Source organism: Electrophorus electricus, chromosome 23 (assembly GCF_013358815.1).
Source record: "Electrophorus electricus isolate fEleEle1 chromosome 23, fEleEle1.pri, whole genome shotgun sequence".
Classification (NCBI taxonomy): Eukaryota; Metazoa; Chordata; class Actinopteri; order Gymnotiformes; family Gymnotidae; genus Electrophorus; species Electrophorus electricus.
The window spans coordinates 4,380,901-4,660,054 of record NC_049557.1 but is presented as its reverse complement, the minus strand read 5'-3'; the positions used below and the strand labels follow the sequence as shown (position 1 = coordinate 4,660,054).

Below are 279,154 nucleotides of genomic sequence, written 5' to 3'. Positions count from 1 at the left end.
CTGAAATGTATTTGCTCGTTAAAGTATTCCTGTCATTTTTACCTTCTTGCCAGTTGGCACACTGCCAGTGAAGGACACTTTGGCCACCATAGGGTGGTGGCATAGCAGAGTTCCAGTCTCTGCGGCTCCCTGCACCACATTAAAGAGCCCATCTGGTGCCCCAGCCTCCTTATAGATCTCAGCCAAAATGACTGCAGTCACTGGGGTCATGGGAGAGGGTTTAAAAACCATGGCATTACCTTAGACGAGAAAACAAGACGGAGAAAACAGTCAGCCTCAGCTCCTCAGAGTGCAACCAAAGCACCAGTATAGCTCTGGGTGCTTTTGATATGTCAAAATAGAGATACACCATTTGACAGCAACACTGCACACATACCACAGGCGAGTGCAGGGGCTGATTTCCAAGCAGCAATTTGGAAAGGGTAATTCCAGGCTCCAATTCCCACACACACACCTAGTGGCTCCCTACGAGTGTAGGCAAAGGAGCCTCCAGGAAGCTGAATATGCTGGCCTGAATATGTGAAAGAATACACCTTGCAGAATCACTACAAAACATTACATATAAAGCCCTATACGTCATTACAGTTTCACAACTGGCTCAGGCCTAATGATTTAGACATACAACTATTACTCAATAAATAAACACACCATGCATTTGTGCAACTATCAGGTACATGGAGATTACCTGCTAGTGTTGGAGCAATGCCAGCAAAGTACTCAATACACTGCCAGGCCACATCAATATCTACTTCAGCTTCAGTGATGCATTTGCCATTGTTGATCACCTCCAGTCGTGCTATTTCAGATCTGCGCTCCTATTCATATGGAACAAGACCGTTACACATTCTGAATACGCTCATCCTAAATGCAGCCTAAAAGCCAATTACACATGCAAGACCCATGTAACCCTTCCAAAGCATATCAACACTGCAACTTTTTGAAGTGCCTACCACAAAACAATACAACCTGAGGCTATGTACAACAGTTTTTGGTGAAAATATTCTTTGGATCCAAAGAACAATGCACACTTGTGACTTCCAGTCATTTTTTGTTTTTTGTTTTTTTGTTCAGAGGGTTCTTTACAAAAAGCATAATTTTTCACCATGAACCGTCATGTCTACAGAAAGTAGCTTTGTACAGGGGAGATGTTGAAAGATTAGTATGATTTTAAAACAGTTACAATACTACAGCTATGTTTGCTCCAAACAAGGAAATTCCTACCTTTAAAGACATTGAAGGATAAACTTATTTTGGGCATTATAAGTTTGAAGTTGTTTTTGCATTCACTTCTTGGACATAAAATGCTGCTCAGATACCTGACATTTTTCTTCTTTGACATGACATTAAAACTGATGTTACACATACTACTTGAATAGCTGCTCTGAAAGAAACAAATAGCATCTATAAGTGTAATCTGAAAGCAACATCGAAGGCAGGGGTGGGCTCTTGGTCATAAAGTCTTACAAAGGTTTGCAAGAACTATACAATCGATTACAGCAGGTTTAAAAAAACAAAACAAAACACCCATACGCGACTCACATTAATATCGGCTTGTATACCCTAATAATACGAGCAGCCTCCAGCATGATCCGAGCTCTCTCCATCCCAGCCAATTTACTCCATTTCAAGAAGGCAGAGTGTGCACTCTTTATGGCTTGGTCTACTTCCTCTTCCCCACAGGGAATCATGTCACACAGCACCCGACCTGGGAAAGCACAAAATAATTTACACAGCACCCGACCTGGGAAAGCACAAATAATTTATGGACACACCCACACATGTTCAAAAGAGAGTTTCCCCACTGTGCTTCAAGACTTGAGGCAGAGTTTATAGGCTATTGCCTTTGCCCTGACACTTAAGAGTATTAATTAAAGGGTATAGTTAATCAGTGACAAAATGCGCACGACACCAAAACTGCGGCAGTGATTCGTATGGCTACACGTAGATAGTTGGAAGTTATCTTACCAGTTGCAGGTTCATAAACCGGTTCAGAGTTCTTTGTGTCCTTGGACTTAACTCTCGCGCCACCCCAGAAATTCAGCGGCTCTTTGACCACTAGATTGCCAGTGGATACATTTCGATACTCGGGCAACGAAAGACACGGTTGCTGAGCCATTATAAACTGTAACGTTCACATATAAATACAATGTGTTAATTTCAGTAAAGGGCGGTAAAAAACAAAGAAAAACATGTCTGCCGATAACTAGTGTTGCCTTTAAACGTAAACACCAAACGCAGCAGTTTGCAACTACACCAATGACTTATCAGTTATGATTAATTATGATGCATTCAGTTTTCACAATTCATGTTGCGGCTAGCCGTTAATAAGTGATGTTACGCAACACTATGATCATAAAGCTATACGCCAAAGCTACTGCAAAATTCAAATATCAACTGTCTAGTTCGTTAGCTATATGACATTATGCACATGAAGTCCATATCGTACTTCACTAACGCTAGATCCAGTTACTGTTAACTGTCGGTTCCTTTTTTCCACAGCTTATGTCCCTCTTCAAATATAAATCACAGCGCTACCTTGACGTGAAAGCCTTCGCAATGGCGTATCAGTAGACGGGCCTGCAGCTGTATGCAGCTCCTTAAGAAGGGAACATGAAGCACGTTTACTCGTCTGGGTATCCAATCATATCCAGCCGTAGATATACCTACGCTGGCTTTTTACATAAGAGGGCGGAATACACTGAAGTGGCATGTGATTTTTAAAACTACAGTTTATGCTTTTAATGGCATGTTTAGTTTAGTCTATATCTAGCTGTTGAGCTGTTTAAAGTACCGTCACGCGATCACCGCGCAAAAAGCCGAATTTTTGCGATCACTTTATCTCCAGGTGGCAAGATCCACACATTGAAGTTTGCACGTAACGTGCACGAATACGGCCTTTGTTTTACTATTCGCGCATGCACAGGGTACCGAAGGATAAATCTTATTTTTACAAAGCTTAGACGCAATGCAACATTTTAAAAACTGCAAACATCTTACTGCGGTGACTGGAGATGCTTTATTACTTTAGTAATTAGTGTGTGTAAACAAATATCACCACCATCTGGACCATTTCTTGCTCAAGATCTTATTGAAAACCACGTAGTCATGGTGATGTAAGATTCTATTTTATTTCAGTACGACACTTCAGTACCTTAAAATAGAATTAACAATGCATAATAGAAAATGAATACAACTCAATGTTTTTATTTCACTTCCTCGCACATAAATTAATGACCAAACTCCTAAACAAAAATAAGTCTTTGAGTTTAAATCTTAAAAGGTAACAAAAATGTATGAGTTGTAAAAAAAAAGTATTACTTGTCTGTCTAAAATCCGCCCAAAAGTACAGATTAGCATCAATTTGTTTTCTGTAGTAAAATGAAAAACACTGCAATCGCCACCTGCACTTTGCAGGATGATCACAAATGATTCAACGGTTACAAATCCCATAATAAAAGGACTAAACATTACCATTTAACTGTAGGTGAATTAGTCGGTAGTATTCTTTCTCTGTATTCCATACTGTTTGCCTAAGGGACCAATAAGAGGCTTGTCACAAATGCAGAGTGAAGATTTCTAACAGCTGACTTGCTTAATAATTTTTGGTGTTACATAGCAGTGCATGACATTCAACACTTAAGTGAGTTAGTTTACTGAAAAGTTGTGCTAATCCCCAAAAAACAACGAATTATTGGTTATTATATCGTTACAGCTGCTATGCTTTCCATATGACAATTCTCTTGTCATTTAAAATCTTAATACATAACCTCAGAGTTATCAAGTCCCAAAATTATCTGATTTGTTCAACCAAATCAGAAAAAATACAGTGATTGCAGTGGTAGCTTCATTTAAATATTGTTCTCATAGTGTTGGATGCTTGATGTGCACTAGAGGGAGCCATTTCCTGCAGCCAACAGAAGAGAGCTTGTTTATTGTCCTCAGAGTTTATGAGAATTTGGCAGCTTGTGGAGGAGGTCCCAAAAATCCACCAGCTTGTTTGGTGGCAGCACGAGATGGAGCCAGACCCAGAATCTTCTGAATGTTCTGAGGAAGGGGTTTAATGATGAGACCGCAGATAAATTAATTACAAATGCAGAATTAATTGAAGCAATCTGGGGAACACTCATGTACAATACAAAGAAAAACCTTTTTAAAATCTGGCCATTCTATAGCACTTTGAAATGTTTAGATGAAACTACTGCTCTTTACCTCTGATTTCACATTCACTTTTTATTCTGCCGGTTAAGCAGTGGTAGACCTTTTAGGATTACCTGTCTAATGGACATGGTGCACAGAATGTAGAGAAAGATGAAGGAACAGTCAGTGTAATCTTCCCCCAGAAGGTTACGGTGAGAAAGGCCCTGGATGTAGGACAAAGGAACGAAGGGCAGCTTCGCTACAACTCGACCATCAAAGCTGAAATTAACAAGCAAACACCACCACCACCACCACCACCACAAAGATCAAAAACAAAAGCACTTCAACAACTATTATTGAACAGTGCATTTAAAATGCATGACAACCAACTGTTGCAGTATTTAAATCAGTAAGTTCACTTACATAGAATTGAACATGCCCATTAATGCTGTAAAGCAGAAGCCAATGGCAAACATAGACTTCATCCGCACCTATAATACAAGATTATTTCAATATCAGAATATGGTTTTGGTGCAAGTTAAAACAAGAATCACACGTTTGATACACATACATAAACACAGAGACAAATATTGTTTTACCATTGAGAGATCTCTATTATTGTTCTTCAGTTTCTCCTCCTGTCTCTCTATTCAACAAAAAATAAATAATTCCGTTAATAGATAAACTCTAGCACAGACGTTAAGAAGATTACCTAGTTAGGTGAAGATACTGCTCGAGAACACACAGTAAATATTGCCCCCCACGTAGCATACCTATCTTTTTCTTCTGTTGACGCCCAGCAGACTCCGTGATTGTCTCCTTCTTCTTCTCAACTTAACCAAACGATGGGATTAAAACAAAATTACACATTTAATCAGATGCATTTTCTAAATCGTAAACTAACCTTACTGGTAGTTATGAAGTTAGCAAACGCTAGCGTCATACAAATATAGAAAGCAATGCTTACGCTTTTTGCTTTGTTTTTCTACTTCGGCTTTGAGCCTCTTGTATTTATCTGTGCGGTACACCAACACCCAGGTTATACCTAGACAACGACAATAGTGAGAACAGACGACAAGTTAAATACCAGAAAGACAGGAATGAGGTTAAGATCTCTAACTAGCTAACTAGCTGGCTAGGTCGTAAAAAGTAGCTAGCTAGCTAACTAACAAATCTAATGACATTTACTTTACCTTCCGCCAACAACGCTGTACAAACTGATATAAAAACTATAAGTATCGTGTCTGCAAACATAGTACTCATAGTGCCTAACTACGAAGCTGTGTAATTAAGCTATATAATGTTAAAATATGCGACCGAGGTCGAAATAACCACTTCGGTCAATTACCAGCGTCAGCATTAAGTGACATTTTCTTTGCTGGTGATTTTCTTTGCTGTCGTGTCGGCTCATTTCCCTCTAGTGGTCGTAACCTACATCACAGGTTTTGAAACAACATGGGATGCTGTATGCAGTTTACGTTCTGGGGTAACCTACAGATACATTTATTTAGGTTTAAATAAAGGGGAAAGCTGAGAACATGGAACAAACCTTTAAACACACATACGGATATATAATGGAAAGAAAATGGTCAATTGCGCACCTTGATCCTTTGGATTTGAACTTGTGTTTTTCTTCAGACTTTTGGCTCTTGCCAAGTTTATATATAAAATTTGATCTGCAAACAAGTTCTGTTGTAAACTGACATTTATATATTTGATTTAGTATTTCAAATAAGGAAAATGTTTGGATGCATTAATATATAAATAACTGATGGGTCATATCAGTATCCTTCTATGAAACTGTACACAATCTATAATTGTAGCTTGTTTTTGTTTATATATTTACAACAGAAAGTGGCATGCACATATTAAAACTGACTTTGAAGTATCTAAGTAATCATTTTCATCACCTTAGTGGAGGTGAGTAGCCTTTAATTAATAATTAATAGACAATAACGTTAATTCACTGAACAGGAAAGAGGAAAGCAGAAAGAATGGCTGATTATTATAGAGATGCAAGTTTTTTATAGCAGCCACTGCTCATATTCTTTTGAAAACTGTAAGGCTTTTCACTTAATGCTGTATCAATTAGGCTATAGCAGGACAGTGAAGTATAACTACATTATAAGAAATAAATATACTATCTGCTTTGAAGGTGTTTTTAACATAGTAATGTGTTATATGTTGTTGTTACATGAAGAGTGGTAACTAGATATGATTACTATATATTATTATTAAATATCCCATTGTTTTTACCCCCATATTGTCATTACACGTAGACCTACAAGCTGTGAGAAAAAGTGAGTTGGATGTACTTATTGTAGATATTTTGCACTTCTTTTAAATGTTTTTGATCAACTAAACTGGTGATGTTATCTACAGGCCCACTATAGTTCCATGTTGAGCTATCTGTGCAGTATCTCCAGCCCATTCTTTCCACTTTCTAGCAAATGAAGAATTACAGTTCATTGATCTAAAATCTCAAAAACTGAGTGTGCCTTTTGTATACAAAGGATTTACGCTCACCTACCACTTTATTAGGTACACCTGCTCAGTTGCTCATGAATGCAAATATCTAATCAGCCAATCACATGGCAGCAACTCAATGCATTTACACATGTAGACATGGTCAAGACGACCTGCTAAAATTCAAACTGAGCATCAGAATGGGGAAGAAATGTGATTTAAGTGACTCTGAATGTGGCATGTATGTTGGAGCTAGATGGGCTGGTCTAAATAATTCCGAAACTACTGATCTACTTGGATTTTCATGCACAACCATTTATAGAGTTTACAGAGAATGGTCTGCAAAAGGAAACATGTCAAGTGAGCAGCAGTTCTCTGGCTGAAAATGCCTTGTTAGATGACAAAGGTCAGAGGAGAATGGCCAGACTGGTTTGAGCTGTTAGAAAGGCCACAGTAACTTAAATAACCACTTGTTACAACTGGGGTATGCAGAAGAGCATCTCTAAATGTGCAAAACATCAAGCCTTGAAGCAGATGGACTACAGCAGCAGAAGAGCACACCGGGTGCCACTTCTGTCACCTAAGAACAGGCAACTGAGGCTACAATTTGTGAAGGCTCACCAGAATTGGACAATAGAAGATTTAAAAAAATGTTGTCTGGTCTGAGTTTTGATTTTCTGCTGCAAAGTTCAGATGGTAGGGTCCAAAAGTGGTGTAAACATGAAAGCATGGATCCATCCTGCCTTGTATCAATCGTTCAGGCTGCTTGTGGTGGTATAACGGTGTGTGGGGGATATTTTCCTGGCACACATTGGGACCATTTAATACCAGTTGCGCATAATTTAAACGCTACCTGAGTATTGTACCACATTTATCACTTTACAGTCCGCTTGTCTTCTGATGGCTACTTCCAGCAGGACAGTGTGCCGTGTCACAAATCTCAAATAATCTCAGGCTGGTTTCTTGAACATGACTCTGTGGGCCACTGTACTCAAATGGCCTCCAGTCAACAGATTTCAGTCCAACAGAGCACCTTTGGGATGTGGTGGAATGGAAATTTCCATCATGGATATGCAACTGCATGATTCAGTCATGTCAATGTGGGCCAAAATCTCCGAGGAATGTGTCCAGCACCTTGATGAATCTCTGCCACAAAGAGTTAAGGCAGCTCTGAAAGCAAAAGGGGGTTCAACCTGGTACTAGCAAGGTGTAATAAAGTGGCCAGTGAGTGTAGATCATGAAATACATTTATCAACAAATAATATTGGCCTATAGATAGCATTTTAATAATATATTTGGGGCACATCTACAAGGTTCTAGTAACTAAAGATATATTACCAATCACTTATTAGAAAAGATATGGAGTTCTATATATTTCTGGAAAACCGGACTTTGATTTGTATTTTGTTCCTTTAAATGTCTTATGCATTCTGCAAGCAATTGTTTAGAAACTACAAACAATACGTTTTGTCATAGGAAGATGATCTGCCTTGTGTTAAGATGTTCATCACCAGTTAACCTGCGCTATTAATACTCTCACATCATTACCCGCATGCGTTCAACCCATCATATATTCGTCATTCGGTGGTTCAGTCAGTTCCACACATGCACGCACACACAAAGGAAAACGCTGGGCAGAACTGTGAAGAAGGTAGGAGGAGCGCCCGGTTTCCTAAAACCAGCCTTGAGCCTCTGCGTGTACAGTGACAGCAATCATGGCAGGAGACAGCGAAGCGAAGTTGGAAAATCAAGATGAAAACGAGAACGCTACCCGCCAGCCTTTCCTCATCGGGGTAGCTGGTGGCACTGCTAGCGGAAAGGTTGGCGTTTTCATTTTGTTATGCGGTTTGAAAAAAAATAAAAATAAAGATTTAGGATGCCTTACACCCTTATTCCACGTATCTGTGGATGACGACGCGGTGACCGCGTGGCTCATGTCAGACCCTTACATGTGCTTGCTAAAGGTTTATATTGTCCGATAAAACTTTTAGATTAATGCAACGTAAAATAGTAAATGGCCGGCTAATTATGTATCTAAACAGTCTAGTAGCCAGATGTGGCTTTATACGTATTTATTGTACTTCATTATATAAAATCCTAACTTTCTAAATTACAATTTTCTTTAGCTTTCTTTATCGTTAAACAACACTTAAGCAAACGATGGGGAGTGTAGACGCAAGCTAATAAATTAAATTCTGCCTATTAAAACTGTACCGCTGTATTATGTTTATCATAGCCGCATGGCTGGCCCACCGGTCTTCAGAAACTGCCAGACTGGTCAACTTGTTAGCAAGTATTTAACCGGAATAATTTCGTTTACGTCGTTCTCATTATTCAGCATCAGGGGGAATTTTCAAGATTACGAATCGCATGTAACTGTCAGATGCTTGTTACTAGTGTGTATAAAAAAAAGAAAGCACTAGGTTCGCTAGCTAGCCAGCTAGCTTTTGTTGTAATGCTTCCTTCCCTTGTTGGGCTATTTGCGCAGGTTGTTGGCAAACCTGCCTATAGATTCCGTCAGATTCGTTGAGTCAAGATAGCAGATTACCCGGTAGTGTCGTTTTAGTACGTCGGCACCTTCCGTTTCGAGGTAACGAGGTGAAAATGTTGCTGTGAAATATAATTAAGTTTAAAGCTGATCTAAACGTTTGTCTGTACATGGTGGAGCTGTTGGTCTTATTTTAAATATATCTCACACGGTCATAAAGAACAATGACCCTTTGTTTGAATGATAACTCTGTGTATTGTAATTTGAATTAGTTTGCACATCCGTGTATTAAAATGTCTTACTAAGCTCAATTGATTAATAGAGCTGTTAAAGGTAAATATTTGCGGAGTTGTTACAGGTAAACAGTAATGGGGTCAGCGGCACACTAAACTGAATTGATTTGCCAGTTCACTTGCTTCCTTACCCCTTGACGAGCTTCAACCAAGGCGATCATTTCCTTAAACTGCAACCCTTGAGCTGTGCTCTTGTACATTTGTCAAAATTGTCAAATATATTTTTACTCATAAAAATATCCTTTTGTGGTGTTAACACCATTGTAAGTCTGAGCCAAGCTCCCAAAACAGTATAATTCCAAAATTATTCCCACATTGGTTGCTTCTTCTATGCACATATTTACCCATGAGAGTGTTTTGGGTCTTTTCAGTGTTATGTACTGGAACACTGTCATATTACCAGCTGGCAGGTGTTTTTGCTGCATCTCTGCACTGCATTCAGACTGCACTGAAGGAAGTGCTGTTATTTGGCTGAGCATGTGTGTATAAGATATTGCTTGCTTTCGATCTCGGCTCTCTAAATGTTGTCTTCATTGTGGTCCTCTAAGGACACCACAGTGATTGATATTGAACATGCTACTTCTACTAAACACTTGACCTCATCAGATGTTTATAGTTCAATCAATGTATATAATTCTAAAGAATTATGAACACTGTTTTTTGTGCTTATGTTGCCAAACAGTAAAGCTCGCTTTATACAGTTTGCTTATTTATGCTGGATGTAAGAGTTTCTGTCTGGTCTTCTGATCTTTTTAATGGCCATGTGCCATGTCATTGGTGCTGGTTCCAGCATAGATGGCTTTGGCATTACATCTCTAAACTGCACTGTGGCCTGTTGGGTACACAGAAGAGCCCCAGACCAAGGCAGAAGAATGATTAGTCAGCATTGGCAAAGACTGGACAGTTTTCTTTCTTTTTTTTTGTTCTGTGTTTTTTTTTTTTTTTTTTTTTTTTTTTTTTTTTTTTTGTTTTTTTTGCTTTTGCTTGGCCTACAAGGTTAAGTCTGTGTGTGCAGGAATGGGCAGTGGTGGCCCAGAAAAGGGGTTTCCCATCTCACAGCAGAACTATCCTTTAAGGGGTGTGAGTGTGGGGTAGTGAAGCCCTGGGATGAAAGAAAAAGCTCAGTTTAAACTCCAGTTCTACCTTTTTTTTTCTTCTTCTTTTTTTTTTTTGTTCTCTTAGATTTGGAGCTTGCCAAGGTATAAGTTGACTTATGTGCCTGATGTCAATATACAGTAAATCCTTAATTCTGTTATGGTGCAAAGATTTAATTAGCTTCTCTGTGTACCCCTACATTCTACAGGCCTATTAGTAGCTGAGGGGGAAATTGCAGTGGAAATGACATGTCAGAGAGCATATGTTTTTAATTGCTTACAAAGTGTAGTAACATCTTGAGTGTTGGCGGATTATATGTTTAATGGATTTAAGCAGGCAGTGCTACAGTTGGTAGAAGCTTTGGAAGGTGTGGTGGTAAAGGATGCTAGGTGAATAGACAGGCCGGCCGGCCTGGTGGGTTCTGTCTCTGTGTCTCTTGATTTTGAATTTTGTAGTATAGGGGTTTTTGATGTTCCTATTACTGTACATGCTCTGTATCACTACCCTCTTCCAGTTTTTATCTATGGATTAACAGATGTCTTAATATCTTTATAGTTGTATCCTATGTTTTTACACTACTGTGACTCTGTACTCTGACTGCAAGTTTCGTTGGTTGACTCTAAGCAGATGTAACCAGCCCACTCTTGTTTGTCATTATAATAAGAATAGCAGTTTGTAAATACTGATGGGATAAGACTTCTGTTCATTCTCAGATTTGGTGAAGTGGTTATTACAGTACATTTTGTTTTTGCATTACAGTCTTATATATAGAACAAATGAAAACCATGCCGCTTTTACATATTAAAGATTAGGTGTTAAGTGTTGTTGGTTAAAACCAGGGCATCCAAATTATTCTGAGGATCCTTCCAGCAGTATCTAGACCATGTACATGTGTGGAGGGGTATATGATTGTGGGCGTCTGGCTTGGTGATTTCTGAAGTAGAAAATGCAACAGTATTTTGTTAGTATTCAAAAATATGAAAGTGTCTGATGTAACAGCTTTTCTGACATGTGAAAACATTTCAGCCAGATAACAGCTGGGGAACTTGTAACACCTTGGCTAACTGTACATGTCTTTCGGTAATTAAAAGAACAATGTCAATAGAAATTTTTGATAGCAACAACTCTTTAGCATGTCATCGTAGGGCTTGGTCAGTAACAAATTAGTATCGATTACATAAAGACAGAGCACCAAGATTTACATGCCTTTTAAAGAACCATCAGAGAACTATGCTATCAGTGTTTTATGAGTTTAGCAGACGGTTCAGAAGTGGAGTAGACCTGAGTCAATCACATCTGAAAGGCTCTGAAAGATTAGTTCAAAATTTTATACTGTACAGACCATAGAGAAAAAGTAACATATTGAAATCGTAGACAGAACATGGGGGAGAAGTGTTAGTCAGACAGAAGGTTGCCAGATGTACTCTTGCCCAGAACTGACGTCAGACCAGGGCACAAAACTAAGGAAGAGGATGTAACTGATTACTGTCAAAAGTATTTTAGGTACAATCTCATGTAAAAAGCAGTCATAACTAGAAAGAAATTGGAAGAGTGAATGTTTAGTTTACACTGAGTGATCACCTTATTTCCTTGACCTTAAAGTGAAGTATATAAATATAAGCATTAATATAATTTACATGCATTAAGTATATTAACATGCATTAAGTTACAAAAAAAAGAATAAAACCTTTACATTGCTGGGCAACCATGGCCTGCTCTTAACCAGTTATGTTACCTGGTGCTAAAATTGTTTAACACAATTCATGATAAAAGCTAAAACATTCTTAAAACATGGTCTGTGAAAGTGTGCCCTGCCAGTGACATATTGAACAATCTTTATGTTGGCTGTGTAAGTGGCACACGTGATTATTGGGCCTGTGTCTGTTCTTACATGGAGGTTGTAATCTCAGTTGTAAAACAAGTTGAATTTATTCATGTGGTCATTTTCTGACTCCAAGATTTAATGAATGCCGATGATATAATTCTCCTAAATCTCATGTCATGGAATCATAGTCAGTAATGAATTCTAGGAGTAACACCTATTCAAATCATTGATCAATTTTTGATTAAACCTAATCATCAGCTAAAGCATGGTTTACATAGATGTGTTTGAATAGATGAGTCCCTGATGCATTGCTAAATAACCTGTCATGATATCTGAAGGATTATTGTTTATTTTAGATATTTTACCTTACTTTGTTTATTTTGCATATTTGTCTTCTTTTATATTGTTTATTCTCCCGTTTCACCTCAGTCGTCGGTCTGTGGCAAAATCATGGAGCTTCTTGGACAGAATAAGATTGACCATCACCAAAGGCAGGTTGCCATCCTCAGTCAAGACAGCTTCTACAAGGTGCTCACTCCAGAGCAGAAGGCCAGGGCCCTCAAGGGACAGTTCAACTTTGACCATCCGGGTAAGTAAATTGAATTGTAATCACTGAGTTTGTTGGTTGAATACTTTTTAAAAATGATTTTAAAATGATAATTTAATGAAAATGCCTTTTCAATGCTGTATCACTCATTAATGACTCCTAATAATGACTTTACAAATTTGTTATATAAATAGATTACATCCCATTGTATTTTTTCTAATGTCAGTTAATTTATTGGCTACCTAGATAGCTAGTTGGGACTGAACCATTTTGTTTTATAATGTGACAAACATAGCTAGCCAGATAAGATCACTCAGATTTTACCATCAAGTTAACATGAAGTTTAAGCAAAGGTGATGGTAGGGTGTGGATCTTTTCACATGACTGACTGACTCCCCAATATTGTTAATTAATTGTGGCTTTAACAGTCACTGAAGTACAGACTGGACTAGCTAGCTAGTTTTTATTCATCATGGCAGAAAAGCTTACAAGCTCAGTAGCATTCAGCTGCAGCCCTGCACACTAAGTCCCTGAATGGACAGAGAGGTCCCTCGCTGGACGGAGTTATATCAGTCTTCAATGAAAATACAGGCTGAAGCAGCTGAGGAAATAAATGCAATAAAACAATAAAACCATAAAACCATAAGAACAGAAGTGCTGTCATTGGGTCAGTCATCTTTACATTTCACTCATAAAATATTCATAAAAAATATATACAGTTTGATTTAACCAATAATCCTTTGTCTGTATGGTATCATCCATCATTTACCAGCATTATTGAATACAGACAAAACAGAAACAACACATGCTCATGAAAATTTTAAAGTACATCATTCTAAAAAATAAATTGATTACTACATGGTAAGTCTACCTATATGACTTTATATGAATTTAATTCATTTGAATTTCAATTTCATTTAAATGATATATGAATTTCAAACTTCATACATAAAAGGTATTAGAAGCAACTTTTTATTTAACTGACAGTTTGCCAAGTAGCAAACTAGTTAGCCTAGCTTGATGATAAACATTAATTACAAGTCACAACATAATGTATTAGTTATAACATCAGTAGCTGGGTAATTTGCTAACTTCACATAATTTTCAGACCATGTATGTGGTTAGAATTACAAAAAAAAAAAAATCATAAAATGGATTGACTTTTTATCTTTTTGTGAAAATTACTATAAACAAAAATCTTAGTTGTTTAATCTTTTTTTTCTAGATATATAGATATATAAGTCATATACATGTTTTTTTTCATAAATGCCTGTTTCATCGTTGGGCAAACACTTCCATTCCAGATGGGGGTTCATGTGACTCTGGGTCTTTACCCAACTGGGGTTTGGTTAAACAGGAAATGAGTCTTTAGCTAGCTATCTACTGTTAGCTAAGGAATTGCAGTTAGACAAAGTAATGCAGTCAAACACAGTAGCTAGTAATGTTACTACTTGGAGATGACTTCATTTATACAGTCAGATTTTAAAGCAATATGTTCTATTAACTTATTTTTTGCTGATTAAAGTATTGCTTGATGTATCCTGTATATGTAGCAGTCTGTCTAACTTTGTACACTTGTGTGTGTGTGTGTGATTCCCTAACCGCATGGAGCTCCTCTCTTATCCTGCATCAGTTTGTCCCTTTATCTTGGGGATTATTCTGTGGACCTGGCTGACCTCTGACCAGTTTTATAAGTGCTCCATAATCCTTGTCTTTTTCATCCCTTTATTCCCTTTTCAACCTCAGATGCATTTGATAATGAGTTGATAGTGAAGACTCTGTGGGACATCATGGAGGGGAGAACAGTTCAAATCCCCGTCTACGATTTTGTTACCCATTCCAGGTCTGTTCTTGCTACAGTATCTGGATTGCAACAGCTGTGATGATTGCTATGGTTATTTTTTAATGAGTGGCAATGTTTACATGTACATAATAGACAGACTATGTTCTTAGTCTAAGACACTAGGCTCAGTATGAGCTATATAAGCAAGTTGTCCTGTCTACACATACCCCAGCATAACCTGACTCAGCTGTAACTTGACTGAGCTATAGTGTAATGCTTCCTTTCCAACGTCCAACTATACTCATGGTGCTGTCTCCTTTCCTAATAACCACACCGTTAGCTAATTATTGCAGTTAATAGTATTGCCCATCTTTTTCAGGTCTACACAGAAATGTACTCCATTTTACAAACTTGGAAATAGTCCAAATTAAATAGTCCTTTTTTATTATACCGATTGTTAAAGCTGTTACAGCTTTTACAATAGGTGTCATATTGCAGGAAATGCTGCAAAATGTCACAAAATCTCAGACTGAGGGCCATCAGATGAGTCTGGACCTAATGTCAGGCTAAGTTTGGATTGACTAAGACTGTGGTCAGATCAGGAAAATTGCACCATACTGTTTACGTGATTACAACCAACAGTCTGGGTCTGACAAATATTGGACTGTTGGACCATTGGTGTACATGTAAACAAGACGTGGGTACGATTGTGCCTTAGCCCGGATTGAGGAATTATTTATTTTTGTCTCTCATAGCCTTGGGCTGTTTTCCCCACAGGAAGGAGGAAACAGTGACTGTGTACCCAGCTGACGTGGTTCTGTTCGAGGGCATTCTAATGTTCTACTCGCAGGAGATACGGGACCTGTTTCAGATGAAGCTGTTTGTGGACACTGATGCAGACACACGACTCTCACGCAGAGGTGGGTGGGGCAGAAAAAATCCATTAGGAAACAAAAATCCATTTGGCTTATGTGGTTTCTGTACTTGCATGACATTGTACCATATTGGCTCTGCCATATGTGGTATTTCTTTTGCTTGCTTTTCATTATTAAGAAATTATTAAGAACTTCCAGGTTTGTCTTATTGTTTAGTTTGTTTGTTTTGTCAGTGTTGAGGGACATCAGTGAGAGAGGACGGGACCTGGAGCAGATCTTAAGCCAGTACATCACATTTGTGAAGCCTGCCTTTGAAGAGTTCTGCCTGCCAGTGAGTTCTGCCTGAAGGATTTCTCAGATTACCCTTTGTGAGCTAGCTACATTACTCCCAGTTAAAATCTTGGTGGTACTTATTGGTGTTCACTTTCAGAATCAACACAGGCAGTGTTTCATTGTAAGATGTTTTTTTCTTTAGAGAAATTTGGATTTGTTATTATACAATTATAAAAATTACAGGAAGTTGGACATGTCTTCTAGTAACACAGACTGTTTATCATTGTGAAATGTTGGAAGCAGGCAAATATGAATTAAAGACCCCTTTTGTGTTTCTAGTGGGAAAGCAGGTGTACAAAAAGCAAACAAAACAAAGTAAAAAACTGTTACTAAACCAAATTATTTACATATTAACAGGTTTTGTGTTTACACAGTGACTTTCACTGTTAGTTGTTACTAAGTCTCCTTATCATAAATGAAGCTCGCAAGACAGAAAGGTTTGAACTGAGGTCTGTGGTCATTGTGTGCAGTTTTTTTTTATTTGTTTGTCTTGTTTAACAACTACTCAGTTTAACTGTCTTCCTGTGTGTCTTCATATATTCCTGTATGCTTTTAACCACTCCTTCTCACTGAAGCAGGTGTTTTGGGTTTTTTTTTTGTGATGCTTTTTGCATTCCATTTTTGCAGTTTCTGTGACTAGTACATATGTAATTGTTTTCTTTGACTGTGTTTTCCAAAGAGAGATGGGTGTTGCTTTAAAAAAAACCTAAATATATTTTATATTATATTGTTATTAGTATAAAAGGGAAATATTAGAAACAATTAAGCATTGATTTTTTTTACTTAAAATACATCTTTTAGCTTCTAGTGTTTTTGGCTTTTAATAATTTTTTCATCTAATGCTCCTATATATACTCTTACCTAAAGCATGCATTATAAATTTAATCAAGGCTTATTGTTTTAGCCATTGTTTTAATAGTTAACAGATCTGCCTACATACTCCCATGTTTTCACATGGAATGTGTGTGCACCTACTTAGGCTGAAAACTGGGAAGGTTTTCATTGCTATTCACTTACTGTTAATTAGTGCCCCGCTGGGAAGGGGGTTCTTAAGGATTCATGAAGAGCACGTGGCATGATGCTGACAAGGAACAGGTTGTGTAATACCCACCCAACTGGGTATTTTTCTCAAGAGCTTTCCTAAAACCCTTTTTGTTTTTATTTTCTCAGACGAAGAAGTATGCTGACGTTATCATCCCGAGGGGCGCTGATAATCTAGGTGAGATTGGAGTGTGTGAATGCAGGCGTCTCTTATTTTATTTTTGCTGTTCAGTGTAATGATTGGATGCAGCATGACCATGGAACTGCAGAAATGTTTTGGTTTCATCTATCTCCCAGTCTGTTTTGGAATGCTGGATGTTTTGATGGAGCCAAGCAAGGCCATTCTCAGAGTCTGCACTGGGTGTGAGAACATTAACCTTTTTAGTTGGCCTGCTCTATCACTCATCTCTTTGATGTTTGGTTAATGCTGGTTTTACTAGTGAAACCGGCCCAGAATCTATATTTTATGGGAATGTAGTTGTGGAGGATTGTTATTCTGATCACTACTTAATACAAGTTGATTGCTTGCCGACAAAGATGATGTATGATTATGGCATAATATAATGTGCTATATAGTTCTGTACAAAATTTCGCCTAAAAGAGCTGGCATTTGTAATAACGATACCTCTTATGTTCATGTAGGTGTATCACCATTTTAAAATTAACAACTTTATTATATATGTGAGATATAATGTCTGACCCTTTTTTATTTATTTTTTTTTAAAAATTTATTTATTTATTTATTTTTTACCATCTGTTCCATTCTGTTTTCAGTTGCTATAAATCTGATAGTGCAGCACATTCAGGACATTCTGACCGGTGGTGTGACCAAGCGGCTGAACGGTTTCCTCAATGGGCACAGCACACCACAGAAACGGCAGCCATCGGACTCCAGCAGCAGACCACACTGACACCCCCGTGCCACCTGTCTCCTAGGGAACAAAGGCAGGACGGTAGTGAACAACTAGAGCGTGGAAAAGGAGGAGTGAGTGTACATACCGGCAAATAGCAAACACTGTATTGAATACAAGAAATGCTTTTGTTGTAGTTTTATTTTTTTTTAATTATTATTATTTTTTGGTTGACTTCTACTCTTGATTGTGAAGGAAGGATGTTCCTTGGTCGAAATTGTTCCAGGTCAATGCTGTTTTTTTTTTTTGTTGTTGTTTTTTTTCTTCTGTCCTACTTATTTATGCCTATTCCTAACCCTCTGTCTCCTCTTTAAGGGAGTGTTTGTGAAATAAAGGTGGAGTACAGGTGAATTTGCCAAAGGGACGCTGCTTTCCCAGACCTGCACTGAGTGCTTATGATTTGAATCGTACAAAATCTAAAGGCATTTCCGAAGCAGAAATATACATTTCACTTTTATCGCCTTCTCTGTGTAACTTTATATTGTCATAATGTTGCCTCCAAAGCACTTTTGGTGTGTTAGTAATTATTACAACCAAAAGTGCTCCCTGACCATCGCGCCAAAGGAACAGCCACTAACTTCATACCATATTTCAGTGACGGCTCATCTTTTCTATGAGTAAGTCAGGGTTGAACGTGTACTGTAAAGTGAAGCTCTGTGGCCTGGTATGAACACTGGCTTTGGTCTATTGATCTGACCCTCAGAGCCAGAGATTCTTGCAGCATATTAAAAGCAGGGTTTCCCCAACACCTTTAATAATCCTGGAATAGATACAGATTCAGTTATTCCATATTGGTGTCCTAGTTGTACTGTATTTTAATGCTGTGTGCTCCCATCTTTTAAATGGCCCTTAATAGCAAATTAAAAAGTCACTTAAATTAATTTTAAATTAATTTTCTTTATGTATTTACCTTATTGGTACTCTACATGCTGAAGACTGCTGTCAACAGCTTATTTTGACTGTTTTGGCAGACCATTAAGTTTTTTTTTTATGGTGGATTTTATTTTAGTTCTGATATTGTTCCTTAGGAAGTATTACATGCCTGTACCATTATGTTACTGCAATCAGTATGTTTTTTTTAATGTAAAAAAAGGTTTACCACAGAATCGATTTGGTTTCATTAAGACGTTTTCTAGTTTGTTGAAGGGCAAAAAGAGCACTCTGTTCTTTCTCAGGATTCTGTGGTTAATATTGGATAGCTTCATAGCCTAAGAAATGGTGCTCACCCTATCATGCTGTTCTGCATATGTTGTTTCAGGGACTTATACAGTGGATTAATGGATTTTGCTGTTCATTTCCATTTTAAGGGGGCATTATCATGTTTCACAGTACTCAGTGTTATGATGGAAAAGAAACAAAATCCCAAACCCATAATACTAATATTAACCATAACAGATCTCTTATCTGATTTTTCATTTTGTCAAAAATCATTACCCCCAGAAAAAAATTGTCAATCTGCTTGGTTACCTTGCTTTGTCTTTTCTGATGTGGCAGAAACATTTTCCCCCCTGCACTGCTGCTATGACACAGGGTCATTCATAAATAAATCAACGAGTGTAATATGTTGCACTGACGATTCACCAGTTGGTGGACACATTTCATTGTGATGTTTTCCGGGCCAGAGCTCAAATAAAAGTGCCCTGCGGTCAGGGGAAAATGGAGAAAGACTAGTTTGTCACTTGGTTAGATGAAAAGGTTACATTGTCACCTGGTTAGGTTTTGCCTGTAACCTTTAAACAAAAGTTGTTTAAAAAGAAAATTTCCTGTCTGTTTTTGTCTCTGCTCATGTTTTATGCACAGTATTTAATGTACACCAAAATCTGTGTTCTGATTCACGTTATTATTCACTAATTACCTACTGCCTGCGTGAGGCATACTCCTTTTAAACATGCAAAAATGTACACTTTAATCAGGTATACCCAAGGTTGGTTTCACATTGAGTTAGTAAAGTCTCTAGACCAGCTTCTTTGGGGAAAAATGCAATATGCCTTATAATAGCTGCTTGTGACCAACATTATGATGATAGAAGTAGAGGTCAATCAGTCATATTAAAAGACCCCAAATCACCATTTGATTCATGCTCAGTTCAGAGTCCTATGCGATTACAAATGATGAATACTACATAAACATTTCATTTTATTTTGCTGTGAGATGTGGAGTCCACTACAGAGGTTACAGACGTTGTGCAACACATTCATTGACTCTTACATTTTGTATTGATTACCCAAAAATGTATAAATGCTGATATAACCAAACTGGAAATGTGATGCTTTTTACTTTTAAAGGAGCTCAGAAATATACCTGGTGGACCACATACTTGATCGAATCTTAGATGAGTGATGCCATAAGGCCATTATCCTCGTAGTGCAAGCACTTAAGACTTTTGTGATGATTGATTTATTCGTGTGCAACCATGATTCTAGCTGTGATTAAACTGGACTCACAGAAGTCGCTGGAATCAATAGTTTTGCTGTCAAAGCAGCAATTGCAAGCGGCCTTGACAATGCATTTGTGCAACTGCTTTTCACTTGAAAAACATAATAGATTAAATTAAAAGCCGGGTCATGTTTTGCTCTTCTTTTGTAAGCATCTCAGTTATTCACAATGTATTGTAATGTACAAGTGTAAAAAAAAAGTAAAATAAGAAACGGCTTAAATGAAATGATAAAGAAATAATTATGAAATAAATTTTTGTACCATGCATCCATTACAGTCGTCTGTCATCATGTGTTAGGGATTGGGAATTGCGAGGACGTTCCACGCGTCATCAAAATGCGACGTTGGTGACGTCAGCACGCGCCTCTAAGCGTGTTTGCGAGTAGTTAATCGACGCTTGAGCTTTGAGCAATTTTGTCAGGGAAAGGTTTTGTTTGACTAGGAAAAAAGCTGTACGTTTGTAAACGTCTTTTTGTAGCGTAGTTATGTCCACAAGCGACTTCTATTTAAGATACTATGTGGGACACAAAGGGAAATTTGGTCACGAGTTTCTGGAATTTGAATTTAGGCCGGACGGTAAGTAGTGCGCCATCTAAACTAAGCTAGCTAGGTTAGCTCCCCTGCTAACATTCACTCAGCTACCCGGCAGTGCAACTAGTTACGGGCCTGGAAATCACGTTTGCCATGACTTTTGGCAGAGAGGAAGCTAAAAGTACTGTTTGCTTATATAATATAGTGCTAATAATCTTGTATAATCGCATTTGTTTTGCGAAAGAGATTTGAATGTTAACTAGTTATTTAGTATTTTTGAGATTATTCCAGAAATGCACTCAAGTTAAAGATAGATAACGATAGCTAGTTTAGCTAACCTAGCTAGCTAGCAAGCTAGTTTATTTTAACCATGTTCTCGCAGTTGTTTAATTAATACGTTCTCTTATTGTACCTTACACAATCAAGATGTTTGCTTATGCGGTGGAAGATAAGAGTATTACAAGTTTTTTTCCACTGATTATTGAAAATCATATGTATGATTGTTCTGTTATTGTGCAGGAAAGTTGAGGTATGCAAACAACAGCAACTACAAAAACGACGTCATGATCAGAAAAGAGGTAGAGCATCTGTTATATATGGAAGTTGCAAATAAATATTATTCCGTTTTGGAGGAATGGTTTCAGGTAGTCTTTCTTTATTCTAGGCTTACGTTCACAAAAGTGTGATGGAGGAGCTCAAGAGGATCATTGATGACAGTGAAATCACCAAGGAAGATGATGCGTTGTGGCCCCCTCCTGACAGGGTTGGCAGACAGGTTTGTGCTCATCTTGTAATGTGAAGAAAATGTAATCAGTCACGTGCATTGGAAATGGACAGTTTCAGAAAGATTTAGAAGATTTTGAAGTTGCTCTCACTTTCTTTTCTAGGAACTCGAGATTGTCATTGGTGATGAACATATTTCATTTACAACATCCAAAATTGGCTCTTTGATCGATGTCAACCAGTCTAAGTGAGTATAAAGCACAAATGTTTTTATTCAGACACGCTCATCTGTGTGATGTTATAGTATACTGGCAAGCAAAGCAAAGGCAGGTGTATGAGTCCACAGGTGTGTCATCTGCATGGTAATAAAACTACATGTAATCAAAGATTTGAGTATAAAACACAAATGTTTTTATCTGTGACGCACTTTATTCAGACACACTTTAGTTGTTGTGGATAGCTACTGGTGATTGTTTTTTGCAGTATCTCAGTGTGGTGTTTTAGTATATTTACAAGCAAAGGCTTTCCTCAGCAAAAAATATAAAGGATATACTTGGACCACTTGGTTCTCTTCATGGTATGTCAGCACTTGATTTCATGCTGTACGAATAATGTATGGACTCTGAACAAATAAAATATCATGTATCATGACCCTCTTAGCTGGCTACTACTGAGTTCTCACAGCTAGGAAATATTTGTTAATGACAGACATTTTAAACTCTACAGAATGTAATGCAGCATTTCAAATTTAAGATGTTAACTATGGTAAATTAGGACTAAACGTTGAAATGTTTTGTTCTTAATTTCTCAGAGATCCAGAAGGCCTGAGAGTATTTTACTACCTGGTACAGGATCTCAAGTGTCTTGTCTTCAGTCTTATTGGCCTCCATTTCAAGATCAAGCCTATCTAAGCTCATCAGCTGCTACTCTGATCATTGTTTTAGGTTGTTGGCTCACGTTTTGGCATTTGTACATTTGTTTCTGGTTTATCTGCTGTTTTACTTTTTTTAATAAATAATTGACTCAATTTCAGAACAGGTGATTTAAAATAAAATTTTAAAATGGTTGAAAAATGGACAGCATAGGTTTAGATGCAATTTAACAACTAAAATTATTTGCTGCAGAAAACCTCTAGTAATGCATTTAATTACTCAGATCATTGTCAAAGTGCCCTACAAGTCATATTACACACATGTGCATTAATAGAGAAGTTAACCTTTACAAACACCCTGTCAGGCTTTGATGTACTATTTTCCCCATCAATTGTTAGATATGTTACACACAAATTAATTCCAACAATTTAACAGTTAGTCAGTCACAGCATCTTCAGAGGCTCTCAATGAAACATGCCCTTGGGTATTAATAATAGAAACAATAATAGATAAGTTAATTTTACATGAAAACAATTTACTATGCTGTTATTGAGCACCCCCCCTAAAAACCCTCTCATCACTTATTTAATTGCAGATTATTTCCCAAGGATGAGAGAAGTACACAACACGTAATTGATAAGCTCTAGTTCACAGTAACGGTCTGTCATGATAACCTTTCTAAGTAATAAACAGGATTTATACTAGTAGTGCTAGACATGTTCTTATCTAGTCACCTTAAAATTAGGTGAAACCTTATAGTGAAACCTTAAATCCACTTCAGTGTGCAGTGACCATTCTTTTCCCTGAATTAAACTGAACTAGAATTAATTGGCTTTCCATCAATAACTGTAAATATGTCCTCCAGGGACTTTTGGACACACTGAATGAATTCATGGACATTCCTATTTGGGTAACTAGATACATTGCACCCAATCCAGTTGTCATGGACACCATATGCAACTCCAAAACCATCCGACACTACAGGTGCAAAGCCAGTGAGTCTGATGGAAGGGCTAGTGAGGGTGCTAGTGGACAGGATGTTGTGGTTTATAGCTGCATATGCTGGGTCCTGATACAGACTTGGCACTACAACTTTAGTGTTCGCCAGGTAGCGCAGGGCAAAGAGATGTCTGTCAAATCCTTGTCCTAAAAATGATTTACAGTGACATGTTTTCTCCAGCATTCTACAAATATAGTGAGCTGTAATGATAGAAGAAATGGAAAGACAACACTCACCCATGGCTGCTTCTTTGGTGAGCTGGCTGTGGTATTTGGAACAGGCGTCCAGCAGGCCCTGGAGCTGCTCCACGCTGTGCTGGCCAGGCTGCTGAACGAAGGCCTGTGCGCAGCGCTGTGTGTAAATGCTGGCGGGACGGATGGTCTCAGTACGACCATGCCTGAAGGCTGCAGTACTACAGGATTCGTACGTAGCCACGGTCTTCCCATACTGACGTAGGAAACCCATCTGGAAGGCCAGCTGGGTAATGGCATCAGGGCTGAGCTGCTGCTTCTTTAGCTTCTCTTTCCCTCCTCTTCTGAACTCCATAGCGTTGATGGTGAGCTTGGAGACAGCAGCGTGGAAGTTGTCTTTGGCCTTTGCTATTCCACACTCCAGTTCAGGATTCAACTTGAATTCCAGCCTCTGGACTGCAGAAGCAGAGTCTATAGTAGCGGGCCGGGTTCCTGGCCCAACTAGCGGCTTCGCTGTGCTGTCTTTATAGACTTCATTCTGGAAACATAGGACAGCTACACCGTCACCCCAAGAGTGCTCAAGATTAATGCCTGCTTGCCCATCCTTGGTTAGGATCATACTGAACGACTTATCGTACCAGCGACTGCATCCATCCCCATGAAGCATATTGTGGGAGATGTGTATGTGGTCACGCATCTCCTCCTCATCAAGACAAAGACAAAAGAGAGCATTGTCCACTAGCCCTAGAGCCTCTCTGTTCCCTGCTTCTATAAGCTTCTCCCTCAGCCCTGCCCAAACATCTCTGTTCTCACTTGTCAGGACCCCCACGGGAAATGCAGGAGCCAGAGCAGAATCTGCTAGAATGTATTTGAGGTGTGAAAGGATCTCAGCTGGCTTCACCAGATTACCATCCCTGTCCACCACATCAAATACATACATAATGCCTTTTTTCATGACGAGTAGGTGATTGCCTTTCTGGTCCGTGAAGAGCTCATCACGTTTTAGTTTAGGGATGCGTGTAGAATTGAATAGACGGAAGTACTGAGACATGTCCAAAGGATATGCATTCACCATGTAGGCTCCAAACCATGAGATAGAAGAGGGCACCCATCGGATGAACCTTTTGAAGGAATCAGTGTTGCTCTTAGCAGGGTTTAAGTGGAACACCTCTGGTTCAAGGAGACCATCACGCAGGGTCTTCATAAACCGCACCGCAGAGCACACCATGTTAGTGGCCCGAATGAGTTGGTCATTGTACTCCGGTTTGGGGTCAGGATTGAAGGACATGAAGGGATTAAAGTTCAAGACCACAGATTCACGGGCACATAGGTACATGTCCAACCATGGTGCTAGAAAAAAATAATACAAGAACTACCATAATACAACAACAAAACTGGCATAAGTTTTTTTTTTAGGTAACTGCCAATATCACCCCATCACTTTTTTCCTAAAGGATATTTAAAATACAACACTTTTACTTTCCAGAAAAGCAAGTAACTGCCAAGGCATGCCCGAAAAGTGACAGAGGGACATTGGAAAACTTTTCTTTCCATGAGTCTCCCTGGAATCAGTCTGAACCCACTACACGTTCAATAGTAATGGTGGTGTTCTCTGTTCAGATGACAGTTGGATTCAAGAGTAGATTCAAGCAAATGACTGAATAACATGGCAGCAGAACATTTTAAGAGTGAACTATAAGCTTCTCACCTGAAATATAACTGGTGTGCTTATTCCTCTTGTCCTGTGCCACAAGCTCCTCATGCAACTGCTTGCCAATTCCATTCTGGAAATCATGTGCCACTTTTTCTGTATTACTGTGTGAACATGACACATAAAATCTGTAATACAATTGAAAATGTATTGGCTTATATTAAAGAATGTTAGCATGAAGAGTTGGCTTTACCTGTAGTGTTCATCATTTAACAGTGGTCTTTGAGCTGCGAGATACCTCCGTATTGTATCCTCCAGTTTTGGTACTGGTAATCTGAACATTGAAAAATAAGATAGCCATCAGCAAAAAAAAAATTTAAATACCACACAAACGATATAGGACATGCCCAGTTTTGACTGTTCTTAATAGGAACTGAAATTGTGGCAAAGGGGGACATGTCTCACCGCCAATTGTTTACCTAGTGAACTTTCACCTACATTTTTTCAAAAAGATACAGTAGCAGTCGATGTTTAAATGCAGCATTACATACATGAATGATTCAGTAACGTGGTTTCCACTGTTATTGCCACGTAATAACCCGAAATATAACCGAGCCTGGAGCTGACATTACAGCGTTTGCTTAACATTGCTCGGTTAATTAGCGTTATAGCTAGCGATAGATACCGACGCAACTTTGGCTTACCGCGGCAGACTCTTTTGGTAGTGCATAGTTGGAACAACACTTCTATGCAAGTATTCGGAGCCTGCATCATCTTTACTGCTGTATTTGCGCTGATTTGCAACTAGCAGTGACCCTGCAGAAGTGGTCTTCCGTGCCAAAGGTTTTAGCTTCCACAGCGTTGAATTTAAGTGTGCCATCATTTTCTTAGCTGGTTAGCTCTAGTTATAGGTTTGTTAGATCATGTTGGATAAGAAAACGAACTAATGATTAATAGTTTGGACAGCTATTAATTAAACGAAGCTAATCTGACTGAAACACAAAGTAGACTTATTGCATTAAAAGTATGGCCACCTCCCCCCACAGACTACATTAGGTCTCTAGAAACAATTTTACTACATCGACGTTTAATGTCGCTACGCGTAATCAAAAATAGCAAATAAAAATAAAGCGGAATTCAATTGTCTAGATAACCAAAATGCACTCATGCATTAGATTTGATCGTTCTGAATGTGCTGAAATAAAAGTAACACCTTCAGTTAATACATGTGCCAACATAAATAAAAAAAAATTAAAATGTATTACGCAAAATGGTAGTGTAATCCTATATTTGAATCAAAATATTCCACTCATACTTGCAAGTTCAAATTCAAAAATTCCATATATATTTGCAGTTTGGGGGACTTCTTTCAATATTACATTTACACAGACATTTGGGTGTTTTATGAGTAAGTTTATTTAAATGAAAATTTATTTCCCAATTTGAATTAGCACTGTGTCAAAATGATAATGAAAATGTTATTCACTTAATATGCATCTGCATCTGCACTCATTGACAACTCACCACGGTGCTAGAAAGATGGCAAAATGTCAGTGTTAAAGGAGAAACACCACCTCTTGTCTTTGCAATCTTAGCAATAACATTATCACCCCTACTGCACTCAATCTATGTCACAATGCTTGCAAAAATTCAAACTGAGCCAAATGCAATTTCATTTTCATGGTCATATATGGCCTCTACTTAAATATTCAGCCTCTACATACTTTCAGAGAAGCTTGTCTCTAAAGATAGAGATGAAGTAGGGGAAGAGGTAAGGAGCAACACAGTGGGAGAACAACGGGCGAAGCTGACTCTTTATCCAGCTGCATGTCACTTTCACAAGATAGGATGAATTCTGTGGAAAACAGCATTGAGCTTGAAGAGTATGAATTCAGTGATAATTTTCTCTCCTTATTTTTGCATATATACAGGCATCTGGAGCTGTAATGAAAGGATTTTTTCACTCACAAGTTTTTGACCTTCTACTGTGTCCCTGTAGCTGCTGAAGCTGACCCAAGGACCAAATATTACAGTTCCCACAAAGTAAATATAGTCCATGAACTCCACTAGGGAGGGAACATTCTCCACGATGCCTTTGTCCAAGTCAAAGGCAAGAGAGATTGCCTTCATGGCAACTACCATCTGGGAACCTAGGTAGATATGTCAGCCATATTTAATATTTCTAAATGATTGGCCTTTGTAGATTTCTAGTTCTTCGTGAAAATACAGGTTCCTTGTAACTGATTTCATAAATGTCATAAACTTAACATTTTGTTATGGGAATAGATAATAAACCTTACAAAAAGTAAGTCTCTCTCTCTCTCTCTCTCTCTATATATATATATATATATATATATATATATGAGTATAATTAACAAATATAAAGATTATTTATTACACCACAAATTTCCTAAAATAGAAGTGCACATATGTAACAGGACTTGTGACTTTCGCACCCTAGCAGCAGGTAGATGAGGACAGTAACGGAGAGGAAGGGTCCGCGGCTGTTTGAATGCCGGCACAGAAAGAGGATGAGGTAGCAAAGGAGACTGAGCAGCACCACCCACACCATGTGCAGCTCAAAGAACAGATAGAGTGCATAAAAGCCTCCTGCAATTGTGCTCTGGTGCTTTAAGTATTAGGGCAAGTGGACTGCTAGTGAGAAAAAAGTCCATAAGTCAAACTGGAAAATACTTTTATTCCAAGGCTATTGGTAGTTTTTATTTGCTTATTTTTTAATGGTGAAGCAATCTAATCTGATTGAATGACTGAACTGTTAATTACTCTAATGAGCTCCTCAGCCACCATCTTTCAAAGAAGTCACCTGTTCTACTTAGCATGCTGTAGTCCCATCCTGATTGGCTGAGTGAGGTGGAAAGCTATGGAATCTGATTGGCTGACTGAAGTGGAAGTCCATGAAAATGAAAATGCAATTGGCTTGGTTTGCATTTTCACAATCTTTTCAACAGCCTGAGCACCATAGGGGTGATAATCTTATTGCAGAGGAGAGGCACTGTTTCTGCTTTACATTTGAATTGTGCCATCTTTCTAGCATAGTAGTGCGGAGAGAGGGTTAGTTTTAAATATAACTAAATTAAATAACCCTGGTGTTCTAATGTATTTGAAAAACTGTTGAGTAATTTTTTATCTGTCAAGGCCAGGTCTTAGGTCTTAGAGAGTGTATTTCATTTTGCAGATTTGTTTGCTTACTGCTTTTGTGATGGTTTCACGTTAATGGCTTTCCCCAATAAGAGGAGGAAAAGATCATGTAATCTTTTGTGCATTGTTTCATAATTCATATTCAGACAAAATTAAATTATGCAATTTTGTATAAGATAATCTGATTTAAATACGTACAGGGCTGAATATTTCTGTGCTTCAGTATATTTACACACAAAGCTAAAGACAATTAATCATAGTATCAACTCAGTTTCCTGAGTTGTTAAAAGTATAAAACTCTGGCTTTTAACTATTTTATGTACAAGCTTCACAGCAGTGTTCAAGTTCTGACTGAGCTGAATATTTTTCCAAATGTGTCTAATATTTCACTAATGACACTAATGTGCCTTCATAGATAGAAAACCCGATCTTTACCAACACACTGTCAGGTTCTGATGTACTTTTTCCCCCCATAAATTCTTACACACTTTACACAAAAAAGAATTCCAACAAATCAATAGTTCTAGTCTCTGTTAAGCACATCTTCAAAGGTAGTCACTCTAACATGCCCTTGGAGAAAATAAGAGAAAAGATATTAGATAAATAAATTTTATATAAAAACAATTTCCTAGGCTGTGTTTGTGAGCACCCCCCACCCCCCAAAAAAACACTCAACACTTATTTAATTGCAAATTATTTTCGAAGGTTAAGAGTGAAATACACAGTACGTAATTGGTAATCTCTAGTTCACAGTAACGGTCTATGTCATGGTATCACTTCTAAGTGATCAACAGGATTTATACTGTTTAATAGTAAGTGCTAGACATGTTCTAAAGTTAGGTCTTGCAATAAAATCTTAAATACCCTTCAATGTGCAGTGACCTTTCCTTTTCCCTGAATTAAACTGAACTAGACTTAATTGGCTTTCCATCAATAACTGTAAAAATGTCCTCCAGGGACTTTTGGACACACTGAAGGAATTCATGGACATTTCTGCTTGGGTAGCTAGATACATTGCACCCAATCCAGTTGTCATGGATGCCATATCCCACTCCAAAACCATCCGACACTACAGGTGCAAAGCCACCCAGGTTGATGGCAGGGCTAGTGAGGGTGCTGGTGGACAGGATGTTGTGGTTTATAGCTGCATATGCTGGGTCCTGATACAGACTTGGCACTGCCATTCCTTTAGTGTTCGCCAGGTAGCGCAAGGCAAAGAGATGTCTGTCAAATCCTTGTCCTAAAAAACATTTACAGTGACAAAAGTTCAAATAAGTCTTTGAAAGAGTATGTATACAAGGCTGCCACTACTATCACGTTCACAATATACTTATTCACAAAAAATGTTACGTGTTTTGTATTTTAACATTTAGCACTACAAAATACGACCTTCCTCCAGCATTCAACAAATATGGTGAGCTGTAATGGTAGAAGAAATAGAAAGACAACACTCACCCATGGCTGCTTCTTTGGTGAGCTGGCTATGGTATTTGGAACAGGCGTCCAGCAGGCCCTGGAGCTGTTCCACACTGTGCTGGCCAGGCTGCTGAACGAAGGCTTGTGCGCAGCGCTGTGTGTGAATGCTGGCGGGACGGATGGTCTCAGTACGACCATGCCTGAAGGCTGCAGTACTACAGGATTCGTACGTAGCCACGGTCTTCCCATACTGACGTAGGAAGCCCATCTGGAAGGCCAGCTGGGCAATGGCATCAGGGCTGAGCTTCTTCTTCTTTAGCTGCTCTTTTCCTCCTTTTCTGAACTCCATAGCGTTGATAGTGAGCTTGGAGACAGCAGCGTGGAAGTTGTCTTTGGCCTTCACTATTCCACTCTCCAGTTCAGGATTCAAATTGAACTCCAGCCTCTGGACTGCAGAAGCAGAGTCTATAGTAGCAGGCTGGGTTTTTGGCCCAACTAGCGGCTTCGCTGTGCTGTCTTTATAGACTTCATTCTGGAAACGTAGGACAGCTACACCGTCACCCCAAGAGTGCTCAAAATTAATGGCTGCCTGCCCATCCTTAGTTAGGATCATACTGAACGACTTATCGTACCAGCGATTGCATCCATCCCCATGAAGCATGTGATGGGAGATGTGTATGTGGTCACGCATCTCCTCCTCATCAAGACAAAGACAAAAGAGAGCATTGTCCACTAGCCCTAGAGCCTCTCTGTTCCCTGCTTCTATAAGCTTCTCCCTCAGCCCTGCCCAAACATCTCTGTTCTCACTTGTCAGGACCCCCACGGGAAATGCAGGAGCCGGAGCAGAATCTGATAGAATGTATTTGAGGTGTGAAAGGATCTCAGATGGCTTCACCAGATTACCATCCCTGTCCACCACATCGAATACATACATATTGCCTTTTTTCATGACGAGTAGGTGATTGCCTTTCTGGCCCGTGAAGAGCTCATCACGTTTTGGTTTGGGGATGCGTGTGGAATTGAACAGACGGAAGTACTGAGACATGTCCAAGGGATACGCATTCACCATGTAGGCTCCAAACCATGAGATAGAAGAGGGCACCCATCGGATGAACCTTTTGAAGGAATCAGTGTTGCTCTTAGCAGGGTTTAAGTGGAACACCTCTGGTTCAAGGAGACCATCACGCAGGGTCTTCATAAACCGCACCGCAGAGCACACCATGTTAGTGGCCCGAATGAGTTGGTCATTGTACTCCGGTTTGGGGTCAGGATTGAAGGACATGAAGGGATTAAAGTTCAAGACCACAGATTCACGGGCACATAGGTACATGTCAAACCATGGTGCTAGAAAAAAATGAATACAACACTTACAACAATACAACAAAACCAATTCAGTTTCTAAGGTAATCACCAATATCACCCCATCACTCTTCCCCCTAGAGGATATTTCAAATACAAAGATTTTACTTAATTCTATAAAAACATGCAACTGTTAAGGCATGCCCGAAAAGTGACAGAAGGACATTGGAAAGCTTTTCTTTCCATGAGTCTCCCTGGAATCAGTCTGAACCCACTACACTTTAAATAGTAATGGTGTTGTTCTCTGTTCAGATGACAGTTGGATTCAAGATTAGATTCAAGCAAGAGTGAACTATAAACTTCTCACCTGAAATATAACTGGTGTGCTTATTCCTCTTGTCCTGTGCCACAAGCTCCTCATGCAACTGCTTGCCAATTCCATTCTGGAAATCATGTGCCACTTTCTCTGTATTACTGTGTGAACATGACACATAAAATCTGTAATACAATTGAAAATGTATTGGCTTATATTAAAGAATGTTAGCATGAAGAGTTGGCTTTACCTGTAGTGTTCATCATTTAACAGTGGTCTTTGAGCTGCGAGATACCTCCGTATTGTATCCTCCAGTTTTGGTACTGGTAATCTGAACATTGAAAAATAAGATAGCCATCAGCAAAAAAAAATTTTAAATACCACACAAACGATATAGGACATGCCCAGTTTTGACTGTTCTTAATAGGAACTGAAATTGTGGCAAAGGGGGACATGTCTCACCGCCAATTGTTTACCTAGTGAACTTTCACCTACATTTTTTCAAAAAGATACAGTAGCAGTCGATGTTTAAATGCAGCATTATATACATGAGTGATTCAGTAACGTGGTTTCCACTGTTATTGCCACGTAATAACCCGAAATATAACCGAGCCTGCAGCTGACATTACAGCGTTTGCTTAACATTGCTCGGTTAAGTAGCGTTATAGCTAGCGATAGATACCGACGCAACTTTGGCTTACCGCGGCAGACTCTTTTGGTAGTGCATAGTTGGAACAACACTTCTATGCAAGTATTCGGATCCTGCATCATCTTTACTGCTGTATTTGCGCTGATTTGCAATTAGCAGTGCTCCTGCTGAAGTGGTTTTCAATGCCAAAGGTTTTAGCTTCCACAGCGTTGAATTTAAGTGTGTTGAGAGGAAATATGCCATAGTTTGCTCTAGTTGTTTTCTAAGCTCCCGTTGGCTAAATAAATTAGCTATTCATTAACAGTTTTGACAGCTCAACGAAGGTAATTTGATTAAAACACAAAGTTAACTTTTATTGTATTAGAAGTATGGACACCTCCCACACAGACTACATGAAGTCTATAGTAATAAGTTCACTACATCGACGTTTCTTTTCTCCACACGTAATCAAAACAGCAAATTATAAATAAATTATTATTAATTTATCTAGCTAACCGTTAACTAACTAAAATCAACCACCAACTGTAGACCAGTGTCTTGAACATTCACTTCCGCAAGTCACAGTCAAGACGCACTGTTGCATTCGATTCGATCGTTCTGACTGTGATGCAATAAAAGTCACACATTCAGTTGATAAACAGGAATCGTTTTAGTTACTCTTACTCTTATTTTTTTCCACAATAAAAATATCTCTATTTTTGGGCGTTGAGTTTAAGTGTGAGGAGAGTAAATTGTCTTAGCTGGTTAGCTCTAGTTATAATTTTGTAAGGTCCTGTTGGCTAAGAAAATGATTAATAATTTGGACTATTTCAGCTAAGGTAATTTCACAGAAACACAAAGTTGGCTTGTACTGTATTATAAGTATGGCCACCTCTGCCCACACACTACTAATAATTTCACTACATCGACGTTTCCTGCCAATAGGCGTAATCAAAATATCAAATTAAAATACATTCAAATTAATTTATTTATCTTTCCATGATGCACTCTTGCATTAGATTCGATCGTTCAGAATGTTCTGAACTAACTGAAATAAAAGTCTTCAGCTAATAAATGTATAGTAATTACTGTAGTAATAGTAATGTATATGATGAATAGTATTAGCCACGCTTACAAATGACCCGTTAAATTTATGTAACTTATTGAATACATCGTTGTTTCAATTTGCAAGCACGAGTCATTTTTTCTCAAAATAAAAGTAGCGGTCTACATTTTAGGCAGTTAATAGCAAATACAAAAAATCGCAAATTAATCGTTCAAAAATAATCACAAATTAGCAAATGAAGACATCATATATAGTCAATAAATTATTCCGTGAATCACGACACAAACACACGCAGACAAACACAAACGCGCGCGATTGGGGGAGTTTTGACGATTTATCTTAGGGTCGGACAGGACTGGTTTAATCACAGACAACTGTGAACATGATTGGACGTTAGATTTCCATCCCAGATGCTGTGAGAAAGGATGGCAAACCAGCGCATCCTCAGCAGCTAATCGCATCAATGGAAGTCAGCCACATCAGTTTACGGGCATCATCAGGACCAACTGAGCTACACAGTCGATCAAAGTAGACAAAGTGGGATTAAGATTCTTCTCCTATTGAGTAATTCCAAGTAATAGGACAAAGCAGGTAAGTGAAATATGGCAAAGAGTAACAAAACAATTTCTAGGCTAGCGATCGTTGCATTAATTTCGGTTGACAGAGTTGCTAACTGGGATTAATGTTAGCTAATCCTCTGGATGCCAGTTTCCTTTAAAACTAACATTAAACGACTTAGGTTATTTACTAAGTAGTACCCTGTAATTTGCTACAATATATAGATATTTCATCAATAACTCATGGGTAAAAACAAATCCGCGGAGCACAGAAGCTACAACTATGCTGTCTGCATTGCGGAATAGAGGAATTTAAATCGAGAACGGTAGCTAGTGTAGGTTACCAGAGTAGGCGAGAAGATGACCCGACCCGCTGGTTATTCTGTGTGAGGTTAAATTGTGGATCAGCGTGTGATGATCTGAAAGCGATCATATGGAATGTTACGCAACGGCCGATTAATGAACAAACCATATACTCTGAACACACATAATATATGTATTTTTTATGATGGCCTAAATGAAATCATATTGCGCGATTTTCTCTCAGCATTTGAAAGGCAGCAATGGGGGCTTTCAGTCGGCAGCAATTCTTTCAGGAGCTGGCTTCAGGCTGCTTGCTACCGACTGCCCAACAGGGACTGGAGCAAGTGTGGCAGCTGTTACTCATCTGCTTATTGTGTAGACTACTGTGGAAATTTGGTAAGATAAAGGCTTGAGTGAGTTTAATAACAATGTGACATTGCATGTGCCCACAATGGAGTTAAAAAAAAATCTGCCATTGAATAAGAAAATAGATTAGGTTGCCTCACCATTAAAAATAAATAAATAAAAGCTAACAATATCCTTAGAAGTCTTTGCCAGTTTGACTTATGGAAGCCTGACTCTTTTTCTTCTCTCACTGGCAGGCCACTTGCCCTCATACTTAAAGCACCAGAGCACAATTGCAGGAGGCTTTTATGCACTCTATCTGTTCTTTGAGCTGCACATGGTGTGGGTGGTGCTGCTCAGTCTCCTTTGCTACCTCATCCTCTTTCTGTGCCGGCATTCAAACAGCCGCGGACCCTTCCTCTCCGTTACTGTCCTCATCTACCTGCTGCTAGGGTGCGAAAGTCACAAGTCCTGTTACATATGTGCACTTCTATTTTAGGAAATGTACAGTGCAATGAATTATCTTTTATAATTATTAATTATGATCCAAGCATTAAAGTGAAAAAAATTCTCATCTTGACTGAATGTAATATCTTCCATGCTTTTTTTTTCTAGAGAAAACCTCATATATGATAACTCTATATGGAGTTGCTTTCTTTAGGGTTAATTAGCTCTTCCCTTAATAAAATGTTACATTTAGAGAATTGAGAACTAAAACCATGATCTTGGTGTTACTAGCACCTCGCTGTACCTGCATGAATTATGCAGTGAGGAGTTACAAGGAACCTATATATATATTCGTGGAGCACTAGAAATCTGCATTGTGTTTCAGGGAATTGCACATGATGGACACCAGCAGTTGGCATAAAATGAGAGGTCAGTCAGAATGTTCTTAGCAATGCAGTCTGTGTTCTGCTCTAAAGCCTCTGTCCATTCATAATTACAAAACTGCATTTTTTGCTTGAAGGGTCCAGAAAAAAGAATGTACTCCAATGCATATTTTTTAATTAGCAGTGTCATAAGAAGGCCAAACATTTAGAAACCTTTAATATGGCTAACATATCTACTTAGGTTCCCAGATGGTAGTTGCTATGAAGGCTATCTCTCTTGCCTTTGACTTGGACAAAGGCATCGTGGAGAATGTACCCTCCCCAATTGAGTTCATGGGCTATATTTACTTTGTGGGAACAGTCATATTCGGTCCGTGGATCAGCTTCAACAGCTACAGGGACACAGTAGAAGGCCAAAAACTTGTGAGTGACAAAATCGTTTCATTACAGCTCCAGTTGTCTTTATATATGCAAAAATAAGGAGCCAAAAATGATCACTGAATTTAAATTTTTAAGATCAATGCTGTCTTCCACAGAATTCATCCTGGTTTGTGAAGGTGACATGCAGCTGGATAAAGAGTCAACTTTGTCTGCTGCTCTCCAACTGTGTTGCTCCTTACCTCTTCCCCTATTTCATCCCTATCTTTGGAGACAAGCTTCTCCAAAAGTAAGTAGAATCTGTCTGGGAGACGAGAAGGTTAATTTCAAATATGACTTTTTTGAGGAAAATTTTATCTGTCAAGGCTGTTCTAGGTCTTAGAGAGTGGATTTTGTTGTGCAGATTTGTTGCTTGCTGCTTTTGTGATGGTTTTAATGTCTTTCCCCAGTAAGAGGAGGCGAAAGATCAGGTAATCTTTGTGCACTGTTTCATAATTCATACATATTCATGCAATGTTAAAATGTACAATTTTATATAATTAAATAATCTGATTTAAAATTGAACATTGCTGTGTACATTATTGACACAGAAAGCTAAGGACAGTAATTTATAGAAAAATATTTCCTGAGTTGTTAAAAGTTTATAACTCTAGCTATTAACTATTTTAAGTACACACTTCACAGCAGTGTTCAACTTTTGAAACCTTACTGAGATGAATATTTACATGTGAAAACTTATGTCATCTGATGTTTCTTAATAACAATCTTTGTGTTGTTGTTGTTGTTGTTGTTTTCAAAATGTCTCACCTGAATTGATTCCATTGCTAATCAGAAGTTTGGCTGCAAGGTAAAATCATGTTTTAATTTCAGGCTTCTGATTTGGTCACTTGCTCTTCTGGAGGAAATAGAAAGGCTAACTGCGATCTACAACAACACTCCCACTTTATATTTCAGGTGGTTGCTGGCTTACAGACATACCCTGTCCTTCCACTTTAGTAACTACTTTGTGAGTTACCTCAGTGAAACTACCACCACACTGGCAGGTGCTGGCTTCACAGAAGAGAAGGACCATCTTAAATGGTTTGTTCAAACACTTGTCTGGTTTGTCCTATTTTCCGACCAATTTACTGGCTGTGTGTCCAGTCTCATCACTCTTTTCTGTTTCTGCAGGGATCTTTCAGTGGCTAAACCGCTAAACATTGAGCTTCCCAGGTCTACGGTGGAGGTGGTGACTTCCTGGAACCTGCCTATGTCTTGCTGGCTCAACACATGTACGTATTGGGCAACAGTTGGTGCGCATTATTTATAGTTGCTTTTAGATATTTAGTGCTTGTAAGGACTTCTAAACTGCATGTTTAACTTGAAATCTAAAGGCTTTAATATGTTGTTCCTCCATATATTTAGATGTGTTCAAGAAGGCTCTGCCATTTGGGATGTTTCAAGCAATCCTCTTCACATACACAACTAGCACTTTACTGCATGTAAGTGTGCCTCGCAGACCATTTTAGGCCCTGTGAAGATGACATACCTTTACAGCTGTTACCACCATGTGTACGCAATGGCTAATTTCCTGAGCCTGTGTGGTTTGGTGAATTTCTCACCCGCGGGTTGATTTCTCTGCTTCTTTAATTTGACGGCTTCAGGGATTAAGTTTCCACATTGGAGCAGTATTATTCAGCCTTGCGTTCATGACATATATTGAGCATGGTGAGTAACTACAGTATATTTAGATATAAAATCCCTAGTGCTGAATTAATACCTTTAATATTTATGTTGTTATTCTATTTTTACATAAGTCCAGTTAGACAAAGTAGATTTTTTGCCACTTTGCTGCCTGTAATTAAAGTCTCAATAAAATGAATTAATTAATTTAAAACATGTTAACTAAATGTGACACCAGTTTTGGTTTGTATGGCTTGCTGTGTGCAGATGATTCAGAGCTTTATGGCAGATTAGACACTAATGGCATGACAATCTTGTGTATGTATATGTGTGTATGTGTGTGTGTGTGGGGGGGGGGGGGGTAACATGCCTGTTAATTTCCTTTGTAGTGTTGAGGAAAAAATTGTCCAGTATCTTTAATGCCTGTGTCCTCTCAAAGAAATGCCCACCAGACTGCAAACACCAAAACAAGAAGGTGGGAGACCATTTATTTTACGATTAGTGCACAACTCAGACAGCAGTTTCTTATTGCATGTGAAAAGTGTGAGCACCTAGCACATACTGTATGTGCCATTTAAAACCAAACCAAGAAAATATTAGCATTTTTCAGCAGCTAATTGCAGAACAGTTAAAATCCCATACCATATCTTCAGTCAAGATATGATCTCCCACTGAAAATTGAAAAAGAAAAACTTATTTAGAAACCTTTTATATTCCAAAGAGGTGTGATGGCATAGTGCTTTGACTCATCTAGGTTTTTTTAATGAGGGCAACGTTTATTAATTAATCTGGATTAAGTGCTGTCAAGGCAACCAGTGTTCTTAACCTCACAGTGAACTTAAACGTGACATTCGTGGCAAGGAGAGAGCGAGAAGCAAGTGAAAGTCAAGAGAATCTTTATTCTCCATAACATTCAACTTGCGGGAACTCATAAGAATCAAGCTGAATCAAGTATGCTTTCCTTGATGGGGGTGGTGGTCAATTCTGGGAACAACATCTGGAATTTATATAACAGTATATTAAAGGTACAGTCTGTACAGTAGGTACAGTTTTATGAGGTTTAAGTTACTTGAGCAGTACATGTGTCTCCTATTGTGTCTCCTGTTCTCTCAAGGTATTCTGGGTGTACTGTATTAATGGAGCCTTTAGCATGCTTACAGTTCTCCACCTGACCTACCTGGGCTCTGTCTTTGGCTCCAGCACTGATGATGTAGATTTTGATGAGGTAAAAATTGATTTTTTGTATAGCAAATGTACTTTGTACTCTGATTTTCTTCTTTAGGTAGTCAGAACAAGTCAAGCCAGTTTTATTTATACAACAAGTGTCGGAAAAAGTGCTGCACAATGAAATCTTGTAAAACAATAAAAGAAAAAGGAATTTTTTAAAGACAAAATAGTCTTATTTTGTCAGTAGTGATACCTGTGAGTGCATGCAGACTGAACAGAAGTGGACCATGGCAGAACAGATGATTGGATATGTGACAATTACCTGTAGAGAAAAAAATATGTTCTTAGTTGATTAGATGATTTAAAGACATCTATTGTCAGGGAAAGTTTGATAAAAACGTTGAGACTCTTAAGGACCTTTGGGGTAGTGATAGAAAAGGCTTTTTAGACTGACAGAGTGGTATAGCTACAAGCATGTGGATAGAAGATCTTGAAATGTGTAATGGAGATAGAGGATGTCAGAGCCATGCAATGTAGGGCTTGAAATACAAATAATTACACCTTAAGTTTGCTCTTCTTTGCTGTTTCTAAATAGGTTGGAATCACAAACATCATCAAAGGAGATACATATCACATGTGCAATGTTTAAATTATGTTCATTTTTGCACATTTCTACACAGGATGGCATGGCCAGTCAAACCATTCATAAATGGACAGAGCTGAGCTGGACCAGTCATTGGGTGACCTTTGGCCTCTGGGTTTTGTACCGTCTAATTATGTAAATATGGACAAAGAGCATATCGAGAGATTGGAGAGGAAGAAAGTAAAAAACATTTTTTTTTGTTTTGTGATTCGGACCCACCATGGTGTCTGACTTGGCTCTATATGACTTCACTGTGAGTTCCTAATGCACTGGAAAAATGAACAAAACCTCAAACAAATATTGCGAATACTTTGGTACTCTACTGATTATCGGTACATCTTTGATACAGGCCCTGTGGCATATAATCACTGACTACCCTACAAGTGTTGCAATGTCCTTTCCTTTTTTTAGCTGGCACAAAGGCGTTTCAGTCCCTCAACACATTTGAAATCCACATAAATTTTCCAAGAACAATCAGCAGCTCATGGAGACTTTGACATGAACGAGGAACTTGTTTCAGTCTTTTTATATAGTTGAAACCTATTTTGGAATTAAGATACACGTTACATTGTTTTAAAGGCTGCTTTGATGATGACAGCATGGTTTTCATCAAAGGGCAACGTCCTGGACATACAGTAGGCACTCATATTCTCATATTTAGTTTTTTAAAGCTGTGATTTATTAGAAAAAACAAAATAATTCAAGTTATTTCAGCTGATTATTGTCATAGATGGTTCTGCACTCATGCTTGGATAGAACATTGTCACGCCTCCTGCCCGCATAGTGTTGCAGCAGCTCATCCGAATAATCACTAAATAGCTCCCTGGTTAAAGATGGTTGTGGAGTCAGATATACTTACTTTCCTAAGTTCTAATAACTGAAGAGGAGGGCAGATTTATTTATTTTTTCATTCCTGCAAAGCTTTTGCACTGCCAGCTTGGGAGGATGACCTCAAACACATTGACCACAGCAAACATTCAATACATGCCTGGATTTGCCTGTTGAAAGATGACAGAGAGATGACTTTCATTATTTCACTAGTTCTTTTTTCCTGCTCTTAAATCAAGACAGGCATATTATATTCTTTATGCAAGATGTCTGTATCATTTAGAGCTCTGATATGGAGTTATATTTGGATGAAAAGTCCTATTTATGTTAAACTCCGAGTGGCTAGAGAATCTGGTAAATTTGTTGAGTGTGATATTGAAATGTTTATACACTGTTGTATTCTTGCAGATACCTTTTTGTCCCTGTTTTCTCTCTGATTCTAAAAGCATATCCCTATACCATGTAGTACACTACCGGCTAGCATTAGAAGCTTGAGAGAGCAGAGGTTTTTTATTTATTATTTTTGTTTAGGCCTATCTTCACAGATGTAGTTCAGAAATTATTATTGTGAATTAGATAGATTGGTTGTCTCATATTAAGATGTGCCAAATGAGGCAGACAACGCGTTAATATTTAATTAGCAACCAGCTCAGCTGTTATCATCTGGAAATGTTTGTTCCATTTAAACATTTGATGTTCAATATACATCAGTTTCCTCTGTATTGTTATTTATAGCATCCCTTTCCTAATGAATAACAAATAAAGACTTTATTACATTGGCGTTTATGAATGTCATGAGCATGCGTTGATTACACTCGGGAAGGGAAAGTTTTCGCTTTATTTTGCAAGTAGTACTTTTCTTCCGCTGTAGGTGGCAGCAGCGTGCAAGAATCTCCAGGTTGGTTAATTTAAAAAAAAAAAAATAAAAGTGAGACAGTTAGCTAATACTTCACATGGGACAACATGGCCTTGTTCTTAAACATGCCTTTGTGTTTTCGCTTGGCAGGTCGAACTGCAGGCGCAGTCGCCCTCGGTCCTAAGCGAGGCACAGCCTTTCTAACCCGTCGATTGTATGTCGCCGTCAGCACACAAAACCGTGAGTATGAAAATTAGTTATTTTTAAATTTCCAGTGCATTCAGATTTTGAGGTCATATTATAACTTGGCTACATTTCATCCATGCCCGCTAACTAGCTAGTTATTGAACACTACATTTCTAAACCCGTTTTAGTTAATTCATTCTGAAAATGTGTGATTTCAACGCTTGTTTCAATAAAGTGAGCTTACGTACATAAAATACATCCGTTTTGTGGAGGCCGCTTGCAAGGAGGCTGTCTAGCTTTTCTCGTAGCCTAGCTAACCTAGCTACATTGCTAATCACACATGTAGGTGAGACATCTGTTTCTATTAATATAGTGATAACCTCAGACAGTGACAAACAGAAATAATCAGCGTCATGTTGATAAAATGGCAGCTGGCATTGTGCAGCCCAAATATATGCAACCAAACTGAACTTTTGCCTTTGCTCAACTTGGAGTTCTCTCATGGTTTTATGAGAACTTTTATTTATTTATATATATAATATGAGGGAGAAGGACGAAGTGTTATATCTCTGAATATTTAACAACCTTATACATTTAATTTGCTTAGTAGAAATAATCCATTCTCCTATACTGATAAATATATATATATACTGCTCCTGTCACATAAGGAGGAATATCAAGGTTAAGTTCTCAGTCACCTATTTATCATAATGTCTTTTCACACCTATTGCCATGGTCTTAAATTTACAATATTATTCAGATGACTTGCAGATATGAGACCATAACTCTGCCCACATATCCATGATTTGAAACTTACATGTTGGTACCAAAACCCTCGTTTTTGGAGTCCCTGAATTCTTCACTGGAATTTATGGCATCACTTAAATTCTCATCTAGTATTCACAGCCTTGGTGGTATTTCCACCCTTTCCATAGCTCAATAATGTTGCTTAACTTCAACCTCTTCTCAGTCTGAAATTCATTAATTCATTCAAATGTTTAATTCCTGTTGTACTACTGTATTGTTATGTGACTTTGAGTGAGAGAAAGCTGTCATATGAATTAAACTATTATTAATTTTCTGTGTGTAAAGTCTCTATCTCTTTCTCTATCCCAGAGCTGCAGTTTAAGTTGGATGAGCGGACAGCCCACAGCAGCCTTGACCTCTTTAAGAAAGACACAGGTGTAATATACCGCATGCTGGGCCTGGACCCCACACATGTGCAGGACTCCCCTCTCCGTTTCTGTGACTGGGCTGTCGTATTTGCAGACAGCCGTATTGAATCCGGCCGCCACTACTGGGAGGTGACGGTCAAAAAGTCCCAAGAATTCCGTATGGGTGTGGCTGATGCGGCGATGCCCCGGGATGAGTGCATTGGCACAAACTCCTCCTCCTGGGTTTTCTCTTACGTACAGCGGAAATGGTATGCAATGACCACCAATAAGCTGGTGCCTGTATCGCTGGTAGGGAAGCCTGAGCGAGTGGGGTTGCTGCTGGACTTTGACGCTGGTTGGCTTAGCTTAGTAGATACCCAGACATCCAAGGTGGTCCACACAATAAAGACACAGTTCCGCACACCAGTTTGTCCTGCTTTTGCACTCTGGGATGGGGAAATACTCACACATTCTGGGTTGGAGGTGCCACCGGGACTTTAAAAGAAAACGGGCACATGGCCACTACCTGCCTCTTCAACGATCAGCAAGGCAAAATGGAAAGTCCATATGGTTCAAAAACAAAAGTAGTACCTCAGGACCCTCCTGCAGGGTCATTCTCAGCTAATTAAGCAGAATATTCTTTTAGGTCTCCTATCTGATCTGGATGCTGCAGCAACCATAAAGTCTTTAATATGGGAATACAAATACAGTTGAACTATAGAACTGACTGTGCATATAAATGCATTTATACACTCACTTGAAATGTTAATAAGCTTGACAATTCCCATAATTTTTTATCATGTTATAAGATGGTTTTGGGAAGTCTTGTACTTCTGTGCATAAATGTTTCACAACTACTTGGAATTATGCTGTCAATGTGCATTCATCCTGTGAAGTGTTATGGGTGAACTGACTTTTTCAATAAAGTATTCTTAGCAGTATTCTTTTATTTCAAATGTTCTGTTTTGCATGCTCTTTTTTTAGGCATGAGAGGTCTCATTGTCGCTGTCACAAATAACCTTTGCATTATCAGGCTTGACCAAATAATTACCAAGCTTTTTTAAAGCTCATAAAATAAAATAGCTCTTAATTTCTATTCAATAGTGTTCAATGGGGAGTTTTTTGGAGGTTAATTTATACTGTTGCAAACAGACAATATACCATCTCTAGGTTGTTGCTTGGAGCAGCACCTAAAATAATTCAAACACAGACATTCATATTTACTTTAAATAAAGATCAAATAAGATCATATTTCATCCCATTATGTATGTGCTTTACCCCTAAATTGTATGTGTAACCTTGACAGGCCTAGTGCTAGTTAAGTTTGCTATACTATTTACATTAACAAATAAGCTTATTGATATTTGCTGATAACATTCCTCTTGGACCCAATAGTTACAATTATATAGAGTTTTTCAATCAAATCTTAGAATCTTAGCCAATTCACCAAGATTATTCTGTGTGAGCCATGTTATTAGCATATTATTGGAGTGCTGAGAACCAGGATAGGGAAGAAACCAAAACAGGAGTAGACTGAGAATGCAGTTTCTTCTTGTTCTGTAAGACATCACTCATTGTGTGTGTCTGCACCATTTGAGCTAATTCTAGTTTGGAGGCTTAGTCCATGATGGGAACAATGGAACTGGTCCAGTGGACCAGTGGACTTATCCACCTGACCGTTGACCGTAAACCTCCCAGGAATATGTATCGTGACTAGCAGCGTCATGTCAAACAAACCCCTCCAGCAACTCCATGCTCCTGAGGTCCTCTGCGTCCAGCGTAGAACCGTTGGGTGCTTGTGGGCTGATCACCTCAGGCAGGAGCGTGTGGGAGTAAATGCACTGGTACTGCTTCAGCACCTCCACCACGCTGTCCTGGCTGAACTGCAGAGCGTCATCCAGCGGTGTATTTCCCCACCTGAATGAGAGGAGACAGGTCTTCTTACTGATGCTGCAAGAAAAACTATCTCATAAAAAAGCAAGACACAGTCTATTTACCTGTCCTTGACATGTGGATTCACTCTGCATGTCCCTGTTAAGAACTTAACAGCTTCTAAATGACCTAAAATGGAAACAAAGGTCATCATGAAGTCATATTTGGAACATGCATAAGAATGCATAAGTGAGCCCTTGGTGAAGGGATGGGTAGAATGAGTCTTGATGAATGGATGGGTTTGAGTAAGACACCTTCTGCTGCAGCAACATGTAGAGCAGACCGAGAGTCGTAATCCCTCAGTTCCATATCCACGGCCGACAATGCAAACCTGAAAACATTACAAAAGAGTCAGTGACTGCAGTAATATAAAACAGGTGCACAATTTTCAAAAAAGCAGGGGACAATCACAGGAGGCATGCAATTTAGTCTAGACTTAATCCAGGTCAGCTAAACTAGCCCATTAGGTACAGTGTACTGACAATAATGTATAGCATGTATAAAAAAGAACACAGAAATTTTTTTTAACCTCCTGAGTGCTGAGACATCTCCACTGTATGCTGCAAACATCAGTTCAATTACAGCCTTATTCTGTAAAAACAAACAAATGTTCAAATCACACGGCTCACACAGATCATTCTAAATCATTTATAGCTCAGATATGTCAGATTCATTGTCATGGTTTCTTCATGCAGTGCCACTTTGTCTGAAGCTAACTCGTATGAGCACCAATTTGGCAATTCTGCTAGTCTCACCCTCTCATGACCCGCCTGTCTGCGAGGGTCCAGCTTTTTGGCAAAGTGTCTCAGGTTGTCATAGTTATGGAAGTTAAAAAGAGAAACCAGTTCCTGAGGAAAAGACCCCACACTAGACATTAGTCAGCTAGTCAGCAGTATCAAGTGTGTGTGTGTCCTTGCGTAAGAAAGTGTGTACCTGACAGAAGTGAATTCCACGTACACTGTTGCCAACACGGTCAACTGGTGGAGACCAGCACATAAGCCCCATGATATTAGGAACTACCAAAAGCACTGCGCCAGATACTCCTGACTTAGCTGGCAAGCCCACCTGCATGAGAGGCAGAAACAAAACATGAAAAAAATCTTTACAACCAATTTCTGCTTAGACAAGGAATATACATGTGCTTGTGTGGAAGCCTCACATGGAAGGCAAACTGGCCAGAGAAATCATACATGCCGCATGAATGCATGAGACTGAGGGTGTTTCGCACAGCCTCTGCGCTCAACACACGCTTGTCTGTGATTGGACAGATTCCACCGTTAGCTAGAGTGGCAGCCATGATGCTCGCTGATTCACACGTCACCTCAATGGAGCACAACTGGGGGGAGGGACAGAAACAAAAGGAAGGGCAGAAAATGTTCTTGTTTTTGAATATTCCAGAAATAGGCAAAATATTCCTCTTACTGCTATATTGCTTAATTTCATGAAAAGGTTCAGTCACCTGAAAGTAGAAATCAAGTGCTGCAATCATGTCTGCCCCTTGAGGGAAACACTAATAATAATTAGAGAGAGGTTAATTGACAAACATCTAACAACATGACTCCTGCTTTGAAAATCCATTCAAACTAAGTATCATACTAACTTTTTTCTCCTTCAGATAATAACCAATTGCAAAGTTTCTGTCACCAGTCTCTTTTTCTGACTGGAACCTATATGGAAATATTTCACATTGTATTTCTCTTAACAAACAAGTACATCTCACGTACATCACCAAAGAAGCTAGTTAGTGAAGTAACCTACGTAGCATTGCTGAAGCCCACATACTCTCCACCTGCCATTCTTTTCAGATAGTCCATCATCTGTGGGCAGTACACAGGGTTAAATATACAAACAAACAAACAAACACACACACACACACAAACACACACATATATATACACGCATATAAATCCTAAATATATTCACCATACTATATGAAAAACAAATGAACAATTGTGTTGTACTTACATAGTCAAATTTTTCAGCCTTCTTGACCTCAGGCTGAGAGTCAGAGAAAGACAGGGTGTAATTTTACAGACATGTTTGTCAGACAAATGTCATGTGTCAGACAAGATATGTGTTGAAGTGTTAGGTTTATGACAGCAAGAATTTATATTTAAATATATATGGCATGCCTTAGGGCTAGGTGATATGGCAAAAATATGATCATGGTTTTTCCCCATGTTGACTGATATTGATATTATCACAATTTGATAAAGCTGCCAGTTTCAAAGGTATACTGCTAATGACTATAGTTTATTTGTAAAAACGAAACATAATGTAAACAATTATCTGTACAAACATGCTTTATCTGCCTTAAGAAACTTTATTTTAACAAAGTAATATTAATATTATTATTAATATTATGTACTGGTTTTACATCTCTCAAATTTTTAGAAATTTGTGTAAAAAGTGCAGAATTTAAACAATGTAAACCAGTAATTATGCTACATCTGCGGTTGTTGAAACGGTGCTTTTGTTATAGCCTTGGTCCTTGTTAATTGCTTTTCAAAGGGGGTAATGGTGACAAAAGAAGACATTTATTGTTGTTTTAGTACAGCCCCACTAGTGCTGCTAAAATGGGCTTGGACTAACGGGCTGCATTTTCGCACTGTGGGTGTGGTCACTGTGGCCACTGGGATGATACCTTTTTTGGTGATGGAAAAGATGTGCTGTGTTTCCTGTCTTGGTTTGCACTAACCAGCATCATATTTTGCAGGCCATCTTAATCTGTGTTTCATCACGTTTCAGATTTCCACTTCAATATAAGTGATGTCATGGTAACTTTGTCAACATTTTCCTCAGCTTTGGAGGATCTGCTATGTGATAGACTGCTACATTTATCTTTATCGAATAAAAAATACAAATCTTATCCTCATTATTGACATAAATTTTATCGCAATCCTGTTTCGAGATCGTTTTATTGCCCAGCAGTAGTTTGCCTACAGACAATGCTTGCAAGTTCTACATCGTAACACAATACAACATTCTACCACAGAGTGGTAGTGTGAACATTTATGTGTGTATGTGTGTGTGTGTGTATGTGTGCTTGGAACACACCCCACTGTTGATCTGGTTTCCTACTAGCCTCACGTTTGAGTAGTTAAGATGCAGTGTTCCAAGAAGTGTAGATAGTACACCCAGCTCAGGGAAAGGTCAGGGCACACAGTCTGCTTGAGGAGTGTCTCAGTCTTAAAAATACTCCGGTGTGTTTCAGTAACAGTAGAGATCTGCTCCAAAACAGCCTTTTTGTCTGCTACTGACATTAGAATAGTGAAACTAAGGCTATGATCTGATTCTAAACTACTTAAACTAAAGCCCTTTATGCATGTTTTTTTAAAATTAAATTTTATAATGATCAATTTACCTTAGCGACAGTGCATTGTCAAAACAATGTGACCTTAAATTAACCCCAGCAATTTCTTTTTCCCTCTGCTTCACTATTCCATGGGACACCCTCTCTGAGGATTACTCTTATTGGCTGACATGACACACCTCCTTACAAACCCCCAGTGACACTAATTATAACAGCTATCTACCTGCCCACCACCCCCTTCTCAGTCTCCACCCACTTACACCCTCCTCTGCCCCCTTGCTTACTTGTTGGATAGTGTAACTGCGGTGGTAAACAAATAGGGAAGGAAGAAGTCATGCATTCACACCAAATGGTGACACCTGACTCTGTCCGTTGCTACACAGGTGAACTATGACCAAAGAAACTGCTGATGCAAACACAGTGAATATGTCATGGCGTAGATATAAAATAAATATTTACTCTTACCTTTATAAGAGAACTGATGACTATGGCTCCTGCATTAACCATGGGGTTATGAGGCTTGTCTGAAAAGAGAAACACTCACTTAGGCATGATCCAAAATGCATTATGGGAACTTCAAACAAAGGAAGTGAAGGTCATAGACCGTCCCACTGGGAAAGATTATGAAAGAGCTAATTGGGAATGTATGGAAGCAAAGTTTAACTGAGGAAAACTACAGATTTCAGGATGGATTTAGAAACTAGATTACACCACTGAATGCATGTCTCGCAGTATCTGTAGTGGCCTGGTCTTCTTTGAAAGTTTGCAAAGTTGCTGTGAATAGGATTATGTATGATTATGTACCTTTTCCCGTAAACTGGTAAACTGTAGATGCACTTTATGAGCAGAATGTCCTAAAACTTACTTAAGTATATAGGCCTGAAATGACAAATGCACACTCGTACAGGTTTACACATGCTTAAACCAAATTTAAAGGGTATACTTTTAATATTTCTTTATTGTTAAACATGCGTTCTGTGAGAATTCTGGTATGGTGTATTTTTTCTTCTGTAATTACTTAAACATATGTATAAAATGATGCAAAATTTCAATTATTAAAAATTGAAAAACCAGTTTGTCAAAAGCTAAAAACTAGTTTCTCACCATCCTCATTTAGATTTAATTTGTTGAATTTAACGCCACTTGGTTCTTTTCCCACATATTGGTGCACTTTCTCAGTCCCGGACTCGTGGATTGCCAGAGCATACTCAAGTGGCTTTATGCAAGACTGCAAACAGAATGGAACCCTCGTGTCCCCTACAGAGTGCCTTGGGGAGAAGAAGAAAGAGAGAAATTCTAGAAGGTCATAGAAAACAGTGAGAGAATTTGACAAGACAGAAATGGGAAAGATTTCATCACCTCTGACCATCGACTGTGCACAGTGACACACCCCACAGGTCAGGGCTGAATTTAGCCAGTTGTGGGATGTAGTTTGCTACCTGTGTATACAAATATGACAAGGTTATTGATCTGTTTATTGATCAAGGTTATCTATCTATCTATCTATCTATATATATATATATCTATCTATATCTATATATATCTATATATATATATATATATATCTATATATCTATATCTATATCTATATATATATATATATATATATATATATATAAAAGGTTATTGATGTATATATATATAAATTTGTGTGTGTGTGTGTGTGTGTGCGCTTGTGGCATACCTGGCCACCTTGCTGGTTTTGTGCACTGTAGTACAGCTGGTTAATATTGGCTATAAATGTCATAAAGTCTGGAATAATGAACTTCTTCTGAAAGGCTTCAGTGAGTAGTATTATATTATTAGCAGCACATCTACAAAAACATTTATAAAATAAGTTAATATCATATTACAGTTTGATTTATTCTGAAAATAATAATAATAGTTATGACTATTGCTATATTTGCCCAGTAAGTCAAATAATGCTATATTTATACTTGTGTCACTTTATGTTTGCACCTGTGTGTTTTCTTGGAGTAATTAACTATAACTTCAGTGAGTTCTGTGAGTTATATTATGCTATTTTTCTTGTCAACCTCATGTTAAACTTAATTAAAGAGTATTGGAAATCTAGGTAATGAATATTTATTCCCCAATTTACAAAAATCCTTCATTTAATGTCTGAGGTTTTCTTCACAAATGTAAAATCTGAGTGATGTTCTCTCTAAATACACCTTTTAAAACCACACCCAACCAAACCCAGCCCACCCACTTACTTCCTGAAAAGCTCCTGATCCATCACTGCTGTACCTGCTGACTCCTGCACTGCTTGGTCAAGCTGCTGCATACAGTCCTGCAGTCGTGGGTCTGAGGCAACCAACCCTGTGCTCTGCAGTGCCTAAAACACACACACACACACACACACACACACACACACACACAAATAGAAAATGCAAAAAATGTTAGGTATCTGCTAGTGATAGCTGCTGTAAAAAAATTATATTGATCACAAATAGAGAATGCAAGAAACGTTAGGTAGATGTCTGCTAGTGATCACGGCTGTAAAAACATTACATTGATTATGTGCTCTTAGAAATAAATCACTTTTATGATGGGACTCAGATAAATGACTGCTGCCTGTATGATATGAGAGAAACCAGAGTATTACACACGCTGTCATCCTGACTTCAGCTCAACATTCTTTAAATAAATAAAAAGTAGCACTGAAGCAAATTCAATCAAAGGACTCAAGCATATGGTTATATTTACAGAAGCTTGTGTTAAAGGGTTATGCATATTTGAATGCGTGCGAGTGTGTGCATGTGCATCAGGGTGAAATCACAGTGCAGTGGAGCTATTTCTGGGTGGCATGTGCGCTAAAGCATGCTGTGTACATGCCCATGACCCCAATTCTTACACACTCAGTACAAGGCAGACAGGCAGGCAGACAGACAGACAGACAGACATACATACACGCACACTCTTACTTATTATACATTGGCTTGAGAGTGATTACATATTTCTGTGCATACATGTGTATGTGAGCATGTGTATTTTACTCAGTCTTTAGTTTCCAGTACAACTGGAATGTGAATGTCTTGACTGATTGCTTCCATTACAACATACATTAACGAAATGAGACACAGAGATCTTCTCCTCTCCTTGAGTTATTGTGTAAAACAGCAGGTCCTCCTGGCCAGAACCCACTCCCTTCCTAACAAAATAAGAATTCAAGATAAAGAAACACTGTAGATTAAACTGAAGACATCGTTCTATAGAAATAAATGACTTTTTCAATTAAAAAATAACGTCATAATTCGCTCAGGACACTCGAATTTAGCTGAGACTGGTTGTTAATATAGGGATTAGATTTCCAACCACATCAGTGGAAAATGCGTTCACTTTTGATACGCAATGAAATTTCAAAACCAGCCCAGTACCGCTGTATGTACTTTTTTTTTTCTTTACCTGTACACTGTACCCTGGTCTGGAACCACCTGCTCAAAATGCGGATGTTGTGTAGGCGAAGACGCGCTCGTGCGGAGCTGTCTTCGGAACAAACGCTCACCGTTGCTTCCAGGTCTTAGCAAGTTCCCGGCTTGTCTAGTCAGACAAATTCTAGCGTTGGACAATCGTAAGTGCTTTAGACAATGCATGAGGAAATAAATGAGAGCAAACTTCTGCAGATGTCGTTGTAAGGACTGTTATTCAAATATCCTTTGCGTGTGTTCTTTTTTTCCAAGTACTTTCCAGGCACAAGACACGTGACAAGCGTGACCGACAGCTGATGACCGACGAACCTCTAAGTTGAGTTGGGAAATAACAGGGGAGGTGGTTGCATTTACAGTGCAGAAGGGCCAGTGACCAATAGCGACGAGACTTCATCGGTCCCATACTTGGCAACGGATTACTGTCCCTTGGCACGAAACCAGTGCGTAGCTGCGAGAGCTACTCGGAAGCGCTAAGCACGAAACTGTCCTTGATTGAAAATCTTAAGGATACTAGAGGCAAAAGTGGGCCAAACCCAAGTATGTGCATAAATCCAGTTTTTTGGTCACTAGTTCACAATCTATATTTTAATGTGGCCTATATCCGCCAGTCTGAACATATTCATCTTGTAACTTCAGCCAAATACAGCAACTTCTTAATGAGGCCAGTTGCGAATTCGTCGACAAATTATGAGGGGGAGAAGGCAAAAGATTTTCACGATGGCTCTCTGTTGAGTCATGGCATCTACTTCATAGGAGACAAATATCCAGGTGTCCACCAGTTCGCCTTCCTGCCAGCGCGAAAGGATGAGAATGGCAAATTTGGCGTAAAAGACGCGCGCATTCCAGTCTAGATGTTCTGACAGAGTGGCTTTACGTCTCGGGTTTCAGTACCACATATGAAAGCGGTCCAAATGAAAATTGAAAATGTCAGATTCGCTGTGTTTTTGCTGTTTACACAGCCATCCAATTGACTATGTTACATATGTAGGAAATATCGGACTTGGGCCACGTTTACCTGAGGTCATAGCCTTAAAAATAGATTTGGTCAACTTATACTTGCTGTCAGAGCGTAGCCATAGCGTGTCAATTCATTGTTCATAATTCAATGTAGTGGTAATTCAACTGCTTCATTTTACTCTATTTCAAAGTACTTTTCCCCAACTTTGTTCACAGGTTCATTTCAAATGTTTAATATATGTTTAGTTTTATAGTAATTAGATTAAGCTTTTGTCTGTTTGATTAAATATACTTATTAAACACATACATGCATTAACACAACATATCAATCATGTCCCATATCAATACAACAACAAAAAGAAACATTAGATGGTTCTCTGATCTCATGCAGTAGAAATGGGTCTTGGATCAGCAAAATTCCACACCTAACAATCTGACTGAACATGACTGACAACTTTGGTCTCACCATGAAGCTTACTTAGCTGAGAATGTTTATGCAGATATCCCAAGGCTATATAGTCATTCATTATCCTCTGAGCAAGTGTGCTGAGTGTTGGAGGTCCCGCTGAAATTCTAGTTGACCAAAGGGGCCAGAGGGCAACTGCATATCGCCCGATCTGCATATCCTTTCCTGCCCATCATTCTATCAAGACTGGCCACACGGCACGAGGAGAGAGAATATTCTTCAATTGTACGGCTTAGTCAAGTGTCGAAAGCGTTCCTGTTTAATTCGTGTACAAATTTTCACTCTTTATCTAGAGCTTCAGGCGAAGATGTACAGTCTACAAATCAGGTTTGCTTTTTGCTCCAGGACAGAGAGCTCCATCGTCAAAGCTTCACACCAGGTTACTCCTGGAGCTCCCAGCGGAGACACTGGGGATCGCCCTTACTGAATGCTAGAGAATTCTCAGCTCAGCTCGTCAACATGCCAGAGACTGTAGACACAAATATAGGTATTCCTAACAGTCTAGGACTGGTGATGTCTTCGTTTCAAATCCTTCAATACTATCTCTAATTAGATGTCCCAAACATACAACTTGACTTTCTTTTTTCTAATACTAAGCTGTCATCGCATTTTTGTGCAAGACCACCCCCTGGTGGATATTAATATAACTACTCTCTTATAGAACAATAAAGTCATGTATGAGATCCATCAGGTATTTTCAAAGTTTATTTCGATGAAGGATTTATTCAACACTGCATGGTCAATTAGAAGCCTGAACATACACAAAATTACAACATACACCAAAAAAGTGAGGTGAAATCTTTAGTGATGAAGTCTGAAATACTAACCTTAATTTGTTGCCAGCAGGTTGTCTGAGTTGCTTTAAATTTCCCAAATTGCAAAAAATAATTAAAACTAGTCATTTTAGTCTCTGTTTGTCCTCTAGGGGGCACACTGCACCCACTCATCTCCATATACAGGACACTAAATTCACAGTGATCCATTAGAGGCAGAGCAAGTCATGCAGATAAGTCTCACCTCTCCATAGCCAAATACAAGTGCTGGCCTTTTCCATTAGGTATAGGCATCAGCTTCATAAGGAGCCTCAGTTAGTTGGATCTTGAAAAAGCAGTAGGAATGGCTCTTCTCTCATGCCTGCAGTAGTGTCTGGCCTCTGGGCTGACTTCATATTCTTCTGAGTTCTGAGTACTGCATGCAGGGCCTGCATGAGCCAAGTCACCTGCACGGTGGCTGCATGACCAACCCACACATAGAGAGAGAGAGAGAGAGAGAGAGAGAGAGAGAGAGAGAGAGAGAGAGAGAGAGAGAGAGGAAATGAATTCCCAGCATCACACTTCTCCTTTCCTTAATACAGCTGGTAGTTACTGGGTGGAGAGTGTCTTTACACTAAAGCCCTGGTTACATTATACACTCTTATTATCAGATCAAACACCCATTCCCTCCGTGTCACATCCGCTGCTGGTGGCACACACGCACACACACACACACACATGCACATGCACGCACGCACGCACACACACACACACACACACACACATATCCCAACCCATGCCCTACTGATGACTATGCGTCTTGAGAAGAAGAATGTTTTTCATTCCTTCTCTATGGCCATGAATGCTGGCTTTGTCTGCCTGCGCCATCTTAAACCCCTTCTCTCCCTCCATCTTCCTTTCCACTACCTGGCCTTGCTCACTCTCATCTCTTCCTTGGCCAGACCTCATGTTTGTATGGTTTTTACAGTTTGGCAAAGAGTCATGAAACTCAAATTTATAAATAAGTTCCATAAAGTGGTATTATTGTTATATCTCTACCTTCTAGGTAAACCTGTATTCACAAAAATAGATGTACAAATGACAGCACAATAATGCAGTCTTTTTCATAGCTGACAGAATGATATAAATGGAATTGAGGATTATGAACATTTCTAAAACAAATTCAAGTTGATAGTGTCTTGACAAGTCTAAGGCATTCTGAATTCATAAATCATTCTTAGTATTTATTAAGGCCTTTGGTTCCTTGCCTAGAAACTGGGCCAGTTTCTCATGATAGTTTACAAGGCTTACCCTTAACCTCAGTGGTTTGCCAAAGAGAAGCTAAGAATGTAGGGAACTGTTTGCTTTGTTTTGTCTAAGTAATCATTAAGTGTTTGTGTGTGTGTGAGAAAGCATGAGTGTTTATCTATGTGTGCACATGTGTGTCCTAGGTAATCTATCTATCTAAAGTAATATTACAGTTTTAGATGCACATTTGCTCCCTTTGAGAGCACAAAGGTCTCTGCATATTTGTTGTGGTATTTCACATATTTTCTCAAAGCAGAATTAGAAAGGTTGTTAGGCACTTTCCGTAGATTTTATCTCCCGAAACCCTTCAGTGGTCTAGTGACTGTAGATCAGCAGAAGAAGGGCAAGATCACAGCTGAGGAAATCTATGTTTTGAAACCTTGCAAATGAGTGGTTGGCTAAATCTACTGTTTATTACAGTCTAATCAACTTCAAGAAAGCAGTCTCAACCACACTGTTCCTTTTACTTTCACTATTCACTGTTACAGCAAGCAAGAACAAAGAAAACACTGGTGTCTATGTACCAATAGTTTGTCAGTGGCTCCTCTACAGAAATAAAATGGTACATTACACAGAAACATTTGTGCAATAATAATGTCTATTACATTAATACTGTGTGTCCAGTTTGAAGAAGTGCTCTGAAGGTAGACATTTCTTAGAAGTTTTTGTGGACAAAATCCTAAAGCTCTGGAGGGTAGTTGACATATAGAGCAAAACTGCAGTATAAAGCTTCATAGTTTAATGGGAATTTGTAAATAGGTACAGAGATAAAGGTGTCTTTTGAGAGAAAATAGATCCAATGGGCTATAAAATCTTGATGACAGTCTGATGCATTTTGTCTAGTTGGGGATTTTGCATAATATTTCAACCTAAATCCTACCTGTGCTTGCTGATGGATACTGGGCGGGGGGCGGCTTTTATTAGCAGCGCTTGTGGTCAGTAGGTTGGTGCTGCTCCGTGCTCTCTTGCCAACCTGCAGATTTGACAACGTCCACTCTGAGGAACCCAGCCACCCTACACACCCCTGGAGCCTCGCCGTGCTCCTGCCACCCCTTCCTTCTTCCCTCCATCTCGCTACCTTTCCTCACCCACCCTCCACCTACACCCGCGGCTCCACACTCCCCCACTGCACGGCCTGCTCTCACATTCCTCAGGCCTTCACACAGAGCCGCATTGTGTGTGCGTAGGACAGAGTACACAGTCAGAGCTCCCTTCACACAAACTTACACACACGTATTTAGATCTATCAGTGCAGACACACACACACACACACACACACACACTTGTTCACATGCTCATACACACACACACACACACACACACACATTTGTTCACATGCTCATACACACACACACACACACACACACACACACACACTTGTTCACATGCTCATACACACACACACACACACACACTTGTTCACATGCTCATACACACACACACACACACACACACACACTTGTTCACATGCTCATACACACACACACACACACATTTGTTCACATGCTCATACACACACACACACACACACACACACACACACACACTTGTTCACATGCTCATACACACACACACACACACACATTTGTTCACATGCTCATACACACACACACACACACACACACACACACACACACACACACACACACACACACACACACACACACACACACACACACACACACACTTGTTCACATGCTCATCTACATACACAGGATGTCTCATACAGAGGCCAGAATTTCAATAGCCTTCTTCCTGGTTTCTTTTTTCACCCTTTTCATCCACAGTTCTCCCCTGCTCCTGGTGATTTTGCTCTCCTGATCCCTTGGGCACCAAAGTTTTCTTCTACTTTTCCCACAGTTTGATAAATGATATAACGGATGCTTTATTGTGTTTGGACAGAGAGAAGGAAATTTCAGAAGAAATGTACAACTTTACATATTTCTATATATTAATTGATTATGAATAACCTAAAAATATCAGATGGAGATTGTTTTCATGTGAAATTTGAGATATGATAAGTAGCTCATTCAGGTGTAAAGAAACACTGAAATGTTAATAATAATTACCACAAATAAGTGAATTTGGTATAATATGATGCACAGAATGTACACAGGGATCTTGCCTTGAGCACTCTTGAGTACTCTTGCTTTATGCTCAGTGCAATAGCTAACTTTGCTTAACCAAGCAGTGTAGTAACTGCCTGTTCACCAAAGATCCTGACCTGTGGGTCACTTGGCTTATTTTAGGCCCAGCCCTGTGCAACTAGTGAGGAACTAGCATGCATCCATATGCAACCTTTCTCTGTGAAAATACAAACATCTTAATATGAATGAAAAGGACTAGAAATAAAGGAGGGAAAGAAGTCATGACCTAATATGAAAAACTAGGACCCAAGGACCTAATGGGTACAGCATCAGCCTTTGGAGGTTGAGGATTGGGGGTTTGAGTTAGTTTGAGTCAGATTGTGGGCTTCTTCAGTCACTGTGCAGTGGAACTGTCTTTCACTGACAGCTGTTTCCAACAGCTTTAATTAGTCTGTGAGGTATTTAAATGTTCTTGGCTCAGATGCTGAGGTTCTGTCTTCCCAGAACCAGATTAATACTGTGTCCTGTGTTTTGCTTGTCACAGTGCAATGGTCTATAAGGATTCTAAAAAAGTGGCACTGAGGGTCTTTCTGGAACTAAATCTAAAATCGAAAAGTATGAATCTGTCTTTCAATCTCAGTTAGATGCATGTCTTAATCAAATGTTAAGATCACCATTATATGCCAAACATTTTGGAACTCTAGAAATAAAGTGGTTGTCTTTGTTGTTACCATAGTTCTTCAGATCATAAAGCACCCATAGAAACCATCCAGAATGAAATGTTTCTTTGTTTGTTTTATGTTTGTTTTTAAAGTTGGTTGTAGAATACTTTGCCACTAGAATCAAAACATTCCTAAGGAGACACAAAAACCAAAATGAATGCATCAACAAGACATCACAGATATTCTGGGGCATAATTGGCTATTTTGTTACTCACCCAATCATATTTTTCATGGATATTAAATAATCATATAGGCTTAAATATATCCCCAAATATGGACAGTGGGCCAATAAGTGAAGGTTGAGCTATAAGATTATGGATATTTTATGGTGAACATGTACAGACATGGCAAGTGTCTTGTACAAAAGTCATGAAAATATGGAACCAGTCTGATGAGTGCTACATCACGGGGTGGTCTTTTTCATCTTCATGACAACGGTCAAGACCTCTGCCTTCTAACCCATTTATAGGAAAAAATGTCTTTAATCAGAAAACTCGTATTGCTGGGAATGTACATCTCAAAGCCACCAAGTTCTGTCCAGCACGTGTAAGTGAAAAAATAGACAAGTTCCTTCATCTGCTTTACTTTAAAGCCTGTTCATGTTCAAGACTCCGGTACAGCATTCCGTGGCGTTAAGTGCACAACACAATTGCAAAGGCCCAAAAAGAAAGCCAGGGGTGCTTCTTGGACCAGGAACAGATGGAGGGATGTAGGGAGAGAGGATGGCTCAGGGAGCAACTGTTAAGAGACAGAAGGGTGGACGGATTTGTATTTTTTTTTCCCCTCGGATGGGGTGTGTTTTAGAAGGTTGACAAAGCTCATGTTTCAGCGCTCGTGGGGGTCGGGGTTGGACCGGGGTTTCTGGAGTATACTAAGATTCATAAATGCACCAGTGGACATAAAACCGCGGAGCTCGGGCTGACGCGGTGGGTGCTGTCTGTGCGCAGGGGCCTGGCGTCGGATCCCCCCCAAAATACATAATACTCACACACTCCCTGCGAGCACTGAGCTGCAGTTTCGCCGTTGCCGGCGAATTTACTACCCGACGGACCTGCATGTCTAACTTTTAGACATGTTCAGATTTGTGGATTCACGGACTGTTCTGCTACTTGTAGCAACACAATTTATTTTGCTATCCGTTGTCAGATGTCAACAGGAAGATGACCGTAAGTTGGAGCTTTTTCATTGAAATCCAGTTTTCTGGTGTAAAATGTTTTTTGACAGTTGCAAGTTTGCATCGGATCAAAGCCATTTGACTCACTCATTTTTCACTTGGATTGTGGATTCCTATACTTTCGTAAAATTAGTCCCGCGATCGCACTTATCAGATGGTGTGGCTACTGTCCCATTGGTAAACTTGACATAATTCATACTTCAAACTGTGGCGCTCCGGATTTAGCCCACCCGCCGTGCGCTTTGTAATTCAAACAATTGTAAGACAGCAATTCAAACTCGCGGATATCGCGAGATGTAGTAGATTTAAGGTATGTTACCGAATTGTTATCTTCGGAAATTCTTACACTGGAGTTAGCAATTAGTTAAACAGGTCATATAAATTAACAACAAATGATGCATCCTATTAAATCATCCATTTAAAGTTCGGTTTAAATATTTTACATTTAAATATTTCAGTTTAGCAAGATTTTTAAATGATTACAGTGTTGAGTGTGCCTATATGAACTTAGGAGGCATTTAGCGATGTGAGAGTTTGTGAACAAGGGGACGTTTTATATTTTACTGCGTTCATTGTGGAACATTAGGGTATGTTTACGGTTGTAATAAATGTGACTATCTTTAAAGATGTATTCAATCCCAAGAATTATTGTTCAGCACACTCTAACTCTTTCAGACGTTTTTTGCGTTGAGTGTGTATGATTTTGTTCAAATCATTCACATTTAGTTCAACACAAAACGTGCGTGATTTGTCAATTGCTGAACGGTGCTGTTATAACTAGGAAAAACTGAAGGCCAAGCGTAATTTACATTGTGCTTTTAAGTCATGCCATATTGTAGAATGCGATAACGACTTCTAAATGATATGGTGTGCGGCACAATTTGTCACTGTTCTCTTAAATGACGTGTTCAGTTGTTGCTTACTTGGCGCACAAGTGTGCGCACCTGTGTGTCTGCATGCGTGTGCAAGAGAGATCAGCGCCATCAGCGGGTCCCAGGAAGGCTCAAATGGCACATCATCAGCAGACCTTCAAAAGGGGCTTGGAAAGTATGGGGTCTGTTTGTTCAGTGGTAGGGCATAGTTCATGGGACCTGGGGTCAGAGGACTTGACAAAAGGAGAGAGGCCTCTGGAATGTCCAAGGGGACCAAACCCACCAGTCGGCAGAAGAAGGGCAAGCACAAAAGAGCGATGAGAAGCTGCTGGGGGTGAGAGTAGGAGACTAACTGTCCTTGTCACCTTAATGGTAGGTAGATTTGATTAAGATTTCCCCACTGCTCCAACTTGTGCTCAGTCAGCTTCTGTCTCTTTCAGTCAATCAGATAGGGATGAAATGTTAATCACAGAGGCTGGATGTTTGGGTGAGTGCATACACCCCATACAGCCCAAGAGCAGTTTAAGAATTTTCTACAGGGACTCCTTTAACTCCATCGCCTTATGGGTTTGGCTGCTATAACTGAGCCATTCGCTTATTTCTAAGATGGAGGTTCTTAAACAGTACTTTATACAAATTTCTGAAACACAAACTACCTTAGGGTCTATGTATATATGTGTGCGTGCGTGTGTCTGGGGTCCACCTCTCTGACCCACTGAAGTGTGTCTGCACTGGTGGTGGGTGAGACCATTAGATCCAGATGGAGGTTGAGAGTAGGATATGTTTGTTTAAGGCACCACTCCGTCAATGCTACCCTGTGAGTGTGAGAAAGGCCCATTCATGGCTAATTCAGTGGATGCAGGATATAGTTTCACACAGACACAGACCTCAAAAACTCACATTTTACAGTAGGGTATTGGACCTTGCATCAACATCAATTAGTCTTACAGAAACTGCCTAATCTGGTCATGGTCCTTAAGCTTCAAAAGTTGATTTTGCCAAATCAGCCCTCCTTTTGTGAGATCCTGTAATTGGATGTGAAGTACTATAACTATGATAGACCATCAAAAAGGCAATAGATGTAATGGTAAGGATTAGTAATCTTTGTGATAGTCATAACTTTCATGAGACACATAAAAGCTACTGATAAGTAGTGTTGTTTGTGTGTGAGGGTGATTGTAAATATATCTATGTGCTCACCTGTCTCTCACCCCCACGCATCTCCTCTCTGTTGGTCTCTCACTGGCGGCTACAGAGGAGGAGGTAGGCGGCTGCATCCAGGATGGCCGCCAGTACGCAGACCGTGCAGTGTGGAAGCCAGAGGCGTGTCGTGTCTGTGTGTGTGACTCGGGGGCGGTGCTGTGTGATGAGGTCATCTGCGAGGAGCTGAGGGATTGTGCCAATCCTGTCATTCCGCCTGGAGAGTGCTGCCCCGTTTGTCCTGCTGATCACGACCAGCCTAGCGGTCCGCGCTTCCTCACACACCTTTCTCTCTGCTCACTACACCTGCTACATGTTCCGCACATGTTCTCCCTACTGTCTGTTCTGAGCTCCATAATTCCAGCAGTGATGTCCCATTTAACCAGACTTCACCCAGTCCCTTAAAGGGGGTAGTGTGAAGGTTATGTGATGACTGTGTTTGGAACTCAAAACTAACAGAAGGAAAAAGGACTTTGAAGTTTTATGTTTCACATGAACATAAAGCAATTCATGAAAATGAAAGCTTTTCAACATTGTGCACAGTCCTTATTATGGTGACTTATTTTGATGTCCTACAACTTCTAGAGTGAATTTGGTCTGTCACTGGGCTGACTATGTCTGAAATCAAAACTGCCAATTATGTGATTTGGGTTACTAATCCACTGTATGAAGAAATGTAGGATTATAGTTTTAGACACTATGAATTCTCTTACCAAATATTTTAAGTTACATGTTTTTAAAATTCTGCTTTGTCCAAAGTATTTTAATTATATTTTAACCTCAGAGACAATGTAGTACAAGAAAACATGTTACTTTGTGCTTGTTCTATCAAAGGTTATTTGAATGTATATTTATGGCATCTTTTACATTATATAAATATAGAAAAAACATTTAAAGATTGCCATCACTTGATTAAGGACTATGCTGAGAAAATTGTGGAAACACTTTCATTTGAATATCTGTAAATATATATTTGACTATGCCTTATTTTTATATTTACACAGGTCAGTTGCTCTTGAGTCTGAGTGTGAGGGTTCAGAGGACACTTGATCAAACATCTAAATTCAGATTCCAGTTTAGCAGACATTCACATTTAGCAGACTCAAGACTGATCAAACAGTCACTTCACTTCATTCACATGTTAAGATACTCATTCAAGCAGATTCAGACACAGTTCAACAACTAAAGGATTCAAATAGTGATTCATTCAGATTAATTCAAAATTTGTGATTGCAATAGATTTATATAATAAAACTTAGCCTGAGCTTTCCCCCCTCTGAGTCCCCTCCTTTTCCACACTGTCTCATGTCTGATGATTAAGTCCTTGTTGCTATATTAATACAAAACTGAAAAGTATTATTCAACAGAAAGCATTTCATGCATCATTCAGTTTATTAAGTCAAATGTCAAATACTTTTGAATGTGCTTTTCAAATTCACAGACCTCCTTAAATTGATGCATGAAACATTTTTCAGGTTGATGAAACACATTCAGGCAGGTGTTTCATTTAATTGGATTTGCCCCTGGCAAATACACTTTACATGTTACAGTAAAGTTATCATACTTAGCATAATGCTTTTTGCATGACTACTTCAGCAATGTCCCATTGAACATGGCTGCTGGCTTTGAAATGGAATGAGTGGTTCATAAAATATTGGTGTACCTATATGTGAAATGAACCATCGCCATGCAGCACCCCCCCCCCAAACTAACACTCTAGCAGAATTTGACTGGAGGATGATATGGCATTGGTGCAATAATGAGTGCTATGCTGTTCAGTTTTCCTGTTTCAAGCTTTTCCATGAATGGCCATTGATTGGTTTTGTCAGTGAAAGTGACCTTGTTAAGAACTAGGGTTTCCTAATTACATCAGTTTGCAGGGGTTTTTGAGTGAAAATCTTTTGAACTCCTGATTATTCATTTCTGCTTATTTTGTTGTTGTGTAGCTCTCAGGGCGCCATGTGAAATGCATTTTTTATTTCTAAGTGTAGTTTTATTTATCCTGATTTTTATTGACTCACAAAGTTACATGACACATATTTTCAAGGTGTGTTTTTATCACACAAATGAAGTGCTAGAGTTTCATGTATATGTTTTATTTGTAAGGTTTTTTAACATTCTTCTTTTCATCTCTCATTGTGTCACCTGACTACAGAGACCATTGGGGCAAAGGTGAGTGTAATGGTGACTATTCTATTCACATGCAACACGAAACATAAAATATCAAAAACAATAAAATGAACATTATACACTTCAGATTACTCTTTATCTTTTCTTGATTTTACTCTGCAACACATTAAACTTTGGCTTGAATTTTTTTCCTCCCCAACATTATGAACATTATGATTATAGGGACAGAAAGGAGAACCCGGTGAGATTGCAGATGTAAGTTAATGATTAAAATCTTTCCTTCCTGGCTCTGATCTTAAACACTTGTTGTCTGAGATTGTTCTTTTTCTTTATGGAATCAAGCAACAACACTAATCTCACTTCTGTATTTGGGATCTTTTTTACCTGTTATTTTAAAATTATGTCCACAATTGCAAGTGTAGTTGATAATCATTAGCTTGTAACTGTAGTTTTACTAGCATGTGCTTTAATTATGTTTGTTGTATTTTGACAGGTTGTAGGACCAAAAGGACCTGCTGGCCCCATGGTGAGACACTTCAGACAGATTTCATTTGTCAGATTTCATTCCTATTATTTGATTAGTGAACGTTGTCACAGGGGTAAAGTGCAGTTTAAATATCTCCACTAGGGGGCTCCTCTTACTCTCAGTGGAAAGAGCTATTTTCTTCTCTTTGATTTAAAAACTTGATAAAGTGCACATATTCTTTGCAGTTCTGTCCAAACATAACATAGTCACTTAATTTGCTGCCAACAAGCTTGTCATCTTTTCCTTGTTGTTCTTCAGGGACCCCCAGGAGAGCAGGGCCCACGCGGAGAGAGAGGAGCTAAGGGTGAGAAGGTAAGACAGTTCGCTGACATTCTGACCTTTTTCTTGCCAGACTCAAGAGTAAAGGTAATAAGTCACACTTAATTCTCTGCAGTTGTACTACACTGGGGAGGGGTTTACTAAAAGTACCCAGCAGGAAAAGGATGTGAAAAGGATTTCACTAATATCACTTTTTTTTTTTTTTCTTAGGGAAGTCCAGGCCCCAGAGGAAGAGATGGTGAGCCCGGCACTCCAGGCAACCCTGGACCTCCTGGACCTGCTGGACCACCAGGTCCTCCCGGACTCGGAGGAGTGAGTTTCTCCTCTCCTTTTTCTCTCTGCTCCATTCAATCAATTAGTGTAATTGAATGAATCTGAATGTTGGATGTTGGAATTTAAGATTGGTATTGTGACCTTCTTCTGGGTGTCTGCAGAACTTTGCGGCTCAGATGGCTGGTGGTTTTGATGAGAAAGCAGGAGGAGCACAGATGGGTGTGATGCAAGGACCAATGGTACATGGGATGGAATTATCCCTCAAGCTAAAGATCCCTAGACATAATGTAGAGCCATTATCAAGAAAGACACTGCATTACATCATACCTATACAAGTGTGCATAACTGGCCAATGGTTATTACAGCCACTTATTGTTGGTTCAAAAGAAACAGATCAAAAGGTCGGTCACTGGCTTTCTTGGTTACATTTGTAAAACATAAATCAACAACAACAACAGCAGCAGCAGCAAGATTGGGACAGAAATAACAGCTATATACTATTTTGCTGCTCTTCTTTATATCATTAGCAGTTGTTTCATAGCAGCAAAATATCAGTTGTTGTTTGGACAAACCTATCTAAGAATACTATACATTACCAGCTGTGAAATACAGTGCAAAACAAATCAAATCATGCTCAACCTATAGGGCCAGCAAATGTCTGGCCTGTAAATTTCTACAAACTGGTCAGTCACGCCCTCTAGTGATGAACAAAAACACAGCAAATAAATCACCTTCTACTAGAGCAGTTTTCAGTAATAGTGTGTGTTGCCTTAGTTACAGTTAAAAAACAACCAGTTATAACCATTCACAGGTGATTGTGAATCACCATTATATTACAACATTTTCTTTGTAAATCAACTCACACTGTCATGTTGTGGGTTTTATATAGGGTTTGTATGCATTGTGATCATTTATATCATTTATTTTATTCTTTAGGGCCCCATGGGTCCCCGTGGCCCTCCTGGCCCTTCTGGAGCACCTGTAAGTATATATACACACACTATAATTTGCACAATTTTTAATAATATAGTACATTTTATATATATAATATATATATATAATTCCATATGTTTAATTAGTAGTTCCAGTATGTATATATAATTCCAATATATTTAATTAGTTAAATTTTTTTTAGTTTTGTGTTAAATTTGCTAAATTGTTACATGGGACATGGATAATAAGTTCTAGACAAGACAACGGAGAAAAATACATTAGTGAATAGTGGAAGAATAGTGGAATAGTGGAATAATGTCTAATCTGGGATGAGATTAATTGTTTATTGAATTTCAAATAAGGCTAGGGGAATAACAACAATCTTAGGTGGCAGATACTTCTGAGTCATTTATGATGTACGTAGAAGAGATTCATCTGAGAAATTGATCATAATGTGAATTTCCTACATCCACCAACGCACAATCCCATATTTTCATCTGTTCAATGTAGGGCCCACAAGGTTTCCAAGGCAACCCCGGAGAGCCTGGTGAACCTGGACCTGCTGTGAGTATCACAAAAGGCCTCCATTCATGTAAAAAGACCAGATTCTTCTTAATTAACCGAGACATGAAAAGATCAAAGCCCACGTACACCCACACAATGCTTCTTAGATGGACTGCTCACTAGCTCATCTTTATCAGCCCGTGAATTTTCTCTTCAGTTGTTTTTTACGTAATTACTCACATTGCTGTTCTTTTTAACAGGGCCCTCTTGGACCCCGTGGCCCCCCTGGACCATCTGGAAAATCAGGAAGTGACGTGAGTGGCCTGTCTGGAAATCTGGGTGTCAATAAAGCTGCTCCTGTTTTTGCATGGTCTTTAATGTTAACATTCCACGGCATGTGCTAATACCCCATCTTCTTTAGGGTGACCCTGGAAAACCCGGTAAGGCAGGTGAGCGTGGACCTCCAGGACCTCAGGTAAACACTATTTTAGACTGTACCTGCTCTCTCTAATCACTTAGCCATGCATACAGTATTATTTTATTTTCAGTCACCTTCCTAAGAAGTAGCAACCTTTTTAAAGTTTTGTACATTTGAGTAATTTGGGCATTTGTTGGACAGGGAGCACGTGGATTCCCTGGAACTCCTGGACTTCCTGGCATCAAGGGACATAGAGTAAGTTGCCTGATTGGCTGAAATAGTCTGACTGTAAAAATACAATAAGAATTGTATCTTTTCTGTACCTGTGCTGGTTGTGGAGTGTTGGTGTGTTATGACCATATCTGTTTAAGCATTGTCTCCTCTTTTTGGGACATATGTGTAGAGAAGAACATATAACACTGCTTGTGGTTTTAGGGACACCCAGGTATTGATGGTGTAAAGGGAGAGACTGGAACTGCTGGAGCCAAGGTACAGAATCATAACATCCTCCACATTCACTCATCACAAAGGACATCATACACGGCTACAACAGTGTCACATAATTGCACATAATGAACCATTCACATCAGCTATGTGTATAGACAGATGAACTTTACATTAATATGCACCGCACATATTATCACAGACACAGCACTCAAGTGTATATGCAAAAATTATTTGGTTTTTAAACATAAAAATAACCTTTATATATTCACACACAAATTTCACACCTGTTTTCTCATTAGTTAAAGATAGAGCAGTTCTACATATCAGTATGTGCATGAGAAACACAAATGTAGGTACCCTCATGATGGCTACAATAGTACAGCTTTAGCATTACCCCATCTCATGCCTTCATCTCTCTCCTCTTCATCCTCCCAGGGTGAGGCAGGTGCCCCCGGAGAGAATGGTGCCCCTGGACCAATGGTGAGTTACAGATGTGACCTTGTGCTACGAAATGACAAGAACCGTCCTCCCTGTAGCACGTAGTGCCATCATTTATTTGAGGTCACAGTCATCGCCTGTGCTGATGACCCGGTTCTGACTGCTTACAGTGTCATCCATGTGCCTAATGTTTCCTTCTCCCTCCTTGTTTTTTTCAATCAGGGCCCACGTGGTCTGCCTGGTGAAAGGGGACGTCCTGGACCTTCGGGATCTGCTGTGAGTGACTGAAATCTCTCTCCTCTCTTTGTGTATTGTGTCCTGGCTTGACCGTATTCTGGTCAACTGCTATGGGGACTCTCTTGGCATATTTTCTGAAAACATGTTCAGGAGTAGAGAAGCTGTGGTTGAATGACTGAAACTTCTCAGTGTTACATACCTTAAATGGTTTGAATGGTTGATTACGCTTGTCTTACATGTGTCCTGTCTCTTTGCAGGGCGCCCGTGGTAATGATGGCCTGCCTGGTCCCGCGGGTCCTCCTGTGAGTGCTGCCTGACACCAATAATCCTTCAAACATAATGATGGGATAGTCATTGTTCAGTCACGATAAACTGGCGGCTCTCTAGTCAAAACACTGGACTAGTTTCAGCATTTGAAGTGCTGAGTCATCCTGAGCAAAATGCCATGAATCAGATGAGTAGTGAACCTTTTTAATGCCAGTGTTTTAATGTATTTTGATGCTTGTTCTCTTCAGGGTCCTGTTGGACCTGCTGGTGCCCCAGGTTTCCCAGGATCCCCTGGTTCTAAGGTAGGTCATACCTCTCAGTTAACTATCTGATTGATTATTTGATGCCTCAACTTTGTGTATCATGCAAAATATGATTTCAGGACTTATTGGGGAAGTTCAGAGATAGGCTATCGGTAGACTTTACCTGGTGAACTTCACTTTACAGGGTGAGGCAGGCCCTACTGGAGCTCGTGGACCTGAGGGAGCACAAGGGCAACGTGGAGAGGCTGGTACACCTGGATCTCCTGGCCCGGCTGGTGCCTCTGTAAGTAAAATTGCAGAAATCTGTTTTTACCCATTTAAAACTGCAGTAAAACATGCAACAAAAATGATTACACTCATACAGAGATTACAATGCATAGCAGCTCTCTTTTATGTAGTCTGAATTTGTTACCATACACAAAGGAAGCTGCTTACATTTTACAAGATCTACTAAATTAAATGCAAACAAGCAAACAAACAAACAAAATCTTATTTTAAAATACCTCTTTGTGCCATCCTAGATTTCAATGAAATTGAACAACTTAAACCTGATCTTATATAGATCATGAAACTGACTAAAACGTTTCTGACAAGTTACTTATATCACATTGAAAACTTACCATTCCACCATTTTACTTCACCCTAAAGTACTGCTTTGCATGCATTGTAACAGAACTTTTTGTACTACTTCTATTCAGAGAATCTGTTAACATGTGAACATTATTACAGTGAGTTTGTAAAGTGTAGTGCTCATAAGGCAGTGTGTCTGCACTCTTAAACTTTAAATATTATTAAAACAGTCTGTAAATTCTCAGGAGTTAAATTTTTAAGGAACACTACTTAGTGCTTTATTTAACATGAATTCTGAGCATCAGTGTTTATGATTTATAGGGTAACCCTGGTGTTGATGGTATTCCTGGAGCCAAAGGATCTGCCGTAAGTATATTCTCTCATATTTTCACTTTTTCCAGTGTACTGAATGTAAAATAACCTTGTTGGTAATGATATACATTTATTTTTTATCTGAGAGCCTCTTATATTTTGTATTTGAGTCCAGTATATACCATGCAAAGTTAAGCTGGACTCAGATGACGTTTCTTGTTAGCTACCTAATTGGCCCCCTTCCAAGTTACAATGACTTTAATGTGATGATTTGTAACCACAACAAAATATTGATAACTATTTGTAGAAGATGCATGTATCCATTCTTAATTGGGCTGTTCCCCTTTAGGGTGCTCCCGGTATTGCTGGTGCCCCAGGTTTCCCAGGGCCCCGTGGGCCACCTGGACCTCAGGGAGCTACTGGACCTCTGGGTCCCAAGGGCCAGAGTGTAAATCTTCTTCACATTAGTCTCTAGAATATGTCTTCCTCACATTTATTCTCTAGTGTGTAACTCTCCCTCACATTTAGCCTCTAGAGTGTAAGTCTTCCTCATATTTAGTCTCTAGAATGTAAGTCTTCCTCACATTTAGTCTCTAGATTGCAGGACTTCCACATATTTAGTCTAGAGTCCAAGTCTTCATTATATTTAGTCTAGTGTAAGTCTTCCTCACATTAGTCTCTAGAATATGTCTTCCTCACATTTATTCTCTAGTGTGTAACTCTCCCTCACATTTAGGCTCTAGAGTGTAAGTCTTCCTCATATTTAGTCTCTAGAATGTAAGTCTTCCTAACATTTAGTCTCTAGAATGTAAGTCTTCTTCATATTTAGTTTCTATAGTGTAAATCTTCCTCATATTTTGTCTAGAGTGTAAATCATCATCACTTTTAGTCTCGAGAGTGTAAGTCTTCAACACATTTAGTCTAGTGTAAGTCTTCCTCACATTTAGTTTCTAAAATGTAAATCCTCCTCATATTTAGTCTCTAGACTGTAAATCTTACTCACATTTAGTCTATAGAGTGTAAGTCTTCCTCACATTTAGCCTAGAGTCTTCCTCACTTTAGTTTGTTTTTGTGCATTTATCATTCTCACTTATTGTATACATTGTTTTGTAACAGGGAGATCCAGGTATTCCAGGATTTAAGGGTGAGGCTGGACCAAAAGGAGAGCGTGTGAGTCCCAAATGCATCTTTATCATCACCATCAGCATCATCATTGTCAGAAACAAATTCATTATTAATATAATCATCATTAGTATCATTTTCTTTGTATCAGGTTTTAGAACGTTAGTAAGATTTTATTCAGAATTATGGATTTGACTGTAATATAATCTTCAAACAAGGTTTTCAGTTAGTATAGTTTGCTAACCAGTAATTATTTGGTCACTCTACACAGGGTGTTGCAGGACCTCTTGGTCCCCCAGGCCCATCTGGAGAGGAGGGTAAGAGAGGACCAAGAGGAGAGCCTGGTGCTGCTGGGCCTCTTGGACCTCCTGGAGAGAGAGTGAGTCTGACAACATTAATCAATTTCACACTCCTGTCAGTGCAACAACAGGCAAGAAAAACAAATCTGCATAACTAGTCCTATATGATTCTTCTATTCTTTTTCCATGGTAGGGAGCTCCAGGTAACCGTGGATTCCCTGGTCAGGATGGTCTTGTTGGTGCTAAGGTGGGTGAAATCTAATTAATGTATAATGCATATTAGACATTTTCACACCAGCAATGGCCGGATTTAGTAACACTGTTGTCTCTGGTAATGTTATGCAGGTGACTGTTGGTTACTTGAATGCCAAACAATTCTCTTTGGTTTTAATAGGGTGCACCTGGTGATCGTGGTGTTCCTGGAGTGTCTGGACCAAAAGGAGCTACTGGAGATCATGGTCGTACAGGCGAGCCTGGACTTCCTGGAGCCAGAGTGAGTCACAATTTTATGTGGTGGATGTTTCATGGCAACTGACTCTTTGTCAAGTCTAATTTTGCAAGATCAAATGCTCATCAGTGATTGGATCGTGATGGTTTCTTGGTTTAATAATTCATCAGCACAATAAATATAGAGCTAAGAAGCTAAGAAACGTTGCAAACACTAATATAAGGAGTAAATTAGACACTTGCAACAAACATCAGCAAGCACAGTTGCCCATTGCTGGCTGAAAATGTTTTTATATATATTTTTTGTCTACTCTTCTTGTACCTCATAGGGCCTCACTGGTCGTCCAGGAGATGCTGGACCCCAAGGGAAAGTTGGGCCAGCTGTGAGTATCCCAGGATGTCACAGCATCTTCAATTAGATACATTCAGAGAGTGGTCTGGACAGAGCCTCAAAGACAAAGAATATGATAAGTCAGAGTTTATGCCCAACTGTACCCAGACCCAGATTTCTCTATAAAGTATTTTGTTCATACAATGCCTTTCACCGTTACTGGGCACAAATGTCTCATCGTAATATATCCATCTGAAGGTAATCAGTAGTATTGAGTGTGGATTCTCTTTCACTTTATGTAGGGTGCCTCTGGTGATGACGGTCGCCCTGGTCCCCCTGGTCCTCAGGGAGCTCGTGGACAGCCTGGTGTGATGGGATTCCCAGGTCCCAAGGGAGCCACTGTAAGACCATCAAAATAACACTCTAAAGTAGTTACCACAGTCATGAGCTTCAACTGAGATCAACTTAAAGTGGTTGTGTCTCACTGTATTTGTATGTGTCTTCCTCATGTAGGGTGAGCCAGGCAAAGCCGGAGAGAAAGGACTTGTTGGCAGCCCTGGGCTGAGAGTAAGTGATCCTTCTTTGAGCTTGATGGTTTGTTGTGTTCTGCTGATCTGAAGAGCTTACCATGAATAGTCTCTCACTCTGTCTCTGTCTTCAGGGTTTACCTGGTAAAGATGGTGAGACTGGACCAGTTGGTCCTAATGGCCCTGCTGTGAGTATTGTGACTTAAACACCATTATTGATTATTTAGTTTTGATTAAACTTTTATATACACTGGTGAACAATCCCATTTTGAGTCAGTACATTGCACTTATCTACCTGTCTAAATATGAAGCATTATGACATAACTCTAATTTTTGCTAAAAGACAAGATTTCAGAACAAGTTAGTTATTTGAGTCCAGTATACTGAGTAAACATATTGTGTACTTTATTCTCAGTCTTTTGATAAGGTCATTTTGGCAGTTGATAACTGCCACACTGATAACCAAAAAAAGTGATCTTTTCCAAATAGTCTTATCCAAAGCTTAGATATGAAGCACAGTGATGTGAAAAAAAATGTGCAAATGTGATAAAACAGTGCATGCTATTGCATCCTTGGATTTCAGCAAAACTGTACTGATGTTTATATAAATGTTTGACTTTTTTTGGCACCTCTGAGATGATAGAGTGTATGGATGTGACCAGACATTTCAATGAGTGCTTGATGCCTTTTTCAGGGGCCTGCTGGAGAGAGAGGAGAACAGGGCCAGCCTGGTCCCCCTGGCTTCCAGGTATAATAATAACACACACACACACGCACACACACACACACACACACACACACACACACACACAATAATCACAGTAAGATTAATAATAAATGAAAGTTTTTTTTATGAAACTGATCAAAGCTATCATGCTCTGTTCTGCTTCTTTGTAGGGCCTACCAGGACCTTCTGGGCCACCAGGAGAGAATGGTAAACCAGGTGACCAGGTGAGAACAACCCCAGACTCTGATTAGCCTGGTTTGATAAACCTATTTAACCTGGTGATACTAACTTTGAGTGTCCTGACCCTGGCCTATATCTCTCTGTTTACTTCTTCAGGGTCTTCCTGGTGAGGGTGGCGCCCCTGGTGTAGTTGGGCCAAGAGTGAGTGGCTGTGTTACACCATCAGAGCTACTCTGTCACCCAGATTTGAATACAAATGGTACCATGCTTATGCTGCAGTAAGATGACTCTACATCGGTTTGTGTCTCTCTCAGGGTGAGCGTGGGTTCCCTGGTGAGAGAGGAGGTGCTGGGCCTCAGGGTCTTCAGGGACCCAGAGGACTTCCTGGTACTCCAGGAACTGATGGACCCAAGGTAAAAACGTTGACACCAATGGCTTTGTTCTTAAAACTCAAATGTCTTGTGTCTTCTCAGTTCTTCTTATAAAGCCTCCATATTACCATTCGTTACTATTTTAGTGGGCTTCTTATTAGCTTTCACTGAGAACTATAGCTCACTAGCTCTATAAAACACAACAGTCACATATTGAATTTACTAGTGTCCAATACTCACAATATTTTCTCACAGCATCATGTCCCTATGTCTCGTCATGGTCCCTCATATCTCAACTCATTACTATATAGCTGCAGTTCTTCTTATATTAATTCATATGTTTGCATATAGTGTCTGCCATCATAAGTAATTTCTCATTATCATGAACTTGTAACGATTCTGCTGGCCCGAGTGCCGAAGGGAGTGGAGCAGGATGCACAGACTCCCTCGATAAAGTGATACATTTATTAACATATCATACGAATAACGGTGGCACTCACACACAACATTAACGACAGACATCATGTACACATTTAACTAAACACAGGCTACATACGTGTTTTGACATACAGCAGCAGACTAACCATAATCAACACAATACACACACTAACAGAGGTTTAAATAGACAAAGAAACAAGACGTTAAACCGTGCAGGTGCGTGCAATTATGGAGGGTGTGGTTACAAATGGGGCGAAACCCCCTGCATGCGGGAGGCCGTACCACGTGACTTGTGTGGGGGGCAGAGTGTCCCGTGACAGAACTACACAGTAAACTTAACAATTTTACTGTAGGTCTCTTGTAAATTCAGTAGCATGCTGTTTAATTCTGCATGCTACACTGTACAATTCAATTAGGCAATTCAACACTGATGTGCCATCATGGCACCTGGTATATAATGCTAATGTTGTCCTTGCTAAATGAAGCATAGTGTATGGATAAAATCTGAAACAAAATCAGTTGAGATACTAGAAAAGAGCTGATCCAAAATGTACCAAATTTGCTCATTGGTCAATTTTATTATGCACTGTCAAAGGCCCATACAATTAGTGCCCATTAGTGCCCACAAATCAATAGTATTGTATGTGTGCTAATGATGTTTCAATCATGTCTTGTAGGGTGCGATAGGCCCATCTGGTGCTACTGGTGCACAAGGCCCTCCTGGTCTACAGGGCATGCCTGGGGAGAGAGGAGGTTCAGGCATCCCTGGAGCTAAGGGTGACAGGGTGAGTAGGAACAAACCCAGCGCTCTCTCTAATCACGTTACAAATTTCAACCTTGTGGAAATTGTTTTATTGATTGATTTCAATTACTGATCACGCTGAATCACCTTGTCTTTTTCAGGGTGACACTGGAGAGAAAGGACCTGAAGGAGCTCCTGGCAAAGATGGCTCAAGAGTGAGTGTTACATTTTGAGGAGTGAGGCTGTTATTAAGAACATCAGATTTACTTGTATCTTTTTGATCATGTTCTCCTTGCTTTTGTCTTCAGGGTTTGACTGGTCCAATTGGCCCACCTGGTCCTTCTGGCCCCAATGGAGCTAAGGTGAGAACCTCTCTTGTCAGTTGTTCATAAGGTGTGTTATGTGTGTTGTTAAGTCTATACAGAGAATGAAGCAAACTTTCTCTCTTATTTTCTAATTTCCATCCTCCCTCCCTGTTTCTTATAGGGTGAAACTGGTGCTATTGGCCAAACTGGACCTGCTGGTGCCCGTGGTGCCCCTGTAAGTTTGAGATGGTTTTGTTCTGTCTGAGATTTGGGATCTGGTGGTATCTTATGGTCCTCTGCTTTATCTCTTTTTGAGATTGAACTGTTTCTTCCTTTCTCTCTAGGGTGACCGTGGTGAGGTTGGACCTCCTGGACCTGCTGGTTTTGCTGGACCTCCTGTGAGTAGGACTACATCTACCATTTGAATGATAGTTTGCATAATGTTACACATTTAAACAGAAATTGTCAGATGCATCAGTGAATATCAGACAATGATTCATTCTAGCATCAGTAGAAAATGGATTTCTCAAAATAAGCAATGATAACATTCATCTCCATAGGTAAATACAACAGATCATTAGTCCTAGAATGATTTATTCTGGCATTACTAGATTATTATTTTTTTCTGATTAATTAATGTTAACTCATCAATAAATGTAAAAACTGAATCAATCTAAAACTCGGTGAACATTTTATCAGAATAAAGTGGTAGTGTATGGATAAGCTGTCTGTGACATATAGTAGTTTGAGAACTAAGCATAAATGCCAATGGATGCATAGTGTCTGTTTTCAGGGTCATTTTTGGAGTGCAAAGACTACACTTGTCTTGGTCAGAATTACCCTGATACCACTGACATTTAATAGATTAAAATGACACATTGCATATTTTCTAAAAACAAAATATCAAGGAGACATTTAAGAGCTGAAACTTGCGTTAGACCAATGTCTCTATGGATAATATGATATCAGTAAATTAGAACCAGCATGTATAACTATCATCCTGTTTGTCCTCAGGGTTCTGATGGTCAGCCTGGATCCAAGGGAGAGCAAGGAGAGTCAGGTCAGAAAGGAGATGCTGGAGCCTCTGGACCTCAAGGACCATCTGGAGCACCCGGCCCAGTTGTGAGTAGCAATTTACGACACATAACGTTATTAGGTGTTATATCCTGCTGCATTAACAATAATCAGCACCATCCTTCAAAATGTGACTCAGTTTTAACACTAACAGTAGGTTAATGTAATGCTAATCTTTGATGTCAGGGCCCAACTGGCATTTCTGGACCTAAAGGAGCCCGTGGAGCACAAGGAGCCCCAGTGAGTCATTTCTTTATTAATTAAGGCATTAAACGAATCATTGAGCTGTGGTTGTTTAATTATATCCTGTTCAATCTTGACCCATCAGCAGGGATTTAGTGATATTAATGCATTGTAGAGTAATGGCTGAATTTGGGACATACATCTGTTATGCAAATTTTGAAAGTAGACTTAAAGTCATTTTCTCTTCCAGGGTGCTACTGGTTTCCCAGGTGCTGCAGGAAGAGTTGGACCACCTGGTCCCAACGTAAGCACTACTGCATCCAAACATCTCAGTGCCTTTATCTTTGATTTACCAGCAATAACATGCCAAACTTTGCATCTGTATTTATAAAAACAATACATGTATGTCAGCTTCCAGCATTCCTTTTCTATTAGACACAGAGGGTGGCTTGGGTACACGTGACATTTGTTGTACACTGATTTCATGTTATCTAATGGTCTGATGGTATTTTTCTCATCTCTGTCTTTCTTCTTTTATCTCTATTTTCTTCTCCATGTCTTCACCTCTCACAGGGTAACCCTGGCCCTGCTGGCCCATCTGGTCCTGCTGGCAAAGATGGTCCTAAGGGAACTCGTGGTGATGCTGGGCCTCCAGGAAGACAAGGAGATGCTGGACTGCGTGGGCCTTCTGGAGCCCCTGGAGAGAAAGGAGACTCTGGAGAAGATGGTCCCCCAGTAAGGCTCGCACACATTTCTCAAAAGTCATCTAGCCCACCAAAGTGATGAATCACTATTCTCTACCTATAAAAAAGTGCCTCATAGAACTTACACTTTCCTGTCCTCCATGTTTCTCTTCTTCCATTTTTAGGGTCCTGAGGGTCCTTCTGGACCTGCAGGTCTTGCTGGCCAGCGTGGTATTGTTGGTCTGCCTGGCCAGCGTGGTGAGAGAGGTTTCCCTGGTCTCCCAGGACCTTCGGTGAGTATAAATAAACCAAATAATTTTAATTTGACCAAAACACATGTAGGGATAAAGCATGATAAAGAACTAGAAATTTATATTAAAATAGATATTTGGACAGAATAATGTAGCTTAGAACAGCATCTCTTAGTGTTTGGGTTGAGTGCCCTTTACATGAGAAGCACTGCTATTTTTAATTCGTTGGACAAACTGACCAGAAGTGGCTTTAGCCATTATTAATTCACAGTTTTTTTTATGTTATATCAAGCACTTCAGTAGGCACTTTACTATGAGCACTAGTAATAAGCAATATATGAATTAATGCAGTATACCCTATCTTCTTGTTACATCTCAATATCTTCAGGTGAAACACATCTTCAAATGAATATGAAACTGAATATTATGAGTTGTTCTTCCATAGTAGATACTGTTTTCATCCTTGGCTGATGATATAGAATTTTCTGAACACAATCAATTTCTTGGAATGCTATTAAGCTGATAGATTGCTTTGCCTAAATCTGGTCAACTCTGTGTCACAGGGTGAGCCTGGCAAACAGGGAGGTCCAGGTGGTGCTGGTGACCGTGGCCCGCCTGGTCCTGTTGGACCCCCTGGACTGACTGGACCTTCTGGAGAAACTGGACGTGAGGTAAAAATTTGATGCAATGCTCCTGTAGCTCATTTGACAGAGCAGGTAGGGTAATACCATGTAATACCAAGGTATTGGTTGGATGCCCAATGGAGCACATGTCATTCTGATTAAATGAAAGTTGCTTTAGATAAATGATGTAACTGTAAAGAATACAAATGACCCAAACTGTCAAACTGAACCTGACTGAAAAATAAAATTAGAACAATGCTTTTCACACTGCCAAAACTGAATGAGTGATCTCCATCAGTATGATTGGAGATGGATTCAATATATTGCAATGAACCAGTTTCACATTTACAAGTAATTGGGGTGATCCATGTCAAACCAAATTTTAAGGACTTGTTCTAACTTCATTTAAGAAAAGCAACATAGAGCAAAAATTATCACAAGATAGTACTATTTTGAATAGTCCCTAACAGTTGTGATAGACCTTAACCCTACTGTGTTTTTGGGGGAACTGCTGTGATTCAGGGACCCTATTTTTGTCTTGTGTAGAATTTGAACCAGAGAACAGTATACTGGACAGATCCTCTATATACAAAATTTAATCCAGTTGATACTACTTTACATGACTATATCACAAGTAAAAGTGAGGAGCGAGGTAGAGTGTAGATGCAAGAAAGGTTTTATTCAAAAAAGTTAACATGAGTTAAAACCAACACAAAAGAAGCCAGGGAACTAGGAAAAATAAACAGAGGAAACCAACGGGGACAGCCTTCATTCCTACAGGACAAAGAGCTGACAGTTAGGCCGAGTACAGGAGGTTAAATACACCGGCAAATGAATAGATACAAGAAAGACCTGCATACAATTAATGGCAGGTAACGAAAAAATAAAATAAAACCACATGATGACATTGCCATGGGAATATACAAACAGAAACAAAACAAAACAAAAACAAAAGCACATGGACCTCAGCTACACAGGAACTGTGTCACGAGCAGGGAAATCCATGACACCATGTTGAAAAGTAAAAAAATATTTTTCTTCCAACCAGGCTTGTATTACCCGTGTCTGGGTGACACAGTAGCTATTGACTGATTATTGAAACACACTTTATGTTTCTTGTCTTTAGGGTAATCCTGGATCTGATGGGCCTCCTGGCAGAGATGGTGCTCCTGGTGTTAAGGTGAGGCTACAAAAAAATTCAGTTTTTAAAAATCTTTTACAAATCACAATCTGAGATGCGCCAGAGAAATATAGCATCACTCCACATATTCCATGTTGTAATGTTCCTTGAAACTTTCAGGGTTCTTGTTAATAGCTAACTAATTTACGTCTTGACCCAATAATGCTTTGTTTAATGTTCATGAGCATATCTCCTGCAGGGTGAGCGTGGTAACACAGGTCCTGTTGGTGCCCCTGGTGCCCCTGGTCCCCCTGGCTCTACTGGTCCTGCTGGTCCTGTGGGCAAGCAGGGAGACAGAGGAGAGAACGTAAGTGCTGCAATATCATATGAATTGGATTTAAGGCTTACAGGCCAACTGACTCAAAAGAGTTTATTACGCCACTGTGTCTCTAACAATCATCAGTGTATATAAAAACACATTGCTTCTATAAAGCCATCAAATCATCAACATGAGTATTAACTTTATTTTTTGAAATTAGTCATTATTAACATTATTAAAAATATCAAAAATACTTTTTAGAACACAGTGCTTTATCTCTGCATAGATCCTCCTGCTCATGCAACAGCTTACAGAGTCTGTTAAAGGTTAGGGTATCATAGGTGTGCCATAATTGTTTTTTAGCTCACAAAGGCCCACAAGGGGCTGCATTTTTTTTCATGCTTACATAATTGCATTAAAAACTTCATATTCCTTTAGGAAGCTTTTTTAAAAAGAGCACCACACTTGAAAACCAGGTTTGGTTTTTGATAAATGTCTTACACTAGTGTATATAAATGTCTTACACTATTGGATATGGTGTGATAGAAGGTGTTGCTAATACATTGCTTTACACTTTTCTGAAGGGGCCACAAGGACCTGCTGGACCTCCTGGACCTGCTGGGGCTAGAGGCATGGCTGTAAGAATTTAATTCAAAGAACATAAAAGATTTTTTTTTCTGATATTAAAGGACAGTATGCATGTGAGGAGACAAGGTTGCTCTGTAGTATTTTTATGCGATAGCCTATATGGAGCATTTTCTCTATGGTTCAGGGACCCCAAGGACCCCGTGGAGACAAGGGCGAGACTGGTGAGGCTGGAGAAAGAGGACAGAAAGGCCACAGAGGATTCACTGGTCTGCAGGGTCTTCCTGGACCTCCTGTGAGTACTGACCTCCAACACCTGTCTATGGATGTTCTCTGAGTAAAGTAAAGCTTGACATGAGTTATCAACGTGATTTTTGTGTTATAGGGTTCTTCTGGTGACCAGGGTTCTGCCGGACCTGCCGGACCTAGTGGACCCAAGGTAAGAATCTCAGCTTTTTAAGCATTGCTAATGTTGCGGTAAGATCCTTGTTTATACATTACAGAAGAACTATTCCTATACCTGAGAAGTCAAAAGTGATGTTGGGAAAATAACTGATATCCTTTTTGATTTTTTGTAGGGACCCACTGGACCAGTTGGTCCAGCTGGAAAGGATGGATCGAACGGTCAGCCTGGACCCATTGGACCCCCTGGACCTCGTGGACGCTCTGGAGAGGCTGGCCCAGTTGTGAGTATAATCCATAATTACATCCATAAACCATAAATAGAATTAAATTAAATCCATAAATATAATTCCCTAATATTTCTTTCCAGAGACAGCATCTAATGTGCATATCTCTATATATCTCTCCTTGTGCTCATTTTCTCTCTCCTTTGTGGCCTCTCCCTACAGGGTCCTCCTGGTAATCCTGGACCCCCTGGCCCTCCTGGTCCTCCAGGCCCTGGCATTGATATGTCTGCCTTTGCTGGACTGTCTCAGCCAGAGAAGGGTCCCGATCCTCTGCGTTACATGCGTGCTGATGATGCTTCGACCTCTCTGAGGCAGCATGATGTGGAAGTGGATACCACCCTGAAATCAATCAACAGCCAGATCGAAGACATCCGCAGCCCAGACGGCTCACGCAAGAACCCTGCTCGCACCTGCCGGGACCTGAAACTCTGCCATCCTGAATGGAAGAGCGGTAAGGACAGAACACAAGGACGAGAGAGAGGGAGAGGGTAGACATGAGAAAGGAAAGTGATACATGGTTACAGAGAGAGTGTAAGGAGGGGAAACATTTAAAAACACAGTAAAACAAATGGTACAGTCCTACAGTTTAGTTGATAAGTGAGAACTATCAAAACAGATACAATTGCACATATACACTAAGATATTACTGATCATACATGCTCAGATTTCAGAAGACACAACCCCACTGGAAAGCAAGTGCATATCACAGGACATAATTGGTGCTGTGGTGTGTTTGTTGTAATTATGTGACCATTGTCCACAGGTGACTACTGGGTAGACCCTAACCTTGGCAGCAGTGCTGATGCCATCAAGGTCTTCTGCAACATGGAAACTGGAGAGACATGTGTGTACCCCACTAATCCCAGTGTCCCACGCAAGAACTGGTGGAGCAGCAAGAGCAAGACACACAAGCATGTGTGGTTTGGGGAGAGCATGTCTGGTGGCTTCCATGTGAGTAAAACAGATGACTCCACTACAGTATTCATGTAGCAGTTGGTTTATTGTATATATCTTACATGTGTCTGTAACATCAGATTGTGAGAATCATAAACATGACTTTCTGAATCATATATATAATTTGGGCACAGGAGCATGTACAACAAAACAGTAACTCATTCTGTGACATTTTTGAAATTACAGATACCTCTGCTAAGCTTAGCTAGGGAAAGAATTAAATGACTCTTAGTTTGTTTAAACAAAATGCATCACAGTGTTTTTGTGAGGGTTTGTGTGTGTAAAAACATCTATACTTAGTAGCCTGTTAAAAATGATAAGCATCTCCTTCATAACCTTGTTCAAATATATTTTTTACCTTATTGGCATGAAAAATAGACTTTCTCTGCAAAAATGTTTGTACAGCTTGACCAGTATGCTGTTTTTGGCTTCATAGCTAAACCTATGTGAGCTTGATTGGCAACTCTAGAGTTAACTGTGATGGACAGAATTTCCACTAGTCTGGGCTTTTGAGTTATTTTCTTACTGGAATATATGCAGAGTTTCCTGCTGTTGCTCTCCAGGGTTCTGAAACTCCATTTTTTGATACTGAAAATATCTGTTTACTAAGTAGTGACAGAGACAGGAAATGTTGCATCTAAGTGGGCTGTGAGTTCAGTCATGCTGCCCATACTGTTGATGTCCCATTTCTTTTCTTCCTTAACAAATTTTATCTTTGTGTAATTCATATTCTTTGTGCAAGTAAAAATAACATATCTCCCTCTCTCTCCCTGTCTCTGGTACAGTTCAGCTATGCTGAGAATGGCCAGATTCCAAGTATGGCCAATATTCAGCTTAACTTCCTCAGACTGCTGTCTGCTGAGGCCTCTCAGACCATCACCTATCACTGCAAGAACAGCGTGGCCTACATGGACCAGGCCACAGGAAACCTGAAGAAGGCCCTTCTGCTGCAGGGTTCCAACTATGTGGAAATCAGAGCAGAGGGCAACAGCCGATTCACATATGGCGTGCTTGAGGATGGCTGCAAGGTGAAGTTCACAGTCTTGTGCACAAGCAGACAAACATCATCTTTGAAAGAGAGAAACTCAGCACATACTGTCCAATGCTATACAATGATATTGAGGTGATTTGCGGTACTAATGTTTTTTCACTGTAGAGTATATTCACTGATATTACTTCCCCTTCTCTTGTTTACAGAAGCACACAGAGCAGTGGGGTAAGACTGTGATTGAGTACAAAACTCAGAAGACATCTAGACTGCCCATTGTGGACATTGCTCCTATGGACATCGGTGGAGCTAACCAGGAGTTTGGAGTGGACATTGGACCAGTCTGCTTCTTGTAAAAATATGGACACGATATAAGACATGGAAAGATATAAATGATAAGCAGTAGCTCCATGAAGAAGCAATACACTCTCCAAATAAAGAAATATGGAAGTAAAGGAAAAGAAAAGGAAATTGAAAATTGAAAATTGATGAATGCTTTTTCTCCAAAACACAAAAGTTGTGTTGTCCACGTTTAGTGCCCTGGAGACCAGCACTAAGCAGCACTGGCCCATGAATCTCTCCCTCTGAAATCCAGCCATGTTTCTCATCAACCTCAGTGAAGTCCTTCTTCCATATGGGAGCCGAGAGGAGAAAGGAGCGAGCAAGCAAGACTTAACGAGTAAGAGATGAAAAGTACAGAAACATGGCTAGATGTCATCACATTTGGCAGGGTGGATGGTGCTTTAGAGCTGGGTGCTACAGATGCCCCTCCCACTAACACCATCTTGAACCACACCCAGTCCCACTTTGCCCCTCCCTCTGCTTCCAGACTGTGACTCAGTAAAAACATCACATTCAGCTAGGTATTGTGAAATGTTAAAACTGGGGAGGTTGGGAGTTAACATTTACTGTGTATAATAAAGTCAAATCTTGGTTCAGTTGTAAAAGTCTGTTCTGAGACAGCCAGATCGCTATAATTTCACAGTTATGTGTTTGTATGTGAAAGCGTGTGTCTATGCACACCAACACTTTTTTTGGGAAGTGCAGTTTTATTTTAGTTTTTCCTTTTTTAAATTGTCAATATTTTCCCCTTGACTGCCCATTTTAGGAAGTGTTGGTCCCTTTACAAAAAAGCAAAAGTAAAATAAATTTGGATGATATTTCTGGTTTTGTTCATTTGTATTATCTTCATTTTTTTTAAAAAAAAAGCTACCTCACAATGAAAAACCAAAGTTATAATTTGGATGTGAATTAATCAAAAGTAGCTTGGGGGACTGAAGAAAGAAAGGACATGTCCTGGCTTGGTTCAGTCTGTCTTCAGAAGGTGCTATTACTTTACATCTGTCAGTCATTATTCCCTGGGTCCCCACACCCTCTCCCTACTAGCCTCACCAAACTCACACAGCCTGCTTCAAGGATTCGGAATAACCGGATTAATCAAAGGAAGGAGGGGCTCCTTTGGAACAGGGTGTCCTGAGCATGAAGTGTGCATTTGTGTGAGGGTGTGTATATTTTTGTTATAATTAATTATTATTATGATCATGATAATTTTTGTTTGTTCTTTTTTCATCCTGGTTTTGTTACGATTTTAATTAATGTAAATTGGAAATAAAGGAAAAAACAAGGAATGATGAAGTCATAAATTAATTGAGTTTTTATTCAGTGAAATTCAAATTTAAGCAAACTCTTTAAAAAGTGGTTGAATGCATGTGGGGGTTTGTGTGTATGAGTGAGAGATCTATGATTAATGTATTTTTCTAAATACTACAATGTAATGCCTAACTCATACTGACACTTATTGTGTCCAAAAATAAGAATTTAAAAGTAAATCTGATACCACATTTTGTACTTAGAAGGTAACAGACAGTACTAGACTCATGTAATCTGAGCTTGTATTGTCTTTTAGAAGCTGTGAAACTGAGTCTCACTACAATAAAGCAGCCTTCTCTCCCAGAGGGTGTTCTTTCACATGTTCTCATGAACAGGCTGTATCATTATTATTTTAATGAGGATTTTTGACTTTTCCCAAGTCTTACTGTGAATGAGGAAGCCCAGTATCCTCCACATTACTTTTCACCGGCAATTACTGGCCAAGCTTGTACCTATGTCTTGACCAAATCAAGCGATTGTGTCTTTGGTATTCAAAATGACCAGTGTTCCTTTAAACTGAAAGCTTTTCATCAGTCACAAAAGGGGATTTCTGCTTAACATCTATAAATATGAAACCAGATCTGTTCTTGTCCAATGTATGCACTTGCACATTACATCTAACAGGACAAACATCAATGACATTCCCTACTCATGTTTCAAGTTTATTTGTCATGTGCATGGAAAGTCAGTACACAAATACAATCTACACTATAATACACTACTGATACAAAATACACTACACTTACACTAGTGTGAGGCTCTGGGGCTCTACAGCTGTGCATCACCCCAGTTTTTCTTATCCATTTATAAATACACTGCATGGAAGCAACAATATGTAGCTAAAATTAAACACTGACCCTTTATTAAATCTGGACATTGAGAGAATTTTGGGAGCATGGTTTACAACCTGCATGCGGCCTGCTAAAATATATATTGAGATTACGCAAATCGCGATGCAAATTAAATTTGGCGGCCAATGAATTGGTCCTAATAATAAAGCAATGGAAGGAAACCCCACCTGATAACGCAAGTGATTTAGCTATTTTGAATACTTGAACACACTACAGTTCCTTGGGCTATAACAGTAATATAGTGTAATTTGAGCAAAACACTGAATTTAGGCCAGTTTACTGTACAATAGCTAACTGACAAATAATTATCTACAGCCGATTAAAGTACATGTAGGCATGAACACACGTCGTCGGCACACCGTCAACGCCACGCAGGTGAATCCCACGCTGTCTTTTTCCATGCCTCCTAAACGTGAGTCTGTCCTTACCCCGTGACATTGTTTCAACCAATCACAAAAGCTGTTTCCGTCACTGGGAAAACGACGCTGGGAGACCGCGGAGCGTTTGCGGCTGGACAGGCGACAGGTTAGAGCGCTCTGTGGCACGTCTCGGTAGGACGCTTCCTGAACGGCAGCTTTGAGAAACGCAAAATCTCGTGGGTGGAAATGGTATTGTCTTCAGAACTGACATAACATTTCGAGGTAACGTTTCTGTTGTACGTACGTGTTTCATTTTAGCAAAACAATATGAGGAAAAGTAAACCCGCGTTGTTGTAGTTACATAACGCGCGCGCCCATGACCCAGTTTTGCTAACGGTTAAATGTTTTATATCGAAATCTTAACATTTATTTGCTGAAGAATTAAGTAACTACCGTGAATCTCTTGTAAAAGCAGTGTGTGGTCAATAAGTACATAAATCATTGTTTACTTATGCTGTTAGTTTCGCCAGTTTCACCCAGTTAGAACTGACCTAATTTCCACCTCAAAAAGATGCTCTGCGTTTTTAAAGAGACCTGTGGCTTGCGGCACTGAGAAAATGCTTACTCGTCACTCTCCGCATCATTTTACACCACTTACACCAGTCTGCGAATTATAGCCAGAAGCAAACTATAGCTAGCTCTATTACTTATACTTATTACGACCTAGGTTGTTAAGTTTGAGTCCATCTGCCTGAAGTCCTCTTAATCAAGAGAATTATATATATATTTTTTGCTTTAATTTTGGCATTAAGCTTTTTAAAATGGGCTTTTAATTAGCCTCTGTCACATGTGATCTATTTTCTGTCATACGTTTTTCAGCTGTCTTCTACTAGTCGATATTGATTATATTCCCCAACCATAATAGTCTCATTTTGCTGCTAATGTTAGTGTTGTAATGGATCGTTAGCTATAGTCCCCTGAACAGATTGTTTCCTCTTTGAGCCAAATAATTATAAGTAGTTACGTTATAAAATCTTGATCTGAGTGCCTGACAGGGTAGATATCAGTATATGGTGTTATCTATTTGAATCAGACTTAAAAGATGCCAGAAATGAAACGTCACAAATTGCGAATCACAGGCAAATGGCACAGATAGATGAAATAGATGCCAGGAGCTGGGGCAATTCCCAGTCATGACAAAAGCACCAGGAAAAAAAAGAAAGTGATGACTGCTAATGGTTAGTGCCTGCTGTTACTCTAAAAAGCTTAAAGGTGTTGCAGTTTACTTGGAGTACATGTAAAACTGTAAAACTGTTGCCTCTTTGCTATAGGTAATATTGCTTTTTAAAACCTGTGATCAATGTGATATCTTGTGAATTTTCTGTTTCTTTTAACCTTTCATTTTGAAGTTTTTGAATACATTTGACATCTACTTACAACCACATTTTGTACATAGTTGCTTCAATTAACTGAACTCTTTACTTGTCTTTATCCTATATAATGGAAAGGTGACACTGAATATGGCCCCAAATTCCATCCACTGGTTCCGGAAGGGTCTGCGTCTCCATGACAACCCTGCACTTCAGGAGGCGGTGCGGGGTGCAGCCACTATCCGCTGTGTCTACTTTTTGGACCCCTGGTTTGCTGGGTCCTCCAATCTTGGGGTCAGCAGGTGGAGGTGAGTTTGTCCCAGGGGTCTTGTAAATGCAAGATACATTTAAATACAGCTGGGGAAGAAAGTGAGGGATGAAGGCAGGGTGTTAAGAAAGCCCTATGAACGTATTCAAATCTTTCACAGAATTGCAATGTTGTCTGTACATATAGAGATGTAAGAGAGAAAGAAAGCTAGAGAGGGTTGTTTTAATTTTATTAACAGAATACAGAATGCTTATTTGTGCTCCTTTGTGAAACAACAAAACAAGAACACTTAAATAGACAACAGATTAGTTCTTAAAACAAAAAAAACAAACAACAAAAGTCAGCCCTGCTGGGTCATTTATGAATTCACAATAGTTCTTGAATGATGATCAGCTATGTCAAAGTCATAGAAACAAAAGGTTTCCATTAATTATGATTCTACACTATGGTCAGATAGTGAAACAACAATATAATTTATAAGCCCTTTATATGTTATATAAACAGTAAACCATAATCTTTGTTATATCATGTTTACATTAATAAAGATGTGGTGTTATTTAGTTATTCTTGTAATAGAATCAGTTTGATTTATTCAGTCATTTTAATGGATCATGTATATAGAGGTATTTTGATTTGATAAGAAGTTCACTTTTGCAAGATGAGCACTGACCCAGTGCACACCTCACATAAATATCTAACTGATCGTAATTTTAAAATTATTTAGGGAGTCTATATACAAAATTTTTTAATGACCCAATCAATGCCAATACACAGGAACATTTGACCCTGTTCTTCAAGAATATTACTTTCATATATTAAGCTAAATGCACACATATTAATCAAGCTATTAATCCACACATCAGCAGTGTGAAAAGAATTGTGCATCACATTAAACTCTGCTTAAAAAAGAGTCTTTAGCACTTTTCATCCATATAGTTTTGCAAGGATCTTTTCATGCTTGGTTATCCACAAGGTCCATGACACTATACATATATACGTTTTTTTTTAATGTCATTGACTATAAACACACAAAAATAGCATACATACATTGTAGGCTACAGAATGTGTTATTTGAATCGGTGCACTAATTACCTTTCTGGTTTTACTGAAGCGCTTTTAGACGCTCAGTACAGGAAGTTTGATCCACAAAGCTAAAAACAGATACCTCCATATGTACTTCTAGACCTGCTGCTGTGAAAGTACTCTATTAGTAATTCCCATATGGTGCTATTTTAAAGCACATGGCACACCTGTATAGAAATCCCACCAATCTGGGGATCAATGCCATGCCAGTACACTTATTCTTGTGCAATGTAGGACAAGTAACAGATGAGCAGATGCTGGAAATGGAAAAGCTGGGACTCAGCTCTCCCTCAAGGCCGTCTGTCACAGGCTGTTTCATTCATCTCATCATCTTCTGAATGGGCTATTCTGGTCTATCTTGAAAATGAGATTTAAAACCGATGCATCTGTGACTGAGTCTGTCCCCATCAGCTGCAGGTGTGCAGATGACCACTCTAGTCTTAATTAAGGACACAGCTGTTGCATAAAGGGAGAATTTAGCAGTCTTGGATCTGCACTGTCTCACCTGCTGTGAACATGCATTTATCAGATGTCCTGGTTATGGTTTGTTTCTGTTACCTTTATGCATTGACGAACATTCTTATCCAGAGCATGTGGATAACTCTTATTTGATCATGTTACAGAAGTAGGCAAAAATGTGTTAGGAGTCTTGCCTGAGGACTCGTATTGGTGTAGCATGGTGCACTTACCCAAAAAATGGATTCAATCCCAGTCCCCCATGGAGGAGGGAGCTTTTTACCCACTACACTATACCAACCAACTTTTTTACTTGAGTAATACCATCAGGGCCTTCCATATGCATTGAAATGTGCTGAAAATATAGTTATAATAACTGAACTGCTCTCATAAATCATGAGCTGCTGTATGTGCCAGAATGTATCAGTATGCACTTGAAGGTAATATTTATACACTGCAAATGGTTGATCATGAACAGGGGATTCCCATTGACAGGGCGGTCAGAGAGGAAACTGCTTTCTGCACTGAGCAACTTGTAAATCTGGCATCTCACAATCACTGTAAAGCTGAAAACAAAATAGGTTTGTTTTGTTTTGAATTACAGGATTCATAATAGCAGTAGGTATTATTGTTATACTAAATAATATCTGACCCATTTGCGTCACATAACATGTCTCCGTGTGACAGGCTAACAGCATTGCTGAAGATAATATAGATACTGCCCTGAATGTCATCTTCTGTATGAATGTCCGTTTGAGGCCAGAAAGTCTGACGTCATCGCGTGTCACATGCAGGCCAGAACTTTGTGGAGTCTAAACAGCCGCTTTGTCCCATTTTTGCTACAAAATCTGTTGTGTGTGTCTTGGTAAAAAAAAAAGAAAAAAAAGTTGGTCTGACTATGTACTATCCGACAGTCACGTGACTGAGAGGAAGTGATGCCAGAAGTGCCACCTTTTCTTTCTCCTGGAAGGTGTAGGGAGTGTTGTTATAGTTGAAAGCAGGTCACTAGGCTAATTTTATGCCCTCCAGTGGCTGCACGCCTGCGCGCTGATATGTAGGCCAGGACAGTTATATAAGGGATGATGCATGACTGAGCAAAAAGCTGGAAAATGGGTTTTTCAGCTGGCCTTTCAAAGGTCATGTTCTGTTAGTCAATAAAAAAAAGATGATAATGATGGTTAATAATTATCATTATTACTATTTTATAAAATAACTTGTCATTATAAATACTTATTACTTTTTAATCAAATGGCAGCTTCTTTCTGCTGGCTAATCTATGCTGACTGTTAAATGTAGCTTGTGCTTATGTGAATGAAGCACAGTACATGCGTGTATGTGGGGGTGTGGGCAGTGTGAGGGATCCAGTACAGAGGAGCGTTGTATGTGGAAGTATGGTGGGTGGTTGGGTTTGTATTTGGAGCACAGGGAGCTTTGCAGTCTATACCCTAATCAGGGCTTTACTAGCAGACTGTCTGACTTTGGGCTCAGTCTGAACACTTGGGCCAGAACATAGACACAAGTGGAAGGTTAACCAGGCCAGGGAGACATGTCCTGACCTGAATTAGAACATGATTCCTGCTGGTGTTCCGGATGTGTAATACATTTGTGATGTTGGCTTATGGGTTTTTTTCTGTGAATGAAACTCTCTATACACTGAAATGAATTATCATGCATAAGTAATGGTTCAGTGACAACTGTTTCCATGGGTCTGGCAGGCAGGTTTTGAAATTAATTATTGATTATATTGTATTTACATTGCCTTTAAAAGAAAAAAAAATGAAGGTCATTATACTACTATACTACATTATACTACTGTGTACTGACTTTCTGTGCACGTGACAAATAAACTTGAAGGTCATTATACTACTGCAAGATGAAGCACTGTCCAGTGAGTTTTGGTGTGATTGGAACACTCAAGATGCATCTGCACATAAACAGAATACATATCTACAGTATAATCTAATCTATTGATAGATATGTGTAGATATGTATTCTGATTTATAGACTTTATGGTTTTTGTCTTTTGCATGAAGAAAGGATACAGCAACACACAGCAGGCAAAGAAGCAACCGAGCAGCCCGTTGTTAAATAATTTTTGGCTACTTAAAATGGGGGACTTGATGAAAAGGAATGTTATTCCAATCCACTATGGACATAAAGAAGACTGTCTTTAACCTTGTGTTCATTTTAAATGGAGTATGCATAAGTACATAGCCAGAGTACATAGTCAATGTTATTTACCCATCAATCCCACATCCAGATTTCTTTTCTTGTGTATTACCTTCCCATGTTAAACAAAGAGATTTAAAATCTAAATATGACTTGTTCTCACACTCAGTATTTACATGACAGGTGGAAGCTCAGGGTGACACCTGAATGTTTAGATCCTTCTCTCTGGTCTGCTCTACAGTCAAGCTGTAAACAGCAGGTATCTCTACACAAAATATCATGGAACTTCTTGTCGATATGGGCACTGAGTGAAGAATGCTATGAATGGAGAAAGAATCATGGCAGTTGTGCGATTCAATCACAGCCTGCATGGAATCACAGGGGATGTTTATCAAAAAGGTTTAGTGTTTAATCCTAAAACGAGACAGCATTGCACGTGCAGCCACTGAGGCTCACCCCGCCTAATCGCCCTTTCACTCTTCACCAATATATTATAGTAGGTTTAGGGTGCAAAACAACATTTAGACACTAGAGAGCAGTGTGGTAATGTAATTAATGCTAACTTTTTATGGAACAAGACAAGATTGTACATGATCATTTAAATGTCATATATTTATTGATTTATAGACAAATATCTATTACCTACATAAGGACTTTGCCGAACATGTACTATGTGCCTTTTGTCATGTAGTTTTTTAAAATCATATTTCACTTTCCTTATACTAGTTATGCTACTATACAAATGCATTACCAGGCTTACAAAAGTTCAGCATTCCTACTAAACTTGAAGTTGTATATTGATACAGAAGATATAGGGAAACTCCATTGTAGTCTAGAATATGTCACTCAAGCTGACTGACTTTTCTTAAATTACTTAACGATCCAGGGTAGTGTAGAAAGACTTTTAAAAAACCTTAACATAGATATTGCTTTCCTTCAGGAGATCCATCTACATAACAACCAACCATTTTTGACTGAGAGGGGGATGGGCAGAATGGATATGTAATTGCAATTTCTACTGAAAGGCTAGAGGGGAAGCTGTACTGATTGATTAAAAAAACCAAACATACCAAGTGCAATGATGAGTGTGGAGGAAGACCATGCAGGGTGCCATGTTATCATGGTTGTGCAACTGTTTGCATTTCTGGTCATCCTGGACAATGTTTATGCATCAAACCTGAGTAAACCTAGTCTTTTCTCTCATTTGCCAAACACAGCATTGTACCACATTATTCTTAGTCACACAAACTGTACACGAACTGTAAACGCTCCCCTGTCTTAGACTGGAGTTTGCCCAAAAAGTTTCCCTGTCTTAAACAATTTATGCAGTCCTTTCCTTCATCTTCTTTTAAGTTCGTGCCTTCATCCTACCACCTGATTCCTAGTAAATGTTTTATTAGGAATAATTTCTCTTTTTAATATTAGAGGCCCTTTGGATATCCTTTGGTTGGAAGAATTAACATGGTGAAGATAAACTTTCTGTATGTTTCTGAATATATTCCAGTGTGTTCTGGTTTCTAACAAAATCTTTCCTTTCAGTATTAAATAATCTGATATATACTTTTATTTGGAGCAAAAACACTGAATATAAACACGTATAGTGCAGAGATTGTGTACAATGGATGGGATTATTTCCTCTTAACTTTACTGGGCAAGCAACATAAGAACATTGCTATACTGGGTAAAGAACGCCGTCACTGTCCCTGAATGGTCAAATCTGGAGGGGGCATCTAGTGGGTCTACTTCTCTAGTAGCCTTATTGTATTCTAAACTGCCATTCACATAGCCTATTTCTAGCATCCCCTTAAAGCTGGTTATCATGCATTCAGTCAAAACTTGGAATCAATTTACAAGCTCCTTCTCCTTTAGTGATCTGTTGCAACCAATTGCACACAGTCACATATTTGTCCTCTCAGAGATTGCTATCTGGTCTAGAAGGTGTGTGGTCTCACTGTCTGATCTCTATATTGACTATAATTTTGCCTCCTTTGAACAGTGCAGAAATTGATATTCCCAGACCACACTTTTATATATACTTGCAGCTCCAGGACTCTAGCCTCAAAAGTAGATTGCTTCCTATTATACCCTCCCACTTCTCTTAGACTAAATTTTTAGCTGTATATTAGGGAAAAGTCGACTATAAACACAGTTTATGAACTACTCAACACCTACACTTCAATGCCTTTAAACCTCCATAAAAGTAAATGGGGAAACAGATGTCCAATATCAGAAAAAACTTGGCAGAAAAAAAAGGAATTTTCCATATGTCTAAGGCATTCTGTTATTCAGTTTAAAAGTGTAAACCATTTGCATTGGTCTAAAGTCAGACTTTCTAAGATCAATGTGTGATCGATGCAGAGAGGTCCCAGCCTCTGTGCTGCATATGTTTTGGATATATGCAAATCTCTATGCAAAGCTCTATATGATCTAGTAAACCATCTTTGAGATATTCTATGATATTAGAAATTAATAGAGCCATCTCCACTCGTTGCATTGTTTGGTGTGGCCCCAATGGACACCCCTCTAAATAGGTTGGAAATTAAACATATACCTTCTGCTCTCTCCTGGCCAGGAGACTGATATTGTTTAAATGGAAAGACCACATTCCTACTGACATATATAGTCACTGGAATGGGGAAATCTTCTACCATCTCAAATTGGAGAAAATTACCTATAAGGTCAGAGGGTTTACCAGGAAATACTCTTTGGCTGCCTTTCCCGTTTGTTGGTTACATGGAGCTGACAGCATGATGATGTAGCCAATCATTTTTTAATCATTTCATTTTATTTGTTGTTACTTATTTCTCTTTTAAGAAAGTCTGGCTGTGTATAAAGTTTACATGTATATGTTGGTAATGTGAAAAATAAAATAAAAAGGCCTTGATTTAAAAAACAAAACAAAAAAACAACTGGTTGACTTCTGCTGCCTATTGTAGGTCACAATGCTTGAAAATTACAGCTATCCGACATACTGCGTTACTGATCAATGCTGGAATACATTAGGAATGGGGTGTAGGCTTTCTGAAACAGCCACAGTTTTTGCATAATGAAAAAGGGATTTATTGTTCTCTTCATTTATTTTTGCAGATTTCTCCTTCAGTGCCTAGATGATCTCGACTCCAGTCTCCGGAAACTCAATTCCCGCCTTTTTGTTATCCGAGGTCAACCAGCCAATGTTTTTCCACGTCTCTTCAAGGTGAAATTCAATAGATTTAAGTGCCACTTTCATTATTTAAAAATGACCTCAAACTTGGGCATTTTGATCCAAGGGGGTCATTATTTCTTTCATATCTGTGTGAGCAAGAAACAGAACCAGTAAGATGCAGTCAAAAGATAACTTTGAGCAACTTTGCCTTCTACTCTTTAGGAGTGGGAAATATCCAGGTTGACCTTTGAGTATGACTCAGAACCATTTGGGAAGGAGCGGGACGCTGCCATTAAAAAACTCGCAATGGAGGCCGGGGTGGAAGTCATCGTCAAGATCTCACATACACTGTACAACCTAGACAAGTGGGACCTGCTTTATCACTTAAACCTATACAAACTCAAAATAATATACAACACATTACAGCTTTGTGCCATTAATGTGCTGAAAAACAATTAAAAATGCAATAACAAAAGACCATCATTGTGGTGGTATAGCTACATGCATAGTAATATGGCCAGTACATCTTGCACATGGTTTCATGGATAAAAAAACCTGTAGTCTAAAACACAGCATTATTTCATAGCTTTATAAAGATTGTGTATAGTATTTACTGGACAATCTCCTGGCACTCAGATTGAATCCCCATTGTAAAAACCTGGATAACTGCCCGTAAGTCTCCTTATGCAGTCACCAAACGAATTTGCTTTTCCTCTATGTCCTTCTGTAGAATCATAGAGCTGAATGGTGGTCAGCCGCCCCTCACCTACAAGCGTTTCCAGACATTGGTGAGCCGCATGGACCCCCCGGAGATGCCAGTGGAAACGCTGTCAAGCACCCTCATGGGTTGCTGCATCACGCCAATTTCTGAAGACCATGGAGACAAATATGGCGTGCCTTCTCTGGAAGAGCTGGGTTAGCTGCAAATGCAAATGTTGTGTGCAAATTTAGATTTAGCCAGTGTCACCTTTTCATTGAGAATTGACTTTTTCTTTTTTGAAAAATATAACTTTTCTTTTAGTTTACCTCTTTTGTTTGCTACCGTGAAATGAACTCCAAGCCTAAGTAGGATTTTTTAAAAGTTTTTTCTAACCCCACCCCAATCAATATCTTGCATGAAATTAGTTTTCATTTCCTCAGTGGCTAACCACCTTCTTTTCATTTCATTGTGGACTGTAATTTTGCAAATGTAAAATAAATCCATATTGCCTAATTTATGCTTGCTTAGACACTTTGTGTGCAAGGAACCTGCTGAGGTGTTTGTGTCTGTATGTAGGATTTGACACAGAAGGCCTGTCCTCTGCTGTTTGGCCAGGTGGGGAGACTGAAGCGTTAACAAGGATTGAGAGACACCTGGAGAGAAAGGTACAGGATGTAATGTCAGATGTTAACAGGATGATGTGCCTGTCACACACTCTTCGCACAAAGTCTTTGGCATAAGCATCCAACTACTGGCTAGAACTTGGTGATAGTGCTGCAGCTCAAAAGCAAGAGAAGATGGCAAGTGTTCACAGTGTGCCATGTTTCATAATCTGTCTGTCAGGCCTGGGTTGCAAACTTTGAGAGGCCGAGGATGAACGCTAACTCCCTGCTGGCCAGCCCCACAGGCCTGAGTCCTTACCTTCGCTTCGGCTGCCTCTCCTGTCGCCTCTTCTATTTCAAACTCACAGACCTCTACAGAAAGGTACCCCAACAACTACAACCACATTAATGTTTACATTTACACGAGCTCCCGAGGTGTGTAACAGAACAGCATTCGTCCTGTCTTTGTGGGCTTGCTGGTTTGAGTCACATGATGCCTCTGTAATCCATAGCCGGGATTTCAATGGAGTAAATTGCCGTTGCTCTTTGGATGGGAGGGATGACATTACACTTTCCCCTGACAGTCACAGTGATACCAGCATATTTTGGATATCTCTGTGCTCATGCTTGCTGACAGGCGCCATTGACACTTTACTTCGAGTGCATTCAGCTGCCCTGTGTCGCAGCATGGGCAGCAGCTCGAAAAGATGCCATGCTTGAGTTCGTGTGTCTTTGAAGCAAGACACACTTGCCACACCCTCCACTGATGGTTGTTATTATATGATGGAGAAGAGCTAGCAAGCCAGTAAAGTGGGTGGGAAATGGCTTAATGTGTGAAGTCGAGAGGAAAATGGGATAAAAAGATAAATAAATAACAAAAACAAGCAAAATAAAAAATACCTTTACATTTGCAGTATTTGTCAGATGCTCTTTATCTGTGAAAGGGATGCCTTAAGAGGCCCAACACAGTTAATTTTCCCTAGTATGCATTAGGCCCTCTGAGAATTTGGAACAGTGCCTTGCCAATGCTAAGTTCACGCATCAGTTCTACTCAGTATATCCTATTTTTCCAGGTGAAGAAGACCAGCACCCCTCCCCTCTCGCTCTATGGCCAGCTGCTGTGGCGGGAGTTTTTCTACACCGCCGCCACTGCTAACCCACGCTTTGACAAGATGGAGGGCAACCCCATCTGCATGCGCATACCCTGGGACAAAAACCCAGAGGCTCTAGCCAAGTGGGCTGAGGCCAAGACCGGCTTCCCCTGGATCGATGCCATCATGACCCAGCTGAGGCAGGAAGGCTGGATCCATCACCTGGCCCGCCATGCCGTGGCTTGCTTCCTCACGCGAGGTGACCTGTGGATCAGCTGGGAAGAGGGCATGAAGGTGCTTTGCACTTCATGGGGTGATCTGTAGTCCTTTTCAAATGACTGAGGTTTTGCAAGCCCCGTCTTGCAAAACATCTTTAAGCACACTAATTTAAATTTTTTTATAGTAATATAGTTGTAAGAGGTTTATCTCGACATATTGGGTCATTTTCCTCCTTCGAATTGAATGCTTGGTGTCTGTCAAATAATGTAAATCATTTTTTAACTAAATTCATTATGAATGTCTCGACAAGTATGAATAGCCTGAAATGGTAGTGCAGGTTTTGTCATGGTAACTAGTTTCTGAAGTGTTTAGTGGTTGCTGAGATACGAAGCCCTGGCTGTGATTGGCTAGAGTATAATGGTAATGGTAGCTATGATTGATAGGTATTTGAGGAGCTCCTATTGGACGCAGACTGGAGTGTGAATGCAGGCAGCTGGATGTGGCTCTCCTGTAGCTCCTTCTTTCAGCAGTTCTTCCACTGCTACTGCCCAGTGGGCTTCGGCCGGCGCACTGACCCTAACGGCGATTTCATTAGGTTGGTAACATTATCAAACGCATACACTGCTAAGATGTAGGTAGCTCCCCTGACAGCTGTTGTTCCAAGCCATGCCTTTTAGGCCCAGATCTTTCTTTCAGTCACAGTTAGGACTTGCCACTGAAACATGATTTGGAAAGTACATAGGGCAGTTTCAGCCAATTTTGGCCATCAGTGGTCAGGAATCAGGCCTCATTATAAGTATGAGAAGTAGGACAAAAACAACAACAACAAAAAAAAATTTTAATCTCCAGAAGAATAGGTAAATCAGGTTTTTAAAAAGCAATTAGGGATAGATAATAGTATTTGACTGTTATTGCATGTCATTTGTAGCTTCTTTTACCAAACCTTTGCCCGTAGCTCTTCCTTGTAGCCCCAAAAGTCAGTTATCTTTTTCAAAAGATGCCATTTGAAGTAAGGGCACAGTTCTTTACTCTATCTAATTCTACCGTCATGCTTATTTACTTGTGTGATATAATTAGATATTTAATGACATGGTTGTTAGATGCTCTATTTTGCTACAGTGACTACATTAAGTGCTGTTTGAGTTATAGCTGAAAGCCTGTTGATCTTGTGTGTCTGTTTTGTCTTCTCGGGGATCGGGTGAAAAGTTCAGCTTTCCCTTTCCCCTTTGTAAATTGTGGTTGATTGCTTTTAAGACGAAAGCCATTCTTAGCCAGAGCATTCGGAAGCCTGTTAGCTGTGATTCTGGTTGAAGCACGACCCTTTCTCAGGGCAATACAGTAGTCCGTTCTTTAGCTCGGTCGCATCTCGTTTCATCAAAAGGGATTTTAACTGCTTGGTAAGGAAATACTAAGCCTGGCCTGTATTTAATGCATAGAGAGCCACAATGCATTTCCCAGAGGGCATGATGGGGGGTGGGGTCCAAAGCCAGGGATAATGACACTTCTTTCTAGCTCTGGACAACTCCTCCTTAGCAGACTCTTTTTGAAATGTTTAGTGGTGCTCTTGGTGTTAAATGCAGCCCTGCCTGTGCAAGAGAGCAATATCAACGTACTGGTTTTGTCTTTGTCTTGTCTTGGGCTAGGCCAAGTGAATTACTGTGCGGCCCATTTGTGCTCCCATGCTGAGAGGTCCATGGACTTCTCAGCCTGTTGAAACAGCTCGCCCCTTACAACTCCTTACAGCGTTCATTTTCATGTAGTGGCATTTTCAAAAACACCCCATGCCTGTGTTTAACCTTTCTGGTTCTGTCAGCTCCCATCACTTGTCCAGGTAGGATGTGAATGTTCCTGGCGAAAGGGTTGTGGTCCCTTTTGGAAAAACGAGGGGGCCACCCAGCAGCGGAGGACAGTATACCGTGTTGCTCGTTTGACAGCTAGCAGGTTTCTCTGCCTTGGCTTGGGATCACTGTCGTCTCAAAAGCGATCAGTAGCAGTGCGAGGGGCAGGGAGTGAACCTGAACCTCTTACTCAGCCCTGAGTTTTGACTGGTTGAAGTGGGTGGGTTAAGGGTGGAAGGTGTTTGATCGACTTGATCTGGCAGACATTGGGTGGGATGGGAGGGGTTTGGTCACTGCCTCTGCTTTCTAACGCGTGTTATAGTAGGAATCTCCGTAGTGTCTCAGCACAGGCAGGAACTGTTGGTTTAAACCACGTCTGCCTGTCTGCAAGCGTTGTGGTGCCATCGACCACCCTCTGTCCAGGCTCTGGTAAGGTGAAACATGTAGGTAGGTGTCCTTTCTCTGTCCCTGGGACCAAGATGAAAAACATCCACTCAGATACAAGTTCTGAATGACTGTCTCATACTCTTGGCTATTTCAGCCTTTATGGCGCTGTGGTAACACCCGTTAAGTACAATATTATAACAAGGCAAATATCACTTGTTAGTCACAAATGTGTGGAAAAAGTCTGCTTTAAGCAAAGATTGTAGCCATATCTGATCAAAACTGGCATTACGCTTGTCTTTTGAGTACTAAAAATTATGCATTTATTTGTATTTCTCAAAGACACAGTTGTGCTTTGAATGTGTCCCACTTCCTGTGGCAAATCACACTAGTTCCTGTGTGTCAACGTATGCTATACTATATACAACGTATGCAACGTATACTATTTGAATCATGTGAACAGAAAACCCTTGCACCTTTGTAATATTGGCTAGTTGTGCTAACTGCACCTTTTTCTGAAAGGGGAACCTGACCTCCAGTACATGTAGCTGCTCCTGTATCTATGATGAGACTCTGCGGTTTAATCTCTCCTTGTCCTTCCAGACGCTATTTACCTGTTCTCCGAGGTTTCCCGGCCAAATACATCTATGATCCATGGAACGCCCCGGACTCAGTGCAGGCCGCGGCGAAGTGTGTCATTGGAGTGCATTACCCAAAGCCCATGGTGAACCATGCGGAGGCCAGCCGCCTTAACATTGAGAGAATGAAGCAGATCTACCAGCAGCTCTCTCGCTACAGAGGACTAGGTATGAATTAAAACCAGGAATCACCTGTTTTTTGTTTATCTTCCCAATGGGATTTTTGTATTTGGGTGTCTTGTCATTCAGCATCTTGAAATACCAGGTTTGGGCTCTAGTTTAGATGATGTGCTGTAGCATGGCTATAAATGTACAAATTCAACCCTCCTCACCTTTTCTTCCATAATCTCTGTATGCAGAAGCCTGCGTAACCACCATGAAAATACACATCCTTGTCTTAACCCACTAGTAATTTCCTCTCTAACTTAATGCATTCAAAAATAATTGCCATATTGCTGAAGAAGATTGAGGATATTCAGAGACTGGAGACTAGGATTGTCAGGGTTTAAACCTACAGCGTTTGTGAGTGCTGGACACAATATATGCAGAAATATGCCATCGAACATTTTAGAATTCCCTAGTAACGTTGCCCGTCACTGCAAAAGCAGATGTGCTGAGGTGCCTTTGTTTTCTGTTTAAACAGGACTTCTGGCTTCTGTGCCATCTACGCACAATGGGAACGGGAATGGCATGGCCTACTCTCCAGGAGACCACCAGTCCGGGACCCACACACCAGGTGACACACTCATTCTCCTCCCTGTGCTTCAAGTTCCCTCTATGGAGTCTTCCATGAAGCTGTATTACCCGGACACCCAAACCACATATTGTATGAAACCTTGTAGATGAAAATAGTTACCATCTCAATGACTGACTCAGTGCTTAACACACTACATATAAATACTTAAAGAAGGGTTCTAAACCTTTAAGATTCCCACTTCCTTTGAAAGTACTTAAGATGTGCAAACCATAAAAACGTTTAAAATTGGTCAGCTTACATTTAGACATTTTGCACTATGGCAGGCAGCTCAGTTGCCAGTGGAAACAGGAGTGGAAGCATCCTTCTGAACTTTGACAGTGAAGAGCACCAGGGACTTGGCAATATCCAGCATCAACATCAGCAGGGTGAGACTCTGAGGAATATGATTCAAATTTCATTATGGGTTGCCTCTTGGCGCTAACCCCATGCCATTGAGCAGAACTGAACTTGTGAGTGGTGGCACAAGAGGCCACCACTCACGACTGAAGCAAATCGTTTTTGTTCTCTGTGTAATTGTGGTTCCCTGTGCGTTTATCAGGCTACTACCAAATGGCAGACTCTGGGCAGGTCGCTACCAGAAGCAGTCAACTCTACCAGTCCAAAATCACTCATGACATTGCAGTTCCTCATTATGCAGGTAAGGGTCATGGAGAGCTTGGCTTATAGTCAAGTTAAATGGTTATCTTCAGCAGGAAAAAAGTCTTTGTTAAAAAAAGACCCTTCATAGCAGAGGAATGCTGTTTATAATGGGGGGAGGGGCACTGAAATCTAGCCCTATAGGAACACAATACACACTTCTGATTTCTGTCACATGATCAGTGACTTTCTCCACTGTACTGCCATAGGACATCTGTCTCACACAGAAGGAAGTGTGACAGGGAAAAGGGAAAGAGAACCGGAACGAGATGCTGAAGGAGAAGACGATGCTCTCTCCATTTCCCACAAACTCCAGCGACAAATTGCAGAGATCACTTCAGTCCACGGCAGCGATGGGAACCACCCAAGTATGGTAAACAAACATTTCACGTCACCTGATGTTTATAGTCACTGTGAGCTGCTCTTAACCATCTATACTTTTATCTTTGATTTTCCTCAGAGGATCTAATGGGACATATCAAACTGAAGTGAATCCAACACTGAGCAACTGAACACTGCGCATTGTGAAGAGTATCTTATAAAAACAGCTCATTTTGGAACATGGAGGCTACTTTTTGTGTTTTTCTTTTTTCAAGGGTATGGAGTTTTCGGATGGGTTATTTTGGGTCAGCTATGTTAGGATTCAGAAAGTAGCTTTATTGTTCAGAAAAGGTTAGATGGATTAACATCAGCTGAAGACAAAATGAAGAAAAGTTCATTCTCATTCTTAAATCTCCTCTGAAGTTTTTATTCAGTTCCTTGGTAAATATTTTGTTAATTGCATGTAGGTAAACATCAATTCTTTTTTCAGAAAAATGGATACCCATTGTAGTAACATGCACATCTGTAAACCTTTTATATCAGTCAGGATATAGAGGATCTTGGGTCTTGGCAGCAGCCAGAGTTTCTCTGCCAGTTTTTATGCAGCTGGTTTAGAGACCGTTACTTCAAACACCAGCCTGATCTAAAATACACTAGCTACATACAACAACATTTTTTTACAGAAACATTAAACTTCATTTCACGCTTGGATTCATACTCTCAGAAAAGAAGTCATATTGCAAATTTTTGTAAACACAAAAGATTTATAGCTGCTTTTTATATATTTTGTTAGTCTCTGTTGAATGTATTAGTGATTGAACTGTATGTAGATATGAATAACAAATATAGTGAAATGAAAACTCCTGGGACTGTAACAGGTCAGGGAATGTAATTTTTTACATCCTCCACTTCAACGTTAGAAGTATTTTTGTAACCATTAGCTGATCTGCACCGTATCATTTTATCTGTGACTAAAATGATGTGATATAAAAAATTCTAAAATGTTTAGTGCAGTGCAGTGATCAATAGAGAATCAATTGCCACCATTACAAAAGAAATATGACTAACTTAGATTGTCTCTCATGTATGTTTTGTGTCCAATGGTCAGACCTGGCCAGACCTCACAGACAGCAAATGAACAAAAAAATAGTGCTAAGGCTCAACACTGGGAAAAAGTAAAACGTATACCAGCTAACCAGGGGATGTGTCCAAGGTTGATTTGAAAATGAGGTCAACGATACGTGGGTTTAAGGTGACTTAGCCTGGCACTTTTACTAACATTTGTAGATGTGCAAGAAGACCCCCTTTTATCCTTTCTTCTCGTATTTATGACCTCTAACGAGTTATTTTTTTAATGTTCTGAAAACTGAGTCAGCAGTTTGTTTGTTTGTTTGTTTGTTTTTAATCATAAACATAACCATTATTTGTTACAGGGTTTTAAATAATGAAAACAAATGAACATCAATGTCTGACCGTAAGTCTTAGATCTATAGTTTGTTATGCTTCTAAAGAAATCTTACATACCACGTTGCATGTTGTATATAAGAAATCCAGGCATTGCTAATACAAACAATATTTAAAGGCAAAAAAGCATACAAAGATAAATGTCACAACATGCCTCCATACCCCATCCCACCTTTCCACCCCAACTTGATTTTTTCATAAGCACGTCACTCTGAGCCAGAATGGTTTTATGCTGGTTTTTCCACACCCAAACTGGCCAGATCCAAATTCTACAGTTTTCCTCAATACAATCAATTATAATTTTCTTTCCTTCAAGCATCAAATTAAACATTACTATTTTGGCTATATAAGTGGCTGTATAATTTAAGTGATGGGGAAACGAAGCATTTTGCTGCATGTGTCCTTCATCCTGGGTCTGAAGGCTCTCCTCAGGGACATGTCCTGTTACTCTCCGTCCTCCCCAGCCATTTTGAGACGGCTGCTGTTTCCTGCTAGGCATTTACCACTCAAACATTGCATTTCTGTGTTTTCATACAGAAAAAGAAAGTTGTCTTACAGCTGGACCTAAAGAAGGGGTGGCTTTTTTTTTCTTTTAATTTTTTTTTTTTAATTTTATTTATTTTATTTTTTTGCACAAACCATTAAAAACTTTTCTTCATTTGAAAGAACACATTATTTCTAAGAGCAGCCAAAGTACTTGGGCATTGCTCTTTTTTTTTTCATAAACATTGATACACTCCAAAGTATGTTATGCTGGTAAAATAGCAAACTTGAAGTGTCCATCACATAAAACGTTTACAGTAGTCCAAGTGTACCACAAAAGCTTTTTTTGTACATCTATAATGTGTAGATGTAGGCCAGAAACATTCTGTGTGCACTGATGATCATTTAAGTAATTGACACAAAACTGTGCTAAATTGGTGTTTGTGCTGTCCCTGGACCTGTTTTTTGGCATAGTGGCATGTGTACAGCAAATAGCAAACAATGGATTGTTTTAAGTACGTGAAGGGTTAGTTTCATTTTTCAGTATTGGGAGTGCTTTTTGACTGTAATTTTTTTGTGCTGATGTACCTACCTACTTGTATTTGTCACAGTAGAATAAGTGAACCATGTCTTTTCCTCCCACTTGGAGTAGTTTTGTTTCTTTTATTTAATTTCTGTGAAATACTCTTCTAGTCTGTAAATATTTGTTGTTCTGCAAAATCCGTTTGATGACGGAAGTAAATTGTTAAGAGTAGTTTGAACATATGAGCTGCTTTTGTGTCTGAACCCCATATCTTATTTCTCAGCATACTGTATGTTAATGAATCTTAATGTGTTTCTCAACAAATAACCTATATTTTTTACAAAAAAGTTTTTTTTTTTAATTTAAAAGTGTTTAAATTTTGCTTGGTCAAAAGCTGGTTGATTAAAAAGGTTGTTTTTCCTCTTAGAGAACATAGTGTGCTTAACTTTAAAGGAGAATTATTAAAATTTTTTCACAATTTTATCTATTTTTTTCTTGAGCCAAAACTGATCAAAGCTAAGTATAAATGTTACCATGATGTCCAGAATAAGTGAACTGTTACCTTTGTTAGATAACTTTATTAAGATAGATGTTCTTGATCCATTTCACTCCCATTAGGGGAAAATATACCTAGATATTAAATCTCTAGATATAAAAGCCAGTGCACTAATTGAAGTACACCTGCGTGTTGTATCACCCTTATATATAATCCTTTGAAGTTAGAATGTTACATTCTGCAATGAGTACCTGATGCCACGTGGGGGCACTGTTGGTGTGAAATGTTGCATCACTATAAAAAAAACTATTAACCCTAAAACTGGTATAAACCCAACAGATTCCATGAAGAACAATATTTTAAAAGGTTTTATGCCTCACATATGCCTCACAATAAAGGCACTTTACATAGATTTCTCAAATTACAAAGACTGATTCTATAAACAAAAGAATTTGGTCATAGCATGGTACATAATTCCCAGAAATCCAATAGTAAGGAGAACATTAGTACAAAAGTGTGAAACAAAATAGAAACTGAAGGAAAAAACCCCCATCATAATTGGTTTCAAAGTGGTTTAGACTTAATAAAACAAAGTTATGTTATTGCAATTTACATTAAGTGCTGTACCTCAAGTTAGTTGTAAGTGATTATGGATTCTCAATGAGAGTGAGATGTCCTCATCAACAGACCTGCTCTGTTCTCCTGCCCGGCTTGGCACTGACATCATGACAGAGTGGGCTGAGATGTTTTTACGCCCTTGAGGAGAGAAATGGGGCCTCCCATCTCTTTCCCTGACCTCGTATCACCTTCCCTTGTTTCAGTCACCATGGGACCTGAATTACAAACGTGTGACAACAAATGCAATGGAAAAAACTCTCCCCCTACTGCTGGCATCACAACGTAGTGAATAAGAATGAAACTCACTTGAGTTTCCTGTCTTCTGAATACACTAGGACTCTGGCTATGTGAGCCTTCGTGCTCAGGACCCTGATTTGTATGTTCATGTACTTGTGAGAGGCCAAAGATGGTTGCCTTAGTAACCATGTTGAATCACTCTCATCCCCTCAGCACCCCTCCTCCCATCACCCCTTTTTTTCCCCTCCTTTCCCAAACTGCACTCTTAGAACGCCACAAAACAAACATTGTCTCTTTAACAAAGTGAGGAGAGACAGTGCTCTGTGTGGAAGTGAGAGACATTCAGGTCATATTAGTCCTCGCTCATTGAGCCTAGTCTGAAGACGAGACTTGGTGCGCGCACGCACAATACTTTCACCACTTCCTCCTTTCTGCTTTGGGTGTCTTTAAGATGGAGAGGTAGCCCACCAAGACAAGGTCTAACCTCAAGCTGTATTTTCACTAGTTTTAGATTGCTATAGTGAAAAGTGAAAACTTTACATATAACATAGTGTAGAGACAATGCTTAAGAGTACTTATCTGCACAATTACACAAGAATGTAGGTAATAACATCTATCTAAACCTTGACAGTTCAACAAAAATTATTTAACAGACTAGTTTTGTTGTGAATGCAAAAGTGCAACATTTTAAAATCCATTGTTAACTTTTTGATGTTCTGTGTTCTGAAATTAACATATACTTTTTTGTAAGTGCCTTATTGCAGCTTTTATTCCATTGCCTATTTCTTGATTCACACCAGGTGTAAAGGTCTTCAGTATAACTGTTTGCGAGGGACTGAGCCTGAGCTTTCATCTTGCAGCGATACAACAGTCTTTCACTGGCACCATTCTGGACCAAGGCCTTGTCATCTTGTGTGAAAAGGCTATTCACAGATTCTCTGAAATGCTTGAGATTATGTACTTTTGTTTGTAAAATGGAACTCCATCTCATTGAGTTATTGACCCTCATGTCATCTGAATGTGACTCCACACATGGGCAGATAAATGCTGCAGTTTGATGGACTGTTTTATGGTGGATTTCACCATTTCAGAAAGTCTAATAAAAGCACACAATTTACTTAAAGACTTATAATGTAGATTTTCATGCTTTTCAAGTTTTCATTTTATTAGATGCTATGACAAAATAATAATAATAATAATAATAATAATAATAATAATAATAATAATAATAATAATAATAATTAGTTATTATATTGTGTTACTTTATAAGGAAGGTAGATACTGTGGGGGAGATTTGCTGATACCTTTATTACAGGGAACAGAGGGTAGTCTGTTCCTTCTCCGTCATTAGTGCCAGTAGAGCTCTATTCTTAGAGTCCAGCTCCAGTGCTTTAATGAGGCTATTCTCACTCTCTCCCGTCTCCTCAGTCCCTGACAGCCACTGAACACGGGCCAAGACTGGGAGTCTAAAGAGGTCAACCCCTTCAAAACCCCACCACAGGAACAGCCATGTCTGTGCCTGTAACCAATAGTTCTCTTACCAGGGCGATTAGGCATTGTGTATACTGACCAGACATTTGAATATATTGGTTATATTCCTGTCATAAAGCATAAGACAGACACAATACAAATAAATTTGGTTACATTGTCATTAAATATTGGTATTAAGTGCTTGGTTGAAAAATTCACTAACCTTTAATAGTTGCTAAAGAGTTGCTTTCCCAAACTGCACTCTTAGAACGCCACAAAACAAACATTGTCTCTTTAACAAAGTGAGGAGAGACAGTGCTCTGTGTGGAAGTGAGAGACATCCAGGTCATATTAGTCCTCGCTCATTGAGCCTAGTCTGAAGACGAGACTTGGTGCGCGCACGCACAAATACTTTCACCACTTCCTCCTTTCTGCTTTGGGTGTCTTTAAGCTGGAGAGGTAGCCCACCAAGACCAGGTCTAACCTCAAGCTGTATTTTCACTAGTTTTAGATTGCTATAATGAGAAGCGAAAACTTCATATACAACACATAGTGTAGAGACAACGCTTAAGAGTACTTATCTGCACAATTACACAAGAATGTAGGTAATAACATCTATCTAAACCTTTCTCATGTGCAGATTTGCATTGAGCGCATTGAGTGTTGAGGAGAAAAAAAACATTAATGTTTTCTTACACAACATTGCATTAATCACTAAAACTAATACACGCTTACATTTGGTTTAATGATCAAGCACGAAAAGTATAAAAACTTAGTGATTAACAGACAAACTCTTTGGTTCTTACAACATCTAAGCAAGGTGGGAAAACTGAAGCTTTCTGTGTTCGCTCTTGGCTAATCTGAAATCCACGTGAATGTTTGTATGGTATCTTGGCAACTCAGCTGGAGTCTGGACATTGATATTCACAGTAGAAGCCTCCATCTTCTTTTCAGAACAATGAGAACCTTATGGGTGAGAAGAAATCACCCAAGCGCTGATGGACACACAAAGATTTATAACAAACTCATGCCACCAGGCGCTGATGGACACACAAAGATTTACAACAAACTCATGCCAGTCACAGATTGCGCTATGTGATTGTTCATACTTTAAGATTTAATTTAAAAAAAATCTTTTATGTACACCAATAGAAATATAAAGTTTGATTTGAACAAAAATGTCTAAAACAATGAAGGTGACGTTAAACATAGATTCAATTTTAGTATTTTGCTTTCAAAGCTTCAGTTTATTTACATTCCAATAAAACAGTTCAGTGCATATACAATATTAAATAATAATAAAGTATGCAAACTTGCACAATAGTTATTTTCAAACAACTCAAAACCCCCCCAAATGTATTAAAATTAGTAACATGCACTATTTGTCACACAATTTCACAACTAAATGAGTGTCTTAAAAGGTATTCTTATTTAAGCAAATGATCTATTATGTAATTTATTCTCTGCTGTTTTGATATGTAGAACGTTTTTATTACTAAATATATAATACCCATACAACTATTAATAAAAAAAAATAAAAATTTTTACAGAACTGTATTCAATGAAAGTGAATGTATGTGACTGGGTCACGTGCTAAAAGTCCAAAGAGGCTTGAGATGACATTACAATAATATCACTGTTATGGCACAATGGCACATATGTTTTGATTAGTTAAACTATAAACTAGAAGTGTTTGAATTGGGATCTTCTTGTAGTTTATCTCTTATGTTTATCCTATACCCATACTGGGACTTTAGTTCATTACAAGAGAAACCTCAAGGCAGCAAAGGGACAACTTCTAGCCCCACCTAAGAGCTCAGTAGATGTCCATATCACACAAAGAGATGAACAAGATGGATGCGAGGAACAATTCTGGATGATCATGTGACCTCATCACTTAGGAGCAAGGTCAGCTGACTCAGCTGCCAATAGACAAGATGGTGGTGCTGTCCTTGGCTTTGTCGAAGAAAACGGAGGTGGACGTCTCGCTTGAGCCATTGTGTTTGCCTTCAGAGACATTTTGGGAAGAGGATGAGCCACTGGGCTGGCATTCCTCACAACAGCAGCAGCAGCAGTCCATGAATGCCTGGCCCAATGTCTTACACAGACACAGGAGCAGCACTGGCGTCATGCATGACTTCAAGAACAGGAAGAACTGATTTATCAGGGCTAGGAGAGTCAGCACGTTCTCGGGCGCATGTACAGGCGCATATGCCAGTGTGAGGTTGCACACATTCTCGGGCAGCGCGCACACGCCGTATACCACGGCCAGGGCCATGACAGTGCAGTTCAGCTGCCGCTCCAGCTGCTGGGCGTGTTGGAGCTTCTGCTTTTTGGACGGGGAGCGCTCCTCGGGCCGCTTGGGAGCGCTCCCACTGCCGCCGGAGACGTGACAGGTGGCCATCTGGCAGAGCAAAGTGAAGACCATGGGCAGGCAGAAGTAACAGCCGAAGTACCACCACATGCGGGCATCATGGTAGTTGATGACCAGGGAGTAGATGGACTCTGGCAGGTTAGGGTACGGACTCATGATGCAGGTGTCTACCTGGATGCCCAGGGATGGTGATTTGGTTTGGTGCAGCTGCCACAGGAGAAGCTCAGGGGCCGCCAGCAGCATGGACCCGATCCACACCACAGCCACCTTGGCCAGAACAGACTGGCAGCGCTCCACCCGTCGGGCCTTTGGGAGAGAGCTTGTGGCGGCATGGAAGCGGTCGATGCCCAGTGCACATAGACTGAAAGACGTCACACCTAATGATGTCACCTGCACAGTTGTAGAAATGTTTCAGAGCGGTTATCATCTTACCTTCCTTTCTTAGGCCTTGTGTCTTCCCTTAAAATGAGGTGTAAAGAGGGATGTAAGGGCTTGTAATAGTAGCATTTGAATATCCATTAAATATTTTAATGTATTATCAGTAACATTAATCTAAATCTATCACTTCATATATTTCCCCATAAATGCTGTAATGTTAATTACATTTCTGACCAATAATATGTACTTTTTATTCTTAGCATTATGTTTCTATGTATGCGTTGTCCCGTCCCAGTGAAAGGCAAGTTTTGGACGCGTCACATATAGAGGATGTTTTATATATAAATGCTTGACCAATAGCTTGTAATAGCTTTTGATGTTTTGTTTGAGAAAATCTTTGAGTTTGGCCTGAGACTCACCTCCATGTAAGGTACAACCCTGCAAGAGAAATCCCCCAACAGCCGTCTGTTGGTGAGTTGGTTAAAGACCACCACAGGCAGGCAGCAGCACAGCACCAAGAAGTCCCAAAAGGCCAGGCTGGCCAGGATGTAGTTCCAGGCGCTCCTCATGAAGTAGTTGTGCCACACAATGCACATAACCGCCAAGTTACCCACAATCCCCACGGTGAACACCACCAGGGCCAGAAACAGAATCCCGTAGGCACTGTAGGAGCCGTCTGTCACTGGATACAATGGGTTGTGGATCATTGTGTTGTCTCTTTCCGTGACATTGCCATGAGTGTAGGGCCGACCTGCGTTCGCTTCGTTGTCTCCACTTGCAGCTGGGGTTGAACTTGACAGGTCTGTGTAAGACATTGGAGTTGATAGATTACTTTCATAGTCCTCAAGTGGGCTGTACACAGAGCCTGTAAAATCATCCACTGTTTGTTCTTCAGGAAACATTTTCTTTAGTCGCATGTCTGTCTGCCAATTGTCTTGTATAGGGTCTGTATGTCCAGCATTTCCAAGGATCCTTCTTTTAGATGCAAGCTCTTGATTGTCTTTTTGGTGCCCCTGAGAGCTTCTCTTCTCTCTGATCATTGATGCTGAAGCACAGATACCCAGAAGCACGACCAGGGCCACCAAGTAAATCAGTCTAAATGCACCCATCTCCATCTTCAAAGTGAAGAGCAAGTGATCTCCTAATGGAATGGTGAGAGTTGCAGAGCTCTCCAGCACAGCTCACACCGAGCCTGTAGAGTTCGCAGGGAAGGGTGAAATGAAGAGCCAGTGCAGCCAAAGCCAGAGATGCCTCATGCCAGGGACTTTGGGTTCTGCGGTCCTGTTTGCCAAACCTCAGCTTCCTTTGCACATCCATGGATGGCTGTTCCCTTTCAATGGGGTTCGGCAGGGGAACGCCTCCTCTCTTCCTATCTGTTCCACAGAATCGGGGGGATAATGCCCTCTGCTGGCCAAATAAATGATTCTTAATTTGTCTTTTTTGGATGAACCATTAAGCGATATTTAAGAAATGAGATACTTACAAGCTCTGAAGACTTTGGGAAAAATCATAAGAAAACAAATGTCAAGAACAAGACACTCCATGATTTCTGAGTGTTTCTATGAGTGGGAGCATCAGAGCAAGATAGTGGAGTATAAAAACAAATCTAATAAAATCAGGGACTTACAGAGTCATGGTATTCTGTTTTAGTGTGAAGGCGAATGTCAATTTGATGGTGCCATTTAGAGATAATAAGTGAGGATAGGTGATTTCTTGAGTGTGCAAAATGTTTAACTGAAGAAATGTATTGTTTTGCAGTGCATTAACAATGTTAGCAGTTTTAGACAGTGAGTAATTGGTACTCTGTAGATGGAGCATATCAGGATACAACTCTGCAGCACATTCTTGTGTCAGACAATGAGGGAAAAGCACATGCATATGCTCACAAGTTCATTGTTTTGTTACCTTTCAAAATATACAAAAATTCAGATTTTAATTCAAAACCCTAAGAATTCATAGTCTATAATATTATTTTGTGTTTCTTACAGTATTGATTCACTTTGATTTGCCTTTTTAAATTTTGCCTGCAATTATCACGTCAGTATGACAATTCTGATCGTCAGACCTAATACATCTAAATACATCAGATCTAACGAGAACACTTTGAATTTACTGTTATAATTTAATGACAGTAAGGAAAGTATAGACAGTTGTGACCCAGGTTGTGTGAGGAAATATAAGCAGTTTTTGTCATATGTCTAGAGAGGGCACAGTCTGCATACTTGAGATGCAGAATGCGTTTATGCACTTCACTTCCCCAGAAAATACATAGTGTTTGCAACGCTGATGATGAGTTCACAAAATGGCCAGTTTTTGCACCATTAACAGGTTCAGTTTTTGCTGATACAAGAAGGTAACAGGGAACAAATACTGTAGGGCAGTACTTCTACAGAACTTTACTGTACCAAAATTGATTGTATATGTTAAAATTAAACTTTACAGTTAAAAGGTGTTTCTCCTACTTTGGAGGTCATTGTATATAAGTAACATGATATGAATATTATGTAAAGTCTCATTAAACTGATAATGAAAATGAGATGTAACATGCACCAAGAATTTACACAGTATTGTTTGGAAGTTTAGACAAGAATGTTTGGATATGAAAGAATGACATATTTACAATAGTCTTGAATAATCATAGAGCACATTAAAAGGTAGCACAGTGTGTTTATATAGATGTCCTCCTTTGAGTGAGTGAGTGTATGTGCAAAGATGGTGTGTCAACATAAGATGCTTGTACTTAGTACATTATTTATGTGCCCATCCTCATCTTGTGATGAAGAGAAAATATTCGTTCAACCTAAGACACCTGTTTACAAAACCAACTCCCTTCCACAGCAGCTATTTGGGTAATAATGGCACATTAGCCTAAGTGAGAGAGCGAGAGAGAGAGAAAGAGTAAAAACATTCCTACATAGTACATTTATTCACACAAGTGGAAATATTCTCTAGCATGCATTCAGATAAATTTGAATTAAATAAGAATTCTGGCAAAATTTGTTGCACTGTCATCTGTATAGTAATGTAAACTAGTTTAAGATATGCTTTATATACCACAGTGACACTGGACTTAGCATCATGTTAAAGATTTCAGGAGTACCTGTATATGTCCATTAACATTTATAGCCATCGCAGTATCTGAAAAAGCAGTCACATGCTAACAAAGGCCCAACTTTAGTAAAAACACTGGTCATTTGTTTGGTCAAGATCTTGTTATAAGAAATAGTATACTTCCTTTTAATGCAGTAAACTGGTCATAGTTGAATCCTTCTACTAGAACAGAATTTTGATAAACTTAATTTTGATAACCTTACGACTTTGCGATACGACCTAAAGTTTAGTTAAAGGCTAAAGTTTAGTTAAAGGGTTGTGGCATAGCTGACATCTCCCTATGTCAATAACCATTTGTATACTTTAGAGTGTGTAAAGATGGAAGAGTGTGTAAAGATGGAAGATCCATTGCACAGGAGAGCCAGTTCTCTCTCTCTCTCTCTCTCTCTCTCTCTCTCTCTCTCACACACACACACACACACACACACACACACAGACAAACAACAAAGGAATACTTTTTTTCCTTTGCAGGTGTGTTTTCTGATAGCACCTTATTACCTGTGTAAAAGGCCTTGTTCAAGTATAATTGGTCTTATCAAAGTTTCATATCTGTTTTATTTTTTTCCCCTTCTTTTTATGTTGTGCAAGCTACGCTTAAAACCCCCAACATTTATTCTTACCCCTTAGAAAATTTCTTTTAATTCTCTCTAACCAGCCATTAACCAGAGTAATAAAGATCAAAATGATTTGAGATTTTTTCCTTTACATTCATCCCACCCCCTCTCCCCAGATGTTTACAGTGCAATCATTCAACAGGGCCAATCAACCCAGATCTCTATTTGAATGCCTATGGCTATATATGGAGTTTAGACTAAAGGATCAGTGCAGGCAGTGGATCAGTGCAGGCAGAGGACCTGCACAAAGATTACGGGGGGTAAATGGGCTTTCTCTGTATCAAGTCATAATAATAATTAGAATGTCAGCAAAGCAAAGAGATCCTTTTTTGTTTACTGGATATTATTACTTTGGCATTACATACTCATAATAAAAATGTCAAGGCATGAAATACATCATATTTACCTGTACATCCAAATTATTGTCTGTGATGTGACTCTTTAATATGAATTATGCACAATTATTAGGATTTCATTGGAAAGGGAATACTCTAGGCTGCAGCTAAAAAACCACCAATCCTAACCCAACTAACACCCCAAGAATTTATTTAAAATAATATCACCAATAAATCTACAACACGCATGATATCTAAATCAAATTCCTAACAGAGTTTATCTGCCCTTTTTGCAAACCAGTCAGCATAAAGTCAGCATCCTACACTTAAATCTGAAGCTAGAGTGCTGTGATTATTAAATTGTTTGCAATTTATAATTTGACATCCCTCATAGAAGCAATGCATTCTGGAAACCATGGATGACCATACCAAGCTGGAGCACTCAGCGAAACAATGGCAGAGTTAACATACTGCTGCTAGTATAACTGCCTGTTGAACGCATCTGCTTCACTTACACAGTACAGCAGACATGAAGACTAGAAGCAAATGGTTTGATTGCAAAGACTTCTCAACACCACTAACCCGCAGTATACTGAGAGCAGTACACCTTGTGGGGGGTCAAGGCATTCTGTTAGAAGACATGGACTTGAAGCTTCTTGAAAGTTGCTACAGAAGCAGAATAATATAGTATATCGGCTTAAACATAATAATTAACTTAAATCTCCCCTTTAAACGTTTACACTCTAGGCTTGCTGGATTGGTTTGAATATGAATTTGCCTGAAAAGTGGATTTGAATATATTGAAGCTTGGCTTTAGGGCAAGCTCTCACACAGGTGTCATTTTGCATTTCACAGTGTTCTTGACTCTGTGGAACATGATATTGACTATGATGCATTTAATTAACTGCGCCAGATTTCCAAAAAGTACTGTATAGAAAGGTCATTGTTAAAAGAGTAAACTGTTCCCCATTAAGATGATCTTAATCATACTTTTTTTTCTTTCTTTTTTTTTGTGTGAAAAGGGGCCCTGCTCATTACTTTAAATATTAAAACAGTTGCACAATAACATACTTTATGATTGTGTTCATCTGAACATGTGACTTTTACCATAACCAGTCCTGCATATGACAATCCTGCATATCAACCAAAGAAACAATGCTAAATATAATTTATTCAAGTCACATGACCTTGCATACAGCACTCTGAGTGCCACCTAGTTTGCTGGAATCTGAAGCAGGCCTTTGCTACTTAACACAACCTTAAATAAACCCAATCCACACATGAACTTTGGCCTTTCAGTGACAGCCACCAAGAACATTTTGGCTTCATACTGTTATTAACTGTTAAGCATATGTAAAGGTTAAGGCAAATGTTTGATGTTATGCTGACCTACTGCAACTAAAGGGTTCTATACTTGTCTCTTCCTTGTATTGTGTGCCTACATGGTATATGTAGGCCTTTTTCAATCCTTCGAGTTGAACAGGAAGTCCACACAGTTAATAAAAATAAGATGGTGGGTGTGTCATTCCGTAGCAGGACTTTATCATAGTGTCTGCACTCCTGTGCAAAACCAGAGAACGTCAGAAGTTTTTGTTGTTGCTAGAATGTGTCTAATTTTTGTCTAAGTTCAGTATAAATATAGTCTTATACAAAATCACTGATAATCATTTTTCTTCATTTAGCACCATTTTGAGAAATCATTTTCATATGCCTGTTGCACCAAGCTAATGCAAACCAATGCAAAGGATTTGTTTGAATGACTAATTAAAAAGTTGGATCCAATTGACTTTTTACGTGCCTAAAATTTGATTTCAAATTTAGGCTAAAAAAAAGAAATATAAAAGGTTTAATATATTTCAACCTCGCTCATAACTTTGCAGCACCGTTTTTCCCCTTCGCCATATCATACAAGACTAGCTTCCGACTAGCTTCTTGACTAAAAATTGCATCCATTTTCTTGCCCACCATGCCCTCCTGTGTAAGCATGTTTTGACTTGACAAATTTACGCGTGCTTCCTGGTTGAATTACTGCAAGCTGAGGTGCAGTGTAGCTTTATGAGAGTCGTTTCTGCCTCTCGAACTTCGGGAGTCACCGTTGTTCTACCTGTTTCAGACTTTTGTGATTACGGCCACTGAAAGTGCGTCTGAAGGATTTCTGAAAAACTTCGGGAATGGATTTATACTTAAATCGAAGACAAGCGAAGTGCATTCAGCCACAATATCAGGAAGAGAGTTAAGACAAGTGTCCGGAGCACGTCAGAAGAAATTGGCATATATGCATCAAGACATGCAGAGATCATCTCTTTCATGACCACGGTGTTAGTCTAATACTGCGAAAATGTCTGATTCGGTATCGAGTTTTTTGCACATAGGAGACATCGTATCCCTCTATGCAGAAGGGACTGTTAATGGTTTTATAAGCACTTTGGGGTAAGTAACAACATTTTCGTTCGTCTCTCCTAAACCCAGTCAACTCTGTGATAACGATTTTCCCGTGTTTTTAAACTTTATATCACTGTAAACAAACAAACAAAACCCAAAAACAAGAAGAACGGAAATTCAGATTACTGTGTAAACGCCGTCCCTTCCAAACCGATTTTGTATTGCCAAGAGCACAGGTGCACATAGTACGGCTACCTCGATGCGGCCGAACAGCCTTTATTCACTGTATTTTGTTGAACATGAGAACGCTTCTTTACATTGAGGTCAATGCTTGTTGTGATTTTAGGGTTTGTATATAGGCAAAGCTGCTTGTTATTCCTATGGAAAAGACTGTAAGCGAAAATTACATACAAGTATTCGAGAACAAGCTGTTAGTCTACTTTTAAAATGTTATTTGAAACCAAGCATAGAGAACATCCTAGATTCCTGTATGGAACAAGTCTAGGGTATTCAGTTTAATCAGTTTGAAGGCTAACACAAATAGAAACAGAATGATTAAATAATTCTCCGTTGGTTCCTAATAGGAAAAAATTAAGACAGAAAAAAAGCTAGCAATTTACTTCATGTGCTGCCCCACTGGGGTTCTGTATAGTGCCAGTATAGTAGCTATAGTACCAACTGTTTTTTTTCTTGAACGCTTCCTTTGTGTGCTTTTTAAAAACAACCTGAGCAACTAGATTAGGAAGACTAGAATGACATGTAAACCAAAAACGGTATGTTTCCTTCAAAAACTGATGTATAAAACATTAATTCATATTACACTTAAATTCAACCAGGTGAATTCTGTGTTTTCTTTCCACAGATTGGTAGATGACCGCTGTGTTGTAGAACCTGTAGCGGGAGACCTGGATAACCCACCAAAGAAATTTAGAGGTATTTTATGTTTGTTCTTTTAGAGTCTGTATAAGTCTCTATATGACAAGCTTACAATAACTGCCAGTAGTGCGAATCAGTGTGCAAGCTTGCAACTACTGAAGCTAGTCATATACTGGTTAGCATTTCCTTTGTTGTTGGTTTGTTGGTAATAAGAGGTCCAGCGATGCAGCAGTATAAGTCCAAACCATGGCTCTAACCAGAGCTTTGCCAGTGTGATTTCATACACTATAATTAGACTGATCTAGCCTTGACTGACACCACAGACATGTAGGTTTTAGGTCCGGTATTATCTCTGAGAAAATATGGCTGGTGATTTATTCATAGGAAAGTAAAGAGTCCTTAACACCAGCTCATCTTTTTTTTTATCACACATATATTAGCTGTAGAGTTAATTTTTCTTAGCTTGCCTGACAGTCTAACCCAAAGCCAGAAATGAGGTAAACTTTTCAAAGGTATATATCACATAGTTCCACTTCTATGTCCTTTGAAACAATTACTTTTAAAACTTTTTTGTAAATACACATGCTTCTGTTATCTGAAGCAGTTTAGCAATGTAATGACATCTTCAGTGTCATTATCTTTTTTTAGTTGTTTGTTTTAATTTTGAGCATATAGGGAAGTCCTGCAATGTGCAAGCACTGAGCAGCTATTTTATAATGAGAAATAGATATTTTTATTTAATTGCAAAGTCAGTGCTGAAACATGAGCCACTAGTGCAGGAAGACTGCAGATTTGAGTAAATAAAAAATATATAAATAACACAAAAATCAACTTTTCTTATATAGCGATCAGTGTGCAGACAGGTGGTTGCAATGGGTCAAGAAGTTAAAAAACAAGCAAACACTTTCTTTCTTTTCTTTGCAGACTGTCTCTTTAAGGTTTGTCCTATGAACCGCTATTCAGCCCAGAAACAATTCTGGAAAGCCAAGCAGGCCAAACACGAGAGAGACAAAATTGCAGATATGGTGCTCCTCCAGAAACTGCAGGTCAGACCACAAAACATATCAAATAGATGTGCTAGAACATTACTCTTATACAGGTCTGCTTGAGTGCTGTTCATGTATGCTAAGTCTTCAGTTCTTAATGGTCATTTCCCAGCATGCCTCCAATTTGGAACAGAAGCAGAATGAGGCAGAGAACAGGAAGGTCCATGGCGATGTAGTTAAGTACGGCAGTGTCATTCAGGTAAGAGCCATCACGTAATTGTTTGTTAGCTGTAGCTACGGTTAAAAGGGTCATTCATTGAGTAAAGCCAAAGTACTTTGAACTAAATTCCAATATTGACTGTTTTAACTACAATATATCATGCTTTGCTATGTTCTGGGAGCTCTTAATAAACTATATATACCAATATATTTTTCTCATGATGAGTAGCACAGCTTTATATTTACAGACCATGTTGTCCAGTTCTCTTCAAACCAGTGTCTAAATGCAAACTGGTTTAAAAAAAATCACCCTCAAGCACAAGTCTGCAAAGGCTCTTGAACAGGCTGCTGTAGAAGCCACACTTCAGTATGTAAATGCTGCCTTGCGCTTAGTTTGCTTCTGTTTCTAGAGGAGGAGGATGAAGGGATCACACCCACACTCAGAAGCATTTGGGTGGGAAACATCTTGAGTAATTTTTCAGTCAAAGGTTCGCTAATAGGAGAGCAAAGAGCAAATTGAGATAAGGTTGTCTGCTGAATTGTGCAACGCACAACCAAAGTCTCCAAGTGTAAGAGACCTATAAAATGATGGTCCATTTCCTCACTGTTAGTTGAGACAGTCGCTGATAAAGTATGAACAGCTGTACTCACAGTATAGGAAACAGGGCTCTTCCGTGATACTATAAAAGGCCTTTAAAAAAAAAACTCATGTGGGCTGCAACTGTCACTAGGAAACCCATTGTGTACAACTAGCCATAATTAAGTAATTATGGAACACTGTCATGGCTATTGTGCTTGTGCATGTCACCCATGTGCTTGTCATAATGTCATTTCAGCTGAACCTTAAATTCTTTACCTGCTAAGTTCACCAGTTCATCTCCTAAAATCAGCTTAAATTCAGCAACTGCAGGGATAGCAGGAATCTAATTTATATTTAATTCTAATTTCAAACCTTTCTATTTGTTGCATACTGTGCGGGCATGTTTATCTGTTTTGTTTGTGTATAACACTCAGTTAATGGTGATGGTTAAAGACCAGTCTTTCTTTAATTTAAAGATGCATAAATCTGGAAGAATATAGGCTTAAAAAGCACAATGTCAATGAGTTCTGTTCTGTTCAGCACATTGTTCCTAAACTGTATGAATAATTGTGATTACTGATATTGAGCAAGAATAGCTGGTTATTTTCAACTGTGATTATAGTTATCATGCAGCCATAATGCAATGAGAATATCTCCTTAGATGATACATAACATCTGTATAAACAATAGATGTATGGTAGTATCGGAGGTTTTACTCTAGACTTGCCACTGAGTGCTGGAGCCTGTGGATGTGGCTGTACTAGTGCAGTGTGGTGTGTCACCAGCTCCTGCACATGAAGAGCAACAAGTACCTGACTGTGAATAAGCGCCTTCCTGCCTTGCTGGAGAAAAACGCTATGAGGGTCACTCTGGACAGTACAGGCAACGAGGGATCCTGGCTCTTCATCCAGCCCTTCTGGAAGCTCAGGGCCAATGGAGACAATGTAATTTACTGTACTACACATGCGCACACACACGCTCGCATGTGTACATGTTTTCAAAGCTACACATATGAATGCAAAAACAATTCCACTCCAAAATGTATAAAAAACTACTTAAGTTCATGATCAGTGCGTCCATCTGATGTTTTACTGGCAGTATCAGTAGCATGCCTGCATGGTTTTGCCATGCATGTGCTTTTCCTCAGGTGGTGGTTGGTGACAAAGTCATCCTTAACCCTGTAAATGCAGGACAGCCTCTACACGCCAGCAACTATGAGCTCCCTGACCATCCTGGTTGCAAAGAGGTGAGCCTGCATGGTGCTATTCTGTCCACTACAATATATGAAGCATTTTGGAAGATGGCAGAATGATTTCTGAACAGTCAGCAAATCATTTCTGTAAATCACACTGGATAAGAGTGTCAGCCAAATGCTGGTAATGTAAATGTGAGTACTTAACACTAATGAAAAGACAAATACATTTTTACAGTGAATTTAGTTCTGTAAGGAAAGGAAAGCTAAATTTATTTACTTGAAAATGGACAAAGATTTCCTCTTGAGCCAAAAGTGTAAGTAAGAGATTTAGTGTTTAGGTCATATGGAAGGCCTTTTGCTGCATGCAAATGCCTGAATGACTGAGAGTCTCCCCCTGCAGGTCAACTCTGTGAATGGCAACACTAGCTGGAAGATCAACCTGTTCATGATGTTCAGTGACCACAAAGATGAAGTTCTTAAAGGAGTAAGTGTTTCTAATACCCATTCTTGTTCAAGATCACCGACTTTCTTTGAAGAGAAAGAATAATAATTTACTAATGGGTCTTTAGCCTCTGAAGTGTGCATCAGTATCATATTCTCTCATGAGTTTCATCCTAGTTGTCCAGCGTTTCATACTAGCTGACAATCCTCTGTTGGCGAAGTGTACTGCTGCGTCACAAGTTGTGCTCGTTTTTGGCATAGGGTGATGTAGTACGACTTTTCCATGCGGAACAAGAGAAGTTTTTGACCTGTGACGAGTACAAGTCCAAACTGCACGTTTTCCTGCGTACCACGCTGCGCCAGTCTGCTACCTCTGCCACAAGCTCGAATGCTTTGTGGGAAGTGGAGGTATTGTGGGAGCTTCTGCATATGAGATATTGCTAACCAAGTAATTGGTAATATTTTCCTTTCACAATTTTAGTATTGTACTTGGTTTTTGTGAGTAATTGACACTTTATCAGAAATTTGTTGGTGCGGTGAAGGTGAACTGACTGTTTTTTATGTAGGTGGTACATCATGATCCTTGTAGAGGAGGAGCAGGCCACTGGAACAGTCTGTACCGCTTCAAACATCTGGCAACAGGCAACTACCTTGCAGCAGAGGTACAATGCCTTTGAGAAGGGAACACACAATAGCAGAATACTCTTTTTCGGAGCCTGTGTGTGATTCTTCAGTTATTTCAAATATTTTTGCTTTATTTTTCTGTCAGGAGAACCCTGGTTACAGAGGGGAAAACAATGAGTTACAACCACAGGTAATGTGATGTTGTATAACTGAGGAAAAATGCCCTCCATGATGGAAGTCTTTGAAAGCTTTGTATTTTTTGGGTCATTCTGCTCTGGTCGTTCTCCCCACACCATTATGAATGTCTCTGTTCAGACGGACAATAGCCGCAGTGGTAAGAGGACCCTGGGCGAGAAGATTAAGTACAAGCTAGTGGCGGTGCCGCATGGGAATGACATCGCCTCTCTTTTTGAGCTGGACCCCACCACTCTGCAGAAGACAGACTCATTTGTGCCAAGGTGCGGTGCTGCATACTTACTGCTCAGAGCTAGAGATCAACAGTAGTGCTATTGTTTGCCTGAGGAGATGTGTGCAGTCTGCAAATGTGTAGGTTGTAATGAAGTAAACTCTTCAACGTTTGAACAGTAACCTGTAGCTGTGTACATACATTTCTGTCCTCTGAACAGAAACTCTTATGTGCGTTTCCGTCACCTGTGCACAAACACATGGATCCAGAGCACTAACGTGCCTATTGACATTGATGAAGAGAGGCCCATTCGCTTAATGGTAAAGAAAAAGCCCATCACAGTGTTTTAGATCAATCACCCTACTCCTAACATTCAGACATCATAATTGCCTAATGTGTTACATTTTTAGTTCATTTCAAAGTTAAATATCAAAATCTTAATATTTTTGGTTATTTTATATGAACATGAGTTCCAAGTTTATAGCAAATGCCTTGGTAACCACACACATATTCATTGCCTCCACATACTTCCATTGTAATCTTGGCAGCACTGTATCTTGCCACATTTCTGTGTCTGCTTAGCTGGGCACTTGCCCCACCAAAGAGGACAAAGAGGCATTTGCCATCGTCTCTGTGCCCGTCATGGAGATCCGAGACCTGGACTTCGCTAACGATGCCAGCTTAATGTTGAGCACTGTGGTGGATAAGTTCATCACAGGTTTCATCAGTCCGAATGACAGGAGGTCAAGACAAAACACAGAAACTGCAATGATAATTTAAAATCATTCATAAAAAAACAACAACCGATAAACAGCTGTTTAGTGGTCTTGATTAATGAGCTAATGAGAATAATTTAATGAGTTATTTTTATGCACAGTAGGTTATATTATTATAGTATTTATATTATTACTTATATTATTAGTTATATTGGTATTGCCTTTTGATTCCCTTAACTAACATTATTTATGTTATTACTTTAATTAATCATTATTAAACTGTAAGAAACATTAACAAAGTAATACACTTCATTCTGAAATTTTTAAAATGCCTCCATGTCTCCACTGTGTAGGTTTGTCATTAAGCTACTGGAAGACATGGTGTTCTTTGTGGTGGACCAGATGAACAGCGGGCAACCCGTGCTGGAGGTGTTAATGGCCAAACCGAACCGAGAGAGACAGAAACTCATGCGGGAGCAGAACATTCTCAAACAGGTGCTTAGTTTTTGATGGCCGTGCCACTTCAAAGTGCATGTTACAAAATCTCATTACGATTCGCAGGTGGACCCTTTACCATTCATTACTAACCTTGGACTGAGCACTACAACTCCAAGGCAGAACGCAGTCACAAAATCTATTGGACCTTTTAACACTGCACAGTCAGTATTGACCAGAGCCTTGATCTGGTACAGTGATTTGCCTGCATTCGTCATTGGGGCTTGATGTGGTAACTAACCGAACGCTGCCTTAGATATTCGGGATCATTAAGGCTCCGTTTAAAGAGCGAGGAGGTGATGGACCTCTACTGCATCTAGAGGAGCTGTCGGATCAGAAGAACGCCCCGTACCAGTACATGCTCCGCCTTTGCTACAGGGTATTGCGTCACTCCCAGGAGGACTACCGCAAGAACCAGGTAGAGACACCAACACAGCACTGCCTCACAGGTCCTGTACTGCCAGTGCCCTTCTATGAAGAATAAAATTGATAAGGAATTGCAGTACACTAGTGAGACAGTAATGGGAATATGAGGAAGAGAAATGCTATACATATCTTAATATTCCATAATTATTAATGATTAAATGAATGATTGGAATTATTCCATGGACTATCCAATGCCAGGAGATTAGAACGAGAGTTAGAAGGGCTTTGTTCTCTCTGCCTTCTCTTAGGAGTATATAGCTAAGCAGTTCGGGGTGATGCAGTCTCAGATTGGCTATGATATTCTGGCTGAGGACACAATCACTGCTCTGCTGCACAACAACCGTAAGCTGCTGGAGAAGCACATCACTAAGACCGAGGTAGAGACCTTCGTGAGCCTGGTGCGCAGGAACAGGGAGCCAAGGTCAGTACCATCACACTCTGCACCTGTTTGCAGGTCTTTTTTCCTGAGGGATCTTCAGAATGTTGTTTGATTTATAATTGCAAAGCTTTGGGAAGTCAGAGTGAAATAGAAGCTTTACCTGTCAATGGAATACAGTTTTGCTGTGCAGTAGATATTTTGATAAAAATGCAATTTTGCCCAAGGTTTCTGGACTACTTGTCAGACCTGTGTGTATCGAATAATGTGGCCATCCCAGTAACTCAGGAACTGATTTGCAAGTGTGTGCTGGACCCTAAAAATCAGGATATTCTCATCAAAACGGAGTGAGTTCATTAAGAGTGGTAAACACTTCATCTTTATGGCCTGTATGTGTAATTACATACAGATATGATATGTTGTTTAGCAGGCAGTTAATTGTTGTGAATAATATATTTTTCCTCTATATGCATTCATATACAGACGACGCAGCCCCAAGGAGAATCATCACAGTTCTGAGTATATGGAGGAGTATGGAGAAGAAGATGAGGTCTGGCTAATATGGACTGATAAAGCCAATGAGAGTCAAGAGAAGAGTATACGGCAGCTTGCCCAAGAAGCCAGACAAGGCAACACTCATGATGAGAATGTGCTGACATACTACAGGTGAGGGTTTTTTGTTTGTTTTATTATCAGAGACACAGAGAGGAAAACTGCTGGAGAAATAATGTTTCACAGTTGTTAAGGCTATTGTAAACCATCATGATCATAACAGGAGGAGATAAGAATGATCTAAATTCTATTCTATTGAGTTACAACCTTTTAACTGGCCTTTTTCGATTGTTTGTTATACTTACCTTGATGTGTTTAACTTTCTAGTGCTCACTTCATGAAAAAAATCTTTCAATCAAATGATTCGGCTCTTTCTTCCCTAGGTACCAGCTAAAACTCTACGCACGTATGTGTTTGGACCGCCAGTATCTTGCTATAGATGAGATTTCCAAGCAGCTGGATGTGGAGCTGATCTTCCTCTGCATGATGGATGAGACTCTTCCCTATGACCTGCGGGCCTCTTTCTGCAGACTCATGCTGCATGCCCATGTGGACCGTGACCCTCAGGAACTTGTGACGCCTGTCAAGTTTGCTCGCCTCTGGACCGAGATCCCCACAGCCATCACTATCAAAGAGTATGATTGCCTCAGCATGCTTGTTTATTAGATTATTGGTATTTATGTAGATTATTGCATATTTATGTGGGCAGCCCATATGTACTTGCATTCTAACGAAAATGTGTCTAAAAGGAGTTTTGGGGTACTTTAGTTATTTAGGTGAGCATATTTGGGGAAGTTTTCAGTATTTTAGACCTACTGTAAATCTAAGACACCTTTTGTTCCAGTTATGATTCTCATATGGACTACTCGAGGGACAACAAGAAGAACAGGTTTGCCAACACCATGGGTTTCATGGAAGAATATCTCAACAATGTTCTTAACGATGACTTGCCTTTCGCTGATGAGGAGAAAAACAAACTGACCTATGAGGTAAATGGCATGGTGAAGCTGCTACAATGAGCCATCTTCAGTAGACCTGCGTGTACTATAAATGTCTATAAGAGGATCATTGTTTTCTGTGTTGTCACATGGCCTCTGCTCAGGTGGTGAGCCTGGCTAGGCATCTGATCTACTTTGGGTTCTATAGCTTCTTTGAGCTGTTGCGACTTACACGCACTCTTCTCGGGATCATCGACTGCATTCCCACGCCAAACATGGTCAATCCCATGTTCCATGAGGATGGCGGCAGTGAGTACTGCTGAGAAATGTCTTATTCACTTGAATGTGTTATAAAGTTTAGATAGTATGGCAGTAATGTTTCATTACACTGCAATAAACAATGAAAAATGTAATCTTCATGCCTTTTTACATTTCCAGTTTGTGTAAGCTTCTCCCTTGATCTCATGGTAATGCTATTGTTTTAGGAGAGGGATGCATCAGTTGGTTCCTCAGATCTATTATCACCAGACATTTGATGCCATAGCCTCTCCACACTCTTGGCGATTGCTAGCTTATGTGCAGATTGTCATACTGTCTCACTCAAAGGACAGAATGTGGTCAGGTTTAATGGACTCCAACCCTTGGCTAGCAAATGGTCTTGTTTTGGACTGACAAAAGGACAGTTAGGCGTGTTAGACAGGCAGCGATTTCACCAGTGAGTCAGCTGGGAGCCTACCTAATGAATATATTTTTCAGAAATGGAGTCTTTTTCTGATGCCTGAGATAATCTTTTATCTTTCCTTCATCTCAGGCAAGAACATTCGACGCTCCATCCATGGAGTGGGCCATATGATGTCCACCATGGTGCTGAGCAGGAAGCAGTCCATTCTAGCTGGCCCAGGTCGTCCCATCGTTGGCTTGAATGGGCAGACCCGCACTAAGGACAGCATAGACAACCAGGACATCACAGTCATGGACACCAAACTGAAGATCCTGGAGATCTTGCAAGTATGCAGTTGAATCCATATTTGTGAAAGTAGGATCAATTATATTAGCACCATAACCTCCACTGACCTTTTTTTGCTTTGACGTGCAGTTTATCCTCAATGTGCGGCTGGACTACCGGCTCTCCTTCCTGCTCTCTGTCTTCAAAAAGGAGTTTGTAGAGGTGTATCCAATGGCAGATGCAGACGCAACGTCAGCAGTGGAGCAGGCAGGTAAGTAATATAGAGCAACTATCGATTACTAGTAATTATTAAGTTGCTAATGCATATAATTAGGCATTGAGGTTTTTTTAGGATCACTGCATTTGAAAAGGATGTGTTTCTCCAATAGCAACCCTCAACCTACAGCGCATCGGAGAACAGGCAGAGGCCATGTTTGGTGTTGGGTATGAAATCTGTTTCCTTCTTATTTCATGGCTTTGTCGTATTTTTGTTAAGTAACACATTAGGCTCAAATGACCATGATTGACTTTTTTTGTGGTATGCATTAGGAAGGGGAATAGTATTCTGGAGGTGGATGATGAGGGAGGCCGGATGTTCCTGCGTGTGCTCATCCATCTCATCATGCATGACTACCCTCCACTGGTGTCCGGAGCACTGCAGCTCCTCTTCAAACACTTCAGCCAGAGGCAGGAGGTCCTCCACACTTTCAAGCAGGTTAGTTACAGTTACATGTCACACCTCCAACAAGATAAACCACAGCCATCGCAAACATTATCAAACTGGTTAGCAAACCTAAAAACAATAGTACATGACTCTACTTAGGCACATGATACTCTTTTCTCTGTCACATGATACAAATCAGACCAATCAGGAGTTGGTTTAAAGACCTCTGCTTTTGTCCTGTTAAATACCTTACAAATGTGTTGTTTCTGCAGGTCCAGCTCCTGATTTCTGAGCAGGATGTGGACAACTACAAGCTCATTAAAAGTGACCTGGACCTCCTGCGTACCATGGTGGAGAAGTCTGAGCTCTGGGTGGAGAAGAAAGGCAGCTCAGGTGGAGAGGCGAATAAAGATAAGGGAGAGGTGGGTGTGCCAATGCATCACTTCAGTGGTAGCTAATGAATTTAAGAGGAAAATGGATTTAACAGGACCACATATATGCTCCACTTTTTTTGGGTGGGGGGCAAGGCTGTCTCTGGGGGAGCTGTCTCTGAGAAGGAAAAGCTTGAAAAGAGCAATGAAAACTACCAAAAAGTCAGAGAGGTTTGTTGTCTCTATTACTTCGAATAATCATTATTATTGTTGAAGTCATGATCTTTTTACTGGTATGAATGATTGGAAATCTAAATAATTGGATGGTTAGTTGGATAGATGGACTGATGAATGAATGAAGGGACCTAAAACCTTGAGTATTAAAATGAGGTACCTTGTTTTTCATTCCCAGATTCTGGAGCGTTTGAGTAAGATGTGCGGCTCTGGGGTGTTCAAGAAGCAACAGAGACTTCTGAAGAACATGGGCGCTCATAAAGTCATGCTGGACCTGCTGCAGGTCTCCTATGATCGAGTAAGTGTGGCAGTTGTGAAAAAGGTGTAATTTGTAACACAGTGCCACCTAGCATCCGTGAGGTAATTAAAGAAAGAGAAATTCCAAATTGGGGAACACCCATTTGCTATTGAACAAGCATGTTTGGGATTGTTACTGTTCTGTAACAGAGAATGTTTAAGAATATTGTACATTACTACAGTTGGTATTACTTTCTCATGTGCCTAATGTTATATTGTCTCTTCCTATTGGCAGAATGACAAGAAAATGCAGGAGATCATTAAGTTCACCCACCTTTTCCTGCAGAAGTTCTGTACTGGAAACCAGGAAAACCAAGCTTTGCTCCACAAACACCTTAACCTCTTTCTTACCCCTGGAGTACGGCTTTGCTGTGTTGCATTGTACACCACATTATTTACATATACCACAGTGTCAGCGCATTAGCTATATTTAAAATGACACCCACTTTCAGTACTTATGCTGAATCTCAGGACTCTATCTCTTTTATCTTTCTCTCTTAGGTCCTAGAAGCAGAGACAGTACAGTATATCTTCAGTAATAACTATGTGCTGTGTGCGGATATCAGTGAGACAGTCCTACATCACTTCATCCACTGCCTGGCCACCCATGGTCGCCACGTCCAGTACCTCAACTTCCTGCACACCATCATCAAAGCTGAGGGGAAGTATGTGAAGAAATGCCAGGATATGATCATGACCGAGGTATGGGGTCATGACTGAAGCGCAATATCATGTCTGAGGCATTGACAATAACCAGTCACAGCTGACAATAACTCAATGTACCCTTTACATTTAATATATAATAAAATGTGTTGGTTTTACTGTGATTGTGCTATATCCTGCTGTCTCCTTGAGAAAGCGTTCTGTTTTCTGAACCACACACACACACACACACACACACAAAGTGATGTGAATCTCTGAGCTCATTATTTGCTTCACACCACAGCTTACAAACGCAGGTGAAGATGTCGTGGTGTTCTACAATGACAAAACATCCTTCGCCACTATGCTGGAGCTAATGGCTGAGTCTAGGGAGGGTGTGCAGGAGAGCAGTCCTCTCCGCTACCACATCTCTCTGGTGGAGCTACTGGCGGCGTGCGCCGAGGGCAAAAATGTCTACACGGAGATCAAATGCACTTCTCTGCTACCCCTAGAGGATGTGGTTAGAGTGGTTACCCATGAAGACTGCATCACAGAGGTATCCGGGGGGGGGGTGTTATGGTTTTGTCTTAAACCTTAAACTGTGCAGCAAGAGTGCTTTTTCAAACTGCATTACATGGAAATGTAATGATTGCATGAACGGTTGCTTTGGTCTTCTGGTGGGCTGTGGTCATTTGCCTTGGTCTCCTATATCTCAGGTGAAAATCGCCTATGTGAATTTTGTGAACCACTGCTACGTGGACACGGAGGTGGAGATGAAGGAGATCTATACCAGCAACCACATATGGAACCTGTTTGAGAACTTCCTTGTAGACATGGCCAGGGTAAGACGGTCTGCGCTCAGCTCTCTGATCTCAAACATTAGCTAGGCTCACTATCAGTTCATTGCGTAATTGTTTTTAGACCTGTGATGACATCAGTCAAACTTCTCATAGTAAGTAGATCTAGGGTCTTCGTCTTGTCAATAGAGAGGATTAGCAGGCCACAGATCAGCACTTTGTGAAATTTTTGAGTCCTAAAGTAGGAACCTTTAGAGACTACATTGTAATATTCTTCCTTCTATCTAGGTGTGCTTTAACCGTGACAAGCGTGTGATGGACCCAATGCTGGAGAAGTATGTCATCCATGTGGTGCTGGACACTATAAATGCCTTCTTCAGTTCACCTTTCTCTGAAAACAGCACCTCTCTACAGGTGAGTCCTCTCCAGCCTTGAACAGTCAGTGCTTTGCTATTAAGATTTGAGTTATGAAACCTCACTATTCACATTTCCAAGGATCAGTTCCTATGGTAACGAGCACCAAGATTAAGCCTTCATTTCCCTAAAATCCATTTCAGTTGACTACCTACTTAACACAGAACAACCTCATGCTGTGTCCAGAATAAAACCCTAAATGACTGTCCATTAGTTTTAGTTTAGTTTTCTAGCCGTCCAGTTATAAGATGTAGAGTATGGACGCTGTTCTGAGTTCGTTTCTTCACCTTTCGGTTGGGCTTCCAGTCTCACCACACCATAGTCACTCGGCTGCTGCAGTCGAGCATGCGTCTGTTGGACTCTCCATGGCTTCAACAGCAGCAGAAGGGCCTGGTGGATGGCTGCATACGAACTCTGGCCATGACTGGTACAGCAAGACTGCTTACTTGCTCTGTTGCTTTAATGGCAAAGGTTTTTGTCTACAGCTACAACCAGACCTAAGTTATCAATCGTTTTATATAACCTTGTTTTTCTTTAATATATAAATATTTTAATTATTAGAAGTGTAAATAGTAGAGTAAAAGCATGGTTTTACATTGAGTAAATTAAATATACAAAGTATAGTTTTTAGAACTTTTGAATGCTCGTCAACTGTATAATAAGGTTTGACTCCTCATTTTCACTGCTGGCTTTGTCCTGACTGCTTCCACAGTTAAGAGCCGTTCCATCTCGCTGCCAGTGGAGCTAGAGGCCCATGTTAACGTCATGCTGAGCAATAGTTCACTGAACACCTTGACACGCTCCAACCCCAGCTTCAAGAGTGCCACTCGCTCCACACGTTCAACTGCCCCCAACAACCCCTGGGATTACAAAAACATCATTGAGAAGCTACAGGTGTGTGTTTTTGGGAAGGGTCGATCTTCATAAATCCATGCAGGAGCACAATACAACAGATCAGTTGTTAGGAAACAGAGATTCACTGGTTAGACATCAGGTGTGCTCCTGCCTGGTTGGAATGGTATCCTGCAGGATTCCTAGCCTTTTTGCAGATGAAACTGCCTTCCCGAGTTATAAAGGTCATGTTGTCATTAGCTGTATAAGGACTGTAGGAAAGCAGTAATATGCAAACAGAGACAGAGGAGCGTGTCTTAAGGACCCTGCGAGCGACTGCCTCTGTGTTCTAACAGGACATCATCAACACCCTGGAGGAACGGCTGAAGCCACTGGTGAGCGCCGAGCTCTCCGTGCTGGTGGATGTGCTGCACCAACCGGAGCTGCTCTTCCTGGAGGGCACCGATGCTCGCGTACGCTGCGAGTCTGGGGGCTTTATCTCCAAGTGAGTCTTAATCAAAACTCAACTCCTGCTTGCAGTGAGTGGGGTCCTGACCTCAATGGCCTCACTTGCTTTGTTAAGCATTTTTACAAGGTGGGGAAAAAACAAAAGGGCACATTATAGTATGTTCGCCATTGCTGCGGTGAGACAGCATGAGTGTATTCCTCTCTGTTCTCCAGGCTAATACAGCACACCAAAGCTCTGATGAAGTCAGAGGAGAAACTCTGCATCAAGGTCCTCCGAACCCTTCAAGAGATGCTGATCCGCACTCTGGACTTTGATGAGAGGGTCAGATGTTCATGCATGATGTAGATTGTGTGTTGGTCTGCCTGGTTAATTTCTTATGTTTGTCTATTAACAGAAATTAATGTTTCTTTTTGAAGGTGGCTGGCTTGAGAAAGTTGTTGCTGCAGAATTACCTGTTTAACCACAAAAAGGGTATAAAAACCGATCTGGCTGAACTTGGAGCAGGAGGTTTGTTGGAGTTCAGATATCGTAGAAATGACAAATGCCTACTGTAGCTGAAGAGACACTGTAAAGTTGCTGTAATGCTAGATCTAGAACTACTTTTGAGTCAGTTGCTCAAAGTGTGTGTGTGTGTGTGTGTGTGTGTGTGTGTGTGCGTGCGTGTGTGTGTGTGTAGGTGGAGAGGCAGAGAGAGACTGGGCTGCTGTGGCAGCAATACAGTGTCGTCTAGACAGAGAAGGTTCCACAAAGCTGTTCACAGACCTCATTATGAGCACCAAAAATGATAAGATCTTCCAAGAGAGCATTCAGCTAGCCATCTGTCTGCTAGAGGGAGGCAACACTGAGATACAGGTATAGATGTTGTAGTTGGATTCAGAGTCACTGTCCTAATACTGTATTTGTAGATTAGCAGGATTTTAAAGTTGCTCAAGATATTTAAATTCTTGATTTTGTTCTTTACTTGTTCTTTATTCTGTTAGATCTATGTTGAAAAATATACATTTTGAGAATAGGTAAAACTCTGCCTGTTTTTTACCTTCAGAACTCATTTTACAAACTGATGATGGGTGACAACAAGTCAGAGAAGTTCTTTAAAGTCCTAAATGATAGGATGAAAACTGCACAAATTGATGTGAAAGCTACTGTTTCAGTCAGCGTGGGTGAAATGAGTCATAAGGCCAAAACTGAGAAAGATCTGCACCCAGGTGAAGCTCACACACACAGAGTTTATGGGGCAAGCTTTTATTAGCACAGGTACAAAGCACTGTACTATATAAGAAAATTAGTATGCGAACTTTTAATACATTCACTGTCTCCTGTCAGCTGGACCCCAGCCACTGGTGTTTCACTCAAGTGGTGTGCCCTCATTTGGACATAAGGCCTCCCCTGCACTGGGCCATTCCCTGGCTCATCCTCTCCATGTTGAGCAGCAGGAGATGCAGACAGAGATGGGCCCCTCTGTCACCATCATGAAGCCCATTCTGCGCTTCCTCCAGTTGCTGTGTGAGAACCACAACCAAGACCTGCAGGTGAATCCGCAGGGTCTGATTCTGCGTGGGCATCTTTTTAATGCTCACATTACACTGTGAGATCTGGTCTGAGTCAGGCCACCTCCATTGTTCAGGCTACACTGTGAGGCCTGATCTGAATCAGGCAACCTCTACTGCCCACATTACACAACAATCAAGAACTGCAGTTCAGCCTGACCACAATGCACCCTAAAATCTGCAACGGGCCCTGGTTCCTTTTGAAAGCCAGTGATGCAGAATATCCTGTATTCTTTTCTATATAGTCGTGATCATCTGTCACTAGTCTGAATATCCCTATTCTTTAATTTTGCTTCAGAATTTCCTCCGCTGTCAGAACAACAAGACAAACTATAACCTGGTGTCCGAGACACTGCAGTTCCTGGACATTATGTGTGGGAGTACAACTGGTGGCCTGGGCCTTCTGGGTCTCTACATCAACGAGTGTAATGTGGGCCTCATCACCCAGACCCTGGAGACGCTCACAGAGTACTGTCAGGGCCCGTGTCACGAAAACCAGGTCAGATAATTGATCGCAGATGTCCACTATACTGGATGAGAATCAAGCCAGATAAACAGTCACAGAATACCACACTAGGCAATCACATATTACATACTGTCAGGACAACCAAAGGACATGATCATTTGCAGAGTACTGTGAAAAAGCCAGGATGGTTGTATTAGTTGTGTTTAGTATGTTGAACATGGACATTGGGTGTACCCTGAGTTTTTTATGTCTGAAGACATGCATCGTCACGCATGAGTGCAACGGCATTGACATCATCACTGCTCTGATTCTGAATGACATCAGCCCTCTGTGTCGTTATCGTATGGAGATGGTGCTCCAGCTCAAGGTAAGTCACAGGTTATCTCACTTGCTACTACTTATATAAATATTGTCAGAGGCATTCTAGAGAAGCAAATTGCATGTTGCATAGGCTGCTTTGACCTAACCTAAATGTTTTGGTATTGTTTTAAAATGACATGAAGCATCATGTTTGCTTTCAGAATATTTGAGAAATTTCAATGATATGTAAGATATCATTGATATGTGTCAGAATGTGACCGTCTGTTTGTCAGACACAAATGCTGTTCTCGTGACAGTGATAAACTTGGGCCTTTTAAAGTGTTTATGCATAAGAGGATGTTCAAATGGTCTGTATTCTCTGATGAGAATATGCTTGTATATAGCTTGTATATAGCTGAAATGACAATAAAACCTCTTTGAACTTGAACTTTGAACTTTGCTTGTTGGCAGGACAACGCCTCCAAGCTTCTTCTCGCCCTGATGGAGAGTCGTCATGATAGCGAGAACGCAGAGAGGATTCTGATTAACCTACGACCTCGAGAACTGGTTGGTTCCCCCAATTGACATCATAATATGAATGAGAGCTATGCAGCTTAAACTACATATTAAAGCTCACTTTGCCATGTGTCTCTTGATTCTTAGGTTGAGGTGATAAAGAAGGCTTACCTGCAAGAGAATGAGTGTGAGGAGGCAGAGGTATCACCCAGAGAAGTCGGCCATAATATCTACATCCTGGCGCTACAGGTATGCTGTTAACCAGTCTTGAACCTTTTAACCTTAAGAACCTTGGGATTCTTGAATGTACCACAGGTGGTTGAGGGTTACTGTTCTCTTTTTATACAGCTGGCACGACACAATAAAATTCTCCTTAATTTGCTGAAACCACCGAAAAGAACCAAAGAGGAGGTAGACGAGGGCATCTCCTCTATGGTAAGGGTTACAAAATAGCAGCCAGCTTTCTAGCTTTTCATCACTGGAACAGGTTAACCAGTTTGTTGTGTCTGGAACTGTATTTATAAAATCACACATTTTATTTTTATTTTGCATTGCTTTCCATATAGCTCAATCTGAACAACAAGCAGTTCTCCCAGATGTTGAAATCCACTGCTCCTGCTGAAATCCCAGAGGAGGACCCGCTGGAGTACTACGAGAAACACACCGCTCAAATTGAAGTGAGCATTCCAAAAAGCAAAATCCCTCTCGAACACCAACCTAAAGAACTTTCACTACCCTGGACACTTTAAAAACATTGTGCATTTAATAATGTAAGTCAGTACATTAATGGGTAATCTCAGTCAAGTTTTGTCATTGTGCTGTCAGATAGTCCGTGAGGACCGCAGCATGGAGCAGATCGTGTTCCCGGTTCACTCCATCTGCGAGTTCCTCACAGAGGAGTCCAAGTTCCGGGTCTTCACCACCACAGAGCAGGATGAGCAGGGCAGCAAGGTCACACACTTCTTCGACCAGACCTCCTTCCTGCACAACGAGATGGAGTGGCAGAAGAAGCTACGCAGTATGTTCTGAATTCGGCCTCATTGATGTCTCAGAGCACTCAGAAAAGCAGCGATACAGGCAGAGGCATTGCTATAAGAAGCAGTTATTTTTTTATATAATATGTATTGTCTGAAAAGGTAGTAAAAAGTCCCAGGTGGTTGTACAAATGCTAACCAAAGCTTGCAGTTTGGTTATCAGCCTTACAAATTGGGAACACAGCCTTTATGATGCATTTAATGGGGTAGCATTGAATAGACACTGATGGAGTGCTTTGCGGATTCCTGAACAAAGCACTTAGCATAGCTAAAGTCTCAGTCTAGTGCTCTGGAGTTTCCAGAGCCATCAAGATCTCTTCATCCCTCCAGTCGCTGGTTCAGGTACACGGCCGAAAAGAGCAAAAATCTGGACTGCCAGGATCACTGAGAAACAAACTGAAGACCCCTGTCTGTCTCCCAATTATACTATGGACGTTGTATACTGGAATTCTACTGGAAAGAGTATTCTGTGTCTAGACAAAAACCAGAAGTCTCTGCTTTTTTCAGGTATGCCACTACTGTACTGGTTTTCCCGGAGAATGACTTTATGGGGAACCATCTCATTCAACCTGGCTGTCTTCATCAACCTCATCATCGCCTTCTTCTACCCATATGATTCTGGACAAAGTACATCAACACACATACATACTGTGTATGAGTGTATGAATGAGAGTTTGATTTAATTTATTCACATAATTATTTTGTGAACATTCTAAAAATATCTAATTTCCTTAGTGCGTGTATGTGTCTGTGTGTGTGTCTATCAAACTTTTATCAGATATATTTTACTGCCAGTATAGAATTTTTTACATTTGTCAAAGTCAGTGCTTCTGCATGCTAGGTTGATCCCAGCAATGTGCTCTGGTTCCTCACAGGTGCCATTGATGACTCACTACTGTACATGCTCTTCTGGTGCTTCACTGGCCTGTCTGTCCTGGGCCTGTTCTCACAGCGCTACGGTCTGCAGCCCCTCACCATCGCTATCATCCTCCGCCTCATCTACCACTGCGGCATTGGCCGCACTCTTATCCTGCTCGGAACGCTCAACGTAAGTCTGGGCCGTTGCCGTGCAGTGTGATTAGTCAGGTCACACCTGTAGTGGTGAGGCGTCATCACCAGGGTTCATCTCCTTTTTCTAACTCACCTGATTTAGTCTAATTAGTTTAGCAGGTTTGGTACTGTGTGCTGAACTCTGGACCTGCAGGGGATGCCTGCGTTTTCCAAACATAAAAGTTGTGGAGGACCAGTAGGAGAAGTGTATGAAAGAAGCGTCTCGAACCACAGCTAAGCGGAATAGATGTGACCTTGCTTTGATGACACGCAAGCTTATGTTGATGCGCATTCCTAATCAACCTGACTCGTGCTAGCAGTGGATGCTAACCTCACTGTTCTCTGTCTGCCTTTGCTGTGCTGTGCCTACCCAGCTGATCAATAAGATCGTCTACGTGGTGAGCTTCGTTGGGAACAATGGCACGTTCATCATGGGTTACAAAGCCATGGTGATGGACATGGAGTTTCTGTACCATCTGGCCTACGTGTTAACCAGTACACTGGGCCTGTGTGCCCACGAGCTCTTCTATAGCATTCTGGTGAGCGTCTCCTTCCCATTTCGCACTCTAGATTGTGTGCAGCACAGTGAGCATTCTGCTCTGCGTGCTGAGGTTGCATACGCACAAATAAAATGTTACATAATTTTATCACTTGGGGGGTGGGGGGAGACTCAGCCTCTATTAATTATTCTAAAGCAGATTACTTATTACATTGAATAAATGAATGTAGCAATGTGATTTATATTGTGCTGAGTTGCTGACATACCAATGAATAAAGCAGTTTCAACAGTTTAGTTAATTAAATCCGGCGGATTTTTCCCTTGACAGTGCTTCATGCTTCCCTTTCACTAATAGAACCTCACTATTACAATTAGTACTTCACTCTTACAATAAGTATCAACACTATTTTTTGGTGATGGCTGGATTGGCAGGACGATTCAGTATCCATGAATTTGTCTGTTTAGATTTAACTGGCCAACCTACTCCACATCCTTAAACCTTTACAGCTGTTTGACCTGATCTATCGTGAGGAAACGCTTTTCAACGTCATCAAGAGCGTGACACGCAATGGCCGCTCCATCCTCCTGACTGCCGTGTTGGCCATCATCCTGGTCTACCTGTTCTCCATCGTGGGCTTCCTCTGCCTCAGACATGACTTCATCATGGAGGTGGACCATCTCCATGAGAGCAGCACAGGTGCGCTGTCAGGGTAGGGCTGGATGCCGCTCTAGGTTTTACAGCCAGGAAGAGTGGAGAGACCACGCAGGAAGAGGACTAGACGAGGAGAAAGGATGTGATATATAATTGACGTATATATCTTTGCACTGTTTTCAGGTGTTCTCACCCCACAAGCATTTTGTATTTGACAACATTTGAAAATTGTACCAGTGAATCAGCCACACAAGGAATTATAAACAAATGATGAACTGAGAATGGCAAAGTGATTTGTCTTTGAATAGCTGTAATTCTTGCAATGTGCAGCTCCTGACAGCTCGGTTGGTAGCTGCAGTGCAGATGGAATAGACTGCAAAAATGAGACCAGTCTTCTACTGCCACCAGAGGGTTAGTGTTTCATTTCCTATCACTTAGTCCAGCTTTCAGCTAGTTGTACTGTAAAGCCCAAATAATGTGTGCTTGGTGAATATAATGTAGGCGTCTGAGTAAAGGCTGCAGCTGAGGGGCTTTTGTGATGTTGCAGAGAAGGAAGAAAACATGGAACGAGCGTGCGATACACTGCTGATGTGCATCGTCACCGTGCTGAACCATGGACTGCGAAACGGAGGAGGAGTGGGAGATGTTCTGCGCAGACCCTCGAAGAATGTGAGGGGAAAAAAAAATACATGCATACACGTGAAAGGACAAATTTAGTGTTTGACACGCAAGACGCCATTCACCATCTGGAATGAGCAGGAACTCCTGGCTTATGCAGTCCTCTGTACCTTACAGGAGGCCCTGTTTCCTGCACGGGTAGTGTACGACCTCCTCTTCTACTTCATCGTCATCATTATCGTACTGAACCTCATCTTCGGCGTGATCATTGACACCTTTGCTGACCTGCGTAGTGAGAAGCAAAAGAAAGAGGAGGTCCTCAAGACCACCTGCTTTATCTGTGGTAAGGGCTCACTGTAGAGAAAAACAGGTGTTCCCTGCAGCAGTTCACAGATCCAGTCTGTTCTGGGGCGCACCCACACAGCCAGTTTCATGTATCCAAACAAAAAGCCTCTCAGCAATGGTTACATTTGGCTGATGTTATCCTAACATATTACTATAGTAAAGCTACTTTATGATGAGTCCCGTGGGGGGTGGGGGGGGGACTACTAAACCACTTCTGGAACATTTTGACTGTTGTGGTTTTCTTTGTCTTCGAAAAGGTCTTGAGAGGGACAAGTTTGACAATAAGACGGTGTCCTTTGAAGAGCACGTTAAATTGGAGCACAACATCTGGAACTACCTGTACTTCATTGTACTGGTGCGAGAGAAGAACAAGACAGACTACACTGGCCCAGAGAGCTACGTGGCCCATATGATAAAAGTGAGTTATTCACCTTTTAGGGTTATGTATCTGTCAAATGCAGCTATCCGTTAATAGTGCCCCTTGAGTGTTGACAGAATGAGCTGCTAAATCTTCATTTAAAAAATTAAGAAAAAAATAAGGCTTCATTTTGGTCATTGCAAGGCAACCTGATCAAAAAGCTTGCACAATGACACTGATCAAAATAAGCCTGAAGGTCTCCGAACTTGAACCTTTGGGAGAATGAAGTTGAAGGGGAGCAGTTGGAGTCAGTAGAGTGGAGTTAGATTACTCCAAACCAATCACTGGCTCTGTCTCTCTATCTCTCTGTGTCTGTTTCTCAGTGTATCTATCAGGTGACATTCATGTTATTCTTGATTCTGTATTTCTGTTATTTATAGTATGCTTTTGCATTTCAATAGTATCTGTTTAATTGTAACTTCTAACTAGTTGGCTTGGGTACTTTTAATGAATTACTTTTACTACTGTATATAATGTAAAAGCTTAAACTCTACTTAACCAGAGTGATAAGTATATCATTTATTTAAATTTGCTTTGACAGTGCCTCTGAATTAACAACTATCTGTTCTTACAACTGTAAGAACATAGTTAATAACTATTAAGTATATGTTAATTCTTTCATTCACTAAATTACCACATGCATCACACCTTCACTACCTTTATTACTGTTTGTACAAGGAAGCAGACAAGAGTAGGCAGTAATTAAACCTAACCAAAAATCCTCAACATTATTAATGCATTTAATAATGATGTCACTTCACCTGTATGTAGAACAAGAACCTGGATTGGTTTCCACGCATGCAGGCCATGTCTCTGGTGGTTACCGAGGGCGAGGGGGAGCAGAATGAGATGAGGAACCTGCAGGACAGGCTCGCTATCACCATGAAAGTGGTCACTCATCTCACTACTCAGCTAGCAGAACTGAAAGAGCAGGTGAGGAAAAATGTCCAGCTTCTCTGACCGCACAGGGACGGGATGGCTTGGCCGCTGTTGAAGATTGTTACTGGCAGTCTTTTTTTTATACACTATTTTGCAAATCTTTTAAACGTGTTATTTGTATGTTTTTGTTTTTTAAATTTGGTATCGTAATTGGGTATTTACAGTGCAATAATACTGCTAGGGCCTAGTTGTCTGTGGTCTAACTGCATGAGCATCGGCTGCTGACACGGTCTTGGTCTGCTTGTACTGCAGATGACGGAGCAGAGGAAGAGGAGGCAGAGGATGGGCTTTGTGGATGTCCAGGCGAGCTCTAACGCATCCTCCTTGCCCCCCAGTGCAGCCGGGGGAAACCACCAGATCTACAAGTCTTAGCACACATCCACACGATAGACAAGCGCACCCCTAATTCTGTCCTCCTTAGGAAATGTCAGGCTGCTACACTGACTTAAAGATGTATGGATATTGCAATTGCAGTTGGTGTACTGGACAACACACAGATGGTTCACTAGTCAAAACCATTTTTAGATTACTGGCACTGAATAAAACAATGTTAGTCATGACTTGCTTTTAGAGTTTTATGCTAAAGTAAAATAATTTGGCATATGGGATTACATATGAAATTTTTTTGTTGGTGTTTTGTTTTGTTTTGTTTTGTTTTGTTTTTTTTTACCTTTTTTTTTCTTTTATAAAGGGGAGCATGCTTTTTAAGATATCAACAGAAACCTGTGGATATGTTCACTATTCGTGATGATAAAAGCTAAAGTGAATAATCACATGACAACAGTCATATGAAGTTGTGCTTCTTTTGAAAATAAGGTAATTTATCTGTCTTAGGAACAATCTTGAGAAGGGTGCCTGTGTTGTTATGCTAATTCAGTGCATAATGTACATATTGTCAAGTATAACTATTTAATGATTTATTGAGAGATGACTAATATCTTTTTTTCTTTATTTCTGAAGAAAAACAGAAGTTTGAGAATTTCAACACATTCAGAATGTATTTACCTAAAGTGCCTTTCTAAAAATGCAGGCAGTATCTTGGGGTCTGTAAGCATCTGTGCTGGTCATCCATTGTAAAGATCTTCCCACTTACTGCATTCAATAAAACCACACTGGCACTACACGTCTCTGCCTCTTAAGGGTATGTTTAAAACCACTGATTGCCAGAGAGGCAATTTTAATAAAGTGAAAGTCAAAACTATTCAACAGCACATAAGCTTGGCATTCATTTGGTATGATCTAGACTATACAAAGAACTATACAAAGATTTTGATGTTCTACAAATTGCTTAATTCGAGTATATTGCTTGCATTTTAGATTAAAAAGTTCTAGTTAAGACATTAAAAATTACACCAGTAATATTAATTTCTCAATTTTATGAAAAAACAAACAAATATGTAACATCACTGTAGCCGTTCGCTCCTGGACTTCTGCTTGTCGGTTGGTTCACGAACCTTTTGAGTGGACTCCCACCTTATCTGTCACGAAGAGGCTCAAACTTCGGGTGGGGACGCAGGACGGAGAGCTGTTTATTACGTCTAACCCACAACAATTTGGGTATAGTGAATTTGTGCGTCTGTTGATGTTCAGAAGTTCGTCCTCAGTGCAGGTCAACAGGTAGGCTATAATGGAATATATTGTTTTTAAATTTAGGGCTGCCTAAGACCCTGTCAGTCATTTCTGTTTTTGGAGAGTTTTGTTATTACGGCTATGTTTGCTATAGAGAACACACTATTCAAACTTTAATTGTGTGATTCGCCAAAATGCAATGTTTCAAGAATCAGAGTAGTATAGCCTACCTTTTGCCTTTGTTGTATTTATTTTTCCTGTTTCATTTGTTACTTTATTCGGTCATGTTAAAAGCGATTTAAACCGCAACAATAAACCGCAGGGAATTTATCATCTTTAGACCAAAGCTATAAATAGCTAAAAATTCTTGTATGGAATCTTCAGGCGTCTGACTTATTGGAAAAATCTTTAAAAAAATGTTTTTATATATCTATATAATTTGTATTTGGAAGAAAGGGTCATTTTTAACTTATTTTCTTTAACTTCCGTGAAATTATGTAAAATCATAATAAACCTCTATTTGCAATTGTTAGACTATTGCCTGGAACTTTTAAAGCTCATCGTTATTTAGGGTTGATAACCTACGTCGGTAGTTTTTTCATTAAAAAATGTTTAATTACTTTACAAAGCATTTTATTTATGCTTTATTGAACAGTGTTGTACATACAAATAGGACTGACAATTTTATAAGAAATACAAGTTAAGAGCAAAAAATAAAAAATAAATAAAAACGCTGCATCAGCTTGTTCCAGGGTTCTTTGAATTATTTAGGGCCTATAAATGCATTCCAATATATTTTCTTTAACAGTAAATACTCAGCCTAGTTATAAATGACGCACTATCGATGCTATGACGTGGGAATTTGCAACCAGGCAGCAGTGAGAAGCACGAGTCTGCGCAAACCTGATAATTGGTTGCTTATCGGTCGCGCCCACGGCCGAGCCGCTTTGCTCTAGCAGTTATAAGAACTTTCTAGACTTAACTGGAAGAATGATGCGATATCTCTACTTGGTCCTGTATCGCTGTTTCGCCTTACACTTATCTAACTTTAAATGCACAAAATTATCCAATAATCCCTTTTTTCATTTTAATATTAGTTAAGTTGGTTATAGCATTGCCAGGCAGTATAATTTTCTGTAGTATGCTTTGAAAAAATATGATAACACAGTGAGATCAAAATGACCTCCCTCACCTTGGCTCAATATTATTGTTTCTCTTCTTAGCTGGTAAGGTCATGTCTGCCTTTCTGCACCACTGCCCATTTCTGAAGTCTGCCCCAGGCCCGGTCCTGAGGAATGTAGGGGGCTTTTTGGGCATGGCTGACCGATGTCCTGTCATTGCCCGGCAGATTACAGCCAAAGTCACTCAGAGCCAGGATGAGAAAGGTACACTAAATCAGCATTATTTTTTAAAATCAGCATGTTTGTGTGTCTGCACCTCATCTGAAATCTCCCACCACCAGCTAAAAAGACACTACTGCAGTTTTAGGTTTTTTCATGTCTCACTGAACTTTACTATGTAATACTACTTTAGGTGTCTTTAGTGTCCCTGTTGACTTAAAAGTTGATCTTTCCAGTTAACTTTTAATTGGATGACTTCCAGTGTTACTGACTTTAAAAAATACGTTTGAGCTGCAACATTCATTAAGTATTTGTAATTTTGGTCAAACCTTGAATTTATTTATCTATCACATGAAAAATGTGTTTACTTTATAGGTCTGCTGCCACATAAGGAAGCAAAACGCTCCTTGGCTGTCTCAGCTGCTCAGGTGGCTGTGTCCCTGACCAAGGCCTGTCCCTTTGTGTCCTCTAATATTGGACTGGTTGAAGCTAGCCCTCAGGTACAGGAGGACGTCCATTCTGAGCTGGTCGGTTCTCAAGAGGAAGAAATCGCTTCAGGTAAAGCACTGCTGCTTTCTTTAATTACACATACCCTACAGACGTACTATCTGGAAAAAATGACGTTCTGAGTATGCTTATCATTCCATTACCAAAACACTGTAATTTGTAGTAAAAACATTACAAGTGTATTAAGTATTATAAATCTTTATAGGTTTCATTGTCTGCAGTAGGATCTAGAAGTAGATAGGGTGTCATTTTGGCAATTACAGCATTCAGCTATTCAGTTTCTATATCTGCAATGCTGCACATAGGGACAAGCACCACTGCATGGTATTATAACAAAGACACATGTTGTCAATGATCTGAAGTACCACTTTTACAAAGTGCCCCTGCCTGAGTACTAATAGCTACTCCTTGTTGATAAACCAGTCAAACATGTATCAATGAGTAAGTTTGCTTTGTGTCAGAAAAAGGAAAGAAATATAGAAGGAAAGAATCATTTGAAAGGTTGAATAACAAGTTCAGGACTTCAGTCGAATAGATGGCACAAAAGGTGAGTCAGATAAAAACAAACCACATTTTTTTTCCTCTGAGTGTCTTAAAGAAAAGGATCATCATGTATTTAAATAAAAATGCATTTAAATACATATAAAATTATTTTATAACCGCATAATATAGGTACGTGTTTTAACATCCAGTTTAATATGTTTATTTATAAATAATTGTAAGATTTTTGCCAGTCACAACAATATAGTGCCATCTCAGTGAATATAGAGTAAAAGCCACATAATAGCATATGTGTTTTAAGAGCAATTTTCTCTGTTCTCCTGCCATCTCTGTAGGAATGATCAGCTCTCTTTTTAATGGCCTGCAAGGGTTCTGCTCATCTTCACCATCTCACCTACTCAAGGACAATATGGGTTAGTTCATCAGATTTTCATCAGTCAGTGGCATAAATACAAAACCATGTTTTTATTATCAAATTATTAGTTGTTCACTTATAACAATAATTTCATTTTTCTTCGCATACAGTAGGACCAGCTTTTGAGTATGATGACTTCTTTACCCAGAAGATTGTTGAGAAGAAGAAGGACCACACCTACCGTGTGTTTAAGACAGTCAACCGCTTTGCAGATGTCTTCCCCTTCGCAGAGGATTACTCCATTCCTGGACGCTCTGGTTCCCAGGTGTCGGTCTGGTGTAGTAACGATTACCTGGGCATGAGTCGGCATCCACGTGTCATTAAAGCAATATGGTCAGACCCGAAACATTCCTGCTAAGAAAGTAATGCCAAAATAATTAAGCAATTACATATTTAAATAATATGCATATATGATCTGCTTCTCAGGGAAGCTCTGGAAAAACATGGCGCTGGAGCAGGTGGCACCAGGAATATCTCTGGAACTAGTAACTACCATGTAGCTCTAGAGAAGGAACTGGCCCTTCTTCACCAGAAAGATGCAGCTCTTGTCTTCTCATCCTGCTTTGTAGCTAATGATTCCACCCTCTTTACTCTGGCAAAAATGCTTCCTGGTAAAATTCAGGACAACATATTTTCACATTAAATTTTTTTTTGTTTGTTTCGTCTTGTTTGCAGCATGTTAAAAAAAAGTTGTCTAGTGATTTGCATCTAATTGATTTGACTGGAGATTAATATTTCACATAATCTCTGTCTAGGCTGTGAGATTTACTCAGACATGGGAAACCATGCCTCCATGATCCAGGGAATCAGGAACAGCGGAGCCAAACGCTTCATTTTCCGTCACAACAACGCTACACACTTGGAAGAATTGCTCAGTCGCTCCAACCCGAAAACACCCAAGATTGTGGCCTTTGAGACAGTGCACTCCATGGATGGTGAGCTAGAATCTGATACTGTAAAAAATGCCATTGGCTGGTAATATAAGAATATCTTGCCTATTTAACAGACATTACTTCTAGGTCAGTTTGTTTAGGTAAATATGGACCTCTAGATTATTTTTGACTATGTAGCCATCACTAATTTTCATCTCAGGAGCCATCTGCCCCCTGGAAGAGCTGTGTGATGTAGCACATAAATATGGTGCTCTTACCTTCGTGGATGAGGTTCACGCAGTAGGCCTGTATGGAGCTCATGGAGCAGGAGTTGGTGAAAGAGATGGTGTCATGCACAAGATTGACATTGTTTCTGGAACCCTGGGTAAGAAAGGTCCTACACTTCTCAAAGGCTGTTTTTACTCTAAAATATCAATGCCATTTCATTACCTTTGGCTGCTTAACAACAAATCTGACTCCATTATTTTTGTTGGTAGGTAAGGCATTTGGCTGTATTGGGGGCTACATTGCCAGCTCTGCCGCCCTGGTGGACACGGTGCGCTCCCACGCTGCAGGGTTCATCTTCACCACGTCACTGCCTCCCATGGTGCTTGCTGGAGCTCTGGAGTCTGTGCGGGTTCTGAGGAGCCCTGAGGGCCAGGCCCTGCGCCGGGCTCACCAGAGGAACGTGAAACACATGAGGCAGTTGCTTCTGGATGCAGGTCTGCCTGTCATCAACTGCCCCAGCCACATCATCCCCATTCAGGTCAGTTCCTTTGTGTTTCAACCACACTAACTGTAGAGTATCCATTAACACTAAGTTACATCTAGTGTAACATTTATATGAGGACAAAACTGTTTTGCCCAATATTGTATGTGCCAAACAGAAGAGATAATGATGTAATCGGATGATGAATGATGTAATACGACGTAATAGGAATGATTTAATATGTACATTTTCAATTCTTAAACCTACCAATGAAATATTAGAATGATTGAAGAGTTTAAATGTCCTTTAAAATGTCATTTGATTTATATTTTTGTTAAAAAATTCACTATAATATTTCAGGTTGGAAATGCAGAGAAAAACTCAAGAGTGTGTGACATCTTGCTGGAGAGACACAACATCTATGTACAGGCCATAAACTACCCGACTGTGCCACGTGGAGAAGAGCTCCTGCGATTGGCTCCTTCCCCATTCCACAGCCCCATCATGATGGACTACTTTGTAGGTGAGTGTGATCATCTAGCAGGTAACACATGCTGCCACTGAACCTGTTAGTTATTTTAACTATTGAAGGGTTTCCAAATCAGCATATGTGGGTCAATATTAACCTTTCCTGATTATGAATAAAGTTGATCCAGACCAGATGGGAAAAAGTTGAGGTTCGAGTTTGGGATTAGTGATGACCTCATCTAATTATGTTAATGGGTGTCTGTTGTATGTTGTGCAGAGAAACTGGTGGATGTGTGGCAAGAGGTTGGGCTGCGACTGAATGGACCTGCGACAGCCTCTTGTACTTTCTGTGATCGGCCTCTCTACTTTGACCTCATGAGCGAGTGGGAGAAGAGTTATTTTGGCAACATGGAGCCAAGATATATTACAGTTGCTGCACAATAAGATCCACAGATGGGGACAGGGATGGAACAGAACATTAATTGTATCCTGCTTACCTGCTGTCGAGATATCTTCATTTACACTGTCCTATATATATTGCTGTGTGCTGAAGTTTTATAATTGTTACATTGATTGCTGTGGTTCTTCCTATGGATTAGTAAACATAAATCTGTGTCCCCTCTGCATTTTAAAAACCTGCACATGGGCACTTTTTAAAATAAATGTTTTTGGCATTATTATTCATCACCACTTTTTCAAGCAGATTATACCTGGTTGTGAACTAAATTACAATAAATTAAAATTATTAAACTTAATCTTTGTCCAGAAAACTCATTTAATTTCCCAATTCCCAAATAAAATTAAATTTTATAAGCAATAAAATATGGCAATGCTCTGAATCATCTCCTTATTTTTCTTCTTCACAGATAACAACTTTCTTATGACATATGGCTTAATACATAAAACTGTTTACTGACAGATTCCTGTCAATGCCTTACGTAGCTGATATTATAGGTGATATTACTGGAACCTACACTAGTAAAAGCAACACATTCAGAACATTTGCTATTTTGTAAGTAAAGGACACGATAGCTAGCTGGGTGACCACATGTTTGTTTTCAAAAAAGACAAAAGGCGTGGCATGTAAAAAAAAAAAAAAGGGGGGGGGGATCATTTTCCATAAAAATACACCAATTCCAGACATGTTTGAGTAGTTCTGATATACCCAGGTATACTTTCCTGAAGATCAGTCTGTTTTAAATACAAAAATGTTTTAACAAGGCATACGTACAATCCACACATGGATTACAGATGTCCAATATTAGATTGACAAATTTATAAAGTAATGAAGTCGAGTATAGGTGGTGAGGTGTGATCGTAAGGAGACTGATTTGTGAAATTATTTTGTGATGAAAGAGAGAGTGCATCCCTCAGCATCACTGTGAGTTGTGTATTTGGCCATTTTTAGTCTTTGTTAATTAGGGCACCATGTATCCTCTGTGAAGCAGCTACACACACACTCACACACTCACAACACTGCTTGCATGTGCATTCTAAATCAATGAAATACTCAGTCAGCCACACCCAAACATTTGCATTAGGCAACAACTAGGTAACTGGGCATATATGGCACAGTGCCATTTTGTTTGTTTAGAGGGCTCAAGTTCTCCTTCAGCTTTGGTGCAAGAAAAACTATGTGCAAAAAACATCCTCCATCGCCACGTTCCAGAATAGAAACGTATTACGGCAAAATCTAAATGAGGAGTGAAATAGTATATCCTTATTGTAGTCTTGCTCTTGTGTTATAATTTTGTAGCAAATATTGTAGCCTTGCTCATTATCATTCCTAAACAAATGTATAGTACTTCGCACTTTGTTTGGACCATGCTAAAATAAATAAGTTGATTAATAGATATATAAAACAAACAAACAATAAAAATAAACGAATTTGAAAATAATAAAATAGATTGAGAACCACCCTGATATTGTGCAGATTAAGTTGTGATAAATTGCTATGACAAACTGATGTGATGTTTAGATGACTTTGCATTAAGCAACTTGTATTATTATGAATAACAAATAAATATAACCACAGAACCATTATTCCAACAGATTTTTTTATTGCATAGTGTAGAACAAATTCAAGTTCATGTCCACTGTCTCTAATTGCTGGCCATGGTCTGTAAACAGAGAGCATAAGTCTCACTCAGAAACAGTGCAGATAAATATCATCCCAATTGCATAACACAAATAATAATGTCAGCACTCTTGTAAACATCTCAAAAGTTTTTGTATAAGCATCAGTGGATTTACCGTGCTAATCCAGCTAACATAGGAGCTGACTTGGGTGAAAACTGTGGGTTTCTTCGGGTAGTTGCAGCTGAGGCCAGAGCCAAAGCTCACGATACCATGGACTTCCCAGACACCCTCATTATTTTGGCAGTTCAGGGGACCACCAGAATCACCCTGTGACACACCACACAGAGATATATTAAACTCAAATTATTTGAAGTAAAACTTTTAACTATTTCCTAGACTCCCTTTCCACTGAGTGCCCTTGTAGAAAGAACATCCATGTGTTTATGGCTTAATATAAAGAATATATATCTCAATTAAAAATTTTTTTCTTAATAATACAGCAAGAATGTAATCCCAAGCCACTGCATTTCACAGAGGCCACAAATGAAACTTACATTGCAGCCAGAAACAATACCATCTCCTCCAGCGCAGACCATAGTGTCTTTAACCTGACTGCCCCACCAGTCAGGCTGAGTGCAGGTAGCGTGGTCAACCACAGGGAGCAAAGCCTGCTGCAGAATATCAGCAATCGGGCCACCAGCTAAAGACAGATGAGAGGGAATATATTATCCATTATAAGTATCTAGTATAATTCCAGGTATACTGAAATACAGAATACCACTGCATCTGTTCTCTCCACCCTCCATGGTCAGTTTCCATAATTTTGTTTTTACATTTCCTGGACTGTTTTTAACATGTGTGTGTAACACTTTGTAATGCAACCATGTTTATACTGTTGGTCAGTAGGCTTCTATCAAGGAGGAGCCTCACTCTTTATGCGTCCCCAGCCAGTGACGTAGCAGGGAGCATTATTGGGCAGGATGTAGCCAGCCTCAGGAAGACAAGAAGACATGATGGTGTCAGTGAAGGCAACAGGAGTAGACAGCTTCACCAGGGCGATGTCGTTGCTTTGGCACACACACACACACACACACACACACACACACACACACACACACACACACACACACACACACACACACACACACACACACACAAAGAGAGAGAGAGAGAGAGAGAGAGAGAGAGAGAGAGAGAGCACAAGAACAAAACATTTTCAAATGATTCCAGTCTTTGGTGTGGGTTAATCAATTTCTCTTGTTAGCTTTAAATTACTCGGTTCACAGTATCCTAAATATCCTCAAAATGCTAAAATATGTTAAATATTTTTTGGGATGTGACTTGTGTAATAGCATAATAAATTAATATTATATATAGATATGCATTCTATAGATTTGAAAAGAAAAGGTGTTAAGGCCATATTTAACACATAAGCCAGCATTTCTAATTATTTACATATTTTGAATTACATACCGGATGAAGAAGGAGCTCCACTTCTCATGCACGACGATGGTGCTAGCAGGGATGGCCAGAGTGCCATCCTCAACCTCCTTCAGGTTGTGTTTGCCCAGCACAACTCTGTAAGTGTTGGCCTTACTGCAGGGAACAGCCACACATAGGTAATAACATTTACTCAGTTGCAAGTAAAATATTATTGTATTTATGCTTTTACAAATCACAATAGTTTTACTTATACTCCAGTATTTTTTGCAGAAACTCTGCTTTTCACCCAGTTATATTTTTTATCATTCACTTTAAGTCATCAGTTCCTTTTTGTGTTTCATATTTTCTTTATATACTTACAGGTGTTGTTTGCAGGATGTAGTTTCAGTGCAAATCTACAGTTAACTGAGAACTAGTTTTTCTGCCCTGGTGCTTTTTTCGCACTACTCAGCTGTTAATTGACAGGTTGCATATACTTTTTCTTGTGTCATTATTTCATTAAAGTAACAATACTTTTACTTTATTACTTTTTAAAGGTATTTTGCCGCACTTTGGACATAACCCCAGAGTTATGTCTGAAGATAAACAAAGTAACGACCCCAAAACCTGAATCAGGTTCAAAAGCAAAACAGAATTTAAATGATATTTAGCCTGGAGCACTTATATGTTTTGATATATATTCCAATACATGCATTCCAATGTCCCAGTATTTAAGTGTTATTGCACATAACAGGATTTCTCATATCTAGGTATTAATCAACTAATATAAAATCACGCTTCATCAAGGTGACAAAAGATGGCCTTCAGTGAGACTTGAAACAATGCTTACTTAATGCAGTGAGCGGCAGTAAGAACCCATTCGCTGGAGATCAGGGTACCTCCACAGGTGTGGCCCCATTGACCATTTCTGCTGTACTGGAGGGAAATCTATAAGATCAAAGAAGGCAGTGATGAATGTACAGCAGCTTAAAAACTCTGCTGAATTTAAAGACTGTAGGAACAAGAAAGAATGCTCAGTGCATTATGCTGCTCACCTGCCAGGGCCAGCTATGTGGACGAGCATCCTCACCCCCAACAACCCTCTTTACGATGGGAGGGAAGGTGGGCATACCACACCCATAAGCTGAGCAGGACAAGAACTCCTCTTAGTGGATTCACTATACTGATAGTTTTCATATATTATGTCCACATAACTACTACCTACCTTGATATTTATTCATTTAGCTTAGAAAAAAACTACAGAACAGAAAATACTTGACAATGTGGTAAATTGCATAAATGGTGTTCTCAGCATTTATATTTAAAAGGAATAGATGTATTCTTACCCCCGACAACCAGAAAAGCAAGGACCATAAACCTCATCATGGCTGTATCTTCTGCACTTGTTCATTCCGCTCAGGGGTTTATATAGTTCAAGACCCCTGATGTGGCAAAAAATCAAACATTCTTGGAAACTGGATAATATACTTTGTGGTATGGAAAAACAAACAAAAGCGACTTGGCAGTACTTTACTTTGATATGTCATATCTAATCTGTAACATCTGTTAAAGCTGCAGACCTTTCCCATCTTTGGACATTTACAAACATTTCTTCTGTGTCTCACTGAGCTTGGGCTTGTGGGTCAACATTAAATACAAATTTAAATGTATTTTTTTCAATAGCAAAAATGTAATTGCAGTAGTATTTGTGCACTTAAAGGTTTTATGCCCATATTTCTAAAATATGTTGTGCCATTTTGAATCATGTAAGGTTATTTGATGTCACCTGTGAAATTCACAGGGCAACATTTCAGGTACTGAGATAACAAAAGTATTTTGGGATTTATCTAGAAAGTTAAACTATGGTGTTAGCTAAGCAGCAGTAGGTTGGGATATTTCTTGCTACTATATTAGGTATATAAGGTGTTAAATGGCACCAGTTACTAGAGTAACCATGAAGCTTGTGATCTTGGCTTTGCTCATTGCTGGTGGTAAGAGAAGCATTGCTCTGTCTAACCCATATTAATGTTTGAAATTCACAAAATATTTAATCTTAAACATTTTTTCATTCAGTTTGTTTTTTGCAAGCCAGAGAGAAAGCAACAAAGATGTGAATTAGAATGATTCTACCTCGGTTTTATATTCTGACCTCATTTAACGAACTCCTTGTGCATTATAAACATCTCCCTCTCTTTCTGTCTGTGTGCATGACTGTATGTGTTTCTGAACCAGCCTATGGATGTGGGCTACCTACCTTTCCACCCATGGTGAACAGGGTGGTTGGAGGTGAAGATGTCAGACCCCACAGCTGGCCCTGGCAGGTAAAGTAATAGCTCAGCTGTCAGCACTGCACTCTTTCTCATGGTTATTTCAGTATTATACACTTTACTTCTACACACCTATGCCTATTTTAATCTGTTTAGATGATAGACTAGAATTGATCATAATATTAGTGCATACGGTTTTTAAGTATTTGTTTAAATTCTATTTTGAAATAGAAAGGGCAAACTGAGTATTACTGCAAGCTTCTTAAAAGCCTGGTGAACCTCAGGTATCATTAGTCCATGCTTACAAGGTCATGTTTCTTGGTTCATGAAATTTATGTTACTGATGATCTCTCATGCAGAAATCAACAGGCAAAGCTTTGTGTGTTCATAAGAGCATACATATTTCATTGCATGTGTATGCACACTCATCAGCAACTTTTTATGGACACCTACCTTACCTACACCTACTGTAACAGCACTCACAGGCCACATTAGGTACATCCAATGTATGCATGCATTTGATAATTGTGAAATTACAAACCATAGCCCTTCTTTTGGTATACATAATTAATCCATGTTGTATCATTTGTTGACCAGTTTCTGATCATCACTGCTGACTATGTATTATTTGGAAGACAGTTCTTAACACGGCATTAACATTAACGTGGTAGCTGTATGATTGTGGGTGATGAACGTTTCACAGGCACAGCAAAAATATGGAAACTGACCGTTAATTAAGGGCTAGTGAATGGGAAACACAAAAGGGGCAAGGCAAAAAAAGGATTGTAGACTCTAAATATACACAGAGAAGATACTATATAGATATTGTAGTAATGAAGTGGCATGTGAGTGTACACTCTTAATTCAGATATACTGTGTCAGTGTTGTGACAGTTTAATGATACATTGAGACTGTGCTTCCCCCTCGATATTACAGGCCTCTCTGCAATACAAAACTAGCAGCAGCTACTTCCACACCTGTGGAGGTACTCTGATCTCCAACCAGTGGGTTCTTACTGCTGCTCACTGCATCAGGTAGGAGATCTTTTCATGTAGGCATTTTAATTATAAAACACAGTTCAGTCCTATGTTTTGTATGGCTTCATATATTTTTATTTGCTTGAAACAGCACTATAAAAAAATGTCAGTTAATTATTTTGGCCTTTCTCCCTCTCTCTCTCTCTCTCTCTCTCTCTCTCTCTCTCTCTCTCTCTCTCTCTCTCTCTCTCTCTCTCTCTCTCTCTCTCTCTCTCTCTCTCTCTCACACACACACACACACACACACACACACACACACACACACACACACCCAGACACACAGACACAAGAACTGCCATTTGATATACGATATATATCAGCATGGAAACAGAACTACTGAGCCTTATATGATACATTTTTGCCAGCAGTAGTCGCACCTACAGAGTGTACCTGGGCAAGCACAGCATGAACACTCCCAACGAGAAGGGCTCCATTGCCATCGCACCTGCTAAGATCATTGTCCACGAGCTGTGGGATTCTGCCAGGATACGGTTGGTGTCTTTGCTAATGCTCTCTTCTCAATGAGCATTTCAGTTGACTTTTACCCCGCCTCAAATATAGTCGAACAGCCAATTCATGTTTGATGTCCAAAGTCTGTTTCTATAGCTTCAGCATTGGAGGTGTGAGGCTAATGCAGCTAACAAGAATGGAAAATTAGCATTATTTTGTGAGCATATGCATTAAATTCGTAACTAAAATCAGTGATTTATGTTTAATTTCAGTAAACAATGGAGTAACTTAATGTCATTTCATGAAATGGCTCTTTTAGTGTTCAAATATGGATACTTTGATTTTAAATTTTATATATATTATACTAAATCATAATTATCTTCAACTTGTGTTTGAATCTCTTACTGTGTGGTTTTGTGTGCATATTTCAGCAATGACATTGCCTTGATCAAGCTGCAGACCCCTGTCCAGTTTTCAGACACCATTAAACCTGCCTGTCTGCCCAAGGATGGACAGGTCCTACCTAACGCCACTCCCTGCTACGTCACTGGCTGGGGCCGTCTCTGGAGTAAGTAGCCATACAACAATAGTTAATCTTAATTTTGTATAGAGTAGAATGGCCCTTATTGTATGCTCAATGAGATACCCTTCTGTCACAAGACATACAGTGGATGCCAGTTATGGATTAATGGGAAAAAGAAGATGTATAAAACACTTAGAACAGCTGTTGTGCATCATGCATTTATATTATTCTCTAATTTGAAATGATAGCAATGTTTCCAACCAGTCTTACTTAGCAATAAATTAAAATGTTCTTGTAACCTGGGCTCAAATCCAGGTCAGATAGGTGACAGCACCAACAGCTTACTGGGTGAGCAACCATGCTCTAATGTGAAACAGTTAGTTCGTGGAACCGGTAAAACAAGAAAAGTAAGTAACCTAAAGGTGGGGAGCGAACCATGGCCACATTGTTGCAAGGGGGACAAATACCCACTAGACTGCAGCAACTATAAAGCTACCTGCACATATATCGCCCTTCAAAGGAATGGAGGACGACAAAACTAGGGGGAAAAACCTAAACACCACGTGTGGGAAAAGGAAGAACCAAGGACACCTCAGGAAGGATGGCAGCCCCGATGCCCTGGAAAAAAACAAACTAAAACTTCCCAAACAAAATCAGAAAACAGGGAGGAACTGTAATGGCTAAGGGGAGCCTTGGGAGAGAGACAGATTTGAGGGGGAAAACTGGAGGGGACGTGTAAAAACACGGACACCCTCGCAGCGCAGAAGTGAGGTGTAGCACAAGGGCGCACAGACCTCAATACCCGAAGTTACCGGCTAGGAGCTTGGCTCAGAACTTTGGCAAAAACCTAGCACTCAGTGACGTGGTCACTGGGCTTATATAGGTGTAGCCCACCTGTTGGGTGTTAAGTCTGATTAATGGTGTGCCTGACTCGAGGCCTCCTTTTGGTGGCTGGAGAGGGCCTTGGCCTGACCCTTACAGTTTTCTTTGCTGAAATTTTAAAACTGTCCTATCCTGATAGCTGGTAGGTGTGATGACTCTGCTTTGACCCTACTTTTTTTTCTCTGTCTCTTCATCTCTATCTCTCTCTGTCTCATTTTCACATATTTGTGTCCAGCCGGAGGTCCCACTCCTGACATCCTGCAGCAGGCTCTGCTCCCTGTGGTCGACCACCAGACCTGCTCCCAGCCAGACTGGTGGGGCAGTCTGGTCACTGGGAAAATGGTGTGCGCTGGAGGAGATGGCCTGCTGTCCAGCTGCAATGTAAGTGCTCACGCTTGCTATTCTTCTCCGTATTCTTTATAATAACATGCCTGGCTCCTGTCTTTTAAATTGATCCTGATTTAATGATTGCACCAAATCTGATGATTACATTGAATTAAATAATTTGAATCATTATCTTTAAATTGATATTTACACCGTTTATATTTTCATCTCTAAAACTTAAGTGGAATCATTCTATCTATCAGTTATATGTTTTACATACTATTCTCTATTGACACACTGCTGTTTACTAACATCTGCATGGATTGTGATATACAGGGTGACTCTGGGGGCCCACTGAACTGCCAGAGCGCTAATGGCTCCTGGGACGTTCAGGGAGTGGTGAGCTTTGGCTCCAGTCTGGGCTGCAACTACCCCAAGAAGCCCTCCGTTTTTACCCGTGTTGCCTCCTATAGCTCCTGGATCAACAAAGTGGGTGCAACCACACTCTTTATATTATTTACTTTTAAATATACAGTCTCCTGTGTGCTGTAGTTTCCACACAGCTTACAAACCTTATCCCAGTATTAAAGATCAGATAGCAACCCTTTTAAAAATTCTTTGTACTTATTTTCTAGGTGATGACCACAAATTGACCTACAGTGTGAACAAAGGAAAATGTAAAATTAATAATGAACATGTAAAATTAATAAAAGAGGTTATGAACAATCTTTGTGCTTTTTAATTCTTTTTTTTTAACTCAGGAAATGCATGGACAGGGAAAGGTAGCTACAGGGGCAGATTCACATGTAAATCGCAGACTGAGAAAAGAGACAACCTAACACATATTATTATTATTATTATTAGTTACATTTATATAGCGTCTTTCTCATACACAAGGACGCTTCATAGATATCAGCTTTTGCAAACACCGAAGAGAAGCGGCAGCCAAATTGCGCACAGCATACTGTCTATCGGAACCCACGGCCCCCAGGGCGACTACACATATTTGCGAATACAAAGTGAAGATGGAGTGCTTGAACTCACCGGTTTTTGGAGAAGCCAATTGCAGTGGGAGTGGGTGGAGACTGTGACCTTCTCTGGCCAGATGGGGTATTGCAAGCCCAGTTGGTTTGGGCCTTGTTATAATGTGCTGCTCCAGTCAGTAACCGGGCAAGAGCTCATAATGGCTTTAGAGCTCTCAGAGAAAAGGAGGGGCATTCTTCATGTTGCATTGTGTGGTTTCTTCATCCTGTGGTTTTCCTTCTTTTTGGCAGAGTTTCTGTGTTAAATACTGTAACCAAGCATGTTTTGCCTAGACTGTTTCTTTTCTAAATTCGTTTAAACTTTGGCTCAGATAAACTTTATAGATGTTTCATTATGTTGTGGTCTTAACGAGCTGGCCGATACCGAGTCTATACTGCAGAATATCAGCACAGAAGATACGTTCTGCTTCCCGCATGAACCCAGCATGAACCCCTAAACTCAGAAGCAAATGCTGTAACCAATGTTTTTATCACACATTCTTTAACACAAACGCCACAAATTGCTGCCCACCATGCAGCTTTGGCAAAGTGCATATCGGCCTACAGTAGACAGTACAGTACAGTGGATAGTGCACCATAGACAAACATCAGTCATTGGATAGATGGACGCAAGGAAGACGATCGCATCGCAACACCAAAACACCACAGGCAACGGCAACGCGACACTGTGGTGAGGGCGGGGCTTTCCAAAGCGCGTTACCATGACGCCCGTATACAGCCTGTCTCGTGACAGCAGGATAGACCCGAGAGTCTCACGACTTGGAAGCAGCTACTGTGTTTCTTTCCTCGAGGAATATTAATTGGCATAATAATTAGGATAAGTGAAGATCATCTGTGACAAGTAGACGCTGATGCATTGAAATAAATAGGAATTATGTAACATTAAGGTACTATTAGCTACGTTTTCAGCTCAGACAAGAACAACTTGTGTCCTACTATCTGCATGGTAAGGTAACTTTACAAAAGTCAAAGATATAACATATTTAATAGCCTAGTTCGTGAATACAGTGCATAGCAAACATTTTCATTGACACTCACTTAAAGGCGCAACTGCTTTCCTGCGTTACCCTACTTAGAATAGTTTGCTATACTAATTTATGTACAGTACGTATTTTGAACTTTTTTTCTGGGTAGATTGAAATGAGGGGGTATCTTACAACTTCAAACTGGATAGTTAAACTCCAGCCCAAACGAACTACAGTGGGAAGACACAAGGATTCTCATCTCTGTCTGCTGGTAACCTAATGATATTTTGCTGTATTAATAAAGGTTTAATCACATTTTTTTTTTTCAAATAGTAAAAATACTGTCACAATCAGTCCCTTCCATGTTCCGTGTTTTCTATGTCTTGTGTTCTGTTCCGTTCCACAGTTTCGTTTTGTCCTCACATTGATTGCGTACACCTGTCCCTCGTTTCTAGTTCATGTATTTAAACCCTGCTGTGTGCCTTGGTCATGGCTGTTCATTGTTTGTTTGACTGTTGATTTCATTTTGAATTAATGTTTGATGGTTGTTTCTTTGTATTTATCTTAGCCTTCGTGTTTCCTAGTCCTGAGTGTTCCCTAGCCTGCTTCCCTATTTAGCCTTCGTGTGTTTTTGTTTTGTAATGTTTCCCAGTACTCTCCGTGTCGGCTCTGTGACCCTGGACTGCCTTAATGACCCTGATTTTGGATTTGCCCCTATTAAATCTCGCTCCTCTCAGCACATGCGTCCGCCTCCTTACCGCTGAACATTACAAATGCAATGACATGACGGCATTTGTCCAAGAGATACCAAAATACAGAGTAGTCTACTTATTCATATAGCTTAATTAAAGTAATTATTATACAATAATAAAGTTTTCATAAAATGTGTTTTTCCAAATTTCCCCAGTCTATCTTGTTTTTGTGGTTTTCCTAACAGAATGGTGGTGTGGATGAGCACCATGCTACTATAGAATGGAATGAGGCTGAGAACTGCTATGTTCTGAATGACCTGAATTCTGTACATGGCACTTATGTCAATGACTGTCGCATACACAATGCCGCAGTGCGCCTTACACAAGGAGACGAGCTTCACTTTGGCTATGGAGGCTCAGCATATCAGCTCTTAATGGACACTTCAGACCCAGTAAGATATATGACATATCTGAATACAGAAAAAGGAAAAGGAGCAGCTTTATTCACTTCTTTATACTTGTGCGTAATTTTGCCTTTTGGCTCCGAAAGTCTTTTATAGATTTTTTTTTTTTTTTTTGCCTTTACATTAATTTTTTTCTTTATAAACTGTGAGGTTCATTCACCTAGGTTTTAGTAAGTTTTAGTAAGTGTATTGGTGTAATGTTGCGATGGCTCAATGTAGGTTAATGCTTGTTTTCTGTCATTTGTTGGCTCTTGTTGCACTTATTTTGATGTCTGTTGTGTCATGCAATGTTACTTTGTTAAGTGTTTGTCAATATCGTGTTACTGTCCTTTTTTAAAAATCTCTCTCCATATGTCTCACTCCTCTTTCATGTGTTCACTTAGCTCCCTTTTCTACCTGCCCAGTCTGCTGTGCCACCAGCTCGAGTGAGGAGTCAGGCACGCTCTCCTCCCATAACCCCTCACCCCCCACGCAGGCCCCGGCCAGCAAGCGCAGGAGCTAAGCGGACCAATTCGGGCCAGAAGACAGCAGAACTCAGGGGCCACTTTCACAGACCAGGTAGTGGCTCTCTTCTACCTCATCCAAACCCAGCTATCCAGTACTGTCAGTCTGCCACAGCGACACTGAAGAAAAAAATGGTTGTTTCTGATTGCTGTAGGATGCTGGACCATTGGCTCAGGAAGAGAACTCTCTTTTAGAGCTCTTGCAGCATCGCGTAGTTCTCACAGCATGCAGGACTTATTCCAGAACAAAGTGGGTGTAACTCAAAGAGTTAAAAACCAGACACTACACACAAATATCATGACTGTAGGTGAACTTGAAGGATTAGAATTTTTAAAATTTAGTTATATTATTTGTATTAAAAAAAGTAGTTTGGCATCATGGCATCATTTTGCTTGTCTCCTGCGATTTTTCCCAGGAGGAGGGCTGGCTGGGGTGTGGGATGAACCTGAATGATACACTTGTGGGAGAAGCTCAGAGGAATGAGAATGTTATTGCGGCTTTAAGGGAAGAGGTGTCAGCGCTCCGGCTGCAGCTCTCTCAGAGCGGCCAGAGCGACTCAGACATCAGGCACAAACTCCGCAGTCTGGCCAAAGACATACATGAGAAGAAAGAGGAGATACAGCAGCTGAAGGAGCAGGTGCAGTTTTAGAGAGTAATGCTGTCCTTTGTTTCTTTCTATTTATGACCAAGTGTCTGTCTGCCCAAGTGTCTGTCTCTGTGTGTGTGCTCCCTTTTTATGCCTCTGTCTCCACATACACTTACCCAAAACTGATGATGAAGTCTACTAATGTCTACTGTCATCTTTTATGTTTTTTTTGCTTTTACTTTCCTCTACTGTATTTTAAGTATGCACTTATGTATACATATAGACATGTACTGTAACGATGTGTAATATGTGTAGATGCTGGAGATGCAGAGCAGTTCTGGTGAGCTTACTCGGCAGGCTATAGCAGACAGAGATCAGAGCATCAGTAGGCTCCGGGCACAGCTCAGTAACCTGAAGGGTGAAAGCAGCAAGTCTACAGGTAAAAATGGCCAGAAGGATCCCACAAACCTCTTCCCATAAACCTCTTCTCTTGTGCTGAACAGCTTTTTCCTTCCATACTGTTATTTTACATATGACTTTTAATCTGATTTCAGACTATAATCCAGTTTCATTTATCTTTTTCACTTAAAGCAGATCTCATTGTACTATGTAGTATTGGTAGTATTTGATGAACCCCTAACAGAGTTAAATGCTGCATTGCAGTTGTTACACTGTTATTCTTTTTTTGTGGAGGAGTTCCTTGATCGTGTGGTTTGCTGTTCATGTCTCAGCACTGGTAAACAGTCTACAGAAGGACCTGTTGGCTCGGGAGAAGCAGACAGTAAAGCTGGCTGCTGAAGTGGACAAGCTCCGACAGGACATGAGACACAAGGATGCTCAGCTTAGCAACATGTCTGCCAAGGTTTTTCAATCCCATCCTTGCTTCTGGCATTTCTCTCTACAAGAAAACGAAAACCACCCTCATTGTTTCTAAACGTCATTCTTCACAGTTATCAAAGATGAAAGAGACAATGAAATGTCAGGAGGAGCTTCAAGCCAAGGAAAAGGAAGTGGAATCCCTCAAGAAGGTTGACATTCATGCTTTTACATGCAAAGCAGTCTTACTGCATCAGTTGTTTTGGTCACTAAATGGTTTTCCTGCAGGCTGTGCAGCAGTTGGAGCTGACCCTAGGCGAGAAGGGGAAAGAGCTGAAGAAGCGAGATGCAGAGTGGGATTCACTTAAACAAAGACTGGTGCAGATGGCAAAGGTCACACCAAACACAAATTTTGGTTCAGAAATTCAAAGCAACAGCATGCTGTCACTGTCATGTTTGTGCTCACATAGGAACAGGAGCAAGGCTCTATCCCATCTGTGTTTGGTTTCACATGGTATACTTGCCCTGTGCTAGACGTAGATGCTCTGAGGTATTTTGAGGCAGGAAAAAGCATACAGTTGCTGTGCATACATGGCGATTTCTCCTGGTGGACTCCTGCATGTGTTTGTGTCCTGTGATACAGGAAAAAGCCTCTCTGCAGACTGAGGTGGACAAGCTCAACGTATTGCAGCAGCAAACACTTCAGAGAGAACAGAGTGCCCAGACAGAGCAGAGACACACACAGACAAGGGTTGGAGAGCCTGGGTTATTTGCTTGTTGTAATTACTTTCAAAGTACATTCAGTGACGTTGGTATTAGTAGACACGTTAGTAGTAAATAAAAACCTAAGATTCTCTTTTCAGCTTGAGAACCTTCGCAGCCAGATCATAAAACGCATGCATTTAACATCCGAAACAATAACAGAGGAAGAGGTAATTGAATAAACAATCACAGATTTATTTATTGCAAAATCCAAATGTCCATGCATGTGTTCATTGATCCATCCATCAATCCATCCATCCATCCATCCATCCATTGTTTTGCTCAAACACGTAGAAGTGCACTTTTTATCTCAAACATGCACTTCAGATTGCTTCTTCTGTTCTCTGTGTAGCTGTTGGAACGTTTGTCAGACCTAGCAGAACAGAAAGAGTTGCTCAGATCCAGAATACAGGAGATGGAACAAAAACTGCAGGAACACAAAGAGAACCAGAGGATGATGGAAGAAGACACCGAGAAACTCAAGGCTAGACTGAACGAATGCCAGGTATCATTCAGTTTCAGTTATATTATAAAGTTTCATATGATATTTTTTAAATTGTAACTGGTGTTTTTATAGGTATTATAACAACACAACTGTACTACTAAAATGCCAAGGAATAGGTAAATTATTTATGTATTTAATGGATTATATTATATGTTTGACACTATCCACAGAGTCATGTAGAGAATGTATTTATGATGGACTCGATTAAGAGCCAAATATCTGCTCTCCGGGATGAGAGTGTGTGTCCTGCAATCAGCTGGGTTCAGACGCTGACACTGTCGATACTGATAAGTTTACACACTGTACTACAGAATGCTGTAGACAGACTGCAGGCTGCAGGGATAGAGGTTTCAGAGACGACTGGAGGTAAAAGAGCACCAGAACTCAGACACACATGCAAAAGTTGCATCTAAGCCAGACTCACTGAGAGATCATTGCACAACACTGACTAGTCTACCTGTTCACATGCTGTTGTAGGAGTCTCAGGGGCCATAAAGACTCTGTGCCTACGGCACATAGAGGTCCAGTCAGAGTTCAGGAGTCTGAAGGTCTGGAGAGGTTCTTTTACAGTACTTTCAGAATCCATGTGAAGATTCAGAACGGTCATTTTAAGTGTAATTTGAACAGTCACATGAACATCCAGAAAAGACAACTTCACTTTTGTTGTGACATTCAATATGGTAGGCAGCCATGGAGCAGTTTGAAGAGAGAGAAAGCCAAACAGATGAATTGCAGAACAGACTAGAGGCCATGAGGCAGGAACTGGAGCAGCAGAAACTACAGGTGATGCTATTGACCCTACAAAGACCTTATCAGACCCATCAAGTCTTGATACATTCATTTTGTTCTATATTAAACAATACATACACAAATACATACACAATTCAAGTACTTTTTACGTATGTAAAAAGTAAAAGAAACATACAAACACACAAGCTATAATGCACACCCACACCCCCAACACACATACCACTTTGCTAATCATCTCAAAGCATATAAAATTTATATAGTGCCGGGATAAATGCTATTACATAGTGTTAATCTTCTCTCTTTAATAGACATACGTATTGTCCCTGAGCACAGGAAAGTAAAGTTCTCCTTTGCTGAATAGTATCCATCTCTAATAATGTTTAGTGCTTGTGAACATTTAGTGGTCTTTGTACAGAAATTCTAAATGAGGAAGGGCAGCAAAATGAAAGGTACATTCACATGTGTGATACCATATTCAGTTCAGTTCAGCTGGTTAAATTCCACTTCCTCTGGTCTGATGAATGTTGCAGGTTGCCGAGGTGGAGAACACACTGAAACAGCAAATAGAGAAAATGAAGACTAATCTGGAGTCAGCCAGAAACGTTGAAGTGAGTCAAAACTCATTTTCTTTCCCAGTGTGGGTATGAATAACTTCATTATGGGTATGAATGCACATACATTCCAGATCCACTATGGACCTGTTATCAACCCAAGTGCAAATTAAATTATCCTCAGTGTTATTCCAGGGATCTGTTCGGCTACTCTTGACTACTGTAAATCTAGTTTTTGTTTCTTTTTGGTTATGAATATCCATGTTGTTTTCTATTTTCCCAGGTGGCTTTGCGTTTGGATATGGAAACACAGGAAGGAGAGTGGCTTGCCAAACTGCAGGAAGCGGAGAGGAGAGAAACAGACCTAAGGGAGAGGGTCAGAGAAGGAGAGTGCCGAGAGGAGCAGTGGAGGGGAAGAATAAAGGAGGAGGAAGACAGGGAGGGAGAGTGGATTAGGAGAGTGGAGGAGGCCTTGCGGAGAGGAGCAGAGGAGGAGAGGGAGAGGTCAAGAGTGGAGATTGAGGAATATCGGGAGCAGGTACTGGGAGTTTTTTGCTACTCACACAATGTTCACAGTTTTTGCTCCTCATTGTACTCCTGTGTTTCCTGCATGTTCGACAACGGGGCTAGTGAAAATGCACTCACTGTATAATACAATATGTGTGTAATGGACTGAACTGAGCTGAGGAGACTGAACTGAGTAGAAACTATATTCAACGGAAGGTTCGGCAACACGCTCACACCATTGTTGCCATGGAAAAACGCGTGAACACAGCTGAGCAGACAAAGAGAGAGATGCAGGAGGAAAGAGACACACTAACAGAGCGCCTCACAGGTAAGAGTTTTACGTCATACAGGAGTTCAGGGTAAACAGCGGCTGAGCAATCGTACATTTAACTATTTTATTATGACGTTGAATTTTCCCCTGTACAATTGCAGTATATGCAAAAATTACATGACTGTTATTGCACGGTAACACCACTCAATACAGTTTGTAGTTTTCTGATCATGTTTATGTTAATATATCATGATCATCAAATCATATGACAGGATCACCGAATCATGTTTAAGACAATAGTCATATTGTGGTTTAACATGCCACAGGACTAACAGCTGTCCTGTCAAGATCAGCGTATAATGGGACTCTGTCAGTGTCATCCTTATGTGTATTTCAAAGGATGTGCTTTTGATAAATGTCCTCTAGAGGCACTCAGTAGACTGGAGGATGGTAAAGACACTGCAGTACTAGAACAATCAAAAGAGTTACAGAACCTGGAGCAGACCGTGGCATCTCTCAGGTAAAATAAACCACAACTATACTCTCACCTACCACTTTATTAGGTACATCTTTCTACTGTCTTTTTGTACTATACTTGGAGATTTTGTACAATTGTCTGGGTGTCAAGTTACAGATTGCAGCCCACCTGTTACCACGCACAGTTTCTCAGCCACACTGTACCTTAATTATCACTGTTCACTTTCTGACCAAAGAATCACTGCTGACGGGATATTATTTGGTATGGTAACGACATGGTTGTGAATTTTACACTGGTATGAGTGCTTCAGGCAAAGTGATATACCTTGAGCTTTGACTTATGCAAATGTCACTGCTGGGCTAAGACAGCCAACTGTGGCCCTGTGGTCAGAAACGTATGATGTAAAATTGGAAGGTGGCTAACAGAAATGGTGCGAGGCAACAAAGACTAGAGAGTTTAAGGTAACATGACAGAGGTATGGTCCATTTATAATCCTGTGGCATAATCCTTAATCTACCTTAACACCATATATAACTAAAATTGTGCCTGCTGCAGAAATACACGGTAATCACAATGCGTGGTCATCCTCCAAATTAATAGATTAGCATGTTTCAGATTACTCAAATTATTTATGAACATATTGTAGTATGACTACTGCAGGATATTTGAATTCAGATTTAAAATGTTTTTTCCAGGTTAACTGCCAACACATTGTCCTGCCCTTCATACTGTATACTGTATTCACACTGCTCTTCATAGTGGAAGCACTGACAAGCTTAAGTTCTGTCTCTGCAGCATCACTTATTAGATACTTATGTAAGGCCTGACAGCAGTGGGAGTCTGAGAAGTTGAGAAAAGACAAAAAACAACAGTCAAGTATGAGATGTGGCAGCTAATATGACCAGTTTTAGCACGCTGAAATTCTGATATAGCAGAATGTACATGTGCCTTTGTATGGTATGTTTTCTTATCTTCCACATGATGCTTGATTCAAGGTGACTGTTAGATTGTTAGAGAATTAGAACTCACTGATCTGTTTTCTGAATAAATAATCATTTCACTTGTCATTCTACCTTAAGACCTTATCTTTGAAATTTGTATGAAACACTAAATTCCTCTCCATCTCCCCCCCCCCACCCCCCCTTTGTTTTCAGGGCGTCACTTCGAGTTTCCCAGCTGGAAGTTGTCAGGCAGGGTGAGGTCATCACTTCTCTGAGTCATGACCTGGCCCAGGCCCATGCTCGACTCTCTGACCTTACAGGTGCATTACACTTTGACCTTACTTCTCTCTGGTATTAGGAAGCGGCTTAAGATATGTAATATTTTGATTTAAAGTGATGACAGATATTTCCCTGAGTAAATTAATGTAATTTAATGATGTTGCAAATGTCCTACTTTCACCAATGAAATATAAAACAACCTTTCTGAATAGTATCAGACAAATGGCAAAAATAATGCTTTTCGATCAGCATTTCAAACAGATCTTTGTACTGGAAGTAAGTGGTAGTTGGTGTGTATAGGGGAACTGAGTGAGCAGCAGAAGTTTGAGCTGGAGACACACAGAGCTTTGGTGGTAGACCAGAGGATGCAGCTGAGCATGCTCACACAGAAGCTAACCATGGCCACACAACTGGTAGAACAGAAAGATGAGGAACTGAAGATTCTGACCGAGAAACTGGCGTATGAACTGCACAATAACAAACGCACACACCCATACACACACATAAATGTTCATCATACTTACCCAGTGTAATCCTCCATGTTGTAATAAACAGTGAAGTGAATTTGCTCATAACAAGCTATTTCTCTGTTACTGCTAGCAAAACCGAGAGAGAGAAGAGAGAGCTAAACGAGAGCCAGGCCCAGGGCTACACAAACCTTGGCTCCCTTCTAATAACGCCACACACTAAGGTGAGAGAAGCAGCCAGTCATCCCAGGTTTCCCTTGTGCTGAGCCCAAATGAAAATGATTAGTCCCCGTCTCTGACTGCAGCCTTCATTTGTACTAACCTTTTTTTTCAGTAGGAGACAAACATAGCTGCATCAGCATTATTCAGATGATAGAGCTGATATTCTTTGTAGCTGTGAAGATGTGTGGTTTGAACCCCATGAACTGAATCTGAAGCTATAGAGCCGAGATCCATATCACTTAGACTCATAGAGACTGCCAACCAAGCTTTCGCATTCCTTCAAGCATACACATACAAATACCACACCTAAACTGAAGTGACCTGTTGTTGATGTGGTCTGCATTACAGACCCTGCATCCGCCAACAAATATCTGCTCTGTGTGGCACCAGTAGGACTAAGAACAAACCCTCTTTGAAAACGTGCATTGTAATATTAGATTAGGTTACAACTAAATAAACACAAGTGCTCTCACACACAGCATACACACACAAGCACACATGCGCAGAAGGTTCGGCAGATGTTCCAGCTGAGTAATGAATTTCTTCATCGTTTTTTCAGGATGTGGCTGTCATGGTGAGTCCCAGCAATCGGATTACGCACAGGTCAAAGTGCAAAGGTCATCGGCGTGAAGAAATGATCCATCAGCAGAAGGAAACTCTCAGTGAAATGAAAGAGCGGATCAGAGCTGTTGAACTGAAGTGGCCCAGCAGTGAGCTGCAGCTGACTTGTTATAACTATCTTTAATGCCAGGATAAAGGGTACTAGGATACACTAACCTAAAGTCAGCAGCGATTTCATGAGTATGTTATACTGCACTCTTAGAAATTTGTAGAAGATGAGCCAGGAGGCTTTAATGATCATTGGATTCAAAGTGTTTATTTGTGTGCTTGGCATATTTTCAGGTGAGCATTTTCACCAGAAGTCTAGCATTAAGCTGTTAGCATCTGACATCAGTCTAACTCCACAGAGGTCAAACGTGAATAGAATGAACAGAGTAGAGAAGAGAAGAGCATTGGGAAAGAAAGTGGGTGAATGAGGCCCTATAGACTATAGACACTATAGTCTGATTCATCAGGGAGTTTTCCTCTGACCTCGGTGTGTTCTGCCCCAGAAAAACATTGTAGCATGGCACAGAAAAAGGATTACAGAAATACTCTGAAACAGGCCTAAACATAAAACCTGCAAGAAAGTATGTGTCATACATAGGTCAAACTGAATATAAAGGAAAATTAAATAGAAATCAAGGAAATTATGGAATATGCCCTGTATATGCACCCAATTTTTTTTGTCTCTCCTGTGTCGCAATCTGTGCAGAATTGTTAGCCCAGCAGAGGGAGCCAGTGAGACAGAATCAAAGGCTTCAGAACCCTGCAGTGCAAAAGGGATCTGTCAGCTTTGTGGTACAAACTGAGCTTTGCCTTGATATTAACATTAGAATTACCTTTACTGTGGGCCAGTATATGTGCTCTTTAACAAGTGCACAGTGCATGTTGTTGTGCTGGGTTTGTAAAGGCTCTCTGTTCGATTCCTGCAGGGTGGCTTTGCATTCCCTGAGGCCCTGCGGGAGACTGCAGTGGAACGCATGGCGAGGCTGGACATGTCTGACGCTCTGGAGCTCAGCGAGAGTACGGTGTGTGTGTGTGTGTGTGTGTGTGTGTGTGTGTGTGAGATCCAGTATCTCATCAAAAAAGTACAGAAATCTACCACCAAGTATCATATAATGTGCCCTGTCTTGTGACGTGTTAAAAGCATTGCCACAGGTCTCAATGTGTTCGACATGCTCTTGCTCTGAAATGATTTTCTTATCTGTGCTACCGGAAATTGTGTGCTATTTTTGAATCCAAGCTTTATTAACTTAGACCCTGAGCTAAATTGCTTCATCCTTCCACTCTCCAACGCTGTGCACCACCCTCCCTTTACTGGTTTCAATGGTGGTGGAGCAGAGTTCCCACTTAAAACTTTTGAATTACTCAGCAACTCTGGTGTGTAAGGTGGAGTGTCCACTGGGGGTGATTGCTGACTGAAAATGTTCTCATCATTATCATTTAATAAACTGGCAACTTTACTACTTTGAAACAGGTGTAGGCAGCTAAATCCCTTGTGCCACAGACTATGGTGTGATAAATTGCTCATTGCAGACTCACCCAAATAAGTATGGAAATGAAAAACAGAAGGATATTGTGCTTGCATTGTGGACTTGGGAGGAGATTACTCAGTAGACACAATCATCCATGCAAATGTCTGAGCTATCAGTGAGATAAATATAGTTGCTGTCCAAAATCACTCAGTCTTATTTCAAGCTAAATAACCTCACTTTGGAACAACATCGGATTACTTTGCTTAGTACGTGGATCTGGCACGGGCACTGTGTGAAGCGCTGGAGCTGAGCGAGGGGCAACTTTCAGGATGTGTCCCATTGAAGCACCTCCCGCCTAGGGAGAGAGAGCGGCTGGCCTCCCTCCGACAGGAAGACCTGGAGATGTTCCGGAGCCGGCTGGCTCTGCTGAGCACCCAGAATCGGGACAAAGAGCTACTTCTACATGAGAGCCAGAAGGAGATACAAACACTCAGGTGCCCAGACAGAATAGACTGATTTATACTAAAGTGCAGACAGACACACATATACTAGTGCAAATAAGCTTGTGTGCAAACACACACACACACACAAACAGCAGAAGTACATCCCCTCTCAAATAATATGAACACAAGGTTATTCAGCCTCATTGTCTGTCTTTTTCTCTCCCTGTCTGTTTCTCTCTTTCATTCTCTCTCTCTCTCACTCTTTCTCTCGCTTTCTCTTTCTCACCCTCTCATTCTTTTGCTGCCCAGGGAGAGCCACGCTGAAGGCCAGAAACTGCAGGTTGAGTTGCAGACCGAGCTGGACACTCTGAAGCAAGAGAGTGATAAGCTCCAGCTGGCCCTCCAGCACACACGTGCTGAGCTGCAGCAGGAACGGGAACATCGTGGCAATGGCCACAGGGACCGCAAGGTAACAGAACGTGCAGATATTGCACACCGAAGTGTATGGTACAATTCAGGTTCACGGTGTGGAAAGACAGAGAGCTCAAAATAGTTCCCAGACAGACCAAAAAAAGGAGAAAGAGACACGCAGGCATTCAGGTAGACGGACAGAGACACTGAAGACAGGTCATACTGGAATGAAGAACCATCTGTGGCTCAGAGGTAAAGGGTGGTTTGGCTACAAAGGTGTGCTGCATTACCAGAGCTGTGCTGCATTATTTAGTCCACTAGCCCAAAAACATCCAGCCTCCGCTGAGGAGCTGTAAGATCTTTATCACAGGTTCCCCAGCAGAGAATGACAAGGCCTTGAGGAACCAGAAGTGTGCTCTGGCTTTGCACCTGCCAGATCTCAGCAAAGTTCCAATGCTTTGGGCAGAGACAAGCAGAACATTTTTGATGCCTAAGAATGTAAGAATCATGAGTAAACAATTATCATAAAAATCCTTGTCCTTTTTCAGAGCTTAAAAGAGACCTGGCAAGACATGAATTAACAACGATCAGTTTTGGTTTGATTAGCCTCAATCATTTTTATGATGCCATTTCCCTTCAGACTGTAAACACCACTATATGAATGTGTCCAGGTGATCAGCAAGTCATGTCTGAATAGAACCGGCTCAGTGAGAGGAAGTTGGTGTCTGTGTTGGACTACGTTTCTCCACTGGCTTCTGGGGAAACAGGGAGGGAGGGGGCAGGCTATTGAAGGAGAGAGAGGAGGCTTTATTATGGTTGACTTCCATCTAGTTCCATTTTGGTTCAGTGCACAGTGCCTGTACAGTAAAATGACAATAAAACTAACCTAAATTAATATCCAGGACGTGGCGTTGCCCATATGGGGACTGAATTACATGCAGGATTTAAACAGAGGGTGCCTTTAAAGGCTACTCCATGACTAAAAAAAAAACCTTAGTTGTGCGGCTCACTTAAATTGTTGAGAATTTGACTTATAGTATTGTTGCAGAGAAAACAAGACTATAGAACATTAAGCCTCTGTTTTCTGGGATTCACAATAAAAACACATTTTGCATATGTCAATCTACCGCACTGTGTGCAGACATATTGAATTTAACACAACAAGTAGTTAATTTAGTATTGCTTTTTTCTTAACTTATGGATACTACTGGGGCCTGGGTTTTTCTTATTTATTTCCAAGAATTGTCATTGCTTTGCATTGCATTGTTTGTCATAGAGTATTTTGGATTGATCTTAATTCGGTTTAATATTACTACTGGCACAACTGCATTTTCCTTCACAGCCACAGCTAGTGATTAGTAAATAATTTATCATATTATTAAATATAGCTAATGCATCACTACATAGATTTTTCCACACATAAGCAGTGCACTAAGTTAAAAGGGAAGTGCCGTACTCCAGTCTGTCCAACATGACCAATCATCTCACAGAGGCTCAGACTTCCCAGTAGTGGCCAAAGGAAGTAGTGGTCCAGTGGGTATAACACAAAGTATGTCATTTTGGCTGAGTTAAAAGCTTAGAGAACACCCCTCCCCAAGACTCAAGATTCAAAGTAACTTCATTGGGATGAATGTAATGATTACAATATTGCCAAAGCATTTCAGCAATAACAAAAAACAGAAAAAATTGCAATAAGAGCAATCTTAATTTCAAAATACGGGACAACAAATTGAATAAAGATGTGTTTATGTATACACACATAAAAAGAGGGCGGATAGCAGCAGTAAGAATGACTCTCAGGTGGAGACACACTGACACACACTGCACCATTGGAGGTTGTGTCTCCCTCTCACAGAATTATCTGTTGTTTTCCCGATTCTGTAAATGTTTTAAAATAAGGGATCAGATATTTAAATCTGTGAAATTCTCATATAGCTTTGAATCTCTGGCAGTGAAGGAGGGAGTGCATCTCTCTCTTTCTCTGCCACTCTCTAAGCGCATTTAGTAATCAAGGTTCTTTCTCAGGCTCTGAATATGGAGAGAACGGAGGGCAGGAGTAAACGAGTGGGCCATCACAACTGTGTACCAGATGAGAGCTGTTACAAGGTGAGTTCAATAGGACAGTACGACTGGCCAGCTCCTTGGATACTGGATCATTCCCTTAACCATCAATATGACCAGTATGAATGAACCAATATGACCTTTCACTAGTCGAGCTTTAGTGCACCTTTTTTCCAGCTGGAGCCTCACTCTCTCACTCACACTCACACTCACACTCTCTCTCTCTCTCTCTCTCTCTCTCTCTCTCTCTCTCTCTCTCCCTCTCCCTCTCTCCCTCTCAATATCCCACATGGTCGTGGTCCACCCAACATCTGTCCTTGACCATGTAATTCAGCTGTTTAACTGTGCTCCTAGTTCCAGATGTTGAAAATCTTTCAGATCATCATTTTGGGTTATATCACTTTGACACTATATTGTTAACATATTTTAGTAAAAGACTGTTGTTATTTCTTCTGTAGCAGGTCCTTTCCCTTTTTCCTCATAATGCTGTGTGTGTCTGTTACTGTCTGCCACTTGTGGCAGCAGGTCTTCTTTTTTAACAACACTGCAAACCAACAGCTAATGGCCTAAACATAATCAGTCAACGACTACAGTTCAGGATACATCTATGAATTGCATTTAGACTAATTTGCCTATTATGAAACAACCATGCTCTCATCTGACAAACAAAAGCCAAGATCAACAATCTCTCTACCTTAATAAACAATTCACATAGAGTATTGTGCAGTCTCACAGTGTATCCAGGGCTGGTTTTCCCAAAAGCATCGTAAAACAAAGATCATAGTTAAATGGTACAGCAGACAAAAGCATGCTTTTGGAAAATGGGGCCCTGAGCTTTCAGTTATACTGAGCTGTGCTCACCAGTGTAAACAAACTCTGTGTGTGTATGTGTGTGTGTGTGTGTGTGTGTGTGTGTGTGTGTGTGTGTGTGTGTGTGTGTGTGTGTGTGTGTGTGTGTGTGTGTGTGTGTGTGTGTGCGCGCGCGCAAGTTTGTGTGCACATGTGTGCTTGTGTGCATGGAATGTAGAGACATTGAGTCTGCTTCTGTATAGCCTCCCTCAGGCACGGCTGACTGGATTTGTTATCGTGTACCACCTTCTGCAGTATAATTAATAGATTTTACAATAGTGCACCCATTTATTTTCCTGTAATGTGTTTTTTATGGCTCCATTTTCTTGAGCTCATCATTGCACAGCTCATTTTATTTTCCTTTATGTTTTTTTCTTTTTCTTTTGCTATTTTTGTGTAGTCTCATATCAAAATGTTATTTTTGTATGTGTGTATGAAATTTTCATTTCTGTGCGTGTTCATGTGCTTCCGTATGTATGTGTTTGTGTATGTGTGTGTGTTAATGTGTATGTGTATATGTATGTTGTGCAATATGTATTTCTGCATGGCTTTTTCCACAGGTCACCGTGCTGAAACGACTAAGGCAGCAAGAGAGGAGGAGGAGGAGAGAGGAAGAGGCAGACGTTCTGAGGAGGCGGCAGGTGATCAGCACAATGGCCTCTCCACAAACCAGCTTGCCACTGCGACAGCAGAGCACTGAGCTTGCCGAGGCTCACTGAGCAAGAAACGTGGGTTCAGCCCAAGCAAAGTCAGCACAAACATTGCTCTTTGCATTAAAAAGAGCATCTTTTAATCAATATTTGTTATGTCCATCTCTGATTTGCCAAAAGATCTGGATGTATTTGCTGCAGCAATTATACATTATGATTTTATGAGATTTTATTCTGGGATGATAACCACTTGCGAAGAATTGCTATACTTGTCTCTGCACTTCGAACAGGTGTGGATTTTTAAATAGGTCTGTTTTAAATATAACTGCACATTTTCACTTAGACTGCAGGGAAGAAATTTGCTAATTAGAAATGTGCAGCTTACAGTCAGAGCCCAGAATCAAACACACCCTGCACCAGCTGTTATGAAGCTAATGATCTGTTAGTTCTGTGAGAGCGGCCTAATCTTATACTCACCCACACACTCCCCTCCACCCTCACACATCCACACCCACAAACATTTTGTTGCAGTTGCACTGTGTTGCTATCTGTGAAGGTTATCTTGTGTTTTGCTGCACCCTCACAAGTGGCCACACTATCACGATGACTCACAGCTCTGGAATTCCAGTGTGGCCCTGCAAAGTTAGTGAGTAGGCATCCTATACTCATCATAGATCGTTTTTTTCCACAAGAAGTGTCTGTAGAGCAAAAAGATCTCTGATGTGTCCCTTTCTATTTTATACAGACTGCTATTTGCTGCTGTTAAATTATGTATTACTACAAGTCACTCTATTGCCATTTGAGCACTTACATAAGATACACTTCTGACTTCAAATGTTGTATGTTTGTCTCCAGGAACAAGTATGCAGTTTATATATTCATACTGTTTATATATTCAATCACAGTAGTTTAAAAAAATACAATTGCTTAAAACCCTTTTTTTCCCCATTCTCTATACCATATTCCTTTCTTCCTCAAAACTTGTTGGGACCAGCATGCGTATTCATTTTTCTTTGTCTGTGTTTCTGCATATCTCTTGCTCTCTCTCACTCACTTTCTTTCTCACTCCATAAAGGAGGAAGGTGTTGGTAATGATGACTGAATCATCATTTTTGTTCTCTGAGATAACAATGTTGCAAAGGACTACAGACAGGCCTGTAACATCACAGCATTAATAGAAACAGATAGCACAACAGAATAGTGTAAAACAAAAAAAGATATATGGACTGCTATGTGTTTTTGTGTATGGCTGATGGTTTGTGGGATGTTGGATGTTTTTACATTCCTTGAACATAAATCATTACTGTGTTTATTCAGAGCTGCAGAGCTAATGTGGTTAGTCTTTTGCTTTCTTCCAGTGACTTGCTGCTGTGACATAATGTGTGTACTTTTTATGATCAGTGTTGATGGCCAGTGACCCACATTGCTCAGTAGGAAAAGAGAAGCAGATAGGAATTTCAGGTTTTCTACTTGGCCGAAGTCTATGGCCAAGTCAGTGTGTCATGACAGTTTGGAGAAGTTTGACTTTCAGTATAAAATAATATGTACTGAGAAGTTTCCAGCAAAACACAATAAAGAACAACATGATTTTTATTTTAATGGGTAACCTTATTTTCAAACAGTCCTCGGATTAATGGCCATAGAAGTGTAATTATTATGATGGGTGTGTACACCACCTTCTCAGAGTGGAGGAATCACATTTCACTTTGTCTTTTCCCTAATATGGATAGAATGCAGGTAGTCTACACAGCCCCTCCTCTCTCACGGAGAGAGAGAGAGAGAGAGAGAGAGAGAGAGAGAGAGAGAGAGAGAGAGAGAGAGAGAGAGAGAGAGAGAGAGAGAGAGAGAGAGAGAGAGAGAGACAGAGAGAGAGAGAGACAGAGACAGAGAGAGAGAGAGAGAGAGAGAGAGAGCGCACGCGCAAGTGTGTCAGACAGTGGTGCACCCAGGATCCAGTGAGTCACGAATCAGCCTCAGCTGCTCAGTTTACTCATTCAGTTCTTTTTATCCTCCAACTGTATGCAGCGCTTTCTCTCTCTCTCGCTCTCTCTCACACACACACATTGTATTCCCACATTTGCCTGCATGGAGGGTTTAAAATCCTGAACCTCAGATAATGCAGTCCCCTTTGTGTGTGTAGGTGGGGGGAATTGGGGAGGTGTGGGGTGCTGTCCCTGCGGGAGTGAAAATGAGTGTTGGGATTAGTATACTGATTTGCACATAGTTCCGTTTACCGCATGGTCAAATGCAAATCACACAGCACTTAGCACTTCTAATACATTTTGCATATCAGCAGTTAGTCAAAGTTAAGACCACGTGTACTAATTAAAATGCAAAGGATTGGGAGAGCGTTATTAAATCATTATTGGTTTCGGTAAGAGATTAAAATATCCATCTTTCACTAGAGTGGCGGATACTCGCTGCCTTTGATTCTTACGCATACTTTTATTTGTGCTGTTTTTGTGTGTGTATATCTCTTTAAGAAGCGTGGTGCAGCGTCATGGCGATAGGCGTATTTTTTTAAGCGCTGCTATTTACACGAACTCCACAGAGCGTGCTGCTCGTTTGAATCGTTGCGGACGGTACAAGAACCGTCAATCCGCCTTTTAAGCGTATGATTAACATTTAACATTTTAAACCACACACACCGCATGTTTATTTGAACTATTTTGCGCAATAAAAGCACTTATTTGTCCGTGGACTGCGGGTAGTGCAGACCTCAGTATTTTTAAACTCATGCTGCTTGCCTAGTAGATAAAGACTTTTTGAAATAAGCAGAAAATGGCAACAAACGAGCTGTCAATGAAGCTTAACCGCCGGCTGCAAATAGAGGAGGGCGCGGAGGAACCCGTGGCCGTAGACGAGCAGCATGAAAACGGAGGGGATGAGAAACCAACAACCGCGAACGCCGACTCTGAACTGGGGGCTAAGCTGCAGCGTCGTGGCGAACTGAACGAAGGTGTAGGCGAGCATCAGCAGCCCAGTATGAAGGTGTTCAACCCTTACACCGAATTCAAGGAATTCTCCAGGAAGCAAATTAAAGACATGGAGAAAATGTTCAAACAGTAAGTAATCCATCCATCGCCAGTGGGCTGTAGTGTTGTCCTAAATGTCATGGCTATAAAGTCAGAAGTCATCTGTTCTGTTAACATGATCTTCAGTGGATCGTAAACGTAGATGTATAACTAACTAGCTAGCTAGCTTGGCTGTAAATGAGAACATATGCTATGTTCGTAACGTTAATGGGTTACTCCTTTCTTTAGACCCTGCTTTGTAAAAATGTCGGGTTGTTTTCATTATGTGCATTCACACCTTATGACCTTGTCACCAATGAGCATTTGCATTTTTAATATTCAGTTTCTCTTTAGCTACTTTATGACTGTCATATGCAGTACTACCAAATCTTAAACGCATAACTATGTCTAGCCAGGCAACTAAATGGTGATATTGTAGATGGATAGCTGATCTATTGTTTTCTCTCTTAGTCTGTACACCGTGTACTTTTATGCAAAGAACCGCCAGTGTCTGAAGTCCAATATATAGGCATAACAAAGCCCCACCCAAACTTTTTCTTCACACACACACACACTGTCAAATCAAAGTCCACTTTTCCTACGTAATCATGCAGTGTGGTGCCTGTTAACTGTCTTTAGGACTTGCAGTTTGGACACACATTCATGCAATAGACTGCATGCATCTCTCTCTCGTGTATTAACGTTGATTAAGTGCCTATTCCAGTTGGTATGAGACTGGTCACGACTTTTATAGCCCGCTTTTTCCAGTTATAAAAAAGCATTTCTGGTACAACAAAGGGAGGATCGGTCAGAGGCGATCCAGGATGGTGCATTGATTCTCCTGGGTACTGGGGCACATGTTAGGCCAGCTAACAGCATTGACAGACTCCCTTTCATGGAGAACTGAGCAATGTGGGAAGCATTACACTAAGCATGTCAAACTTTCCTCTCTACACTTCTGCATCTTGAAGTTCAGAGCTACAGACAGAGCTGTCTTTGTTACCACAGACAATTGACCAATAGAATCATCCTGAATTATGCAAATAGCTGTTTTCAGTGGAGGAGGTGCCTGTGAAGAGTTTTTGTTTTGGGAAGGGGGGGCTGTTTGGATTTTAGGAACAGGAAGTTATTGTATCTTAGAATTGTCAGGTCCTGTGGGGGACCTTCTTGAGGATCACAGTTACTTTCCAGTATCCCTGATTTCCATGTCTCATTATGCTGTAGCAGTAATCTTCTGAAAGGTTATGAAATCAACAAGGTTTCATTAACCAAGGTTTTATTAACAGCTGCTAGACTGTAGACCTCCCCATTTTCTGTCAATTTTTATGGCCCAGATGCTTGAGAAGTGTGAGGTCTCTCTGTTACTCTACTCCCACATGAAGGTCCGTGATAAAACTGCCATGGCTACAACCTCAGGTGCAGAAATGACAGGTCCTCTAATAACATCTCCCTGAGGGGAATTTCTGTGTTGTGCTAATGTGCTGACTGAAAATGAGCTCTCAGGACTCAACATGTCCTACTGCCAATGGGGTCCTCAAAAATCAGTGCTTCTGCATAGAGCAGGCTTATCGTGCAAGGTTGTTATGCAAAAGTTGATGCGAAGCATAGATATGGCAGATATGAAGGCATCACAGGGTGAAATGTCCATCTGCTCTGAAAATCATGGGAGCAGCTCTGTGGAGATGGCACTCATTCAGGCTCACAATGTCTCTCTTAATAATGTCTCTCTAAAGGTATAAAAGCTAGACACTCAATCACCAAGTACAATTTGTTCCTTTTTTTGGAAAAACACAACCCCTCTGATGTCTTTCTGCACTTTTCACTCAGGCTATGACAATGTGTATTACCCAGGCAGACCTAGAACTGGACCATGTCAGGATCTACTAACAGTTTAGGAATCTGGTGGTTGCATTGTTGTGGTAGAAAACTGGGTGGCTCAGGATCTGCGGCTGACTTCTTAGAGTTAAACATTAACCAAAAAGGCTTTTTTTTCTAACCCAGAACTTTTATATGGAATGTTTTTCCTTGTGATAAGTATGATTGTGTAGCTCAAGGAACCAAATATCCTTCCTTTAGCACTCTTCTGCTTTGTGTACTGAGTGCAGTGTAGCTTACCCCTTCCAGGTGTATGATAATGATCCTGTGCTCAGATTGATGTAGTGAAGTTGTGCTTTCGTGAGGCTTTGTGCTTGTGTTGCCTTAGGTTGTGAATAAGAGAGAGGTGGAGAGGAAGGGGCGTTCTCTGGGCAGCTTCCCGTTGTCAGAATCACGTGAGCCCTGCCTAAATGGGAAATAAACCTTGCAGTAACTCATGCTAGGTTGTCTTCCCAGAGTAAATTTGCAGGCCAAATATCATATTGGATGTGATTCACTAGCTATGCTGGGAAATGTTTTTTTTTTTTTTTTTTTTTCTTCCTTCAAGCGACATTCCAGCTCTCATAAATGCTGGTGTTTATCTCTTTCGCTGTATTCAATATACCATGATGGATTTTAATCTCAATAAATTAGCCAACCCTACTGTATGCACAAAATTAGTTTTGGCCTTTGTTCCACAAGAAAGTGAATGAGCTAGTGAACAAATGCGTGCAGTAAGATCAGGGTGGACGAATGCAGGCTTCACCCACACCCCGGGCCCTTCAACCCAGATTTCCTTCCGCCAACTCCCTATTCGGGATTGGCTGATACAAACACAATCGTGCAAAGCTTTAATGCATAGTGTGTCAAAGTGAGGCTGGTTTGTTTGGACATGAGTAATTGGAGAACTGCTTGGAAGAGGAAGAACTATAAATCTGGTGGCGTTGTGATTATTTCTGTGCACATTTTCATTATACTAAGTGAAAGATAAATTTGCTTAGATATTTTGCGTATCTATGTAAGGCGCAGGCGTGTTGTGTGGTGAGCTGTCATGTTCTCAAGGATTTTCAGTATTGAGGTCATGATTATTTAACTGCTACACATAGTAAGCTACACATTGACTTTGGAAGCATGCATTTATTGAAATTTAAAAATAACTGGAAAAACAATAGCAAATAATGTAATTTTAAAAAGTAAAATAAAAATATGTACTATTGTGCTCTGCCACAGCCTACTGAAAACTTCACAGCCTAAAAAATTCAACATTTTAGAAATCTCTATATTCAACATATTCCAGTCAGTATCTAAGCCCAAGGAAATTAAAGGCTTGCTCGCCATCGTGGTCCATAAGTAATGGGAAATAAATGTTCAACTACAACTTAAGACTAAGTAATGTGGCAAATACAGATAGGGCTGCTTCATGTTATTAATGTAATGTCTTAAAAATATTTTAGCCATCAGCACCATCTTGTTTACACGAGATGAGTGCAGGCAGGTGACAATATTTAGCACCTGTGCTAAAAGTCCCTCTCTGAAGAGGAACTCATAGATGGGATGCACAGATACTTCCTTGCCAGCTTGGCGAGCCATTGGTAGAGCTGGAATTCCCTCCACCAATCCAGTTGGTCCTCCTCAGCATCCAATGTGGCTTAAGCGCTATGGCCTGATATTTACCAGTTTCTGGAATCCTTGGTTGCCAGTAGTGTTACTTGAGCATGTCTTTGACAAGGAAGAATGTGATTATTCTTTTTGTCTTTGAGAGCTGGATGGTTAGGTGGGTGCATTATATAGAGTGCTTAATCGATGACTGTGTTATGGTGGAAGAAGTGGAGAGGGCTTCGCATTTCTTTTCCTTTATTTGGTCATAGACCACTTTGTGATTGAATTTCCGATGATTAAACAAATTGGTCGTATTGCTTTGTGGTGCAGACACCACTGGGTGATGAATCTTGCACAGTATTTGTCGCACTACTTGAAACCAAAGTGTTCCCAAACAGCTGAATTGGTGTTACCTTTTTTGTTGGCCGATGCTTATTTTAGTCATCTTGGCTCGAGCTGACCTAAAGGTACCAGAGCTTGGCTGAGAGTGAGTCTGATCTATTAGGGAAGGGCGAAAGTGTGCCGATGGAAAGGAAAAGCGTGAATTCATAAGACAAACTGAGAGTCAGAATTCGCTGTGAAGTGGAATGCAGCACAATAATAGTTTTATCTCGATTATTTTGTTTTTATAATCATTGGAAGTCAAAATCAGACTTGAAAATGAAACTTGATCAAATGCTCAACCTCGCGACCTGTAGGAAACTGCTGCACGGACAAGATGATGGTGCACTGCTGGTTTTGACTGCAAATTGTGCTTTTGAGGGACACTACCTGTGTGCCACACATCATCTGTAAAATCCATGATCTTGCACAATATTTGTAATAATGTGAAGCATCAAAGTATTTAACATCTTTACCCTAACAATTCTGCGGAATCCTGTGCCCCCAGGGCCTTGTGTAGTTTAGCATCCTAAAAGTTTTCCGAAAATTTGAGCCTGTCCCTACTGTCAGCCTGTCCAAGCTGACTGACGCGCTGACCTAGCAAGGCTGAGGTCCTGCGGTGTCTTTTGGAGGTCATTGGAAAGTGTTATCAACATACATCTTGTTTGCTTTTGTTTTTGCTGTGCTCTGTGTTTAGCAGAGAATCTTCACTTCTTTCATCTGCACTAAATGTGCATACAAACAGACCTCACACCTTCGGATGACTCACAACGCACCAGTCACAATGACTCACGAAAGCAGTAGGCAGCAAAGAAACCCGACCAGTTACTGCAGAATTGCCATATGTGCTCTATCAGTGAACAGTTCAGTCAGTGCTTGTGACAGCATGTCTTCAAACCAGGCCTCCACAGTTGAGTAGGATGTACGTCTTTCTTATAGGGCTTTTTTTCTTGCAGCCCCACACTCTGGCACTGCTAAAAATAAACTCTCCAGCGTTCTAGATGTCTGTGGCTGTCGGCTGATCTGAGTGGGACACTGCTTAAGCACCAGTGTTTAGTCTCCTGGTCTAGAGTCTAAGTGAAGAGCTGCAGGAGCTTGACCGCAGGGGGTGCTGCGGCACGGTCAGTTTCACACTGCTGAGCACTGCTCTTGGTCCAGTGGTAGTGCAGGATTCTAGCTGAGGTTCACTCTGAGGACTGTGGCTCTAACTGATCCTTTATACTCAAAGTTCCTGGATTAGTATGAATGCACAATATTGCATGGATTCATATTATGACCCCACCATGTAGGGTCCATTTGGAAGAGCAAGAAAGTTTGGCAAGGTTTTAAGGGATGTTTCTCTGTGGTTGAGAAATTTGTGACTAGTTAAGACAGGTAGTGGAATGTTATCAAATGTGACCGAGATGCAATAATTTGTATGTATAGTTTTGGTTTCTTTTGCCTTTGGTAGTATATCTCTGCCTGCTTTTCCTCTTTTGGTTAATATGATTATATATTGATATGTCAAAATGCAGTGTGGCTATGAAGTTCTATTTACACTGTGTATAATGGGCACTATATTTTAATCACAGTAAAAACTTTTGTCCCTGTCCAGAAATGCAGCAATCATCCAATTATTGATTAACAATCTTTAAAAACAACTCTTCATATGGCTTTATGGCAGATTGGACTATTGATTATATAAGGACTCTGGACTACAGCCTGTAACTGTAAGTCATCTCTGAGTACTTAACTCAGGTAACTGGTATAGGTTAACAAGACTGAGAAGTTGTCAGGTTCACCAGAGGCTGTAAAGTGGAAAATCACTGTACCTTTTTATAGTACACAGAATGAGAAGGTCTGATGTCTAAATTCAGCTATTCAGGGAGTTGCTTTAGAAGATGTGCTATGTACAACGTGTTTTATATTGATTTTTGTCTTGATTTATATTGATTTTTTGCTTGCAGGGGTGCTAGTAAATGAATCAGTGGGTGGTGAGAGTGTTAGAGAGCCATCAAACTAAGTATCTCTGTAAAAGATTTTAAAGTGTCTTAATACTGTTTGGAATCTGACCTCCTATTCACAAATCTTGAGTTGCATTATATTGCTCTCAGCTGCACAGTCCCATATGGCTTGGTTTAGCCAGGAGAAAGAAGACTTTTCCATGTGGAACTTGGAGAACTGTGATGGGCCTGGTTTCCCATGACCCATTGCAGAATGAGCTGCAGCTCCAAGACCACACATCTGGCTGGGACACTGGTATATCACAGAGCAATGGTTCAAAGGCGACTTCTCAGTGGCCGCGAGAGCTTGTGAATGGCATGTAGGGTCTGCCTATACAGCTGAGAGATGTGGCCGCTTTCTCAGAGTTAATTGAAATGTTTCCTTCCTCTGAATCTAATTCAGTATCATCATCTTTATTCACATTCATTGTTTTCCAGAGGCCACTGAAGGGCAGTATAGATTGACAGTGTTATGAATGGCTGTACATAAGTGACATAATAAGGATGTGTAATAAACTTCACCTAGGAGGCATGGTCAGTCAGTATTCCTCAGCAGCATAAAACTTTACTGCCACACAGCAGAAGAACTGGGCTTTCTTTCCGACATACACATGCATAAGCACATCTACACACAAACATGCACAAACAAATGCACACAAGTACACACGTGCACAAACTCACCTGCTCATGCACACACTACAGGTACATGGACATAAATTGCTGGAAGCATAATCTTAAACTCCAAGGAATTACCACCTCATGAAGTGTCATCTCACTGCATTTATATACTGTTGGCATTGAAATAACTGTGGTTATCTAAAGGAGCAGTCATGCTGGACGTCTGTTAATTCGTTCAAGTCTGCTCCCACAAGTGGCTCATTTTAGCTAAAGCATTGTTTGTAGAGTCTTTTGACTAATGTATATATTGTTAAAAACTTTGACCAGATCACTTAACAGCACATGGCACCAGAATATTGATGAATATTGTATGCAGCCCTAGAGCTTTTGTCTAGCCCATGTGGCCAGTGGAGTCCGGACTGCAGTTGTGCTGCCGCTTCACGTCTGTGTAGCATCTCCCAAGAGAGCAACTGAGTGAGATCCTGTGCGTACACACACTGGATTGCATTACACAAGGGTCCATTACAGAACCTAAACTTCATTCTCACACAAGCACAGGCGACTCAACACATCTGTTGCGTACGTACACGTCATAAGAGAAGGTATTTTAATGTGTGTGTGTGTGTGCGCACATGTCTGTGCATGTGCTCATGTGAGAGAGGGTTTTCCCATGCTTGCTTTGCTGTTGCTTAGCAACCTAGGATTAGGGCTAAGGGAGATTGGCAGAGAGTGAAAGAGGGCAAAAAGAATGGGAGTGAGCAGAGGAGAGAAGGCCTGGCCTGAAGCCTGGTTGTCTGCTTGGCTGCTGTCCTGTACAACTAAACCGTGCAATCTGTTATAACGCTGCGTCATAGGGTGTAAGGTGCTGATACCAAAGATGAATATAAGTAGTCATGCTTAAGAATAGGCAAAACATTTTTGCTTTACTCTCTAATTTACGTGACCATTAGTACAGGTGATTATATGTGGCTCAGACATCAGGGCTGAGGTTGTCCAGGCTAAATTATTCATTCACATGTAGACTTCACAGGTTCACACCTTTTTAGGTGTGAAGCTCAGTTCCAAGGTGTAAAACCTACCACTGCACTGCAGTCTACATTGCTTCAGTTCAATGAAGCTTTATGTGCCAGATTCTGTAATGTTGAGAATGTGATGTTACTTCATGCAGAAAAGTGTGAGATGCCAATGAAATACAACCCTACAAGGCAATTAAATTAGGACTCGTATATGAACTTGGATGCTAAATGTCTTCTGTAGCCCCCTCTTGTCATCTCCTTCAGATCCCACTCCCCATGCCTCTTTCTCCTAATGGTTATCCTTAAATTCTCTTGTCTGACTTTCCTCATTTACTCCTCACCTCTCAGAACTCCTCCCCATCTCCCTGGCAAAATGCATTCCACACATTGTTACTTCTCTCAGAAGTGGCCAGGGCTCCTTGGGAATGTTTTCCGGAGACTGTGCTGTTTGGTTCTCCTACGAGGGGCATAGACACTGCAGGATGGTGACAGTGATGTAGCTGAGTGCTTATGTGGGCCTTGCTTGATGTTTGGTCTTGCTTAGTGTGGCTCATGTATTTGCAAGCACCAGATTATCTAGTTGATAGTTTCTTAAAGTATACGCTAGCAGCTTGCAAAGTTTTGAATGCTGTTTTCTCAACACAAACATTTTGCTGCTGTGGAAATGTACACCATACGCAAGGTCTTTGTTTGTCAGTATGTCACATTGAATTTCCCAAATGATTGTACAGGGCATTGAATCACTGTGAGCAAGAATGACTTAACATATTTACAGCTTCTAAAATGGCAGACAAATGTATTCTGCATTGAGGCAAACATAAGCTTTAGTTAACTCAAGTTGGCAACATGAAGTTCCCTCTAAATCAACTGTGTTTTAATCTACAGGAAAGTCAAGGGCTGACTTTTGCCATTTACTTCCCCCTAATTCTTTGCAAACGGAAGTTCTGATTGCTTCAGTTTCCGTAGTTACGATTCATGTTCTTACTTGGAGTTAGACTTATTTGGTCAAAATGCAGCTGTCTGCCTCCTTATTCCTCAAATTTAATCTTGGTGTGATTGAACGTTCTGCCGACTTCTCTTCCTCCCTGGGAGCTTCACTGTCAAGGTTATCGACAGGCTTACGTAGCATATAATAAAATCAGCACAATATTGTTCTGAAGGGGGAGACTGGAAGAGACAATAAAGGGAACTTGACCTTATGAAAGACGTACATGTTGTTTTTAGACCAGAACAGAAACAGCGAGAGTTCTAAAAACGTTCTTAGAACTCTCCTATCTTAGAATCAGATGGCCTTTGGCTGGCCACTCGGCTGTAAATATGTAGGAGAACAGGCTTGATGTTTTGAAGAAAAGGAGAAAAGGTGGCGTGACTTGTATGTGCTACTTTACTGAGTAAATTGGTTGCATGTTACCTTAAATTTAGTTAGCATTCAATACTCTCACATTATTGATAATTCTGAACTGTTACCATGCCGGTCACCACTGACACCTTTTCTGAACCTCTTTAGAGTTGCTCTTTAGGACTTCATCCCTGTCCCAAGACTGACCTGTTAAAGTCCAACGTGAGGCGTCATGCCGGATTGGATGAATTTGCAGGTTAATTGAGACCAGACATCCCCCCCCCCCCTTTGATAAACAGTTAATCTGGAGTAAAAGGTGTGGGTGTGAGAGACAGCTGCAGGTGTCATGTGACTGCTGACAGTAATGTTATTGCCAGCTGTGAGAGCAGATGGACCCAGACTCCATATTCATGAAGCGTATGGGACGGGGCGCACAAAGCCTGTCAGACAGAAATGCAGATTACTGTGTGTATGCGTGTGTGTCCCCACTACTGTGAAACCACTGAGACTGCATGTGCTGGAGGGGTTACTTGGTAACAACTAAGGCAGCTCTGTTAAACGGCTCACTATGTTTGCTGGCATGAGAATAAAAAGAAGTGTTCTTTTCTCCATTGGCCAGTGCGGTTTTTTTTTTGTTTGTTTTTTTTTTCTCCCCCCACATTCCCATTTTTGTTCTTCTCTCCTAACTCCTCGGCTAATTTATTCCTTTTTTTTGGTCCCAACTTTCCTCTCTTACTATACTTTTTACTTTGTGCTGATAGACGGACCCGGACAGACCCAGTCATTGCATTGTGGACTGGTTGCCATAAGGGAGCCCATTTGGCTGGCTGTAGTTGGAGCTGGGAGGGAAGGGACTGTGGCACTTCAACAAAGGCTTTTAGTTACAGCGTGGAGATTGGAACAGGAGAAGCGTTCACGGGAGCTTGTATGCATCTGCTTGAATGCCACATGCCTGTATTTGTCAGTGGCAGGCTTCATAGCCCCACATGCCATAAATCATTATAGAAACATTTAGCTGAGTGTAGCCATGTTCTTATAGCTATTGTTCACTGGTGAATCTGTAACAGTCCGGCACTCCGCATCTAGACCCTTGCTCAAACTCTATTGGAATGGAAGACTTTTATGAATGTTTAAATGAGAGAGAGTTGTAGAAAAGAGCATAAAAGGTCCACTTGTTGGTGAGAGGTTCAACCCTGCTGCCTTGGCAACTGTGTGTGTGACAGTAGTATAGACACAGTATAATAACTGATGGCATGGGGAAGTGACTTGTTCACCCAATTTCCCTCATATACACACACACACATTGCATTTGTTGACCTGCTGCATCAGCATCCTACTCACAGCTCCTGTTAAACCAGACCTCCCTCCTCCTCCGGCATGTCACACTGTTCTAACTCTCTCACCATGTCTGTCTGTCTCCTCCATTTTGTTTTGCTTGTTTCCTCGTTCATTTTTTGTCCTCTAGATTTCTTCTGTTACCTCTGTCACATTGGTGCACCTGCAGGCCCTCTTGGTACAAACTGTTCTGTGTGGGACAGGGAGACACTGCATACTACGCCACCATCGTTCTTCCTCCCCTGCTATGTTCTTTAGCCTAGAGGCTGGATGTTAACATTGCACAAACTGCAATGTTAAAAAGGAATTGACTGACAAATGGTCTGTGGATTATAAATGCAGTCAAATGTCATGTCTTGGCAAAAAATCAAAAAGAGTAATGCTTTAAAGTATGTGTGATTCAGCTAAGAAGCAGTAAGGGGAGAGTATAGCACTGTGCTTTTGTATTGTCTTGCTGATGTTACTGCAACTGTTAATGCTGCCTTTAACCTGTAACATCCTGATGGCCACCACAAGAGGCCATTTTTATAAATGGCCCACTTTTTACACACACATTCTTTTCATTTTACACCTGGTAGCCAAATAGCTCGCATAACAATGAACTGCTTAGCTTTTTCATAGAATGGTGCTGCTAATTTTGCAGTGACGTGTGGGTTCTGTGAAGCAGACACTAGACTCACTAGCAGATTGGGATTAGTTAGACCTTAATCAGCCCTTCTTTCTAGAAATGAATGTTGAAATATAGATCTGAGGAGGCTGTAGTAAAAGACCGCATCTTCTGTGTTCTCACAAAAATGGTTTTGAGTTTTTTTTTTGCTTGTACTGCCCCCTGTAGGTCACAGATGGTATGACTAGTTCATTAGCCATTTTAACTAGGTGCAGAAATAGGATGTGCCCACCGTTTCCTTTGCTAGCAGATGCTACATTAAGAGCTGACACTGATTTAATTTGCTGTCCATCTGTGTGCAGATATGACTCGGAGAAAGATAACTACATTGACCTGATGGAACTCAAGCTGATGATGGAGAAGCTGGGAGCTCCGCAGACTCACCTGGGCCTGAAGAACATGATCAAAGAAGTAGACGAGGACTTGGATGGCAAGCTTTGCTTTAGAGAGGTAAGAGGCATGCATAAAACCATGCACTTCAATAGTCCCCACACATGTACTGGACTGAGACTGCTATTTGGGTTGATGTCTGTAGTGATGATATGCAATCGGGAGATTAATTGCACTGATGCATCACTGCATACTATATTACTGTTATGTCAGTACAACAGTTGAATCTGCGATATGGAATTGAGTAATAACCTACATAGTCACTGAAAGAAACTCCCTGTTTCTTTATTCTCCAGTTCCTCCTGATCTTCAGGAAGGCAGCCGCAGGGGAGCTGGCCGAGGACAGCGGGCTGCATGCATTGGCACGGCTCTCTGAAATCGATGTATCTACAGAGGGTGTGAAAGGGGCAAAGACCTTCTTCGAAGCCAAAGTCAGGCATTATTCTGTCTTCTGTTCTTTAGCTTGGGTTATTAGCACTTTGACAATAAATGACATCACTAAGTTGCTTTGGGTAAAAGCATCAGTTAATGTTAAAATATTCTTTGGTTTAATAGTAGCTTATTTATGCAATATTACCTTTGCATCAGGTCCAGGCCATTAATGAATCGAGCCGTTTCGAGGCAGAGATCCGTCATGAGCAGGAAGAGAAGAAACGACAGGCAGAGGAGAAGAAACAGAGGAAAGCTGCGTTCAAGGAGCTGCAGTCTGCCTTCAAATGACCTCCTTCGCCTGCCCTGTCGATCCCTGCTTCAAGCACCCGCCTCTTCTCCCTTTCTGTCTGTCCGCGTCACTGTTCGGTTTCTCAAACAGAGCTCCCTTAGCAGAGATACTATGCAAAGCTTTAAGTGATGTCTGTTCAAAGTTTGCTTTCTGAAAAAGGAGATAAGAGTAGAATTGACCTGGTAATGGCTAAATAAGTAGTACACAGTGAGCTGAAATGGTTTTACTCACATCCTCATTGATCCTCCTCTCAAGTGGATTTTGAACAGATTTGGCATCCTCTGAAGCACTTATCTGCCTACACTGGACTGGATGTGTCACTTGGCTAATTTGTACTCCATTCAAAGTGTGTCTGTGCGTGCGTGCGCGTGATCTCATTCTGGGTCACTTGATTTCGATTTTATTCCTATGATGGTCAAATAATTATAGTACACAGGGGTATATTCATTAATATTAAAGTAAATGTGAGTTTAAATTTTTTTGTTTTTGTGTGTATGTTTTAAATATATTTGCGCATCCAGTCCTTTGTATTTCCGTTGGTGGTAATTATGCACTGTATCCACAGTCATACATTGTGCATGTAAATACTAGGTTCAGTGGTATCCTTGCCGATTAGGTTAGCACAGCAATGCCTTTGGAACAGCAAACATTAGTAAGTGCTCAACCTCACATAACAGCCTAGAATAATCCATATTTTGACACTGGGTGGTAGTAGGAGTGTGTATTTGTGACTGGTGATTCTGGTTGTTGTGATGGTGGTTGTGTTTCTGCATGGCCACTGTGATGTGTGCTGACAATCTTGCCCCTGATTTTCTGGATCTTCTCTCCATCAGTTTTTGTTGATCCCTGTTCGTGCTGCTGTGTGTGACAAATCTCTCCAAATGTTGCTTGCATGAACACTCACAAGCACCCATTTTCATATGCTCACACGCATACAGAAACAAAATGTCTGACTGGGCGCACTGGGAGCTTTTGGCTTGAGACACCAAAAACCTCAGAATATTCCAAAACGTCTTACCAAGCTGCTGTTATAGCACTGCATTTATTTGAAATAAGGCTGTCCAATATTTTGACCACCCAGTGCTGTCAGCTTTTTGATTTGCAGAGACCAAAAACATTTAGTCTTGCATATTGTGCCGCATTGGCACATAAGCGAATGAACGTTTTCTTTGCTTAGTTGTCTTTAAATGATGCAGCTGTTTTGTAGGCACCCAATTTCCATCTGTGTACAAGTCTAACTGTTCTGCTGAGGCAGTGCACTCAGGCCATAATTCTAGAAGACTCTTCTACTGTGCTGCTGGTTTTGTGTGTGTGAGTCAAACTAGGAACTGTGAGATGTTTATAGAATAGGAGGAACATAAAAAAAATGAGAACTCACTTGCTCAGTTCAGCTGCTGGGTGTTGTAGCGTCAGTTGCCAGTGTTATGCACTGTCCCGTACAGCTAGCTAGCTGTAAGCATTTGGAGCTGTTTGTTGATGCTTGACTTGTGATGTGTCACAGCTAAACAAGATCAGGTGCTGGCATGAAAATATAGATCAACTAGCCTCTCTGCACAACCCTTTAGAAGTATGCTTGAAACATCGTTCACACTGTAGTACTCTGGAAAGGTGAGCTCAAATTATAATTTTTCTTTGTATTGCCTTACACACACACACACACACAAAATTAGCAAGACATTTGCATGAACAAGTAGACGGTGCATGGAATGCAACTGTAGACTGTCAAATTAAATGCTTATTCTACAAATAAAGTTTGGTTTAATATGGTGGAAAACCTGGGGAACGCTGAAGATGCTACTCATAATAGAATTGTCTTTAAGCACCCAATTCTGTGATTTTAAAGAAACTCATGCAACTGGCAGCACACAACATTACAGGTAACTAAGAGATGTGTAAAGAATAAAATATTTTTTCATGAAATAAATTTAAGATGCTTTTAGTTTTGTATGGTAAAGGGGGTCTTGTGAAAAGAATATGTGCTTATTATTTTCTTGAAATGGGCATCACTGGTCACAACTTGTCTCCCTTATGAAAAATGTCCATATATATCAGCTGTTCACATTTGATGTGGTATTCTGTGATTAAACATTTACTGTTTTTGTTTTTTGTTGTTTTATTTTGGGGACAGATGTGGACTATTGCTATGCATCACTTTGTAAATTTAAGCACAGTATGTTTGGAGTCACTGGCAACTTGTCTAGTATTGAGAAAATGCAAACAATAGACGCATGAATATGTTTCACGTTTCTAGACTTTCACTTTGTTTATTTTCATGTGATGTGATGTTTTTCCTTTTAATGTAATCAGATATCCTGCAGATTAAAAACACCATGGATAATGAGGGATGAATATTTGTAGAGTATGTGAGTATCAGTTGCCAAAATAATGGAAACACTTGAGTAAATCAGAATTATAAGAAAACGTTTACTTCAGCACAGGGCATATTTAAGTTAAGCAAGCCATTTATTTACCATTCAGTGTAGTCTAATATAAAAGTCCTTTATTGCAGAACTTCTGCTCTGAAAAATGTCCTCATTTGCAATGAAAATAGTTCCCCATCCAGAGAGCAGAAGTGGTCACTGAATGACCTTTACCATTTAAGATAATGTAAAATGTGTCTGCCCTCTCAAGCAACAAGCTTACTGAAGACAGCACTGTTTGTTGTTGGACAATCTAGAATGGCCACTGACAGTTTTATATCCAACCAAAAACAAAACTGAGTAATGTATGCAAAATATTATGTAATTTTTGTTTAAGCATCATTGAAAAACATATCTCTATGGCCATTCTAAATTCTGATAAGAATTCACTTATATAAGTGGTCCAGTTGGCTTGCTTTTTATTGCTGAGAGGGCAGTTGGTCACTTCTATGCTCAGTACATTACTCAAGTGTATACATTTTCTATATTTAAATTAGAGGTTGGAATAGGAGTTGCTTAATTATCTCAGGAACCACACCTGAGTTGTTGCACTAATTTTCACTTAATTTCTTATTTTATCCCTTAATCACTTGAGTGTTTCCATTCCATAGGTACTTAAATGTTATTCAGTAATTGGTGAAGAAGGGGCTATTGCTTTCTAACTTTGCCTTCTCTGCAGAGAGCCTAAATCCTGTATTGTTCTATGACCTCCTTGGTTCTGATTTTCTGTCTTTGTAGTTTTACTGTAGACTTGTGCCAAACGTTTTAGCAGAGTTCAGTTCCTTTACTTGTTCAATTAAACATTTCCTAAAACAAATATGTTGTTGCTATTTGAACAGATAACAGACATATAATAGAAGTTTAAGAGGTGGTGAGTGTGGGTTCACAGTCGCTGTGCCCTACCTACGTTGGCTTTGTATCCGCTCTAACGCACTCATTTTAACGGGTGCTCATGTGCTCAGTCAGGTATGTAAGAGCAAGGGGACCATCTAAAATGTGGAGTGTATGTGGCTGCTAGGACTGCAGTTGATGGACTGCAGAACCCTTAGCATGAGAGGTTTCCTGTCGAGTCCTTGGGAGTCCCCAGCCAGTCCATATGTTCTGTTCCAGCTCCGAGCCAAGCAAACTTGGAGTGACTACCACCTCCAAGGAGTGAATTGGAAATCTCTGAACTTACATTAGAAATGTTTAGTTCTAAATAACAATGACCATAAGTGTCTAGTAACTCTTAAAATGGTTAAAGTTGATGCTCTGTGCAATCTTAAACTGCATTAAAATGTTATGCAGTGCAACTGACTCAGTTTAACACAGATGAGGCCTTATAACCCAGAGAATATCTTTTTACTTTTCAGTCTAGCTTCATATAGTATTGCAGGCAAGATTAAAACAAACAAACAAACAAACATACTTATTTTATAGGACATTTTTTACTCACAACATTTGTTTTCATTGTAGAATTTGAAAAGTGTTTCATTTACCCTAGATTTTAGCTGATTTTACCATCTTTAGCTGTATCTTTGTCACTGTGAGATGGTTTTGGTTTTATCCTTGTGTAACCTTATGAATATTAATAAAAGTGGATCATTGTTAAGATTATATATATATATATATATATATATATATATATATATATATATATATATATATATATATATTTGTATATATATTTGTATAATTCTCATAGCAATAAAAATATTTAACATTTTATTTCACAAATTTGTGTACAGTGTCATTTGGGAGGAGTAGAATTTGCATATTTCTTTTGCATAAGAACAGGCTTACAATACAAATGCACGCAACAGGGGTTGTCAGAAATAACCTTTCAAGCATCACTTATTCTTTGTTATTAATATATAATTGTGTTTTATTTTAGATTTTATTTCAATTGGATACAGAATTGTGTTTTTTTTAAGATGACAGCAGTGTTAAGCTTCAGAAGATTTTAATAATGGTCAAGATTTTGTCACATGGACCACCTAGTGGCTAACAAAAGCAGGTTATTCCTTTTATTTCACCTTTATGCAGTTCTTTTGACCTCTAACAGTACGAAAGCTGCACGACGACCTCAGCCTTTTCCTTATGAAGGGCTAAGCCATTTGTTAGGTGACACTACAGGCTACTGGAATAAATTGCAAGGCAAAGTTATGAGGATATCCAGTGTACACACTAGTTATTTTGTCAGCCACAACGACCTATGGTGGCAGGTTATAAAGTGAAATGTAATATCAACAGACTAAAGGAATATGTTTCTCCTTTATTTTGGATCCCTTTGCCTTAAACAGTGTCATGTTTTATTTTAATTTCATGACGGGGCATCCTTATCTGCAGCAGATGCGCCTTGTCAGGTCACTAAACGTCAAACCAGCGCCACTGGGGCCATGATCCCGGCAACAATACTCACAAGATGGCGCGATCAACCCATGTGACGTAACTTCCACGTTTCAGTTGAACATGATGACAATATCTTGTATTCGTCGAAATCTTTCAATATATCCCATAGTGATCATTTAAAAGCTGAATGCTTGATGATTTTATTTCCCGATGGTTTAAATTATTTCAATCAGCATGTGTTAAAAATAACAGCATAATTAGATGCTTATTATTTTGTACCAGCAGTATTCGCTACCTCTAATTTTTGTGAGAAAATAGTCGGTATTTAGGGACCTTTATTTTGAAAACTATCACAAAACAGTTGCTATTTTCACGTAACTCGAAAAGGAACGAAATCCGTCAAAATTTTCTGAGGGGAAAATAGCTAGCTACTGACTTTCGTTCACGAGATCGCAGACTTTAATTAGATAAGGAATCGCATATTTACCAAAGTATAGAGACTGTGTATTTAAGACCTTAATTTATTTAGTAACTGGGTATTTTTTTTTACAATCTTCATAGATTAGCTAGCTTGCTAGCTAACTAAATAAATCCGTAAAGTAACTGCTAACGTTTCTTAGCAGACATGAATGTCGATACTCCACAAACAGTTACTAATGTTAGTGGGGGAACAGCAACAAATTCCTCCACGTCGAGCAACACTAGCAACTGCGTACCAAATAGCAACTCTGCTGCAAATGTCAGTAGTATACCCTCAGCTGGAACCAGCAATGGTGAGTGGGCAATTTGTACGTGAATAGTAGCTATATAGCTAACTAGTTATATAACCTAACAACTAGTTATTTAGCGAGCAACGTTAACAATTAGCTAACGCTAGCTAACTGGTTAGTTAACAAACTCCTTTTAGGTCTTGTCTTTTCTACCGTTGCTCATTCCTGGTCCTGGTCTATACCTGGACATTTAAGAATTTTTCACTGATTTAACACGGTTCCTTGAACCACGTGAAAGGCATGTTTATTTGGATGTTCATGGGAATAATGAAATGTGTGAGAACGGAAAACTCCAGAGGTACTTCAGAACCAGGGCTGAGAAATACTTTTCTTTTTGATTGTGTGTTTTACAATTTGTGCCATAGTCATTTTATATATGATAATAAGATGACTTTATTTGTTAAAAGCTCTTTTTTTTTCTGCAGTGATTTTGCAGTTATACATGCCATTCTTTTGTCTCGAACAGTTCCAACGTCAGCAGCAATGGCAACACCATCTTCGGACTCCTCCGTTTCAAATGGGCTCTATGTGCCCACTGGAATAGCCAATGGTGATGTGAAGCCTGTCATATCAACCACACCACTTGCTGATTTCCTGATGCAGTTAGAAGATTATACCCCCACAGTGAGTTTGCAAGTGATGAGAGCAATGATCACATCTTAATGTACAGTTTTTGTTTGGTTGATTGTTTACAACCTCTTTGTCTATTAGATCCCAGATGCTGTTACAGGCTATTACCTCAATCGAGCAGGTTTTGAAGCATCAGATCCAAGGATGTAAGATAGCTTTTTCTGAGATTTATTGTTCTTATAAGCACCATATTATGATTGAGTTTATAATTGTCATGAACATAGATATGGAAAGATTGTCTGACTTTTGAATCACTACCTGGGAATTAGTCTCAAATGCAGCTACATCATCTTTTTTTGGTGTTTTTTAAAATTGTTTTTAACTGCTTAATTTTCATTATTTTCATTTCAGTTGAAATTATAAACTTATCTGATCTTGACTAATGTGTAACGTGTAAGAAAGAGCAAGATTAATGTGTTATCTGACAAAACTTAAAACTATTAAATATGTCCTCACTGTGCTGCTCTTTTATTTACCTTTTTTATGCTGGAATAAGTCATGATTGTTAGCTTTAAAGCATCCTTCTTTATTACCTTCATATGTATATGCAGAATTCGTCTGATTTCTTTGGCGGCCCAGAAGTTTATCTCAGACATTGCTAATGATGCATTGCAACACTGTAAAATGAAAGGCACTGCTTCAGGGAGCTCCAGAAACAAGGCAAAGGTTTGGGTTAAATTTTTTTTTTTTTTTTAAACAGTGAAATTTAACCATTGTTGTGACACTTTAGAATGCACACAGATGTCAGCCAACATAGATGGTTGAATAAATTTTAAGTTAATAAGATAAAAATAATGAAACTGATATGTCTTCTTTTTGTGGTTTACTGATCTTTTCCATATTTTCTTGGCTTGTTTGTTTTCAAACCAGGACAAGAAGTACACCCTCACGATGGAGGACCTGGCTCCAGCTTTATCAGAATATGGTGTCAATGTTAAGAAACCCTACTACTTCACATAAACAACCAAATCATGAGATTAACATGGGATTTAAGCTTCAATGAGTGGTACCCACCCCTTAGAGACTTATTATTATTATTATTATTATTATGATTATTATTATTGTTGTTATTATTATTATTATTAATAATAATAATCATAATAATAACTAACTATGAAAACTAATAATGGCAGACAAAAAAGGTCCAGTTTTGTGTGGACCTTTGGTTTACTTAGCTATTTTGTATTTTGTTTAACCATGCCTTTTGTTTCATTATATGTTGGTAACATTGTACTGACAAAAATAAACAGGATTTATTTGTCACTCTCATTTTCATGTTATCTGTCTTTTTGTATAGTTCAGAATATATTACTATGCTAGATTTACTGTTTTACACAATATTTACGATTGGTAAAACCTTTTTGTTTGTGCCTAAAAGGAGGAAGATTGACCAGCCAATAATTTTCATCTCACTGAAGGACAGATGCCTAAAAATGATTGAGATGGTCCAAATGGCCCAATTATTAATAACTTTAGACAGTTTTACTAAGGAAAGAAAGACTTGTTTTTATGTATTAGTGACGGGCAGTTTTACTTTGTTTACTTGAGCATATCTTTTTCTCACCTCTGTTTTGTGTCTAAGTTTCCATGCTATAAGAGGACCGAACTGCTTAAGTATTAATAGAATTGGAAGCATATCTCATGTTTCACTCACTGCCTAATAGCTTTGGTTACCAGTATATCAAGATCAAGGGGTTGATCTTTTACTAGGTAGAAATAAAACTGATGACAATATTTGTTGCCTCTGATTTTGCAAAATAGTACATTTCAAAAGCCACTAGGTCAGGGATGGGCAACTAGGGCGACTATTTCTCACCTTGGCTAAACTGCAGTCACATGGTTGGTTGTTCTACCATTCGGTTGCACAGATGGTAAAAATAACTTCTACGCAAGACAAATATCCCCTTAAATACTTTATTTTCACAAAACAAATTATATTGTACCTGTAAGGGGTACCTCAAGGGGTTGATCTTTTACTAGGTAGAAATAAAACTGATGAGAATATTTGTTGCCACTGATTTTGCAAAATATTACATTTCAAAAGCCACTATGTCAGGGATGGGTGACTAGACCTGGATCACGGTCACATTTTAGTGTTTTCCCACTCTAACTCTCATGACTCAATTTGACAGATAGCTATAGTATTTCCCAAATCAAATTGATACCTGAGATCACAGTAAAAACTGTCAAGTACACTTTGGTTCCACAGGTAATTCAGAAAGTGATATTTCTTGGTTAGCTGAAATATAGAAAATAGTCCATTCCTGCACAATAGGTGTACATTTGCTGGTCTTATGTAAATGCATTTTATGGTACCAGACAACTATTGAATCCTTGCTGCCAAATGTGTTTTTAGTGTACATTCTGGTTAAGAGGTTCAAAAATCATTTGGTCATATTGCCAGAGAGATGCAAGATAAAAAAAAGATTGTCAGGACATTTAAAAATTTGACTTCTGTTTACTTCACATTTCATGGTGTTCTCACAGGGCTGCAAGTAGTTTATCATAAATACCACCAGTTTTCTCAGCAAAGAAGACTTAAAGGTTCTACATCAGCAGCTGGCTAGAAAACATTATTCACCTCCCCCATTTGTTATGGCTGTTTATTTGAAATACACTGACACCAAAAAAAAGACAATTTGTTGGAGGTTAAAGGTTTTGTTAGAGAAAAAAGACATTTTTGTAGGTCAAATAAAAAGTTACAGAGTACAGATATAACTTCAGCTGTCACACTGTCCCTCTTCTGTCGCCTCGGAATCCAGCCTGGGGTGAGCACAAATGAGGGATGCCGCAGGAGAGCTAAGCCAACACATGGATTCAATTAATAGCTTTTTTTAACACTACAAAATGGAAAGCCAGTGTGCTTAGATAACATAACATAAATAACTATCCTGGAGGTCTGGTATTTAAGGTGCCATTTGTTTCTCTATGGCAGTGGTTTTAACATTTCTACCGAAAACCTCTAATATACCTATAAAAATAGTTAAATAAATGACTTTGAATTCAAATGCATCCTCCAAGACTTATTTGCAAAAGTCTCCATTCAGTCTTTTTAAAAACAAATCTTTTTGAAACAATTTTCTTTGATTATACATGATTGTATGTCAGACAACACTCCAATATTAGGTACCTTTCCTCAAGTGCAAAATATGGCAGGAGTAACAATAATCTGCAGTGAAACTACAGTAGCAGTCATGCTCAGATATTTCCAAAATTAGTACTTCCTTAATCAAAGTTCTCATTTATAACCAATCATTCTTATGCACATGCATGTGAAATAACATTTCATTATTTCCTTACTGTTGACTGGACCTGTGTAATGCCCTTCAGCAAATATTGCAGTCCTTATACGCTCTCTGAATCCTCTTTGTTACCATGTCACCGTAAATGCTGCTAACTCCTTAACTAGGAAAGGAAATGTCATTGCCCAAATTCAATCATAGATAACAGAATAGCCTTTATCTCAATTGTGTATGGTCTAAAATGAGTTTTAAACATTCAAAGACCTATACTGAAAAAAATGTTAAAAACATATCAAAAAGGATGTCAAAAAGGAGCAAACTCTTGTTTCCAACAAAAGTAAGATAATTAAGAATTTGCCAGTCCCACTCACTATTCCCACAATGCCAGTCCCACTCACTATTCTTAGTTAGTGTATAATACAAAAAAAATCCATAGACTGAATGTGGAAGGAGGTTCTGTTCCTTAATGCTTTCTTTCACCCAAGGATATACTCCCTAACACAAATGACCCATCAGTATACACAGTAGTATTTCTCACCTTGGCTAAACTGCAGTCACATGGTTGGTTGTTCTACCATTCGGTTGCACAGAGAGGTAAAAATAACTGTTCTACGCAAGACAAATATCCCCTTAAATACTTTATTTTCACAAAACAAATTATATTGTACCTGTAAGGGATATTTGATTATTTTTCCTTAAAGAACAACCAGTTAGCATGTGAAAGCATCTGAGTTGGTAAAACTGGTGGATTTCTGTTGTAAGTACAACAAAATCAGGCTTTGGATTTAAGAAGTTGCCAAGAAAGCCCTGGCAGAACAGTTATAAATTAAGTTGTCAGATCTTACAGAGAGTAATGCTCTACACTGTGGTGGTGGCCTCCTTTGCCTGGGCTGGCATGGTACTGGGTGGCACTGGGATGGGCCTCTTTTTACGCTTCACCACATTCCCACTCTGCTCGTTCAGAATGCCCTTGGCCATGCCCTCCATATCCGCTATGCTGATTTGCAATGACTCAGCCATTTCTTTCTTCGTCACAGAAACAAATTTGGGGTTATCAGCCAGAGTCTCAAGTCCACCATCTCTCAGTGTCTGAGGAGTGAAGTAAGATGCAGTATAAAGAATTAAATTATGCTACAACTGTTACGTTTACATTTGCTTAATGTGATTTACCTGTTGGATGAGTTTTTCAGTAGCTGGTGAAGTCTTATTCTCTGTTGCTTTATAAGTGTCTGCTTCACCATATGAGGGATCATAAGGGAACTAAGAAAAAATGGGAACAGGATGAACACAAAGGCAAAAGCTACTTTATGTGATCAAAGTTATTGTAATTAAATATAGTTTCTCCAGGACACATTGTTACATTAACATGAAACGGCAGCAAACAGTGCAACATGTAATACTAACTAGAGTACAACTAGACCGTAAATACAATAAATACATATAGTGGACTGTACACAAGGGTGCAATAAACAATACAAATCTTAATACAATAGCTAAGCACTGGACTAGATGGTATGCAATGCATAATGAGGTTGTTGGATGGCTCTGTTACTCAGTTATTCAGTACACGTTGACAGTAATTTACTTTAGCAGCCTAAACATTGTCAAAGAAGCAGTCAGCTGGTATAGTTTAAAGTGAGCAAAGATTAATCTCAAGTGTAAAGTGGCCAAGTGCAATATATAGTACAATAGAAACAAGAGTAAAGCTGAGGTAGCAGTTCAGTTTGAAAGTATCTGTTAGGTAGATCTATCCAGGAGCCTGATTGCCTGCTGGAAGAAATTGGTCATGAATATGGTGGATTTGGCCCAGATGCTCTGTAGCCTGCGTCCAAATGGGAGTGTTGTAGAAATGCATCAGGCCTTCCTTGATGAAATGTCCTTGGTGGTAGGGAAACCTGATCCAGTCATGCACTGTGCAAGCTTCATAACCTTCTGCTTTGCTTTCCTGTCTGTGGGTTCTATATCAGACAGTGACACTTCAGGCTCTCTATCATGCTTCTGAAGAAGCTGTTGAGGATATGTGGCCTGACCTGCTTCAGTCACCTTAGGAAGCAGAAGCACTGTTGCAAAGTGTTCAAAGTGTTCAAAGTGTCCATGAGAAGTTTTCTGTGATGTACACACCCTGGACTTGAAGTTGTTCAATGCTTCCACTGTAGCATGGCTAAAGTACAGGGGTTGTAATGTACAGGGCACATCCTTCTAAAGTTCACAATCATCTTTTTTATCTTCAAAGAGGATTATTTTCCTTACATAAGGACTCAAGCTGCCTCACCTCTGTGTAGGCAGTCTCATTGTTGTTGGTGATGAGTTCCTTGACCATAGCGTCATTAGTAAATTTGATGATGTAATGGATGTGATGTTTGGTGACAATCATGGATGCGTAGTGTGTTCTGTAGAGGACTCAGCACACAACCCTGGGGCATTCCAGTTTTCAGAGGGATAGAGTGGAAGGACCTGATTGTCTGAGGCCTGTTGCTCAAGAACACAAGAACCAATTTACAAAGAGAAGAGTTCAGTTCAAGTGACCGAAGTTTAATGACTAGCTTCTGGGATATGGTGGTGTTGAACGCTGAACTAAAGTATCATTTAAATTCGTAAGTGTCTTGTGTGTTCTTGCAGTCTGAGTGACATGAAGGCCAGGTGGATGGTAATAGTTATGGCGTCCTCTGTGGTATGGTTATGCTTGTTTGTAAACTGGAAGGAGCCAAATGCTGGTGACATGCATTCCTTGATGTGAATTGTGATCAGCCGCTCAGAGCACTTCATGACCATTGGAGGTGTGTACAACAGGGCGGTGTCATTAAGCCAAATGAATAAGGAGTTTTTTTGGCACTGGGATGTTAGTCATTGATTTGAAGCTTGTTATGACACCAGGGAGATGTTGAAGATGTCTGTGAAGACATGAGCTAGCTGGTGGACACACTCCTTGAGTATGTGAGCCTGAATAAGCTGTATTATCTCATAATATCTTATGCCTTATTTTTTGTTTTTTAAAAAAACATATTTTACATACTATTGTGCATCACCTGTGTGACAGTGGTCTTCACAGTGAAACCTGACTGTTGTCTGTCCTTGGATGAGGATCTGCTGGGCGACACACTGGCGTCTCCTGTTGGGCAGAGTTCTCATTAGACAGGAGACAGTGAGGAATTAGTTCAGCTTCATTTGTGGCAAACTGTATTTTCAGTGTATGGTTTTATTCTACTTACTCAAGTTTTCAAAGGATTGGTCTCTGGTTCCAACAACTAATGGTGATTCTCTCTCAAATGTAAGTCTGTATTAGATGATTGAAAACAGTGTCAGTTTATGGTTTTCATTCAAACATAATGCGCATATTATATGTGAATGAAAGACTAAGAGACTGATGCGCACATTATTCTATACCGGTCCTGCAGATTTTATGTGTAGATATATGTTACTGGTACATTTAAACAAATATATTACCCTTATCAGATGAAAGTTCATCTTTTACTGCAACTTTCCAAAAACATATGTACATTTAAATTTACAGCATTTATCAGATGCTATAGTCCAGTGACTTTTAGTTAGAAATGCAATTTGTTTGGTGTTTCATTAGAAGGAACTTTGAAGGTATTTAGTTTGTCAGTTTATTAAGGTAAACTCAGAAGCCCTTTAGTGAATGGTAGGCCCATGTTGCTCTGTAACCTACTTTGCTGGTTATGTAAACAGCAAGATGAAATAAAGACTACTTCTGTCTCTGCTATAAAGCACTCACTCCTCTCTGAAGTTAGCATTGTTGTTGGTGATATTTGTTCTGGTTGGAGTTGGAGGGAAGAAGTCAGCGTTGGGAAGAAAGACGGAGTCAGGGGGAGACTCCACATCCTCCGGGCATGCCTCCAAGAACTGTAAGGGTCGCTGCTTGGTCTGCACTGGCATGGGGCCACTGGGCTCAGCTACAAAGGGGTCCACATTGGTCCCAAACAGACCCCCAGTTCTCTGTATGGACAGAAACAGAGAGGACATGAACTATCCCAGTGATTAAAGAAAGAATATCATTCACTAATGAACTAGCAATTATCTTTATCTAATACCAATTACCAATACTAATTACATGCATGTAATGTAGTGTGTCCAAATAAAATGTAGATAAAAAGGAAACATAATTTCCAGTTACACTGAGGAAGGTATGGTAGAAATGCTTTTGTGTAGTTACACTATTTAGCCAGCAAAGAAACCAAGTTCTTTACTTTGAGTACCACAATCACTCCTCTAATGCATAATCCACAAACACCAGAGAACTGCACTTTGTTACCCTGTAGATGCCCTCCTCGCCTCCTCCCATGGCTCTGTCCATCTCATCCTCTGCAATGAGATCTCCTGAGATTGTGCGGTGGAGCTCAGTGGCAGCCTCCTCCTCAATGGTGCGCAGGCCCGCCTGCCAGAGAGTCAGGGCACAGAGAAAAGCAAATCTCTAAGCTTGTGATGGAATGGTAGAAAAATCAGGGAAGGATTAATATGTGTGATGCATTATGCAGGATGTGGAGATTTAATAAGGACTAATTAGTGCAATATATAGTGTGTTTTATTTGAGATCATTTTGTTGCACAGGGTGGTATAGTAAGCAAACATATAGTACAAAACCTATACAAATATCATAGTTATTAGGCATGCAGTGACTGCTTAATCCATTACAATAAGATGACATCATAATATCAAAGGATGTTGTACCTTAATTTCATTTGCATTCTTCTTAGTAGGCCTGTAGCCGTAATACTCCTCCTGACGCTTCATAAACTTACGGAAGTGCTCCTGAATCAGGAAGGTGGCATAGAACTTCCCCACTGTGACCTCATCCTCTATAGCCAATCACATCACATCTCTGTCAGAGGTGGACACTGGCTATTTTAAATTTGTGTTCATCATTAAGTCCATTGACAAATGAATTCAGTATATACTCCACACTTGGGTTGCTTACCACCAATAGGGGGAATTACTTGGTCTAGCAGTTTCATGCTGGTGCGTTTCCAGATATTCTTAATAATGATTCTCAGCTCCTCATTGGCCTGTTCAAAGTTGCCTGATAATCATGAACACATGCACATAGAGAACACACAAATTATTCTGTAAAATAATCCTTGTCAACATTTCTAGCATTATACATCTTCTCTAGCATTTCATACCTTCAGTTTTAATCTTCAAATCTGTTCTGACCAAAGCAAACAATGTGGCATTGAAGGTAACTGTTCCATCACTGTTCAGGGGCATGTTCATGGAAATCAGTCGCTGGGGTCAAAAGGATCATGACATCAAAAACACGTTTCAGTCTTGACAACTCAGTTTGGTGTATCATTATTGTATATGTTATGATGTAGTCAAATTGGATAGTTATTACCATAAAATAATGACTCTGGTTGGCTAACCTTGCATGCTGAGAGGTGAGGACAGAATTTCCCAAAACCCAATGGTGGTGGGATCCTTCGCAGAAGAGTCACCACATCCAGATGTTTAATGCGCCCCCTTTAGATTGAGAGAAATGGATAGTTTTATTCATCAGGCAAGAAGTATCACAGAAATACAAAACAAGGAAATATCATGGTGTTTCTTTTTTTATTTCTGTTTGACTCACGTTGCCTCAGGATCGTACTCAGCCCAGATCTTCCTGAACTCATCCAGATGATGTGGACCAAGGATCGACCAGTCATGGGTGAGATAGTCAAAATTGTCCATAATGATAGCCGCAAATAAATTGATAATCTGTAGGATTACAGATTTATCATTAAGAAGATATCATATTAGATGTAGAGCTGCTAAGTAGTGACACAAGATCAATGGAAAATTAATGTGAAATATGCTATTCAAATATGAATTCAACTGAAAAACAAAAAGCCTTAAACATCTTAAAAATAATTTTCCTCTTCTTCTTGAGTTCTTATTCTTAAAAGATTTAAATGAAATTAAAAATTGTTTTTTTTTTAACAATTACAGCCCTGTGAGTGCTCACCAAAAAGGAACATAGCATGTTGAAACTTAAAAAGTAGAAGACAGCGAAGTTAGTGCCACAGCTGTTCTCCTCTCCGGGAGCATAGTGTGATTTTGGATCACAGAGCTTCCCAGACATACAGGCCAGCATAAGTTTCTGCCATGCCTCTCCTGTGGAACATCTGTAGAGCCAAGAAGATCTCAGTTTTACCTTTCATGTTGTGTTCCATCACATCTGGACTACAGTGCTACCAAGTAAATGTGTGACACACCGGAACAGCAGCAGAATTGCCTGGGGGAATGTCTGGAAATTGCTGTTGCGGTTGATCTCCGTGCCATCCACTAGGGCTATTTTACCAAACACCTGGGGAGAAGGAGAGACGGAGACAGAGCAATTGAGAAGATGAAACATATGTGGAACTTTATGCCTGAAGACAGTATAGTAAGTTAAGGGGAACCTTACCTGCATCCCTATGACAGAGTAGATAAAGAAGAGCATTACTATGAGGAGGGCCACATGAGGGAAAGCCTAGAGAGAGAGAGAGAGAGAGAAAAAGAGAGAGAGAGAAGGTGAGAGAAAGAGAAAGAAGGAGAAAGGAGAGAGAGATGGACAGAGAGAGAGAGAAACAGAAAGTTACTATTAAAGACTGTGCACTATAAAATCAAATGAGTTATATTATGTGGCCAAAATCATATTAGCAAGCACAAGAGATATAATTTGATGATATCAGCATGACTCTGCAGTTCTAGGATGCCTCTGAGAATCACGTGCTAAACCAGCCTCCCTGTCTGACCTGGAACGACTTAATAAAGGTCCACAGCAGGTTGCGAATGCCCTCCGAGCGGTTCAGCAACTTTATCAGACGCAGGACACGGAAGAGCCGGAAGAACGTGATTGATACTTGAGCATTTTCTTCATACTGTGATGTGATGGAAATTCAGAACTTAGTAAATTAAGATATGAATAGTTTATTTAATGATTCAATTTGACTGAATTCAATAACATCGTTAAGAATTGCATTACAATAATAAATACATAAATACCATAAGAACTTAATATGATATTGTCAAACATGCACATGAATGTCCAAATGAGACTCACAGCAATGGCCTGCATTGGGTTTGTTTCCTGAAAAGTGACAGAAAAAAATAATGTGTTTATTATTCCTGTTAGCATATTAATGATGGCAAGTAGTGTAATTAGAACATACATATTTAATTTTAATGCAAAGCAAACAAATTGTTGCAGCCACTGGTCTTACTAAAGAGACAAAAAAGTTAGTCATTCCATAATTTGTACAAGTTTTAAATAGAAATATCAAACAGGCAGACAGTAAATGTGATTGTCTAAAAATAAGGCATTCAGAACTGCTTTATGCAACAATTTAAGTAAGATCAACTACTTCAAGCCTTCAGTTTCTGTTTTCTTTCTGTTGTGTTGTTTGGTGTTAGGGTGGTCAGAGTGTCCCATTGTCAGTAAAGCTGTTCACATAGCAAGACCCATGCAAAGGGGACTGATATTTACAGCACAGCCATGGAGGCAGTACAATCCACCACTGGATTCCAGAGCAGCCTAGAGGAGACCCAGCATGGTCACATGATAAACATAAACAATGGCAAAATAATAACAGGTACTGATAAAAACACAGACTGGTCAAAGAGACAAGGTGAGTCTAGCCTTGATGGAGGTGATTATCACAAGTTCTAACCCTGTCCTATAAGCTAGTCATCATTGCTAGTTTTGGGATGCCCATCATTGTGCAATTATTCTGGGCCTGACATAATTTATGATTCATGATTAAAATCCATGACTTTGCAGATGCTTTGTACTCACATCAACCTGACTGAGGACAACATCCACAATGCTCCCTACAACAATGAGGAAATCAAACACATTCCAAGGGTCTCCAAAATAACCCTGCATATAGTGTCCAGGAATAAAGACAAAGTCAAAGTCTTATTGAGAATTTTGACAGAAATATTCTGGTTCTTGGACATGCTAAAAAAATCCATCTTATTACCTTTGCTTTGAAAGCAATAAGTTTGACGATCATCTCAATCGTGAACAGGACCGTAAAGATCACATTTAGATTGTCTGACACTTTGGTTATGTGGTCTGACTGGTTGCAGTGCTATATTAATATAAAAAAGAAAAAGAAAGCAATGAGATAAATAAACTCACCATTTCACACACACACATAAATATCTATATATAGTTTCAGATATTTTTTGGTTGCTCACATAGCCAATGACCAAACATTGTCACTGATCATATGTTATTGGCATTGTATATACACATACCTGAATTCCCAAACACAGAGTGTTGAGCATAATGAGGAAGAACATGAGGTACTCAAAGTAGCTGGAGGTCACTAGGTACCAGACGCGGTACTGGTGAGGGTTTTTAGGGATGTAGCAGCGTAGGGGCCGAGCCTTCAGAGCATATTGCACACACTGGCGCTGGAGCGAGAGAATTAGACATGTAATTTAACAAGCTCAATTACATGTAACACGACTAAAAAGATGCCATCATGCCACTACCCAAATTGCCAGAATGGCTAAAGGTGATCATAATACTTCTGTCAGATTATTGCTACATGTTATATCACATTATTACATGTTATAACAATAGTTCAGATACCTGGTTCTTGTCCAGCTCACAGTCTTTGTACTCTTGCTCTCCCTGCTCTCGGAAGGTGACAATGATGAAGCCAACAAAAATGTTCATCATAAAGAAAGCGATAGTGATTATGTAGATAATGAAGAACACAGAGATGTCCACCCGATTGTTATACACTGGGCCTCTGTCTTCTGCGTCAGAATCTATTGCTTTATAAAGCAACCTATGAACAAAGAGCACAAAGAATAAATTAAGTCCTTTTAGTTGCTTTTGAAACATCCAGAAAGTTTTTGGACTCAGTGAAGAGGTCTACAAACAGCATGGGAAAGAGTTGAGAATGCAATATTTCTATGTGAGAGAAACGTTGTCAGATAAGGACAAAAAGCCAAGTTGGAAAGAAGTCCTCTCTTGCGTACTCACTCTGGCCAGCCCTCGATTGTGGAGACAGTGAAAAGCGTGAGCATGGCATTCAGCACGTTGTCGAAGTTGAAGTCACCGTTGACCCACTGTCGCTGGCGGACTTCTGTGTCGTGCAGTGTATTCTGCATGTGCTTCACAAATGTTCCCCTGAGATCCAGAAACAAGAGTGTATCAACAACATAGACAACATCATAAATCATCTACAATTAAACGTTCTGAAGATAGGTATGGCTAATGTACTCACTGACAGTCTGCCTCAGTCAGTTTCAAAGGATCTGTACAAGAGTAGAATTTTCCCTTAAAAAAAAAAAAAAAAAAAAAAAATAGAATTACTAACAACTTCCCTTCAAATGCAAGGTTAAGAATAAATCTAGATATGTTAGATTTACATCTCACCCTGAAGAGTTGGACTCCAATGCAAGCAAACATGAAGTTTAAGAGCAAGGTGACCAGAAATATGTTGCCAATGGTTTGGATGGCTACAAACACACACTGGACAACATGCTGCAAAATCGAGATAACATTTTCAAATAAATATTCATAAAAATTGTAAAAGTGCATAAAAATCTGTTTTTGTATCAGTATGCATTACTTAATGATTCTACACACCTTCAGTCCTTTGGCTCTGTTCATGGCCCTAAGTGGTCTCAGAACCCTCAACACCCTGAGAATCTTAATCACAGAGATAGCACTGGACCTGTAAACAGGAAAGTAAAGGGGACAACTGTCACCTTCTGCTCGGTAGCATGACCAACAAAGGACCTCCTGCACTAAAGCCAGAAAGACATGCACAGATATAAAAATCCCCAGGAAAATGGACTCATAACCTCAGACCACTCATGCAATTTAACTGTACATAAAAATACTCAACATAGAATATTTAAATTTAAAACAATAATTTCATCATTTGTGTTTAGTTTTTAGTAGCAACTGATGCAGCTGAGCTGTTACTCTCAGTAACCTTCAACTGGATTCAATTTACTCTTGGTGAGTCAGAATGAGTTTACTACCAGCCAGATTTATGGCAGTCAACTGCAATACAACTGCACTGGATGTAGACATAATCGCTGAACTCTGAGATTCAATGACTTGTTAAATGGTCAGACACCATTCAATATAACTGCACTTACTCCAGGCCCATGGAGAGGAGGGACACACACACAACGACAAGATCAAGGATGTTGAAAGAATTCCGGCAGAAGGAGCCCTTGTGCAGGAATGCACCGTACACTGTCATCTAAATCATGTCATTCAAGATGCACAAGATAAGTACCCTAGCCATCGCTGCTTGACAGGTCAACAGTGTATTTGAGAGGAATGAAGAAATTTATTAAATGAAGAATCTTACTTTGAGCACAATCTCAATGGTGAAGACTGACGTGAAGACAATATCAGCATAAGCCAAGATCTATAACATGGTGTAAAATTATTAGTATTGATTGATTTGATGTGATTATTGCGGTTTCGGTTGAATGCATGTAATAGAAAGGTTTTAGTAACAGAGTGGCAGGTATGTGGTTCATTGTTGGGACCTTATTCCTGAATGAGTTGGGGTCAATGGGATCCTCCGCTGCCAGAGAGATACTGCTGAGGAGGATGAGGAGGAGGATGAAGTTGGTAAACGGGGTAGCATTGATAGCCCTGTGACACACTTTGCGGAACCTGTCAGTAGAAATCATAGCAGACTTATGAAAGACAAACAGGCACTTAGTTTTCTCACATACAACAACAACAACAACAACAACAACAACAACAATAATAATAATAATTATTATTATTAGTTGCATTTATATAGCACCTTTCTCAAACTCAAGGATGCTTTACAATTAAAATAATAATAATATGCAGTTGGTGGAGATTGTTGTATCATTCTTTTCTCACTGACTGCCTGCATGACCAAAACATAGTGCCTTAGAAAGTTATGCCAAGGACTGGGTAAAATAAATATAACTTCTTCTTTACAGATGTTCAAGAGAAACAGTCCTGGTGGATAACTGAGACTAAAGAGTGTGAATCCAAGTATGTAAATATTTACTGACATTTATACAAGCACACCAATGATATATTTTGTTTTTTCATTATCTAGACATTACGTTCTATTAAAACTGGGAAGAAACAAATGAGAGGAAACAAATGCATAGTGCATCACTTAACAGTATTTTAGTAAAATCTGTGGTGTGATGTTAAAGCTTTAGCCCTGGTAAGTTTCTTCAACATCCCTGATGCGGGTGACTCACTTGTTCTCTGGTCCAAAGATGAAAAAGGAGCTGGCATCGGGCATGGGCACCACCGTCTCCTTGAGCTGCAGGTCAGCCATGGGCCGAGGCCTCGGACTGATAGGGATCTCTGGCTCTTCCTCCTCGTCATCACCTGAGCAATGGAGATGGATCATGCAAAATCGCTGTCCTATTCATTACAGGATGAATAGGATTAACCTTTTTAGAATGTCTTCTACAGTTAAGCACAGTAATCACTGACAACAATGTTTTTGTTCCTTCTGATTTGGACAAGAAGGCCATTTTGATTATTTTGGAATCCTATGATTTATAAATTAGATAATCCCATGTGAAAACTGCCAAAACAGTGATTTTAAAGCTGTCCCATATATGACCATAGGAGCCTAAGGGTAATATTTAGCTTTACTTATAATAGTGCAGCTATCATTGCCCTTGACCGTTGCCAAATTTAGAGCCATAAGCGCATCACACATTGAGACATAATTACATAAAGTTCCACAGCTTAAAGTGAATGAGCTTTGGTGCTGTTTTACCTGGGAAGTCAGCAGGAGGAAATGGGTCCTTTACTTCCTTTACATTTGATTCAAACTCATCAATTTTAAGCTGCAGAAAACACATAGAAAAGACTATAAACAATGGGCTATGGCCATGGTCATTTTCAATCACACCTCGATAACATAAGGGATTCTTTGTCTCAGTTATGAAATACTGAAATGAATGCTTTATAGATAATATGAGGCTTTGTCCAAACTGAAGATCATCATTATATGATTAAAGCTTTTACAATAGATCTATGACTCTTGGGATGTGGGTTTACCTTTGCAGTTGTGGGCATGCCTTCAGTTTTATGTTTCTTGATCACCAGAGCTTTCTCCTCCTCAGTCTTTTGTTGTGGGGCTGCCCTATTTGAGAACATTAAAAGATTATGATAATATTGTAGGAAGTATCAGTCTTTTAAGATGCAAGCACTTGTGTAATCTTCCCCAGAGAGTTAAATGACCCAGTCCCAGAGAGTTAAATGACCCAATCCCAGAGAGTTAAATGACCCAATCCCAGAGAGTTAAATGAGTACGCAGACCTCATGAGTTTCTTCCTAGCTTTTTCCTCCTCTTTTTCCTTCTGTGCTGAGGAAAGGCTCTCAGCTTCAGTTAGGCTATCCACAGCAATGGCCAGGAATACATTCAAGAGGATGACTGACCACCATTCGTTTAGAAAGACAAGCCTTTTATCTTTACAGTACATTATTCCTGGACTAAAGTAATCCAAAGTGAACCACAAATTAAACAATCTAAATATCAACATTGCAAAGTATACATCAACCCAAATCTGAATACTGTACATGTAATTTTCTTACACAAGCTTCAGAAGGATACAGTTCCCACAGATATACAGGATAATGAAGTAGATGCTGACGAGAATTCCTGGAAAACTTGGTCCACCATGAGCCATGATTCCATTATACATGATGGTATCCCACTCCTCTCCAGTTAGAACCTGAAAATGCCACATAATCAGCTTTTTATTCAGCATGTATTAATGTCATCTTCCTGCAGAAGTGAAGTTTCCCTAAGGATTGTCTCATTGGGATCAGTGTAAGCACCTGAAACACACTGATGAGAGCCTGTGGAAAGTTGTCAAAATTGCTCCGCTGCAAATCTCTGTCAGGGAAGTTGAATTTGCCTCCAAAGACTTGCATGCCCAGCAGAGCGAAGATGACGATAAAGAGGAAGAGCAGGAGAAGAAGGGAAGCAATGGAGCGCACTGAATTTACCAGGGAGGCCACAAGGTTACTAAGAGATTTCCAGTACCTAATAGCCCCCACCCCCAAAAAACAAAAAAAACAAAACACATACACAAAAAAAAACAATCAAACAAACATGGGAAATAGTAGTTATGAAGCACTTATTGACTTAGAAAATGCTATATATCTTATTCTATTTCATTCTATTTACTGAAACTTCTATTTGGTGCCCAATCTCTGAAAATCGAAACTACTGTTTTGTAGGAATACATACTACTTTTATATAAAAAGCAATTATGCCAAACTTGGCCTATACTGTGAGTGTAGAATATTTTTGGTTTAAATGCACTGCTGTAGTTCACAGAACTTACTTTGAGATCTTCACCAGCCGTAAGAGTCGAATGCACCTCATCACAGAAATGCCCAGCGATGTCATGATATTTGCTGAAACCAAGATGATCTCCAGTATTCCCACAGTTACAATAAAGCAGTCAAATCGATTGAAAATGGACATGAAGTAGGTTCGCAGGCCAAAAGCATACATCTTTGCAAACATCTCAATTGCGAAACAGGTGAGGAGGATTGAATTAGCTGTATCTGCAATAAGGAATATTAGAGACAGTTGGAGAAATTAGAAACCCTGCATTTCTTCAGCCATTTGAGCTTTGGTTAAGACATTTTTAAAAAGGTGTATAATGCCTCTATTAGAAACAGACTGCAGGTACCAATACATTTATTAGTGTGCAGGTTTATGGAGCAGACCTTGAAACTGAGTCATCCGATCAGATTGGGGGTGATGCTCAGAAGCAATAGCCAGGGTGTTGAGGAGCACAACCAGTATGACCAGCCAGTTGAACACTTTGGATTTAACCCAAATATTACACTTCCTCCGAAAGACCCAGTTCCAGCGACGTGCAAGGCGACTAGGGGTCAGAGGGCAACAATGAGTCTGCTGAGACAGAGGCTATATATTTTGATATAACAAAATGTTTAGCACACTCACAAGTAATATACTACATGGCTTAAACCCTCCATTTCATAAAGGCCATCCATCTCCAAACCACTGTCTTTCAGAGGAAGAAGACCTGTTGTGAGAGAAGAGACCTATTAGATATCAACACAATAACAAACTGCTATAGTGTGCCTTTTTGATAATTATTTACTACAAGTTTTAGATTGAGTCAAATAGCTAAATTAACATGTGCACACACACACACACACACACACACACACACACACACACACACACACACACACACACACACACACATTTTAGTATGAATGCAAAGTCTGTGACCTATATTTGGAAACCCATATCTAGAGAACATTAATCAACATCAATAATAGTTTTGGGGGCCACAGAATAAATGTACATCCCACTGCATATTAGTTCATAGAACCCTGACCTTCATGATCAGCATCCAGAACTTCAGCCTGACTGATCCATTCCATGTATCCTTCAAGATCTTCATCCATCTGCTGCCGCTCTCGCAACTTCTGGTACTCTCCTCTGGATCTACATTTCTCCCTCTCCTTGGTGAATTCACTACAAAGAGGTTAAAATTATGTAACTGAGTTAGAGCACACTGTTTAGGACACTAGGTGGTAGTACACTGTGTGGGGCAGAGTGGGGAAAGTGGTTCAGAAGACTCTGCCAGTTCAGTGCATTAAAACATGGTGGATGACCATTTACCCGCTGAGTACTCCAAGCACCAGATTAAGCACAAAGAAAGAGCCCAGAATAATCAGAGACACAAAGTACAGCCATGGCCAGTCATTCCCAATGGCATCATTTATCTGAAAGACAACAGAAACTGTGCTTTTGACAAGATACAGTACCGCACACTGTCATATTATGAGGACTGTCTTATTTCAGTGTAATAAATCTCAATTTTTGGTTTCTTAGAATCAAAGGGATATAACCACAATGCCTGCAATTACCCAATAGAGCACATGGGTCCAGCTCTCCATTGTGATACACTGAAAGACTGTGAGCATGGCAAAGCCAATGTTGTCAAAATGGGTGATGCCGAAGTTAGGACCTGCCCAGCCTGCCCTGCACTGTGTCCCATTGATCATACATCGGCGACCATTTCCAGCCTGAGCACAGGGGGATGGTACTTCATTCTCCCTTAAGGCAATGAGGTCTGTGACAGAGGACAAGGTTATTCTGTATTATTTATCTGGATTACCCAGACAATTGACCAAAGGAGGACAGCAGTACAATATGCACTAAACAATTTCCCTAACCTGTGCCTTGATAATAGCACGTCTTGTGCATCTTGCATTTGAACAGCTCCAAACCCATGATGGCATAAAGGGTGACCAGGAAGAAGACCAGCAGAGCGATGTAAAACATGGGTAGCATAGCTTTCAGAATGGAGCTCATCACTACCTGCAAGCCTGATAAGGAACAGCAAGTAGAGGTAAATGCTCTTTAGACTTTCACTGCTTTGCCTGCTGGGTTTAAATTATAGCAGCAGAGGTAATGGATAAGACTCCTACTGGGAACTCCAGAGACAAGACGAAGTGGCCGTAGGACTCTGAATGCTCGGAGAGCTTTCATGTCGAACCCTCCTTTTTTCTCTGTGGGGATTCCTGCTATCATGTTGATTATGTCCACTGCAAAGGTGAAGAGTCTGGCAACAACATATTGTAATGAAAACAATTTAACAAGAGATCTTGTGAATTTGGCTGTTACATTTATCATACAGTAAATGAAAACAGTAAAGAAGTTTGCTGTTAAAAAATATTCCTTCATGTAATAATTATCAAGTGATTAATATTGTAATCAGGATTACATAATTTTACACACTGTAACGTAATTACTTTCTATAATATTTGCCTTGTACATGAGTAGGGAGTACCTGTGGCTTAAGCACTTTGTCTTAAGCACTTTTCCTATTTAAAAAATCTTCACTAATTTGTCATGTTTCAATATAAATATGTAGATGAAAATGAAATGAGGCATGAATTCGAGGGAGGCTGCCGTGGTTCAGTTTGATGACGAGCACTCAAAGGTCAAAACTGGTGCTCAGGGTAATCTCACCCCATAAACACGATGACAAAGTCCAATATGTTCCAACAGTTCCGCAAATAGGCTCCTTCATGGAACAAGAACCCATATGCAACTATCTTCATGAAACACTCCACAGTGAAAATGACCAGAAAGATATACTCCAAGCTCTCCTGCAAAAAAAGAAAAAAAAGAAAAGCCATTATGACTAATTATAACATGCAAACTGAAATACTTTGATTAAACTAAGAACCATTTTAAAACTGTGCTGTGTCAGAGTTTTGCCTTCCTCAGCTCTTTGATTTTCTCTCACTCCACTACGTCAGTCTGACAGATGCTGTCTTTTACCAAATGGTACCATGTGATGGGCCAAGAATATAAAGGCTCTCTTCTCCATTGTGCTGAGTGTACATTATCTCTAGCCCCTTTTTAATTAGACATTGTGTTTTGTACCTCCATTCACTGTCACTACACTTTTATTTTGATAATTGCATTTACAATAGTTTCTTGTAATGCTTAGTTAAAATCTTTATGATGTCCATTTCTGGTTTATTTTATCCATGCGTTATCTTCACTTAATATTACTAGTCTCAATATAGTCACACTTAACAGTGATTTCAGATTAATTTTGAACATTTTGAACAACATTATGAGCAACAATGTAGGCATATAGCATACATCATTGTATTTACTAGTGCTTAAGAACCAGTTATATCATATTTTCTAACATTTTTTACATATATTTTTATTATTTCATTTAACTGTGGCATGAATAACCACTTCAGCAAAACATGGCTCCATCTTGCACACTGTTTTGTCTGCTTTGTTCACAGGTGTTGTGATACTATGGGAAAGACAAAGCAAACATTCAGAGTTCAAAGCCATGTGTGGCATATGACATGATGCCTTGTTATGCTTTTATACTGGATATGCTGTCATTTAAACATTCTGCCTTACAGATCCTCTGTAATGTTTTACTCTGTTTGCTCAGATCTGCAAACAGCAGTACAGGGGATTATCATACTGTGGTCCCTCAGCTCCATTAATTTTTTTTTACCAGCATCCATTCAACAGCACAAAGCTCATAAGATTTCAAACAAAATGAGACCCCCGTTTACTTGGCCTAGGCAGAATAAGACATTCTAACTCAATTAGGAACGGCTCCATATGTATTTACGTAAGACCTGAATACCTAGTAATAAAGTCTCTCTCAATCTCTCAGTGAATTTATCCATATTTCAATGATGAGAGCTGCTCATTCTCAGTGAAAAACTATATGTGCAGATGAGCTGGAGTCCGCACAGCCAGGTGATTTCGCTGCTCCAACACACACCAGTAAACCTGGTTATTAACTGCTGAAATGAATCAGGTTTTAGTATGCAGGAAATTGTGCTAGTCTATGCCTGTCTGGTACTAGGCACCCCAGAGCAAACGTGAGCAGAGCCTCTGGGTGGGGGCTCATGGACCCGTTTCTTAGCTTGTGTTTCATAATTTATATTTAAGGAATGGTCAGGCTCACGGCACAAGCAGCCAGCACAGCTGAGGGGTAGTGGGGAGTAATTGTAGAAATCAAAACTCCAATCACACTCTGGAAAATCTACTACTAGAGATCTGACTCAGCATGCTGCTGGGAAGTGAATTTGACCCACATGTTTGTAATGCTGATTAGGTTTAATGTTGTATTACATTTTGTTAGTTGTAAGGTTTAAACTTTCAGTGCAAGGTATAAGGAAACCATCAATAATTTTGTTTACATTTGACAAATTTTGACAAAATTTACATTTATGGCTAATTGGAGTTTAAATTTTATTTCTGCATAAGTACACATTCTGCATAAGTACACTTTTTATTTAGCAAAAAGATGAGAATGCTGTAAGCTACATCAAACAACAACAATAAAAAAAACTTCCTGCTATCTTTATTTCTAAACAATATACAGAATTTTAGTGTACTAATGGCTTCTTAATAGTTAATTATACTACTACCATTTGTAATGCCCAGGCTATGTAGCTACAAATAGTTTTTGCACATCAGAGCTCAGTCACTCAGTTAAAATGGCAGTATGAGCAATCAACTTATGATATGCCAACACCTGGTTGGCACATCAGATAAAAGTCACCCTTTGAGGTTTGCATGTATCATTGAACCATCATTTATTCCTAAGCACTGCATGCTCACAGCTTCCGTATGGCGTCACCTTCTTATCCACATTCTAAATTGAAAGCCTTCAACAGAAAACAGCAGTGCTCTCACCAACACAAGTTACTGAGTTTTAGTTGCAGAATCAGCACAAGCCCTTCAGTCTCATAATCACTGCTTTGGTGTAAGATGATCTACAGAACAATCCCATCAAAACCAACATAAATAAAAACTTGAGACAGTATTATTCATTGAATAAGATTAACAGTGACAAACTCTGCTGGTCATGTAGTCAATGACAAAAAAAGTCAAAAGTCAATGACATTTAGAAGGTGAGACATGGGTACCCAAGGTCTTACCGTCATAACCAAAACAAGAATATCACAAAAATGTGTTTTTTGACTGATAACATCAATGAAAATTGCAACATTTGACTAAAAAGTCACAATTCTCTTTTGGATTTTTGGTAACTTTAATTCTTACCTCACTTATTCTGCTTGCTTGTACTAATGGTGATGAGGATATTAAAGGTATAATACAAAATATTATAGCAGTTTTATAGCAGTTCCTGTTATTGTCACAATATAAAAATTTTGAAAATTAAAAATCTCAAGATTGTAAGACCTTCAAGTATTAAACTACCAAGCTACCAAAGGTGTAATTTTTGTTTACAAATATTACACTTCCAGTTAGCGATATAATATGCAAATTTCATCAAAATGCATCAGATACGTTTGATCAAACAACAGTCAACTACATTCTACTTTAAACATGAAAAAATACTAAGTTCATCATATTGCTATCTGTTTCAAAACAACATTTAATGAGACTTAAATGATCATTCAAACTAGGGAGCACATTATAAGTAGAGCACACAAACACACAAATACACAGAAAATGGTTTAGCTAGTGGCAGAAGTTTGGACTCACCAAGGTAGAGTTGGTGGAATTGGTGTCATCCTCAGGCATTGGCAGAAACACAGCTAAAGCCACACAGTTAGCGAAGATAGTAAGCAGGATGGTGATCTCAAACGGCCTGGTGGACACTGTTTAGGAAAGTATCAGCCTAGCAACATAAAACACCCATCACATTTGCTATTACTAGAGAAATGCAATACCAGTGCAACACATGAGCACAAATCTGGACAGTATTTGGCATATAATAGCATGTATTTCTGACAGCAGTTCTGATCATTTCCAGTTCAGAGTTTCTTAAGGGACTGAAAATGACCTCAAAATGTTTGATACAATATCAGCCATGTTAAGAGCTTTTGACTAATATATACAGCACTGATCACTTGAATGGAACCTTGAAACTCCATCCATGAAACACTTAATGAATCTGCCATATATTGCTATGTGTTACAGTACCACTAGGACCACTAGCCCATGTTTGCCATTGCTTGTGAGTATGCATTTCTGCCACCAGGGGGGGCTTAACATCAGAATTTCCCTGCTAGCTCAGCATCATGTCTGGCACGAGTGATCTCACACAACAGCTGCATACACCAAGAATATTATCAAACCATTTAAATACACTTATCAAAATGGCCCCATACTTGTAACTAAAGGTAGGATCAAAGCAAACACAAGCCACACCTCTATACATAGGATGGCATAAAATTCTGTAGGCACTTTCACTGAAAACAATACTTGGGGTCTTGACATTAGTTCACTTTACTTTTGAGTGTCCTAAACATTCCCAGTTATTTATTCCAAATAAACAGTAACTTATATATTTGTTACATTTGCAAAGAAACAAAGAATTTAATAAGATCAAAAACTGACAATGAAGCTATTGAGCAATTACGTTATCATGTCATTGACAAGTCATTTGTTCATCTCATGTTCATGCCTAAAACCACACACTAGACAGCTGATCACTTATCACAAAATGAATGGGCCTTCTCAATAGTGGTAATCTGCCAGGCTCTAAATAATGTGGGGTTAGTTGTCAGATTAACACTTGATTCAACAGTGAAGGGATCTGATGGATAACAAAAGTTTAACACCATCAGTCAAATGCCTGACATTTCATCACCTGGCCATTGCTTTATTAGGAAACTATATGAAACAACGGTGCGTTTTCTATTTCTCCCACACGACTGCAGACAGAGGCAACAACATTTGTGAAATGCCTTTTTCTGGAACAAAAGACTAGCAAAAAGAACAGTAATGGTGTCTCTGGCCATATAGCAAGATGGCATTTTGGATATTAATCAGTTTGTATGCCTTTTCTCCATCAGAAGTGATGGCTTCAGCTGCTAGTTACAATAAAGCTCTAACTAATGCTACAGAGAGAATGTTGTCATATGGGTTTGTGTGTATTTGCCCTTTAAAAGGATACTTCCATTCTACAAAGTTGATGCAGTGCTTGCGGAAGCGGTTTTTGAGTGTGAAGAAGAAAAGTGTGCGTGCAGGCCGTGGGTTACCGCCAGTGGCCTGCAGTTTCTTTAGCTTCTCCCTCTGCTTCCTCTTCAGCTCCTCCTCGCTCATGATGAACGAGGCCAAGGCTGGCCCGCCACTCGAATCCATGTTGGAATATTCCTCACCCAAAATGTCTCAATCCAAAGAAAATGCCCACAGAGCAGCCAACTGTTGTCCACTGGTGTTCCGTCTCTCTACAGCTCTCCCTCCGTCTGATGGAGAGGTTCTCCTTGGCCCTGGCCCCTGCTTGGAAACCTACACCAAGCAAGGAGAATTTAGAGTGGACAGCATTCGCTTGCAGTTGGCCCATGCCAGGTTTATATATAGACAAGCAGCAAGTGTCCATGCTTGGGGCTGGGGAGGAGGGTGGAGGTAGTTATGGGCTTGGGTGGAACCATTACACAGGAGGAGGCAGGTCAGCTGAGACAAGCAGCAGCAGAGAGCTTCAGCTGCCATAGCAGATTTACAGGCAAAAGAAAGAATAATGAGGGGAAGGGAGAGAGTGAAACACACATATGAACAGAGAAAATAGCTTAATATATTATTCCAGTTGTGACACAAAGCAGACAGTTGGAAATGTGAACAGAGCCATAACATATGATAGATTAGTATTACAGGGAAGCTGAAATGCTCCCAGTAATTTAGTTTGGGTCCTAACCCACCAAGTTATCTTCAGGATTTATTTATGTTATACCACTAATTATGTAACCCCTAAACTGGGAGAAAGGCTCCAACAGAACCTAAGAACAACATCCGAGATCTCGGTTCAGAAACGTGCAGTCCTGGGATCATCTAAGATACTATTTAGGACTCTCAAGCTCCCAGCTCATGTCTCTGGTAGAGGACCCGAGCTTGGAAAAAGACCTCCCAGGGTGAGTGGGGAATGAATATATATATATATATATATATATATATATATACACACATACATACATACATACACACACACACATACACATTCTCTCTCTCTCTGCGTGTGTGTATGTGTGAGTGAGAGAGAGATAGATTCTAAATCTAAGTTCACTAGGTCACCAGAGAAAATTCACTAAAATTTTGAATATCTCTCCTTCTTTTACTACAGTACACTGCAGTTACTCATCTGAAGAATCTTCATGGTATATATAGTGCGCAAAAACAAAAATGTTGAATACAATTGGTGGCCAATGCTGTCCCTAATGTCATATAAAAACAGAATATTTCACTGTGGTAAAGCTTACAGTGGTGTGAAAGTGTTTGCCCACTTCCTGATGTCTTTTTTTTAATGTTTGTCACACTTTAATATTTAAATTTGTTTGATCTGAAACATTTGACATACAAAGAACACAAGTAAACACAAAATGCAGTTTTTAAATGAAAGTTTTTATTATTAAGGGGAAAAACAAATCCAAACCTACATCACCCTGTGTGAGAAAGTGATTGCCCCCTAAACCTAATAACTGGTTGGGCCACCCTTAGCAGCAACAACTGCTATCAAGCATTTGTGATGACTGGCAATAAGTCTTTTACAGCACTGTGGAGGAATTTTGGCCCATTCATCTTTGCAGAATTGTAATTCTGCTGCATTGGAGGGTTTTCAAGCATGAACCACCTTTTTAAGGTCATGTCACAGCATCTCAATCAGATTCATGTTAGGACTTTGACTAGGCCACTCCAAAGTCTTCATTTAGTTTTTCTTAAGCCATCCAGAGGTGGACTTGCTGGTGTGTTTTGGATTATTGTCCTGCTGCAGAACCCAAGTGCTCTTCATCTTGAGGTCAAACAGATGGCTGGACATTCTCCTTCAAGATTTTTTGGTAGTCAGCAGAATTCTTGGTTCCATTTACCACAGCAAGTCTTCCAGGTCCTGAAGCAGCAAAACAGCCATATTTTACTGTTGGTGTGATATTCCTTTTCTGAAATGCTGTATTACTCTTACACCAGATGTAATGGGACATACACCATCCAAAAAGTTAAACTTTTGTCTCGTCAGTCCACAGAGTATTTTCCCAAAAGTTTTAGGGATCATCAAGATGTTTTCGGGCAAAAATGAGACGAGCCTTTATGTTCCTTTTCCTCAGCAGTGGTTTTCCTCTTGGAACTCTGCCATGCAGGTCATTTTTACCCAGTCTCTTTCTTATGGTGGAGTCATGAACACTGACCTTAACTGAGGTAAGTGAGGCCTGCAGTTCTTTGGATATTGTTGTGGGGTCTTTTGGGACCCCTTTCATGAGTCGTCGCTGCACTTTTGGGGTAATTTTGGTCAGCTGGCCGGCCACTCCTGGGAAGGTTCACCACTGTTCTATGTTTTTGCCATTTGTGCATAATGGGTCTCACTGTGGTTTGCTGGAGTCCCAATGCTTTAGCAATGGCTTTATCACCTTTTCCAGACTGACAGCTCTCAATTACCTTGTATCTCATTTGTTCCTGAATTTCTTTGGATCACAGCATGATGTCTAGCTTTCAGGACCTTTTGAGGCAGGTCCTATAAGTGATTTCTTGATTGAGAACAGTTGTGGCAGTAATCAGGCCTGGGTGTGGCTAGAGAAATTGAATTTAGCTTTCCAAAGATGTGATAAACCAAAGGTAATTTATGTTTTAATAGGGGTGGCAATCACTTTTTCACACAGGGCCATGTAGGTTTGGATTTTTATTCCCCCTTAATAATAAAAAACCTTCATTTAAAAACTGCACTTTGTGTTTACTTGTGTTATCTTTGTCTAACATTTAAATTTGTTTGATGATCTGAAGTGTGACAAACATGCAAAAAAAAAAAAAGATATCAGGAAGGGGGCAAACACTTTTTTACACCACTGTATTTATGGTAATTGTACATGTGTGTGTGATGACATGAGTAAAGAAGCTTTTCTACAGTCCGGCTGTTTTAACCCTTATTTGGCTGAAGTTTCAGCCTGAGATGAGGAACTAAAACATGCGATGCAAGAGTCCATTGGGTCAGTGTTGATTTTCTCTGAATGCAGATATACAGGTATACAGTGGTATACAGATCAAGCAGGGTGGGCAGTTTACCACCAACAGGCTTTTTGGCAGTTTCTCCTGAAGTCCACCTTCCACTGTTTAGAGAGTGTTCAGTTCCATATTGCTCTGATTGCTATAGATGACCAACTGTTCAACCCTGTTCTGTAAGCAGATTCGTCTTTATCATGGTTGAGAATAATGACTGTAGTGTCCTGCAAACTTCAGGATTTTAACAGAGGGGTCCATGGAGGAGCAGTCATTAGCATGCCAGGAGTAGAGCACCAGGGAGAGAGCACTTCTGTGAGGGACTCACCTGTTGCTCTTTTATAGTGAGGAAGATTATATTTTGGCAGGTGGAATCAGTCATTTTGAGTTTATCATGCAGCAGTTCCATGCTGATTGAACGCTGTCCAAGAACACACACACACACATATATATATATATATATATATATATATTCACCCCCCCCACACACATATACAAACCAAAGACGTAGTCACAATACCTATTTGGAGTGACATGCCCCCCCCAGTATTCAGATATGCTCAAAATGTCCCACCTCCAATATACCGAGGTAAAAAATAAAAATATTCCACTCACTAGTTCAATGTTAGGATCCATCAGTTTTCCCATTTGTTGTTGATGAAACAGCCACCACTCTCTGATTTGCAGGAAAAGATAACATTTACATGAGTGCATCATTTTGCACTGAAACTGTAGTTGTAGAAAAAATTTTTTTTACTAAAAAGTGTCAGTAACTGTGTGAAGTGGAAACAAACATTTCTGGTGAAAATGGGCCAATTTGCAAATGCTAAATCAATAATAACTACTGACGTTAGCTATCATAGCTACATTGACTAGAAAGTTAATTACCCACACACTCATGCAGCATCCAACAATGGTCTCAGGCAACTAATGTTTTTATATTTTGTTATATTTGTTAGAAATCCCACATGAAGCCTCAGTAAAATATCAGTCATTGTAGTAATGCATAAAAACATGTAGAGACTAGCATCTTTGATTTATTGGATTTTGCATATAGTATGTGTCCTGTGTACCTGTACTTGCTTATGAACTGAAAGCATTTATTAGTCAGCTTTTGGCAGCTTAGTCAGTACTAGTCAAATGATAAAAGTATAGAAGAGAGTTGTGCAAGAATTGAGTCAATGTTTCCTGACATAAATACCAGTCATAACATATTTGTGCACAATAAGAAATGGTCAATAATCCCGGACATTATGGCAAGAAATACCAATTGTTTACTGATATTTTTTCCATGTTCACTCTTGTTCATTCAGAGTAAAAGGGGAAAGAGAGAGTATGAGGATGCTGACACATCATTATCTTAATGTACAGCCAAGGTAATAACAACACATCGATGAACATTAAATATGAATAATAATTAAAAGCCCTAACTCAAAATAAAAAATAAATAAATAAAAAAATTCATCATCACGCCATAAAAAGGCTTGAAAGGAGAAAGGTTGACTGGGGAGGTGAAGATAGTACCAGAGGAGAGGAAGAAACACATGAAGTGCAGAGAAGAGGAGCGACCTAGAGACAAGAAGACAGCTGAGTAACAGAAAGGAGAGAAGAGATGAATGGAGAGCATGGGAGAGGAGAGACAAGATTTGGCTGGAAAGGAGATCAGAATACAGGAGCAGAGTAGAGAGGGCTGGAAAGAAGATAAGTCCAGAGGTGAACATGAGAGAAGAGCAAAAGTCTCTGATGCCCACCCAAGTGTACTTGTAAGTAAATAAAAACATAAATTTTCATGGGTGTGTGTATAATTTAATATATATTCATTCGCATTCACAACAGGTTTACACTATTGCTTTTATTTGATTTCTTAGTGCAAGTAAAATACTACACAAATAAGAACAGCCCACTCTAGGGTTTTGCCCTGAAATAGAACAAGACCAACAAAAATGCTTTAAATAAATTAAACAAAAAAAAATTCACAGTTCTGTATGTGAGGTACAACACTAGCATTATATCTTTACTGCAAAGCACAGGGCAGTAAAAGTGCAAATAATCGTTCAAGTGTGTGGGATGAGGAATACAGATATGGCAGAGGAGATGTGCCTACTGTCATCTATTAATTTAGAACTTATTCAAGAAACATTTTGTTTTCTGAAAGAGAATACAATAAAACATGCAATAATTTTTATTTTTGGTGTGTAATCAATGGTCAATGCTGTCCCTAAGCCAGTAAGATATCTTACTTAGCAAGGTCAGAATGAAGAAGAGCTTGGGAGTTCTGACTAAGAATTAACAATGCATAAAAATCATATGCACAACAGTGAGAGATGATGCAAATACAGCCAACAAATCATACATTCACTAGATCACTGAACATCTATGCTCTAAATCCAAAGGTTTACATTCTTAAAAGTGAAAGCCAAGAACGAGAAAGTTGTGGTGTTCCTCAAAACACCATCATTCTGTTCAACAGTCCACTTTTCACAGCAATATAGCCTAAATGTCAAAGCACAGCAGCTATAAGGAGAAAAGCCTTAGGTTATAACAAACGTAGCTGTTTCAGCACCAGTATAAACGCCTGATAAACGCCATTTCAATTGTGCAGCTAGTATATTATATTTAGTCAAACAACAAATAAGGTGATTTACAAAGAGCCTCATTACGTTCGCAACTGCAATATATGGCCACACCAATTACAAACAAATAAAACCATAAGTCCCTCTGCCCGCCAGCCTCTCTCCAGGTGTGCTCAGAGTGCTCAGCTAAGCAGTTTGTGGCGGTCAAACACGGTTTTGCGTTGCTCCTGAACTTGCCTCTTCCAGCGCTGCTGAGCACCCTCCACTCGCTCCAGCACCGTGTTCCCGCTTCCTGGAGAGCCGCCTACATGAGGCCTCACGTCCTGTAGGGGGAGAGGGAGAGCAAATTATAACACACCAGGTTTCAAATGTGTCTAAACCGGCTGGCACACGGAAACTTGCCTTGCCAAAAAAAGACCCCTTTTATGGCTTTAGCCATATTCAGACTTTTCCACTTCGTCCTAACGTAAAAATCTTTTTGCGATATTTTGGGCTTTTTCCATTCAGGTTTTTTTTTTTTGCGCATTTCAAAATTAGTAAACTTGGTGCATAGAAGACCCACTAATGTCTAGTTTCCTTTAGAACCTATTTCTACGTGTGTGCGTGTAGTAAACTATTTCTGTCTTTGCTTTTATTTTTTTTTAATTTATTAATTAATTACTTAATTTTTTTAAAAGAATGTTGTAACTCGAACAAGTACGGCTGCATTCACGCATAATGCTTTCTCCACTGACAAACAGCGGCTTGCACGACCGTACACTGTATATAGAGCATCTGTGTGACTCGTAACCATAATGGCCTGGATTTATTCCTCAGCCTTTTCTATATATGCATATGCATCATACAGAGCTAGAAGTCATCATGGTTTAGCAAGCTAGACAGAGCAATCATCTCTCACACGCTTTACACATGCTGATCTGGGATCAGATCGCTTTTGTCAATATAAACAAAATCACACATTAGTGATGAACTGCAGCCATGCCATTTAGGCATACTGGTGCAGGTACCTCAGAGTCCTCCTCATTCTGCAGTGGCTGCATGTAGGGGTCCTGCCTTCGGATCAGTGGGTCCACCAAAAGCAAGAACAGCATGTACAGCAGAAGAGACCCAACCACAGACAGGTAGATTATTATGGTCACCTGGAAAAACAGGTAAGAGTCCTGAAAACCTCTAAAACAAAAACAAAAAAACAGTAAAGAAGCAAAAAGACAGAATAATGGATATAAACCTCAGAACAAGAAGAAGTGACAATAGGTCATCTGTGAACTAAAATGAAGTAAAGGAAGACCATCCTCAGTCAACATTCTAGTGGGCATGGTGCTTTTATTTAAATGCCTGCCAGTTGCATCAATTCCAAAGATTCCATTGTTGAATATACTAAAAATATTTGTTAATATTTATTAACTCTGTAAACACTGTAATATATATTTGAGGAATCATAAAAGCAAACCGAGATGAATGCACAGTTGAGTAGGATAAGACACAGGGCATAAGCCAGGACTCCATCACCAATGAAAGATTTCAGAGATCAAAATACCTTGATGGTATTGCTGCTACGTTCCTCATATTGGCATACACAGAGCAGACAATAAGCCTCCACATCATGACATGGCACTGGAATGGGCTCCACTACATGCAGACAGTTACTGCAAACAAAAAATAAATTAACAAATAATAATAAAAATAAAATCAATCAGCAAGACCCTTTCAACACAACTACCTACACACCTAAATATCTAAACCAGTGACTCCTGGTCTCGTCCTAAAAGGGCCAATGTGGGTGCAGTTTTTTGTTCTTAGTGAAGTGCGACGTGCGTGACTTAACTTGTCAGATAGCTAGCTAGCTTACTGTCTGAAATTTGCTTTAATGACTTGAAACAGTTGTGTTATCGATTGGAACAAAACAGAACTGAAAACAGTACTTTTGGTATGCGTTTTGTGTACACTGCGCATGAATTATATGAAGCTCACCAGTCCTTTTGGGATGCATTCTTGTTGTAGATATGCCCACTAATATTTCGGTATGGAGGACAGATGCATTTGCAACGCACATCTTCAAAACTCTGTGTCAGTTCGTGAACAGTAGTAAATAAACATGCTTGGAGTATGATTTAGTTCCATTTTAAATTTCCCATTAATACTGACAAGTTACGACAAAATGGAAAACAAACAGCTGGAAATAGCTGGCTAGCTAAAAGGTTCTTTCAAGTTAATTTAACATTAGCTAGCTGGTTATCCTACCTTACTTGCGTTTGCATACCACACCACCTCAAAAACAATCAAAGTGAGAAAAATTAGCGTACGTGACCGAAGCCCACATACAGTGGCCAACATTATAGTCCCTCTCAGTTCTGCAACGAAAAAAAAAGAATAAAAATAACGTAATCTTTTATAACAAATGAGACAGACCTAAAAGCAAATGAAAGGCCTTTAATATAGCTAACTAGCTATCAAGGTTGCAAGATAGATAGCTAGTTCGTTCACTCTCATTCACTGAGCAGATTATATGAAGTCAATGCTTAGCTAGTTTCTTGCAGATTGCATCTTTCTGGGCATGCCAGGATTGCATTTTTTTTTATAGTAAAGCATCCAGATTCACAAGCTACACTCACTTTCAGCTTTCCTAGCTAGCTGTCTTAGCTAACTTTGAACATGGAATGATGAACCACTGGTCGCGACGTAGTTACCTTAGCGTTACAAATACAAGGTACCGTACTCCTGATTATTAGGTATTCAAAATAAAAGCTTAGTAAATCGTATGCAAAATGATAAAATATATTTATTCCTTGGCCTCTTAGAGGATCCATACAAGCGTATTTAGCTTGCATAAAATATTAATTACATTTCTTTTACGTGGTTCCTTATTTTATTATGTTTGTAAAAAAATATAATAAAAAACATTTACAGAATCCTGAATGGATAAGAACGTTTTAAAATTTATGTATTATCGTGAATGTGAACGCTGATGTAAATAAACAACATTAGATCATGAAAGATCACATTTACATTAGTAGGTACCAGGAAGACAAAGTTTATAAGATTTAAAACGAATAAACAAAATATTTAAGACTTCAGTCTTCCCATGTTACCAACACAAATGACGTCATATATGTGGACACATACGCAGTTTCTATTGGCGTCTTAAATTGTCACTCACACAACGCTGGAACCAATCACCAATGGATTTTTCAAGATCACAATTTTGGCGGCATTGAGAAGATGGCGGAAAATTTGAAAGGTAAGAAATTGTTTTTTAAAGTATTTTAAAGCAGTGCTTTGCATATAATATTTTGGCTGTCATTCCCTCGGTATTTCAAAATACAACATAATCTCGGGTTCGTCTTGGTTAGAAAAACTCCATAATCCTTTGACGTTGCAATCATTGCTAACTTATTTCTAGTTAGTATGTTGTTTTGTGAGGCCCCTGCATTCTCGCGAACTGCATCAGGCAACCAGGTCCAAGCACGCATTTAAAATGGTCTTAATTCGTCAAAGTACAGGTCATGCAAAGACGCTGGTACACCTGTGAGCATAGTTTATCCGAGATACTTTAGTAACTAACCAGCTAACTTTTCCATCTTGCCAGCTTCTCGTTAGCTAGGTTACTTAACGCAACTAAAGCTAGCTAACTAGCCTGCCTAACCGAACCCAAGGATGGGTTAGCTAGCTAGCTAACCCGATTTAGCTAACCCGACATAGCTAGCTAGCTAGCTAGCTAGCTATGTGTGTTCTTGTTTGGGAAATCGCTATCTTTAGCCAGCTAGCGTTAGCTAACCTAGTTTACCCTGTCTCCGTGTTTAAATTAGCTAACGCTAACAGTCAAGCAGCTATCAGACTAGAGTTTGTAACATTTAACTATAACGCTAGCTAGGGTCACCTAGTTTTTCTCTTGGCTAGTTAGTAAAAATAAAGATATTTCGAGGTTTAAATAATGACGAAATGTACAAGTTAACTAGATATCCTATCTAAAAGTTAATGCTATCTAGCTAGCTAACCTAGCTGTTAAAACAGTCATGGCCAGGCTTCAAAACTTCAGATAGCATAGTTATTTATCCGCGGTAAGTTAGCTAACACAGTTACGTTATCTGGTAGCAGTTGGCTGTTTTTGCTGATAAATACCTTCTTAACGTTATCTTACTAGCTACCTATCTACCTAATGATCTAATCTAGCTAGCTAGAGTTAGACAGCTAGCAATGCTAGTTAGGTAGCTATCAGAATAATGTCGGCATGTAATCACGAGACTTCTCTTAAAGAAAAAACTACATCTAACGCAGTTTATTATTGCTACCGGCGAGACACGCAGCTAATAGTCTGGCATGTGTGAAACAGACTGTATTAACGTTATAATGTGACCTCAAGGTTTAAGTATATAGTTAGATGTAGGCTATCCTTCTCGTGTACGTAGTGCCGGTCTGCTGTTCAGATTTAAAAGGATTGGTAAACGCACCACATTACACATTTATACAAACGGTCTGTTTTCTGTTAAGAGTGCAAAGTAGCATGTCTTGCTACTTTAAACCAACTGGAGACCTTTTGCCGAGAAGAGGGTGCCATCTGCAGAGACCTGGGAATCAGCAAGTACAATTTGTGTGACTATGAAGTGGAATACCTTTGCAGCTACAAAAGAGACATTATCACAGTTGGGGATAAACAAATAGAAAAGGTAAGAGTGACACTTTTTTTGCAGGCTATGAGTTTAGGGTTTTTAGGATTTAAAAAAAAATGGATTGTCATATCTTTTTCTTATTAGTTCACAAGCTGCTACCCCAACTTGAAACTGAAGTTAAAAGGAACCTGACTAAATCTTATGAATTCAAAGTTTGTTACCTTGAACTCTGATAAGGTGCTTTAGAAATAACAATAACATTATTATTATTATTAATATTAAGTATTTTCACTAGTCTCTGTTTCACACCTAGGAGTTCTATTTGGTAAAATGGAAGGGCTATCCAGAGTCAATGAATACATGGGAGCCACGGAAAAACCTGAAGTGCACGGATTTGCTCAGCCAGTTTTGGGAGGACATGATGCGAGAGCTCTTGAGGCTAAAGAAACGGAGCATCCCCAGGAAACTAGACAGCGCCATTGTTTCTCACCTTGTCCAGCGGGCAAATCTCAGACGGACCCTTAAAATGTGGGAGAACCACCTCAACAGCCTTGGGTCCCGCAAAGGCCGCATCTTTGTGGAAAACTTGGTAGATATGGAGGGCCCGCCTAGGAACTTTACCTACATTAATGACTATAAGGTGGGTGAGGGGATCTCCCTCAATGAGGTGGCAGTCGGCTGCGAGTGTATGGACTGTCTGAATAGCCCTGTGGGTGGCTGCTGTGCAGGTGCCTCGCAGCACAAGTTTGCCTACAACAGTGTGGGACAGGTGCGCATCCGGCCGGGGCTGCCCATATATGAGTGCAACAAGCGGTGCAGCTGCGGCCTGGACTGCCCCAACAGAGTGGTGCAGAGGGGTATCCAATACTCACTCTGCATCTTTAGGACAGACAATGACAGAGGCTGGGGGGTACGGACCATGGAGCGGATTCGCAAGAACACTTTTGTAATGGAATATGTAGGAGAGGTAAGGGTGAAAGGATGTAAGCCTTATTTCAGGTAATCTTTTAGGCAAATTTTTCTTAAATACAGTCTTAACAGCTATGTGGCATGTACATATTAATTTCAGTTATTGATCATAAGTCAAAGAATTCATGTTTCACATAAGCATGTTCTGTCCTGGCAGTTTCAAAGCATATCCTCTGTTGTAAATTTGTCACCATTGAGAGTGACCCCTTAAAGACCCTGATCCTTGACTGTAAGTTCTGGCAGGTGGTCAAAGAAAGTGAGCTCGCATCTTCAGCAAAGATTTTAACAGTCTAATTCTGTGGTTCAGATCATCACGACAGACGAAGCAGAGAGGCGAGGTCAAGTCTATGACAAAGAAGGAGCCACTTACCTCTTTGACCTAGATTATGTTGATGATGAGTATACAGTGGATGCAGCTCACTACGGCAACATTTCCCATTTTGTCAATCACAGTGTAAGTGTACTACTGAAGTTTTGCCCTTTTAAAAAAGACAGCGCACCTTTTCTTTAGTCACAGATTCTGTGGATTCCAAAGTGTTTTTCATGTAGGTGTTTTAAAACTGGTCATGTAAAGCCTCGCTCACATCACATTTTGGACTACACTAGCATTTGTCAACAGGTAGTTAGTAATGTACTAGTAATTTTTTAATATCTGCCAGTTTAATGTTTTATTTAGTAAACTCCCTGCATACTGTTTAATGTGTTACATAATCAGTCAGTTTTATCTGCAGTAGTTGCAATTTTGTGTTCTTTATAATCTAATCATGGTTTTCTAGGTAGGATAACTGCTTTTATAGTAACTGTAAACAATATTCCCTGCTATAGTATGGTACATTTTTCCTTGTCTGGCATAAAAGATATCATCTGAGTTTTATAACGAAGGATGATTTTTAAAGCTTTTAAAGGAACAAGTGGGTTCCTTTTTTATTGGTCTATGTATTATGATATTTCAAGGATTTCAGCAACAGCAGAGGTTTCACAAGGCATTGAAACTTGGTTTCATGATTTAAGTATTTCTCTGCTTCTCTCCTGCAGTGTGATCCGAACCTGCAGGTGTATAATGTATTCATAGATAACCTGGATGAGAGACTGCCGCGGATAGCCTTCTTCGCCACCCGCTTAATCAAGTCAGGGGAAGAGCTCACCTTTGACTACAAAATGCAAGGTATGTGTTAGCCCGTTTGCTTCGGTTTTATGGCTTGGATTGGGGGAGGCAAGCACAGACTGCTGGTTTGTGGTTTAGAAAATTTTGTTCTCCAGCCTAAATGGGATTGAATTTTTTTCTTTGAAAGCTGATGAATAAGTCGATCTGATAAAGCTGGTTGCCAAACTTCTAAGCAAGGATGCCACAAATTCCTTGTTGCATCTGATGAATTTCCTAGTAATAAAGTTCCTAGTAATCATTCTCAAGCATCCTAAATCTCTGATATGAGTTATGTACTTGTAATTGATACCTAACTTATTTTTCCATGTGCTAGAAGCAACTTCCTTTTTGATGAGTGTAATATTGAGACTAGCATAGTCTAGTCTACTGATGAGCTTTGCTCAGATTTGCAAGCAATAGTACAATAAACAAAACAAAGGTTTGTTTTCCCCACAATAAATGAGGATATAATAATTTAGGTGTAGATGGGCTTCAATGGAAAGTCCTGTCAGCATCAGCAATGAACAGTAACAGTTGCTGATATTTTTTTCCATATTTCCTAGGAATTAAGATTTAGTTAAATGTATTTGCTATGAGTCACATGTACAGTAGAGTTTGTATGAGAGAGAGAAAATATTTGATTTCAGGCAAAATATCCAATTCGGAAAATAAGCTTTACTTTTTCGTCCTTTCCCCTCAGTTGATCCAGTAGACGCAGAAAGCACAAAGATGGACTCTAATTTCGGTTTGATAGGACTTCCTGGTTCTCCTAAAAAACGCATGCGTATGGAGTGCAAATGTGGGGTAGCGACATGTCGGAAATACCTTTTTTAGAGAACCTAGAAGCTGTGAGTCTGTCATGCCAAAAAAGATGCTGAAAAGTGTTGTCAGGATATAATAGATTTGTGAATTTATTAGTGTAATAACAGATCTCCTTTAAGTTTCAACAAAATAACAAATGATTTATCTACCATTACTCTCAATTGTGTTCCATGTTTATTTAATGGAAAGCAAAAGTTGCTCAGACTTTAATGCTTTTGCCATTCACAATAATGACGTTCATTAGGTTTCTTTCATCGTATGGACGTGATGTTCTGTGGCCATAGTTTCACATCATCAGAACTTTGGAAATGTACAGTTCTTTGTAAGTGATTTTTAAATTTTTTTTTCTTTCTTCGTGAAAAAGCCAAGCATGCGTGTCATTGTCAGTCTGGGAAGGGATTGTTTATTCTTTTTTAAGAGTTTTAAGAGCTTATTTTCTTTTTATGAGAGGGCATGTTTCTTTTTTTAAATGCTGGTTTTAAGCCAGGCCAGTGCAAATAAATAAATAAATGGCATGACCTCCTTGAATTTTGGGGCTGCATATTTTATTGTTTGGTAATCACAATATTGGCCTTTAGAATACTGCTATCACAGAAGGCTCCAACATAACGCCTCCAGCAAATCTGTACATGTGTATGTGAATGTATATTCACACATTTCACATGGTGTTTCAATTAATTGTGACATTTACATTATCCAGCAAACATGGTCAAGTAATTTTAGGCCCGTTTTTTTGCTTCTTTTTTTTTTTTTAAACAAGGTCACGTGTGTGTGTGTGTGTGTGTGTGTGTGTGTGTGTGTGTGTGTGTGTGTGTGTGTGTGTGTGTGTGTGTGTGTGTGTGTGTGTGTGTGTGTGTGTGTGTGTGTGTGTGTGTGTGTGTGTGTGTTATTATTGCAAGGGATATCAACACACACACACACACACTTTAGTCTGAGCATAATCTAACCAAACAAATGTATATCTTTGATTTCCCTAAGCCTCCATTAGGGGGCCAAACTGTATAGGTAATTCCTTAACCAGAAACAGAAGATTGTTTAACTTCAGAGACAAATGATACAGAAACAACTGTATACACTTGAATTCCTTACTTGCCTTGATTCCTCACTTGAATGTTATAGGTGCACTTTTGAGTGCAATTATTTAATTTTGCAGGCAAGTGTGAATTCAGGTGACTTGTCTTGATGGTCCTCAGTGGTTTATCCAAGTGTCATTCTATTCTCTGCTTGAGTTACTGCTACACTTCAGAAGTAAAAACGAAAGCAGATGGTAGCTTCTACATATTGTTACTGATGCTGTTATTATTACTGTGGAAAAATATAGAAGCAAAGAAGCAACCCACCAAAACTGTTGTACTACTCTTTTTGTTCATTTGTATACCTCTTGCATAGGAGGAACTGCATATGTTTTTTGTTTTTGCTGTCAGATTTAAAAAAAAAAAAAATTTTTTAAGTGTTTCTCCTGCCCATCTGCAGCAAAAATACCATTTGGTTTTATAGGCTTGGGCTGGGGGAGTAATTCTTGCATTGTGTGTGTAAAAAAGAAGTCCCTCTCACTTTTCATTCATGGTCTCTGTTGTTATTCTGTCTCTCGCTCTCATTTTTATATATATCGATATATATATAGATATATATATCTATATATATCTCTCTCTCTCTCTCTCTCTCTCTCTCTCTCTCTCTCTCTGAATGTAACTGTTAGGCTTCGGGGATTACAGAAAGTTTCCCAAGATGAGCCCCAAGTTCTCTAAGAAAGCATTGTAAATATACTTGTTTTTACATTTTAAAAGGGGCTGACTTGTATTCATACAGATTTCCTGATTATCATGGTTTCCTGATTAGCATTTTAACTGTGCATTCAAATAAGTTATTTTTCCTAATTCATATCAACAATGAAAACAAATCATGTATTTGTTTTATTTGAAAGCTTGTACAATAGAAACATACTGTGAAATAAAGTTCAAAAGTTAATTTGTTTTCAAAGTTTAAAATGTTAATTTTCATTGTACAACAGGTCATTGGGGTTTTTCCTTGTACTTCAGAGGTGCACCTGATTTTCATGATAAAATATGACTGACGGTAATGTTTTTTGTTTGTTTGGTGTTTTCGTTTTTCCCTGGTCACAGCTAAGAAACAGCACAAAGATCAATTAACTAAGTACTTAGAGGTGAGCCAGAGGTTAGTTTGCCTGCAGTCCTTCAGACTCTGATCCTGGTTTATAAAGGCATCTAGTTACTCTGTAACCCGACCCTATGACTTCAGAGCAATGCATGACCTTTTGCGCTGATATCAGAGGCTTGGGTTGTGCTAGAAAGACACTCCAAGAAGCCATTTCGTTATCTTACCAACTTGTAAGAAGCCATGTTTTGACCTCAGCCCTGTGAGGAAGTATACACAGTGAAATGAGAGTAATTTTGACAATTATAGCATCATTTTATGTTTTACATTGTACATTCTATGGATGGCATAAACTGATGATGCATAACTGCATAAATGTCAGAAAACACTTAAATGGATGGCAATTCATGGTTATGAATAGTGTGTTCTGGTGTTGCAAAAATGTGCATTACACATTGCATACAAATGCTTCAAAGTGATGGTTATAACCCAACATGATTATAATGTCAAAGTTGTACATGTCATTTCCCAAGGATACTGTTAGTCTATATATGTCCTTACAGTCTGAAAGATCCCAGTGTGTAAGAGTTAAAGATGATGATTATTTAAAGCCTAATTCTGGAATAGTAAAAACATCAAAGTTCTGACATCAAGCTTTGATGCTGGAAGTTTAGGAATCTGAGAGCAGCAAGACATTTTTCACACGCGTATAATTAAAGACTTCAAGATCTTTGTATCTTCCTGAGGTCTTTTAAATGAATATACCCTGCAAGCAAACAGCTGAAAGTAACATTTGATATGCAAACAATTGCTGCACTATAACTTTGTAAATATCAGATGGCAGTCAATGCATGAGAAAGCAGTTTAAGATGCAGGGATTAAGTTTGTCCTTTTTTTTTTTTCTTTTGCGTAGGCCTGGAGAAGTAATGATCATATATGTAATACGAGAGCCTCATCACTAAGTTAGCAGAAAGGTTATCTAATGGTGAAGTTACTTGCAAGTACTCACCACTGGTGTTTCAAAGCCACTGTCATTGTACCACGAATTACTCGCCAGTTGCAGCAATTCCTGACTGGGGCATAAAACCTTTTTAAAAAATCCTTTATGATTTTTCAGTCAGGTTTTACAGCTTTCCACAGTACTGAGTCTGCTCTTCTGAAGCTGACTGATGACCTCGTAATGCTGATTCTACAGATTTACCCTTTTTCTCCTGGATTTCAGTGCTGCATTTAACACTGACTGATATTTTCATTTTTGAAATACTGCTGGAGTTAGGGGTACTGCAGTGAACTGGTTAATTTATCACATCAAATCTAGGACATTTTCATCTGACAATGGAATATGCTTCTCTTCATCTGTCACCATTACATAGTTTCTCAAGGGTCCAATTTTATGGTGTTTTTTTGTTATACAGGTTTAAAATTATAAGCATAACACTTTTTGTTTCATTGTTATGCAGGATGTGTGTAGCATGTTGTCAATTTGGGGGGGGGGGGGGGGGGGAGGGCTCAGAGCGTGTATTGTAGGTGTTTAAATTGGAGGACAACTAAAAATAAGTGGTTATTTTTGTGGTTGTTCCATGTATTCCAGGAGCTTTCTGGAAAAACCTGGGCCCTGTAATTCCCTATTTTTAAAAATCTCAACAATTGAAGTTAAAAGCAAGTCTGCTGGATAAAAGCACCATCTTCCAGATTAAAGATATTTCCATACTTAATTCCTTACACCTGATTGGGGGGGGGGGGGTCTATTTGTTTTGTTGCAATCTATTCACTGCATATATTGAGGTCATTAAGATGCCTGTTGCTCATTTACAACTAACAGAAAATGCTGCAGCCTAAGTACAAACTGGTAATTAATAAGGATTTGCTTTGCCAATATGTTCCAGCAAGACTTCTAAGGTTAGGTTAAAAATCACAACTCTTCTTAAAATGAAGGGTGATCATGCATTTCCTGTCTCTGACCCAGGTCCAGAATAATTCACCAGATGACAATAGATAAGCACTGCGTGATTATATTTACATATAAGCTTAAAAATTAGTATCAATTTGTTTTTAGTATCTCTTGGTGTGTTGTGTTGATGGAAGACCATGTAGTGATATCAGTGTCTGTGTTTGAGACTGAGGGTGCAGAACTGATGGTAGGACAATCCTATTCACTAACTGTCTTTAAATGTGCTATATAAATCAAATGTGCTTACGTATGGTGTTTACATTCTTAACTTGCTCTACATAGGATGTCCATAAAATATATGCATCACATATAAACAACTTACTCTAAGCATTTGTTAAATTGTACCCAATATAAAATGTTTCAATAAAAGGCTATTTCATTTAAATTTCTCTTAAATGTGTAATGATGATTTTCAGGAAGATTAATGTACTGCAGATTTTAATTTCTTACAATTAGGATTTCCCAGCAATTCTGACTTCTCACTAAATAGTGATACTGTAAGATTGTAGGCGCAGCATACAAAAATAACTTTCTACATAAATAATTATTTCCTAGTACATCTGTATCCTATATACACACCACACACTAATGTGAAACCAAATATATTTGCTTTTCTTTTCTTTTTCTTTTTTTTAAACAGAAAGGCACTCTTAGGGAGGTGGAGAAGGATATGGCTTAATAAAAGGGGAAAAAAAGCTGTCAGAGGCATAGAGAACATAGTAATAGTGCCATGAAAAGGAAAATGCTGGGCTCCTGGAAGCCAACTACCAGGCAGACAGCAGCACTGAAGAAGGCAATGGATGGGATCAGAGTCTGGCGCAGCAGCACATCAGGCTGGGAAGAAGTAAAAACCTCTGGAGTGTTAGTGGACAATGAAAGCTGGCTTTCCTGACTCTCTGCTGTCTGAAATGAAGTCGCACTAGCATGGAGTAATATGTCTCCTATGGTTGATACTGGTTTCTCCTTTTCTGAGGCTCTACCCTTGCCTTCAGGTGTTGGAATCTCCTCTTTGAGAGCTCTGTTCTCAGAAACAAAGGCCGCGTCAACATCTGCAGGAAGGACAGCAGCCAGCTCCATTTCACTCCCTGATCCACATCTTGTCTGTAGATGTTCCTCAGGTTCAGAAGTAGTTGGATGCATGGAAAGATGATGGGTTACTCTGTCCCCTCCTGTCAGCCCAAGGTTGGCAACTCCAAATCCATGACCAGTACAAGCGGCCACCACATCTACTTCCTCTCCACTTGCCTGCACATTCTCTACCTTTTCACCCATCTTCTCCTTCTTGCTAGCCTTGACTCTCACTGCTGCAGCATCGTTTACAGTCTCTGTTTCACATTCTTCCACTCTGGGATACTGTGCATCTCCAAACAAGGTGTCATGTGTGCTACAACTAAACTCTTCATCTTTACTTGCAATCTCAGCACTTCCATCATTAAAAGAACATTGCTGTGTTGAAGTTTCTGGCTTACCTACTTCCATTTTATGAAGTGTCTCATCTTGCTTTTGAACTTCTCTTCTATGTATTTCTGACTGTTTTTCTTCATTACCTCTAACCTCTTTCAGTTCCTCCAACTTATTTTCCTCCACTTCCTTTTGGATGCTTGAAAACACTGCTGGTAAGGTTATGTCCAAGTCCAAATGCACTTTGGCTGAAATCTCTGATTGGGAGTCAACTATAATTTCCTTGGGCTTGGCAGAGTGAGATGATTGGTCATTATCTGGGACTTCAGGTTTTGGTTCTGTAACTTCCTGAATGGATGGTATCAGGTTTTCTTTGAGTAACAATGACTGTGTAACTTGGACTACGATTTCTGGAGGGTTTATTTGTGGTGAAGTTTCAGCTGAATCCTGCAGAGGTTGTTCACAAGGAGCATACACACTTGGCAGAATACCTTCTGCTGGAGTAGAGTCTCCATTGGTTTTAGGGGGAGAACTGGACAAAGCCTTGGTAATCTGCAACCAAGAACGCAAGTGGTAGAACACAATCACATTCATTAATCAACTTGTATCCTACTAGCACATCAGCACTTTGTCAAATATACATGATTTGAATAGTGATGGCATGATGAGACTATGAAATATACATAACATACCTGGAATGTCTTCAGTCATTCACAAGCTCCTTTGAACCAGACATATTAGTAGCCTATCAATATTTTGTATTATCCATGCTGGTGTTTTAACAGTTAACGATGGCATTTTGGATAATGCCACATATATTAAGTGTGTGCCAGTGACAATATATCAATAATAGTATTATTACAGGAGCAGTAATAATACTTGTATCACCTTTATATCTGAAAGTATGAGTTGCAAAAAAAAAAGAAAAAGAAAACGATGTGAAGCTAACTTTAGTTAGAAATATTAGTGACATATGCAGTGCCCTGGGCCTTTAGTTAAGAATGGGTTTACTGAGTTTTGGTGATCTGTTTGAAATTAACCCCAGACTACGAAAAACATTTATGTAATGCTATACTGTATTTAAATGTATTCAATGTGGCATATTAATTTTTAATGTATGTAATGGAAAATTTAATCAAACTCTTGAACAGTTTGTGCAAGTTAAGATGTTACAGGCACTTCCTCTTGTCTCTCTGACCATGACCTTGCCCACTATCTGACCCTAAAGGTTCTTAAGCTCTTCAAACTATTCATAAAGACTACCAATACCACTTTTTAAAGGTTTTGGTTCTATTCTGTAAAAGAATATTTGTTAAATGAGAAAAGAAGATTGAAAGAATGCATCTGCTATTTTTAAAGAAAGAGACTATTTCATAGAAACTGAATTAAACTGATGGTTACTTTTGCTCCTCTGAAATGTCCCAATCTACAATCTATAAATGTAATAGGGGAAGAGGGGAAACAGCCTTAGAAATACCTTTGGGTTTAAAGCGAGGAGAGCAGACAGGGTTTCATTTGAACATGTATGGTGAAATATACACATCCTGGAGATATAATGAGATTAAATAACTATCAAATAAAATGAACGTGATAGACACATTTAAAGAACTCAAGATAACTGAAGAGTAAGGCTTTCTCCACCGATGACGATTTTAAGCCAAGTTCAAACAAACTGTTAGTACTGTTTCCTTGTTTTTAACAAAAAAATACTCTTTTTAGTCATAATATATGCCCCATGAAGTCTGTTTTAAAAAATTAAAGGAAATGTTTAATAAGCCATAATAGCTTCCTTACTAAATGTATTCCACGAATAATACAATTATTTCTGAATATATCTTATCATTCTGATCTTTAATTAGCTATATTAATTGCATAAATTTAAATGCTTTACAAAATATTAATAATTCAAATACTTATTTGACAAATGTGAAAAAGAATACTTGCTCTTGTAATTTAAATATTACGTTTGGAAAGACATTGTACAAGATGCATGTTACATGAGAAAGGATGGAAAAAGTATGACGGTAGCAGGCTGAAGGGTTAGTGGGCAGCTTTCACATTACCTAAGTTCTTGCAGAAGCTTCAATGAGCTGTCCAGATGGAAGAGCAAAACAAAATGACTATTAATTCGTTACTACATCAATAAAAACATGATGTAAAGTCTGGCTAGGTGCAATAAGCCCGGAGAACCAAAAAAAGATCAAGCAGATGAAAACCACAGCATAGGTGTTCGTAGCCATGTCATCCAAACGCGTGGTAAAAGTGACTGTCATAAGAAAACATCAAAATTCTAGATTCAGAAAATGGACTGTAGTCAGTATTTAAAAGGTAAACGGTTAGTTCTCCATAGCTCTAGCTAAATGTCATTGGTCATTTTAGTACATAAGCAAATTACCTGAATTATATGAATTATATATGAATGTGGTATGGTAAAATATGTTATTATTCTGACTGTGTTATTTGTCAGTACATGTGCAATTAATGTGTTAAGTTTAAATGTGAATATTTTCTTAATACTTAATACTACCTCTCAGGTAGTAACAAACATGAACCCTTTCTAACATAAGCACAATGAAATCATAACAGACCTCCACCATGCATGACAAAGAACAAGATAGGTGTAGTATATGTTCATTAAATTAAATGTTCATTAAAACTACAAAGACCATAATGAGTAGGTCCTTGTTGGATTAACTGCTGCCTAAAACCTAAGCAGTACCACCTGTAGACATATTTTACAAGAAGAAAATAATTAAAATGTATTACTTAGATAAAGTATAATAGGATAACAGGAAAATCTGCTTAGCATGAAGGAAGCTATTTGCTTTTTACTTTTTCTGGTCAAGAGGTTAAGGAATCATTTACCTAGACCTATTATCCCACTATCAGTGATGATATCACCATCTAAATGCCTTAAGACAGAACATGATGATTGAGAGAGTTGTCCAAGTAAATGGTAAACCACTGAGTAATTATTATTAAAAACTAAAGCTGACCAAATAGTGAGTAAATTCTATAAATAATGTGAAACCATTTCACAAGTGCAACTTTTTGTTCAGCAATGATGTTCGCAGGCCTTCAGCTTCTATTCCCTGGACAGACAGTGGCACTCCCAGATTAGTGGATGAAGTGGAAATGTAAGCTTCTTCAAATATGACTCACTTACTTTCTTCAAGTGAATCACATATTCAGAGAGCTGAAATTTCAGGATATTTAAGTTGCATGCAATGAAACCTCACTAAATCCTACAGAAAATTTATCTTTGATGGGACTGCCCAGATTTACAGACTAAATATATAGTCTGTATTGGCAGACTATATAATGTTTATCAGTTAATGTCTATTAGAAATTAGTTTCTACATTCTGTTTTTTGCCAACCTTAGTTATTCATTTTCATACATGCCTCTCTCTGCTAAATCTAGACAAGTTGCAGAATTATATTTTTATAACCACACTGCAGTAAACTATGATTCTACTAAGCAGTTTGCATGAACATTTCCTGTTTAGGTTAAAATATCACTGACTATAACCTTGCTCAGTCTACTGTTTATGTTGTTAGAAAGCAGACCCCACTAACCTGGATGTCAATCTCAGGTTCAATGGGTGGACACACAGGGCAGGGAACGTCAATTGCATCCTCTCTCTCTGTGCTGGCCACATCCCCTACAATAATATCACATGTGATCTGACACTGCTTCATGAAATTGAAATAAAAGTCAAAAGCTATACTGAGGCTTGACACAACAATAATGGAATGAAAACTAATATGATGAAAGGCAGTCTCTACATATTTTTGTCATTTGCTTGTTCCTCAATTCTGCCTCACTCTACCATAGATATGTGCCTTCTCTGGTGAATAAAGGACATGCTGATGAAAATCAGTGCTGTTCGGTATCTGGATGAACATGTTGGTTATTTCATACCTCCATTTTTGTCCTGAGCGAAGTCATAATCATCCTCCATACTAGAAGGTGAACAAGAGAGTTTCAGTGAATAAAACCTATGTGTTAATGTGGAAGCTGACTTAACTGAGCATACTGGTAATGGTCACTTTATTCCTTACAACAGAGATGTTACCCAGATCTACACTAAAACATTACACAGTATGTGTTGAAGTATGTGGAATGGGAAATGACTATCACATCTAACACCATGGACTATCACCATTTACTCCGTATTTTACTCCGTATAAAAACAGTACTGTCACTCAGAAAGCAATGGAGCTCAGTATTCTGTCATTCGCATGGGTCGAGTGCAGACTGGGAAGTGTGATATCTGTAAAAGGATATTATTCTGTTTCATTTCTTCGGCTGCCTTTGGGGAGCAATGTAATTTGAGATTTACATTGGGAAAGGCTGAACGACCATGAGTTGGCTGTATAGTGGAGAACACTTCTTGGTTGTATTTTAACTTTAGATTTTCATTGCTACACTTTGAAATCCATCAGAAATTTGCTTTTACTAAAGAAATCAAAGGCTAACTAGGACAGTCATTGATTATAGATTTAAAAATGGTCATCTGCGCTGGTATTCTGTATTTCTACCCAGCAACCACTGCAGAATGTCTAGTGGAAGCTCTGCAATCACCAGGACTGAAAGTGACACCTCCCTTGTCCTATTTTCAAACCCCTCATGCACCCTAGGATAGCTGTCATTCTCAGTGGTGTGGGTGTGTGTGGGTGTGTATGTGTGTGTGTGTGTGTGTGTGTGTTTGTGAGTATGTGTGTATCTGCGTGTTTGTGTACATTTATGTGTGTATGTGTAACTGTGCAGTTGTCAAAAAGGCCTCAAGCGATTCTCAATTTGTTCTGGCAATATTAGAATTCAAAGAAATACAATGACCTTGTGCTGCAGTGTGTATAACTCAAGCAGTAAACGTCAATGACCTTGTGCTGCAGTGTGTATAACGTACTGCAATATCTGCATTAAGATACCTCTTTTAGCCTATTACTTTTGAGCTCATGGGTTTCACACAGACGTTCTGCTTTTGAGTAGTTACTCAAAATACATCGCTACGAACTTACCTGTACCTAGGAGGCTTAAGTATGCCTCTAATTAGATTTTCCTCCTTGCTGGCTTCTGCCGTGCCTTCATATGACTTCAGAAGAGTTACTGAATAATTCCTGCCGGAATTGTTCGCCCAAAATTCGCCATCGGATGTCTTATATCGCACGACAAAATCTATACGCGCTCCATTGAATAGATAAGGTTCTGCAAACGATAGCCTAAAGGAAAACTTGTCAGTCTCACCGTCGTTGGAACCTTGGACATAATCAGCGGGATAATCGAAGTAAGTGATCCAACCGTCCATTGTAGAGCGGACGTAAACGGATTTGTGAAAAGAAATGTTAAGCACACGGATCAACCCCTCAAAGGAAAGTGGCTCATCTGGCACGGGCGTCAAGCTTTCTACTTCTACTTTATTCGTACGGACCGCGAGCAAAAGGTCGGTTCCAGTCAGTGGCTGGAACTCGGGACACAAACGATAAACCGGCTCGCGGTAAGCTTCATGGTACTTGGTTTCCTCTTCCTCCCATCTTGCATCATCCTCGTCATCAGAATCAAACGGAACAAACTCTCGTACATCAACAAGGTCAGCCCCCGTTGTGTCCGCAAAGGATACTCTTCTAGGAGGCAATACGAGACGAATTCGCATATACTCTGCCGTCTCGTCATTAATCGAATGTCCGCGCTTTCTGGGTATGGGGGAGGACCTCGGTATGATCCGGACGTCGTCCTCAGCTTCATCGTCATCTTCATCTTCTCCGAGACAGTTGTTACGGTCCTCTCCAGAACGCTCACTCTTTGTTGTTGTAAAAAGACCCTCCTGTTCTGGGATGGTTAAGAAATTATTCCCTTGCGCCATTGTTATGCTGGCCCTATCTGCTGGTGCCAAGCGAGTTTGTGCGAGTCTGTGCGCCAGCCGCAGTCCACTTAGAACGTGTTGCCCTGCATAGTGCAAATGGACACGCAAAGCTTCAGCGAAGGTCTTACGCTTTTTCGATGCTATTCTGGCGACATAAGCCTACATGTGAACAGCAGTTTGGAGTTCAATACCGATATGAAGGTGTCTAAATTTAGAAGGAATTCGCGTGTCCATCGTTTTCCAGGGGTCAAAACGGAGATTAAGTATTTCTGGTTGCAAAACCTTCCCTCTATTCCATATGTTGGTCGTTCCTCACTGTACACGCCCCCTCTACCATATTAAAGCCGTACACGCACGGTGGCTGGCTGTTCCGCTGAGAATAAACACTAATTATATTTACAAATAAAATAGTTTAAAATGTATTCTTCTTTTTATTATGATTATGATTGTATTGTTGTTGTTGTTGTTGTTGTTTTGTCATTGTTGTTTTTGTTGGAGGAGGAGGAGAAACCTACTTGTTCTGGAGATGTACTTTGATAGATATATACCTTTTTTGTTCATTTTTTGATCTAAAACTCACACTCTTTCAACACTCTATTAACATATCACAATGGAGTTCCTTTGCTTACGATGGCACAAACAATTAAGTCCAAACTTTCTTGAGCCTGGAGTTACATGAGATAACAGAGGGAAGAAAGAGTAATAGGACGTTTTGTCCAAAGTAATGGAATTCTAAGTCTATGTTGCTATCACTGTATTTCTTGCAAAACTAATGCTATGCAAGAGGTAAACGTCTAACTGAAACGGATACTTTATTGGTAATATTTTGAAGTCTAACAGTTATGTTCCTAAAGTTCAAAAGCTAGATAGCTTCTTGTCATGCAGAACTCTCTCAGGATAAGGGATGTAGTTTGAGTTAAATGCCAGAAGCCATTAGAAAAGATATACCCTATTGTCAACGATTCAGCACTGGAGCCCTATGCAATTACTATTTACTATGTGGTGGACAAAGCACTTAAATCCTGTACCTGATTGAAAGTAAAGATGCCCTTGATAACTTGTGTAAATGTAGAAGTGCATATTTTACACTTGCTTTAAAATGTACTTGGGTACTGTAAATGATTGTAGTTGTTATTTTGATGAACATGTTCCATTTAGGACACCTATGTGGCTGCAAAAATGAGTTTCAAAATGGGTAAAATGTTACTTTTATTTAAAAAAAACCCAGAAATAGTTACTTCTTGCCTTTAAAAGAGATAGGCACTTCCGCAGACAGCACAGCCTGTCTTACATTTTTCAGATACTTAAAGTTGTAGCTGTATGCCTATAGGTAGGTTCACTGATGCAGCAGGTAAAACAAGACAGCCAATTAAAAGAAGTGGTTCACTATAATTGATTTACCTCATGTTGAACATGCAGCATATTCTTTTAGTTATTTTAAACAATTGCACTTCCTCTAACTTTAGAGAAATGAATGTCAACACAATTCAGAAAGTAATTAAATTAACTTGGTTTTGTGCAGAGAACCATAGAAGTTACCATCAGTCAAATCTTTTCTGAGTACACAGTATTGACTTAAGAAAAACATTGGTATCATATAGATACAACTATATGGTAGGTGTATCCAGTTAACTATCAAACAGATGTATCTTATTAATCAGTTAAGAACTTTTACATAGATGCAAGAATCACCTTTCTGCCATCCTCCTCATTTTAGCAAGGTTCAAGTTTTAATTATCCTACTAATTAGTAATTAATTATTTATGCTCCTCTCTGGTTACAGATAAGGTTATACATAAGTGAAAAAACATTAGTAAACCATTGTAGAATGTATGAAAAAACATACATTTACAGGAGTTAATGATGATCTTTGGTTGTTCACTGCAGTAGTTATGAGTGAAGTAATTATGGGGTTCATTGCTGGAATTATACCAGATTTTACACAACATGACCTAGAGCAGGATACACATTACCTTAACCTGAGTGAGGTAAACATTACTTTTAATTCCTCTTATATAAAGTACATATGTAGCATGTTCCATGTTGGGAAAATTAGTCTGAAAAGCTTTGCACAAATAGATCTAGTTTAGTACAGAAATTACTTGAGTTAATAGAAATAAAAGGATTAATAAATAAATACTTTTATATTGCAAATGTTTTTTTGTATTTTTTTTTGCTGACCCGTGATGATATGGTTACATAATTTTTAGTTAACATGCACATTTCAAAATTAATACTGGAAAAGAAATGTTGTTATATGGAGACAATTATGAGAAATTAATGTATTAAATTCTTATATTATTCTTAGGTTGTTTAAAGAAAGGTAGTGGAATAGTCACTATAATCAATTAAATGTACTAAAGAAATGCTAAAAGGCATTTAACATTAGAAAAACCCTAAAGGGAAATCCAGATGTATCTGCATGGAATCATTTGCTTCCCTCCATATGAAGTACATCAGTTTTTATACACACAATTCTTTCTTTATTCTTTATACACACAATTCTTCTGTTATTTTAAATCAATATTTGGAATAACAGAAGCCCCTGCTTCAGTACACATTTTTCAGACTGACCCTTTTACGAAATATGACAGCACAGTAGAATAAATGTATGATGCTTTGTGGTCAAACTGTAAACCGAATCAAAACAAACAAGAAATATCATTACTTCCTGTGGACAACATTAGTGAAAATATTAATTAACTATATAATTACATATAATATATTCAATATAAGATTTTATCACAAAAGGAATATATCAAAACAAAAGATTAAGCACAATTCATTGCATTTTCCAATTTTCATATGTGTTTATTATTTATCATTATCTTCTATTAAAGATTTTCATTCCTCATGTGTTCACAACAAACTGATGTTTTTGAAGTTCTGCAAGAATCTTACCCAGTGTGAATGTTCTTCTCAATCATGTGTGACTATGTAAGATATGTGCTCTTTTGCTAAAAGAGTTTAAAAGCAAGTATTTTGTGATAGTTTATTCTCATTTTTGATGTATCAGATTGGAAGATACTTATTCTGTAAAGAAAGCATGAATTGTTTAAATAGTGAAACCAAGTATATCGGTACTTGTATATCATGTTTTACTTGTATATTTGTAAGTAGCAAAAATATTTGACAGCCATTAGTTTATTTCATGATAATGACAATTACTTAACATAGAATATTGTAGATAAATGATTTTCATTTCAAGATCGTTACCAGAGAAAAGTACAAACAGAGGTGTCAGCTCAGTAGTAAAGATGAACTTTGAGCACAATTAGTTCATCAGCACTTAAACCAACAACAGGATGAACTTGTTTTTTTTCCTGTATTCTAACCTAATATAACATTATGTACTAATGAACATAAGTTTAACCCTCCCTACCACCACCACCACCACCACCACCACCACCATTTGTCCGCCTATTGTATCACGTCATTTACCCCGTAAATGGACTTTCCAAACGCGTAACTGGTTTTCTGTATATTTTTGTTTTCCGAAACGTTCCGGAATGGCCTTCCCCATGCCTCTGCCTTGAAGTTAACATCATGTCATGAGAGGGGTATCAGGGGTATCATTTTATTAGTTACACAAAAATAGCTACACAAATCATCAACAAATTTTAGATTATTAAGATGCATGTGGTAGTGTTTTGAGCTATAATGCCCACAGTTTAAGAAGATACAGAACATTCTTTCAAACACATGTTTATGAAAATCAGCTACCTCCCAACCTTTAACCTGGAGACAATTACAACCCATATTTGCATGTTTCATGTCAATTAGTAGTCAATTATATAATTTTATGGCATGAAATGAAAATGTGAAGGCCAATGTATATTTCAAAGATGTGGAATGTTTTAATGTGTTCTTAAAAATTCGTGTGTAAATGGAAGACTTCCTGTAAATTCTTTAGAATTCTTTAAAGTACACGCTTACATGCTGCACCTGCCTATACAAAATATTAAAGCAACACACACACACACACACACACACACACACACACACACACACACACACACACACACACACACACACACACACACAGACGGATATGTTAAGGGGAACTCTAATTTGCTTGTAAATGTCACTGTGAAACTAATAAAGGGCATGGGGATGACCGAACCATCAGTATCAAACAAATCATTCGTCCAGTACTTATTCCACCACATTTGTTTGCAGAACAAGGTAAGTCCTCAGTCAGCAGCTCTGTTCTTTATGGCATTTGTGTGTTTAGTTTATCCAGAGCTTTCCTTTTGCATGTCAAGATGTATTACTTTGAGATTATTTGAACCAGACTTGCAGAAACTGTTTGGCTAATTGTAAAAGGCACATTAGTAACGACTACAAAATAAAAATACATACATTCGAAAACAACTTTTTAAAGTATGCTTATAGTTTTTTCCCCTAAATTTGTCTTGACTCAAAACCCGGATGTAAATGGATAAATGCAAAGTAAAGTTGCTGGGGAAGATGGCTCAAACCTGAAACAGAGGGGAAGAGGGCCAAGGGTTAGTTTGCCTCAAGGTGAAGTTGGGACTGAAGTACTCATGAAAAAAAAAAATCACCCTAAATACATTAATTAAAATTCAGAGATGGAAAGAGTCTGAAATGTGCAATCATAATTTTAATCATTATCATTTTAATGTGCACATGGATGATGTAAGATAATATGTACTTTAGAAACTGCATCTTTAAATCAGAAAACAATGGAAAAAACTTCTAAAATTCAGATTATTTTCTATGATTATATTGTATCTTAAATTAAACATCATTACTTTGACACAGCATATGATAGCTTCAGTTTGACTGTATTGTAGTTTTCTCAATTACAGTCACAAACCAGGTCACAGTGGAGAATTTTTTATCTTTACTCCTTACCATTACTGGAGAACTCACTCTATGGTTTTCCTTCCTGTTGAAAGGAGCCTATTTTCCTTCACTGCGTAGACACTAAACCACAGCGAGACAGAAACTGAGTGGGAAAGAGAGAGTGGGACACAAAGACACAGAGAAAGGTAACATAGATATACCTTTGTGACAAGCTATTGCAGTCATAGTATTTTCATCACCATGTCTGGGGAACCTAAATTATGGGTTACACGATTTGTTTTGCTTAGCATTGGCAGATCATGTATGTGACAGGGGTAAAAGGTAAGTTACAAATTCTGAAAAAGTACAAAAGGTCACCCGAGACTGCTTACCACAAAAAGCAGTTTTTCTGTAATAATGAAAAAGTGGCAGCAAAAATATTTTAATATCTTTTAAAATAATTAGGTGTTACATTAAGATATGTTCTGGTTTTTGTTGCTTGTCTTTTTAGTTAAAAATAAGCTATATAAAATGAGCATTTAAGAATATGTTGTGTTGTATTATTGCATTTAAGGAAGCAAGGCAGATGAACAATCTAATTCTGTAGTTTGCACTTGCACTGTATGTAACCCTTGTAAAATCTAGCATTGTGGAATATAAATATGTATAAATTCACCACTGAAAATGTTCTAACAAATAGAATTTAAAAGCATTATGGAACTCAGGTGCAGTTGTTTTTATTTTTCTCATAGAGGATCACATCCAATGATCAGTTTTGATTTTTCATTGAAATGTACATTTGAAAATCTTTAAAATCATATTAAATCATGGATTTAACTATGTTTGAAACTGAAAATAAGTGGCCTTTGATCTATGGTCTGAGAGAGAAGCCAAAACGTCCTAAAACTCTAGCAGACATAGTGTACTCAGAGAGTGCATTTAAAGTCACACCATAGATTAACACTGCAGACTAATATTAAATGTAATTTGGTCACTTACATGTATGTTTATATAATATTAGGAACAGGGTTATCCAATGTGGAACCTAAGATTAAAATTAAATGCATAACATAATGTACAGATTAACAGATTGATAAAAGACTGTCAGAAAGTGGAGACACCAATCTAAAATACATACATTTATCAGAGAGGAACCCATGTAGGCACTGGTGATATGAAATATAAAATGCAGTGGTATATTCCATATGACTGAGTGAAATCACTATGGTGAAACTGAATCGGCATCTTCTGTGTCTGCACTAGAAGAGAAGAGGAAATAATCAGGGGTTTGGAAAGATAGAGTTGGTGAAATGAGAGTTGAGTGGAAGCCCTGAGTCAGACTAAATCTCCATCATGATATAAAAAGCCACGCACAGCTGTCAAATGTGAGAGAGAAGGTCATCAGACGACATTTTCTGTCTCATATCTGTAATATTACTATTTACAAATCTATTCAGAGAAATAATGAAATGTCATACTAATTACTTTTCCACCCATTTTCCCTGCTTTGTAGTTACAATATCAAAGAAAGACCAATGGCAATATAAGTATAAATCAGTCATTTGGACATACGCCTGTTCATAGTGAAACATTAAGGTGCTATAGCACTAACATGAGCGGTAGGCGTTCACAGGAAGTGCTGATAGGATGCATTAATCAAAGCAAATGCATTAAAAAAAACCCTCTTTATTTTATTTGATACAGCACTCACATGAGTATTTGATACATATTTCAATAAATGTAACTAAAAACAGACTGAGGAAGGGTTATAGACTGAGGAACATGGATCACATCTCACCTCAGTGAACGACTGACAAAATGCAAGTTCTAATATGGAAAAGTAGCAAATTGACTCATCTTAACGGTGTGCAGTTAAAATATGAACAATAGTATATAATAGAAAGTATATAATAGCATTTAATATAACTATATATAAAAAATATGTAATAAAAATGCTATTAAATGTTAGATTTTAAATTAATGTATGCAGTTATGTTAAAACCAGTCATTTGACAATACTACTGAAAGAGTAAGAAATCTTACAGAATTCTTTAAAGAAATTCAGAAAGCACAACACTGGACCTGATTGTGTGGGGTTCTATGAGTTTAATAAGGTTTTATGGAGGAGAAGCCTAATAGGTATAATAAGGTTGTATTTAATCATCTTGTATAAGATCCTTTACAATCCTTTTTTAATTGATTTATATGTTATAATTTACAAATAATCCCTTATGAAAAAAACTGCACGCACACACACACACACACACACACACACACACACACACACACACACAGTGTGTGTGTGTGTGTGTGTGTGTGTGGTTTTATATAGAGAGAGTTACTGGAAAATATACTGGGAGATATATATATATATATATATATATATATATATATATATATATATATATATATATATATATATATATATATATATATATATATATAAACTCTTCTTAAGCCTAACATTTTAAATCTTTAAATTTCTTATTTGTGCTCTTTAATCATTGTTTTGTCATTGTTCAATCAAGGCTCAGCCATACTTCATGTGCTTATTGTTATTATTATATTCCCCTCAGAGTCCATTTTCTTAAAAATAATTACACACAGAAAATCTCAGAGGGTAAAATGTTTTTTGTACTACTACCATTTGTTCTTTTCTCAATGATGATCAATTATATAAAACAAAATAAATATACATGTATTTTGTTCTAAAATGCCATTTTATACCATATAGCACAATATTGATAAAAACTAAATTTTAAAAAAAGTGATTTATGATTTATATAACTGTTAACTACATTATTTTTACTTACACATGTAATTATTTAATAATTTTACACGGTAGCCTAGTATAATCTTTAATCACAATATCATTACAACTGTGTATTTGAAATCCCCCATGTAAGGAGTTAAATAAGAAGGCAAACACATTTATTTTGAACTTATAAGCAACATCAGCTCTTCTGTGAACAATTCTTACAGCATGTTAAAAAAAACTTCAATGCACTCATTCACCCCTTAGACACCCCACAAAACAAAAACCTCTGAAGCTTCTTGATTCTGACTTTTAAAAAACCCCCAAAGTAAAAAAAATAGTGACATTTATCATTGTTGATGTGGTTAAATGTTTTTAAATGTCACCTGTCACCTGTTAGAAAAAGAAAAGACAAACTGTGCATGATTTACATGCCTAAACGTGTATAATAAACCGCAGCAGGAACAATCCGAAGGTGCTTTCACATTCTTTCTTTTTTCTTCTTCTTCTTTTACTTCTTTTCCTCTGCTTAGTTGGTTCAAGGGTATTAGTAATTATTAGTAGCAATGTTTCATGTTTTTGGTTAATGCTGTTACGATGTATTATTTCATAATGCAAAACAGTTATTTTAACATATTCAAAATGATGCCCTGAAAAACAAAGATGGAGGGTTTATGATTTTTCATACATCCTGAATCAGAAAAGTATTTGTGTTGGCAAACTACCAAAATCAAATGCCAAAGGCTATGCAATAAAAGAGAAAGTTGTTGTAAGCAAACAGGGCCTCTGCTGTTTCCCTCGACCACAGGGGCTCTGTGCAGCGGATGTGTGTTTGTGTGAATTCCATTTGCAAGGTTTGCTGTGGTCCACAGGTTGTTTCCCTCATCATCGGTTCAGTGCACACCTGTGCAATACCACAAGAGCACAGAAAACACGGATATGCACATGTTTTCTCAGTTATGTCTGGAGACAGTTTAGCATGAGCAACTGAGAGAACACAAGCAGGGCTACTGAAAGTGTCTTTGGTTAAGGCTCAGGGTGAACTGAAGTGGAGCAGGGGCGGCTCCAGAATTTATGGGGCGGCGGGGGGGGGGGGGGGGGGGGGTACAGAAGTCAAGCTAACGCCACATATGAAGTGGAGACTACATTCAAGGGGTTGTTAGTTGGGGCTGGAAACAGACCCTTGATATTTTTCCCAAACACCAGGGAAACACTTAGCAACAGAGGTTTATATTGACTTAGCCTGTCATACTGATACAATACCAATATGGCAATTAAAAACTTTAAAGCAAGTGATTCAGTTACAGATTTAATTTTAAACCTTTTAATTTATAATATTATAACAATTAAAAAAATATTTAAATGTACATGTATGATTCTTCATTTTAAACTGGATGGAATGGAATGGTTCAGAATGGAAATGACAATAGTGTTTTTAATGTAGCACATTAAATGATGCAATGGGTGAAGGAAGGGTTACGTTTATATTACAACAGATGTTTGGGGGTGCCTGGACCCCCATTTCAAACCAACTGTTCCATCATTAATAGCTGGTGTATGTGGTATCCATGAACTCCAGCTATGCTTCATAATGGTGCTGGAGCAAGCAGAGGGCAGGCTGGCTGCAGCAGAACAGCAGCAGGAGCAGCAGAGCAGCATGCTCATCATCAAGAGGATGAGCCTTCTGAGATCTCCAGATCACACCTAAAGTCCAGAGCAAGCAGTTCACCTTTGACCTCTGCTCAGTGCGTTATGAGTAAGGTAATGACACTAAAGCTGGGGACATGAGATGATCTAGTGATAAACCAGAATTTACTAAAGCAGAAGCAATACTGCGCAAAAGAAACTATAAATTATAATGATATAAATATAATAACCTAATAACAAAACCAATTGTTGTTTGTGTCCAGAGTTCCAGTGAAAAATCCAACAATGAATGTCTGCAGTTCAAATTACAGAGACCATCAGTTCTACGCAAGGGCAGCCAAGCTCTGCCACAAAGTAGTGTCTTCTAAAACACACACTTTTATTTTTTATTTACACCTCAGCGAAACAAAATCTTACCATTGCATATAATTGCTATTCACTTCACTGTCACTTTAATTAAATAGAACATCTAAAAACAAGCTTTCATTATTCCTTCTAACTGTATTCCACAGTTTTTTCCAACCAGGTTGCTCTGGATGACTGCCAGACAGAGATTGTATGTAAGGCTGAATTTGAAAATAGCCTGCCAGATAACCCAACTTATGGCACCAGCCATCCCAGCAGCAGAGACAAAGGTTCTGGTCCAAGCCTTAAGCAAAGCACACCAGATCGCCCTACTGAGTGAGTCTAAAATACAAACAAAAGAGGTCCAGTCAATAATTCCAAACGATGTACACATTTAGGCTCACTATATCCCAGACTACCTCCTTGCTTCAGTCCAGCCAGTTCATGTGTCTGCTATATTGCATAAAAAGGGAGGTCTAGCTGTTGCTGAGGATTTGACTGTCCAAAGGTGTTTTTTCTCATGCAATTATATTGACAATTTCACTCAGTTACTCTGAGCTTGAAATAATTCTGCTCTCTTTTTAAAAAGAATGCCCATTTGGCTTTTAGTTCAGGTGCTCCAACTGATCCCAGAATCACAATCTATATTTATATTGATAACCCTGACATATAAAAATGGTTCCTTGTTCTCCAGACTAGTAAGAAATATAACTTCAGTATCTGCTGACTTCAAGAACGTCTGCAGTTTTTGGCAGGATTAAAGTTCACTGACTGTTCACTGACAGCTCTGGTACAACGTGACATAAACAAGATTTCTCACAATCCTTTCCTGTTTGTCTCTCTCTTGGATAACTTCTTTCTTTCTCTGTAACATTTTTATTGCTTCTCATTGCTTTTTCATTGTTCCTTTTTTCCATTGCTTCTTTATCTTTATCCTTGTCTCTTAAGACCTTCACAGGTATCCCTAGAGGGCTTGTTATCTGCCAAAGGAGTGTGCAGATGGCCAGACTGTAAAGAAGTGTTTACAGAGTTCACACACTTTCTGAAGTGAGTTACAGAATTAAACAAAAGATTTAGGCTGCAACTAATGCAAATATTTCTTAATCTAATTTCAGTTAACATTTTCAGTGTTTGTTGTCATAGTTTATTAGTTTGTCCAGTGTATTATGCCCACTTATAAAATCAATGTAATTTGATCGGTGGACCCCATAGCAATATGACATTAATCTAGATGCTGTTTTTTGTTTTTAAAATAGAGTATGGGTTGTAATGAAATAAATAATAATTATTCTGTCTATATATGGTTAATAGACATCTTTATTCTGAGCATCCTCTTGGGGACCAAACTATTGACCAATGGAAAATACAGAAAAATGTCGTACAACACATGGAGAATCAGGTATGACAACAAAGAAGACAACAGAGACAAAAAGAAGTATTCACAGAACTACATTATATTTAAAGTGTTATCAACAACACTGATAATATTCTTTGCATTAACTCTTTGCAGTTGACTGTGGAGAAACAAAGACTGCAGGCCATGTATCTTTATCTATTTGATATAAGATCTTGTGCTGAAGTACGTATGACACAATTAATGATGCTGTGGCCCTTTGCGTTGCATATGGCACAGGCAGGGTTTGTGCATAACCTGCCCTCTATGCTATTTCATCCCAGAGCAGCCCTAACCTGAAGCAGTCCAGTGGTCCATCAGGAAACCTGCAGGCCAGTCAGGGTGTGGCCAGTTTCCATGGTAACAACAGGGTCCAGGCTGAAATGCTACTTCCAGGATACTGGCAGATTCCTACCTCACAGTTCATACCAGGTTAAACTGCACATGCTGCTAAGTAGTTTACACTATGGTCCACAACCTTACAGTAATTAAAAAAATATAGCTGGACAGATTAACATGATTATGTCCAATATTTATTGAACTTCTTAGTAGAGTCTCTGATTTTATTCCCTGTTAAGTAACATGATGTTATTCAACAGGGATTGTCCCCAGCATTGAGTACTACAAATACACAAACATAAGGCCACCATTCACTTATGCAGCTATGATTCGATGGGTGGGTAAACACTGTGCTTTCGTTTGGTCTAATTTTGTATTTTATTCATCACAAAGACAATCCCATTGATTATTTGATCCTAATTACACATGTACTGTGCATCTCCCTGTCTTGTGTAGGCGATTCTAGAATCCCCTGACAAGCAACTAACACTGAATGACATCTATCACTGGTTCACACGGATGTTCTCCTACTTCCGTCACAACACAGCCACATGGAAAGTAAGCCATACACACACACACACACACACACACACACACACACACACACACAACCACACACACACACACACACAATACACACACACACACACACACACACAGAGATATTACACTTTTGTAATTACTAATTTGTTTCAACACAGTCATAGCTAAATTATGCTTTATAACAAGATGGATCTAGCTCATTCATACATGTTTTCTAGATTGATTTTGAAGATCCTTGTTCTCACAAGATTCTTATTTTGTGTTAAGTTTGTCATTTGTTGTACTCCCAACTATGTAGAACGCAGTGCGACACAACCTCAGCCTCCATAAGTGCTTTGTGCGCGTGGATGGAGGGAAGGGCTCTGTTTGGACAGTGGATGAGGCAGAATTTTTGAGAAGGAAGGGGCAGAAGATCCACAGGTACACTCTCACAGCTGAATCCCCTAAAACTATTGAATACTTCACAGCTTTTAAAATACCTGGCCTTTGTAGATCTGTTTGTATGGCAAAGGAGAGGAGGATAGGCTAACCGATACATTATCAAATCAAATGACTTGCATTCACTCTATTATACTTCATACTTTTCATTCATTATTATATAACAGCATTGCTTTTGTGATCTTATTTTCTCTAGGGACCAAGATATGGGTTGGATGGCACACTATTCCATGTTTTATTCTTGAAATGTCATTCTCCAGTGATGAGTCACACCTTGAGACATTCCGAATAACCACCACCAAAACCTCAGCCTTGTTCATCATCTCTTTTCATTAGTGCATTTTCAGGTTCATCAGTTTCCCTTCCCTTTAATTTGATAGCTCAAGGAAGCATAGCTCTAAAACGAGAGCTTTTGGCTCCAGAAAAATGTTCTGCACCTGGAGAAGCATAAAATACTAAGGTTGAAAAGACTTGTATTCCATTGTACTAAAAAAGGTTTTGATAAAAATAGTTGTTTTTCAAAATAAAAAATATAACACGATTTACTTTCTTCGCGTTATTTTTAACGCAAACATAATTTATTAAAAATTTTATTCTAAAACAAGCAACACGATGTAAGGTACACCAAAGCGCAAAATAAACGCGACTTTGATGTACTACATACGTAACGTAGTAGGTGTGCTTTGCAATTGGTTGAAAGATTTTTGCGCCGCGTGGTTCAGCCAATCAGAGTATTGTTTTTCTGGTTCGTATGAAAAAACAACGTAGCTTCAGACAAATGGCGAACGGAAGGACAAATTATAAACAAATCCGCAGAATTAGAAAATACGAAGTATTGCCCTACATTTAAGTAAGAGAGTTTTGTTCTTGTTGTGGGCAGAATCTGCAGTATTGAGACTGCTAGGAAGCAAACACTGGAGCTACATTTCGAGAGTTAGCATACAACTGAGCTAGGCCTCTTAAATTTACGCAGACTGGCTCTGTGTTTGGGATCTAGCTAGCCAGCCAAGGAATAAATGCTATGCAAAGGGGTTAGCTAGCTAGCTAGCCAGCTAACAGCCTCGCTAATCATTAAGATCACATCAGGGCAAATTATATCAGTACGCAATAGTTGTAACAGTCTGCGAACAATAACATGAATACGAATTCGGACAGCAGTAAGCCGTCCGAACTGAAGAAGAGAAGCGCAAGCCCACGGCAGGAGTCTGACTCCCCACTGTCAAAGCAGTCAAAAGTGGATGATGAAAAAGATAGAGAGATTGATTCCTCCCAACGCGCTGACAAAGACGTTGCTCAAGACAAATATGAAGATAGCCCCCCAGACAATAACAGTGTTGTTGAAGGCGATAAACAGAGATATGGTGGTGGTACGAACGGAACACAAAGCACAAGTGATGCCGACGGTGGTTCTGATTCACGGGTGAGCGCGAAAGAGGGGAAGTTAGATGCACTGACACACACAGACGAAGTTGGAGATGCGGCTGAGAGCGAAAACGGCTGCCAACCCTCAACTTCGCACAAGGAGCAGTCAGATTCTGCAGCTATTGCCGCAGCGGAAGCACTCGCGAGTCTGACTGGCGTAGGGGATGTGGACGACGACAGTAAGGAAATGCCTTGTTCGTCCAAGCAAGCATTCGGCAGAAAATTGGCAGATAAATTTAACCGTCCCAGTTGTTCCAAGGAGAGCACCAAGCCTGAGAGGGGTCAGCACGCAGAGGCTGCCGCGGCGGATAGCTCTTCATCCCTGCTAAACTGCGCGGAACGGGAGGACGAAGAGCAGGTACATTACATGGATGAGGAGGACGACTCACTACCAGGGTCCTCATCAACTGCCAGCTCCTCTATTGCATCTGATAATGACGATAACGAGGACGGCGAGTGTGCCATAGTGTCGGTGAAGATGGCCCCAGAGGTCCGCCAGTCCGTTGCGCTCCTCGCGCAGGTGCAGATGCGGCTGGACGCACTGGAGAAGAAAGGCGCTCGGCTGCATCAGCGCCTGGAGATGAAGATGGGCCGTCAGCGACGCCCTCACCTGGACCAACGTGGCGCCATCACTCAAACCATTCCGGGCTTTTGGGTTACAGCAGTATCCTTAATTAAGATACAGAAACCTTTCTGTCCTTTGTTCTGAGACCACAGCTGTGTTCTCATAATCTGCCAAATGGTCCAATGCCAAAGGTTTGTCACTTTTTTATTGCATATTTATATTGTTTCCTGGTTGCTGTGTGGATAACATGCACGTCCTTTACTTAACTGAGAATTTTAGCTTCTCAACCATCCACACTTGTCAGCTCACATTGACGAAAATGATGAAGACGCTCTCAGCTACATGACCAATTTGGAGGTGAAGTACTCAGTTCTGTGTATCGGACAGACTAGTTCCTCTTACATGTTGAAATCAAAGTTAGTTTCTTACATTTTGCAGATCATGTCTGTTTACTTTGTGCCCTTTGCATTACTGTGCTTAACACAGATTGAGACTTTTAAAAACAACAAACTTGGATACCGAATTTGCTTCCATTTCCGACGGAATCCATTCTTTCAGAATAAAGTTATAGTTAAAGAGCTACATCTTGGAATGGGAGGTAAGATAACCAGCAACTACACCTCGGTTCTTGTCTGTATTGTTACTAGTAAGAACTACTATCTTTCCTGTAATAGCTGTTGTTATTGAATTACTTTGTTCATTTCTTCCCAGGGTCCCCTGTTTCTTTTTCAAATCCAATTCTTTGGCACCGTGGGCAGAATTTGACAGGAAATGGAGAATCAAGGCGAACCTCACGAGGAGTTTATCAGAGCTTCTTCCACTGGTTCAGTGACCACAGCAGCCCTGGAGGAGATGACATCGCTCAGGTACAGTATAGTGTAGCTGATATGCCACAAAAACCAGTGTCTTGTTTTTCTCAAGTTCATCGTATGTACTGTACAACAGCTACAATTATTTTATAGTACTGGTATAGCAACTTTGGCAAGAAAACACACACTATATGACTATTAGGTACCATTGTCCTCATGCATATAATAAGTTCATCAGTCAGACAGCGTAGCAGGCATAGAGTATGCCCAGGCAAGGTAATCTAAGTCTGTATAAGTCTGCATGGTGTGAGGTAACATAGCAGTGTAGTAACTGCATTTTTTCCGATATAGATTCTGAAAGATGACCTGTATAGGAACCCTCTCAGGTACTATCTGACCCCACTATGGGAGCCACGGGAAAATGGCAGGTAATTAAACACTCTATGCATCTGCATGCTATTTTTCTGCAGGGTGCTTCAGAGTAGCTCAAAGGATCTCACCTTATTTAACTTTTATTTCATTTTCATAAGGCTGACATGTAAGTGATTATGGTACTGTGAAGGTAATGGTTAAAACGTCATTGAACTGACCGACTGACTGACTGTATTTACCAGCACACCCAAACCACCGGACAACAGTAACGGAGATGAGTGTGTGATAATCTCAGATTCAGATGATGACCAGGAAGTGGTTAGTCAAGACCAATGTCAGGAACCAGAAGAAGAAGTCGACGATGGTGGGGAAGATAACGGTCAAGTTGCAGGTGAGGAACTGAAACTAGGTACAGTAACTGCCAGGAATTTGTCATATAAATTACAGACAAAAATTGCAGATAATGGAATGTATTCAAAATGATATGTTTCAGATTCTTTGAAAGTATTATGTTTTGGATGCTTATATTTCAGATGATTTTGGAAGCATTTGTTTTTCTGTCTGGATAAAGCCTAATGTGACATTACTGTACATTTCTTTCAGGCTCTGATGACAGTGAACAAGAAGCAGGGGAGTATTCCCTCGAGGAGAGGGAGGAAGAGGAAGTAGATGTAGAGGAAGTGGATGAGTCACGTGACTCAAGTGGCTGTGAGGTCAGAGGGCAAGGCCTGGAAGAGGAAGAAGATATTGATATCAATGAGGATGTGGAGGAAGAAGCTGAAGATGAAAACTAAAAAAAAAACAAAAACTTAAAAATAAAAAAAAATTAAAAGAAAAAAACTTTAAACCTGTTTGATTTTATGCAGATAAAGCTTATTTAGATATATTCTTCAAGTAAATGAAGAGCTCATTAGGTTGTTATGGCAGACAACAAGAAGTAGCTGTATTGTGGCTGGTATCTCAGGATGTACTGTTCGTATATCCCAATACTTAAGGATAAAGTTTATCTCGGTTTTTAGAGCGGGGTTTGGTCTGGCAGTCATTACTAAAATTTTCTTTGCATTATCTAACTTTGTGTGTTTTTCAGCTGGTTTAAGATAAGACCTCTGGTTGGACAGCTAATACTGGACAATGTTACAGTATTAACCTTGTTGTGCTTAATATGGAGATGAAAGGTGAAGTTAAACTTATTCAAGTTAAAGTATTTTTGGGGAAAGTTCCATATGAGATGTGTCACATATACATGTGTAATACTTACATGCTTTTGATGCACACGCTTCATGTCGTTACTTTTCCCACTTTTACACTCATGCTAGTCAAAAAAAAAAAGTTGAAATGTCTCAAAGTTTAAAATCCAACTTGCGTGATTTATTTTCAGCTAGACAGAGAACTACAGTAACTGAATGAATGTGCCCTGTAGAAAGCTCCTAGCGACCCAGGGCATTGTTAGGTGGCATGACATGGCATGTTACAAAGTGTTTACGGCACTACAGTAGACCCACCAGCCTATCCGAGGTTTTTCTACACTGAATCAGATTCCCTCTATGCATAGTGATTTATATGGATAAAACCACAAAATCCCTTTTAACCAAATTTGCTATTTGCAAGTTTATTCACCACAGGCTTTTTGAAAATTTTGTGGTAAATATGTGTGAGGGGTGTGTGCTAAACAAATGTAAACATTTCAGATGCACTTAGTTCTGAACCAAACCTGGATCACTCAGGGATGTTTATTACAGTGGCTTTGTTCCATAAATGTGTCATTTTTTATGGGTATAATAATCACACATGGTACTTTGTTCATTTTAATCTTACTTGTTTATAGTTTATGTAGTTACATAGGTAGATTCAAGAACATAATTGTAGATGTATCTTGTTTCCTTTTAATTTGGTCAGCATAAGCAGCTAAGAACCTGATGCTTCTCCTGCCAGCATACAAGTTCTAATTCTGTGCACGGTGGGGAACAATTACTAGTGTCAGTTTAAAATATTTGACAATAGATGTCAGCACATTGTCAACACATGCATGAACATGCTATGAGCAGTCACAAGCTACAATGAATCATATCCATTGTTTTACCATGTAAATAAAAAACTCATTAGGGCAGGTGGCATGATGTAGCTTTATCAACAGACTTTGTGTCATTTTTTGTGCTACTGGGTGTATATTCATAAAACATCAATCATGCATTTATATGTCTGAATTATTGCATACACAAATTATATAGTGAATCTGCAAGTTTTTTTTCCTGATTTTTCTGGCATCCATCTCTTTTTAATTTTTTTTAATTTATTTTTGTAATTAATCAACTTGCAATTAGATTTATCATCTTGCTTCAGCCACATGACCTTATGGTTATGAAATAACTGTTTGACTTCAATGGACAAATCTTAAAATCTGAAGTACCATGAAAGAAAGCTATTTTTGTGTGGTAAATTTTATAGTTTATCAGTAAATTTGAAATAAATGGTATGTTTTGTGTCACTCCTTTTGTTGTTGTTCTTTTTTTTAAATAAAATCATGCTTTTAAATCTGAATGCCCCAAAATGTTCTCTTGATTGTCAGCTCAGTGACTTGCTTATGAAATGTCTGAAAACACCCAAATAGTCTTTCTCATTATTTTTATTGTGGTTAGTGGAGCTGAAACTAATTTAAATGTAAATTTTAAATTAGCAGATTTTCCAATTTACATGCTCATATGACTTTGTCTCCATAAGGGGGCAGTTTAGTCAAAATGATACAAGGATCACTGGAAGCAGTGGCTGTGGATGTGAAAGTCCGGAATGTTTCAATGCTATTTCTGCTCTGGAGAAGACCTCTACATACAGTGTGTTTTGTTAGACTGTATGATCTGCTTGTTTACCCAGTACATAATTTCTTCAGTATGAAGGCTATGCTCCAGTACTAGGCTATTTTTTTCCATCTAGAATGCCACTTTAATTTGAGGATGTTTTTGAAGCACCCTTATTCTATGCCAGCCTCTGGGCTTGTACAGTGGTAGATGTGGGTATGTGACATAATACATGAAAAGCTTGTTAAAAAAATTTTCAAGACACTAAGTCTTATTTGTACTTCATTCAGGAGTTTTATGACACATAAATGACTTCTTTCAGCTAGTGAGAGCATATGCATTGTATGAGTATGGTATGTAGTTTGACCTTTTGAATATACAGTGTCCACACTAAAAACATTTCGGTTTATGTGAACATGATAATTTTCAGAATGGTTTTACATCTACTTAGAACTGTGTAACTGTAATCATTTTTGCTTTTACCCATTGCAACCAAATAAATAAGTTAATTTTGTCAGTTTCTGCAATATATATATTTTTTCTTCATTTCTCTCCTTTCTGTCTTACATTTTCCCTCAGTATACCGCTAACATCCATATTAGCAGCAACCAGGTGCTCTGACACATGTGACGTCATTGTGTAATGACGGTGAGGTACATGTAACACTTCGGTTTAGCCTCGAGCCAGGCATTTTTGGGCAGGCCTCGGCAGAGAAAAGTTGATGTTGCAATGGTGCACTTAAACATGCTTGATTCCTTGCCTAATGTAGCACTATAAATATTTTGACAGCAAAGACCTGCCCAGATTTTAAATATGGCACAGGTGTACAAAGTGGGATCTTTCTATTATTATGGGATATGGATGATAAGCACACTTTATAAAGATGCACCATGCATGTATCCTGCTGTGAGTCACGAGCAAATGTCTGATCTTTGTAAAACAGTTGATTTGTCGTGTCACCCATCAACAGGGCACAAGATTTATTAGAGCCTTGTGAAAAGAGATTCAGGTTTCTTTATTTTATTTAATTCATTTTTTTGCATGTTCATTTTTGGGGTATTGAGATGTCTGAGATCCAGTGACAGGGGCTAAGTCTGGATTCCAGTTAACTTGCTTATGAACATTTGGATTTTGCCTGGGTTATGTTCTCTGTATGCATTTAGTCTATAGATTATAACAGCCAGAAGTTAAGATCATTTACATAATATTAATCATATTTAATATGCCATTAGGCTGTAGGTCATAAAACATTGAGGTTGCCTAGTTCATTGACAAGAACAACTGCAATAGCACAGCATGAAATAATATAGTCTTCATTTGAAAGTTTCTGTAGTTTTTTATAATTTGACACTGGATGGATTGTCATATGCTGTATTGCTCAAGTTTGGTAAAGTGGGGTGAAAGAGAAACTACAGGAGTAGGAGGTAAAGGAAATGAGAAATAAATATGATGAAAAGAGAGAGTGATTAATGGTGAAACTTATTAGCTGGGGCCCCCTGTGTCTGACCGGTCTGCTGTTACAGTAATCCCATAAAGAAAAAGCAGCAACTTCATGGCTTCCTCTTTGTCTTCTGCACTCCCCCTAGTCATATTTTTGTACCCTTCACTGACTAGACATGAAGCAGAGGAACTTCAAAGAGTGGAGAACACACACAAGATTACACATCTGCACCTGCTTAACCAAGCATGCCTTCTGTTGTTGAATAGCAGCAAACTGTGTGTTAGGGTAAACAATGTATGATTTTGCACGTGTGTTGGTGCATGGAGGTGTGCCTGCATGTGTGTAGTGTAGTGTGTGTGTGTGTGTGTGTGTGTGTGTGTGTGTGTGTGTGTGTGTGTGTGTGTGTGTGTGTGTGTGCACGCATCCTTGCATGTGATCAGCACACACCACACGCACCTTCCCCCCAGCTCCAGGCCTCCTCAAGTGACAGACCAACACACAGCTGAAGCTGAAACAGGCTGTTTAATGCACATTAAACAGTGCAAAGTGGAACAAACACATACAAACACACACACACACACACACACACACACACACCTCAGTGGGCCTTTTGTCAGTCCAATATGGCCTGGCAGAGCATCCATCTTTAATGAGGCAGGGCATTCCCAGCCTGCCCCATTCTGGACCTCTGCAGACAGAAGCTGAAGCGCTGACAGATTTATCCCCAAAGACAGATGCACAGGAGGCTCCCACACTTTCACGTTCCCACAACCCCTCACTCTCTCTCTATGTTTGCCTGTTTTCTGTAGGTTAGCACAGGATGCATTCTCTGGCACAAGAAATAACGATACTTGACCACTTATTGCGAGTGGTCGCTGATGGAGACTGGAGGACTATGTTTTTTTTTCTGGTTCTGATATCTGACTTTGATGTTGCTGTTTTAAAGTGTTCCAACACACACAGCACAAGCATACATATGTATGAAGGTGTGCATACACACAACATACTTCGGTGCCCTATATACAGCTGTTAAATGGACACCTACCTATTGTTCACTTGACAAGAATGCGTTTTCAGTATTCTTCTTCCTTTGGTTCTGTTTTAAGCTGTTTTAAGCTCCAATGCCTGTTATTTCCTCAAACATGTGAAAGGTAAAGAAAAACATGTGCTGACTGTATTTCTCTTTTTACTGTTTTGATCCCTTGAGGAAGACACTGCACCTGTTTAAAAGCACTTCAACAAATAAGCCATTGCACGTTTTGTACCTATATTTTGTAATTTGCTGACATAGTCAACAGTCTGTAACACACCTAATAAAAGAATAATCCATCAACAGAACAGGATTGGGTCATAAAAGTAATATATGCACAAATCCCTTCACACAAGTCAAGCTTGATCTCACTAGTTCTCAAGAGTACAGTTGTGCAGTCGTCTCCTGTTTAAGTGGGAGGACAAAGCATATATGTTATTAATGTCACAGCAAAATGTTTTTCTCTTTATATTTACAGTTCGGTTAATTAAACCTTCACACCTCACTGAGCATTTGCTATGCTCAGATAATCTTTGATGTGTAATCTTTCCTATATGTTTTATGCATGTGATATCCCATGCTACGTTTATCTATCTATCTATCTATCTATCTATCTATCTATCTATCTATCTATCTATCTATCTATCTATCTATCTATCTATCTATCTATCTATCTATCTATCTATCTATCTATCTATCTATCTATCTATCTATCTATCTATCTATCTATTCATCATTAGACTCATCAGAGAACCAAACCATGCAATTTTCACTGTCGGTATCCTTCGCACAGGCAGAAGCTGGGGTATCGCTTAGTGTTGCTTTTGACATAGCTGAACACAGTGGTGAATGACATGGCTCTGAGTGGTGAAGCTTTGTGCTATTGTGAGTGAATATCGCCCGGAAACCCCAACATAAAGCTCACATTAGTCACTTCCTCACAGAGGAAAATAAAGGATGCCTCCCACAAGGAGAGAGAAAGACAAGAAACCACCTCCACATCCGCACGTTACAAATAAAGAGAAAGCAGACAGCTAGCTAACAGGCACATCTCAAAGCATGTAGTACAAATACGTCTCCCCTATTTAAAACCCTTATTGACAGACCCCGTTATAGACAAAACGAGGAAAATAAATAGATCACTAAAAAATAACATGTTGCACGAAAAACTAGAAGCACACTAACAAAATGCATTATTTGTAGCAATACAACACAACACAAAAGACGATGAGGTCTAAAGCTGTTCTATAACAGTGGTTTCTCCATAAACACTTCCACCATTGGTGACCCGTTCTTGTGAAGACGCACAAAGAAAGCATTACACAGCAGGGAAGTTAATACATTGGCAAATGTGCAGTGACATCCCAATAGACCACTGGAGTTCTCAGAGTGAATAGACACCAAAGGCTCTTTGAGACTAGGCCTACATTATTGCGCTTAAACGATTTTCCGTGCGGGAGAATGTCTTTTCAGCAAACCCTTCCCCCCGGGGGCTTTTTGTCTCCGTTGTCGTTAGCCGCACAAACGCAAAGTAAAGAATCTGGGGAATTTTTAAACACTTTCTTGTGCCCTTTTCTGTTTATTTTAAGCAGTGAGCGTCCCAATCAGAACATTTGACTGCTGTCAGTCAAACTAAAGTCTGCTGCAAGACAAACAGAAGCTATAAATCATGGGACATGTAATGGAAATTTTATAACATGTAATAGAACAATACAACAGTATGATATGATGTTAGCTTTAATTATTTATATGAAACAGACAAACATTGGCCACTTTTGTGGATTATTTGGTCAAAATACGTAGAACAGCGTCTGATGTAGGAAAGTCGTTATATGTGATCATAGATGAAAATATCAGAGATGTGCCCTATAAAACAAGTGTAGCTACACTACATAAAGAAAGTAATGCAGTTGTAAAAAAGACAGGGGGTCACTGTGAAACTGTCCATACGTGTATGGTGAAATGTATTTCACGTGAGCCTGAAATAATGGCACATGGCCTATATTTAAAACAGGCTGTGTATTAAATAACTGTTAATGTGACGTTCAAATTTGAATTTTCTCTGAATTCTTTTTTTTCCCCCTATGACTGTAGATATTTGTTTTTGCACTGTAGTCACGTGAAGGTGTTACTTTATGTATTGTTTTGGCGTCTAACGAGTTAATGCTTGGGAGTGGTGCAGTGTGACAGGCAGGGTGACTGTAGAGGGATCGAACAGTGAACACCTGCCACGGTTTAAATCCCCGAGTTTGTACTGGCGTGCACAGAATGCAGCTTACGTGACAAGAAGATATTTTTCTTTTGCCCAGAACAAGCAGCAAGCCTTCACGAGACTGTCACGAAAACAGCAAAACACCTTTTGACAGCTTTTGTCTATCTTCATAACTGCACAGATAAGTGCAATCAGACAAGCTACCAAGTGTGTGCACAAACTCCACATTCTGCCTTTATCGCAAGCCTTTGAGACATTTTGAGTCGATCGTCGCGTTCAGAGAACTCCAATGAAAAAAAAAAAGAACATTTAAGATTTTTGAATGAAGAGCTCGTGAACGAATCTTAGACTTTTAAACTTGGACGGAGCAATAACATTGAGCGTTGCGAGACTTAAAGGAATGTAGTGATAACATCTCACCTGTGCCTCAGTGAGAGTCGGGTCTCGTTTGGCCACCGAGTCCGAAAAAAAGGAAAATAAGAACAAATAAGGTAACGTTTATTTTTGTTTTAATTACGCTGTCTTTATTTATTTGACTTTCTTTGGTATGTTTCTGTCATACATCTACTTTGCTGGTCTGAGATCTATTCCCAGATGAGTTAATTAAAACGAATTCCTGGCGAAAGCCAGGGGTTCTCCAGGTTTTGATGCGAAGACCTAAGCAAAGGCGTGGAATGGAAATATTCTGTCGCTTGTGTGCCTTCTAGATTTGTAGACTCTAACCATCATAGTCTGTGTCCTTATTAAACATTTGTGTTCTCTTTCTTTGGAACACGGTTTTAAACGTGTTGCCTCAAAACCGTTATTCTATTAATGAAGTGACTGATTTATTTACGCCATAGTTTGGAATAATGGTCCATAAAGTGACTTGGTTACAGAACAAGAATGAATGGAATTCAGTGTTTTTCTTTGTCGTGTAAGTGAGAAATTTTGCCGGCGTGCATAGCCCTCCGAAGAATGCAAAGTGCGTTATTTAGTCTGGATTCTGACGATAAGATGAAGCAGTTTGTACTTGCTTTTTCAGTGAAACTGGTGTTATAATTTTACTGAAAAGTTCCGTAAATTTAGTGTTTACACTTCGTTTAAAAATAAACAAAAAATTATTATTTTATTTTAAGCAATGTTTTTAAGACAATAAACCCTTTGTGATAAATGCCTCATGTTGAGAAGACTATAGAGGCCATCATAAAGATAGCTTTTAGTATTCATAATTCATATGTTGCCCACTCCAGTGGAGTGCTATTCGTCTATAATTCATGCATTATAGATGTATAACAGTTTATACCTGCCAATTCCCACTTAAGTGTTAAACCACAAAATAGGCCACTTAAATTTCTGACGTAGAGCAATATGGACCATATTTCAATGAAATGAATATATGAGTTTATGCTCCTAACAAGACATCAATTTGGAAGTTAATATGGAGAGTCATTGTGTTCTGTAGTTGTCTTTAGTCTGTTTGCTGGCACATTATTTATTATCATCATCACAAAAGTCTGTAATTCCACAAAATATGTTTCTGCTGTGTGGGTGTAAAGTCTACATATATTTCAGCTGTGTGGGTGTAAAGTCTACGTATATTTCAGCTGTGTGGGTGTGTAGTCTATGTATAGTCTGTCTGGCTGTCTGTGTGTTAGCCTGACCTGATGTGTGCCTGCTGGAGAATGGCTGTGGTGTTAATCTGGAGGTGAAAAAGAAAAACAATGGCAAGACATTTTCTTCTTAATAACACTGTTATATTGGTGAAATGTATTAATGCAATTCTCTCTTGAAGAAAAACATATTTATTTTTTAAAAAGCATACATCTGTACAGAATTTGATTAATATTAAGCAAGCAAACAATCAGACTTCAGACACCTTAATTTGTTTTCAAGTTCTCATTCCCTCCCTTGAATTCCCCCCAGAAGGTTTTTTGGAAGGAAAATATGATTACTTTTCTTATCTCCATTTTAAATGTATATCAATAATAAATTGGCTCTAAACCTTCTGATTTCTATGCACATATGAAGAGCATGGAGACAAGAAAGAAGGATGGATAGAGAGAGACAATGAGGCAATAAGAAGAGATAAATCTTGGCTAATTAGGCAGGGACTGAGACTTCAGCAGGTGGAAACATAACCCTCAGTGACCTTCTTTTCTCAGGTTAAGGCTTAGGTTTCTCCATGGATATGCCAATGGGTTTGACTTTGTGTGTGTTTGCGTGTGTACATGTGTGCACTTGTATGCGTGTGCAGGTGTGACTGAACGATTATAGCTAAATTTGAGATGTGTGTCTAGAACACGTGCATGTCATTCCCTCCCAACCCTCCCACAGACTCAGTGCCAGAGCCAACATGTAAAAACACCTAAGCATGGGTCCTATGCTGTTTAATGTCTGAGTGAGAAGGAGCCATAGACAAATCTGATCAAGCAGACTGAGTGTGAACTTCAGCCAGTGGAGCACGTAGGAATCAGACTAGTGAGTGTTCAAACACAGAGCAAAGAAGAGTTGAGGAGATGTAAAGGAAAATAAAATGAGGACAGACAGGGAAATAGGCAATGAGAAAGGCCCTTTGCACATCCGAGCCCTTAGGGAGTGAATAATTGACCTTAAACACTTTCCAAAATGTATTTTGTGGAATTTCCCTTTGAAGTTCAGGGGCCTGGTACATGCACATTAATTTCTTTACTGTATTTACCAGACCTCCATGCAATTTCTAAGCAGCCACAATTTGAATCTCTCCTCTGTTGTACAGAGATCTCCATCTCTAAGTATAATGCAAGAAGATTGCCATCAGAAGCGTTCTTTTCACCTTTACTCCCCTCTCTCTCTCAAACTCCCTTTCACGCCATCAATTGCTCACCTATTGCTGCTTCCCTCCGTCATGCTGCAGTTTGGACACGTAGTGCATTCCAGGACAAGCCTCTAGATGTGTTGAGGGAGTGAACATGGAATGGCTGCCAGGGCTTCTGCTGGACCCATGCAGCTGGAAGCTGGGATTATAGCAACCACATGCCTTTTTTAGTGTCCCTATATTTGTCAGATTTTAAAATTTTATTTGTCTTTTGTTTTCTCAATATCGGGGTGGTAACACGTGGTCATATCAGTATGTATGTACATATATCATTTATTTTTCTAGATCTAGTGTATCTTGATTTGACATAGCATGGATTATGAAAACAATGCTGTTTATAGCATTAAACAGTGGGCAAGACAATTTTTCCAATGAAACAGGGTCAAAATGTGTTTCTGAGTCAGCTACTGCCCACTGCTGCCTGCTGTAATAATACCTCATTTGTTTTATAAGGTTAAAACAGGGGCTGAAAATCCAAAGTGTGCAGTGGGCACTGCACTGACATCACCTCTACAACATGACAGTTGAGTCAACTCACGAGCCAATGATGTCATAAGCGGGTGGCCCGGATCAGTAACTAATGGAAACAGATCTAATTTGGGCTGCAGGAATGCTGGCTCCCCAGTCCAGATGGGGGATCTTCTGCTAAAAGTTACACAGTGGCACTGCAGGACAGGGTTTTGCTGTGGCTTAAGGTGCTTGAGGTGGTGCTGGCTTTTCCGAGGCACATGGCAATCTAAGCCGTTTAATGGGAGCAGTCAGGACATGAGTGTGGTGGTGTTCTAGTGCTGGTCTGAACCTGCTATCTGTGGTCTCCCAACCATCTTTGGTTTGTCATGATGGCAACCATGGTGATAGTTTGCAAGATGATTACATCTAGCACCTGTTTCTCAGTGAAACTACCATATAAGTTTTAAAGAAGAGATTGACACAGCGAAGGCGGAATGTAGCTCTGGGTTGAAAGTGCATGACCGCAAGAAGCAGCCCTCATCTTTTGTTTCTGCAATTATTATTGACTTCTCATGTCCTTTGTCTGTCCTCTCTATGCCATCCAACGTGTTCCTTCCTGTGGCCTGGTGGTGATATATTTAATCACTGTTCTGCTCTCTCTGTTTCCCACTCTTTTTTGATTAGTGTACTATAGGTGTCCCGTGGGGCATAGGCGATATGAGAGCTGCATCTCTCCTACTGATGCTGTATGTGTGCAGAGTGTCCTGCATCCTACACTCAGCCCCAAGGGTGACTCTGACATTTAAAGGTGGGTCCATGCGCACGCACGCACACACACATGCATAAACGAACCTTTAACAGCAAGACACACACAAACACCTGCACTGTGTATGAAACTTTTGTCAGATGCTTGTTCAGTCTATCCCTGTTTCTATTTCATTCACCTATTCATTAATGTGCCTAAACACACACACACACACACACATACACACACGTATAACCACACATACATACTGTTATATATCTTAGTTCCTGTAAACTGTTTTTCTTAGTTAACAACAAAAGGTGGATATTGTAACTATGGGTGGGGGACGGATACCCTCTATGTAAAATACTGCAGTGACGTGAGGCAGAGGACATGGCTTACTGTTTAGCTGTTTGGGATCTTGTAGTAAAATTATGAATTTCCTTAATTTCTTTCATTAACTACAAATCTTTGCCACCACTATTATGTGTGGTAGCTTGTTTTATAGTGATTGCAGTATAGAAATCTTTGCATGGCTTTGTTGATGGCTATTACTCTTTATTTATTTCATTGTTGTTGTTTGAGGAGGTAATTTAGTAGTTTTGTTTTATTTTCCAAGGAAAGGTTTTGGGGTTTCTCCCAACAAACTCTTTTCATTCTTGTGACAGGTAACAGGCCTTCAAAGGAGTGTATCAGGCTTTGATCAGAGTAATTCCAAACAATTAAAGATAACTTAGTTTTTTTTATTAAGTTACGTCAGTCTCTCATGCACGCACACACATCCATGTGCACACACGCTATACACAAAAAGCTTCTTATCACACAATAAAGCACACTGAAACTAACCCTTTAAATGCACGCCTGTGTGGAAATAGAAATTCTACTGCATCAGAGCTGCAGAATTATCCCATAGCTGCTGAGAGAATTGTACCTGCTTGTATGATCACAGACCTGAGTGCCACTGTAAATGAGGAACTAGGCTTGTGCAGAATTTATTTACTGATATTACCAATTTGGTGAACAAATTAAAAACAATTCTTCAGTCAAATATCAACCTTTTCCTAAATTTAAGCTGTCTTGCATCTACTCCCACAGAGAGATTTATGGCTCTGATTAAACAAACATTTCATCACATTTGGCTTGGATGGCATTGTGATGCTTTGCCCCATGTTGCATGGCATGATTTAGGTAGAACTGTGCTCCAATTACCTACATTAGACTGCTGAGTCATTTGGAATTTTATAGAATTGCTGTACAGATCATGAAAAATGAGTTACAGTGCAGCAGGGAAGTGTTTGGGCCTGTGACCTCATTTCCATGACTCATGTTTTCAATACTGATAAGCAAACAAACTTCAGTATGCACTGCACAGTTTTTATGAGAATTTGTGTATAAGTTTTGTTTAGATATTTAGAAGGAAATACTGTATCAGGCCTAATTACCATGTTTCATGCAATGATTATGTCAAAACTTACAACTTTCCTGAAAACATAGCCAAGCTAGGAAAACATTGGCCTCCAGTCATTTGGAACTGACCCAATGTTGTCTTGTTCCTCCACTGTATCATCACCAGCCTGTGTAATTCAGCTGGCCTCTTCTTCATTTCATCCCCATCGTTCCTCTTTCTCCTGGCTGTTGTTATTTTTCCCCTGGGAACAAACATTCTGTTATCAATGGCCATCTCCCACTGTCCTCGCCTCCTCTTCCAGAATACCGAGGCGGAAAAGACCAATTCTTTGCTTGTCTCCTCTGTTTTCTGCTGTTCTCGAAAATGGATTGTTCATTGTTCGCAACAGGGATGGCCTTTGTCTCGGAGGACGCCTGAAGAGGAGGAAGGGTCTCTGCAGAGATCTAGTGTGTTCAGTAAAGGTCTGTGGTATAATGCCTAGAGATATAAAACCCCAACACCTGCTAGGACTCTGTTTTCAAAGTACAGTAATATGATATTCAACATGAGTATCCAGTATGTGTAGAGTAGGTGTATAAGATTCAGTGTGTTATTATATGTAGAATTTCAAAGAACCAATCTTTTTGCCAAATAACACAATGTCTTAAAAGCAATCTTTATGTTTTTGTAAGGCAGCATAACAGGAGGCTGCCGGATATGCCTCCTCTTCCTTGACTTGCCTCGCCAAACTCCCCTATAAAGGGCTTCAAGGAACAGACCAACCAGGACATTACATCACTAGTTCCAGCTCCATTCACCTTTGCGCTTATTTGTTTAGCATGTCCACATCTTGTTTTGATCGTGTAGTGAACTTTGTATCCGCTTTCAACTATCTTGCATTTGGCATTACTGCCGTGTCCTGTGTTTATAAAGGAAGAAGCAGATTGGATTTTTTGGGAGCCTCATGTCTCTCACACACCCTGTCCTGTCTGCCCTGGGATAAATACAGAAGCATTTATTTTCATGGCATGCTCATGGTGTCAAGTAAGCAACCCCAAATATCATTTTAGTGCATCAGGAGTATCATTCCATTAATGCATTTCCTGTGCTTAAACATGCTCTCAGTGTACAGTAAACATCCTTTCTGATCATTGTCTAGAGTTGACCTCTGACGGAATGGGTAGGTTAGGCAACTGACTCAAGGACACATGATGTGAATACATTAGGTATTTAGATAAATAAATGATATGTAAATATCTTAAGCCACAGGCATGCATTCTGTCTTATTTCTAATACATTTTCAAATGTTGAAATACACTTATTTCAAGATCTGCTTGATGTAGAAGTTGGTGGTTGTTAATCATTTACATAAAATGACATTTGGATGTGCCTACGTTTTGCTTAATATTACACAGGTCTTAGATACCCAAAGGCGTCAGTTGTCATTCATTCGCAGCACAAATAGTAAAGGGTTTGAAAAGGATGGCTCACCCAGAATGCAGTTCTTCAGTGCACTAAGCAGGCTGTGCACATTTACAGCCACAATCTCCACAGTGGGTCAGCGCTTAAAATATTAAACTCTTAAAAGCTCATCAGCTGCGACGAAATGGTCAAAGATCAACTTCCCCTCATTTCTGCTCAACAATGAAGACTGTGTGTTCATAGGAAAAGCAAGCAGTAACGAAGTTAAGTGCAAAGCTTCTGATCCATGTCAGTGGACTGGGATCAAAGCCTTTAAGCATATAAACACATGTAAGATGAGACCAGTAATCCAAGACCTAGCAAGACTGCACTTATCCAGACATCTGATTATGTTAATCTTATTATCCCTAATATCATAGTCATTATTTGACACCTTGACAGAATAATTAATTCAGTAGCATACCTCAGTGTGCCAATATGATTGTACGGCAAATAGCAAATCTAATAGTAACTAGGTAATTCGAGCACCTTTTGTCAGCTCATATTTTCTTTGGGCTGATGACCAAAATGCCTACACGACATGCAGCTAAAAAAGTTTCCATTGGCTGAGCACTACTGTTGCAAGGTCGTGTTAAACATTCACACATTCTGAACGGCATCGCTGGCATCAGTAGCTATTCTCAGGGATCCTATGATAACCCTCTGTTCTATAAGGCTGTCAAACATAAATGAGAATGTCCAAAGGAACACTGTCCCCCTACTGAAACAGTCAAGCCAAAGGTATAATGTGTTTTTATGCAGCTTCTGTTCAGGGAGACCTCTGCAGGAGGTCTGTTAAGTGCACTCTGCTGCCTATAGCTTCACACACTCAAAAGTCACTCTACTTCCCCTTCCTGGAGGAGAGTCGACAGTGGTTGCAGCAGCTCAGAGGGCAGGAACTACAAGCTTCCTGTGTTAGCCTTTAGGTTTCCAGGACAAGATGCCTACAGAGCATTATGTACCCAACAACACTCCCATGCACAGTGAATGTATGGATTTAGAAAGCCAAAGCCAAGAGCAAAAGTATAAGACATGCCCTGTCCATGTTGGTACAAATATGGAACAGCAATTTTTTTTATGGAATAGCAGTTGATTAATCATCATGCTTATATTCTGAATTTCCAAGTGACAGATTGCTTTAGCAAGTTTAACTTGTTTAACTTGTTTAGCAAGTTTAACTATAATCAGTCATTCCATTTTTGCAAGGGGGAGAGTCTTTCTTTTAGGGAATCAATAAATTACATAGCAGCGACAGGGCATAATTTACTGCTATATGTCAGGCAGCGTTGCCCATCAAATTCAATCCGGTCAGTTCCAGATGTCTTTAAGTATTTGGACAAGATTTTTTTTCTTCTAATTCTGGCTCTGTTCTCCAGCAGTTAAAGTGACTTAGGATTTCAAGTGCTGTCTGCTATATTTTGAGGGCATGCTTGCCTATACTGGATGAGCTGTGCAGGAATTACCAGCCTTTTTATACATAGCCCTCTCCAGTGTAGCAGACAAAAGGTAATTGGACAGTTTGCTGCTCTGTTGTATTTTCCCCAGCTGTAGTTGTTTGTTAGTTCATGTATTGTTAGTTCATGTAGAAGAGGCCTGACAAAAGGAGTTGAATCTGGAGTTGAATTGACTTATGACATTTGCATCTGCTGCTGTTGTCCCTCAGCATAACAAAAGAAGTGTTCGTACCAGTCAAGCATGCCACCATGATGCTGAATAATCATTATAAATTAGATGGAGACATAGAAACAAAAATGTTAGCTGTGTCAAAATCAACTGACAAGCAAAAATACCCTGGTGAGCTTATCAATAGAAAATGATCCGCCAGACCACTAAAGACCACAATGGCGGCCAAACCAAACTATGCTTTCACCTATGAAGAGAAAATATTCAACTATTGAAGAACTATTGAAGAATGCTATTTAGGATGTGGGCAAATTTATGTCAGAAACTACCATACCATAATCTAGGAGGGTTCACCTAAGACTCAGCCTACTGTTAGGCCAAGAAGTGCATAAAATATTTTCTTTTACCTTAAGGAAGTTGATGCTGGACCAATGTGTGGAGAAGAAAAGGAACTGAATTCTGTTCCTTGAGAGCTTGTTGGATGGGGCTTCAACTTTCAGCAAAACAGTGAACCCAAGCAGAAATAAAATGCCCAAAACTGGAATATCTGTTTCTGGCAAATTCACTCTAAACTAATTTCAAATCCCACATGCTGATATACAGAGACAAAACAACAAAAACTATTATTGTCTAAATGCTTAAGGACAGCACTTTCTGTGATATAAGACACAGGGGCAATATGCTTTAGATGTTTCATTTTGTTTGCTTGTAGATGTGTGGTCGGCTTGAGACACCCTAAGAATCAAACTGCATTAATTTCACACATGTCCTTGACTGTCTTTCACCAGAGTTAATGGAGACACGGGCAGCGAGACCATTCAGCTTCTCGTTCAACACGAGCGACTACCGCATCCTCCACATGGACCAGGACCAGGGCCGCCTCTACCTGGGTAGCCGCGAGTACCTGGTCTCCCTGGACATGCAGAACATCAACAAGGAGCCACTGATTGTAAGAAGTACAATGAGTGTACAAAGTCACATGTGCCACTGAAGGTTGTAGTAATATCAGTCTTAATTCAGTGGGCCGAACTTGCAATTTCATTCAGTGTTTTGTGTTCTGCTCTGGAGTCGTTTTTAGCATTTCATGCCATGATTATAGTTTCATGTCAAGGGGAGAGAACACCATAAATCATAACTCTTCCTTGACACCCTTGATGCATGCAGTCCCTGCAGGTCCATACAGGTATTAAAGTTTCTTTTTTTCCCCTTTTTCCAGATCCACTGGCCTGCTCCAGCACAGAGAAAGGGAGAGTGTCAGTTGACTGGCAAAGGAAAACATGTGAGTCTGCCTCTTATTGCATACCTAATGTAGAGTGATAATTCAATTATTATTATTTTTGTTTCACAACTATCATTTAATTCAGATTTTCACAAGAGATACGTTTGTGAGTCAGTAAATCAAATCAAATGTATAACCTATGAGTCTGTGTGGGTGTCTGTGCGCATATGTCGTAGGGAGAGTGTGCCAACTTTGTGCGTCTGATTGAGCCATGGAACAGGACTCATCTGTATACGTGTGGCACTGGAGCCTACAAACCCATCTGTACGTTCATCAACAGGGGCTGGAGGGCTGAGGTAGAAGCATACATACATGCACAAACACACACACACACACACACACACACACACACACACACACACACACACACGCACACCTAGAGCTTTAACCAATCAAAATGCAACTGGGCAATGTAAGAGAATCTCACCCAAAATAAGCTTTTAAAGACTCTTTTGTGTCTCATGTCTGTGTAGGACTACCTGTTCAGGCTGGTCCCTGGGTATGTGGACTCGGGAAAGGGCAAATGTTCTTATGACCCAAACCATGAAAACGTGGCTGCACTCATCAGTGAGTGCTCTCTAGGACAAGAATGGAAATGTTGCCTTAGTGTTCAGTGCAATTTGCAAAGCCCAAGCTAATCCCTTATTTCCCCTTTCTGGCCCCACACATTCTGTCCTCAGATGGGAACCTGTATGCTGGGGTGCATGTAGACTTCATGGGCACTGACCCAGCCATCTTTAGGACCATGGGGAGCCGTCCAGCTGTGAGAACAGAGCAGTATGACTCCAGGTGGCTTAATGGTAAATATTCAGTAAAGTGAAGAAAAAAAGATCAAATATCCAACAATGCAATTTGACAAACCTTCTAATTTTCTCTATCTCTAAATTCAGTACAGTTATCACCTTACAGTATCCTTTACAGTATTGTTAAAGCATTTAAAATTGTATACAGTATACTGTATAATATACAAATAAACAATAGAATGCCAGCAAAACTACTACAAATTCTCTTTCTCACTCTGTCTCTTTCTCAGAACCAGTGTTCATTCAGATAGCACAAATTCCAGATAGCTCAGAGAAGAACGATGACAAACTCTACTTCTTTTTCCGGGAGAAAAGTCTAGACACTGCTGGGACATCGAGTACTAGCATGCTGGCGAGAGTTGGACGTGTGTGTCTGGTGAGAGAATTTACCAAGGTCTTTCTGAATCAAACGTTCATCATTAACCATCGAGTAGGGCTGGTTCAAGCTACACTCCATGATTTTACCAGGAAGCAGTGGCACACAACAGTTGATTTATTAAAATTATAATGACTGCCTTCATAAAATTGTTATTAAACTTTTTAGATGCAAGAATGAATAATTGATTTGAAATAAAGAATTTCTTTAGTTTACTTTTACAAGCTGATATCATGGTGTAGACTTGCTTTACAAGCAGGCATGCCTGTACTGAGGGATCTACAACCATAGTGTAGTGATATGGAGGTAAATGTTGTCACATGCAGGCATGTGGTGACTGTGCTACATGTATGTCCTCAGAATGACGAGGGAGGCCAGAAGTCCCTGGTGAACAAGTGCACAACATTTTTGAAAGCCAGGCTGGTGTGCTCTGTCATGGGTGACGATGGTGTGGAAACTTTCTTCGATGAGCTGAGTGAGTGTCAGTAAAAATGTAGGGCAGGGGTTAAGGTACTAGACTAGAAATTAGAAGGTTGTCATCTTAAGCCCCATGACAGCCAGGTTGCCATTGTTGGCCACTCAGCAAGGCTCTTAACCCTTAATTGCTCAAATTGTGTTCAGTCAGAATTGTAAATTGCTTTGGATTAAAGTGTAAGATAAATAATGTGAAAGGCAGTATACTTTAAAATATTTTCAGTAGTTATATACTACAGACACCTGCTCATTTTAGCTGTTGATGAAATGATTATTGCATAACCTTAACTACTAAATGACCTATTTCCTGTGATTCCTTTTTCAAAGTCATATAATCCCACCTGAATTTTTTTTTTCTTTAAATTTTTGTGTCATTGCATTTCCTCTCAATTTCAGGAGATGTCTTTATTCAGCCCACCCAGGATGAGCGTAATCCCATGGTCTACGCAGTTTTCTCCTCTGCTGGGTAAACTGAACTCTTAAACCTGTTTTTCGTATTTCTTTCTCTTGACTTGCTGAGATACATGGTAGGTTTTGTCACGGCTTTTTGCCTGTTGTCACACAGTGTCGCACATGTGTGCACCTAGGTCTGTGTTTAAGGGCTCTGCTGTGTGCATGTACTCCCTGGCTGATATCCGTAATGTCTTTAATGGGCCTTTTGCCCACAAACATGGACACAACTACCAGTGGACAGCGTATACAGGGAAGATTCCCTACCCACGACCAGGAACTGTGAGTTGCAAGCACAAACTCTTCCATACATATCTTACCACTACAGTTTGCAATTTTATTTCACATTAATATATTTATTAACTTGTTTATAATTTATACTCTCTCTTTCTCTTACATTTTGCAAAAAGATGATTATCTGCATTAAGCAGTTAAAAAAAACCAACAACTTTCAGAATGCATCTTGGTAATATGTCTCTCTACTACCCTCTAGTGCCCTGGAGGCACATTTACGCCAGGTTTGCACTCCACAAAGGAATTCTCAGATGAGGCTGTTAATTTTGTCCGTGCCCACCCACTCATGCACCACCCTGTGTATCCTATACACAAGCGCCCCTTAGTGGTGCGCTCAGGGGTCGACTACCGCTTCACCACCATTGTTGTGGACCAGGTGGATGCTGTGGATGGCAGATATGAGGTGTTTTTCCTGGGAACAGGTGGGTCAGACTATTGCAGGTGGAGATGAATCTAACAAATGCTACAGTTGTAATCCATTGTAAAAATCTTCACTAATACTCATCCTGTGACATTTCATCATGTGTATAATTATATTGGCAGATCGTGGAACAGTCCAGAAAGTTATAGTTCTGCCCAAAGATCCAACTACCTTGGAAGAACTGACATTAGAAGAAGTGGAAGTTTTCAGGGTAAGGTATAAAGTGTTTTTTTTTTTCTTCTAGTTTTCCTCCACCTCAATTCTGAGAAATATAAAGACATAAGGAATAATAAAGTTATTTGACGTATCCTATGCTTTTTCTACAGACGCCAGCACCTGTTAAAACAATGAGAATATCTGCTAAGAGGGTAAATAATTTCAAAGTAGCCAGTTGTCATTTTAGGTCTTTAACAGCAGGTTATCCATGCAGGACACAGTAGACCTCTTTTTCTCCCCCCACTCCTACAGCAACAGCTGTATGTTTCGTCAGATGCGGGCCTTACCCAGGTGTCCTTGCACCGCTGCGGGGTGTACGGCAAGGCGTGCTCAGACTGCTGCCTGGCCCGAGACCCATACTGCGCCTGGGATGGAGAGAGCTGCACCCCCTTCACACAGGCCACTAAAAGGTGTGCAAGGGCAACTCTCAGGAGCCTTCCCAACTGAAACAGCACTTAAAAGCTCTGCGTGACAGAGGAGATATTTTGCACGGGTAACACCAGTGAACTGTAACTTGTCTCCATTCAGGAGGAGCAGAAGGCAGGATGTTAAGCATGGTGACCCTCTGCGCCAGTGTAGGGGCTTCATTGCGAAAGGTACAGCAAGCAGTGCTAGCTCTCAGCAAGTCCCTTAGCCTTCCAGACACATATAAGCTTGGTTCTCTCTGCATGAACGGTTATCTCTAAGTGCAGCTGGACAGCCCTGTGTTCAGGAAAGCAGCCCTTCCTGATAATTCTCATGTGGGACCTTTTATTCAGTTCTCTTTTTTTATCCTTCGGTGCACATATTTGACAAATGTTCTAAAGTAAGCAGGCATTTCTCAGATCAGTCATGAAATTTCACCTGTTGAATACTGTTTTTTAATGTGGGCCTGCTTGAGAATTAACACTTACAGCATTGATAAATAAGCATGTTAAACTAATTAATTGGTGTTATAATTGAGCATGGGTTTTGTTGTTTATTCAGTGGAGAAGAGATTAAAGGAGACAGTGCAGTTTGGTGTGGAAGGGAGCAGCACATTTTTGGAGTGTGTACCACGATCTCCTCAGGCTACTATCAAATGGCTTTACCAGAAAGATGGAAGAAGGAAAGCAGTAAGATCACATAATTAAAAGGAAGAAATGTACAGAACTGATCGTGTGTAAAGCTTGTTAGTGTATATACAGCAGTGTGACATTTTTGATTCTGTCATAATTAGTTGTTTCTGCTTTTAAAGATTTGCCTGGTTTCCTCAGCCTGTCAAATGGCCTGTGTGGTATCTCACCTCTTTAAACAGCTGAATCGAGACAGGGAGGTACTGAACACTCCTCAAGGAATTCTGCTGAAGTCTCTCACCCAATCGGATGCCGGTACCTACCACTGCTTGGCCACGGAAAACAACTTCAAGCACACAATGGCACGGGTTGTGCTGCGCATCCTGGACCGCGACATCGCTGTGGCCCTCACCATGTCTGATAAAGAGGAAAAGGAGGAGTCACCGAAGAGCCGCCAAGAGTCCCATAGACGGGAGCCTCCAGCTCTGCCCCCAGGCCACCCCGTGCTGCCCCTCGAGCCAGAGATGAAGGTGATTCACCAGTACTGCCAGTCCTACTGGCAGCATCTCCCAGGCACAGGGCAAGTCAAGCGGCCTAGCCGCAGGCACACAGACGGTCATGAGCTCAGGGCAGCCTGAGCAGGGCCAAGGAACCGTCCATTCCTCAACTTCTCCATTCCCTGTCCTCCATTCCATCCTTCCGACATCTGTTTATGGTCTTTGGCTGTGGACAAGGTGCAAAAGGGCAGGGTGAACACACTGCCTGGCATCACTCCCCCGCCAATCAGCCACTCAGCTCTCCTTCACCAGCTCCTGTACTCGTTCATTTGTTCCTTTACTTGTCTATTCTTGTTAATGTTTTATTTTTTCTTTACCTCTAACTTCTTTTATTACTTCTTGGATGGTCACTGTATGTCTTCAGCTACCTTTTAGAACCTTTTGGTGTTGCATTAATTGTGGAGCAGATGTAATATGCTTCTGTTCTGACCATCATGATGCAACACTGTGTGGATGTTGTGGCCAGATCTGGTGTTAACTGGTTCTAAAACTGATGAGCAACTTCAAAGTTGCTTTTGCAAGACACGTCTGCCATTTTAAACTCTAGCCTACGTTTACCAGTCTAACTCAAGTTTAAGCACCTTATAGTATGATTTCAGTAAAGGAAATCATGATTTTACTGTGTGCGTATGTGTAGTCAGTCTTTGGGCCAGTGCAATTCCCCATTTATTGACTGGATGTTGAAACTAGCATTTAGTCCAGTATGGATAATAGTAAACCAGTGGAAAAAAGCTATACATGTATCCTAATTATTATTTCTTCTTGATTGGAAAATGGCACCAAAATCTTTGTAAAAACACTACATTTGCCACTGTAGCTGTTTGACACTGTTGTTAATGTATATTTATTTTACGGCTGTATATTTTTGTTTCTTATGAACATTGGAAGAAGATATATAAAGTAAGGGTGGAGGGAATCTTTGCATGAAAGACAAATGGGAAATATAATTCTATTTATTTAAATGTGATGATAATCACTGACACTGTTTTAAATTAAGTACAAACATTGATTGAACTTCCTTTGTATATAGGATGGTTAAATCCTAAATTACATATAGGAATATGTAAATAGTAAAGATCCTCACAGTGAGTAACACTAGAATTATAAGTGACTAAAATCACACAAAAGCTTTTATTATTTTTCTTTTATTTAAAACATAGATTAGTATCACATTACTTTGTTATTTCATGTCCTTAAATATAATGTCATAAAGCAAATAAAAGAGTATTGCTGTGTACAGTGAGCTCATTGGCATAATTACAGTGTTGCATCAGGATTCTGAATTCTCCTGTCCCAGGAGGGCACAGGGCATGGTGGACACGGGGACAGTCCATCATAGGGCACATGCACACACACGCTGGGCCAATTACGAGGGGCCAATCAAACATCTAAAATAGTTTTAGTACTGGTAGACTCATTGAGTTTTGAAGAGTTGTGAAACTGAACCTGCACCTTACATAGGTACATTCCACATTCTGACAGTGACTTATAGTCTTTGGGCCACTGGTTAGCTTGGTATTGAATCCATGTTGGTACTGAAATTTCAGGAACCATCAATGGATTTGACTAAGTGGTTTCACTTGCACTTCACTTGTAAATCAATAATTGAATTTAAAAATTCATAATGTGATAAATTTATTGTGTTGCAATGAGTTTGACCAAGGAATTGTCTGTCTAGTTGTAAAAAAACATCATGAGGCTTCATGGCAATTGAAAATGAACCATAAATTTGCAACTTGACATGGTGAATTTGCCACATAGTTTTGCTAATGGAATTGAAGCACATTCACAATCTAAATATTAATCCCATTCATCCTCATCATCCTCTTCATCATCAAATTCATCTCCTTCATCTATAAGAAATAAATTATCAGTTTCACATATGGTGTCGGTACAGGAGGAACAGAAAAATACTACCGAATTCATTTGAATTTCTGTCAGTAAGAACTGATACCAAACTGTTGAACTTGTCAATTTATAAGCCACTAATACAAAATAACAATTAATGAAAATAGAAAGAAATGACTGAGTAACAATTTACCAGAAGACTGGATGACTTTACTTCTCTTCTGCATGGCCATCATGAGGGCTCCCACAATTCCTTCACCTGTGTTTTCTGCTGCAGACGGGGGAGGCTCAGGGCTGGCAGTTACCTGATAATAATGATGAATGCATTTATTTTATTCAAATTATTCAAATCACATTTTCCATCCACAAACCATGGGAGAAAACAATTAAGATAAATATTCAATAATTTGTGCTTTTTTCACCCACCGTTTTTAGTTTCTTTCCTAAGCGAATCTGGTCCAGTAATGCTCCTCGGCCTCCTCCTCCACTACTGGCAGTTGAAGGAGGTGGACCACCAGGAGGCGGGGGCTGAGCACTTCCAAAACTAAGTGGTAGAGCAGCCTGAGGGGGAGGAGGAGGAGGAGGTGGAGGAGGAGGGGGAGGTGGACCTCCTCTGTTAACATTGACTGAGACTGGTGGAGGAGGTATAACTATGTCTGAACCGTACTGGTGATTAGGTGAAGGAGGCAGAAAAGATGGAGGAGGTAGAGCTAAGTCTTCAAAGTCAGTTGGTGGCAGAAAATTGGAGGGGGCAGGAGGCAGAAAAGATTCTGAAGCTGGTGGTGGGGGCAGAATGTCCTCTTCATAATTTGGAGGTAAAGATTCAGTTCTCCCTGGTGGCAGTGGTGGAGGTCCACCTTTCCCTCTTGGGACTGATGGTAACGACTCCCTGCGTCCTACCACTGGTGGGGGTGAAGGTTCACTATCCCTTCCTAGAAAAGGAGGTTTAGGTGCGCTACGTAAAAGAGGTACAGCTGAAGTCCCACCCCTCACATCTGATGAAGGGGGCAGTGGCATACTGCGCTCCCCTGGTACTGGAGGTAAGGATCCACTCCGGGCCGGCATATGTGAAGGTGCAGCTGACAAAGCCGGAGGTTGGGGTAAAGGCCCTCTGCGTCCCCCTTGTGTTGAAGAAGGAAGAGATACTACTGCTGGTGGTGGTGGTAAGGGTCCTGTGCGCCCACCGAAGGGTGGAGGCGGGAGGGAGCCACGTGCAGTGGAGGACCTACTGGTCTCAGTGGGCAGGCAACCTCCAGGGGGAGGGGGCAAGGGCCCCAGACGAGTTTGAGCAGAAGCCGGCTGATAAGCTTCAGGCAGTGGAGGAAGACTACGCTCTACAGCACAAACATATTCAATGAACAGTTTCAGTTTCAAATGATTGCCTCACTCTGAGCACTCAAACATCAACAGGTCTTAAATTTACATCGATGGGAG

The 279,154-nt window shown here is 39.6% G+C and overlaps 27 protein-coding genes across 43 annotated transcripts in view; 16 read left to right on the top strand and 11 right to left on the bottom strand.

Moving 5' to 3' along the window:
- The window catches only part of aldh9a1a.1 (aldehyde dehydrogenase 9 family, member A1a, tandem duplicate 1), a 4,913-nt gene extending 2,270 nt beyond the window's left edge, over positions 1 to 2,643 (bottom strand). The window contains exons 1-6 of one of the 2 annotated variants that reach the window (XM_027016060.2): positions 2,536 to 2,643; positions 1,966 to 2,122; positions 1,560 to 1,705; positions 686 to 815; positions 377 to 511; positions 43 to 239 (exon numbers count right to left, since the gene is read on the bottom strand). In XM_027016060.2, the coding sequence (XP_026871861.2) occupies positions 43 to 239; positions 377 to 511; positions 686 to 815; positions 1,560 to 1,705; positions 1,966 to 2,116 (759 nt within the window). In that variant the 5' untranslated portion in view covers positions 2,117 to 2,122; positions 2,536 to 2,643. Of the gene's footprint in view, positions 1 to 42; positions 240 to 376; positions 512 to 685; positions 816 to 1,559; positions 1,706 to 1,965; positions 2,123 to 2,446 lie in introns of both variants that reach the window. The other variant, XM_027016061.2, reaches the window with a different exon arrangement.
- A 466-nt stretch (positions 2,644 to 3,109) lies between these two features.
- Positions 3,110 to 5,521, bottom strand: tmco1 (transmembrane and coiled-coil domains 1). The gene is made up of 7 exons (XM_027015978.2): positions 5,331 to 5,521; positions 5,105 to 5,182; positions 4,911 to 4,970; positions 4,737 to 4,783; positions 4,561 to 4,628; positions 4,272 to 4,416; positions 3,110 to 4,044 (listed from the first exon to the last, which is right to left on the bottom strand). The coding sequence occupies exons 1-7, from the start codon at positions 5,398 to 5,400 to the stop codon at positions 3,946 to 3,948; spliced, it is 567 nt and encodes a 188-aa protein (XP_026871779.1). The 5' UTR covers positions 5,401 to 5,521; the 3' UTR covers positions 3,110 to 3,945.
- Positions 5,522 to 8,231: 2,710 nt separating this feature from the next.
- On the top strand, positions 8,232 to 20,491 carry uck2a (uridine-cytidine kinase 2a). 2 transcript variants are annotated; one of them, XM_027015991.2, is made up of 7 exons: positions 8,232 to 8,423; positions 12,734 to 12,893; positions 14,598 to 14,694; positions 15,412 to 15,554; positions 15,743 to 15,840; positions 17,013 to 17,061; positions 17,658 to 20,491. In XM_027015991.2, the coding sequence occupies exons 1-7, from the start codon at positions 8,319 to 8,321 to the stop codon at positions 17,792 to 17,794; spliced, it is 789 nt and encodes a 262-aa protein (XP_026871792.1). In that variant the 5' UTR covers positions 8,232 to 8,318; the 3' UTR covers positions 17,795 to 20,491. The 2 variants fall into 2 exon arrangements, with proteins under 2 accessions (XP_026871792.1, XP_026871793.1); XM_027015992.2 differs by lacking the exon at positions 8,232 to 8,423 and adding an exon at positions 9,142 to 9,193.
- Positions 20,492 to 20,578: 87 nt separating this feature from the next.
- magoh (mago homolog, exon junction complex subunit) lies at positions 20,579 to 22,511 on the top strand. Its single transcript, XM_027015993.2, has 5 exons — positions 20,579 to 20,806; positions 21,281 to 21,339; positions 21,426 to 21,536; positions 21,649 to 21,731; positions 22,296 to 22,511. The coding sequence occupies exons 1-5, from the start codon at positions 20,716 to 20,718 to the stop codon at positions 22,393 to 22,395; spliced, it is 444 nt and encodes a 147-aa protein (XP_026871794.1). The 5' UTR covers positions 20,579 to 20,715; the 3' UTR covers positions 22,396 to 22,511.
- On the bottom strand, positions 22,354 to 26,234 carry LOC113581106 (carnitine O-palmitoyltransferase 2, mitochondrial-like). 2 transcript variants are annotated; one of them, XM_035521819.1, is made up of 5 exons: positions 25,903 to 26,234; positions 25,452 to 25,532; positions 25,256 to 25,362; positions 23,593 to 24,897; positions 22,354 to 23,502 (listed from the first exon to the last, which is right to left on the bottom strand). In XM_035521819.1, the coding sequence occupies exons 1-5, from the start codon at positions 26,079 to 26,081 to the stop codon at positions 23,165 to 23,167; spliced, it is 2,010 nt and encodes a 669-aa protein (XP_035377712.1). In that variant the 5' UTR covers positions 26,082 to 26,234; the 3' UTR covers positions 22,354 to 23,164. The 2 variants fall into 2 exon arrangements, with proteins under 2 accessions (XP_035377712.1, XP_035377711.1); XM_035521818.1 differs by having other exon boundaries at positions 22,354 to 24,897.
- Positions 26,235 to 28,560: 2,326 nt separating this feature from the next.
- cpt2 (carnitine palmitoyltransferase 2) lies at positions 28,561 to 32,606 on the bottom strand. The gene is made up of 5 exons (XM_035521820.1): positions 32,087 to 32,606; positions 31,636 to 31,716; positions 31,440 to 31,546; positions 29,813 to 31,117; positions 28,561 to 29,597 (listed from the first exon to the last, which is right to left on the bottom strand). The coding sequence occupies exons 1-5, from the start codon at positions 32,275 to 32,277 to the stop codon at positions 29,257 to 29,259; spliced, it is 2,025 nt and encodes a 674-aa protein (XP_035377713.1). The 5' UTR covers positions 32,278 to 32,606; the 3' UTR covers positions 28,561 to 29,256.
- An 859-nt stretch (positions 32,607 to 33,465) lies between these two features.
- On the top strand, positions 33,466 to 39,109 carry porcn (porcupine O-acyltransferase). 2 transcript variants are annotated; one of them, XM_027016023.2, is made up of 15 exons: positions 33,466 to 33,670; positions 34,184 to 34,335; positions 34,542 to 34,737; positions 35,117 to 35,160; positions 35,356 to 35,537; positions 35,651 to 35,781; positions 35,942 to 35,962; positions 36,328 to 36,339; positions 36,447 to 36,572; positions 36,663 to 36,763; positions 36,897 to 36,973; positions 37,136 to 37,199; positions 37,544 to 37,629; positions 38,269 to 38,379; positions 39,002 to 39,109. In XM_027016023.2, exons 2-15 carry the CDS (start codon positions 34,200 to 34,202, stop codon positions 39,101 to 39,103), a joined length of 1,389 nt encoding a protein of 462 aa, XP_026871824.2. In that variant the 5' UTR covers positions 33,466 to 33,670; positions 34,184 to 34,199; the 3' UTR covers positions 39,104 to 39,109. The 2 variants fall into 2 exon arrangements, with proteins under 2 accessions (XP_026871824.2, XP_026871823.2); XM_027016022.2 differs by having other exon boundaries at positions 36,325 to 36,339.
- Positions 38,531 to 50,974, bottom strand: gls2a (glutaminase 2a (liver, mitochondrial)). Of its 4 annotated transcripts, XM_035522007.1 has the most exons (20): positions 50,642 to 50,974; positions 50,300 to 50,387; positions 49,450 to 49,571; positions 48,918 to 49,047; positions 48,593 to 48,672; positions 48,338 to 48,501; positions 47,699 to 47,757; positions 45,886 to 45,918; positions 45,679 to 45,737; positions 45,521 to 45,587; positions 45,380 to 45,430; positions 45,080 to 45,256; positions 44,854 to 44,985; positions 44,676 to 44,768; positions 44,450 to 44,511; positions 44,175 to 44,251; positions 43,986 to 44,049; positions 43,726 to 43,905; positions 39,824 to 39,962; positions 38,531 to 38,643 (listed from the first exon to the last, which is right to left on the bottom strand). In XM_035522007.1, the coding sequence occupies exons 1-19, from the start codon at positions 50,827 to 50,829 to the stop codon at positions 39,872 to 39,874; spliced, it is 1,917 nt and encodes a 638-aa protein (XP_035377900.1). In that variant the 5' UTR covers positions 50,830 to 50,974; the 3' UTR covers positions 38,531 to 38,643; positions 39,824 to 39,871. The 4 variants fall into 4 exon arrangements, with proteins under 4 accessions (XP_035377900.1, XP_035377901.1, XP_035377899.1 ...); XM_035522006.1 differs by lacking the exon at positions 38,531 to 38,643 and having other exon boundaries at positions 39,126 to 39,962; XM_035522008.1 differs by lacking the exons at positions 38,531 to 38,643; positions 44,676 to 44,768 and having other exon boundaries at positions 39,124 to 39,962.
- Positions 40,735 to 42,929, top strand: spryd4 (SPRY domain containing 4). Its single transcript, XM_027016024.2, has 2 exons — positions 40,735 to 40,888; positions 41,951 to 42,929. The coding sequence occupies exons 1-2, from the start codon at positions 40,756 to 40,758 to the stop codon at positions 42,487 to 42,489; spliced, it is 672 nt and encodes a 223-aa protein (XP_026871825.1). The 5' UTR covers positions 40,735 to 40,755; the 3' UTR covers positions 42,490 to 42,929.
- A 7,054-nt stretch (positions 50,975 to 58,028) lies between the features above and the next one.
- On the top strand, positions 58,029 to 82,280 carry col2a1a (collagen, type II, alpha 1a). 2 transcript variants are annotated; one of them, XM_027016026.2, is made up of 54 exons: positions 58,029 to 58,122; positions 60,258 to 60,467; positions 62,358 to 62,374; positions 62,555 to 62,587; positions 62,826 to 62,858; positions 63,117 to 63,170; positions 63,348 to 63,449; positions 63,572 to 63,649; positions 64,347 to 64,391; positions 64,854 to 64,907; positions 65,108 to 65,161; positions 65,269 to 65,322; positions 65,467 to 65,520; positions 65,701 to 65,754; positions 66,148 to 66,192; positions 66,373 to 66,426; positions 66,645 to 66,689; positions 66,903 to 66,956; positions 67,102 to 67,200; positions 67,809 to 67,853; positions 68,149 to 68,247; positions 68,916 to 68,969; positions 69,193 to 69,300; positions 69,414 to 69,467; positions 69,615 to 69,713; positions 69,997 to 70,050; positions 70,301 to 70,399; positions 70,512 to 70,565; positions 70,660 to 70,713; positions 71,220 to 71,273; positions 71,423 to 71,476; positions 71,589 to 71,633; positions 71,747 to 71,845; positions 72,919 to 73,026; positions 73,145 to 73,198; positions 73,292 to 73,345; positions 73,470 to 73,523; positions 73,633 to 73,686; positions 74,303 to 74,410; positions 74,549 to 74,602; positions 74,796 to 74,849; positions 75,119 to 75,280; positions 75,414 to 75,521; positions 76,043 to 76,150; positions 77,229 to 77,282; positions 77,482 to 77,589; positions 78,126 to 78,179; positions 78,314 to 78,421; positions 78,512 to 78,565; positions 78,705 to 78,812; positions 78,978 to 79,266; positions 79,579 to 79,766; positions 80,555 to 80,797; positions 80,967 to 82,280. In XM_027016026.2, exons 1-54 carry the CDS (start codon positions 58,029 to 58,031, stop codon positions 81,111 to 81,113), a joined length of 4,476 nt encoding a protein of 1,491 aa, XP_026871827.2. In that variant the 3' UTR covers positions 81,114 to 82,280. The 2 variants fall into 2 exon arrangements, with proteins under 2 accessions (XP_026871827.2, XP_035377806.1); XM_035521913.1 differs by lacking the exon at positions 62,358 to 62,374 and adding an exon at positions 60,610 to 60,623 and having other exon boundaries at positions 60,258 to 60,473.
- A 1,496-nt stretch (positions 82,281 to 83,776) lies between these two features.
- On the top strand, positions 83,777 to 102,247 carry cry3a (cryptochrome circadian regulator 3a). 2 transcript variants are annotated; one of them, XM_027016025.2, is made up of 15 exons: positions 83,777 to 83,899; positions 85,126 to 85,295; positions 92,051 to 92,159; positions 92,331 to 92,473; positions 92,839 to 93,023; positions 93,385 to 93,473; positions 93,652 to 93,792; positions 94,484 to 94,795; positions 95,164 to 95,315; positions 97,546 to 97,748; positions 98,224 to 98,316; positions 98,601 to 98,702; positions 98,876 to 98,974; positions 99,183 to 99,341; positions 99,434 to 102,247. In XM_027016025.2, exons 2-15 carry the CDS (start codon positions 85,138 to 85,140, stop codon positions 99,463 to 99,465), a joined length of 1,977 nt encoding a protein of 658 aa, XP_026871826.2. In that variant the 5' UTR covers positions 83,777 to 83,899; positions 85,126 to 85,137; the 3' UTR covers positions 99,466 to 102,247. The 2 variants fall into 2 exon arrangements, with proteins under 2 accessions (XP_026871826.2, XP_035377825.1); XM_035521932.1 differs by having other exon boundaries at positions 99,183 to 99,346.
- A 3,551-nt stretch (positions 102,248 to 105,798) lies between these two features.
- Positions 105,799 to 108,640, bottom strand: gpr37l1b (G protein-coupled receptor 37 like 1b). The gene is made up of 2 exons (XM_027015990.2): positions 107,757 to 108,640; positions 105,799 to 107,349 (listed from the first exon to the last, which is right to left on the bottom strand). The coding sequence occupies exons 1-2, from the start codon at positions 108,450 to 108,452 to the stop codon at positions 106,504 to 106,506; spliced, it is 1,542 nt and encodes a 513-aa protein (XP_026871791.2). The 5' UTR covers positions 108,453 to 108,640; the 3' UTR covers positions 105,799 to 106,503.
- A 4,747-nt stretch (positions 108,641 to 113,387) lies between these two features.
- Positions 113,388 to 137,781, top strand: itpr3 (inositol 1,4,5-trisphosphate receptor, type 3). Its single transcript, XM_027015987.2, has 58 exons — positions 113,388 to 113,827; positions 114,642 to 114,712; positions 115,580 to 115,701; positions 115,814 to 115,900; positions 117,226 to 117,384; positions 117,588 to 117,686; positions 118,036 to 118,119; positions 118,338 to 118,484; positions 118,643 to 118,738; positions 118,846 to 118,890; positions 119,016 to 119,158; positions 119,327 to 119,426; positions 119,689 to 119,849; positions 120,176 to 120,317; positions 120,574 to 120,735; positions 120,992 to 121,164; positions 121,347 to 121,466; positions 121,603 to 121,785; positions 122,055 to 122,306; positions 122,516 to 122,660; positions 122,774 to 122,918; positions 123,421 to 123,617; positions 123,706 to 123,826; positions 123,945 to 123,999; positions 124,105 to 124,270; positions 124,492 to 124,641; positions 124,747 to 124,821; positions 125,003 to 125,122; positions 125,357 to 125,479; positions 125,623 to 125,823; positions 126,068 to 126,319; positions 126,480 to 126,605; positions 126,849 to 126,974; positions 127,281 to 127,401; positions 127,687 to 127,868; positions 128,162 to 128,310; positions 128,487 to 128,595; positions 128,691 to 128,781; positions 128,951 to 129,126; positions 129,317 to 129,479; positions 129,598 to 129,803; positions 130,120 to 130,320; positions 130,544 to 130,654; positions 131,059 to 131,154; positions 131,251 to 131,352; positions 131,452 to 131,538; positions 131,670 to 131,780; positions 131,929 to 132,121; positions 132,645 to 132,764; positions 133,013 to 133,185; positions 133,562 to 133,726; positions 134,194 to 134,383; positions 134,669 to 134,749; positions 134,886 to 135,007; positions 135,134 to 135,299; positions 135,559 to 135,719; positions 136,491 to 136,652; positions 136,911 to 137,781. The coding sequence occupies exons 1-58, from the start codon at positions 113,736 to 113,738 to the stop codon at positions 137,028 to 137,030; spliced, it is 7,998 nt and encodes a 2,665-aa protein (XP_026871788.2). The 5' UTR covers positions 113,388 to 113,735; the 3' UTR covers positions 137,031 to 137,781.
- Positions 137,782 to 138,170: 389 nt separating this feature from the next.
- On the top strand, positions 138,171 to 143,794 carry alas2 (aminolevulinate, delta-, synthase 2). The gene is made up of 11 exons (XM_027015988.2): positions 138,171 to 138,275; positions 139,451 to 139,612; positions 139,943 to 140,125; positions 140,911 to 140,988; positions 141,101 to 141,323; positions 141,417 to 141,601; positions 141,746 to 141,925; positions 142,083 to 142,247; positions 142,360 to 142,628; positions 142,932 to 143,094; positions 143,317 to 143,794. Exons 2-11 carry the CDS (start codon positions 139,462 to 139,464, stop codon positions 143,481 to 143,483), a joined length of 1,764 nt encoding a protein of 587 aa, XP_026871789.1. The 5' UTR covers positions 138,171 to 138,275; positions 139,451 to 139,461; the 3' UTR covers positions 143,484 to 143,794.
- A 1,318-nt stretch (positions 143,795 to 145,112) lies between these two features.
- On the bottom strand, positions 145,113 to 147,926 carry ela2l (elastase 2 like). The gene is made up of 8 exons (XM_027015989.2): positions 147,887 to 147,926; positions 147,596 to 147,684; positions 147,391 to 147,488; positions 146,592 to 146,714; positions 146,049 to 146,185; positions 145,673 to 145,818; positions 145,293 to 145,445; positions 145,113 to 145,159 (listed from the first exon to the last, which is right to left on the bottom strand). The coding sequence occupies exons 1-8, from the start codon at positions 147,924 to 147,926 to the stop codon at positions 145,142 to 145,144; spliced, it is 804 nt and encodes a 267-aa protein (XP_026871790.2). The 3' UTR covers positions 145,113 to 145,141.
- A 559-nt stretch (positions 147,927 to 148,485) lies between these two features.
- Positions 148,486 to 152,750, top strand: ela2 (elastase 2). Its single transcript, XM_027016004.2, has 8 exons — positions 148,486 to 148,531; positions 148,773 to 148,861; positions 149,744 to 149,841; positions 150,213 to 150,335; positions 150,726 to 150,862; positions 151,935 to 152,080; positions 152,360 to 152,512; positions 152,659 to 152,750. Exons 1-8 carry the CDS (start codon positions 148,495 to 148,497, stop codon positions 152,674 to 152,676), a joined length of 801 nt encoding a protein of 266 aa, XP_026871805.2. The 5' UTR covers positions 148,486 to 148,494; the 3' UTR covers positions 152,677 to 152,750.
- A 1,192-nt stretch (positions 152,751 to 153,942) lies between these two features.
- On the top strand, positions 153,943 to 170,889 carry fhad1 (forkhead-associated (FHA) phosphopeptide binding domain 1). The gene is made up of 30 exons (XM_027016003.2): positions 153,943 to 154,012; positions 154,201 to 154,302; positions 154,969 to 155,175; positions 155,571 to 155,745; positions 155,846 to 155,940; positions 156,107 to 156,328; positions 156,593 to 156,716; positions 157,009 to 157,139; positions 157,228 to 157,305; positions 157,382 to 157,486; positions 157,737 to 157,844; positions 157,957 to 158,025; positions 158,208 to 158,360; positions 158,531 to 158,726; positions 158,838 to 158,908; positions 159,045 to 159,143; positions 159,641 to 159,718; positions 159,945 to 160,199; positions 160,385 to 160,496; positions 160,866 to 160,959; positions 162,072 to 162,178; positions 162,438 to 162,597; positions 162,738 to 162,828; positions 163,386 to 163,536; positions 164,142 to 164,227; positions 164,362 to 164,457; positions 165,172 to 165,398; positions 165,657 to 165,816; positions 167,784 to 167,864; positions 169,229 to 170,889. The coding sequence occupies exons 1-30, from the start codon at positions 154,010 to 154,012 to the stop codon at positions 169,385 to 169,387; spliced, it is 3,795 nt and encodes a 1,264-aa protein (XP_026871804.2). The 5' UTR covers positions 153,943 to 154,009; the 3' UTR covers positions 169,388 to 170,889.
- Positions 170,890 to 171,869: 980 nt separating this feature from the next.
- On the top strand, positions 171,870 to 187,471 carry efhd2 (EF-hand domain family, member D2). The gene is made up of 4 exons (XM_027016005.2): positions 171,870 to 172,383; positions 183,426 to 183,573; positions 183,810 to 183,944; positions 184,102 to 187,471. Exons 1-4 carry the CDS (start codon positions 172,100 to 172,102, stop codon positions 184,231 to 184,233), a joined length of 699 nt encoding a protein of 232 aa, XP_026871806.2. The 5' UTR covers positions 171,870 to 172,099; the 3' UTR covers positions 184,234 to 187,471.
- A 1,865-nt stretch (positions 187,472 to 189,336) lies between these two features.
- On the top strand, positions 189,337 to 192,119 carry taf10 (TAF10 RNA polymerase II, TATA box binding protein (TBP)-associated factor). The gene is made up of 5 exons (XM_027015985.2): positions 189,337 to 189,758; positions 190,222 to 190,379; positions 190,467 to 190,531; positions 190,937 to 191,051; positions 191,256 to 192,119. Exons 1-5 carry the CDS (start codon positions 189,611 to 189,613, stop codon positions 191,343 to 191,345), a joined length of 576 nt encoding a protein of 191 aa, XP_026871786.1. The 5' UTR covers positions 189,337 to 189,610; the 3' UTR covers positions 191,346 to 192,119.
- A 708-nt stretch (positions 192,120 to 192,827) lies between these two features.
- On the bottom strand, positions 192,828 to 214,440 carry cacna1sb (calcium channel, voltage-dependent, L type, alpha 1S subunit, b). Its single transcript, XM_027015995.2, has 45 exons — positions 214,088 to 214,440; positions 212,671 to 212,776; positions 209,635 to 209,774; positions 209,091 to 209,224; positions 208,836 to 208,988; positions 208,527 to 208,732; positions 208,279 to 208,382; positions 207,992 to 208,131; positions 207,589 to 207,670; positions 207,348 to 207,508; positions 206,957 to 207,182; positions 206,445 to 206,652; positions 206,218 to 206,338; positions 205,923 to 206,037; positions 205,662 to 205,746; positions 205,378 to 205,447; positions 204,845 to 204,977; positions 204,140 to 204,269; positions 203,956 to 204,015; positions 203,738 to 203,844; positions 203,217 to 203,304; positions 203,004 to 203,111; positions 202,852 to 202,904; positions 202,608 to 202,754; positions 202,209 to 202,410; positions 201,869 to 202,027; positions 201,589 to 201,699; positions 201,402 to 201,485; positions 201,093 to 201,140; positions 200,670 to 200,696; positions 200,362 to 200,487; positions 200,031 to 200,096; positions 199,840 to 199,931; positions 199,590 to 199,749; positions 199,215 to 199,342; positions 199,009 to 199,105; positions 198,769 to 198,871; positions 198,564 to 198,665; positions 198,317 to 198,444; positions 197,901 to 198,023; positions 197,364 to 197,584; positions 196,837 to 196,901; positions 196,654 to 196,736; positions 194,798 to 194,887; positions 192,828 to 194,716 (listed from the first exon to the last, which is right to left on the bottom strand). Exons 1-45 carry the CDS (start codon positions 214,273 to 214,275, stop codon positions 194,486 to 194,488), a joined length of 5,511 nt encoding a protein of 1,836 aa, XP_026871796.2. The 5' UTR covers positions 214,276 to 214,440; the 3' UTR covers positions 192,828 to 194,485.
- A 4,055-nt stretch (positions 214,441 to 218,495) lies between these two features.
- On the bottom strand, positions 218,496 to 222,427 carry tmem9 (transmembrane protein 9). Of its 3 annotated transcripts, none has more exons than XM_027016058.2 (6): positions 222,368 to 222,427; positions 221,922 to 222,031; positions 221,652 to 221,743; positions 221,218 to 221,326; positions 220,688 to 220,819; positions 218,496 to 220,003 (listed from the first exon to the last, which is right to left on the bottom strand). In XM_027016058.2, the coding sequence occupies exons 2-6, from the start codon at positions 222,012 to 222,014 to the stop codon at positions 219,863 to 219,865; spliced, it is 567 nt and encodes a 188-aa protein (XP_026871859.2). In that variant the 5' UTR covers positions 222,015 to 222,031; positions 222,368 to 222,427; the 3' UTR covers positions 218,496 to 219,862. The 3 variants fall into 3 exon arrangements, with proteins under 3 accessions (XP_026871859.2, XP_026871858.2, XP_026871857.2); XM_027016057.2 differs by having other exon boundaries at positions 222,293 to 222,380; XM_027016056.2 differs by lacking the exon at positions 222,368 to 222,427 and having other exon boundaries at positions 221,922 to 222,359.
- Positions 222,428 to 222,635: 208 nt separating this feature from the next.
- suv39h1b (suppressor of variegation 3-9 homolog 1b) lies at positions 222,636 to 228,010 on the top strand. Its single transcript, XM_027016055.2, has 6 exons — positions 222,636 to 222,918; positions 224,169 to 224,344; positions 224,601 to 225,254; positions 225,564 to 225,710; positions 226,292 to 226,421; positions 227,101 to 228,010. The coding sequence occupies exons 1-6, from the start codon at positions 222,900 to 222,902 to the stop codon at positions 227,232 to 227,234; spliced, it is 1,260 nt and encodes a 419-aa protein (XP_026871856.1). The 5' UTR covers positions 222,636 to 222,899; the 3' UTR covers positions 227,235 to 228,010.
- Positions 228,011 to 231,709: 3,699 nt separating this feature from the next.
- On the bottom strand, positions 231,710 to 238,875 carry si:ch211-167b20.8. The gene is made up of 4 exons (XM_027016019.2): positions 237,713 to 238,875; positions 236,613 to 236,653; positions 236,267 to 236,352; positions 231,710 to 233,241 (listed from the first exon to the last, which is right to left on the bottom strand). Exons 1-4 carry the CDS (start codon positions 238,552 to 238,554, stop codon positions 231,988 to 231,990), a joined length of 2,223 nt encoding a protein of 740 aa, XP_026871820.2. The 5' UTR covers positions 238,555 to 238,875; the 3' UTR covers positions 231,710 to 231,987.
- Positions 238,876 to 242,697: 3,822 nt separating this feature from the next.
- On the top strand, positions 242,698 to 251,423 carry foxp3a (forkhead box P3a). Of its 3 annotated transcripts, XM_027016050.2 has the most exons (13): positions 242,698 to 242,739; positions 243,477 to 243,569; positions 247,698 to 247,879; positions 248,029 to 248,119; positions 248,278 to 248,446; positions 249,059 to 249,157; positions 249,422 to 249,509; positions 249,621 to 249,689; positions 249,788 to 249,935; positions 250,103 to 250,179; positions 250,299 to 250,400; positions 250,684 to 250,805; positions 251,020 to 251,423. In XM_027016050.2, exons 3-13 carry the CDS (start codon positions 247,700 to 247,702, stop codon positions 251,066 to 251,068), a joined length of 1,194 nt encoding a protein of 397 aa, XP_026871851.1. In that variant the 5' UTR covers positions 242,698 to 242,739; positions 243,477 to 243,569; positions 247,698 to 247,699; the 3' UTR covers positions 251,069 to 251,423. The 3 variants fall into 3 exon arrangements, with proteins under 3 accessions (XP_026871851.1, XP_026871850.2, XP_035377980.1); XM_027016049.2 differs by lacking the exon at positions 251,020 to 251,423 and having other exon boundaries at positions 250,684 to 251,005; XM_035522087.1 differs by lacking the exons at positions 242,698 to 242,739; positions 251,020 to 251,423 and having other exon boundaries at positions 243,470 to 243,569; positions 250,684 to 251,005.
- Positions 251,424 to 251,556: 133 nt separating this feature from the next.
- On the top strand, positions 251,557 to 256,476 carry tspy (testis specific protein Y-linked). The gene is made up of 7 exons (XM_027016059.2): positions 251,557 to 252,909; positions 253,090 to 253,167; positions 253,297 to 253,408; positions 253,522 to 253,676; positions 253,971 to 254,047; positions 254,234 to 254,382; positions 254,595 to 256,476. The coding sequence occupies exons 1-7, from the start codon at positions 251,959 to 251,961 to the stop codon at positions 254,783 to 254,785; spliced, it is 1,713 nt and encodes a 570-aa protein (XP_026871860.2). The 5' UTR covers positions 251,557 to 251,958; the 3' UTR covers positions 254,786 to 256,476.
- A 4,995-nt stretch (positions 256,477 to 261,471) lies between these two features.
- Positions 261,472 to 275,977, top strand: sema3ga (sema domain, immunoglobulin domain (Ig), short basic domain, secreted, (semaphorin) 3Ga). 4 transcript variants are annotated; one of them, XM_027016008.2, is made up of 18 exons: positions 261,472 to 261,957; positions 265,447 to 265,560; positions 270,757 to 270,917; positions 271,185 to 271,247; positions 271,424 to 271,543; positions 271,721 to 271,814; positions 271,928 to 272,047; positions 272,281 to 272,426; positions 272,787 to 272,901; positions 273,297 to 273,366; positions 273,488 to 273,632; positions 273,844 to 274,066; positions 274,188 to 274,276; positions 274,392 to 274,433; positions 274,534 to 274,691; positions 274,810 to 274,877; positions 275,248 to 275,375; positions 275,498 to 275,977. In XM_027016008.2, the coding sequence occupies exons 2-18, from the start codon at positions 265,470 to 265,472 to the stop codon at positions 275,951 to 275,953; spliced, it is 2,289 nt and encodes a 762-aa protein (XP_026871809.2). In that variant the 5' UTR covers positions 261,472 to 261,957; positions 265,447 to 265,469; the 3' UTR covers positions 275,954 to 275,977. The 4 variants fall into 4 exon arrangements, with proteins under 4 accessions (XP_026871809.2, XP_035377801.1, XP_035377799.1 ...); XM_035521908.1 differs by having other exon boundaries at positions 265,437 to 265,560; positions 275,558 to 275,977; XM_035521906.1 differs by having other exon boundaries at positions 265,437 to 265,560.
- The window catches only part of wasa (WASP actin nucleation promoting factor a), an 8,085-nt gene continuing 4,901 nt past the window's right edge, over positions 275,971 to 279,154 (bottom strand). The window contains exons 9-11 of the mRNA XM_027016010.2: positions 278,147 to 279,054; positions 277,914 to 278,025; positions 275,971 to 277,725 (exon numbers count right to left, since the gene is read on the bottom strand). Of these exons, the coding sequence (XP_026871811.2) occupies positions 277,673 to 277,725; positions 277,914 to 278,025; positions 278,147 to 279,054 (1,073 nt within the window). The 3' untranslated portion in view covers positions 275,971 to 277,672. The remainder of the gene's footprint in view (positions 277,726 to 277,913; positions 278,026 to 278,146; positions 279,055 to 279,154) is intronic.

Coding starts and splice junctions, on each gene's coding strand:
- tmco1 (XM_027015978.2), bottom strand. CDS start 5,400: ATGAGTACTATGTTTGCAGACACGATACTTATAGTTTTTATATCAGTT. Junction 4,629..4,736: donor ATAATAGAGATCTCTCAATG/GTAAAACAATAT, acceptor CTTGTATTATAG/GTGCGGATGAAGTCTATGTT. Junction 4,045..4,271: donor GCACCATGTCCATTAGACAG/GTAATCCTAAAA, acceptor CCCCTTCCTCAG/AACATTCAGAAGATTCTGGG.
- uck2a (XM_027015991.2), top strand. CDS start 8,319: ATGGCAGGAGACAGCGAAGCGAAGTTGGAAAATCAAGATGAAAACGAG. Junction 8,424..12,733: donor GTGGCACTGCTAGCGGAAAG/GTTGGCGTTTTC, acceptor GTTTCACCTCAG/TCGTCGGTCTGTGGCAAAAT. Junction 15,841..17,012: donor TTGAAGAGTTCTGCCTGCCA/GTGAGTTCTGCC, acceptor TTATTTTCTCAG/ACGAAGAAGTATGCTGACGT.
- magoh (XM_027015993.2), top strand. CDS start 20,716: ATGTCCACAAGCGACTTCTATTTAAGATACTATGTGGGACACAAAGGG. Junction 20,807..21,280: donor ATTTGAATTTAGGCCGGACG/GTAAGTAGTGCG, acceptor GTTATTGTGCAG/GAAAGTTGAGGTATGCAAAC. Junction 21,537..21,648: donor CTGACAGGGTTGGCAGACAG/GTTTGTGCTCAT, acceptor TTTCTTTTCTAG/GAACTCGAGATTGTCATTGG.
- LOC113581106 (XM_035521818.1), bottom strand. CDS start 26,081: ATGATGGCACACTTAAATTCAACGCTGTGGAAGCTAAAACCTTTGGCA. Junction 25,533..25,902: donor TACCAAAAGAGTCTGCCGCG/GTAAGCCAAAGT, acceptor TTCAATGTTCAG/ATTACCAGTACCAAAACTGG. Junction 25,363..25,451: donor TTAAATGATGAACACTACAG/GTAAAGCCAACT, acceptor ATGTTCACACAG/TAATACAGAAAAAGTGGCAC.
- cpt2 (XM_035521820.1), bottom strand. CDS start 32,277: ATGGCATATTTCCTCTCAACACACTTAAATTCAACGCTGTGGAAGCTA. Junction 31,717..32,086: donor TACCAAAAGAGTCTGCCGCG/GTAAGCCAAAGT, acceptor TTCAATGTTCAG/ATTACCAGTACCAAAACTGG. Junction 31,547..31,635: donor TTAAATGATGAACACTACAG/GTAAAGCCAACT, acceptor ATGTTCACACAG/TAATACAGAGAAAGTGGCAC.
- porcn (XM_027016022.2), top strand. CDS start 34,200: ATGGGGGCTTTCAGTCGGCAGCAATTCTTTCAGGAGCTGGCTTCAGGC. Junction 34,336..34,541: donor TAGACTACTGTGGAAATTTG/GTAAGATAAAGG, acceptor TCTCACTGGCAG/GCCACTTGCCCTCATACTTA. Junction 36,974..37,135: donor CAACTAGCACTTTACTGCAT/GTAAGTGTGCCT, acceptor TGACGGCTTCAG/GGATTAAGTTTCCACATTGG.
- spryd4 (XM_027016024.2), top strand. CDS start 40,756: ATGGCCTTGTTCTTAAACATGCCTTTGTGTTTTCGCTTGGCAGGTCGA. Junction 40,889..41,950: donor CGCCGTCAGCACACAAAACC/GTGAGTATGAAA, acceptor TCTCTATCCCAG/AGCTGCAGTTTAAGTTGGAT.
- gls2a (XM_035522007.1), bottom strand. CDS start 50,829: ATGCATTGTCTAAAGCACTTACGATTGTCCAACGCTAGAATTTGTCTG. Junction 45,257..45,379: donor CACTTGATTTCTACTTTCAG/GTGACTGAACCT, acceptor CCCTCCCCCCAG/TTGTGCTCCATTGAGGTGAC. Junction 44,769..44,853: donor GTGGAATTCACTTCTGTCAG/GTACACACTTTC, acceptor TCTTTTCCTCAG/GAACTGGTTTCTCTTTTTAA.
- col2a1a (XM_035521913.1), top strand. CDS start 58,029: ATGTTCAGATTTGTGGATTCACGGACTGTTCTGCTACTTGTAGCAACA. Junction 69,714..69,996: donor CTGGACTTCCTGGAGCCAGA/GTGAGTCACAAT, acceptor TGTACCTCATAG/GGCCTCACTGGTCGTCCAGG. Junction 74,603..74,795: donor GTGGAGCACAAGGAGCCCCA/GTGAGTCATTTC, acceptor TTTCTCTTCCAG/GGTGCTACTGGTTTCCCAGG.
- cry3a (XM_027016025.2), top strand. CDS start 85,138: ATGGCCCCAAATTCCATCCACTGGTTCCGGAAGGGTCTGCGTCTCCAT. Junction 92,160..92,330: donor TTTTTCCACGTCTCTTCAAG/GTGAAATTCAAT, acceptor TCTACTCTTTAG/GAGTGGGAAATATCCAGGTT. Junction 93,474..93,651: donor AGAGACACCTGGAGAGAAAG/GTACAGGATGTA, acceptor TCTGTCTGTCAG/GCCTGGGTTGCAAACTTTGA.
- gpr37l1b (XM_027015990.2), bottom strand. CDS start 108,452: ATGGAGATGGGTGCATTTAGACTGATTTACTTGGTGGCCCTGGTCGTG. Junction 107,350..107,756: donor GGGTTGTACCTTACATGGAG/GTGAGTCTCAGG, acceptor ACAACTGTGCAG/GTGACATCATTAGGTGTGAC.
- itpr3 (XM_027015987.2), top strand. CDS start 113,736: ATGTCTGATTCGGTATCGAGTTTTTTGCACATAGGAGACATCGTATCC. Junction 131,539..131,669: donor ACGAGGGCATCTCCTCTATG/GTAAGGGTTACA, acceptor CTTTCCATATAG/CTCAATCTGAACAACAAGCA. Junction 134,384..134,668: donor TCTCCATGAGAGCAGCACAG/GTGCGCTGTCAG, acceptor TGCAATGTGCAG/CTCCTGACAGCTCGGTTGGT.
- alas2 (XM_027015988.2), top strand. CDS start 139,462: ATGTCTGCCTTTCTGCACCACTGCCCATTTCTGAAGTCTGCCCCAGGC. Junction 139,613..139,942: donor TCAGAGCCAGGATGAGAAAG/GTACACTAAATC, acceptor TTTACTTTATAG/GTCTGCTGCCACATAAGGAA. Junction 142,629..142,931: donor GCCACATCATCCCCATTCAG/GTCAGTTCCTTT, acceptor ATAATATTTCAG/GTTGGAAATGCAGAGAAAAA.
- ela2l (XM_027015989.2), bottom strand. CDS start 147,926: ATGATGAGGTTTATGGTCCTTGCTTTTCTGGTTGTCGGGG. Junction 147,489..147,595: donor CACATAGCTGGCCCTGGCAG/GTGAGCAGCATA, acceptor TTGATCTTATAG/ATTTCCCTCCAGTACAGCAG. Junction 146,715..147,390: donor ACTGCCGCTCACTGCATTAA/GTAAGCATTGTT, acceptor TGTTCCCTGCAG/TAAGGCCAACACTTACAGAG.
- ela2 (XM_027016004.2), top strand. CDS start 148,495: ATGAAGCTTGTGATCTTGGCTTTGCTCATTGCTGGTG. Junction 148,532..148,772: donor GGCTTTGCTCATTGCTGGTG/GTAAGAGAAGCA, acceptor TTTCTGAACCAG/CCTATGGATGTGGGCTACCT. Junction 150,336..150,725: donor TGGGATTCTGCCAGGATACG/GTTGGTGTCTTT, acceptor TGCATATTTCAG/CAATGACATTGCCTTGATCA.
- fhad1 (XM_027016003.2), top strand. Junction 160,960..162,071: donor CAGACCGTGGCATCTCTCAG/GTAAAATAAACC, acceptor CTTTGTTTTCAG/GGCGTCACTTCGAGTTTCCC. Junction 163,537..164,141: donor TGAACTGAAGTGGCCCAGCA/GTGAGCTGCAGC, acceptor CAATCTGTGCAG/AATTGTTAGCCCAGCAGAGG.
- efhd2 (XM_027016005.2), top strand. CDS start 172,100: ATGGCAACAAACGAGCTGTCAATGAAGCTTAACCGCCGGCTGCAAATA. Junction 183,574..183,809: donor GCAAGCTTTGCTTTAGAGAG/GTAAGAGGCATG, acceptor TTTATTCTCCAG/TTCCTCCTGATCTTCAGGAA. Junction 183,945..184,101: donor AGACCTTCTTCGAAGCCAAA/GTCAGGCATTAT, acceptor CCTTTGCATCAG/GTCCAGGCCATTAATGAATC.
- taf10 (XM_027015985.2), top strand. CDS start 189,611: ATGAATGTCGATACTCCACAAACAGTTACTAATGTTAGTGGGGGAACA. Junction 190,532..190,936: donor GAAGCATCAGATCCAAGGAT/GTAAGATAGCTT, acceptor ATGTATATGCAG/AATTCGTCTGATTTCTTTGG. Junction 191,052..191,255: donor GCTCCAGAAACAAGGCAAAG/GTTTGGGTTAAA, acceptor TTTTCAAACCAG/GACAAGAAGTACACCCTCAC.
- cacna1sb (XM_027015995.2), bottom strand. CDS start 214,275: ATGGATTCGAGTGGCGGGCCAGCCTTGGCCTCGTTCATCATGAGCGAG. Junction 206,038..206,217: donor CCTGTATATCTGTGGGAACT/GTATCCTTCTGA, acceptor AATGGTGGTCAG/TCATCCTCTTGAATGTATTC. Junction 196,737..196,836: donor CCAATCCTTTGAAAACTTGA/GTAAGTAGAATA, acceptor TCTGCCCAACAG/GAGACGCCAGTGTGTCGCCC.
- tmem9 (XM_027016058.2), bottom strand. CDS start 222,014: ATGTTGGCCACTGTATGTGGGCTTCGGTCACGTACGCTAATTTTTCTC. Junction 221,744..221,921: donor GGTATGCAAACGCAAGTAAG/GTAGGATAACCA, acceptor GAACTGACACAG/AGTTTTGAAGATGTGCGTTG. Junction 220,820..221,217: donor GTAGCAGCAATACCATCAAG/GTATTTTGATCT, acceptor CTGTTTTTCCAG/GTGACCATAATAATCTACCT.
- suv39h1b (XM_027016055.2), top strand. Junction 224,345..224,600: donor GGGATAAACAAATAGAAAAG/GTAAGAGTGACA, acceptor TTTCACACCTAG/GAGTTCTATTTGGTAAAATG. Junction 225,711..226,291: donor CCCATTTTGTCAATCACAGT/GTAAGTGTACTA, acceptor TCTCTCCTGCAG/TGTGATCCGAACCTGCAGGT.
- si:ch211-167b20.8 (XM_027016019.2), bottom strand. CDS start 238,554: ATGGCGCAAGGGAATAATTTCTTAACCATCCCAGAACAGGAGGGTCTT. Junction 236,654..237,712: donor CTTAAGCCTCCTAGGTACAG/GTAAGTTCGTAG, acceptor TTCACCTTCTAG/TATGGAGGATGATTATGACT. Junction 236,353..236,612: donor CGCTCAGGACAAAAATGGAG/GTATGAAATAAC, acceptor ATATTATTGTAG/GGGATGTGGCCAGCACAGAG.
- foxp3a (XM_027016049.2), top strand. CDS start 247,700: ATGCTTCATAATGGTGCTGGAGCAAGCAGAGGGCAGGCTGGCTGCAGC. Junction 248,447..249,058: donor ACACCAGATCGCCCTACTGA/GTGAGTCTAAAA, acceptor TTGTCTCTTAAG/ACCTTCACAGGTATCCCTAG. Junction 249,936..250,102: donor TACCTCACAGTTCATACCAG/GTTAAACTGCAC, acceptor GTTATTCAACAG/GGATTGTCCCCAGCATTGAG.
- tspy (XM_027016059.2), top strand. CDS start 251,959: ATGAATACGAATTCGGACAGCAGTAAGCCGTCCGAACTGAAGAAGAGA. Junction 254,048..254,233: donor GAGCCACGGGAAAATGGCAG/GTAATTAAACAC, acceptor TGTATTTACCAG/CACACCCAAACCACCGGACA. Junction 254,383..254,594: donor AGATAACGGTCAAGTTGCAG/GTGAGGAACTGA, acceptor CATTTCTTTCAG/GCTCTGATGACAGTGAACAA.
- sema3ga (XM_027016008.2), top strand. CDS start 265,470: ATGAGAGCTGCATCTCTCCTACTGATGCTGTATGTGTGCAGAGTGTCC. Junction 270,918..271,184: donor TCAACAAGGAGCCACTGATT/GTAAGAAGTACA, acceptor CCCTTTTTCCAG/ATCCACTGGCCTGCTCCAGC. Junction 271,544..271,720: donor ACAGGGGCTGGAGGGCTGAG/GTAGAAGCATAC, acceptor ATGTCTGTGTAG/GACTACCTGTTCAGGCTGGT.